The sequence below is a fragment of the Schistocerca piceifrons genome, chromosome 5 (genome assembly GCF_021461385.2).
Source record: "Schistocerca piceifrons isolate TAMUIC-IGC-003096 chromosome 5, iqSchPice1.1, whole genome shotgun sequence".
Lineage (NCBI taxonomy): Eukaryota > Metazoa > Arthropoda > Insecta > Orthoptera > Acrididae > Schistocerca > Schistocerca piceifrons.
The window spans coordinates 82,294,208-82,582,565 of NC_060142.1; the positions used below are offsets into that span (position 1 = coordinate 82,294,208).

At 42.7% G+C, this 288,358-nt stretch overlaps 1 protein-coding gene and 1 non-coding gene across 2 annotated transcripts; both read left to right on the forward strand.

Moving 5' to 3' along the window:
* Nucleotides 1-7,589: 7,589 nt before the first annotated feature.
* LOC124798755 (breast cancer anti-estrogen resistance protein 3 homolog) lies at nucleotides 7,590-234,763 on the forward strand. The gene is made up of 13 exons (XM_047262283.1): nucleotides 7,590-7,648; nucleotides 108,560-108,835; nucleotides 125,562-125,848; nucleotides 129,988-129,999; nucleotides 130,520-130,523; nucleotides 131,840-131,911; nucleotides 131,984-132,151; nucleotides 160,771-161,052; nucleotides 180,904-181,203; nucleotides 185,472-185,644; nucleotides 212,190-212,358; nucleotides 219,586-219,778; nucleotides 230,892-234,763. The coding sequence occupies exons 1-13, from the start codon at nucleotides 7,646-7,648 to the stop codon at nucleotides 231,194-231,196; spliced, it is 2,244 nt and encodes a 747-aa protein (XP_047118239.1). The 5' UTR covers nucleotides 7,590-7,645; the 3' UTR covers nucleotides 231,197-234,763.
* On the forward strand, nucleotides 8,348-8,422 carry Trnat-ugu. The gene has a single exon. It is a non-coding gene; the product is annotated as a tRNA-Thr (tRNA).
* Nucleotides 234,764-288,358: the final 53,595 nt, after the last annotated feature.

The following is a 288,358-nucleotide window of genomic DNA, read 5'->3' on the forward strand; positions in this document are numbered from 1 at the left end:
GAGTCTGTTAAATACTTGTCTTAAAGCACGTAAGCGAGGAAAAGTTTAGGTAAGGTTTGAAATGACACTTAAAGTTTGTTGGAAACCGCTAAGTGCTTTCGTTATGAAACACTGGCTGAGTGAAGTTTGGATAATTTGCGCTCCATTTCAAGTAGAAGCTAGATTTTCACGCATTTCAATGTCTATGACGTCATATTTCCTGCACTATGTGTTGTACAGTGATATTGTTTTGTACCTACATTTAGTGGTATATGTACGGAAATTGAAAACTGTGTTGCGAAAAGTAGTAAAGAAGTAATAAATTAACGTCATGTTCGATGCCGAAGGTTGACTGCATAAACAGCGAAAATATAGTAAACGATAAGCTTTTTTTTTCATTTTGTCATTTTGTGGACGATGTCAGTGAGAAAAAAAAAAAAAAAAGGTTTGAAATTACGAGTCCACTTCGTTGGAAATTGTTAAGTGCTCGCATTCTCAAATACCCGTTGAATAAAGTCTGTGAATATGCGCGCTGTGGGTTACGCTGGCTCTGACTATAAAAATGTGTGTGAAATCTTATGGGACTTAACTGCTAAGGTCATCAGTCCCTAAGCTTACACACTACTTAATCTAAATTATCCTAAGGACAAACACACACACCCATGCCCGAGGGAGGACTCGAACCTCCGCCGGGACCAGCCGCACAGTCCATGACTGCAGCGCCTGAGACCGCTCGGCTAATCCCGCGCGAAACTCTGACTATAATACTAGTGTTATTGTGTTAAACTCTTAATGTAAGGTTGTGCCTTTTAATGAGTAGGTTATGAGAGCATTTTAAATTTTTAATTTCGATCAGTAATTATGCAAAAATTTGAAAACCGCATTTTTCTTGACGCTACTCTGGAGCTGGTAGCGGATAGCGGATTCCGGGATAGCATTTTAGTAATATAGATCTGAAACCTGCACAGCCCAGATAATGTTTTCAGATATAATCCGGAGTGAAGTACCAGTTACGAGAGCAGCGTCGTCAAGAAGAACTAAACTTCACACTGAGAACCAAACGTCACACTGAAAGCATGTTCATTATCAGAGATGGAAGAGAAATCATCAGAGACTGCTCCTGTTTTTTGCATGCAAGGACTGTTTTAGCAATTGATAATATTCCATAAATAATAGGTCACAGAACGTTCAAGAGGTTACAAGTGTTAAATAATTGTAGCAGGCCGGAATCGGACCGCCGATCCGCACCTGTCGGGCCAGCGGCTGTAACTGACTCACGACCACGGATGACGCCGAACACATGGCCGTACGGACAATTTATTCGATTTCCCGCATAAAGCCGACTGTTACTACTATTATATCGTATTATGTCGCTGCCTTCACTAATAAATGAAATTAAAAAGTTGGAAAAAAGTCCATTGTTGTGTGAAATGATTTAGTAAAGTAGATTACAGAAACATTCGACGCGCGTTTGAATGATGGTCGAAATCATGTACAGCAGTTGAAGTGCTCATACTTCAGTGACATAATGAGACCACTAAGTCAAATTTTACCAGTCAGATATCCCCTAGTACGCTTTTAAATTCTTAAATGCGAAATTGAACATTGAGCTTTAAATTCTCAGTTGGCACTTCATTTGCTGTACATGATTTCAAGCATCATTCAGATATTACTCTGATTTGTTTTATTTCTTAATTTTAGACAAATTATTTCACATAATATTTGACCGGTATTTTTCAAAATTTATCGTACATGTATGAGACAAAGGTTTGAGTCCTGCTCAAACGTAATTTTTATTGTGTATTGTTTTCATCACTAGTTATATTATTTAATTTGTATGACATTTCAGAGATAATATAATTTAAAAAACGACGTGTATTTTCATGAAGTTATAGTAACTTGTACTTACTATTTTTAGTGAAATTTTAGTATTGGAACATCCATATTCACAATTATCGACAAGTAAACGGAGAATCGCATGGAGTTTTCCTGAAAATGTTTACCTATCGTGATTTGCAAAATCCCTTATACATGCAAGCTACTAAGCTACCGGAAATTACTTTGCAGCTGGACGCTTCGAGCTGCAGACACAGAGGCAGGCTCCATTTGGAAGTTAACTTGCGTAGCGGTGAGACGTTGTTAATGTAGCGAGAACAAATAGCGTAGGCGCAAATTTTTTGAATATCACAGAATTTATACTTCTCCTACAAAAATGAAGGTGACTCCCTCTTCTTCGGCTACTGCAGATAATGTATGTCATGACAATTAGAACCGTCGCCCTGTCCAGGACCCTCGTTCAAAGCGCAAATGATAACCACTTGACCACACTGACTTCTTACGGCCGTCATCTTCACACCGACACATCAATTACGCAATAGACGCGAAAAAACTTCTCTTGCAGTTTTCTCTAAATTGCCATAGTGGTGCACCTTACTACTTGCACGTTATGTTGTTTTAATGGCCTACTAAAGATGCACAAAGTTTGAAGTAAATCCGTGATCCCAACAAGGTGGCCTCACCTTCTTAGGAAAACGGGTCATGCCGGCCGGTGTGGCCGAGCGGTTCTAGGGGCTATAGTCTGGAACCACGCGACCGCTACTGTCGCAGGTTCGAATACTGCCTCGGGCATGGATGTGTGTGATGTCCTTAGGTTAGTTAGGTTTAAGTAGTTCTAAGTTCTAGGGGACTGATGACCTCAGAAGTTAAGTCCCATAGTGCTCAGAGCCTTTTGAACCATTTTTGAAAACGAGTCTTAACAGTCAATTAGACGGATAGGGAGGCGGACAGAAGAACGGGCGGACATCTAAGTGATTCTACAAAAGAGTTCCAATTTTGCATACTGAGGAAGGGAGCTCTAAAAGGCCCTCTAGCGCTTCGCCAGTGACATTTCACAGAAAACACTAATCTTCTGTGGATCTCCCTCATGCGCCACAATTTCATTAGGGCTTTCAGTGCCCCACAGTCACACGTTGTGGCGGTTAACCTTTCCAGATAAACAAGGTTATGATGATGCAAAATTGAGACCGGGGGCCACAGTTTCGAGTTTTAATTGTTGGACTAACTGTACGCAGTACGGTTCGTAACGTAGTCGCTGTCACAAAATCAAATCTTCCAAACAATTTGCTGCGTTATTTCAAGTGCGTTGCTTGCGCGGTCCGTTGTTACATATACTACGTACGAAACTTTCCTTCTCGGTTGCATCTGGCACACTTGATCGACTGCTACTTTACTGTACATGGTGACACCCATCGTACCTAAATTGTCGATACCAACGCAGAATGGTCTTTAAATGGAGGTTCTCTTCCATGATTCCTTCGAAATGCGAGCTGCACTGCATATTCCAGCACAAAAAAATTCTTTTCTTGTTTTATCGCCATTTTGTCAAGGCACTGCCCTCGTAAAGCCACGTCGTGGCGATAATGCAAACTCGGTGAGTTTACGGTCCTATTCACTCATCAGTCTAATGTGTACATGTAATAGTTTAGAAAAAGCAGAGCTTTCAGAAACGGATGAATCATTTACACTAAGGTGACGAAAGTCATAGGAGACCGATATCCACGTATACAGATAGCGGTGGTATCGCGTACACAAAAGGGGCGGTGCACAGGCGAAGCTGTCATTTGTACTCAAGCGATTAACGTGGAAAGGTTTCCGACGTCATTGTGCTCACACGACGGCGATTAACAGGCTTTGAACGCGGATTGGTAGTTGTAGATAGACGCATCGGACATTCCATTTCGGAAATCGTTATGGGATTTCAATATTTCGAGATACACAGTGTCAAGAGTGTGCCAAGAATACCAAATTTTGATGCATTACCTCTCATCACAGACAACGCAGTCTCTGACGGCCTCCACTTAGCGACCGAGAGCAGTGGTGTTTGTGTTGAGCTGTCAGTGCTAACAGACAAGCAACACTGTGTGAAATAACCACAGGAATCGATGTGGGACGTACGACGAACGTATCCATCAGTACAGTGCGGTGAAATTTTGCGTTAATAGGCTATGGCAGCAGACGACCGAAGCGAGTGCCTTTGCTAACAACACGACTTCGCCGCAAAGTGTCTCCTGGGCTCGTGACCATATTACTCCAGACGACTGGAAAATCGCGGCCAGGTCAGATGGGAGATGAGTCCCGATTTCAGGTGGTAAGGGCTGATGGTAGGATTCGAGTGTGGCGCAGATCCCACGAAGCTATGGACCGAAGTTGTCAACAAGGCACCGTGCAAGCTGGGGGTGGCTTCATAATGGTATGGACTGTGTTTACATGGTCCAGTGAACCGAACATTGACTAGAAATGGTTATGCTCGACTACCTGGAGACCATGTTTCCAAGCAAGGAAGGAATTTTTATGGATGCCAATGCGCCATATCACCGACTCACAACTGGTCGCCATTGGTTTGAAGAACATTCTGGACAGTTTGAGCAAATGATCTGCCATCCAGCTCGCCCGACAGAGTCATATCGAACACTTATGGGACATAAATGAGAAATCAGATGGTGCGGAAAATTGTGTATCGGCAACATTTTCGGAACTATATGTGGCTATAGAGGCAGCATGGGTCAATAATTCTGCAAGGGACTTCCAACGACTTGTTGAGTCCCTGCCACATGGAGCTACGCCGGGCAGTTGGAGGTCCGACACGATATTAGGAGATGCCTCATGACTTTTGTCACCTCGTTGTATAGTGTCCCTGTGTTATCAATTTGCACTCTCGTATTGACTTTACACGGGCAACAATCTCTCTTATACAAGGTTATTACAAATGATTGAAGCGATTTCACAGCTCTACAATAACTTTATTATTTCAGATATTTTCACAATGCTTTGCACACACATACAAAAACTCAAAAAGTTTTTTTAGGCATTCACAAATGTTCGATATGAGTCCCTTTAGTGATTCGGCAGACGTCAAGCCGATAATCAAGTTCCTCCCACACTCGGAGCGGCATGTCCCCATCAATGAGTTCGAAAGCATCGTTGATGCGAGCTCGCAGTTCTGGCACGTTTCTTGGTAGAGGAGGTTTAAACACTTAATCTTTCACATAACCCCACAGAAAGAAATCGCATGGGGTTAAGTCGGGAGAGCGTGGAGGCCATGACATGAATTGCTGATCATGATCTCCACCACGACCGATCCATCGGTTTTCCAATCCCCTGTTTAAGAAATGCCGAACATCATGATGGAAGTGCGGTGGAGCACCATCCTATCCTGTTGAAAGATGAAGTCGGCGCTGTCGGTCTGCCGTTTTCCAGCATGTCCAGATACACGTGTCCTGTAACGTTTTTTTCGCACAAGAAAAAGGGGCCGTAAACTTTAAACCGTGAGATTGCACAAAACACGTTAACTTTTGGTGAATTGCGAATTTGCTGCACGAATGCGTGAGGATTCTCTACCGCCCAGATTCGCACATTGTGTCTGTCACTTCACCATTAAGAAAAAATGTTGCTTCATCACTGAAAACAAGTTTCGCACTGAACGCATCCTCTTCCACGAGCTGTTGCAACCGCGCCGAAAATTCAAAGCGTTTGACTTTGTCATCGGGTGTCAGGGCTTGTAGCAATTGTAAACGGTAAGGCTTCTGCTTTAGCCTTTTCCGTAAGATTTTCCAAACCGTCGGCTGTGGTACATTTAGCTCCCTGCTTGCTTTGTTCGTCGACTTCCGCGGGCTACGTGTGAAACTTGCCCGCACGCGTTCAACCGTTTCTTCGCTCACTGCAGGCCGACCCGTTGATTTCCCCTTACAGAGGCATCCAGAAGCTTTAAACTGCGCATACCATCGCCGAATGGAGTTAGCAGTTGGTGGATCTTTGTTGAACTTCGTCCTGAAGTGTCGTTGCACTGTTATGACTGACTGATGTGAGTGCATTTCAAGCACGACATACGCTTTCTCGGCTCCTGTCGCCATTTTGTCTCACTGCGCTCTCGAGCGCTCTGGCGGCAGAAACCTGAAGTGCGGCTTCAGCCGAACAAAACTTTATGAGTTTTTCTACGTATCTGTAGTGTGTCGTAACCATATGTCAATGAATGGAGCTACAGTGAATTTATGAAATCGCTTCAATCATTTGTAATAGCCCTGTAGTATTCTGATGATCCCTGCGTGGGATTTACTACGACACAGTCTCTACGGCGACATCAGGACCTGCAGTGCACACGGCCGTCTCCCTTCCGCATTCTTGCTCTATCGATGCCTCCTCTAGTAACATGCTCGACGATTAGGCGTAAAAATCTAATCTTTCCTTCTCCCTTTCTTTTAAGTTGGTCGGACGTTGATCTGTGACGTTCACAAAGGTACGCAGCATCGTTTGCCACTAACAGACAACGACACATTTTTCTGCGCCTCATTACAACCCAATTATGCATGTGGCACGACCTTACGATGGCTTTGCTGGTTCAAAACAAGGATATTTTCTTTATAGTTCGAGTATATTGATGTGTAATTGACAGATTTCAGTGGGATGGAGCGGGGGCATGGTCATTGATACTAAGGCTGTTGGTAAGATATCGACACCGATTTATCGATATTTTTCCAAAAGTATCGATTGCCGATATTTTTATTGAGTATTACATTTTGATCTCAATTTTGGTAAATATTTGAAACTGTTCTTTTGAAATAGCAGTAGAACATAATTTACTTTCACTGTGTGAAGCAGTGTTACTACTTTTAGAGCTTTCAATACGTCCAGTCTTTCTCTTTGACTGTGCAAAGCAAGTATCTAAATGATAAGATTGGTCATTGCGGTGGATGGAGACTTGTGAGGGAAATACTGACGTAATCGGCGCTGCCAACAGAAAGTACTCCGTTGAACTTCACCACGCAGTTTTGACGCTAGAACTGCTAGGTCACTAGCTTTGGCAGAAATGAAAAAAAAAGGAAATTCGACAGAAGTGTTCCAGACAAAATCCGGTATGTGACGAAACCAAACGACGGACTCTTCGAACACCTTTTATTGTGCTATTTACCTGCAGTTAACATTGTTAGCAAACTGGTTATCGCTAAGCGTGAACGTTCATAGTTTTCCTTTCAATTCTTGCTCTAATTACGGGCAGGCTGCTAGCTTGTTCATGTACAGAATATCTAAGAATAAACCAGTACCTAAATATACAGCTCTTAAACCGTCAGTATATTTACAATGTGCTATCGATATTTGTATAGGGCGGTACGTCTATATCTACCTGTCGATATATCTATACTTTGTTCGAGATATCGGGCGACGGTACAGGCATATTTTTTAAATGTCGATACATGGGATCCCCAATATTTTTAAAAATATCAACAGTCCTAATTGCTACTGGCGTGCAGCCGACCGCGCTAGACAAGGCTGTGCATCCGTGTGCAAAATAACGAACACAGCGAGCACGTGACACTCTGGAGAAGAATGACGATTGGCTTACAACTTGTTCCTGCCACTCTACTCGCGAAAACGTCGATCGCGAAGTTATTTTAATCGAAGTTAATCATTTAAATAATGCTGTGAACGTGTGTTAAGTCTTTCCTTTTCAGCCATGTAAGCCACGCATCTTTTACGAGCTGAAGTGCAGTTTTCCACGAGTTTCACGAGCGAACTGTGCGCTGATGCATACTGACCGCTTCCGTCTTGTTGCAGGTCCGACATCCTGGTTGTAAGCGACGTCATACAGAGCAAGAGCCTATGTAACCTGGTGATGGTGAGTACTTCCTCTCTGTACTCCTTACATACAAGCCTGCCAGCTGACGTCATTACTTCGGCAGATGCTGTTTCAATAGTTTATAGGCGTTCTCTTGTTCGCTTTTCCTGACGGGGCAATCCTAAAGTATTGTCCACTTGTCCTGCTGATAATATAACATCAGTTCTGCTCCTATTCCATTCATGTCTGAAACAATAATGCTTGTAATTCCAAGAGTCACACTTCATTATATTCTAAGAATGTAAGCAAGAAGTTCCCTACTCTCGTGTTGCAATATTCACGGTGTGCCATACTCATCAGCAAACATAGAAGAGACTAGAAACTGATACGGTCCAGAAAATATGGATCTGCAATAAGCCGTTAGCGAGATAATTGTTGCCACGCGGGGTAGCCGAGCGGTCTGAGGCATCTTGTCACGGTCCGCACGGCTTCACCCGTCGGATTTACTTATATTGATATGGTGTCTCTTCTTTCGGACGTGTCCGAAAGAACAGACACCATATCCATATAAGTATATAGTTTTGGCGATACAGGCCATGACCACCGAACTCTTACGGGACATGATAAGAATGTCCTCTACGAGTAATGACTGTGTTGGGTAGGGACACTACGAATGTAGTGTGTGGACATACAAGATGAGAATGTGGGTCATGCGGGAGGAGTGCGCGAGATAGTCCCTGCAGTCGCACTATCCTATGTGCCCTCGGTGGCTCAGATGGATAGAGTGTCTGCCATGTAAGCATGAGATCCCGGGTTCGAGTCCCGGTCGGGGCACACATTTTCACCTGTCCCGGTTGATATATATCAACGCCCGTCAGCAGCTGAAGGTATTAACATATAATCCGAATTTAATTCTAATTCCCCCGTCGGAGGTTCGACTCCTCCCTCGGGTATGGGTGTGTGTGTCGTCCTTAGCGTAAGTTAGTTTAAGTTAGATTAAGTAGTGTGTAAGCTTAGGGACCGATGACCTCAGCAGTTTGGTCCCATAAGAACTTACCACAACTTAAAGAAAAAAAGATAATTGTTGTTACGAGCTGCCAGTGACGTCTGTATGAAATATTGTACTACTAAAGCAAAACAAGGTTAATGGAATGTAGTCGAATTAAATCGGGTGATGCTGAGGGTATTAGATTAGGAAATGAGACGCTTAAAGTAGTAAATTAAAAAATGGCTCTGAGCACTATGGGACTCAACATCTTAGGTCATAAGTCCCCTAGAACTTAGAACTACTTAAACCTAACTAACCTAAGGACATCACACACACCCATGCCCGAGGCAGGATTCGAACCTGCGACCGTAGCATTCCCGCGGTTCCGGACTGCAGCGCCAGAACCGCTAGACCACCGCGGCCGGCGCGTAGTAAATTAGTTTTGCTATTTAGGGAGCAAAATAGCTGATGATGGTCGAAGTAGAGAGGATGTAAAATGTAGATTGGCAATGGAAAGGAAGGCGTTTCTGAAGAGAAATTTGTTAACATCGAGTATAGATTTAGGTGTCAGGAAGTCTTTTCTAAATGTGTTTGTATGGAGTGTAGCCATGTATGGAAGTGAAACGTGGACGATAAATAATTTAGACAAGAAGAGAATAGAAGCTTTCGAAATGTGGTGCTACAGAAGAATGCTGAAGATTAGATGGGTAGATCACATAACTAATGAGGAGGTATTGAATAGAATTGGAGAGAAGAGAAATTTGTGGCACAACTTGACTAGAAGAAGTGATCGGTTGGTAGAACATATTCTGAGGCATCAAGGGATCACCAATTTAGTATTGGAGGGCAGCGCGGAGGGTAAAAATCGTAGAGGGAGACCATGGGATGAATACACTAAACAGATTCAGAAGGATGTAGGTTGCAGTAGGTACTGGGAGATGAAGAAGCTTGCACAGGATAGAGTAGCATGGAGAGCTGCATCAAGCCAGTCTCTGGACTGAAGGCCACAACAACAATACAGATCTGTGTCATATGCAGAATCAGATTTATGCCGTACACTTCACTGTTGAGAAAATTCAAGTCAGAAACATGCAGAGGACTGGTGATCTCGAAATGCACAACGAAGGAGTTATGCAAATTGGTCACAAATTGATATTCACACAAGTATCGACGTGCAGCACAATTTCACCGCGCACTTGGCAAGAATAGTAAACAGGGGATGTGTTTGATACCAGTGCGTAAAGTCCGTGTACTCAGTTCCGTCTCCAACGATCTCGTTGTCGATGGGACGTTAAACAGTAATGTCCTCCACCCGAACTCAGTTGGACAGTAGCTATTCCTAGCGGACAGGTGCATGAACAATTTAAGCGGATGTCAGCATTTTAGAGACGATGCGTAGCTGGGCTCAAAGAAGCCGGTTGCAGTAATCGGCGAATAACTCGACATTTGAATAGGAGCAGTGCTGCTATTCGACGATGTTGGCAGGAATGGGTGAACCGTGGCCAAATACAGCGTCGAGAAGGAAGCAGTCGACCTAGAGACATGGCAGGGCGTGAGGACCGAGCAATCATAAGAGAGACATTCACAGCCCCGGATTCACCATTATCATCGATTCGACGAGCAACTGGTGCTTCAGTGACCACAAAGTTTATTAATAGGCGGGTCACAGAAAGGGGGCTGAGCTACGGCACCGTTTGCGCCATCTACGAATGGTAGTCGGCGTACACATCTCTACACTGACAAACCCGTTTGCAATTGTGTCGAGCACATTCGGCCTCGAATCTCACTGACTGGAGTAGAATCGTCTCCAGTGGTGACTCCCACTCCGAACTGAGCTCCTATGTCCAGCGAAGAGGTGTCTGGAGACACACCGAACAGCGATGGCACCCCAACCTGAGTGTCGCTCGCCATCTCCGGCGCCTTTACGGTAAAGCGGTACGTCGAAGATTCTCTACGCCCCGTTTTGTTGCCCTCCGTGGCAGGCCATCCTTAGTGTATATTTCAGCAAAATAATGACCGCCCGCGCACGGCGAGAGCTTGTGCTGATTGTTTTGGTGCTTGCCAAACTCTACCTTGACCAGCAAGATTCCCAATTGAGAACGTATGGAGCATTGTGGGCAGTGCCCTCCAACCAGCTCGCAATTTTGACGATGCTAACGTGCCGACTGGACTGAATTTGGCTCGCTATCCCTCCGGAGGATATTCAACAGCTCTAACAATCAGTGCCAAGACCAATAACTGCTTGCATAAGGACAAGAGTTCAGCCAATATGTGAAGCTATTTCTCTTGAATAAATCATCCAACTTGAACAAATCATCCAATTTTTTTCTGAAATCGTGATCATTTGTTTATTTGCACATGTGAACCACTTCTGCCGATTTCCTCCCCATTGGGATAATTCCTTTGTGGTGTGCCTTTTGTTTTCTTAGAGAGTGTATAATGAGGTACCGACTGGACATCCCTGTATAAGTATTGAGTCACTACTTGATGAGATTTCAAAATGGTGCAAAGATTAGCATGTTGATTTGAATGTTCAGATTTCAATGTTCAGAAATATAAAATTGTGCACTTCGCAAAACGAAAAAACATAGTATTGTATGACAATATTTGTAGTTTTAATAAACAATTTTGGAACAGCGGCCGGCCGCTGTGGCGTAGCGGTTCTAGGCACTTCAGTCCGGAACCGTGCTACGGTCGCAGGTTCGAATCCTGCCTCGGGCATGGATGTTTGTGATATCCTTAGGTTAGTTAGGTTTAAGTAGTTCTAAGTCTGGGGGACTGATGACGTCAGATGTTAAGTCCCATAGTGCTCAGAGCCATTTGAGCCATTTCTTGGAACAGCGATCGAAAAAATTTTAAAAAATTTTTCTTTTTAAAATTCAGTCTTGATCGCTCCATGTATGCCACAAAAACATAGGTGGCCGGTTTCGGTCATATCACATGACCATCAGTGAAAAACGGGTTCACATAATTGTGAAAACGTAAAAATTGGTTGACATGAGGTAGAGTGAGAAGAGGTAGGCGGAGCATCTTCGTATTTAAGCGTATACCAGTCACTTTCTGGCACCAGTTGACATCACAGCAACTGAGAAGAGTGCTCCACCTACCATCTACGAAGGATGCCATGGGTATAACAAGTCTTATCGTATTTTATCCTTATAAGCATTGTATCATATTTTATTGTCAATTTATTAAGGTTTCTATTACTTTCTAAATTAAATTACAGGTCTGATGACGGTCATGTGATACGACCGAAACCGGCCACCTATGTTCTTGTAGCATACGTGGTGCGATCAAGACTGAGTTTTAAAAAGAAATTTTTTTGAATGTTTGTAGTGATATTAAATGGAACGACCGTCTAGACTCTTTTGTAGGTTAATCAGGTGCCAGGCTCCGATTTATGAGGAGGACACAAGGAATATGTAGCCAAAGGAGAACACTTGCAAAACATTCGTGCGGCCCACCCTAGACTATTGGACAAGTGTATGTGGCGAGTACAAATAGAACTAACAGGGGATATTTAACAGCTACGATGGCCACAGGTTTGTTCGACCCACGGGAGTGCGTCAAGGAGACGCAAAACATAAGCCTTAAGTGACAGACGCTTGAAGATTGACACAAACTGTCTCGTGAGAGCATATGTATAAAGTCGAAGAACCAGCTGCAAATGAGGATTCTAGGAATATATAATTGACTCTTGTTAATTCGAACCTCGATAAATTGAATTTCTCGATAAATCGTAGTAGTAGACTGGTTCCTTGAAAATATTTTGATAAATGGAAGACATCTTACGTGTTTCGGTACACTCGATAAATCGAAGCGATTGTCGTGATAGATTGGCCACAAACGCTTTATAACTCGAAGTTAGGAGCCATCTGTCACTCGGTAACTGGGATTCTTTAATCAATTATTGCGGTAATTATTTGAGCAATCAACTCTCTGCAACGTTTCTTTGTTTCTCTTAGTGAATAACGCATTAGAATATACAAATCAGTTGTAAAAATTACTTCAAGGAAGTGCATATGTTTTGTTACTGGGGCCGTGAAATGAGGATACAGAAAAAAAAGACTATAACGAAAACTTTTGGTATTCCGCCGTCCAAACTGTCGACAATCTTGAAGTACACAGGTCGGATTGCAGAAAATGTATAACATGGGCGTGCGAAACGGACCTGAAAAGGTGAGTTCCTGAGTCCTGAAGAATGGTTACTCAAATGGTTACTGAAATGGCTTAGTCATTGTAGTGAAAAAAGGCCATTAGATGTTATGCGCTTACTTAAAACTTAACACTGCAAAGATTTTGGTTCACGATATAGGATAGCATTTAAGTTGGTCAGATGCCCAACGTAAGTTTCGGAAGCTGTGACCTTGTCTGATAAAGCACTGGGGGGAATGAATGACTGCTTCGAGAAATGCCTATTCATCAAGGAGGGAAAAAATCAACTGCAACAATACCACAAGAGCGGAGAGATGGATGCGCGTTTCCACAATATGTGACGCACTCTTCCTGACTTACGACACACCGTTGCGTTTGACAGTTTGACGAAGTGGAGGTCGGCGGTGACCTGACCGACGCAGTAGCTTAGGTTGTTCCGTTTGACAAGAACGAAGAGGAAGGAGAAGAAGCAGAGCCGTTTCCCTGCGTCACTCCAAAAGAAGAAAAGTCGTCACTGGTCACAATATTACAATGGAAGTAGATTATATGTTTTCGGCTTTGGCCACAACAGAAAATGTGCTCGATCAAACAAGCTGGTGAAGGTCACTGAGGCAGATCTCTGATACGTTTACAAAATAAAATTTCGCTTTACTTATGTATTTCGGAACTTTGTGTACGAGGGGGTACCAAAAAATAATAATAATAATAATAATAATAAAGCAAAACCGGAAGAGCACTGCCGTGGCGAAACTTGTGTAGTATGCATTTCTGCCGCTAGGCAGGGCAGCCTATGTTGTCGTCTGACCTGTTCTTTTAATCTCAACTTTTTGCTAACGCTGTTTTGTTCTTGTTTCGTTTTATATGACGGCAAATTTAAGTGAACAACGTGTAGCTCTTAAATTTTGTTTTCTACTCGCTAAAAGTGCTGCTGAAACTGTTTTAATTTTGAAACCAGCTTACCAAGGTGACACACAAGTGTACGGGTGATTTGCTCGATTTAAAAGTGGAGTCATTTGCTCGATTTAAAAGTGGCGACATGTCGACTAATGACAAATATTGTTCTGAAAGTCCATAAATTGCTAGGATCGACTAAAATATTGAAAAAATTCGAGAGCTTGTGCTGACAAACCGTCGATAGACAATTGATAGCTGTCAGAGATTAGTGGGTTATCTTGGAGCTCGGTTTAGCGAATTTTACCGGAACGTTTGGGGAGACAGGAGACTGGTTTTTCCACCACGACAACCCACTTGCTCATACAGCCATCTCTGTTAAGACAGTTTTTAGCTAGAAATGACATAGTTACGCTACCCTACGCAGCTTACTCGCATGACCTGGCTCCATTCGACTTTTTCTTATTTCCGCACATGAAGAGGGGCATGGAAGGACACCGATTTGACAACATTGGAGAAGTCAACAAAAAAAAACAAGAGAGGAGTTGTCAGCCTTTTCAAAAAGATGACGGCAAAAAATGCTTCGAACAGTGGAATTACCGGTGGGAAAAATATATTAGTTGCAGGCCTTTGGGAGCTGGGTAACGCTAGGAAGGACAATTGCATGACACTGTGGATTACACGAACGTTATTGTAGCTACCTGCACCCTTGAAGGATCGTGTCTTCCACGATGGCTATGGCATCAAATGGTTCAAATGGCTCTGAGCACTATGGGACTTAACATCTGTGGTCATCAGTCCCCTAGAACTTAGAACTACTTAAACCTAACTAACCTAAGGACATCACACACAACCATGCCCGAGGCAGGATTCGAACCTGCGACCGTAGCGGTCACGCGGTTCCAGACTGAAGCGCTATGGCATCTTCCAGCAGGATAACCATCCATGTCTCAAGGCCAGAATCGCGCTACAGTGATTTGAGGACCATTGCCATGAACTCACGCTAATGTCTTGGTCATCAGATGCACCTGATACGAACCCAAAAGAAGAAATCTGGGGTGCTGCCGGGCGTAACTCCGCACCGACAAACCACCAGCCCGTAATTTGCGGGAACTGCGAGTCCTGTGTATTGACATATGCTACCTCATAGCTCCGGAAACCTACTAAGGACGTCTCGATCCATGTCACGCGGAATCGCTGCTAAATTGCGTTCCAAAGGTGGACCAACTCGCTACGAAACAGGTGGTCATAATTTTTTGGCTCGTCACTGTATTCGTAGAACTATACTATTAAAATTATTGTAACTTGCCGGCACTTTGGGATGAAGTGCTTTTTTCCAAATCTTTCTGACATTACAGCTCAACAGGTGGACGTCTTGCAGCCGTATCGGAGGTTTACGCGTCACCCCTGCCTTTCGTTGCTCGATTTGAATGGAGAGAAAAGTGGTGCGTGTAGTGACGTACGCGCGCCACAGAGCCGCGGTTGGCTGGGTTATGGCGCCGCGCTGCGTGCGCACACACATCCACACACGCGCGCAAGCGCTGCCCAATCAGCGACGGCCGCGGGCCACGGCTTCATTCAATTAAAACTTGCCGTGCGCCGCCGGCCGGGCCTCTCCGCTCTCCTCTACACTCGCCTCATCTTTTATTCAGACGCCCTCCGCTCTGACTCAGCGTCCCCTGCCATTCTCTCTCATCTCTCCCGTATAAATTTTCGCCCTCCGGTCTCTCCACCACGCCGTGCATAGCCTTTTCAGCTTAAAACCCGTCCGCTGCACTCACGTCAATTTATCATAGTCTCAATCCTCTCCCGCCTTCCGCACCTCGTTTCCTTTTACTTCCCTTCCTCTTGCTACAATTCTTTCCTATTCCTCTTCTTCCTACAGTACCTAGTCTCTACACGAACGCCCCTTCGCGCCTTAAAAGACTTTCATCGTAGACGGAAGGATTTTCGGTGAGAATAAATTCGTGCTACTTCTTTTGTTTCCTCTGCTGCAAACTAGGAGTTCGTCTCTGTAAAATGCGCATTACAGTTGAGACGGGTGGCACAAAATGAAAGTGTCCCTCTTTGGTTTTCAGCCGAAATTGGCCTCAATACTGTTCTTAGATTCATTTTGCGACTGACTATGTCCCGTATAAAGGAAAATGAACACTAAATGTAGTAGAGCTGCCGGCCGGAGTGGCCGAGAGGTTCTAGGCGCTACAGTCTGGAACCGTGCGACCGCTACGGTCGCAGGTTCGAATCCTGCCTCGGGCATGGATGTGTGTGATGTCCTTAGGTTAGTTAGGTTTAAGTAGTTCTAAGTTCTAGGGGACTGATGACCACGGATGTTAAGTCACATAGTGCTCAGAGCCATTTGAACCATTTTGTGGTAGAGCTATTTTTCTATTTGGGCAGCGAAGTAACAAACGATGGCTAAAACAGGAAGGATATAAAATGCGGATGACAATAGAACGAAAAGATATTAAAAACTAAAAATCCGCCTCGATTGCGAAAAAAGCACCTAGTGTTAACCCAGGTTTCGGCGTAGATAACTACACCTTCTTCAGAACAACAATAAAATCCAGAAGTGCATAAGAAGGCCTTTGTCAATGATTAAAAGAACACCATATCTATACATTTATAAACGAAAAAGAAAAGGAAACACAAACAGTACATACGTACACTCCACCTCATACCGGCCTACGTTCGATGGGCCATGACCCGCCATAAACTGCAGCTACAAATGATCGCTCACTTACAAGCCAGACCCGTTACCTATGCACTTGCGCAATACAAGGGAAGTTACTTGAATGCGCATGCGCATACGAATACGAGAAAGTTTATACATGGGTCGGGGCTAAATAGCCCATATATTCCCAGCCGTGGATCAACGTATATCAAAAAATGAAATGGATAGAATAAGTGACGAGCTAAATAGGAGATGAAACCTAAAAATAACCGCACACGGTTGCTTATGCTAGGAAAGAAACATATATGAAGCTACCTATGACAACAGAAGGAACTCTTAAAAACTATACCTAAAGCCAGTAGTTAGCCGGGCGTGGGAAGGGGGGGGGGGGGGGGGGAGCTGAGGCGACGTAATCTAAAGACGTCGTGATAATAAAGATTAATAAAGATATAGGGATAAAACGTGAGGTGTTCAAAGGGCTAAAATCACCTTAATGGTAAAAGGAAAATGAGGAACCTGGGTTAACACTAGGTGCTTTTTTCGCAATCGAGGCGGGTTTCTAGTTTTTTAATATATTAACCAACGATTGCTGACGCGCTGAGATATTGAAGGTTCTTAAGAACGAAAAGAGAGACTGAAAAATAAAAATTTTCAAACGCCAGTTCACTACATTTCCTAAACCAAAGTCTTTCGCCAGGTTTTACGGCCTGTAAGTGAAGACTAACCTCATGGACAACAATAGGGGCTCTGATTCATTAATACACTACCGGAAAAAGATTAGTACACCCTTTTAGAGGTTTCCAATTCACTCATGTTTCATTGTTGCAAAAAATGGCTCTGAGCACTATGGGACTTAACATCTATGGTCATCAGTCCCCTAGAACTTAGAACTACTTAAACCTAACTAACCTAAGGACATCACACAACACCCAGTCATCACGAGGCAGAGAAAATCCCTGACCCCGCCGGAAATCGAACCCGGGCGTGGGAAGCGAGAACGCTACCACACGACCACGAGCTGCGGACTCATTGTTGCAACAGTGCATGTAGAGTACATGAAATAATTACATTTACAGATCAATAGCACGTGTGGTTGTTTGGTACCGCCTGTCAACGCATGCTGAAAGAAACCCATATTGGTATGTGGTGCACTCTCGACGAGCGGCAATGTAGGCGGTGACCCTGGCGTCCAGTCGATCGGAGTGATGGCGGATACTGTCCTAGGATAGGTTATGCCACAACTGCTCGACCTCTTCAAGTAGTTCTGTAAGGGTTGTTGGCTGACGACTTGCATGGGTCACTTCTCGTCCTAACGTATCTCTCATGTGCTTGATTGGAGACGAGTCCGGGGATAGTGCTGGCCAAGGAAGTTTCTGCACGTCTTACAGAGCACGTTGAATTTCGCAGGCAATGTGTGAGCGGGCATTATCCTCTTGGAGAAACGCATCGCCTTCCTGTTGCACTAACGGCAGACAAAGAACGGTTCCAACAATGTTATACACGTATCGAGCCCTGGTTAGAGTCCCCTCCAGAAACACCAAAGGTCAACGGGAGTTATAACTTACCGCACCCAGGATCATAAGGCCTGGGATGGGGCCACTGTGTCTCATACGAAAGCACTCTACGAGATAGCGCTCAACAGGTCTACGTGTTACGTGCCAGCGACCGCCACTTGCGTGCAGACAGAATCTGCTTTCATCGCTGAAAACCATGGCGCGCCAATTCATCTTCCAAGTGATCTTACGATGGCACCATTTGAGCCGTCCACGTCGATGCCATGGCGTGAGTGGAAGATGGACTAAGGTGTGTGTGCCCATAGCCACACTGGTAATAACTCTTTCGCAACAGCTCGTGTCGACACGTGTGGTTTCACAAACCCTGTCATCTGTGCTGTGGCAGTTGCACGATGTGCAACTGCTGCCTTTACGATTCGACGATCCTGGCGGGCGTTTATGCTGCATGGACGTTGGGAACCTCGTCTACGAATGTGGGAATGTTTACGCGACCACTGATACCAGCATCGTTGCAGAACTGACGCAGTACGTGCAACTTGTGTTGTGTGTCCGAAAGGACCATCCCACCACCCGGAAGGCCACAATTTGACCGCTTTCAAACTTACTCAGTTGGCTCTATGAAGCACGAGTGCTTCTACGTACATGGTTGTCTGCTTGCTTCACATGTTTGCACCATGCTGAGGCTGTGAGCATTACCAACTAAAGCGTAGACACAGATCGCGTTCTGGTAGCTATGCAGCTACGCTATCTTCTGGCGGACGACTTTAAAACCGTTATCAGTACATCTACTATCCTCCAGGTGGCAAATGTTGTCATCGGACTTTCCAAGTTTACTAGTTTTTTCCGATAATGTAGCCATACTGATTCACAACGGAGATTTGTGTATACAATTTATAAATATTTGATGCGAATCGACTCAACTATGATGATGCTTGTAGATTAATTCATTCCTCCTGAAAATTTTCTTGGCGTGTTCTGCTTACATTGTTTACATTATAGAATTTGGAATTAATATTGAGTAAGCTGACGTTGTTCACTGAATTTTAATCATAACTATACACAGCGGCGCGAAAAACAAAATTAGTGTTGTGTTAGACAATTAGTCCAGCTGTAGAAACATAGTGCCACTCTTGGAAGGCCGGATGGGTCGTTAGTTAGCAATATAATTTTTCTGAAAGTATGTCTCTGTAGTGTGGAAGTGAAACGTAAATGATAAACGCTACAGGTCTACGTACATCTACACTTACATATACACTCTGCAAATCACACTTATGTGCCTGGCAGAGGCTTCATGGAACCTCCTCCACAATAATTGCCTATTATTTCAATGCCGAACAGCGTGCGGGAAAAACGAACACCTACATCTTTCCTTGCGAGCTCTGAATTCGTTTATTTTACTATGATGATCTACTCCCTATGTAAATCGGTGTCAATAAAATATTTTAGCATTCGGAGGAGTAAGTTGGTAATTGAAATTTCGTGACAATATTCTGCCGCAATGAAAAACGCCTTTGTTTTAATGTGACCACCCCAAATCCTGTATCATGTCAGTGACACTCTCTCCCCTATTTCTCGATAGCAGAAAACTTGCTACTCTTCTGTGAATCTTCTGGATGTACTCTGTTAAAACTATCTGGTAAGGATCTCAGACCGCGTTCCAGTGTAGGCAGTCTCTTTAGTAGATCTGTTACATTTTCTAAGCGTCCAGATAACAAAACGCAGTCTTCGGTTAGCCTTCCCCACAACATTGTCTATGTGTTTCTTCCAATTTAGCCGCGCGGCTGCCCCGTCGGAGGTTCGAGTCCTCCCTCGGGCATGGGTGTGTGTGTCGTCCTTGGCGTAAGTTAGATTAAGTAGTGTGTAAGCTTAGGGACCGATGACCTCAGCTGTTTGGTCCCATGAGACCTTACCACAAATTTCCAAACTTTCCTCCTAGTTTAAGTTATTCGTAATTGTAATTCCTAGGTATTTAGTTGAATTTTCGGCCTTTGATATGAATTATTCCTCGTGTAGCCGAAGTTTAATTGATTACTTTTAGCACCGATGTGGATGACATGATACTTTTCATCATTTAGAGTCAATTGCCGATTTTTGCACCATACAGATATCTTTTCTAAATCTTTTTGCAATTTGTTTTGATCTTCTGATGACTTCACTAGATGATAAACGACAGCATCATTCCCAAACAACCTAAGACGATCGTTTATATAGAACAGCAGAGGGCCATAACAGTACTTTGGTCAACGCCAGAAACCATTTCTGTTTTACTCGATGACTTTCCGTCAGTTACAACTTACTGTGACCTCGCTGACACGAAATTACGAATCCAGTCACGTAACTGAGATAAGAAGAGTATAGAAGCTTTCGCAACATTATGGTGCAGGAGAATGCTGGAAACTACGCTGCATGACACAGTGAAGGTTCACTTTTTCGAAACGACGTAATTGTCTCCCATTGCGAGATAGAAGTTTAAAATTTGGCTGAAAGGTGTAAAAGCGTGGCGTCCTTCGACGTACGCCTAGAGCTGTACGATGCTTCAAACAGCGAGGTGTCAACACATGTGAATAACAACGCCACGTGGGTATGTCACACCATGGGAAAGATAGACACACCTCCCCATATTATCCACATGTCACCCCTTCTCTTGATGCGTGTACAGTGGAGGTCAGAACGCAACGCTCATCGTTTGAATAACGCTAGCAGAAGAAAAAATTTCACACACATCGCCGTTCAGAACCGACATGAAAAGGCCTTAGGGGCTGGCATTAAGGGCGGCACTGAAACCACCCCTTTCCTTGGTGCGTTTATTCCAACACAAATTTCGCGGTCTAAAATGAAAGTTGGCAGTGCGATGTGCAGCAGGACGATGTTCTTGATAATCTAAGACGCTGGTGACGTCACCCGGACGCTTCAACCCCTTTCCAAGGACATCGTAGGCCAGCAGCCGCATTGAATTTGATCGCACACGCCTGGAGTGCTATACGACCACGTTTTTTTGTTCGGCGTACAGAGTGGAACCGCTAGGGACCGTTTAAAGCCATTCGACGAAATTTGAACGCGATCTGAAGCAGCATCAGCCCGGAAATAGAAGCGGCCCACCAGAGGCGATATTCCCGAACGTGTCCTTCATTTTGTTTCCTAAAACCGAACAGGAGAGCGATACAAAAATTGGACATGGGACACGAATAAGTATCGAACTCGAGCCAACGATTGAACTATCACGGACGCTGTTATCCACGTTATCAGAACAAGCGACAGTAATTGTGTCTGGCGGGCCGCTTGAATTTGCAAGCGCAACGGCCTGGTTGGCTAAACGTCAATGCTAATTAACTCTGAAATGGCGCAACGTATCAAATTTTTTCTTAAAAATTAATTCTCAGCATAACCTACCCTGCAACATCCTTACAAGCTTTTTTAGACTGTTTCTGACCACCCTGTATATTACGACACTGCTTGTGTCGTCTTGTTAGCCTACTATTACCTACATTTTTTTCATAAATATGCTCTTTTCTGTTTTTAGATCTATCTGAAGCTGATCATAATTGAATAAACAAATATTCGGGATCAGAGACTTTTGGGGTATTTAAAAATTGTGTACACTGTGCTTGTCTATCCTTTTGTGAAGCACTGTTGCGGGGTATGGGATACTTAACAGATAGGCCTGATGGAGGATATCGAGAAAGTTTAAAGGAGGGCAATTTGTTTTCTATTATTATGAAATAAGGGAGAGAGCTAGGGTGGCAATCATTAAAATTAAAGCGTTTTTTGTTGTTGCGGTAAGATCTTTTCACGAAATTTCAGCCACCATCTTTCTTCTTCGAATATGAAAATATGTTGCTGAATCTATCTACGTGGAGAGAAATAACCATCGTAATAAAATAAGAAAAATCAGAGCTTGCACAGAAAGATTTAGGTGTTCATTTTTCTCAGAATTATTCAAGAGCAGAACGGTCGTCAAATAGTCTGAACGTGGTTCTATGAAACCTCTGCGAATTGCAGAGTAATCGTATATATGTAGAAGCGATGTTAGTTCGAATGCACAGAACGGAAGCCGTGAGCGGAAACCAGTTTGTTCGGGACAGAAAGGAATAGCAGGAATGGCAATGTGACTTAATACCTTCCTCTGCTGAGGTGAACAGCTTTATTCACAAACGGTTTCAGCATACAAGGCCATACTGAGATAGTGGAATTTATGTACGAAAGCAGCTGGCGGTGTTGGGTGTCTCTTTCGTGCATAGCTTACATTCATTCAGGTGACTAGAGATCGTTATGTAGGTTGAAACCGGTAGATAACAAGTTTTATTCAACTGATGAATGTGTCAGCCACAGTGTCATTCCTGTAATGTATCGTAGTTGTGGAGCACTACTTAGAATGGAAGAGGCTGATGACATGGAACAGGTTGGCGACGTGCCTTGTTCGGATCGACCGTTAACGAGCGTAACGACAGACAACGTGGGGCAGGTGAGGTACGCTAAGGCAGGCAGTAGCAGACTGTCCCGTGCTCTGAAATCGAAGAAACAAGGTAGCAACGCAAACGTCAACAAAGTCTTCCGGAAGCAGAAGGGCCGGTCAGATTGACTGGCCAGCAGCAGGTGACGGAGATGGAAACTGCTGGAGATTTCGTTGCCACGTGCGGACCATCGTCACTGGAAATGAGAGTAGGCGCTAGTATTTCAATTCGCAGTCAAGTAGGGAGCTATCACCAAGCCGTGCAATGAAATCCATCCTTTGAATGTGTCTTTGAAATATTGATACATAGTAGTTAATTTAACTTTCTTATGGTGTTTCCCTCGTACGTAAACATATATTTCTCGTAATCTGGCGTGAAACTAGATTTTGACAACGTTTTAATCTTAGAAAGGAAAAGAAAAATGTGACCATTTTCTTTCGGTTATGAAATAGAGATGATCCACTTCGAAACAGTCGGCTTAATATGTTATTTTCAATTGGATCATAAGAAATCTGGAAGACAAAATTATTAGTTACAAGACTGCCAAGTTTCGTTTTTGAACCTGTGGATGTTTTCGGCCTTGGTGATCCTGGATCACTGCCTATGAGGACGCTACCACAGCGGAGCAAGTCGAAGTCCTTGAGCGAAACTGCTCAGGAAGAGCCACATCACGAGCAGCGCGAGCGATCCACCGACATCACGGATGTATTTTTTTTCTATTTAGTAATAAACCGGTATGGATGTAGGATTTAGGTTGAGCGGTAAGTGTCTATGCCAGAAAAAATATTTAACCAAATTAAACACTCTTTATTGATTCTTGAGAATATTTAGTGACACCAAACACAAGTGAATCAATGAGCCAAGAGGCCAACATCTCATTACCAAATTTAGCATTTAGTAACAGGAGGAACACTTCAAATTTAATTTTACTGTGATACAGTTCCGACTAACAGGGAACGGACTCGCGGATTGGTCCCTTGTACAGTTAAGGCACTACTAAAACAGAGAAAAGGTAGATTGTAAAAGGTGCAAAACGTAAAATTTTAAGACAAGCCAGAATCGGCCACAAATAACTTAGGTAGTGAAATTCTAAGGATTCCTTTTAACAACTGAGCAACAAGATAATGAAACCTTTAAGTTAAGCTCTATTAGTAAAAAAAAAGCTTTAAAACAAGGAACCTTAAAAAACAGAGCAACAAGTAAGATTTAAAACTTGTGAACTAAACTGTAGATAACGAAATCTTTAAGAACATTTAAATAACCCCGACCTATTGGAAAACTTCGACTTTGCGAATTTATTTAAGCTAAACTTTACAGCAAACTCAATAACTCTGTTGCTGCATCACAGCAGACAATTGATTTATAAACACCTTATGTACCTTTGATATTGCACAACAGATCACAATGAGGTAGGTAAAGAAGAAATTTGAGTTCTACAACTTACAGTACGTGGTAAGACTACTGTTCAAAAAGATAGACGCTAAGCAGCAAACAAATGGCCATCAGAAACAGATAATTAAAACCACAATAAAAAGCACAAATGGTGTTCAAGGCGAATCATTAGGACAATAACACTTGGAGCAAGTGGCCCGGGCAAACAGTTCGTTTTCAAATAACAGTTCATGCGTCGAACACACGCGGTGCTTGCCTTTACCAAAGAGGACCTTACCAAACGATTCGTCCAGCTGTTAGAGTCAACAGTTTTCGCAAACGACCCCCTTGTCTGTGGCCACCATACTGCAGAGTGTACCAGGTCAAATCTCGTCCCAAAATAACCAAGGACGTTCGAAGTGCCGGCCGATGTGGCCGAGCGGTTCTAGGCGCTTGAGTCTGTAACCGCGCGACCGCTACGTCGCAGGTTCGAATCCTGCCTCGGGCATGGATGTGTGTGATGTCCTTAAGTTAGTTAGGTTTAAGTAGTTCTAAGTTCTAGGGGACTGATGACCTCAGAAGTTAAATCCCATAGTGCTCAGAGCCATTTGATTTTGAAGAAACGCCGATAGTTCCGGCCTGTTAGGCGACGGGGAAGGAAGATTGGTCCCAAAATACGGTCGCCAATTATCCGGGACCACACATTTCGGGTGCACCGATGCTGGTGATTCGCCTTCGCCATACTATGGGAGTCCTGCCCGCCGGCTAGCCGCGCGGTCTAACGCCGGGCGGGTTAGTGTCGAGGTCCGGTGTGCCGGTCAGCCTGTGGGTGGTTTTTAAGGCGATTGTCCATCTGCCTCTGCGAATGCGGGCTGGTTCCGCTTATTCCGCCTCAGCTACACTATGTCGGCGATTTCTGCGCAGAGACTGTCTCCACGTACGCGTACACCATAATTGCTCTACCACGCAAACATTTGGGGTTACACTCGTCTGGTGTGAGACGATCCAGGGGTGGTCCACTGGGGGCCGAACCTCACAATAACCCTGGGTTCGGTGTGGGGCGGCGGTGGGGTGGGAGGGCTGCTGTGGGATGTTCTGGGGTTTGGAACCACTGAGGGCTACGGCGGGACGAAGGCTTTCCGTTGTTTGTAGGTCCCCGGTTTAACACATACATACAGATGACTTTACGAAAGTTGAAGTTACCACTCCTTGTAAAGGTGGTCTCATCTGTGAGCAGGATGGATGACGCACATCCCGGAATACGAAACCTTAGTGTACAACACTGTATCACATCCACTACAAGGTGAGTCAGCTAGGGAAGTGAATCTCACACAAGATTACCAATTGCTATGGGAGGAGAGGGCGGCAGGGTATGACGAACGAGGGAACAGTACCACCCTCTGTGAGGAAACGTGCATAATTTAACTGTGGCTGCGTGGTACAGCGCTTATTACACCGCAGTCTTTGTAACAAAGTATGGTTGAATAAATGATCGTTAGCATGGAAACCATGCATTTCCGGGCATAAGTTCACTATACCTTTCCTGTTGGCGACCATCTCATGGATCAATGCCTGGATTTTGTGCGCGGTGGAAAAAATCGCCCTGTATACCTTTGCCACAAGATAGCTTAAGACTATTCAAAGTGAACAATCGAGGGGGAGGGGACGGTGAGGCGGAGGCGATGGTTGGTGACTGGTGGACTGGCTTTCGAGTGCGAGGACTCGACTTACGCATTTTAAATATTTGCAGCGTACCAATGTGTACTGAAGAAAGACGGTGATTACTGTTGAGTAAACTGCCAGCTCTGCGCTATGCGATCATTCGTGGATGAACGGAGACAGTTTTCGCGTGTACGAGGGACACAAACATTACATTATTTAACGGTCAAGCTGGTTTTATTCTGGCTTATATAGTAGGGTGTCGCGCAGGAATGCAAAATACAGTAACCATTTCTAGATATGACAGATTAACAGAGTTTTTTACGTAGTGAACTTACGTGCGTAATCTGATCCGACAATATGAAAGTAAACAAATGTCGTGTGACGAGGGCCTCCTGTCGGGTAGACCGTTCGCTGGGTGTAGGCCATTCGATTCGACGCCACTTCGGCGACTTGCGTGTCGAGGGGGATGAAATGACGACGATGATTAGGACAACATAACACCCAGTCCCTGAGCAGAGAAAATCTCCGACCCAGCCGGGAATCGAACCCGGGCCCTTAGGATTGACATTCTGTAGCGCTGACCACTCGGCTACCACGGGCGGACTCGAAAATAGTAAACCTATAGAGTAGATATGTAGTTTCACAGATTGTACAATCAGAACAGAAAAATAAAGAAACAATTGCATCACACGTACGGAAGTAATAGTAATAATAATAATAATAATAATAATAATAATTAATAATAATAAACAAAATAATAAGATCAGTTAGAATTACATAACGTTCAACTAACGAAGGGAAAGCAGACCCCAAAAAGAAATTTGCTACAAACTCCGAAATGTCTTTTTGCATGTCAGGAAAATGTTCTCCCATATAACAGTTCATGCGTAAACAGTTAAAAAAATTGTCATAAGTGGGGTTTGTACGCTCTACCTTTTCACGCACGCGAGATCAGCAATTCGATCACTCACACCCTTTTCCTGCGTTCCGTAGTTCTGGTCACACTTTTAGTTACCGTTTACGCATGTTCTACTCCACGACGGCGCACTACACGAACTAAGTCGGTGTTTTGGTTCACACTCTACTGACATACAACGTTTGGTACCGTTTTGAGTGCCTTGGCATCTGGAGGTTGGGCGGTAAGAACAATCATTACAACATTACGAATTACTCGTGAAAAACTCAGCTCCGCCAGACTCCGGAAACGTTACAGAACTTTGTCGACTTCTCATTTCTTGTCGCTGAGCGAATGTTAAACTGGCAGCCTCTGAACCTCCCCGCTCGAGGCAGCGGCTTACCGCTTCGTGGCAGAGGGCGTGCGAAATCGCTGAAAACGCAGCACCTGCGCGGGACGGCCACCCTCACGCCTGCGTGAACACGCACGTGCGTGGAACGTGCCACGTGCGTAGCAAACACGTGTCCAGGTTCGTGAGCCAGCCCAGGGCTGGAAACGGTGGCCGCCAGCTGTGCAAGCCCGGGACGTACGGCGTTCCCTCTACACAACGATGGCGGATAATCGCTTGCCCTTACGCCTTGTTCATATGCAACAACAGCGGGATACTGGATCATGCAAAAAGAAACAATGAACTTTTGAAAGGCAGTGAAATTGTAGCACTGCGGGTAATAGAACGTGGAACGAAAGAGAACGACGCGATTTAGGTGTTCTGAGACAGACAAATGTGTGACAACGTTACTTTGCCATACAAATAATCTACAAAAATAATTGTGATTCCGTGTAGCTCATGCATACTCGTTCTCAAAAGTGATGTTTATGGACGAAATCTAGAAGCCCGTTAGAATGAGTGCGTACACTCTAAACCTGCCCCTTCTCTCTCCTTAAATATTTTCATCGAGGGCATAAGAAATCACCAGATAGTCCACGAGATAATAGCATAAGTAAACTTACTGGAAGGAATGATAGCAAGGTCATGTAATGTCAACGCCAATATTTTATATCACCAGTGTACGCGACAGTGCTCGAGATTTATGAAGTGATGAATATTTTTCCCGAAATGACTTTTAAGCCCAAAAAGACTTTTACTATATTGTGACTTATTTTTATATTATGAAACGTAAATAATTTCCAACAATAATATGTTTTATTATTTTTATAACCAGTTTCCTTCAAAGAATAAACATATAACAAAAGATAATACCAGTAAAAGAATGTACTGGCATTGTATTGTCTGTGAAACTTTCTATCTTCTATTGTTATCTATGATGCATGAAGCGGCTGAGATCGAAGATAAGCTAAGGCCTGTTCTTTCAAATATTGTAAAACGTTGTCATAAGAGATCAAAAGAAAAATATAACGTACAATGTACTAAATGGAATTCTAGTGTGGAGTTTTATTTGTAACTAGATAACCAACTATGAATGATTTGTGTCCGCCGCAGTCCAGACTGTTCTTTGTCTGCTGCCATTACGCGATTGTATGGAGCGGCAATTTCGAACTGCAGAAATAATCAGACATTAATTCTTTCGATCGATATTACAATATTTGAACTCCAAGGACAAGAACCCACAGGAATTTATTAATTTTCTATTCTAACACCGAAAATAACATTCAGTAGAACAATCTTAGACTTTACGTAAATAAAATAAGTTTTGTGGCTGGTGCGTAAGATTAATTTTTCTCAGAGTAATTTATGAGTGACTTTAAATAAAAATATTTACGGCACCAGTGTTGTTATGGGAAGAGGTTGTGGTGTAGTATATTAATTATTTGGTGCATACATTTTAATGTCACATACTGAATTGTTGAAACAGCATTTCAATATTTATTTGTAGTGATAAGATACGACAAAATAATTCATTATAGTCGGACTCAGCAGCACATAAATAAGAATTATCAGAGATTATTTCTTTCTTTCAAATAATACCGTTATTCTTGCTGCTACATTTTCATACGTTTTACAACAACTTTAAACAGAACCAAAAACCCATTATAGTCTCCATGAATTGAACTAAAGTGCACAGCAACGCCCTGGATAATGAGATTGATGATACTCTTCCTAAGCAGGCGATGACCTTAGGTATGGAAGACGATACACACGTTCCAGCGAACGATTTATTACCGGTTTACAGGAAGAGGTTTCGGACTGAGTACGGCAAAGAATGGACAGCTTCCCAGGCGACTAAAGGAAAATACTGTGTGCAAATAACTCCAATGCTACCAACCAGGCCTTCATACGATGGACTTCTGTGTTCATGGAAAGCTGCAGTTAGTATAGGGCGGTTGAAGTTCAACCACTGTCAATATGCACAGCAGTTCATCATCATTAATGTTTGTATCTATACCAGCTGTACGTCATTATGATGTACTTATGTAGACGCCTGTAACGGGGATGCTCAAAGGGTAGTAATACAAAAAGTTAGTACAAGTTAAGACTAGCTGATTGTTCTTTAACTGTGTTTTTCTAATTAAAAAAATTAAAAGCAGTTTTCATTGGATATCAGTAACAAAAAGAATATCAAAAGGTGTGGTAAGAAGGAAGCAATGCCCTAAAATAGACTGCTGTGAATTTACGAATGAGTTTCCTGCTGGGTCCGAAAAATCTAACAGAGGCAGAAAAACGCATCAGTCTGTCGGAACAACATTAGAGCAGGTGGAAGATATTTGCAGAGAAAAGCCGTTACTAACAATCAATAGTCAAATAGGAAATCTTGGAAACATCTGGTATTTAAGAGAAATGTGAAAACACGGGTTAGAAAAATCAACCATGCACGAAAGGAGACACAAAATGGAAGGAGCACACAGATTATGGAGGAAATTTTACAGCAAAAAGTGCATATGGAGAAATGTAAAAGTACTCATTATAAAACCTTAATAAAAACGATCAAATTTCTACTATTGACTTATAAATCAGACTAACAGAAACTGTGGGAAAAAAGAGTTTTGACGAAAATATCGGGTGTAATAAGAAGCACAGAAGCCTAGACTTAATAAATAACGGTTGAATTTATTATGTCATAAAGATATAACGGAAAAAAACAAAAAAATGATATATGTATTTTGACATTTATATAGAATGCAGAACAATAAGATTGCAAGAGAGATCGTTAAGTATCTCTGCGTGTCACCCCATTTTTCTCTATTCATTGGGATGTTTTCCAACAGACTTCATTATTTTCACAGTATTTGCTACAAACAAGCGCCACATTTGAATCTGGCCATCTCTGTAATGAGTACAGCCTAAATATCCATGCAAATGCGTGTATTGACCATTGTATAGAATAAATGGATATGTCGAAGATTTTTTATTTAATATCTTGTATTTGAAATTGATATGGAATATAAATAATTTTCTGGCTTCAATGGAGATATTGCAATAACTTGCATAGGCATTACTCTGTTTTCTCGTGTGAATTACGACCAAACTGAAAATTACGTAAAAGTTATGGTAATTTGTTTGAACTAATTATTATTTTAGAACTGAAAAATTTAGGCAAGTTTTGGACGGCTTTGTTTCGTAGAACTGTGTTTAAATACAAGACAGTATGTCTAAATCATTTTCTTCCCCAGTCTATGTCAAGATGTTAGTGGACAAAGCAAAAGTTTTCCTTTGTCACCCACAAATGAAAGTGGGCAGAGGGAAGTACAGTACGCACATTTTTAGTTGTTCTTCCTGTGGCATACCACAATAAATTGGAACATTTCGTATCGATAAACATTTTTTCCCACTGGCGCCATTGTCAAAATCTTACTGTTGAGGCACTAAACATGCGAGGGGAACTAGTGGTGTGTCGTGGTGAATTGTCTGGCGTTGCCAGTTTAAATAATAACGCAATGAGCGATTGATTACTTGTGGTAAAAACTGTATTTATATAAAATTATCTAACACGATCTGAAATGCTCAATATGGTTTTGAAATGTCGTTTTTCTCTACTAACTATTAAGTGCTACAACACCTTTAAAACATTTCATGTTCCTTGATACATGTCAGTAACGCATTTGAAGATCAACGACTATCTGTATAATTCACAATCTCGAATCTGTGTTTCTTCCGTGTCAGATTTACACCGTTGCAACTTTTGGTACGATGCGCGTGAACTCTTTGGTTGGCAGTTCCGAACCGGAGACAGATGAACATTCCCTCTCACGTCACCACTGACCTAAGCGACAACGGTACTCTGTCGCTCTCCCCCCATCTCAACGCCATTTAGGTAAAACACTACCTTCTAATGTTCGTACTGTAACAAATACGCTGCCGCTCACATTCTATTGGACCCGTGGATATCTGTATAAATTTCTGCAGAACTGTGAAATGTACAGTGTGTTAACTGTAAGACGGCAGAGTTGCGTGGGGAGTGCGGGTTGCAGTGCTGGCACTACAAATTGCGCGCCATGCTTACACGAAAGCAGACGAAAGGCTTGGAAGTAAAACTCGCTGTAAATGTTATTCGTAAACGAAACTGAAATCGTCATGTACATTAAAATCTATATACATGAAAATGAATGTATGTATGTTTGTCTACTATGCGTTCACAAACCATTCATCCGATAATTTTGCGAGCATCGCTACGAAATACTGGTTTCCTTGTAACCGTAGACCTACCGGTAGGGGTTGTTGGCGACTGCCGAGATGGGCCAGCAACTGCCTCTTCACTCATTTTGATAATGTTTAGTACAACTGCACAATAAAAACAAGCAGAAAAGTACAGCGCAAAACAATAACGAAGCAGACGACAATGGCTACCTTGTACAACACAGTGAGCTACGTAATGTTGGCAGCAGTCGAAAGTGCATGCCTACCGAAGCCTCCCGACGTTTACCGACTTCTACCGATACAGGACTAGGGAGAGGTCTGCCATCTAAAAGTTTACACACTGTACATACCCCACTTACCAGTATTGCAAGATGAGACCATGTTCCAAAGCAAACTGAGGAAACAATTTTAAGAACGGACATTGTTGTTGTCGTTGTACGCGCAGTTTTAGTTAACGGCTCGCCTCAAAGGCGTGCGTGATGCAGAGGGAGCGTCGTTTAGCCGCAATGTTCGTGAGAAGAGGAATGCTGACTTGGCTCCACATCTGTGCTGCCAATCCATAGGTGAGTGCACCTCCTACGGAACCAAACTAATGCCCGTCGGCCAACGTTTTGGATAAAAGCAGGTGCCAAAGTACATATAAAACAGAAACTGAATTTTGATACTGCGCATTTTTATTGTTTTTTGCGTCATTGTGCAATTTTGTCTTCTGGCAGTTCATGAATGCACGCATGATTCAGCATGGAAATTGGGACTTTAATAATGATTCTTCACGAATCCATGTTACTTCCGTGTGATATTTACACCGTAGTGACGGATCGGTACGAGGCGCACGCACCACCTTTACGTTGGCAGTGCCGAGAGAGAAATTAATAAATATGCATTTCCCCATTCACGACCCCTCTCCTTACAAAGTCCTTACTACTTTCCCTATTAACCACCCCCCCCCCCCCCTCTCCTCCCCAAGACAATGAGCTAATCTGTCACAGCCGGCCGGTGTAGCCGAGCGGTTCTAGGCGCTTTAGTCTGGAACCGCGCGACCGCCTCGGTCCCAGGTTCGAATCCTGGCTCGGGCATGCATGTTTGTGGTGTCCTTAGGTTAGTTAGGTTTAAGAAGTTCTAAGTTCTAGGCGACTGATGACCACCGATGTTAAGTCCCATAGTGCTCAGAGCCATTTTATACACATACACACATATATACATTACCTTCGTATTTACGTACTCCTACCAGAGATCCACTTCATACACGTTGCTTGTTGCAGGATAAGCCACAGACCTCGAGGCGCACTCTCTAGTAGGGCTGGCAGATCGACAACACTGGCCACACCGTGTGTGCTCAGTAAACTTTTTTTATTATTACTCTTTGAGCATCCCCCGTACAGACGTCTAAATAAGTACATCATAATGACGTACAACTGGTATAGGTACAAACACTAATGATGATGACATGCCGCCCGGAGTGGCCGGGCGGTTCTAGGCGCTTCAGTCTGGAACCGCGCGACCGCTTCGGTCCCAGGTTCGAATCCTAGCTCGGGCATGGATGGTGTCCTTAGGTTAGTTAGGTTTAAGTAGTTCTAAGTTCTAGGGGACTGATAACCGCAGATGTTAAGTATCATAGTGCTCAGAGCCATTTGAATTTAATCTGTCACATCTTCAGCTGCTTGCTGTAGGTGTGCAGTATTGTTATTGCGAAGAGGGGCGCGAAGTTTTCATTTTTCGCAATAGAAGGGCGCGACAAGCAGAAGTTTGGGAACCTATAGCCTGTACAGTGAGATTAAGTGACGGTCCGCAGGTACAATAGCAAGTCTGCTCTGCTTCAGCCGTCGTTTCAAACTGTGCATTTCAACGTTTTTCGACTTTTAGTTTTGAGTGTGTACACCTGTGAAATGCTGTGTATATTACTGTTCTTGCTGTGTCAGTATAATGCAGATGTGTAGATTACTGTTCTTCTTGTGCCAGTATAATGTAGTTAGTTTCAAGATTTAAATATCACGTGAATATAATTCAATTTATTGTCATAAATTATAAATCTGTTATCTGGAAATGTTGTGACTTGGCAAGACAGCCAAGCCACTATGAGAGGAAGCCGAAGGCACGCATTTAAGCTCACGCAGGCTGGCTTGAGGTCTGGAACAGCTAAGGGAATAGAGACTAGCAAAAAAGGTACGTAGCTTCTGGAATACTTAACTTTAATCCATAATTGGTGAACATCGGTCTGACGGTACATGCATCACAAGATAAATAGCAAATGATAATGGCGCCTTGCTAGGTCGTAGCAAATGACGTAGCTGAAGGCTATGCTAACTATCGTCTCGGCAAATGAGAGCGTATATAGTCAGTGAACCATCGCTAGCAAAGTCGGCTGTACGACTGGGGCGAGTGCTAGGAAGTCTCTCTAGACCTGCCGTGTGGCGGCGCTCGGTCTGCAATCGCTGAGAGTGGCGACACGGGGGTCCGACGTATACTAACGGACCGCGGCCGATTTAAATGCTACCACCTAGCAAGTGTGGTGTCTGGCGGTGACACCACAGGAAACTCTAAACACGTCGTACACATTCAATAACCACGATGGCACGCAGCATTTGATATGCAGGGTGTTTCCTTAACAGTTATCAGGACATAGAGATTGAGCCATTGAACAGTTTCAGGTAGGGAACCGGGTGTCGGAGAAGCCAGCTTAAGTAGATAATAGGAATAAAATCACATTACTGTGTACTTTTTTATGCACAATGGTTACAGTTAACTGCAAATACCTTCACTGACACAACAGACGTACCATTTGTACTGCAGCTTTCAAAATGTGCTGAAACTGACGGTCATCAACCTCAGTGCAAGCATGACATCGGCGAACAAGGTTCTGATGCGGCCTGAGAGATATACCTGGCGTGTTTCGAATCACATCACGGGCAGCTATAATTCTGGCAACTAATTCCATCTCCGTATCCACCCACAAATGACTGTAAGATATCCCCAAAGGAATTAATGAAGGGGCTTCAGGTCAGGTGACCTCCCAGGCCATGGAATCGGACCTTTCCTTCCAGTCCAACGACCAGGAAATAGTTCCTAGTGATTAGGCACGTCCTCCCCTTTTCCTTGCAGGAAATAAAGAATGCACACGTAAATAAACAGCACACTACGTGTACACTTGTACGCAAGTTAGTTGTAAATAAGCTGGAAAACAGTAATACTAGACAAAGCAGTAGACAGGTTTACTTCCATATCTCCTTAAGCTGGCTTCTCCGACCCCAGGATACTTACCTCAACTTGATCTGTGGAGCATTCTCTGTGTCCTGTTACATTTTTGCGCGCTCTTTTGGAAACACGCTGTATACACACATGAACAAAATTTTTGCGTCACCGCTTTATTACGAAATTCATGACACAGGAAACAAAAATTGACTCTGAGGCATGTGTATACAATATTCATTTGCAATGTATCCAGATCACCAAATCGAAAAACAAACTTTTGTGTAATTTTTATTAAACTGAAGTTCCATCTGCGGATTCTGATATTTAAAGTAGAAAGTCCAGTGAACCTAAACATGATCTGAAATTCCAACTGCATATCTGTACACACGAGTTATAACTTCCGAAACAACCACATCATTTAGCCAGTCTACAGGTAATGGCACCAACGTACTGAAGGAAAGCTTGTCAGCCAAGTGGAGTCTACCTGTGTTGCTCATGTTTACTTCCTTCTGGGATCTCATTCGGGGGTGGGCTTCTCTTGCTGCCCTGTGTGACCTGTGTCTGATCGCTTACAGCTCAACTTAATATGTTTCCAAAGTAGCCCCTTATTTATACTCAACCGTGCAATACAGTATAGCAATGTAGATTATATTAATGGTACTGATATATATTTCATTAGTTAGTCTTGGGATTAATTTTTCTGATATCATCAGTCTTTTTAACTCTGATTTTATGTTAGTTACAAAATAGTTTTGGGGAAACGGTTGCGTAACACAATAGATGTCACTCTCTTTATTTGATAGAGAAATACTTCCCTCTATGATGCATTCAAAATTGGCACACAGTGAATCGTGAAAGGTACTGATCGCAAACCAGTTTATTGACGTGTTTCGACACATCATATCAGACATAAAAAAATAAAACTAAACTCCGTCCGAACAGGCTTCGCAAGGCCCCCACCGTACCAACCAACCGCCGTGTCATCCTCAGCCCATACGTACCACTGGATGCCGACATATAGGGTCATGTGCTCAGCACACCGCTCTTCCAACCGTTGTCAGTTTTCGTGACCGGAGTCGCCACTCCTCCATCAAGTAGCCCCTCAATTCAATTCACAAGGACTGAATGCACCCCGCTTGCCAACAGTGGTCGGCAGACGTTATCGGTCACCCATCCAAATTCTACGAGTTCGACAGAACTGAACTTCGGTGATCTGACGCGAATCAGTGTTACCATTGCGGCAAAGTCGTTGGTGATCATCATATGTAGCTGTGGTAAAAACAAAGAAATGCAATATAAAAAGATGCCGTAGGAAAATATAAGCACTGTGAACAGCAGTTTCCGTCGATACCTACAATGAACTACAAAAAGAAGCTACACAAAATTAGGCACATAAGATACTGAAAATGTACCTTTCAGACATGAAGAGCTAGATGCAAAACTGATCCTTCATCGAGTAATGTAGTGGCAAGGAAAACAAATGCCATCAGCAGATGACTTTAACAACCATACAGACAATAGCTGTCATTTTACATTTCGACGTTGATACATGTAATGCTTTTATGATGTGTGTATTTTTGTTTTCCTTTTTGCTACTGTATATCCTTGGGCAAAATAAAAGAAAAACCAATTTTATGTCACCAAACTCCATATTGTAATTGTTTAAGTAAGTATGTTATATTCCATGCCTACATTGCAACCGCGTAAGAAACTATGTCATAGTGTTTCTGCATTTATATCGTGCACTTCGTTTTAATTTACGTTTCGTTTAATAACTCCACTCATATTGTTAATTATTAACAGCTAACATCTTGCATGAAATCTGTGCATTTTGTTATGCTTAGTTATTTTTAGTTGGTACATTATATAATTAGCGCTTTTATAGTGATACGTTTGCATGGTTCCTCTGTGGCTTTCAAGTTTATATAATACATAATCGACGTGTTCTTTGTATGCTTTTCTAATGTTTACGTTATTTGATAGCGAGCTATTGTCTATGTGGTTGCTAACATCATACGTTATTCAATGTCAGTTTGGCTCGTGACTCCACAAATATGAGTAGTTTCATTACCTTATGTGACCACTTTGGTCTTGATTTTGTACTTCATTATAAGCATTGATGGAAACAGCTGTTCGCAGTGCATATATTTTCTTGGGGCATCTTTTTATATTGTATTACTTTGTCTTTACCACAGCTATGTCTGATGATGATGATGTATCGATTCACGTCAATAAATTAATTTGCGACCAAGATCTTCCACAGTTCACTGCGTGCCACATGCCATTCTTCCAGTTAGTATGGTCCTCTATTAACCGATTACAGAAAAAACGTAAGATCTCGAGAGTTCATGCTTGTAGAGAGTCACACAAGGAGGTTCTGCAGTGGTTACCAAGCTGGACACACTGCTAGGAGGAACGGTGTTCTATTCGGCGTCCAGGCATCGACATTCATGCTACCCGAGATATGGCGCAACCTCTTCAATCCTGCGCGTATACTTTATGAAAAAAAAAATAATATTGGTGGCCAATGCACTGTTCCGGGACAAAGCAAGACTAAACTAGGAAATTTAAAAAATTGGTAGATTTACCAAAATTTTAGAACATGCTGAAAGGGAATACCGTTTACGTTGGAAACTAACTGAAATATGAGCAGTACTCCGCGAGCATTACTCAGTCAGCATTAAACACGTACAATAATGAAAACCATACATCTGGAATGTGAAAGTATTGCTCCTTGACGGATACAGACCTAGTGCTACACCGGAAAAAATAAATGGCTGTACTGTTATGATGAAACAAACAATCCCTTATTTGATAATGTAGGGTAGATTAGCAAATTAGCAGACACTGCGGACACACGCAGAAACGAAATCAAGTGATGCACAGGAAGGCGGCGGTCTACAGTACACAGCGAGTTTAGTTCATTCCATGAGCTATATTCTAACGCATTGAGGAGGTTAATTGATTAAGACGAATACCACAGAAGTTACTTTGCAAAAGGATCCACTCAGTTCCATTATCCAGTCTGATCATTTGTTCCATTACCAGAAACACTTCCTTTCTTCCTATGATTTGGCAAGTGTCTAAACTAAAACGAACAAAATGGTCGCTTCAGAAGCGACCACTTTTGCATAAAACGCCTCTCGAAAATTAACGCAGTGATTACTCTATAGATAAAACGAGGAGCTTGGTCCTCAGTGATCCGCCCTTTTCGTGGAGCCTCGCTCTAGAGTTCAGTTTCAGTCATAGTAGATAACTGTGCGAAATTAAAAACGTAACAGTATTTAGCGTGAGCAAAGACTTCTTTTAATACTTGTGCTTGGTGAAGCAGTAAACACGAACATGAATTGCCTCTCTCTGACAGTTGAATTACTCTTGCCCTTTCCAGGGATAGTTTTATCGCTCCTTGAGATCGCGGGAAGAAATAGTGGTGTACAACCGAGATATTTTCAGCGTGATTTGTGGATGCGAACTGACACTTCGCTGAGTGACAGTGACATGACGTCAGCCAGTGTTGTTCACTGCGGCCGTTATCTCACCTTAACTCGTCTGCTCTCACAGCGACATGTAACTCGCATTACGACCAGCAGCAGCTGCTCGCCAAGTAGATAAGTGTGTGCAAAATACTTGCAGGACTGCAAGTTGTCTGCGCTGCGCCAGCTCAGACTTTAACAGCACTCATCTGAAGTGAAAACTGCAAAACCAAGAAACTGCATAGGCATGGAGTACTGTGAATAAAGGATTGCAGATCTCTGCGTGATCTCTGACTGAGAATTCTTTTGATGTGAAGCACCACTTTGCTAGAACCAGAACATCCTGACGTTGTGGTACGGCTTCAGAGTACCTCGGTACGTCCAGGGCGAAACTGTCCCACGTGGTAACTCTCTCTACATGGTTTTCTTCCGAGAGCAGTGGCTGCCGCAGTGATGTCACGAACAAGTCGTGGACTAAATGTATCACAAATGAAACATTTGACTAGCACAGATTACCGTCAACAAATGATATTACCGCTTATTATGGAATGAATTGGAAGATAAAAAAAACGTTTCTGGTGAGGTGTGTATCCTATGTCACAATATGTACTATGCCACATTGAAGAAAAGTATATATGTATTATTTTTGCAAATTAAGGTCCAACTGTAGGACTGTAATTGTAACTGGCTACTGCGTCCATACTCCGCAAGTCACCTTATGGTGTCTGGTGAAGGGTAAATGGTGTACCACTGTCACCTCCTCCATTTTCTGTCCAAGTTGCAAATAATCCGTGTCAAGAATGCTTGTTGAGTGAATTTTATCCGTAATGGTTGCTGTTGAACTCCGTGACTGTCCCAGTTGCAAAATAATCCGTGTGAAGAATGCTTGTTGAGTAAATTTTATCCATAATGGATGCTGTTGAGTTCCGTGACTATCCCTTTAGAGGGTGTAGAGCGCCATGTAATGATTGTTGTGCTCGAATCTTGCCTCCATACACTATGTGATCAAAAGTATCGTATCCGGACACTGGCTGAAAATGACTTACAAGTTCGTGGCGTCCTCCTTCGGTAATGCTGGAATTCAGTACGGTGTTGGCCCACCCTTACCCTTGATGACAGCTTTCACTCTCGTAGGCATACCTTCAATCAGGTGCTGGAACGTTTCTTGGGGAATGTCGACCCATTCTTCAAGAAGTGCTGCACTGAGGATAGGTGTAGATGTCGATCGGTGAGGCCTGGCACGAAATATGCGTTCCAAAACATCCCAGAGGTGTTATGTAGGATTCAAGTCAGGACTTTGTGCAGGTCAGTCCATTACACGGATGTTATTGTCGTGTAACCACTCCGCCGCAGGGCGTGCAATATCAACAAGTGCTCGATCATGTTGAAGGATGCAATCACTATCCCCGAATTGCTCCTCAACAGTGAGAAGCAAAAAGGTCCTTAAAACATCATTGTAGGCCTGTGCTGATAGTGCCACGCAAAACAGCAAGGAGTGGAAGCCCCCTCCATGAAACGATAACACCATTGCCTCCGAATTTTACTGTTGGCACTACACACGCTCGCAGATGACGTTCACCGGGCATTCGGCATACCCTCACCCCGCCATCTGATCGCCACATAACGTTTTTCAACTGTTCAGTCGTTCAGTGTTTACGCTCCAACCGAGGCGTCGTTTGGCATTTACCGGCTTGATGTGTGGCTTATGAGCAGCCGCTCTACCTTGAAATCCAAGTTTCATCACCTCCTGCATAACTGTCATAGTACTTGCAGTGAATCCTGGTGCAGTTTGAAATTCTGTGTGATGGTATGGATAGATGTCTTCCTATTACACATTACGACCCTCTTCAACTGTCGGCGGTCTCTGTCAGTCAACAAACGAGGTCGGCTTGTACGCTTTTGTGCTGTAAGTGTCCCTTCACGGTTCCACTTCACTATCACATCAGAAACAGTGGACGTAGGGATGTATAAGACTGTGGAAATCTCGCTTACAGACGTATGGCATAAGTGACACCCAATCACCTGACCACGTCCGAAGTCCATGAGTTTCGCGGAGTGCCCCAACTGGAACTCACCACTGCGTTCCTGGAATCACTCCATTACTCTCCTGGTCTTGTGACATAACGCATTATCTTACTGATAAACGCCACTGGCGTCGGGAAACATGATCGTCATGAAGAGGTGTATGTGGTCTGCAACCAGTGCAGGACACTCCTTGGCCGTCATGGTACCGTGCACGAGCTCCACTGGAGCCATGAAAGCCCACGTGAATGTTCCCCAGAGCATAACTGACCTGCCGCCAGATTGTCTCCGTTCTGCAGTACAGGTGTCAACCAGCCGTTTGCCTGGAAGTCAAGGAATTAGCGTCCTCCTATCGGTATGATAAAGAAAGTATCGGGATTCATCACACCATGCAACGCTCTGCCACTGTGCCGACCTGCAGTACCGGTACTCTCTTGCCTATTTCAGTCGTAGTTGCCAATGTCGTGGAGATAACATTGGAGTAAGCATGGGTCATCGGCTGCGGAGGTCCATCTTTAGGAGTGTTCGGTGCACTGCGTGTTCAGACACACTTGTACTCTGCCCAGAATTAAAGTCTGATGTTAGTTTCGCCACAGTTCGCCGCATGTCCCGTTTCATCAGTCTGCCCAGCCCCCGACGTCTGACACCTGTAATGAGGAGTTGCCGCCCAACCCCACGACTTGTCGACGTGGTTTCACGTTGGTTTCGCCGAGTATTGAAAGCACTCACCACAGCACTCCTCGGACACCCGACAAGTCGTGCAGCTTCTGAAATGCTCGTGCCCAGCCTCCGGGCCATCACAATCTGCCCGCGGTCTACCTCGTGTAGATTGCGCGCCTTCCCCATTCTACACGCGGACAGTACGCTAACTGTTACTACAACCGCCGTGCGTCTTTCTGACTAGCAGTCATTCCACGACAGGTGACACTGCTGTCTCCTGTGCGGGTTTATATCAATAGTGGGTCGATGGTCATAATGTTCAGGCAGGCCGTTGTGGCCGAGCGGTTCTAGGCGCTTCACTTTCGAACCTCGCGACCGCTACGGTCGCAGGTTCGAATCCTGCCTCGGTCATGGATGTGTGTCATGTCCTTAGGTTAGTTACGTTTAAGTAGTCTAGGGGACTGATGACCTCACAAGTTATGCCCCATAGTGCTCAGAGCCATTTGAACCATAGTGTTCTGACTGATCAGTGTACATAGATTTACAGGTACTGGAGGCTATAACTTTGACGCTCTGTACCGTCGTTGGATGACGTTTCCTGATATGGGCTCCTACTTGATCTACTAAAGCCCCTTTACAACTTCTAGAAGTGTGTAACATGAATTGAGAAACACCCAGTATATAAACTACTGACCATTAAAATTGCTACACCAAGAAGAAATGCAGATGATAAACCGGTATTCATAGGATAAATATATTATACTAGAACTCACAGGTGATTACATTTTCACGCAGTTTGGGTGCATAGATCCTGAGAAATCAGTACCCAAAACCATCACCTCTGGCCGTAATAACGGCCTTGATACGCCTGGGCATTGACTCAAACAGAGCTTGGATGGCGTGTACAGGTACAGCTGCCCATGCAGCTTCAACACGATACCACAGTTCATCAAGAGTAGTGACTGGCGTATTGTGACGAGCCAGTTGCTCGTCCACCATTGACCAGACGTTTTGAATTGGTGAGAGATCTGGAGATTGTGCTGGCCAGGGCAGCAGTCCAACATTTTCTGTATCTAGAAAGGCCCGTAGAGGACCTGCAACATGCGGTAGTGCATTATCCAGCTGAAATGTAGGGTTTCGCAGGGATCGAATGAAGGGTAGAGCCACGGGTCGTAACACATCTGAAATGTAACGTCTATTGTTCAAGTGCCGTCAAACTGGACAAGAGGTGACCGAGACGTTTAACCAATGGCACCCCATACCATCACGCCGGGTGATACGCCAGTATAGCGACGACGAATACACGCTTCCAATGTGCGTTCACCGCGATGTCGCCAAACACGGATTCGACCATCATGAAGTCATCCGAAAAAATGACGTTTTGCCATTCGTGCACCCAGGTTCGCCATTGAGTACACCATCGCAGACGGTCTTGTCCGTGATGCATCGTCAAGGGTAACCGCAGCCACGGTCTCCGAGCTGATATTCCATGCTGCTGGAAACGTCGTCGAACTGTTCGTGCAGAAGGTTGTTGTCTTGCAAACGTCCCCATCTTTTGACTCAGGGATCGAGACGTGGCTGCAGGATCTGTTACAGCCATCCGCATAAGATGCCTGTCATCTCGACTGCTAGTGATACGAGGCCATTGGGATCCAGCACGGCGTTCCGTATTACCCTCCTGAATCCACCGATTCCATATTCTGCTAACAGTCATTGGATCTCGACCAACGCGAACAGCAATGTCGCGATACGATAAACCGCAATCGCGATAGGCTACAATCCGACCTTTATCAAAGTCGGAACCGTGATGGTACGCATTTCTCCTCCTTACACGAAGCATCACAGCAACGTGTCATCAGGCAACGCCGGTCAAGTGTTGTTTGTGTATGAGAAATCGGTTGGAAACTTTCTCCATGTCAGCACGTTGCAGGTGTCGGCACCGGCGCCAACCTTGTGTGAATGCTCTGAAAAGTTAATCATTTGCATATAAAGCATGTTCTTTCTGACGGTTAAATTTCGCGTCTGTAGTATGTTATCTTCGTGGTGTAGCAATTTTAATGGCCAGTAGTGTAGACAATTAAGTTTCTACGGGACCTTCGGTGCGCGAGTCCTACTCCCGCGTTGCCAGTTTTTCGTTTTCTGGCTTGTATTGATGGTAGGCGACGTGTGTTCAGAGGACGGCGGCGGCGCCCATCTGCAATCGTGGTCGCCTCGCGCCGGCCCCCCGCGCCGCCCCCAGAGGAGCTCGGCTGCCTGGCTGCCGCCCCCGGCATCGCTATTCGCCCCACGGCCGTGGCCGCCTCCTTATTGCGATCGATAGCGCCGCCGCCGCCCCCGCAGGACAGAACAAGCAATTACGCTGCGGTTCTCGGCCGACGCTCTAGGCCTTCTGCTGCCTTTCACAGGACGCCAGACCACTTCACGACCTGGTGGCGTATGGGTGTGCCAGTGAAAACGCGCCGCCACCTCCCGTTAACTGACCAGACTTGAAAACGCCTCTTAAACCCCTTTTACACGAGCGGATTTCGTGTCTCAATCGACCACTCGTGGCAAGTGAGTCTACTGCAGCGCCCCTGGCGTTTCATTCCTGTACTGTCTAACGATGGGGTTATCGCTGAAACAGTCGGTTGTCAGTTGTACCGTTTACTTTCGTCTCCATTTTAAAGTGACTATTAAAATCGCTCAGAATGACCAGTTTTTGAAGAATCAATTTTATTGTTATTATTATATCCAACAATAAACGTAGACATCGCATAAAGATTGAAAAATCCTACGACTCTTTCAGACTATTTAATCATACGTGTAAGCTTTCTATAAAAATTTATCTCTAAATGAAAATACTGAATATTCTTTTTTAAAAAACTTTCTGCTCTTGTAACGTGTCATTCAAATGGCTCTAAGCACTATGGGACTTAACATCTGAGGTCATCTGTCCCCTAGACGTAGGACTACTTAAACCTAACTAACCTAAGGACATGTCACAGTAGAACTGTCTAAGTCATGCACGGGCGGAGGGGCCCAGGTGTCTGATGAATTCAGGGAATATTCCGTCTAGACCGGCGGCTTTCCTCAGTTTAAGAGATTTTATCGGTTATTCATCATGAACACCAGCCGGGTTCCCTATCAGTTCAAGATAGCCAAAATCCTTAAAACCAGGAAAGCCACAGGATGACACAGCTAGCTATCGGCCAATAGCCCTATTGAGCATTTGCTACAAGCTATTAGAAAGACTGCTGTACAACAGAATATATGACTCCATAGATAGACAAATTCCCGCAGACCAGGCAGGATTTAGGAACAAACGGAGCTGCTGTGAACAAGTCCTTACCTTAACCTCCTACACTGAGTCAAGCTTTCAAACGGCCCAGAAACCTGTGTGGCTTTGTGGACCTCTCTGCCGCCTATGATACCATCTGGCTCGCCGGACTCATACTCAAGCTGAAAAACGCGATCCCTTGCCGCAAGACAACTAAACTTCTGGAAAACATGCTGAAAAATCGCTACTTCAGAGTGAACGTAGGTCAGTCTACGAGCAAATCCTACTCAATAAACAATGGGCTCCCACAGGGATCAGTGTTGGCTCCCCTTCTCCTCAACCTATACACGAGTGACATGCCAGCAACTAAATCGCAAAAATTCTGCTATGCAGATGACATTGCAATAGCCACTCAGAGCAAGACATTCGAAGAGGGGGAAGCTCGTACCTTCAACTTCTTAACCAGTATTATACGAAATGTAGGCTCTGCCCAAATCCAGATAAAACTGAGGTAAGCGTATTTCACATGAACAATAATGAGGCAAGACGAGAGTTACAAGTAACATTCTGCAATGAGCGATTGACGCACAACAGCCATCCAAAGTATCTAGGAATCACTCTTTACCGGTCAATAACCTATAAAAAACACCTAGAAATAACCAGTCAAAAGATAAAAAATCGAAATAACATATTAAGAAAGCTGACTGGATCCTCCTGGGAAGCTCAAGCGAACACTCTACGCACCGCAGCATAATCTCTTGTTTACTCGAGGCGAAGAATACTGCGCCCCGGTCTGGTACAAGAGGACACACACGAAGAAAATAGATGTCCAGCTTAATACCACCATGAGGATTGTCTCAGGTACTCTGCAATCAACTCTACTTCCCTGGCTTCATGCCCTTTGCAATATAGCTCCTCCCTCCCTCAGAAGGCAACAAGCAGCTATCCGAGAATGGAAGAAAATTAATGACCCCTCTGTCTCTGAAGATATACCTATCCGAAAAATGTTGTACCATCTACCAACTACCCGCCTAAAACCCAGGAAACCTATATGGGAAGACGAAGTCCTCAAATTCCCAGAAAGGTACGACATAGCAAGGGAATGGAGGCAATACTGGTCGCTGAATAATCACCATCCTCTCATCACTGATTTTGATCCTTCGATACCCGTGGAACGATGCAAATGTCCAAAAGAACTTGGTGCAGACTTAATCGTGTGAGGACTAACCACGGCAGGTGTAAGGCTATTCTCCACAAATGGAAACTCACTGATGACCCACAATGCGACTGTGGTGCAGAAGAACAAACAATCCCTCACCTGATCTTCGAATATCCTGCGAGGAGGTTTGAAGGAGTGTTCATCACGAACGTGGTTTTGCAGTCGGTGCAATGTTTACAAATGCGGAGTTGGCAGATGCCCATTTGATGTATGGATTAGCACGGGGCAATAGCCGTGGCGCGGTACGTTTGTATCGAGACAGATTTCCAGAACGAAGGTGTCCCGACAGGAAGACGTTCGAAGCAATGGATCGGCGTCTTAGGGAGCACGGAACATTCCAACCTATGACTCGCGACTGGGGAAGACCTAGAACGACGAGGACACCTGCAATGGACGAGGCAATTCTTCGTGCAGTTGACGATAACTAGAGGTATGCGCGGATAATAAAAGCGCAATCAGCATCCGCACCGCATCCGCAAGTTCCTTATCCGCATCCGCATGTATTTAAGTTTTGAATGAGTAATTAATAGTAATAGACAGTAGTACTTAGAATTATGGTATGTAATGACATAGTTATTGTTAGGGTGCCATTTCTGCGACAACTTAACTACTTTTGACTTCTTAAATCACAGAAAATGCTCTATACCTACTCTAAAGCAGATCATTCCAAACAGGAAAGCATTGGCGCTCCGGAGCACACACAGTAGTGGCTCGGATGTCGTGAGATTGGAAACGCTATTTAAAAAAATAAAATTCAATGTAATAGTATTAAATGATTAAAATACGTGTATAGAAACAGTAATATTTTACTGCTCTTGTGCCGAGGCAGCTGAAAATGACGATGGTGTTAAACTGTTACTAGCACATTGCATCATTTACCGACAGTTTTTTTTTTTACTCACTGCTTGGATGTGTCAAATTTTGAAACCATTCATGTCAGCTGATGATTATATTATAATCAAAATATCCTTTCCTTGACGTCTTGGTCAAGAGAAGGGCTGACGGCACCCTAGGTCATGGGGTGTATCGGAAGACAACGCACACTGATCTGTATTTGCACGCAGACAGCTGCCACCACCCTTCACAGAGGAATGGGGTGCTTAAAACTCTAGTACATAGGGCGCGCACTATCTCTGACGCAGAGAGTCTACCCCAGGAATTGGAACATCTGAGAACTGTATTTCGAAAAAATGGGTACTCAGAGTGGCAGATTCAACATGCTCTCCGCCCAACCACTGCAGCACAACCTGTTGAGATGGATGAAGTCACGAGAGAGGAGGTAGGCACTGCATTTATTCCATACACAGGCGCACTCTCGGGGAAAATCGCCCGCATTCTGAAGAAACACCGGGTCGGAACTGTGTTTTGTCCTCCAAATAAAACTCGTGCACTGGTGGGGAGCGCCAAAGATGACCTCGGTTTGAGGAAGGCCGGCGTGTACCACATTCCTTGTTAATGTGGCAAGTCGTATATTGGTCAGACGATGCGTACCGTCGAGGATCGATGCCGTGAACACCAGAGGCACACTCGACTGTTGTATCCGAGCAAGTCGGCGGTCGCTGATCATTGTTTGTCGGAAAATCACGCCATGGAGTATGACCGCACGAGGATTCTGGTATAGACGTCGAGATACTGGGACAGCGTTGTTAGAGAGGCCATCGAAATTCGCACCAATGACGACCTCATAAACCGTGACTGTGGCTATAATCTTAGCAGGGCTTGGGAACCAGCGATTGGGTTAATCAAAAGTAAATCGAGCAAACGTATAGTTGTGACGACCACGGCGGACAGAGCCATCACACCGACGTCATCTCAGACGCCGTCGCAATCTGTCCCTCCGCGCCGTGGCGCGGGGCGCGGACGGCGGAGGGAGCGCGCCGCGGGCGGACGGTATTTAAATCTCCCGCCGCCGCGACCGAACCCAGTTCCCTCTGAGCAGCCATAGCGCACGGATCTCCGTGCCGGCACGTTCACAGGAGCTCAGTCCGTCAGTTCACCTGATGATGGCGACATGTATGGTCGCCGAAATATTGTGCCCGTTGGACACTATAGACCGGCAGCACACCCGTGGATATTTTGATTATCAAATACGCCGGGAGAAACTCAAGAATCAGATTATATTATAGCTTACGGGTTTAGTCCTCGTCATTTCCAGGTGAAAATATTTACAGTATTAGGCCTACACTGCAAAACGCTAGCGCACCTGTGAAAAAGTTAAACTGCCAGCAATAATTGACGTTGTCTGGAAGAAATAATTCGTATTCCGAAGAGTGACAACAAAATCAGTGGTTATAGAAATCAGGAGTCCATTTAGCTTTAGCTAAAAATACGATTGAAATCTCGAACCTCATCTTTTGGCTGATTTATCGAATTAAGACCCAGCGATAAATGAAATGTCTGTTTCATTCTCAACTAAACAAAGTTTTTCACACTTTAAGACATCCTCAACATTCGCCTAAATTACTAAGACAAAATTTGCAGTAGACTTCGCAGTTAATACCTTCAATGTTAAAATATAATTTTTTCAGAGTTTAATGGAACTGCAAACGATTTCAAGATGTCTATATAAAAACCACTGTCCCATAACTTCAAATGTTAGGCACTGTTCCCTGTTAAGCAATACCGAGTTACAGTTAAAATGTCAATTTTGTTACGAATTTCAGCCCTTATCTTTACTAATTGGTTGGTAAATTAAAAGACACATTATTATTTTGGATGATTTGAATATTTTGTAAGTTTTCAATGTGATCAGAATAATCTTTCACGGGCTATCGCAGTCACAGCTTGTTGGTGGTCGTGAGCCGTAGTTTGAAGTCCCACTTGTAATTAATTACAAGGCCCGCCGTGCCACCGCTCCGGCCGGGCTGTTTCACTGTTCACAAAGAGCGACAATGCTCGGCGGCTGCAAATGTTACTCTAGTGCACGCTGAAATTTAGGTAGGCACTTAAGAGATCACCATTACCTAGCTTAATGATATTGACGTGTTAGCTGTTGAATGTTCTTGTTGCGAGAAGTAAAAACTTAAAATTGAGCTCTTTAATATGAAAATTACAACAAAACCAATTGCTTGTCAAATATATCCTTCTTTTACCTAATGCTACTTAAATGTTCTTGTTGGGAATAGTAAAACTACTAACAATATGTCGAGCAAATTCCTTACTATAAATATTACAATAAAAACTCACAGGCTTCAAATTAAATATTTTCATCTTCTGTTTGCTTCTGATTCAAATTCTGTGAAAGAAAGAATCAGATGAAAAAAAATTGTAACTAATTCAGATAAGACCAAAAAATACAGTGAAGTAAGAGAAGCTGCACAAGTACCTTTTTACTTTGGAAGATTACTATGCAGGAACATGATGTCATCAATCGTCTGTGGCTTCAAAGACGTGCGTCGGTCCTGCATTATTCGTCCCGCAGTAGAGAAGCTTCTCTCAGATGGCGCGCTGGACGCTGGAATGCAGTGCACGAAGTATGCGGGTTTAGAAAGACCCGGATAGACGTTTTCACGTCCATGCCACCAAGCTATCAGGTCGATGCCTTCTGAAAATTGAACTTTATCATTCGTATATCTGAGAATTTCATATGAGGCAAATTCAAGATCTCTCGTCGATTCATCTTCTGAGGAATCTTTAAATTCATTAAAAAGTGCGTCAGACTTCTCTTTTTTTGCTGGAAGTCCAGATGTTGTTTCCTCCTTATCTTTTAACTATGGACAATTTCTCGCAACTTAATTTTTCACTTCCTTTACAACTTCATCTTTTTCGGCACTGCTAAGAAATTTTTGGTTTTTAGATTTTGGATTCAAAAACGTTGCAAGTTTATGGGTTACTGTTATGACCCATTTGCTGAGTAAACTAGATTTGGCTGTACTCTTTAAATCTATCAGAAATGGGCTGTCGCCATCATTTTTTTCGAGGAAGGAGAGATGTTTTTCCACAACGCACATAAATAAAGCGTAGGGGTTTTGGAGGCTTCGAGATCACAAGAAGCTATTTTAAATGGTGTCAGAAAGGTTCAAATGGCTCTGAGCACTATGAGACTTAACTTCTGAGGTCATCAGTCCCCTAGAACTGTGAACTACTTAAACGTAATTAACCTAAGGACACACACACACATCCATGCCCGAGGCAGAATTCGAACCTGTGACCGTAGCGATCGCGCGATTCCAGACTGTAGCGCCTGCAACCGCTCGGCCACTCCGGCCGGCGGTGTCAGAAAGGTTATTATATCTTCCAACATCCTCTTGTCTATAGAATCAATCAAATTATCTTGATTTTTCTCTGACAAAATTGACAGAACTTCAAGCCATTGTGAATTAATAGACTGAAACATATACAATTTACTGTTCCATCGTGTGTCTATATCTCCTTTCAATGACTTCTGAAGGCGATTCTGAAGACCAGATCTTTTAAACAAAGTTGTGATAGCTCGACAGGAATTTATTAGTCGCTGCACGTCGCTCTTCTCATGATTCGCGTCTCCTCGAGTTGTGTGCTCCAGCACAGTATTAAGAATGTGTGCTGAGCTCGAGAGCCTCTTGTATTGGCGAAGTGCTGCCACAATATTTGGACCTCTATCCGTAACGAACTCGATGTTATTCACAGCACTGAATAAATCGAACGACCGTAGTATCTTAATTAATTCAAGTTTAATGTTTTCTTCTGTTTTTTTAATCTCACTCTCAAAATTTCTGGTGCACAACACTCGATACTCAAGTTTCACTTCTTCATAATTAACATAATGTGCAGTCACTCCAATACAGTTTATTTTACGGTACGAATCAGTCCATAAATCGACAGTTAGTGCTCCACCTATATCTCTGAATATATTCTTCACTTCTGCGGAGACAGTTTCACGCAGACGATCGGCCGTTTCCTTCAAATTTCTGGATATGGTGGTTGGATGAGGTAGCAGTTCCTTAGCACTCACTGCACCGTACTTGGTCCCCACATCAATAAGAAACTGTACAGAGTCGAGAAACCCAGATCCACACGCAACTTCGAATGGTAAAATGTCTTTGCTGACAAGATTGATAAGTTTTTCTGTCGCGGCTGTCTTCAAATTTGGCTGAACTTCAGGAAATTTCACGTCTCTCTTGGTATTTAAATAAGTAATTACGCTACTTTGTCCAGCCTCACACGAATGTTTTAGCAAATTTGAAGTTCCACTTTTGTGTCCAGTGTAGGAATATACTTTTTTACATGCAAAACAAGCCACTATATCTTTTATCTTTTCGTTGCCATCAAATACGTATCCGAATTTATTCCAAATTGACGATTTCAGTTTGTTTTCCTTCACTAATGTAAAATCACCTTTTTCACCTTACACGAAATTGTATCCATCGATATGGTGTTCATTTGAAGAAAGAACTCTCACTGATATTTGTTACGATGCACGTTGTCACTCGGTCACTACAAAGCGCTAACTGGAGGCAGCGGAAAATTGCAACGGGCACCTGTCTGGTAGACAGTGGGCAGGTTTGCCACCCAGAGAGCACTTCACAGGCCACACAAAAGACACGGTCGCGGAAACGGATTAGGCGCAGGTCTCTTGGGTACAGCTACGTCGGTCGTAGCCAGGGGCTGAGGACAACAGGCATCCGCTCTACCCGGACCCTGCAAGATTCCAAGAATGTCAACAGACTTGAAGTTTTCAACTAACATTGCAACATACGTACTGGGCAGATGCCTTGCTCACTATCCGCAGATGACCCGCGGATATCCGCGCCGGTCGCGATTTTACCCGCCAAGTAACAATTACCGCGGATATCCGCGGATATATCCGCGGATATCCGCGGATATATCCGTGGATATCCGCAATCCGCGCAGACCTCTAACGATAACCGTAATGTCAGCGTCAGAGAAGTTGCTGCTGTACAAGGTAACGTTGACCACGTCACTGTATGGAGAGTGCTACGGGATAACCAGTTGTTTCCGTATCATGTACAGCGTGTGCAGGCACTATCAGCAGCCGATTGGCCTCCACCATGATTCATCCAACAATGTGTCAATTCTCATTTCAGTGCAAATGTTCTCTTTACGGATGAGGCTTCATTCCAACGTGATCAAATTGCAAATTTTCACAATCAACATGTGTGGGCTGACGAGAATCCGCACGCAATCGTGCAATCACGTCATGAACACAGATTTTCTGTGAACATTTGGGCAGGCATTGTTGGTGATGTCTTGACTGGGCCCCATGTTCTTCCACCTACGCTCAATGGAGCACGTAGTAGGGGATACTCTACCTGTGCTGCTAGAGCATGTGCCTTTACAAGTACGACACAACATGTGGTTCATTCACGATGGAGCTCCTGCACATTTCAGTCGAAGTGTTCGTACGCTTCTCAACAACAGATTCGGTGACCGACGGATTGGTAAAGGCGGACCAATTCCATGGCCTCCACGCTCTCCTGACCTCAACCCTCATGACTTTCATTTATGGGGGCATTTGAAAGCTCTTGTCTTCGCAACCGCGGTACCAAATGTAGAGACTCTTCGTGCTCGTATTGTGGACGGCTATGATACAATACGCCATTCTACAGGTCTCCATCAGCGCATCAGGGATTCCATGTGACGGAGGGTGGATGCATGTATCCTCGTTAACGGAGGACATTTTGAACATTTCCTGTAACAAAGTGTTTGAAGTCACGCTGGTACGTTCTGTTGCTGTGTGTTTCCATTCCATGATTAATGTGATTTGAAGAGAAGTAATAAATTGAGCTCTAACATGGAAAGCAAGCGTTTCCGGACACATGTCCACGTAACATATTTTCCTTCTTTGTATGTGATGAATGTTTCCTGAAAGGTTGGCCGTACCTTTTTGTAACACCTTGTATAGGACGAATTGCACCACTTGGTTCACGATGTCAGTCACTTGAGATTCCACGAAGGACGCCTGGGGAAGTCGGCAGCCCGCATGGCAGGTTTATCGGCTGTCGCCCACTGCATCTGGCGCAAGGCGGCTGCGCATGCTTCCCCTTCAGTTGAGCGTAAACAATGATGCTATCCGACTAAATTAAGCTTACCTTTTATGCTACATAATCGCAACACTTGGATTCCAGAAGTCGGTGGATAATAGCGTTGCTTTTCTCTGTTACTTTCAGTATAGTAAAGATCTTACGTGCAACATCAAGCAACGCTAAGCAGGAGAAAGGTATGGTCAATCTCTCGTCCAAATTATAAACAAGTTAACGATCCCGACAAAAGAAAAGATCAGCGATACAAAAGATTCATTAACGAAAGAGGATACTCTCGACTAACCCATACGAATGACTGATTCGTGTCCCTTTTAGTGAAAGCCTGGGCAGTTATCATTACAGATCTTACTACATTTCGGTAGAGTTCAAAAAATGGTTCAAATGGCTCTGAGCACTATGGGACTTAACATCTGTGGTCATCAGTCCCCTAGAACTTAGAACTACTTAAACCTGACTAACCTAAGGACATCACAGACATCCATGCCCGAGGCAGGATTCGAACCTGCGACCGTAGCAGTCGCGCGGTTCCGGACTGAGCGCCTAGAACCGCTAGACCACCGCGGCCGGCAGTAGAGTTCCCTGTCATTGCAACATCCATTCAGACGACACTATTGACCACGACCAGTTTCATGGCTGGTTCAAATGGCTCTGAGCACTATGGGACTTAACATCTGAGGTCATCAGTCCTCTAGACTTAGAACTACTTAAACCTAACTAATCTGATGACAACACACACATCCATGCCCGAGGCAGGATTCGAACCTGCGGTCGTAGCAGCCGCGCGGTTCCGGACTGAAGAGCGTAGAACCGCTCGGCCACAACGGCCAGCAGTCTCACGTAACCCACGATGTTATCCAATTGATCTTTTATATACGGCATGAGCCAAAAGTCGCTACCAGTGCTAACCCATTGGAAACATTATGGTAACTTGTTAGTGATAATTATAGGCACAAACAGCAAAGAACAACGACATATTTTTTCAGGTAATTATTGATACAGACACCAGAGTGCACTGTTATTAAATCAAATACGTCTGACATCGATCATTGTTGATTCTAACCTGTTGTGAAGGTCTTTTCTTATAAAGAAAAAGTTTTTGCTTTAAAGAATGTAGTATAAAGAGTACAGGACGGCGAGGGGCGATAGAAATGCCACCCAGATCTTCTCACTTATACCAAGGGATTCCTTCTTTTAGGTTTATGTTAAAGATAAAGTGAATGTTAGAAAATCGCAAAAATTGACTTCTCGAAAGAAGCGATTTATAAGTTTTTGAAGACATCGATATTAATAAACGACTGTGTTAACAAGTATACTTAAGCGTCCTAGATAGTCTGCCGAAATGCATCAACGGAGATGGAAAACATTCCGAGAAAAGCAAGAGAGTCCTGTAGCTTCAATAAAGTGTTCAGTTTTCAGGATTCCAACTGTTTGCTTTCTATTCTGTTGAGTTACGATGGGTAAAGGGTTTTGGCGCACCCTTTATGTGTGCTGTAAACAGTGACAGTTCCATAACACTCCCTCTGGTTCCATCTAAATTACTTTCCCGCTTTTCGATTTTGTCCCGTAAAAAACACAGTTTTGCACTGTACCTGCTAGGAAGTCGTGAATCGAAACATATTCTGGTATAATCTGATCCGACACACGGTAAGCACGTAGTCTGTACTCGTAAACGACAGCGCGGAATTCCACCGAATGCCTCCCGGAAGTCAATGAAAGCAAAATCAACCTAGGCGTCTACAGCGCTCTGGATTTCATTGACAAACAGAGCTAGCTGTGTTTCCCAATATCTCTGTACACGGAACCCATATTAGTCTATACAGGGTGTTACAAAAAGGTACGGCCAAACTTTCAGGAAACATTCCTTACACACAAATAAAGAAAAGATGTTATGTGGACATGTGTCCGGAAACGCTTACTTTCCATGTTAGAGCTCATTTTAGTTTGTTCTTCCACCTACGCTCAATGGAGCACGTTATCATGATTTCATACGGGATACTCTACCTGTGCTGCTAGAACACGTGCCTTTACAAGTACGGCACAACATGTGGTTCATGCACGATGGAGCTCCTGCACATTTCAGTCGAAGTGTTCGTACGCTTCTCAACAACAGATTCGGTGACCGATGGATTGGTAGAGGCGGACAAATTCCATGGCCTCCACGCTCTCCTGACCTCAACCCTCTTGACTTTCATTTATGAGGGCATTTGAAAGCTCTTGTCTACGCAACCCCGGTATCAAATGTAGAGACTCTTCGTGCTCGTATTGTGGACGGCTGTGATACAATACGCCATTCTCCAGGGCTCCATCAGCGCATCGGGGATTCCATGTGACGGAGGGTGGATGCATGTATCCTCGCTAACGGAGGACATTTTGAACATTTCCTGTAACAAAGTGTTTGAAGTCACGCTGGTACGTTCTGTTGCTGTGTGTTTCCATTCCATGATTAATGTGATTTGAAGAGAAGTAATAAAATGAGCTCTAACATGGAAAGTAAGCGTTTCCGGACACATGTCCACATAACATATTTTCTTTCTTTGTGTGTGAGGAATGTTTCCTGAAAGCTTGGCCGTACCTTTTTGTAACACCCTGTATACATGAGATTTTCGTTCTCTAAAGAATGTCATAATGCGTAAGCATAAAATGTGTTCCATAATTCGCTAATAGGTTGACGTTACTGATACCGACCTATCCTCGTTACTGTATCGATAAACTGCCACTAGAAGAAGAGCAAGTTTTTTTGTGAATTCTGTGTCGAATATTGTGGCAGTACAAAGAACTACGAACGCTGTGGAAGCTTGATTGTTTTGTTGCGCAGAGTACGAACTTCCACGGTAGTAAGAAGCAAAGAGGAAGTTTATTTTGTCAGTGCTAGTCCCTTTTGTAAGTTAGCATAACAAACGACTGGCGAATTGTGAATGTCGGAGAACAGTTGCGAGTCTGCAGTTGCGCGATAAACCAAAGCATCGGAGGCCAAAATGCCATTAGTTTGCATGCGTTCACATAGTATGCGGTGAGTCCGCTGTGGCAAACCGACAGTTGGCGGTGGTGTTAAATTGTGGAAAGCAATGTTTAATTCTGCGCTGGCGTCCGCTTTATCATAGAGACAAACTTGGGGAAACTTAATTGGAATCCTTGAAATCATAGGCTAAAATTTGTCATTTAGGTCCTAATAATGTTTTTCCTTCTGTTGCCCGAATGCTAGATGAAAAAGAGGTAGACCTCGTTAGAATATTTTTTTATGATTAGTGGATGCTGCATCCTTTAACGTATCTTAATAACAGACAGCACCTACGGAGAGTCGTCATTATAGCTCATGCAGCTGACGGAAGTTTTTGTTGTTGTTCTATAAGTTAATTTCACGTATCCTTCACCCCCTCCCACCCTCTCTCTCTCTCTCTCTCTCTCTGTCTCTCTCTCCCTCTCCCCCTTCCCCTTCCCCCCCTCTCCACCCCATTTGTCCCTTGGAAACATTAATCAAATCAATCTTGACACTTTTGGCGTGACTTCTGTTAGTGGTATAGCATAAAACCTGTGGGAACTGACGGGCTGTATGTACCTTACTTGGGAAACGGGTGAAATTAATCTGAGCGGCAAAATACGATGATCATCAACCTTTCGGTCGGGAAGGTGGGAGTTGTTAGCGCTTTTGAGACCAACTAACACTTCTTTTCTCATTTTGTGGATACGTATTATTTGAATGACTCAAGGAAGCTATAAAATGGCGCAAAGACTATAAGTTACCACTTTGCGTCAGACTTATAGACAATGATATAACATGTGATTCTGTTCTGACAACAACTGAATCGTTTATTGCAGAAAAACTAATTCTACACTTTTTGACACTATATGGGTTAGTCATATTTTCTTGATTATAGAGGCAATACCTACACTTTTATGTAGAACGAACTCGTGGAACATATATCCCTGGCTTACAGAGAGGACGTAAAAATGGTTCAAATGGCTCTGAGCACTATGGGACTCAACTGCTGAGGTCATTAGTCCCCTAGAACTTAGAACTAGTTAAACCTAACTAACCTAAGGACTCACAAACATCCATGCCCGAGGCAGGATTCGAACCTGCGACCGTAGCGGTCTTGCGGTTCCAGACTGCAGCGCCTTTAACCGCACGGCCACTTCGGCCGGCTAGAGAGGACGTAAAATTTCAGCTGGTCGTATGTTGTGTTCCAAAAATGAACATCATAGAGACAAGAAGTGATGACACTTTCTACAGGACCTGACCATCATTTTGCAGGACTATGCTCAAGCATGTACAGTGCAAGCTGTTACTGATTTGTTTGACTGATGGACTGCTAAGTGCTATATCACCTACTGCACCCACCGAGCGAGGTGGCGCAGTGGTTAGACACTGGACTCACATTCGGGAGGACGACGGTTCAATCCCGCGTCCGACCATCCTGATTTAGGTTTTCCGTGATTTCCCTAAATCGCTCCAGGCTAATGCCGGGATGGTTCCTTTGAAAGGGCACGGCCGACTTCCTTCCCCATCCTTCCCTAATCCGATGGGACCGATGACCTCGCTGTCTGGTCTCGTTCCCCAAACAACCCCCAACCTACTGCATTCCCCTGACGTAAGCCCTCGTGAGTTGAACTCGATTTCTAAACTGAAGGAAACACTTCACGGCATTCGCTTCAGAACTGCAACAAATTCGTCGGACAATAGACCGCGCCGCTCGAACTGTCAACACAACTGGCACAGCTAAGAGTATCCTACGACTTCCACATCGCTGGCAACGGGTTATACACAATACTGGTGACTACTCTGAAGGTTAGTAAAACTTTGGAACACGTATCTGTTTTGTACGAGCTGTAAATAATTGCCACTATGAAAGCTCCAACCCTCGTTCTTACTGCGTACGATCTATATTTCAGCTTCCACGCCATTATCGAATGCAGTGCTAAAAACAAGAATATGGAAATACTAAGACATAAAGTAAAACGTTGAAAATTTAAAAATATATATATATAAAAAAACAGATGCAACTTGGTATAAAATTACGAGACATGGACTTACATGTTAGACCATTATCGTATTTCGCTGTACACAGTGCACGATGGCACATACACAGTTCAACACATTTGCTTAACATAATATAAATGGTGTATAATTAAAGGCTTTTAGGAAATCGTCACATTATCGCACAAGTACATCATATCTGGTGAAATCTGCCCAACGCAGGTAAAGACAAGACTAGCACACGCGCGGTGTAACTATAAAGATAATGTCAAAGGACGTAGACACTAAAAGACTGTGCACATTAAAATGTAGAAATATCACAGATCCTTTGGAGGCGGCATTGTGAATCGTAATCTTTGTTATGGAAGCAACCAGAGTTCTGAGTAACAGACGAAATAAAACACTAATGCCAATGAATCACACATAACGATAAAGTTGGCGCTAGTACTAATATACAAATACTAAACAGAACAATACGAGTGAAAAAACGGGAAGGGAGGATGAGGAAAACAGGAGAAGATATTGTTATGCGAAGGTCGTATAAGATTAAGAAATAGAAGAAGCTGAAGAGTGAAGAGTGTGATTGGAAAGGTGAGAGGAGGAAGGGGGAGGGAGTCAGAAGGAGAGGGGACCCAACTGTAGAAGAGAGTGAGATGAATAATTAGGAAATGTAGTGTTACCATTGGGTATATGCGGGGTTGAGGGGGGGGGCGGTAAGAGGAGGTTACAGAGGGGAAGGCTTTGGAGGAGGAGAATCAATTTTTTTTTTTAAACTGAGTAGATCAGACTGGAGTGAGGGGGTGGGAGAAGGTTGGGGAGGGGCTATGGTCAAGAAACTACGACGGACAGAACAACAAACAAGTAGTTGAAGGCTTGGAAGCGGGGACAAGAAAATACGACGGACACAACAATACACGTGGAATTGAAGGAAAGGGGCGGAGAGAAAGAGAGTAATCTATTGAATAGGACTAGTATAGTAATGGTGGCAGGAGATGGTGGAATATGAGACAAATGGGAGGGGGGGGGGGAAGGGACAGGATGCAAATTGGCACACATGTCTAATGAAGTGTAAGGAGACATGGCAGACATGTATAATGAAGTGCAAGGAGAGGAGGGAAAAAAGAAGATAGAGAAATGGGGTGGACGAAGAAAAAAAGGGGGCAGCATGGCTGGGGTAGGTGGGGGGGGGGGGGGGGGAGAGAACAAGCGGGACGGAGAACATGGGAATGCAGCCACAATGCAGCTCCCAAGCGTGCATTTGTAATGTAATACCAAAATAGAAAAATATGTAGTAACCATGATGTACTCTATGTAATCCAAAGTATCCGGACACCCGCAAAACTATAAGTTTTTCATATCAGGTGCATTGTGCTGCCACCTACTGCCGGGTACTCCGTATCAGCGACCACAGTAGTCATTAGACATCGTTATAGAGCACAATGGAGTGCTCCGCGGAACCCACTGACTTCCAACGAGGTTAGGTGATGGGGTGTCCCTTGTGTCATACGTCTATATGCACGATTTCCACACTTGTAAACATCCCTAAGTCCACTGTTTTCGATGTGATAAAGAAGTGGAAACGTGAACGGACACGTACAGAACAAAAGCGTACAGGCCGACCTTGTCTGTTGCATGAGAGAGACCGCCGACAGCTGAAGAGGGTCGTAATGTTTAATAGGCAGACATCTATCTAGACCATCATACAGGAATTCCAGGCTGCATCAGGATCCACTGCAGATACTATGATAGTTAGGCGGGAGGTGAGAAGACTTGGATAAGTCACACATCACGTCAGTAATAGCCAAACGATGCCTCGCTTGGTTTAAGGAGCATAAACATTGGACGATTGAACAGTGGAAAAACGTTGTTTGGAGTGACGAATCAGGGTACACAGTGTGGCGATCTGATGGCAGGGTGTGGTTGTGGCGAATGCCGGGTGAACGTCATCTACCAGCGTGTGTAGTGCCAACAGTAAAATTCGGAGGCGGTGGTGTTATGTTGTGGTCGTGTTTTCATGCAGGGAACAAATGGTTCAAATGGCTCTGAGCACTATGGGAGTTAACATCTGTGGTCATCAGTCCCCTAGAACTTAGAACTACTTAAACCTAACTAACCTAAGGACATCACACTCATCCATGCCCGAGGCAGGATTCGAACCTGCGACCGTAGCGGTCACGCGGTTCCAGACTGAAGCGCCTAGAACCGCACGGCCACAACGGCCGGCCATGCAGGGAACGCACCCCTTGCTGTTCTGCGTAGCACTGTCACAGCACAGGCTTACATTCATGTTTTAAGCACCTTCTCGCTTCCCACTGTTGGAGATCAATTCGGGGATGGGGATTGCATCTTTCAACACGATCGAGCACCTGTTCATAATGCATGGCGGAGTGGTTACGCGGCAATAACAGCTATGTAACGGACTGTTCTGCTCAGAGTCCTGACCTGAATCCTACAGGACACCTTTGGGATGTTTTGGAACGCCGACGTCGTGCCAGGCCTCCCTGACCGACACCGATACCTCTCCTTAGCGCAGCACTCCGTGGAGAATGGGCTGCCATTCCCCAAGAAACCTTCCAGCACCTGCTGAACGTAAGCCTGTCATCAAGGCTAACAGTGGGCCTACACCATATTGAATTCCAGCATTACCGATGGAGGGCGCCACGAACTTGTAAGTCATTTTCAGCCAGGTGTCCGGATACTTTTGATCACACAGTTTACCTACAGAAATGTAGTAATGCATTGCAAATTATATAGTGTGCAGTAACTGCTCCTTAGTAAGTAAAAACACGTAAATAAAATAACTTTGGTTGTACAAAGCATGAATACATCGGTGTATACGTTCACCATACATTATTAACAATAGATATAGATCCGAAACACTACAGTGAGGTTTACTAGGAGCAGGGAATTTACAAAATCTCGAGCAGGTGCAGTGAATCTTACCATAGACGCTACTTGAGGAATGGTAGGGAGACCAAGCGACGTGTAAGGAGGATACTCCGTTACTGTAACTGCTTCAGGATCTCGTTTTTATTTTCCTGTTGGTGTTGCTTCGGCTTTCCCATCCGGGTAACTTGTCTTGACGTATTCTTAAAGGAATTTTAACTTTAAACGATATTTGTATGAAAACTAATTACAAAAATCCTCGGACGCTTTCGGTTCGTTGCATACAGATCGGGAACCTTTGTACAAGCGGCGAATTGCGAAATCCTGAGAGAGTGGCACAAACGATGCGATCCATTAGACGACCGATAAGAGTAGCGGATCGCGGTGCGCGAACCGGAAAGGTTCAGCTCGGAGGCGCTGCGTAATCAATTCGCCTGCCGGTCGTTAGCGTTCTCCCTAGTCGGTAAGGGCTGCGACCACAAAAGGAGTAGGGAAAAAAGACCGTCAGATTGAAATCTACCCCGTGATAAATGAGGTGAGCCTCTCCGCAACTGGTGCTCCGGCTGACGCCTCGGTTTCTGGCCGTCTGTATCGCTGGCGAAATTCTGTTACTTCTGACATTTTAAGATAGAGACGGCTTTGGTGTGTTGGGACTGGGGTGTCTATCCAGAAATACTACCGATAAAAGGAAATATCGGCCCGTACATAGATCACGTGTATTGCCTACAATCATCAGGTGTAATTCTTATTCTCATATCCCACTTTATGCACAGTGTCATATAATTATATGCTTCAAGATCAGCCTTTGATAATCTCTTACTCTTTGGGCACCGTTTCGAATGACATTTCGCAATGTAGCAATAATTTATTCCTTCTTTTTAACGTACTCTGTGGCTGCTTTTGTTACGTTCAGTTTGAAAGAAAATTAACTTACTTCATTGGGAAACAGAAACTTTAGGTCGAAGCGGGATCAAAATTTTGCTGTAACAAAACCGTGTGATACACAGGTTAAAATAAAGTAAATGGTTACTGAACAAAGATAATAATAATACCGTAGATGAGCCTTCTATAACAACAACAAAAATGGTTCTAATGGCTCTAAGGACTATGGGACTTAACATCTGAGGTCATCAGTCCCTTAGACTTATAACAACTTAAACCTAACTAACCTAAGGACATCACACACATCCATGCCCGAGGCAGGATTCGAACCTGCGACCGCAACGCTCGCGCGATTCCAAACTGTAGGGCCTAGAACCGCTCGGACACAGCGGCCGGCACCAACAACAGATTGTGACACATGTTCAGAACATAATTTTGAGTTGAGTATTTGATTATATAGGATGTGTGAGGCCATTATTCTGGGAAGTGACAGGAATGAAAGACATTATTACAATTCGGATCATTCCTGAGACAAAATGTTGTAAATAATTATTCTCGTTATGAAATAGTTTTGTGTTATTTATCAGACAACAAATTTTCAACAGTTCGCTGTACATTTTCAGTAGTTACCTAAATTTTTTCAGCGGTTCTCAATAATCTACAATAAATTTGTCGTTCTCCATCGTGTGTGTGCTTCACCACTCTCAGAAGAACAAATCGTGTTCCCTTTGTGTACATCTACACACATACTCCGGAACTCAGCTAATGGTGCAATGCGGAGTATGCTGAACAACTACTACTCACCAGTCACAGAGCGTGGGAAAAGCGACTATCTACACTCCTCCGTACGAGCCCTAATCTATCTTATCTTCCTGGTACTGACGCGAAATGCGTATTGGCGGCGGTAGAATCGTTCTGCAGTCAGCTTCAAATACCATTTCTCTAAAATTTTCTCAGTAGTGTTCCACGAAAATAATGTCGTCTTCCCTCCAGAGATTCCCCTTTGAGTTCACGAAGCATGTTCATAATAACAACACTCGCGTGTTGATCTAAACTACCGGTAACAAATCTAGCACCACTGGTTCTCAATTGCTTCGATGTTTTCCTGTAATCCGATCAGGTAGGAACCTCAAACACTGATGTGGTACTCAACAGTGTGTCTACACGCGATCTCCTTTGTAGATGAGCTATAGTTTCGTAAAAATTCTCCCAATAAACCGAAATCACCGATTCGCTTTCCTCACTACCACCCTTTCGTGCTAGTTCCATTTCATATCGGTCTGCAACGATACGAATAGATATTTAATCGACGTGAGTGTGTCTAGCAGCTCACTAATAATGTCGTATTCGAATATTGTGATTGTTTTTCCTACGTACCTGCATTAACTTACATATTTCAACTTTCAGAGCAAACTGCCGGACATCGCCAAAATAGATATTTCGTCTAAGTTACCTTGTATTCTCCTGCAGTCACTTAAAGCGACTTCAGGCCGGAACCGCGCTGCTGCTACGGTCGCAGGTGCGAATCCTGCCCCGGGCATGGATGTGTGTGATGTCCTTACGTTAGTTAGGTTTAAGTAGTTCTAAGTCTAGATGTTAAGTCCCATAGTTCTCAGAGCCATTTGAACCATTTGATGCGACCTAGTATTTTCTCTTGCTTATTCATCATTTTTTGTACATTCTTGTCTCCATGCAACAATATAAGGATGAATTTAACAGTGTGAAGTTTTGGGACGTCAGTTAGCCGCGCGGTTTAAGGGCGCCTTGCCACGCTTGGCGTGGCTCCTCCCGTCAGAGCTTCGAGTCCTCCCTCGGGAATGGGTGTGTGTGTGTTGTCCTTAAAGTTAGATTAAGTAGTGTGTAGGCCTAGGGACCGATGACTTCAGCAGTTTGGTCCCATAGGAACCTACCACAAGTTTCCAATTTTGAGACGTTAGTTAACTAATGCAGCTACCGAAAGTAATCCGATAATGGGATATGTGGTTGATATGCTCTGGGCTACGTAATTCTCAAAACACACTGCAATCGGTGGGGGAAGAAAATCTTTTCTAGCTGTTAAACGGATGTAGTAAAAAATTCCAAGTAATTGCTTCAAATGGCTCTGAGCACTATGGGATTTAACTTCTGAGGTCATCAGTCTCCTAGAACTTAGAACTACTTAAACCTAACTAACCTAAGGACATCACCCACATCCATGCCTGAGGCAGGATTCGAACCTGCGACCGTAGCGGTCGCGCGTAACAATACTTAACTTTGACAATAAGGCAGAAGTGTGGCAAGCAAAGAGCGACATGCAAATAAGAAATCTCTTCAGTATACACAATTCCTGATACAAGTGAAGTAATACAGTTGATTCTTGTATTGAGGTTGCTAGTCGTGAAGCTTCTGTAGAACTGGGCCGCAGCCAATCGGGCGCGGCGCCTTTGTTCTCTTCGCATAGAGGCCGCTGTTGTCGCGTTGTCGTCCTCGAGAGGAGTCGGTCAGCGCGCAATTGGCGCACGTCTTCGTCACAGCCCTTCTTGGTCTCTCGTTCCCGACTGGCGTGCCGGCGCCTGACTTTACGCCGTAACAATTGCATTTTGCGAAATATTGACCTTTCGCCCTGAGACAGTGTTTTGATTGTACGGTTTTCGCTAAGATAGATGTTCAGTACATTTCTGCAAACAACGTACAAGTAGGGTAGGTACAAAGTAAAGGCTCCAATATAAATAAAGCTCACTGCTGTCCTCGTTCAAAATTCTAGAGGTTTCCAGCTTTTGTAGTGCAAATTGATCCCTCAATATCCGAGAGCAAAACAGCGAAAAATCAACAGTATTGCCATTTAACAAAAAAAAGTTTCCTACTCTTCTGAGTCCTGCGTGACAGAATTCTATTTAAGGAAATGATATACCTTAAGAGACAAACTCTGGGAACATGTTTACACTACTTCGCAAAATCTTCATTTTTAGTGTTGCGTCTACATCTACATCTACATTTAGATCCATACTACGCAAGCCACCTGACGGTGTGTGGCGGAGGGTACTTTGAGTACCGCTATCGGTTCTCCCTTCTATTCCAGTCTCGTATTGTTCGTGGAAAGAAAATTGTCGGTATGCCCCTGTGAGGGCTCTAATCTCCCTGATTTTATCCTCATAGTCTCTTCGCGAGATATACGTAGGAGGGAGCAATATACTGCTTGACTCCTCGGTGAAGGTATGTTCTCGAAACTTCAACAAAAGCCCGTACCGAGCTACTGAGCGTCTCTCCTGCAAAGTCTTCCACTGGAGTTTATCTATCATCTCCGTAACGCATTCGCGATTACTAAATGATGATGATTGCTAAATGACCCCTATAGAATGATTTTGTTGTCCTCCAGTCTGTCTATCTGGAAACCCTCTTTCTCAGGAGTGATAGTTGAAATTTATGTCACACATGGAGATCTACGGTCCCTTGCTGGTGTGAAAAACTGAAGCTGCTAAGTCAATGCGATGGAAAGGTACGGCCATTTATGTCACATATTTTGAAGAATATTTCGTCCCTAAGGGACGGCATTATGAGGACTGCGACTGTTGATCAATACTAATAAAATAGTTTCTGCGGCAGTCACTTCTTTATTTTGCCACTACGCGTTTCCTTGGTTCATACCGTCATCATTAGGTGGAGAATTTTTTATCCACTTTGTTGGTGTTGGTGAGGAGTACAGGCGTCTTTTCGCAGTCGCAGACCAAGGGAAATGCAGGTTATTTCGCATCAACCTACATTGACCTTTGTCTGTGACTGTGAAAATACGTCTGTACTTTTCACCAACAGCAGCCGTGTAAATAAACAGTTCTCCACCTGAAGATGATGGCGTGAACCGTCTAAACCCGTAGCAGCAAAATAAACAAGGGACTGGCGCAGAAACTATTTTATTTGTTCATATTTTGATACCGGCAAATTCAGTCAGCAGAACTTATAAGATACTTCCCGTTGTCCTAGGATCGTGAGGTATGGCAAGAAGCAAGGTTTCATAGTACGCCAAAATGAATGATTTCTTTGTCATTTGTTATCCGTCTGTCTGTCCCGTATTGAGGCCTTTTTTCTCGGGAGCGATGGGACGTATGTCTTGCCTATAACGATATCGATAACACGCAAAAATCTTAGAGACTCTCGATTCCTGGAGTGGATGAACGGTCTGTGTACGGAAAACCCTCGGTGTGTGAGCCCTACTGGCACTTAGCCAGAATTTTTGAACCCACACAACTCTATAACTCAGCCTTTTTTGCTTTTTTTTTTTTGCCCAAATACTAAAATATAAGCAATTTTAACATTTGTTTTCTCGGTAAGAATGAAATTTAAAAAAATAATGGGTTTGTTAGGCTGAGTTCGCTACATAAAAAATGTTCATTTTTCGTAAGTGATCTAATATGACCTAATGATTTTTGGATGTTTGTAGGTGGTCTTGGGCATGAAAGTGTTAAACGAAGATTTTTCTCGAATTTTGTGATAAGAGTGTTCTTGATTTGACCTGGTTTTCTCATTTTCTATCCACCAAACAGGTCGTCCTGAAATGTTCCTGACATTATCTGTTGCCATTCGTGCACAGGAGTACACTCAGGTCGCTCTTATCGTCTACAGCGTCATCTCGTATATATTTTGTCGACTACTCCCACAGAGACTTACACTCAACCGCTTCTCCTTCCCCATTACGTACACCATTAAAGTTCAGACCGACAGATTTTCAGTTAGCTGCTGTTCAATAGCGGACTGTAAGAGTCCAAGAAACTTTTTGCTCCTTAGATATTGTACACGTGGTGAAAGACTTATTCTGATGCACTGTTGTTTCTCTTCGTCATACTGCCAGAAGAGCTTCCATTATTACTTGCTTACTTTCTGTTAATTGTGCATTTAGATAATAACTGCAAGTAAATTGAGGATAACGACCCATCGTGAAACAGTAATTACTTCCGCCACTTCTGAATCACGAGGAAGTCTGCCAGTAACGATTTTTTCCTTGTTAGTCTCTCCTCTGGAAGCACAATTTTTCGCTGGTGGCTTCCTCAATTATTTTTAATGTAACGCTGTTGCGTGCCGAAACTCAATAGCCCCACGGGTAGAGTCCTTTCAGAAAATTCATATTTTTTTGCGTTCCAAGATTTACTCTTCACATCTGAAAGCTAGAAGTTGTTGATAATCAAGAAACTTTTCAGAAACCAAACAGTTGTTACGAATTTTTATCAGGCAGGAAATAGTGAATATATGTCATTACACACATTTCATTTGAGTTTTCACACACACAGTTATCAAATTAATTAACGCAAATTTAATGGTCATGTTTCACAGGGATTACAGGCAGTTTTGTCTCGTTATATTTATTTATTTATTTATTTAACCTGATCAGATTAGGGCTATCAGGCCCTCTCTTACATCGGACCAGTGTTTCACACATGCAGCATTTCACACATCAGAGTCACATCATGATAACAGTTTAAATAAGAAATTAGATTACTCTAGTGGCAATATGAATAAAGAGTAATGACTAAGACCTAATAAGGTAAATGCTGGCAGTATTTTACAACAGATGCTATACATACAAATTATGATAAAAGCAGTAATAATAACAGTAAAAAAAACAAATAATAATGATAAACATGAGAAAAATTGGCAATAGTAATGAAGATTTGTGCAGATGTACAGTAATATCTTGGTGTGTAAAGTAGATGTTTACTAGTATAGCGAGTTTGGGGAAGGGAGATTTAAGGAGGGCGAAAGAGGGAAGTAATGAGGTGAAGTGCATTCATGTACAGAGGAAGGCATTACTGTTGTTTAAGTAGATACGTCATTCTGGTTCCCGCAACTGTAAAGGACTTGGAGAAGGTGACTGAGCGATGCAGTGGAACAGAGAGGATTTTATTATGATGGGAACGTGTGTTTGCCATGTTGTTCCGACATAAGCGTTAAGGACGAGGAGAGATATGAGGGACAGTGTACATTTATAAGGCAGTAGATTAGACAGAGTGTCTGAAAATCTCTGCGTTTGTCTGCACGCAGCCAGGACAATTTTGCATATGTTGGTGAAATGTGATCAAAAAGTCGAACGTCACAGATATATCGGACGCAGGCATTCATGACCAGTTCCAGACGTCGCGAATCTTCCTTAGAGTGGCCTTGTAGGATAATATCGCTGTAGTCAATGATTGGGAGTATAAGCGTTTGTACTAATTTCTTTTTCAGATCGAAAGGGAAAAGTTTTTTATATTTTTGTAGGACATGAAGGGATGCTGACGCTCTTTTGCACACTGCAGTTACGTGCTCTGTCCAATTTAGATTTTCATCTATTATTACTCCCAAACTCTTTGCTGAGGGAGAGAAGTTAATATTTGTTCCATTTAGCTGTGGTTTGCACTACGAGGTGTGTGAGAAAAGTAATGCGACTGTTTTTTTTTATCTACGAAAGCTTTTATTTTTTCCAGACAACAGTATTGTTCCCTTCGAAGTAGTTCTCTCCGGCAGCTGTGCACCGGCGGAGTCGTTGTTGCCTGTCCTGGTAGCAGCGTTGAAAGGCTTCAACTGATAGGACATTTAATGCGATAGTCTCAGTCTTTTGAATGTTCTCCAGAGCCAAAATGACGTCCTTTTAAGATATTTTTCTGTTCCGGGAAAAGAACAATTTCACAAGGACTCAGATCAGGTAAATAGGAGAGCTGTAGAACAATAGGAATCCCTTTTGAGGTAAAAAATTCCGTGATGGAAGTGGCCGCGTGACATGGGGCGTTATCATGATGTAGTATCCACTTGCCTACAATGTCTCGTCTCATTCGATTCATCATTTCCCTGAGCGCTTCTAGGCGCTACAGTCAGGTTCCGCGCGACTGCTACGGTCGCAGGTTCGAATCCTGCCTCGGGCATGGATGTGTGTGGTGTCCTTAGGTTAGTTAGGTTTAAGTAGTTCTAAGTTCTAGGGGACTGATGACCACAGCTGTTAAGTCCCATAGTGCTCAGAGCCATTTTGAACCTGAGCGTTTCAATGACATCTTCATAAAACACTTGGTCCAGAGTTTGTCCTCGAGGAATAGTCTCACAAGAGCTCGCACACTTTCAACGTTTTCGTCGGTTTTCGAAGCTGACGGCCTCTCTCAGCGATGTTCGTCTTCAACGTGTCATCAAAAATGATCTGTCCCAGCGAAAAACTTTTGCTGTTCATAACCAATGTTTCACGTAGACTGGTTTCAACTTTACAAAGATCAAACTCGTGGATTCCCTAAGCTTATCACAAAACTTGATGAAAGGTGAAAATGAAACAAATGAGCCCTCGGTCACACTTTTTTTTATAGTCTTATTGACTAGATTTCAACATTTCTAAGTGTACAACAAGTTGCGTGTGATTTTAAGTGTGTGTGAGACTCTGCACAAATCGACCATTAGAAAACTGTAAGTACAAATTCTTCTAAACTTTGGCCACTAACTTCAGAAAAAGAATTGATACCCAACTAAAAATCGCGTGTTTCTTATGTATTACAGTAAAAGTCAACTAAATGAAGCAGACTCACACACACTGACAACATAAAAAGAAATGGCGCAATACACACAAAAACGCACTTGAAAATGGGAATTATTTGTCGAAACACGTCGTGCGAAAGGTAAAATAAAGAAAAATCGTGACTGGTAGCAGAAGATTTATTTACATATGAACAAAGATATTGTTTCTACAGTCGCAGGCTTTCAAAAACCATTTAAAATGGATCAAATCAGATTAGATATACAGGGTTATTACAAATGATTGAAGCGATTTCACAGCTCTACAATAACTTTATTATTTGAGATATTTTCACAATGCTTTGCACACACTTACAAAAACCTCAAAAAGTTTTTTTAGGCATTCACAAATGTTCGATATGTGCCCCTTTAGTGATTCGGCACACATCAAGCCGATAATCAAGTTCCTCCCACACTCGGCGCAGCATGTCCCCATCAATGAGTTCGAAAGCATCGTTTATGCGAGCTCGCAGTTCTGGCACGTTTCTCGGTAGAGGAGGTTTAAACACTGAATCTTTCACATAACCCCACAGAAAGAAATCGCATGGGGTTAAGTCGGGAGAGCGTGGAGGCCATGACATGAATTGCTGATCATGATCTCCACCACGACCGATCCATCGGTTTTCCAATCTCCTGTTTAAGAAATGCCGAACATCATGATGGAAGTGCGGTGGAGCACCATCCTGTTGAAAGATGAAGTCGGCGCTGTCGGTCTCCAGTTGTGGCATGAGCCAATTTTCCAGCATGTCCAGATACACGTGTCCTGTAACGTTTTTTTCGCAGAAGAAAAAGGGGTCGTAAACTTTAAACCGTGAGATTGCACAAAACACGTTAACTTTTGGTGAATTGCGAATTCGCTGCACGAATGCGTGAGGATTCTCTACCGCCCAGATTCGCACATTGTGTCTGTTCACTTCACCATTAAGAAAAAATGTTGCTTCATCACTGAAAACAAGTTTCGCACTGAACGCATCCTCTTCCATGAGCTGTTGCAACCGCGCCGAAAATTCAAAGCGTTTGACTTTGTCATCGGGTGTCAGGGCTTGTAGCAATTGTAAACGGTAAGGCTTCTGCTTTAGCCTTTTCCGTAAGATTTTCCAAACCGTCGGCTGTGGTACGTTTAGCTCCCTGCTTGCTTTATTCGTCGACTTCCGCGGGCTACGCGTGAAACTTGCCCGCACGCGTTCAACCGTTTCTTCGCTCACTGCAGGCCGACCCGTTGATTTCCCCTTGCAGAGGCATCCAGAAGCTTTAAACTGCGCATACCATCGCCGAATGGAGTTAGCAGTCGGTGGATCTTTGTTGAACTTCGTCCTGAAGTGTCGTTGCACTGTTATGACTGACTGATGTGAGTGCATTTCAAGCACGACATACGCTTTATCGGCTCCTGTCGCCATTTTGTCTCACTGTGCTCTCGAGCGCTCTGGCGGCAGAAACCTGAAGTGCGGCTTCAGCCGAACAAAACTTTATAAGTTTTTCTACGTATCTGTAGTGTGTCGTGACCATATGTCAATGAATGGAGCTACAGTGAATTTATGAAATCGCTTCAATCATTTGTAATAGCCCTGTATGTAAGTACTGACTAACAATACTGGACAGAGACAGTACTCACATGTCAGGTATAACATAAATAACAAGCCAGAAGGGCTTTAGTCACAAAAATTCAAAAAGAATGTGTGAAGGCGAGCCTCTAAGTGCTGCTCATAGCTGTACAGCCACAGGTTGAAACCTGTGGCTGTACCGACGTACCTGACTAAGCCACGGTTTTCCAGTTGTCATTGGGTCCAACAGATATGGTCACGAAAACTGCTTTGCTCTCTGTCATTAAGTGAAGGCCGTAGGTGACTGCATTGTCCGTGGTGAGAGATAATGCCTGACATGAGGCATTCCTGGCACTCTCTCGCCTAGGCTACAACCGATATGGTCACGACCCAGGAGATGCGCTGCAGGCGATGTCGCGGCATTATAAAGGGCACTCGCGTCGATCGTCTGCTGCCACAGCCCACTAAGGTCCAAATGGTTCAAATGACTCTGAGCACTATGAGACTTAACATCTGAGGTCATCAGTCACCTAGAACTTAGAACTACTTAAACCTAACTAACCTAAGGACATCACACTCATCCATGCCCGAGGCAGGATTCGAACCTGCGACCGTAGCGGTCACGCGGTTCTAGACTGAAGCGCCTAGAACCGCTCGGCCACACCGGCCGGCAGCCCACTAAGGCCAAATTTCGCTGCACTGTCCTACATGGATTTTGCTCTTACTTCACTCAGTGTTGGTTGTCTTTTAGGATTGACAACTGTACGCAAACTCCGTTGCTCTCTGTCGTTAAGTGAAGGCCGTCAGCCCGAAATGGAATGTCCTATGCGTCTAGCTGGAAATGCCATTCTGCGTTCAGAGTCTGTTAATCCCGTCGTGCGGCCATAATCATGTCGGAAACCTTTTCACATGAGTCACCTGAGTACAAATAACAGCTCCGCCTTTTGTAGCTTGTGTACGCGATACTACCGCCATCTGCATACATGTATATCGCCATCATATGACTTTTGTCATCTCAGTGTCTCCCCCAATGTACCAGCAAAATTATATCACCATACGATTCGTAGTTGAGGAGACATTCCATCATAATCATTAAGCAGAAGGCTAGACGCTGCGTGCTCTGTGCGTGGACGCACAGGTATAAATAAATACCTAGATAACGCTGGGTTTCTCCGCTAGTCAAAACATAAATTTTATGGTATGTGTTATGCACAAAGGGTTTAGGATAAGGTAGAAATTAAGAAACGGTTTGTTTTTCTGTAAAACATGGTGAGGTGAAAACTGTTATTATTAAATTTTGTACTGAATGTTGTAAGTAAGAAATAACAAATTTCAAACATACAAGCATGTAAATTATGTCAGATTGGTTGGTTGTTTTTGGGGGAGGAGACCAGACAGCGAGGTCATCGGTCTCATCGGATTAGGGAAGGAAGTCGGCCGTGCACTGTAGAAGGAACCATCCCGGCATTGGCCTGGAGCGATTTAGGGAAATCACAGAAAACCAAAATCAGGATGGCCGGACGCGGGATTGAACCGTCGTCCTCCCGAATGCGAGTCTAGTGTGCTAGCCACTGCGCCACTTTTTTTTTTTTTTTACATACAACTTAAATGAAAGTGAAAATAAAAAAAAAGTAAAAATCCGTATTCCAAGCTGATGGTTTTATCTTTTTTTGTTTTTGAGAGCAGGAAGGCAGGGTAAACAAACAATCTTTATTCGTACAATTGTACTATCTTAGGGATAAGAAAAGGATCGAGACAGCAAAAACAAAGCAAAAACAATTTGGAAACCAGAAAATCAACGTAAAGGCCGCCCTTTTTTGTTTGTGTAACATGAAGAAAGTAAATGACAATCCTAGTCACGGGCGGGAGTGGAAATGAAGTTATCATCTGCATCACAATCCCTGCAGCACGCGGTGTCACATCATAAATCTGGCAGAAAGCCATATAATCTTGACCATTTCTGCCTTTGTGGGCGGCATGTATTTCTCCTGCGTCGACCATGTAGGGGCCCGTTGTCGTCTCAGTGTGCTGTATGCCAATATAACTGAACCGCGTAGTATTGTTTCTAGTCGTTCTGCTGCAGGAGTCTTCTCAGTTCTGGGACACCCCAGCTGTCGGGCGGATTGTGAAAAACGCTTCCTAAAAAATTGGAAAAGTAAGTCCTGTATTTCGTATGACACCGTATGAGCTCGTGTTGTTCTTGTAAATACATCCAATAATCCATCACGGACTTAATATCGTACGAATACAAATATTTCGTCGCATGTCCAGCGATCCAATTGACCGCATACGTCTTTTGTTTGGGAAAGAAGGTCTTGTCCGGTAGAAAAAGTACATCCGATGTGATTTCTGTGTAGTTAGTGCGCCGAAGGAAGGCCAATATTCGACGCGTCAGCATCCAGACGTCCCTCGCTGCGCCACACACTAAACCATGTTCTTCCGTTGCTAACAGGCCACAGTTTGTGCAAAGAGGAGAATCGACCATATGAATTGTATGTAATCGACTCCTGGTCACAAGTTTACGGTTTATAAGAATGTACCACATCGATCTCGCTGCTGTTGACAGTAATGGAGTATGCACTGCACACCAAATGTGGTTCCACGTTCTCGACGGGTATTTGAATTCCATTACGTTGCGGGCATGGTGATCCATCAAGCACCTATAGATCTCCCGAGTCGTGGGTAGTCTCGTCGAAGGTACTTTCAGACGAACATAACTGTAATCAACCAGAAATGAGGCAATGTGTGCAAGAGAAGGCGAAATATTGCCCACCGCAATAGGGAGTTCGTACGAAGGCGGAACGAGTACTTCTATCAGAGCTGACGTAATGGTGTGCTTTCGTTGTTGCCAATTTCGTATCATCGCTCGCATGTACAGCGCCAGAGCTTTGTTTCGCACGTTTGTGAGGTTGAGGCCACCGTTCCGGAAGTGCAGCGTTAACGTGTCATATGTGATCTTAAACAACATCCCAGTTCTAACATAGTAACCAAAGGCAGCCATGAGGCGGTCTGCAATACCCTTCGGTATTGGTAGGATCTGCGCTAAATGGGGCAGACGTGACGCTATGTGAACGTTAGTGTATGCCACACGCTGGATCATGTCAAAGGCTCTCAGTGAGTTGTTCCGTATCGCCAGGCGAACATTTTGCAGAAGCCGCCGAGAACTCGCCGCCGCTGACCGCCGTAGTGAGCGGGTAAATGTGATCCCCAGACATCTCAGCGATTCCACCGTCTGAAACGGTCCCGGTATGTCTTCCAGACCCCGTCCAATGTGCATAATTTTTGATTTCCTCATGTTAATGACACTGCCTGCTGCCGTCCCGTAAGAGTCTAGATATTCAACAGCCTGATGCACTTCATGACCTGATCTGACAAGAAGGATCAGGTCGTCCGCATATGCGCGACAAACGAAAGAGTTCTCATTAAGCGCTATCCCAGTAAGTGAGCGCCTCATAACACACATCAGCGGCTCAAGCGCTATCGCAAACAGCATCATGGAGAGTGGGCACCCTTGTCGGACGGAGCTGTTAATAGGAACCGAGCCCGCTTCCCGACCGTTTACAATCACCTTCGATGTAGCCCCTCGTATTAGCCTCATAATGATGGAGATGAAAACAGGTGGAATCTCCATTCGGCTCATGACTGACGCCAAGAAGTCATGGTTTATCCTGTCGAACGCACGGTCGAAGTCCACAGATATCATCGCTGCTCGCATTTTACAAGTTTCCGCAAGGGCGATAACGTCACGGTATTCACTTAACGCCGAGGAGATGTTGCTTCGCACCCCTAGGCAAGCCTGATCAGGGGATATTGTCCTGGATATCGCCAGCTTGAGACGAGACGCTAGTAGCCGTGCAAAAATTTTATAATCGGTGTTTAGCATAGTGAGAGGCCGATATTGAGTAACACTACGACTCCTCTCCATCTTCGGGATGGGAAGAAGAAAGCCCGTCACAAAATCCCATCGACACCAACTGTGGCATCATCATGTCCACGAATTCTCGATAAAACTCTAGCGTAATCCCATCTGACCCCGGTGATTTATGGGCCGCTCCTTTTGTGAGTGCCACCTTTATATCGTCTTCTGTGAGTGGCTCCATAAGCGCTGCCTTATCCGTCTCTGTCAGTGTCGTTTGCAGATGTTGCAGTATCTCTTCCCCTACCTGACGGTCCGTCGGTGTACCGGCATAGAGATGGCGGAAATGCTCTAAAAATTCATTTGCAATGTCCTGTTGTGTTGTCAGTTGACGGCCATCTAAACCGTGGAGCACTGTTACCAATGCCCGGCGGTAACGCTTATGTTCCCGCGACACATGTTGCATCGAGGTACGTTCCCCAGTGATGGTATCAAGACATCTTGCCCGTATTGGGATGCCACCCAGTCGTCGTCGCGTGATCGATAGGATTTGTGCCTTGACGCGATGAACTTCCGCATGATGTTCTGCAGACGCCACCTGGAAGGACAGCTCACGAAGCATGGTGTAATAATAATCAAGAGTGTCTCTCTGCCATCTCGCCTTATCCCGACCATACTGTATTAGAGCTCTTCTTATTGCCGGCTTAGTGCACTCGAGCCACCATTGAAGCACGGAGGTATACGTTGGTAGACGGCGTTGACATGTGGTCCATACCTCCTCGACTCTCTGACGACATTCGGGGTCCGCCAAAAGGGACGAATTGAGCTTCCATGTCCCGCGGCTTCTCCACACACTGTGCCTAGGGAGTGACATGGTACAAATGTAAGCCAGATGATCAGTAAATGCCGCAGGCCATCGTTCCGCGTCGACCACCTTATCCTGTAGGCCAACCGAAACATATATTCGATCGAGTCTGCTCGCCGAGTGACTGGTAAAAAAAGTATATCCCTCACGGTTCCTATGAATCATGTCCCAGGTGTCGCTTAACTCCAGATCCCGGCATAGCACATGCAATTCACGACAAGTATTGTAATGTGGTGTCTGGTCTTTTTGGGCTAAAACACAATTGAAGTCACCACCTATAATGAAATGATCGAATCTGCCGGTAAATAAGGGCACAATCTCTTCCGAATAATATCTCGCACGCGCCCGTCTGTTGTCTGTGCCGGAAGGGGCATAAACATTGAGAATGCGAATTCCATGAACAGTTATCGCCAGTCCTCGTGCCGAAGGTAGATAAGCCAGGTCTCGGACCGAAATCCCGTCCCGGACCAATATCGCCGTTCCACTGTCGTTGTTCGAGTGCGGCGAGGTGTAGGAGATGTATCCATGTACGTCCTGGAACTCAGGAATGTAAATTTCCTGCACCATCAGTATATCCACATCCGACGCGTATATCATGTCCCTAAACAACTGCTGTTTCACGGGCGATCTAATGGTATTTACATTCACTGTCCCTATTCTGTATGCCTGGGGTCGAGTAGCTGTCATCTCCACATGATGTTAAAATGACAAAGTTTCACCGTGTCGATAGTCCCGTTGCACATCCGCCGAGGGTCGCCCGAGGAACGTGTCCCTGCGGCATTAGGTTTCTTGAGATGCGGACGGATGCAAGGCCCCACCAATAGAATGGTCCGCATAGGTGATGTCGTCGTCCTGCTCATACCAGCTGATACTATTGGTGTGCTCCAAATTTTCCTTTGCGGCGTTGTTGTGTGACATCTGTTGTTCTTTCGCAGCTGTAGACTCCACCGCCGAAGGGGTAGCAGGCCCCTGAGCGGATGCGTCGTCTGAACGATATGACATCATTTCACTGTCCGAATTCATATGATCTGCGACATCCGAAGCTTGTGGTTCCATGTCAGACAGGTCCATAGTGTTAGACTCGTCTGGGCTCCCTAGAAGAGAAGGGAGCGTCTCCGCAGAGTTTAGTCGGCGCTTCTTGCGGCGCTTTGGCGAGCGTTGTTTGCGGGCCCTAACCTCGGCCTCTGGTGTTGGCGCATCTTGCATCTCCTGCGTTCCCGCCGCCGCCACAATCCCCTGGGGGCCGTTGCACTTCAGCTTCCTTGCCTATTGTGATGCTCTCATCCTCTTTCTGCGCCACCTGTATTGTCTGAGATTGGAGGTTGGTCGGAGCCATTCCTTCTTCAGTGGCGTCCGAAGGCGCCTCAATCAACTGCGGCGTCGGTTCGATGGTGCGCTCCGACCTCGGCGTCACCTCCCCGCGAAGTGCCGTCACGTAAGTAATCGGCAGTGACGTTGGTGTGGTCGGATTCTGGAAGTCTCCGCTGGGGAGTTGCACGAGTCTCCTCTGCATACACGCTGATCGAAGATGTCCTTCACCACCACACCCGGAGCATGTCCTGGGCTGTCCATCATAGATGACAATAGCTCTACAGCCGCCGATGTTTATGTACGATGGCACATGTTTTGTAAGGGCAATTCGCACCTGTCGGACACCATTGAGCACTGGATACGTGCTAAAACTTGCCCAGCGTTCGGCCGTATGACTAATAACTCTGCCATATGGCTGGAGTGATTCAGTGACCAATGATTCGGGTACCTCGAAAGGCAGCTCGAAGATTCGAATCGTACGCACGCCCAGGCCCGAATGAGCGACTAAAACTTCGCCAATATGACCATCGGAGTGTCGGAACTGGAATCCTCGTTTGGCGGCTTCAATGATCCTATCACATGCTGCGTCGTCAATCATCTTCACGTAAAGAGTGCTGCTCACGATTGATAAATGAATTCCAATAATCTCCGTGTAATTAAGATGCACTTCGTCCCTCAAGAAACGTTCGATTTCGAAAGCCTTCGGTCTTGCATACTCGTTACAGAACGTGAACTGTATCGTGGTTTTTCGGAAATTGTGTGCCATTGCGTTCGATTTAAACAGTAACACACGCGAGTGACGACGGTGTAAACACCGCTTCTTCCGCGACCGTTCGCAGCCGAGACGTAAACAAGTCCGAGCTGCTCCGCGGCGAAAGGCGGACTGTCGGTCGGTAATTGTGCCAGACAATGAAAGCACAAAGTCAGTATCGTGAGATCGTAACAGTCGCGTCTGTGTGTAGGTCTGTCTCTGCAGCGGAATTTGTTGTATACACCAACTGCTTACACTTTCGTAAATTCGAAGTTGGCAGATGGAGAGTTTACTTTCAGTCCTATTTCGCCGTGTTCGATCCACTTAAAATGTTGTCACTCGCCTCCCAACGCACACTCCTACATTCTTTGTTTGTTTTTTATAACTGAACAGTGACGTAATAACTGCGTTAAACTTATAGTTAGGTAAAAAACGAAAAATGCCATTTTGTATGCTGTTCACTATCGTGGTAGAATGTGACCACACTGCCATTCAAAACTCGCAAAATAGTCCTTCCCTTTACTTTCTGTTTTGTAACAAGTTGGGTCGTTGAGTTGTCTGTTTCAAGCGATGTCTTTCGAGGCTAACCTCACTTTGCTTGTTGGTCGAAGATTTATTTAGCTAGTTCACTGAAATGAAAAATACCTATTCTGTTTCATTGTTTATTGAAGATTTGTTGTGCTGATAAATTATCTCTTGGACTGTACGTTGCTGACAAATTTCTCGTTCTGACTGCTAGTTTTGTCTGATCTCTTGCAGAATTTCTGGAGTATCCCAGAACAATCGAGGTACACAATGCACAGTCCTATTGTATCTAGCTGACTGTACACCCACCCACCCCCAACCTCCTTTTTGCGCGGCTTCCCTCCACCAGTATCTGTCTCCTACTTTTTGTACTCTGAGTGGCTCTCCTGTATACCTAACTGGAGTAGCGTTGCGGGAAGAAAGAATAGCTCGGAGAAATGGCTTAGTGGCAATATGACGGTTGTATCCGAAATGAGCTTCGCTCTGCAGCGCAGTGGATGCTGTTTTGGAGCTTCCTGACGTATTAAAACTTGTGCCGGTCCGGAACTCGGACTCGAAATCCAGATTTTCGTGGGCATTGCTTTACCTGACTGAGCTGTGCAGCTCCCCCAGGATGAAACATGTGGGTCGGGTTGTGATTCATGCCGTTCCTTCGATAAGAGCGATGTCCGCGAAATTGAAAGTTCGGTGTTCGAGTCCCGGTCTGACACCTACATCTACATGATTACTCTGCAATTCACATTTAAGTGCTTGGCAGAGGGTTCATCGAACCACAATCATACTATCTCTCTACCATTCCACTCCCGAACAGCGCGCGGGAAAAACGAACACCTAAACCTTTCTGTTCGAGCTCTGATTTATGTTATTTTATTTTGATGATCATTCCTACCTATGTAGGTTAGGCTCAACAAAATATTTCCGCATTCGGAAGAGAAAGATGGTGACTTAAATTTCGTAAATAGATTTCGCCGCGACGAAAAACGTCTTTGCTTTAATGACTTCCATCCCAACTCGCGTAGCATATCTGCCACACTCTCTCCCCTATTACGTGATAATACAAAACGTGTTGCCCTTTTTTGCACCCTTTCGGTATCCTCCGTCAATCCCACCTGGTGAGGATCCCACACTGCGCAGCAATATTTTAACAGAGGACGAACGAGTGTAGTGTAAGCCGTCTCTTTAGTGGACTTGTTGCATCTTCTAAGTGTCCTGCCAATGAAACGCAACCTTTGGCTCGCCTTCCCCACAATATTATCTATGTGGTCTTTCCAACTGAACTTGTTCGTAATTTTAACACCCAGGTACTTAGTTGAATTGACAGCCTTGAGAATTGTACTATTTATCGAGTAATCGAATTCCAACGGATTGCTTTTAGAGCTCATGTGGATCACCTCACACTTTTCGTTATTTAGCGTCAACTGCCACCTGCCATACCATACAGCAATCTTTTCTAAATCGCTTTGCAACTGATATTGGTCTTCGGTTAAAACTCTTATCATCTATGATATTTTCTGCGCCTCCCGTTGCGCCGTGTATAGGGGGTACCAAATGAAAGAGCTGGTCGCCGAATGAAAGTAAAGAATGAAACTAAAGGAATACAAAGTCCTCTACGCATTAATTACAACCCTTTCTTGGAAATTTATTAGTAATCCCAAATTTTTCTTTGCGTGCCTCTTATGAAAATAAATCCTTTGTTTCTGGAAAGCTCTGTTGTATGAAAATGTTCCCTAAAACATTTACATATGGAGGACCAATAATTTAGTCAGGCCATTGATACTCTAAAAGAACTTTGAATCCCGAGATGGTTGGAGGGCCATGCCTCTAATGCTCCAAAAGTTCTCAATTTGGAGGAGGTCCAGCGATCTCGATTGCCAAGGATGTAGACAAACGGTAGAAGAAATTAGAATTACATTAATACCTTCAGTTGCTAACGGGCGTTGATATATATCAACGGGGACACGTGAAAATATGTGCCACGACCGGGACTCGAACCCGGGATCTCCTGCTTACATGGCAGACGCTCTATCCATCTTTTTTTTCTTTTTTTTTTGCCCTACCACCTTTTTTTTCACAAGGGAACCACTTTTTCGTTAATGTCAGGAGCGAGGGCTTTTTAATTATTTTTTTTAATTAAGGAAGGTAGGAGAAACAGAAACCTTTATTATTCACAAAATAAACATAGTACGTCCTTACACATTATAACTGTCCCGGATGGAACCTCGCTGCCGTCCTTCCATGCAGCATGAAATAACAACAAAATCAAAGTGGGGCCACCTCCGGCACCGTAAAGAAAAGTATGTATAGATATGAAAACAAAATTTGAAGTACATCCATTTGCTAACTGTGCAAGCGTAAGTTTTTCCTAGGTCGCATACTCGCATAGTGTCCTTAGCTGATCACTTTACTTGGTCGGTTTCACAACGATAGCACCGCCGCTCATCTTTGCGCACCCGGCACACCCCAAGTATATGGCGGGTCCGCAAAAGCCGTTACTAGGAAATTGGCACACCAATCCTTGTACTTTTGTAGCCGTAGCAGTTTTGTGTGTCCATCTCGCAAGTATTGCCAGTAATCCAGGACGTTCAGTACGCTCAGACGTGTGTCTCTATAGATGTAATGGACCGTCATACCTGTGATCCACGCCAATACGTTCGTCTTATGACGCGGGAAATATATTTCCTCTGGAAAAAATACTATGTCAGAAGAGACTGCTGTATAGATAGTGCGCCGCATGAACGCTATTATCTTTCTTGCGAGAGTCCAGACAGCCAATGCCTCGCCGCAGAACAGCCCATGGTCGTCCGTATACAGCACTCCGCATTGCTGGCACAAGGGCGAATCCGCCAAATGTATGCGTACTTTTTATCATTCGTAGGCTATTTTCGGTTCACGACAATGCACCATGTTGATCTGCCGGCCGCGGTGGCCGTGCGGTTCTGGCGCTGCGGTCCGGAACCGCGGGACTGCTACGGTCGCAGGTTCGAATCCTGCCTCGGGCATGGATGTGTGTGATGTCCTTAGGTTAGTTAGGTTTAAGTAGTTCTAAGTTCTAGGAGACTGATGACCTTAGAAGTTAAGTCCCATAGTGCTCAGAGCCATTTGAACCACGTTGATCTGACTGTTGTAGGTAGGTGGGGGTGGTGGACCGTGCGCCACAACACGTGCCAATTAACAGCTGGATGTTTCCGTTCCACCCTATTCCGGGCGATCTGTCGACATCTGAGCCACCGAGGACACAGAGGATGGCGCGACTGCAGGGACTATCTCGCGCACGCCTCCCGCGAGACCCACATTCTCACCTTGTATTTCCACACACTACATTCGTAGTGTCCCACCCCAACACACTCATTACTCGTGGAAGACAATCTTACTAAGTCCCGTAAGAGTTCGGGGAATATGTGTGCGTCCGCACAGAAGAAAAAGGTCATGGCCTGTATTGCCAGAACTGTATACTTATACGGATATGATGTCTGTTCTTTCGGACATGTCCGAAAGAACAGACACCATATCCATATCAGTATAAACAGTAGAAGCTCTTGCAGTGTGCGGACGGTCATTATCTTGCTGAAATATAAGTCCAGGATGCAACAATATCGCCGACGTACCGCTGTGCTGTAAGAGTGCCTCGGATGACAACGAAAGGAGTCCTGCTACGAAATAAAATGGCACCCCAGACCATCACTCCTGCTTGTCTGACCGTATGTAGGCTGTCAGTCAGAATGGTATTGTACCACAGTCTGTGGCGTCTCCAGACACCTCTTCGCTGGTCGTCAGGGCTCAGTTCGAAGCGGGACTCATCGGCGAAGAAAATTCTAGTCCAGTCAATGCGATTCAAGACCTAATGTGTCCGACACCACTGCAAAGAAGCTTATTTGTGTATACAGATCAATGGTAGTCTGCACAAGGGTCACCGTATGACCAGCGCCCTTTCTGTGAGACGCCTATTAATGGTCCTTATAGTCACTGAAGCGCCAGTTGCACGTCGGATCGATGATAGCGATGGATCCGGGGCTCTAAGTGCGTCTCTGGTGATAGCTCTGTCCATGCGTTCTATTCCCACTATGTTGACCGATTCTTTCGTGATGTGTTCGGCCGTGGTTCACTCATTCCTGTCAACATCATCGAAATGTGGCATCGCTCCTACTCAAATGTAGAGCGATTCGTCGATTATTCCAGCCTGCGTCTGTGAGCCCAACTACACGTCCTCTCTCAAACGCTGACATCTACGTTGTTGAATGAGATTTTCACTCTGCAGCGGAGTGTGCGCTGATATGAAACTTCCTGACACATTAAAAGTGTGTGCCGGACCGAGATCCGAACTCGGGACCTTTGCCTTTCACACGACTCACGCCCCGTCCTCACAGCTTTACTTCTGCCAGTACCACGCCTCCTAGCTTCAAAACTTCACAGAAGCTCTCCTGCGAACCTAGCAGAACTAGCACTCCTGAAAGAAAGGATATTGTGGAGACATGGCTTAGCCACAGCCTGGGGGATGTTTCCAGAATGAAATGGCTCTGAGCACTATGCGACTTAACTTCTGAAGTCATCAGTCGCCTAGAACTTAGAACTAATTAAACCTAATTAACCTAAGGACATGACAGACATCCATGCCGAGGCAGGATTCGAACCTGCGACCGTAGCGGTCGCTCGGTTCCAGACTGTAGCGCCTAGAACCGCACGGCCACTCCGGCCGGCGTTTCCAGAATGAGATTTTCACTCGGCAGCGGAGTGTGCGCAGGAGAGCTTCTGTAAAGTTGGGAAAGTAGGAGGCGAGGTACTGGTAGAAGTAGATCTGTGAGGACGGGGCGTGAGTCGTGATTGGGTAGCTCAGTTGGTAGAGCACTTGCCGGCGAAAGGCAAAGGTCCCGAGTTCGAGTCTCCGTCCGGCACACTGTTTTAATCTGCCAGGAAGTTTCATCTACGTTGTTGTTCACTCGCCTGTGTGTAAGGCATACTTACAGTTCAGAATGAAATTTGCAAAGACTTTATGCCCTGGTATCGACATGTCCACTGTTTACTATCCTTGCCAGCCACACGGTGATATTACGCTGCAGAGTCAGATACTCGTGCATCCGCCAGCAAATTTTACAATTTTGCGTTTTCCGTCGATAACTTTAATGTTTATCAATTTGTGACCGAGTTGTATAACTCTTTTGTGGCGCTTCGGTTCTTTTCTTTTTTTTTCTTTTTTTTTTTTTCGTAGAGAGTAGTAGGCGCCCCGTTAAAAGAGTACACCGGTCGCTTTGGGCCGCTGTCTGTTGTGCAAAAGTGGAACCACCTGGTGGCTATGTGACCTTCAACCGCTGCCGCGTGTCGTGGTGGTGATACGGTATATATGTGCCTCTCAGTTGTCTGGTATCAGTGCAGAAATATGGGTCGACGTGGAGTCGTGACAGAACGACAAAAGGAGTTACCGTGTCTCGACGCCATCTTAACGACACCTGAGATCGTATTAAACGATCTGTTGATGTAAACTGAGGTGATAAAAGTCGTTGGATAGCGATTTACAGTGACGGTAGTATCGGGTACACAACGCATAAAGGGGCAGTACGTAGGCGGAGCTTTAATTTGTACCCCATGACTCATGTGAAAAGGTTTCTGAGGTGATCATGGCCGCACAGAGAGAATTAACGTGCTTTGAAAGCGGAATGGTAGTTGGAGCTAAACGCTTGGGACATTCCATTTCGCAAATCGTTAGGGAATTCAACATTCCGTGATTCATAGCGTCAAGAGTGAGCCGTGAATCCCAAAGTTCAGACGTTACCTCTCATCGCGGACAACGCAGAGACCGACCGCCCTCACTTAACGACGGAAAGTAGCGGCGTTTGCATAGAGTTGCCAGTGGTAACAGACAAGCGACACCGTGTGAAATAAGCGCAGATATCAATGTGGGGCGTACAACGAACCTATCCGTTAGGACAGTACGACGAAATTTGGTGTAAATGTATCACAGGAAGTAGGATCGCTGTGACTGCCACTCGAATTTGCATGCAATGATGAAGAGCTTGTCGTCTGGAATAATCTAGAGAAATGTCTAACACCTGTAATCATAAATACGATCCAAGTGCTTTTCTGAAAATGTAAACTGTGGGGAGTCACTTTGTAATAGGCTGTTTAGGTTTTTATGATGGTGACGTGACGGAGTACTCTGTATTAAAATCGCCGACTGCGCTGTGTGCAATCTGTGGCCGGTTGTACTCATTGTTGGATTATTCGCTTGTGTAGAGCTGGGCAGTTGGACGTGAACAGCGCGTAGCGTTGGGCAGTTGGAGGTGAGCCGCCAGCAGTGGTGGATGTGGGGAGAGAGATGGCGGAGTTTTGAGAGATTACTATCAGCGGACGATCTGGACGTATGTCCGTCAGAAAAAGGAAATTTGTTTAATTGGATGTCACAAATAATATACGTATATATAATGACTTTTGAACACTATTAAGGTAAATACTTTGTTTGTTCTCTATCAAAATCTTTCATTTGCGAACTATGCCTGTCAGTAGATAGTGACTTCAGCAGTTAGAATCTTTTGTTTAGCTGGCAGCATTGGCGCTCGCTGTATTGCAGTAGTTTGAGTAACGAAGATTTTTGTGAGGTAAGTGATTCATGAATGGTATAGATTATTGTTAGTCAGGGCTATTCTTTTAGAGGGATCATTGAAAGTCGGATTGCATTGCGCTAAAATATTGAGTGTCAGTTTGCAAATGATCAGAATAAGTAAAGAGAAAACAGTCTCAGTACGTTTAGTTTTGCTCAGCTCTTTGAAAATCAAATAGCGTAAGAATTTTTCCAGCACTGTCATTCTTAATTTTCGAAGGGGACGTTACATATATGTTACTCGAACTACTGCCATACAACGAGCGCCATTACTGCCAGCTAAATAAAAGACTAACTACTGAAGGAACTAACTACTGATAGGCATAGTTAGCAAATGAAAGATTTTGATAGAGAACAAACAATGTATTTATCTTAATAGTGTTCAAATGGTTCAAATGGCTCTGAGCACTATGGGACTTAACATCTTAGATCATCAGTCCCCTAGAACTTAGAACTACTTAAACCTAACTAACCTAAGGACATCACACACATCCACGCCCGAGGCAGGATTCGAACCTGCGACCGCAGCAGTCCCGCGGTTCCGGACTGCAGCGCCAGAACCGCACGGCCGCCGCGGCCGGCAATAGTGTTCAAAAGTCATTATATATATATGTATATTATTTGTGACATCCAACAAAACAAATTTCCTTTATCTGACGGACACACGTCCAGATCGTCCGCTCGTAGTAATCTCTCAAAACTCTCTCCCCACATCCACCACTGCTGGTGGGTCACCTCCAACTGCCCAACGCTACGGACTGTTCACGTCCAACTGCCCAGCACTACACTAGCTAATAATCCAACAATGAGCCCAGCCAGCTACAGACTGCACACAGCGCAGTCAGCGATTTTAATACAGAGCGCTACGTGGCGTCACCAACATAAAAATCTAAACAGCCTACTTAAAACTTTAAGGTGACTGCCTGACAAAAGCCTGTATAACCTCCTTCTGCACCGCGGACCGATGCAAGTCGTGCAGGCAGACAGTCAGTGGGGCTCTGGAAGGTAGCCTGAGGGAAGTCGACGCATACCGACTCCTGTGCCGCGGCTGGCTACGTTAGGTTTCTCGGTTGAGGATCGATGGCGCGAACAGCCCGACTGAGGTGGTCCCACAGATTCTCGATTGGGTTTAAATGTGGGGAGTACGGTAACCTCATACTGGAGCTCTTCCAAACACGCACGTACCAAGCGAGCTGTGCAACACGTTGCAATGTGCTGCTGCTAGATGCCATCGTGCCGAGGAAGAACAAGTTGTATGTTGGGGTGGACAGGGTCCTCGAGGGTAGAACATACTTGTGTTGATCCAGTGTACCTTCCAGATGACGACATCACGCGAGGAGTGCCACGTAATGGTTCCCCAGACCCAAACGATCCTTCCTCCGGCCTGGACCCGTTGCTTATAGAGGTTTCGCGCCGTACAAGCCAACAGCTATTTGTCCGATGGAGTATATAAAACGTGATTCATCTGAAAAGGCCACCTGTCGCCACTCATTGGACGTCCATTTCCGGTACTGTCGTGCAAATTCCAGGGTCGCCGCTGAACATTAGTCAGCATGGCTGTACGCACGAGGCGCCTGTTGCAGACACACATACGTAGCTACGTTTTCTGAACGGTAATTGAGGAGACATTGTTGGTAGCCCCATGGTTCATCTGGGCAGTAAAAAGTTGCACGTGCTTTCGCCGGTAGACATCTTGGCAATCGTCGTTCATCTGTCATCTATGGTACGTGCTGCAGTACAGTTGCCTCTCCCCCAGTTTTGCACAGCGCCATTCTACCGTGGACGGTGTACTTTAACCACGGCAGGATGCCCACAGTTTACAAACTTAGCCGTTTCAGAAATTCTTTCACTCTTGGACTGAAAGGAAGTAACCATGTCCTCTTGGACGTCAGATACGATACCTTGTGTCTGCATACCACGACTGTTGCATAGTTTTCCGCGTGGCCCCGACACCTTTATACAGTGTGGTCCATTGATCGTGACCGGGCCAAATATCTCACGAAATACGCGCCAAACGAAAAAACTACAAAGACGAAACTTGTCTAGCTTGAAGGGGGAAACCAGATGGCGCTATGGTTGGCCCGCTAGATAGCGCTACCATAGGTCAAACGGATATCAACTGCGTTTTTTTAATAGGAATCCCCATCTTTTATTACATATTCGTGTAGTACGTAAAGAAATATGAATGTTTTAGTTGGACCACTTTTTTCGCTTTTTGATAGATGGCGCTGTAAAAGTCACAAACATATCGCTCACAATTTTAGACAAACAGTTTGTAACAAGTAGGTTCTTTAAATTAAAATATAGAACGTAGGTACGTTTGAACATTTTATTTCGGTTGTTCCAATGTGATACATGTACCTTTGTGAACTTATCATTTCTGTTTCAGCATGATTACCTGTAAATACCACATTAATGCAATAAATGCTCAAAATGATGTCCGTCAACCTCAATGCATTTGGCTATACGTGTAACGACATTCCTCTCAACAGCGAGTAGTCCGCCTTTCGTAATGTTCGGACATGCATTTGACAATGCGCTGACGCATGTTGTCAGGCGTTGTCGGTGGATCACGATAGGAAATATCCTTCAACTTTCCCCACAGCAGAAATACGGGGACGTCAGATCTCGTGAACGTGCGGGCCATGGTATGGTGTTTCGACGACCAAGCCTCCTGTCATGAAATATGCTATTCAATACCGCTTCAGCCGGACGCGAGCTATGAGCCGGACATCCATCATGTTGGAAGTACATCGCCGTTCTGTCATGCAGTGAAACATGTTGTAGTAACATCAGTAGAACATTACGTAGGAAATCAGCATACATTGCACCACTTAGATTGCCATCGATAAAATGAGGGCCAATTATCCTTCCTCCCATAATGCCGCACCGCACATTAGCCCGCGAAGGTCGCTGATGTTCCACTTGTCGCAGCCATCGTGGATTTTCCGTTGCCCAATAGTGCGTATTATGCCGGTTTACGTTACCGCTGTTGGTGAATGGCGCTTCGTCGCTAAATAGAACGCGTGCAGAAAATCTGTCATCGCCCCGTAATTTCTCTTGTGCCCAGTGGCAGAACTGTACACGACGTTCGAAGACGTCGCCATGCAGTTGTGTATAGAAATATGGTACGGGTGCAATCGATGTTGATGTAACATTCTCAACAACGACGTTTTTGAGATTCCCGATTCTCGCACAGTTTGTCTGCTACTGATCTGAGGATTAGCCAGGAAAGCAGCTAAAACACCTACTTGGGCATCATTTGTTGCAGGTCGTGGTTGACTTTTACATGTGGCTGAACACTTCCTGTTTCCTTAAATAACGTAACTATCCGGCGAACGGCCCGGACACTTGGATGATGTCGTCCAGGATACCGAGCAGCATACATAGCACACGCCCGTTGGGAATTTTGATCACTTTAGCCATACATCAACACGATATCGACCTTTCCCATAGTTGGTAAACGGTCCATTTTAACATGGTTAATGTATCACGAAGCAAATACCGTCCGCACTGGCGGAATGTTACGTGATACCACGTACTTACACGTTTGTGACTATTACAGCGCCATCTATCACAAAGCGAAAAAAGTGGTCCAACTAAAACAGTCATATTTCTTTACGTACTACACGAATATGTAATAAAAATGGGAGTTCCTATTAAAAAAAAACACAGTTGATATCTGTTTGACTTACGGCAGCGCCATCTAGCGGGCCAACCATAGTGCCATCTGGTTTCCCTCTTCAAGCTAGACGAGTTTCGTTCTTTGTAGTTTTTTCGTTTGGTGCTGATTTCGTGAGGTATTTGGCCCGGTCACTTTCAATGGACCACCCTGTATACCTTCCACTACTAGTTCTGCCCTATGTCCGCCCCCGGTAGCTGAGTGGTCAGCGTGACAGACTGTCAATCCTAACGGGCCGGGCCGGCCGAAGTGGCCGTGCGGTTAAAGGCGCTGCAGTCTGGAACCGCAAGACCCCCCCCCCCCTTCGCTTTTACTCTCCTTTCCCCCCCTTTTTGTTTTCCCATCTCCTGTTCAGTTTCCCCCCACCTGCTCTCGACTGTGGTGTCACCTTTGCCGACTTTTTCGTGCTGTGTTCTAGTGACTATTCAGTGTTGTGTTGCGAACAGAAACCATGCTGTCGCTGGGTGTGCGTTTTATATACTTTGCGAACAGAATCCAGACTGTCGCCGTGTTTTTTTTTTTAATTGTCTATTGTTTCCCCTGTCTGCTCCGTATGTATTTTTATTCGCTTCATCATCCCTCTGTTGTTTGTTTTCATTTCCCCATTTTCTTTTCACCTTGTTACTCAATGAGTCCCCGATTTTATCGCCTGTTTTTTATTATTATTTATTCTCCTGCTCTTTGTCAGAAAACCTGTAGGCTGCAGAGCGGCGTCCTAAGCTGCTGCCAGCCCGCCCCCTTCGGGGGGAATTGAAATTCAATAAAGGAAAAAAAAAAAAAAAAAAAAAAAAAAAACCGCAAGACCGCTACGGTCGCAGGTTCGAATCCTGCCTCGGGCATGGATGTTTGTGATGTCCTTAGGTTAGTTAGGTTTAACTAGTTCTAAGTTCTAGGGGACTAATGACCTCAGCAGTTGAGTCCCATAGTGCTCAGAGCCATTTGAACCATTTAAGGGCCCGGGTTCGATTCCCGGCTGGGTCGGAGATTTTCTCCGCTCAGGGACTGGGTGTTGTGTTGTGCTAATCATCATCATCATTTCATCCCCATAGACGCGCAAGTCGCCGAAGTGGCGTCAAATCGAAAGACTTGCACCAGGCGAGCGGTCTATCCGACGGGAGGCCCTCGTCACACGACGTTAAAACTAAAATCTGCCCTCTGTGAGTGGTTATTGGACGCTGACGTCGAACAAAGGCGGTGGTCACATTAATGAGGCTGCACCGTTTGTAAATGAACGGTGTTTGCACGTGACGAGGGAAGTGAAGAAATGAGTTATCTTCCACCGGGGAGGAGAAGAGGAGGCGGGCCTTCGGCGCCCTCTGCCGGCTGGCGGTTCGCGCGCCATTGTTTGCACAGCGCCGGGACGCGTGCGGAGCGCCTATCGATCGCCAGAGACGCGTGGGCGGCGGCGGCGGCGGCGGCGGCAGCGGCGGAAGAACATCCGTTCAATTACGTGACGACCCTCCGCGCGGCAAATCGAAGCCCCGGCGCAGATGCGAGCCTGCCGCTGACAGCTGCAATCGACGCGGAAGGGCGACCTGTCCGATGCACAGAGGTGACACAAAACACTGTGACCACTGCGGGCACGCGACGCGGTAAGCGAACTGCGTAACCGGGCCACAGAGGAGAGGGGGTCACTCGAGCGATGATAGGGCCGCAAGTGGGGGTATCCACGCTCTTAAACGACTTTATTATAGAACGTTGACTGGGAGCAGGCATCTCGGAAACAGAGGAACTAGAGTTGGCGCCTTCCGCTGTGGCCGAGCGGCTCTAGGCACTTCAGTCTGAAACAGCGCTGGTGCTACGCTCGTAGGTCCGAATCCTGCCTCGGGCATGGGTGTGTGTGGTGTCATTCGGTTAGTTAGGTTTAAGTAGTTCTAAGTCTAGCGGACTGATGACCTCAGATGTGAAGTCCCATAGTGCTTAGAGCCATTTGAACCATTTGAACCTACCATAGGCTACCGCAGACTGCCATAAGTAAGGAAAGGCTACACCAGTTTTCCTAGTAGCTTTGTCAGTTAAGATCGTACCCGCGTTACTTGTACGTTACATGTGTTGCATAACTATCAGGCGTTACCTGTTTGCATCCGTGATCAGGCTCTTACTAGATTCCCTTAAAAACCCAAAGAGGTGAACAGTGTAGAAACTGAGTGAGGATATCTAATGCGCCTGGCAACTTAGAGAATATTTTTCTTTGCATATTTATCCTCTGTCTGTTACTTATGAATAAACAATATTTACAGCAAAACAGATATCGTCAGTGTTTAAATCAGATTTTAGTCGAAAACTATTGATTTTGTAACCTGGAACAGAGAGGTGTAGTATTATAAATAAAGAAAACAATCCATATTTATCATGTAGCTCCAGAGAACGCAATTTGCTCAACAACAAAATAAAATAAAAAAACCTGCAAAACTAAAATATATCAAATATCACTTTAGCACCTCGCCGAACTTAACCAACAATTTTCGCATTTATCAATAATACAGGTAACTCATTGCCTTCATCATGATGAAGAACGTTCTATTGAGTACAAAATAATATATATATATATATATATATAGTGCGTGTGTGTCTGTCCTTATCAATTTTACCAATACTACCGGTAATGCCACCATTTACTGCGTCATTTGTGCAGTGTAGCAAAGCCACAGAACCGTAATTTTGGTACAGCACAACTCTAGGGGATACTGATCGTCCGTTCGTATGGTACTGTCGAGAGCGTTTGTAGAAATTAGCTGAAGGGTGGTAAAATTATGAATGGGTTACAAGATGTAGGACGTCCTGCTATGAAATGAAATGGCACCTCAGACCATCACTCTTGGTTGTCGGGAGAGAACCAGGCTGGTATCCCACCGTTGTCCGGGGCGTCTCCAGACACGTCTTCGCTCGTCATCGAGGCAATGTTCAACAGTGTGAGCCGAACAGGTTACTCCGAAACATCTGTGCCTGAACTAGCACTGTACTATGTCAGTTGTTCCCACCCCGGTGTGATTACCCCCTGGCATGGGGGGTAAAATGTAATTTTCTGAGGGGTAAAAATGCAGTATTTCAGTCACGAAACAGAATTTTTACAAAATGCTAACTGTCATGACTACTTTAAAAAAATGGTTCAAATGGCTCTGAGCACCATGGGATTTAACATCTGAGGTCATCAGTCCCCTAGAACTTAGAACTACTTGAACCTAACTAACGTAAGGGCATCACACACATTCATGCCCGAGGCAGGATTCAAACATGCGACCGTAGCTGACACGCGGTTCCAGACTGAAGCACGTAGAACCGCTCTGCCACACCGGTCGGCCATGACTACTTTATCGGATTGTAATTTTGATTAGCAAAGTTATCAATGATTACATTTTTTTTTTCAAACACAAGCATTATCACGTGAGACAGTGCCTTGGGGGTTACAGTTTGTGAAACAAATTGATAAACAACCCCTTCCTCACATAGTTCATCCCCTACACGCACACTTTCTACTTTGTACCATGCATTTATGGCAGTAAAACTGAGACATAATACACCACATATGCTTAAATGTCTCATGGAAGTGCATCCTCTATTGTACGTAGTTTCCGCAGTAGATAATGGGACATGTGGTAGGCTCCGTGGCACCTTCCAGCAGGATAACTGTCCGTGACAGAAGAGAATCGCCTGATTTAAGCCGATGGAACACATCTGAGACGCCACCGGGCGCCAGATCCGTTCCCACGAACCACCGACCCATAATTTACAAGTTATTAGGTGACTTATGCCTCTGCAAAACTAGCAATTTCGAATCCATACCACACGGAATCGCTGCTGTTTTGAGTCCCAAAGACTAATCAACAGGCGGAATAAGTGGACATGGTTGCGGATCCCATGCGTCCCCTTAATGTAGGTGGTCATAATCGTTGTGATCGCTAGTTATTTCCTTCAGTGCCAAGCACAAACTCCGTTTGCACGTTCCTGTGAAAGGAGGGAATAGTCTGTGTACTCTCCATCGAACACTGTATGGCGGCATCCGAAATCTGTTTTTTTTTTTTTTTTCCAAGAGCCGATCGATGGCGGAAGGGAAACCACAGTGAAAATCAAAAATTTTGTATTTTCAACATTTAGCTACACCTTCCAGCTACTTCTATGCGCTGTTCTGCAGGTCGTTGTCTGTGCCACAATGCTGTCTTCATATCTGGCGTTGCATGTGAGGAAAGAAATGAAAATCAAAGGGAGCCAAGAACGGGTTGTAGCGTGGATGACCAACACTTCCCATCGAAATCACTGCAGGAGCGTCTTTGTTGACCTACAGTGTGCGGCCGAGTGTCGTCATGAACATGGACAGGCCTCTTCGCTTGTTCTGCACTGCCCTTCGTAGACGTTTTTCTGCAATCTCCCTATCCACTTGTTGAACAAGATCATCGATTGACACTCGCTTCCTTCCATGGCCACTCACTGCTTTGAACGGCTTCAAATTTGCTGCACCACTGGCGCACGTTGCTGTCACTCGGGACAATTATGTGGGCTACATGAAATCAGCTGGGATCCCTCAACGTTAAGAAATGGAGCGACAGCACGCAGTTTAAACTTGAAGGGAAACTCCAGCGTTCTAGGCGTCTTTACGGCCACAACGTGCGTTCAGAGCTGAAAAGTACGACGTGACGCGGTCGGTGGGCATACCAGAGACACTGCGCAACGCATCTGCGCAAAGCTTCATCGGATTTTCACTGTCGCTTAAATTTCGCAATCGATCTGACCCTGAAAAAAAATAGCCGCCGCGTGTACACTTTAATAAACTGGCAAGTCTCTCGAGGGAAGCACGCAACCAACAGGTTACTGATGTAGCTCATATTTCGCACGACTATAGTAGTCCACAAACAAAGTCCGCTCTACGAAGATGCACTGGCCAAGTATTCCGTGAAATCGAGATTCAAAGTTTTATGAGTGTACTGAATACCGTGTATAAGTAAATGTAACATGTTGGGCATAAATATGATAAGAAGTCCACTATTGTACGACTACGCTATTAATGACAACAGTAACTGCCGTAAATTACCTGGCAGAAACTATCCGGAGCGGCCTAAAGTGAAACAACCACATAAAACAAACTGTAGGAAAATCAGATGCAAGTCTGAGATTCATTGGGAGTATCTTAAGGAAATTTGACTCATCCACGAAGAAAGTGGGTTGTAAAACACTTGGTCGACCGATTCTTGAATGTTCGCAGCTCGTGGTCGTGCGGTAGCGTTCTCGCTTCCCGCGCCCGGGTTCTCGGGTTCGATTCCCGGCGGGGTCTGGGATTTTCTCTGCCTCGTGATGACTGGGTGTTGTGTGATGTCCTTAGGTTAGTTAGGTTTAAGTAGTTCTAAGTCCTAGGGGACTGATGACCATAGATGTTAAGTCCCATAGTGCTCAGAGCCATTTGAATCAATTTTTGATTCTTGAATACTGCCCGCAAACTGGGATCTTTACCAGGGCGGAAAAGTAGGAAAAATATACAATATCCAACGAAGAGCACTGCGTTTCGTTACGGGATCGTGTGGTCTGCACTAGGGCATAACGGAGTTGCTCAACGAAGTCCAGTGGCACACGCTTCAAGAGAGACGTTGAGACTGGGGCAGAGATTCTTTTATGCGAATTCCGAGAAAGTTTTTTGTGACAACAGTCGGTCGGCGTATTGCTTCCTTCCACACAGTCTTTTGTAATGACCACAACGACAAAAGCCGAGTTGCTACAGCTAATATTGAGGTTTAGCGACAGTTATAATATACCCGCACAATTCGCAGATGAAACGGGGAAAGGAGAATTAGAATACGGAAGTCATTGTCCTTGGCCAGCGTAATCAAAGCATCTCACTCCTAACAATTTTTTACTACTGGGTACCGCTGAATCACCGGAAGAGGAACTTATAGGGAAGTTCTGGCGGTGAGACTACACGTCATCATTCTGAACGTTGTTGCTGCATGATGAAAGTTGAGTATGCCGATGCCAGTCAAAAACTATATATTTATGTCTGGTTCTTTATCTTCAAATACTCAGCTTCGATTCTCTGCAACGTATTTAATCTTCATCCTTAAGGCCCCCGTAAACGATCAAACGTGTTTGACAAAACCGTTCTTACCTTGCCACGAACTTGCCAAGCAATCCCGTACACGTTTAAACAATGTTTGTCAGTTTAAACTCACTTTGAAGTAGACGCTACTCGTGTTGGTGTGTATTTTGAGCGTAGTGAGCACGACCGTAAATGCAGACAAAGCAGTCCAGGCATAAACAAAATCAATAATTTACGCATAAAGTGACATACAAGCGGAGTAGAATGAAATAAAAGAAATCGAAGTTCTCCGTCTCTTCCACGGACGACGTGTGCTATATGTCCCCACGTTGCGATATTTTAACGAACTGTTATTACAGGGCCAAGTACAAGGGAACAAATTTTCGCATGTGTAAAGAAGAAGAAGAAAACAAGACTCTGGTCCAGGGAATGGCTTAAAATGAGAGATTTACCCATGAAAATATGCTAACGGAAATATTACTCTCAGAACCCGATGATTACATTAACTTTCTTTGAACGGATAATGAAACTTTCTAGGACTTATTAAGTCCCTCTTAAAAGAACAGATTTGCCTGTCAAGTTCGCTCTTGTCTAGCCACGGACGTGTCAAACAAGCCCGTACACTTGCTAAGAAAGCTTGTCAATTTAACCTTACTTTTGAAGAACACACTTTTCGTATATGTTCTATTTTGGCACTAGTGTGAATGGCTACAAATGCAGATAATACATTTCTAACATTGCCTCTGGCACTGTGTTTAAAGAAGAAGAAAACAAGACGCTGGTCCAGGGAATGGTTTAAAATGAGAAATATGCAACTGGAAACCTGTTAATGGAGATGTTTCACTCAGAACCTGATTATACAGCAACTTTCTGTGGGTGGACAGTGAAACGTTTAGTAACTTGCTTATGCGTTACTTCACCCTCACACTGAAAAGGAAGACACAAGTATGCGAAAATTTATTCCTTTGTACTTGGTCCTGTCTGCTTCAAAGTCAGTTTAAACTGACAAACATTGTTTAAACGTGTACGGGATTGCTTGGCAAGTTCGTGATTTTGTTTGTAACCTCTTCACACGTAATATATGGCAGGAAAAGATGTGATACCCTCTACCATTATGGTAATTGTCAGTGCTATTGTTTTAATACTTGATCGTAGTTTTCATAGTGGAAACTCACGATACAGTCAGATAGCTCGTAATAAAACAGTTTTTCGCTAAACATATGTGGCGAAACGTGAACACAAACAACGTCTGGCATCTTGACATACTTTCTGCGTATCAGAATTTCTCTCAGACACGTCAAACACGATCTACGCTTGACAAACACGTCAAACTGCATCGTACATGGTCAAATATTTGGCAAGCTTAGTTAAGTTTGACAAAATTTTTGATAGTTTACGGGGGTCTCTAAAGGTTTTCGACGCCCTTTGAGGCCTTCCATTAACGCCTACACACAGACATCCCGCAGAACGAAGAAGTTGAATCAGTAGCTGCACTTCCAGTAGTGTTACAGGCGACGATCTTATGCTGCACAGTATCTAATATTTATTTAAAAAATGCCAGACCACGATATCATGGCACTTAGCTTCCCATAGCCGTTGTCGGAAACATGCAGTGACTTACAGTAAACAAGTACAGTGGTGAATAAGGGAAACGCAAATATTGCCAAGTGGTTCAACGTGTCCTCATGAAATATCACGATAAAACACCAAGTACAATAATTTTGTGAGTGACTAATATGTACAACTGATATGAAAATTATGTCTGAAGGAAGAGGTTTTACTTTTTTACAACAATGCCTCTTTTCAAACGAAATGTAGGCTATTTCTAAGATATTGTGGTGGTACTTGTTTTGAGAGCCTGTTTCATTTGTCAAACACACTTTCACGTCCATTTGGTACGTTTAGTGATGAAAGATAAATAATAATTAGTTTTAAATTTAACAATAATTCAGTTCCGTCTCAAACTAGACTAGTTCACTTCCTGTCAGTATTAGTTGACTGAAAATACGGGGTGTTTCAAAATGAGTATCGGGGTTTTAGAGGCTTTGTAGCATTTATCGCACTCAACTTACAATTATTAATAATACAGCAAATGAAAGAGCAACTCAGATTGTTTTGTTTGTATACCTGCTACAAGCCCTAAAGGCTACAGACTACGGTTTACGTGCCAGCTTCGCAAACGCAATCTTACTGCATGAGGATGAAAATTTTTTTGATCTTGTCGTCGTCAGTGATAAACCACAGATGAATCGACAGTTTGCCGAAGTAGGAATGTGAACACACATAATGTGCGCATTTGGGGGTCAGAAAATCCACATGAGACATTACGGCTGCAACAAAACTGTCCTAAATTGAATGTTTTTTTGTGCCGTATCCCGGTGGAAAGTTTATGGGCCTTTCTTTCTTGATGGAGCAACTGTAACTGGTGATTGCTATCTTGATGCGCTAGAATTGTGGCTGTTTCTCCATTGGAAAAAGCTGAACCACATAACTTAACTTGGCAGCAAGACCCATGCGCCGCTTGACTGGAATAACTCCGTACACCCCCCTCCTGCTGGATTGGCCGCAAGAGGCCGGAGAGCTTGTTTCGTATTTCGCATGGCCTACACGTTCACCTGATATGACGTCGAGCGATTTTTCCCTGTGACTGTTTATTAAAGGATCATGCGTATGTACTTCTGCTACCAACTGACGTACCCGACTTAAGAAACGGGATGATGGAAGCTGTCGTTGGACTGATCAGAGTTTGGGAAGAACTCACCTATCGACTCGATGTGTGGCGTGTGATGAAAGCTGTTCACATTGAACACGTGTAAGAAGAATTGTTTGAGCTGTTCTTTCATCTGATGTATTATTGGCAACTGAAATTGAATGTAATAAATGTTAAAAAGCCTTAAAACCTAGATATTCGTTTTTAAACACCCAATATTACCCAGTGCCAACATATACGGAATAATAGGTGAAGAAAGAGATCCAGTACTCTTCGATTACTCAGCTGGCGACAAATCAATTGTAACCGAAACTGCGTTACCGACGAGGTGGCGCAGTGGTTTGTACTGGACCCTCATTCGGAAGGACGAGAGTTCAAACCCGGATCCCTCCATCCTGATATAGGTTTTCCGTGATTTCCTTTAATTGATTCAGGCTAATGTCAGGATTGTTCCTTTGAAAGGACACAGCGGATTTCCTTCCCTAACCCGATGGGACGGATGACCTCTGTTTGCTCCCCTCTTCCAAATCAACCAACTTATGAAACTATCGTAAAATACTTATGAGTAACCATGCTTGGCAACATTAAATGGAATAACTACATGAAACAGATTATAATAAAAGCAAATGTTAGTCTGAGATTCATTGGGAGGATTTTAAGAAAATGCAATTCATCCACAGCGGAAATGGAGTACGAAACACTCGTTCGACCGACCGACTCTTGAGTATTGGTCATCGACGTGAGACTCTTATCAAGTGGGATTAATAGAACAGATAGAGGAGAGAATCAACAAGGTGTGTCGCCTATCGTCGCAGTTTCGTTCAGTCGGTGCTAGAACGTTACGTAGATGTTCAACAAACTCTACAAGACGCTACAAGAGAAGCTTTGTGCGTCACGGAGAGGTTTAACTATTGAAATTGGGACAGAGAACGTTCCGGGTAGAGCTGGGCAACATATTACTTCCGTCCACATACTTCTCGCGAAATGATGATGGTGAGAAAATTAAATAAATTAGAGCTCATACGCAGCTTTACCGACAATCGTTATTCTTGGGCGCCATTCGTGATTGGAATACAGAAGCGACAGCGGTAGCGGAAGTACCCCACGGCAGACACCATAAAGTAGCTCGCGCAGTGTAGATGTGGATGTAGAACCCACGTTAGCAAAGCATGCACTGTACACGAAGTGTTAACTTTCCGATTACTACTTCTAACGGAGTACTCATAATTGACGTTCTGGTTTTGCCGAGAAAAGCATAATAAAATTATGAAACTTCCTGGCAGATTAAAACTGTGTGCCGGGCCGAGACTCAAACTCGGGACCATTGCCTTTCGCGGGCAAGTAAAGCTTTGAGGACGGGGCGTGAGTCGTGCTTGGGTACCTCAGTTGGTAGAGCACTTGCCCACGAAAGGCAAAGGTCCCGAGTTCGAGTCTCGGCCCGGCACACAGTTTTAATCTGCCAGGAAGTTTCATATCAGCGCATACTCCGCTGCAGAGTGAAAATCTCGTTCTGATAATAAAATTATATTTTCAGGCGAAAACAAATTCCTCATGACTGGCATCTTCAAACCGCCAGTAGCCGCTGTGTCAATGATTAATTTATTGGAATAATTAAGTTGCCGATGTAGCAGCTCTTGGCGGTTTGATGGTGCCATTCTTGGACCGCTGTAGTACTGTGGAAAGTATTTTGGGCAAATTAAAAGTGTTTACTGTTGCGCTCGGATAAAAAATGTAAATGATTTACAGAGGACTTCACTTCTAGCAGCGAAATCGTATGCTATTTAAAAAGGTGTAGGGTAGTTCGCCTGGTACCGCATCCATTTAGTAACTTAAACCTGTTTTTCACTTGCCCGAGAGGCGACGGGGGTTGACGGACGTCGACACACCACGGGCCATTTGAGATGGGATCAGTTACAGTTTCCAGAACATTACTGGCTTCTGAATTCCCCGGATACTGTGGTGCAGTACGTAGAGTAGTGACGGTAATGCTTGTTGCGCGTCCTCCAAAAATGTTTTTAGAATGATCACTGGTTTGAAAACGACCATTCGAGATGCTGTCGCTCTGAACAATAATAGGTCTCTTATGATGCTACGTGGACAGCAGGTTGCGCTTGGCTTTTGTCTGATAGCGCTCTCCGGAAATGAGGGTTCCGAGAGAATCAAATTCGCACGCGTGGTTCAAATTGCTCTGAGCACTATGGGACTCAACTGCTGAGGTCATAAGTCCCCTAGAACTTAGGACTACTTAAACCTAACTAACCTACGGACAACACACACATCCATGCCCGAGGCAGGATTTGAACCTGCGACCGTAGCGGTCACGCGGTTCCAGACTGTAGCGCCTAGAAGCGCACGGCCACTACGGCCGGCTCTTGACTGTTGAATTTGCTCTCGTTCTTGATACTGGACAGGCTTTATGCGTACAAGGAATCTCTGGACACTCTGTCCACCTTCTCACCTGCTAACGGTACTTTCTGACACAGGTCACATAATTCAGCTACAATTTTTGGAGGCGGCTGGTTTGAGTTAGTGGATCACCAGTAGGTACAAGATGTTTTTAAGATATATAATTTTGGTTGATATGGTTTGGTAATCCTATGTGATCTATTGTAAATTATCGATTAATAGATCAGTCGAGATCGCAATAACCATTTATTTAAAAATGACGACCGGTTTCGGCCCTTATGCTGGCAATCTTCAGGTCCAAGGCACTGTAAAGATAACGAGTCAGGGAAGTCAGAAAATAACATACAGCTGCAGCCAACGGTAAGCTACGTTTCGCATAATGTCAAACAAATACTTTATTTTCCTTGTATAATTTTCTTCTTTCATTATTTGAATGCAGCTTACGTAAGTCACTGTCTATTGGCTGAGGCTGACGTCATATGGCAAAAGCGTGCGTTTTCCGCTCTATTTAACCCGTGGCAGATTAGCCATCAGCAGCAAACGGCCGTGACTTCACGCAGCCGTTCCGTGCACCAGCGGCTGCAGCCATACGGCTAATTGCTACGGTACTTCACCTCCTGTTGGCCTGTTTTTTTTTTTCGCACACTATGTTACTTTATGTCTGTCCTATTTAATTTGGCGCTCTTTATATCTTTACAGTGCATTAGACCTAAAGCATAAAGGCCGAAACCGTTGGTTATTTTTAAATAAATGATTGTTGCGATCTTGACTGTTTTGTTAACTGATGGTTTTTGGAGTCGAATGGAACGTCTTCGACAGAGTTCAGACCACCGAAAAACCGCCTTTGGGCCACTTCGCAACATTAGCCCTTCCATTCCTCGTCAGTTCAGTGAACAACAAGCGATTTGTATACAATCTTCCCCTGCTGCAGTTCACTAACGCGCCATGGCCGCGCTGAAACACGATTTACCTGCACATTTGATTGAAGAAAAGTGCATATCGTGGCAATTAAGTGGAAACTTCTTCGTCAGGAGTCTCCATGTATATATTAGCACACATGCTACGTCAGTGTTGGTTTTCTTTCTCAAATTTTTACAACCCTGCGTAGCTCTCTGTCTCTCTCTCTCTCTCTCTCTCTCTCTCTCTCACCCCTCCCTCCTCTCCCTGCCCCTTCTCCCCTCTCTCTCATTCTGCCTCCACCGCCGAAGAGAACTTTGGAAAAGTAACAGTAGTCGCACTGCACGGCGCATTAACGAGAGTGGAGAGTTGCCTGAAAAGTAAAAATAAAAGTATATTAAAAACGAAAAAAGGAAATACAACTTTTTTCACATTTCATACCATTGCTGTTTCCTCCGTTGCCTTCATTTCGTGCTGGACTTCACCATACCTTCATTGCCACTGTGATTCGTTCAGAAATGAATTCCAAATAGTCACGCCGATTTCATATCTAGCGAACTACCGAGATCGTGCGCTGACGGGAAGAAGCTCGGTTCTCTGCACTGCTTACTGATGGCCTATAGAACAAGGATAGCTCACCACACGGTTTAGACACCCATCAGTACAGCACCTCACAAAAAAGACTAGGAAATCATGGCGTCAACATTTCACCGAAGTGAAATGGCAACTACACAGAGGGGCATAAGCGTTATGACAACCTGCTTCATAACGTATCAGTACACCTCTAGAACGCAATACACTCTAACAAGGGAACCTCCCCATCGCACCCCCCTCAGATTTAATTACAAGTTGGCACAGTGGATAGGCCTTGAAAAACTGAACACAGATCAATCGCGAAAACAGGAAGAAGTTGTGTGGAACTACGAAAAAAATAAGCAAAATATACAAACTGAGTAGTCCATGCGCAAGATAGGCAGCATCAAGGACACTGTAAACTCTGAAGCGCCGTGGTCCCGTGGTTAGCGTGAGCAGCTACGAAATGAAAGGTCTTTGGTTCAAGCCTCCCTCGAGAGAAATTTTTTTTTTCAGACTATTATCAAAGTTAAGGCACTCAAACATAATCAACTTCGCTCTCCAATATTCCAGGACATGTTCAGATTTGCTTGGACACATGCAGGATTTGACGGTCTACACACGGAAGAATTTGAAAACGTTAAAAACATATGTTTTGACAGAGCACAGGGAAAACTGTGCGATTGTGAAACTGTTGCATTCATTTGTTGCAGTTCATGTGACAAACTCTTATGTTTTCATCACTTTTTTGGGGGTGATTATCACATCCACAAGAAAACCTAAATCGGCAAGGTAGAAGAATTTTTTTACCCATTCGCCAAGTGTACAAGTTAGATGGGTCGACAACATATTCCTGTCAGGTGACGCACATTCCATCACCAGTGTCGTATAGAATATATCAGACGTGTTGTCCTGTGGAGGAATCGGTTGACCTATGACCTTGCGAGCAAATGTTTTCGGTGCCCAATGGAGAGGCACGTCCTTTCGTCTACTAATCGCACGGTTTTGCGGTGCGGTGGCAAAACACAGACACTAAACTTATTACAGTGAACAGAGACATCAATGGACGAACGGACGGATCATAACTTTGCGAGAATAAAGAAAGTAAAATTTTCACTCGATGGAAGACTTGAACCAAGGACCTCTCATTCCGGAGCTGCTCACGCTAACCACGGGACCACGGCGCTCTTGACCTCACAATATCCTTAATGTTGCTTATGTTGCGCATGGACTACTCAGTTCGTATATTTTGCTTATTTTTTTCGTAGTTCCACACAACTTCTTCCTGTTTTCTCGATTGATCTGTGTCCAGTTTTTCAAGGCCTATCCACTGTGCCAACTTATAACAAAATCTGAGGGGGGTGCGATGGGGAGGTTCCCTTGTAAGAAAAGATAGGGAAAGAAAAGAATAAAAACGACGCACCGCGAAGGAATTATCCGAATGGAACAGAAACCGGTAGATGTGATGTATGTATACAGACAACAAATTATTGTAACTGCAAAAAAGTTGATAGATTTATTCAAGAGAAGGAGCTTCACGAATTGAGCAATTCAATAACGCTATAGTCCACCGCTGGAGCTTATGCTAGCAGTTATTCGTCTTGCCCCGCCAACGGTGAGAGTTCTACTGCCTGTCTTTTTGCTTGGCCCGTACTGCCCAGAAGGATCACAAGATATCTCCCCAACTGAGAACGTTTGGAGCACTGCGGGCAGGGCTCTCCAACCATCTCGGGATATCGACGATCTAAAGCGCCATTTGGACAGAACTGGGCACAATATCCATCAGCAGGACGTCTAACACATCTGTCCAGCAACGCCCAGCTGAATAACTGCAGTCTGGAACCGCAAGACCGCTACGGTCGCAGGTTCGAATCCTGCCTCGGGCATGGATGTTTGTGATGTCCTTAGGTTAGTTAGGGGACTAATGACCTCAGCAGTTGAGTCCCATAGTGCTCAGAGCCGTTTGAACCATTTGAATAACTGCTTGCATGAGGGTTAGAGGTGGTCCAACGTGTTATTGACCTGCTCAATTTGTAAAGCTCTTTCTCTTGAAAAAAATCACCCAATTTTTCTGAAATTGTAACAATTTATTAGTCTGTACATGTACATCACATCTACTGATTTCCGTCCCATGCGGATAATTCCTTCGTGGTGCGTCTTTTTTGTGTAGAGTGTATTTCAGAAAGCAATTGTTTCTGCTTGCGTATTTTTGACAATGCTTAGCAGCATAATACTTTTAGGTAAGTAATAATACGTCGAGAACATAGCCAGACATGCATTACATGTAAATTAGTATGTGAAATAAAGCGAAACAGTGATCCGTCTTTTCCATACTTGTTGAGCTTGATAATGGGGTATTGTGCTCCCGAAACACGCTGTGTTTTTAATTTAAATGAATGACACATTTGGGCAACTGGTGTGTCGCAATCCCATTCTGTAGATGAATAGATTAGTAGGTCGGGCTGACAGCGGCAATAAGTTGTAATTAGTCCTTCCCAAACAGTATGCGACAGTTAAACGTTGTCTAACTTCACGTTTGTTCTGTGATGATTAAAACACTTTTCTTTGTCTGCTTCTACATTTACTAACATCAGATCACGTGTACACGACACAACTTTTACAGACAAATGTCAAACGTCTGCAGACGAGTGGCATAGTATCTTTACAGGTCGATAGAATAACATAGATCACTGGCATAGTATATTTACATGTCAAAAGCTAAACATATACTCCCAAAATTTGAGCGCAACGTGCACTTTTATAATCTTCCATTCCCCGCGAGAACTTCCACGAAACAAAAGCTTTTTAATTGCAATAATTTTATAATGAGCGCATTAATTTTAACAAAAGTATTTATTTTTAGAAACCTGAAAATTAGGGTTACAACAGTATAGTATTGGTTATTTAAACCTTATTCAGTTTTACGAAAGAATATTCTGGAGCGTGAACGCTATTATTGTTAGTGACTCTGCAAACAAATTATTGGTAGGAAAAGAAAGTTATTCTATCAAAAATGCAGAAAAGTAGGTTTCACTTGAGTTATGTGAAAACTAATACAAATAATTTTCAACTGCGTAGCAATTGTAGGCAGTACATACTTTTCAGATATCTGAAAATAATCATATTTATTTAAGCAAAATGCTTTTAGTAAAACTAGCTAAATATTACATTCAGGAAATTGATAACTAAATACTAAATAATAAAGTTTAATATGAAAAATTGGTAATAAAATTTCGACATTTCCTGGAGCATACTGATACACATTATGTTCTCAATTGACAGTGTAAAATAAATATAAAGTGCTAGTATAAAAGAAATATAAAGTGTTATTTGTCTCATTAGTTCTCCCTTTTGTTTATAATTACTTTTATTTTAGGATGTAAGATGTGATGACAAGCCTTTACTATTGCCTGTAACACATACGTGAGTAGTTGACTAGACTTTAAAAGAAATGCTTTTATTAGTTACAACACCTGCTGAATGAAGTAATTGCTTATATGCAGGTGCGACTGCTTCCATACTGGGGAAGACTGTGACATTTACCAACCACAGCTATGGTGTTCTCTAATAAGTTTATAATCTGCGTCTTATCTCCTTTTCATAATCAGGTACGAAGTAACACAAAAATCTAACTTCAAGATAAAATCTGTAGCTATCATGTTTAACCGATGACCTCACGTTTCTCGACACTTTACTGCAATAAATCTTACTAAATATGACACGTTTTGTGAATGCGGCGTAAGCTAGCTTTGCTGCACGATTAATTTCGTGATTTCACTTTCCAACTTGAGAGATTTAATACATTAAATGTATTCGAAATTACGAATAAGGAAAACCGTCAGCTGTAGAGTTAATGACCGTGAAAACGTGTGCCGGACCGGGAGACTCGAACCCGGATTTCTCGCTTATCGCTAGCGGTTCCCTCACCATTCGGCTATCCGAGCACGAATCACGGCGAGACCCAACCTTCCTCGTATCGTCACCTATGTGTTTACAACTTGAACTCGTACATCCATTATGTACGAGGGTTGATGGGAAGGTAAGAAACGATCGGTCGCGAAATGGAAACCACAGTGAAAATCAAAACTGTTTTCTTTGCACGTTTAGCTACATCTTCCAGATACTTCTCTACATAGTCCCCGCTCCGACTTAGACATTTGTCAGAGCGTTATACCAAATTACGAACACCATCGTCGTAGAAGGCAACCGCCTGTGCTTTCCGATAATTCTCTACGCTGGTCTACAGCGCGTAGCCTGCGCCCAAGTGTTGTCTTCGTGTCCAGCGTTTCATGAGAACAGAGATGATACTCAGGACGAGCCAATGAGGGCTGTGTTGTGAGTGGTCGAACACTTTCCACCGAAAAGGCTGCAGGAGCGTCTTCACTGCCCCTGCAGAGTGCGGCTGAGAATTGCCACGAAGAAGGAAGTGCGTGGCAGTTGTGTTAGGTGGGCTGCATTCATTAAGGCGAAGCCTCTCAGCGGGACCACCTACTTGGCGGGAGACATCGTTGTTCTAGGCACCTTTACTCGCTCACAGTGCGCTCACAACTGAAGAGAGCGTCTTGATGCGATCGACGGTCATACTAGAGACACTGCCCAAAACGTCTGTGAAAAGCCTCATCGGATTTTCACAGTGGTTTCCATTTCGCGACCGATCGTTCCTCACTTACCGAAGAGCCCTCGTATATTCCCGTACAAACGAGACATTTTTCTTGAAAGTTGCTTGCCCTGTCGAGATAAATACGATATTGCAGTGCATATATTCGTCTGAATATGATACATTCGGAATAACACAGGCAGTGCAATACCGTATGAGGGATTTAATGTTTTTGGTCCGCATTCATATGCGGCGTTTATGAGTTCGCAGGACTAAACATTAAAGATCTCTCCAGAATGTGTAATTTTTAGCACGCATTGTTGTTGTAAAGCAGTGTTTCCTAACATTCCTGAGACCACTTCCCTGAACGAGATTAGATGTCATTCAGCGCCCCAGAAAAAATTTGGGACCTAATTATACATCAGACTAGAAAATTTTAACACTCCCATTTTTAAAGTGCCAAATGATTTATAATACTTAGTCAATGTTCAGGCAACTGAAACTAATGCTATTTCCCCGTTTTTCACTAAATCAAGAAATGGGGTGCTTGGTTCTGCTTTTATCTAACAATTTTTAGTGTTTGATTTGGTGTTCACCATTGCACATGACAATCGATAATTCGTAAGAGTTCTTCCGATAACTATTCCTAGTCGCCGACCTTTCACTAAAATAATACCAATTCTGGTTTACGAAAATCTTTTTAGCGTGTGTTTGCTTTTCGAGGTTCAAGAAATTTTACTTTCCCTCGAGTTATAATATCTGAAAATATTCTGTCACTCAGGGAAACTGGTCTTGGAACCCTGAAATTTACTCTAACAGTTTTTCAATCAGAAAAATGTGTGCTTATAAAATGTATTATTGTTGACGACTAATAACTGCTAGCACAGATTGGATAGCAAAGGAAGTAAATAGAAAAGTAAAAATTGTCTTACTTACTGAAACTTTCTGGCTAATTAAAACTGTGGGCAGTACCGAGACTCGAAGTTGGGACCTTTGCCTTTCGCGGGCAAGAGTTCTGCCGATTCAGCTACTCCAGCACGACTCACGATCATTCCTCACAGTCTCAATGTGCCAGGAAGCTTAATATCAGCGCACATTCCGCTGCAGAGTGAAAAGTGCATTCTGGAAAAATCATTGTGAGCTCTTGGTAAACTGAATAATTTTCAAAATTCAGCTTTTATGGTTTTTGAAACTGAACATTTACAGATAGTTCGTAGTAGCAGTTTTTACTCATGACAGTGAGACGTGGTCTTTTAACACGAAGACCATCTGAGGGTGACTCAGCGATTAGTGGAGGGTTGCATGTTGCAGGTGACTGGGAGACATAGCAATGCAAATAAATGAGTAGGGAATAGCCGAGAATGTGAGATATAACTATGATAGCGCTGGGAAAAGTTTGAAGTAGGCTGGAATGCAGATAGCGAAAGGAAGTATTTTCAGGCTTCCAAGTAATAACAGAAGACTGGGAACACATAGTAATGAAAGGTAGATAGATAGAAGACAATCGAAAATAAGCAGTAGCAACTGAAGATCGCAGTGTTTGAAAATATGTAGAGGTGGCTTTAGCCCAGCAGCGGATGTCAAATGGCTATTACGGTGATCTATTACGTATTAGAGTCTGCTATAGTAGTGGTAAGTAAAATGTGATGTTAGTGGCAAACGTAAACTTAATAGGATTTTATTCCGAAAACGCCGTCAACGAGCGAGCAAATACTTTGCAACTAAAGGTAATGGGACATGTTTAGCGTGCTTATTTTCACTAATGTCCGAAAGAACGGATACCATCCATATCTGCATAATTTGCAGTAACTGTACACTGCATTCGCACCTATATCCCCCCTCCCCGTTCCGTCTAGGCCACACTACTGCTAAATAGCGGATATTTCGTTCGTCATGTATTCCCTCTAAGTTTAACCAGTCTTGAAACTCTCACAAGCTGGTGCCATTTACGTGGCAGTATTCTAGACCATCTAACGAGACATATACAGACTTCGCGTGCCTCTCCTATAGCAGATAGGATTGTCAATGCCAGACCCAACACTATCGATACATTAATATTAAATATGACGCATCAAAACATCATAAAGATGTACAAAGGCAGCGATTCGATAGGGAAGGTACGAAAATCATTTGAGAGTTGGTTGACCATCATTTGGCAGAAGGAACAGAGCTTCTGGGCGGCCCATTCTGTAGAAGCCATAGCCCGATTCTCTGCTGCATGAGGACAATCAGCATTTCAAAGTGCAGCCCTAGATTAGCTACTACATCCTCCAAAAACATTACTCGATATCAACAGTTTCAGAAACCTGACTATCATTATCTAAATGCGTACGGGAAACTTTCAAAATGTGCCCTCACAATTTAAATGCTGTAACCCACTATGTCACGGAAGGCGCAGTGGTTACCGCACCTGCCTAGTAAGTAGATCCCTGGTTCGATTCCCGGTCTGGTACACATTTTCGCTCGTCTACATTTGCATCTACATTTATACTCCGCAAGCCACCCAACGGTGTGTGGCGGAGGGCACTTTACGTGCCACTGTCATTACCTGGCTTTCCTGTTCCAGTCGCGTATGGTTCGCGGGAAGAACGACTGCCGAAAAGCCTCCGTGCGCGCTCGAATCTCTCTAATTTTACATTCGTGATCTCCTCGGGAGGTATAAGTAGGGGGAAGCAATATATTCGATACCTCATCCAGAAACGAACCCTCTCGAAACCTGGACAGCAAGCTACACCGCGATGCAGAGCGCCTCTGTTGCAGAGTCTGCCACTTGAGTTTGCTAAACATCTCCGTAACGCTATCACGCTTACCAAATAATCCTGTGACGAAACGTGCCGCTCTTCTTTGGATTCGTTGATTCTGCTTAATGTCTCCCTGCAGTTGATAGCAGTCATCCCCCTTCAATTTACATATATTGAGACATATATTTTAATATAACTTCTGGGGCGACTATGACCGAGAGCCTTTAACTATGAGCCGCACTTGCTTACATATGACAATGAAAGGAAAGAAAAAATAGTTCTATTTTATGAACTGCCTCGATGTTATGTTTCGCCAGAGTCTGTGTTACTTTTTTTTGCAAGATTCAGTGTTACCTTTCTCGCCGAATACTGTTACCAGTTTTGCCGAATCTGTGTAATTTTTTGTCAAATGCCTTGTTTTTTGCCAGTTTTCGTAATTTTGCCAATTTCGATGACACTGCCAGTTTCGGAGTAGTTTTCTAATTACGGTATTTTTCGTCAATTTTGCTTTTTTGCCACTCTTGCTTTTTTGACACTCTTGCTTTTTTGCCACTCTTGCTTTTTTGCCACTCTTGCTTTTTTGCCATTCTTGCTTTTTTGCCACTCTTGCTTTTTTGCCACTCTTGCTTTTTTGCCACTCTTGCTTTTTTGCCACTCTTGCTTTTTTGCCGTTTTGCTTCTTTGCCGTTTTGCTTTTTGGTCACTTTCGTAATTATTCTATTCTCCGTTTTATTTTTCGCCAAATATGGAGTTCATTTACCGAATTCGGAGTTATCTTTACCAAACTCTAAGTTATTCCTTTTTGCCACATTCGAGGTTGTTTTTGGCCAAATTCCGTGTTACTTTTTGCCAAATTTCGTGTTACCTTTTTTGCCAAATTCGCCGCAGTTCGGTGTTTTTCACGCAGTTCGGTGTTTTTCACGCAGTTCGGTGTTTTTCACGCAGTTCGGTGTTTTTTACGCAGTTCGGTGTTTTTTACGCAGTTCGGTGTTTTTTATGCCACTCTCGCTAAATTTTTCTTGTTAAATTCGGTGTTTTCTCAAATTTCCGTGTTTTTTTCCTTTTCCTGTGTTATTTTTTCCAATTTCGGTGTTGTTTGTTTTTTGCCAAATCCGGGGTTAGTTTTGACATGACATGATAGTTAGAAGGAAATGAACATTTATTTTAGCGCCGAGGAAATTAGAATCAAATAGAAGTTCAACATTCAACAACTAGCACTTACGAAAATGGAGAGCAGCCGTTCTCAGATTCATAACATTTTTTTATACACGAAAATGACAAATATCGCAATATTTTGTAAAATTCGCCGATAGTTCGTTAAAAATCGTCATTTTCGCGTTATCATTTTCGTCAAATTTTCCTGTCCGTAGTGATAACATGTACCGCATAATGCAGATGTAAGCTGATATCGAGAGCTGCTCTAAATATTTGTATCGACTACTACAGTAATGGAAATCTACATTACCGGCCACGGTGGCCGAGCGTTTCTAGGCGCTTCAATCCGGAACCGCGCTGCTGCTACGGTCGCAGGTTCGAACCCTGCCTCGGGCATGGCTGTGTGTGATGTCCTTAGGTTTAAGTAGTTCTAAGTGTAGGGGACTGATGACCTCAGATGTCAAGTCCCTTAGTGCTTAGAGCCAAATCTACACCGGCCCCGCCTGCCGTGTGCCGCAGGAGGGCGTGTCGAGCCCCGGGTCGTCGCCCGGCGCCGGCGCCGGCGCTGGCGAGGTGCCGGGCGAGCTGCGCAAGGCGCTGGAGTGGGAGCTGTCGCTGGACGCGCGCGACCTGCGCTCCCACGCCTGGTACCACGGCGCCATCCCGCGCCAGCGCGCCGAGGACATCGTGCAGCGCGACGGCGACTTCCTGGTGCGCGACTGCTCCTCCCAGCCCGGCAACTACGTGCTCTCCTGCCGCTGCAAGGGGCAGCCGCTGCACTTCGTCATCAACAAGGTGCGTGCCGCACTGACACTACACGGATTTCTTGTTCTTCTTCTGTGGCCCTACAGTTCATTGTGAACTTTTGAACCTTCAACAGTTCTCCGCCAAATATCACGATCCAACACTCTAGCTTCCCCTCCCTTACAGCCCATTTCCAGAAGGTCTTCCACGATTCCATCTATCCATTTCGTTCTCCATCGATCCCTTCCTCTTCCCCCCCCCCCTACCCCCGTCCGTGTATTTCCAATTACTGTGGAAACTCGATTAACCAGCCTAATTACTGTCGTAAGCTGTTCGGTTAATCGAAAATCCAGACAATTGAATTATTAACAAAAGTGATTTTTGTGTTATTAACGCAAGAAAAAACTGCGTCGCCCTCGTATGAATATCTTTTGGATATTTTGTCATATGCATATCTTTCTAGAGTTAATACAAAACGTTAGGAGTTTATTCAAGCAAGAAAAAAGAATTAAATTTATTAAAATTAACAAAAATCAATGTTTTTAAGAGATTAGAGACACTTTTTCATACACAAGTACACACACTGAAGAGCCAAAGAAACTGCTACACCTGCCTAATATCGTGTTGAGCCCCCGCGAATACGCAGAAGTGCCGCTATACGACATGTCATGGACTCGACTAATGTCTGAAGTAGTGCTGGAGCGAATTGACACCATGAATACAGCAGTGTTGTCCATGACTACGTGGGGGAGCACATTTCTTCTGGACAGCACTTTGCAATGCACCCCAGATATGCTCAGTAACATTCATATCTGCCGAGTTTGGTGGCCACCAGAAGTTTAAACTGAGAGTGTTCCTGGAGCCACTCTGCAGGAATTGTGGACGTTTGGGTTGTCATATTCTCCTGCTGGAATTGCCCAAGTCCGTCGGAATGCATAATGGACATGAATGGATGCAGGTGATCAGACATGATGCTTACGTACGTGTCACCTGTAAGAGTCGTACCTAGACGTATGAGGAGTCCCTTATCATTCCAACTGCACACGCCACACACCATTACACAGCCTCCATCATCTTGAACAATCCCCTCCTGAAATGCAGGGTCCATGGATTCATGAGGTTGTCTCCATACATGTACACGTCCATCCACTCGATATAATTTGAAACGAGACTCGTTCCACCAGGCAACGTGTTTCCAGTCATCATCAGTCCAGTGTTGGTGTTGACGGGCACAGGCGAGGCGTAAAGCTTTGAGTCGTGCACTCATCAAGGGCACACGAGTGGCCCTTCGGCTCCGAAATCCCATGTCGATAATGTTTCATCAAATGGATTGCACACTGACACTTGATGACGTCCCAGCACTGAAATCTGCAGCAATTTACGGAAGGGTTGCATATCTGTCACTCTGAACGATTCTCTCCAGTCGTCGTTGAACGCGTTCTCGCAGCATCTTTCCCAGCCGCACCGATGTCGGAAATTCGAAGTTTTACCTGAGTCCTGATATTCACGGTATACTCCTGAAATGGTCGTACGGCAAAATCCCCACTTTATCATTATTTCCAAGATACTGTGTCCCATGGGTCGTTCGCCGATTATAACGCAACGTTGAAACTTAGCCGTGTGGAGTGGCCGCGCGGTTTCAGGTGCCGTGTCACGGATTGCGCGGCCCCTCCCGCCGGAGGTTCGACTCCTTCCTCGGTTATGGGTGTGTGTATTGTTCTTAGCGTAAGTTATATTATGTAGCGTATAAGTCCACCCCTCGTGGTCTCGCGGTAGCGTTCTCGCTTCTCGAGCACGGGGTCCCGGGTTCGATTCCCGGCGGGGTCAGGAATTTTTCCTGCCTCGAGATGACTGGGTGTTGTTGTGTCGTCTTCATCATCATCATTCATTCCCATTACGGTCGGAGGAAGGCAATGCCAAACGACCTCCATTAGGACCTTGCCTAGTAAGGCGGTGCGGGTCTCCCGCATCGTTCCCCTACGCTCTGTAAAGAAGCATGGGACTTCATTCCATTTCCACATAAGTCGAGGCGTAAAGCTTTGAGTCGTGCACTCATCAAGGGCACACGAGTGGCCCTTCGGCTCCGAAATCCCATGTCGATAATGTTTCATCAAATGGATTGCACACTGACACTTGATGACGTCCCAGCACTGAAATCTGCAGCAACTGTTTGTGAATTCCTAAGAGACCAAACTGCTGAGGTCATCGCTCCCTAGCGATGACCTCAGCAGTTTGGTCTCTTAGGAATTCACACACATTTGAAGTTTTGAAAGTCACTTACATCTTGGTAACCTGCCATTGCAGCAGCAGTAACCGATCTAACAAGTGCGCCCGGCGGCCGGGGTGGCCGAATGGTTCTAGGCGCTACAGTCTGCATCCGCGCGACCGCTACGGTCGCAGGTTCGAATCCTGCCCCGGGCATGGGTGTGTGTGATGTCCTTAGGTTAGTTAGGTTTCAGTAGTTCTAAGTTCTAGGGGTCTGATGACCTCAGAACCATTTGAACAAGTGCGCCACACACTTGTTTCTTACATAGGCGTTGCCAACGGCGGCGCCGTATTCTGCCTGTTTACATGTCTCTGTATTTCACTACGCATGCCTATTCCAGTTTCTTTGGCGCTTCAGTGTATTTTATTAAATTACTAAACTACTGCACCTTAGTCGTGAACTACCTAACAAAAGTCACATAGGACAGTCACTGTAGTTTAATTTTGTTTAAAATATTTTTTAATTGTCATTTGACATAAAAAAAATTTTCTCTTCATTGCTGCTACATTTAATTGTAGTAAACTCGCGGTATCACGTACTGTTTGTTTTTCGAACCATTTGAAATCAGGGTTTCAAACGCTTCCGTGTGAAATGGTCCTGCATAATTTTCTGCATCTACGTTTTCTTCTGTTTCATCTGCTTGCAATTCGTGGAGTTCGATCGCCGCGCGGAGCGCCGGCGGGTGGAGCACAGACTAGACAGTGCAGAGATATAACGATGAGCCAAAACATTATGACCACCCGCATGATAGCTTGTTTGTCCATCTTAGGAACGAAATACATTACCTATTCTGCATATCAGGGATCCTACAGTTGTGGAAGTATGTGACATTAAATGTCTACGCACCAGATCACGGAATTCGCGAAAATAACGGGCCGCTGATTTGCGTACGTGGTGATGGCGACCTAGGTGGGTTCCATAGGACTTACATCAGGCAAATTTGGTCGCCGAGACAACATGAGTTCATTATGGTGCTCCTCAAACCACTGTAGCACGGTTCTCGCTCCGAGAGACGGACAATTACATTGCTGAAAGATGAAAGCGCCGTCGGGGAAGCCATCAGGTATGAAGGAATGCAGATGGTTCGCAGCTGTTAGCGTGTCTTCGATTACTAACATAGGTCCCATGCATACGTAGGAGAAAATCCCCCGTAGCATAATACTGCTCCCACCAGCCTGTGTCTGTGGCACGCTACACGTTTCGAGCCGCCGTCCACCTCGATGACGGCGTTTGTGGAGACGACCATCGACCTAGTGATTCACCCGAAGAGCCGTTTCCATTGATCGACAGTCGAATCCCGATGATCCCATGCCCACTGCAATCGTAACTAACAATGTCGTTGGGTCAACGTGTGAACAAGTAGGTGTGGTATGGTGCGGAGCACCATGTTCGACAGTACACGGTGAATAGTGTGCTCCGAAACACTAGTGCGTGGACCACCATTGTGTTCATACGGCAGAGATGTCACAGATCACTATCTGTCCTGCTTTGCTGAGCAGAAAAGCCTCCGAACAGTCGTGGACGTCCAATCATTTAGCGCCTAGAAGTAGTTTCACTGTCCTCCTACCTCTTTCTGTAGGTGCTCACGACAGTAGCATGTGAACATTCGACCAGCCTCTCCGTTTTTCAGATACTCATTCATAGGGTTTGCGTAGTAATAATCCGCTCCTTGTCAAAGTCGTTTATCTCAATGGATTTCGCCATTTGCAGCCCCTATCTTCGCTAGGGTGATCCCCCATGCGGTTTGCTCCGCTTACACACTTTTGTCACCGCGTCAATTGCCCACAAAGACACCAGGCGGCAGTCAACGTCGCGATGGGCAGTGGCAATGACGTTTTGGCTTATCGGTGTGTTTGCTCGAGGTTGATAATCCAGATTATCCTGAATGCGTATAACTGAGGTCCGGTGAACTGAGTCCCCACAACAATATCCTTTTAGTTATTTACATATCATCATCCGTGCTACACGCTCCGCCCATCTCAATCCAGATGATTTCACTATTCTTCTAGTGTTTTTCTAGTAGATGGATCTGCATAAATAGTATACACCTCATGACTGTACCTCCCTTTCTATGTTCCTGTTTTACAGTTTGGGCCAATGATTCTTCGCAAGTTTCTAAGACGTTTACATTGACGCGAAAAAATTACAGCACCAAAAAATAACTAACGTAGAGTAATGAAATTTCGAGAATATATTCGTCGAGGTAAGATAGTTCAGAGATTAACGTTGCAGGGTCATAGGTTAATACTGTGAACATGTGTTGTGGTTGAATCTTTTTTTTTACGCAAAAGGGGACAAAAACGACAAAATTGTATATAATTACGCCACTTTTATTATATGCATAATCTCGTTCTTGTCTAATGTAAATGCAGTCTTCCAATTAAAAACTTGGCCTATGGACTTTCTGATGACTTACATACATGCCAGATCTTTCTAAAGGCTTGACGTGTCCTGAAGTACTAAATTTTTACAGTAGTCCTTTTGATAATAGCCACAAGGCCGAAAATGGAACCCATAGTGAATTTTATGAGCAAATAGTATTTGCTGTTAAAAGGAACCATGATGTCCTCAAAGAAATTTAACATGACTGGAAACCCTAACCACACAAAGTCTGAAAAGAAATGCAACCACTTGTTTATATGCAATAAATTAAACAGTTGTTCTGTTGCATTACAACAAACGACCTATCCTCCCACCCTCCCGAGTTAACAAGCTCTTTCCTCCTCAATTGTGAACGGATCGAAATAAATAATTCTTCGATAATTCGGAAATCATTAGGTGTGATGTATATGTAAAAATTCCATATTTTCCAATGTTCTGACGATTCCACCTGGTTAGAAAATGATCTTACATCACGATATTTAACGTAATTGTCTTTCGAAAACAAAAGATTACTGAGTGTACCTTTCACTGTCGTCGGGCTGTGTGTGTCATGTAATGGGTTATCAGAGGGCGAGTACGGATTTTCTGCATGTTATCGCTATGTTTCAATGTCCCAATTGTGAAGGGTATTCCTGCTAATGGTTTGCACATTTCTTATAATTGGAGATTGCACCTATTGGTTGTGCTGTCTTGAAGTTTCATTCTTAACCCTCTACATGCGACATATCTAGCCAAAATGAAAAGCAATTGATTTATTTTCATATCGCACTTGAAGAGCAAACGATTGCATTGGTTAAGCAAGACGCGATTGTCAAAAGAAAGAGAGCTACTGAACGCCCATATGCTGCGTACCAATCTGTGGTGAATGGCGGGATCATCTGCTGAACGTAAAACAAGAAGGTGCGCAGGATGTGCTAAGAGAAAGAAGGCAACTAAAACAAATACCTTATGTAGCTCATATCAAACAGTTTTGTCGGAGAACTGTTTCACACCGTACTAAAAGTACAAGGCTCGATGAGACTGCCTCATGAGACACTCGAGTTTCAGTGTAATGATAAAACAGCTTGTCACCTGGAACAATCTACCGAAATGTCAAACACTTGCAATCATAAATAGGATCCAAGTGCTTTTCTGAAAATATTTATCACAAATGAAGATACAGGATGCTCATTCATGTCATGGTCACAGGAAAATATAGTCCCCTCGTCAAAATGCCAGTGGGACACATACAAGGTTACTCATAAGTACCTCCGGGGTTTCGTAAAACGACTGCACGGAAACTACAAGGGCTACAGAAAAATGACACCTATCGGTGGACTAGCTTAGCGCCCGCTGCTTCGCTCGCGTACACTGCATGCTCTGCACAGATTTTTTTCTTTAATAGAATTTGTGCTTTGTACAGAAACTGCGACGTCTTATAAACCTTTCGCACCAGTTAAGGTCGTAGAAGCATGGTCTTTTACACATATGCTTCTGACCAAAAAGCGTTTCTGGTAGCTGGAGTCGGAGGTCTTTGTTAATCTTGCCTTTTGACTTGTTGTGGCGACATTTCTATAGAAACTTTCATCCCCTAAGACGTATTTCTTTAGAAGGCAAATAGCAGTTTTCATAGATTTAGCATTATAAATGATTTCGTAATTGCAATATTTTCATAAAACATTCCAGCCTCTATTTCACCAGATATTTCCATTCACTTGGGGATTCAGCTTCCAGAAACGCTGAAACCACGTACTTTTCTTTATTTCTAACCGAGAAGTCAAATACCAATTTTCATAGATATTGCTTTAAATTGCTTTAATAGTTCTTTAATATTCACCCATTATTTCTCCCCCCCTTACCGGTTAAATTTCCACAACTGCTGAAACCCGTATTTATTTATTTCTGACCAAAAACCCAAATGCCAAATTTTGTAGTTCTAGCTTCAAAATTGCTTTAATAGCGACATATATCCAGAAACCTTTCATCCCCTATTTCACACCCTTAGGGGTGGATTTCGAAAAATCTCATATTCAGATCAACACCCTCTCCAAGTCTCATGTACCTATCCTTAGCGGTTTGGGTCAGGCAGTGATGAGTAAATCGGTCAGGACTTTTCCTTTTGCACCAGAGATACGAGTACAGCACCTCTCGAAGGTCCAACTCGTAATACAGACCGTCGTGCAGATGCACCAAGAGGCGAGCATATCAGAACATGTAGACAAATCATCCCCTCTGCACTGTCGCGCATCGAATCGGTTCGCGCCTGCATGTATGCAACCCAGGGAACAGATCTGCATAGCGAGCTGCAGGCATGTATTGACATTTTCGGAGTAACAAACGATGTCAGTATTAAGCACCTTTAATGTGAGTTAAAGCCTTGGAGGGATGCTCCATCCGCTGATATGTGTCTATTTTCTGTATGTCTTGCAGTTTTTGCGTAAACATCGTCTGAAACTCTGGTGGTACTTATGAATAACCCTGTATGTCTCACCCCCTCCCTCTGATGAGAAACGATTTGGTGGGAAATACACACATCAAAAAAAGTTTTGCATCACCTCGGTTCCCAGAACTCCTGAAGACAGATGTTGACTGTGGATATTGTATCACATACACAATCCCTTTGACTGTTCAGAGATGTCACTAAACCCGCCCAAAGATGTAAACATCCATGCATGAGCAGCGCCTATTAGACAGAGGGGAGTCCGACAGCCCGTCAGTTCCAGTCATTCCACATGGAAGGAGGTACACGCCTCATGTTGTCTTTAGTTCAACCATGCCTAGACGGTCAATGCCGCGGTTCGATCACGTCCGCATTGTTGCTTTGTGCAAGGATGGGGTCTCAACAAGGGAAGTGTCCAGGCGTCTCGGAGTGAACAAAAGCGATGTTGTTCAGACATGGAGGAGATACAGAGAGACAGGAACTGTCGATGACACGCCTCGCACAGGCCGCCCAAGGGCTACTACAGTGGGTGACCGCTACCTACGGATTATGGCTCGGAGGAACCCTGACACCACGCCACCATGTTGAATAATGCTTTTCGTGCAGCCACAGGACGTCGTGTTACTACTCAAACTGTGCGCAATAGGCCGCATGATGCGCAACTTCACTCTCGACGTCCATGACGAGGTCCATCTTTGCAACCACGACACCACGCAGCGTGATACAGATGGGCCCAACAACATGCCGAATGGACCACTCAGAACTGGCATCACGTTCTTTTCACCGATGAGTGTCACATATGCTTTCAACCAGAGAATTGTGGGATACGTGTTTGGAGGCAACTCGGTCAGGCTGAACGCCTTAGAGACACTATCCAGCGAGTGCAGCAAAATGGATGTTCCCTGCTGTTTTAGGGTGGCATTATGTGGGGCCGACGTACGCCGTTGGTGGTCATGGAAGGCGCCGTAACGGCTGTACGACACGTGAATGTCATCCTCCGGCCGATAGTGCAACTATATGGGAAGGATATTGGCGAGGAATTCGTCTTCATGGGCGACTATTCGCGCCCCCATCGTGCACACGTTCTGAATTACTTACTTAAGAATAACGACATCGCTCGACTAGAGTGGCCAGCATGTTCTCCAGACATGAACCCTGTCGAACACGCCTTGGATAGATTGAAAAGGCCTGTTTATGGACGACGTGACCCACTAACCACACTGAGGGATCTACGCCAAATCGCCGTTGAGGAGTGGGACAATCTGGACCAACAGTGCCTTGATGAACTTGTGGATAGTAAACCACGACGAATACAGGCATGCATCAAAGCAAGAGGGCGTGCTACTGGTTATTAGAATTACCGGTGTGTACAGCAACCTGGAGCTACACCTCTGAAGGTCTCCTGTATGATGGTACAACATGCAATGTGTCGTTTTCATGAGCAATAAAAAGGGCGGAAATGATGTTTATGTTGATCTCTCTTCCAATTTTCTGTACAGGTTCCGCAACTCTCGGAACCGAGGTGATGCAAAACTTCTTTGACGTGTGTATTTTTTTCATATTGTTATTTCTGACGATGATATTCATTAAATAATGTCTTTTCACACTGAAAAAAATTGGTAGTGAAAGGTTTGAATCCTGGAACTGGTTTTCTGTAGCGTCGTAGATGTACTAGTGTGCTGTCGCCTAGAGGAAACCGATGCATGCAGGGTTTGGCTTAGCGCTATAAACGTGACGAACGAACGTACACGCGATGTCATCGTTTAAAACCGCTTCAAAGGGTTACATGAGATGGCAGGCCGTTTGTACCAAGAGGAACTGCCGTACGAAAGGCGCGAATAATGGCGGCAATCGGAGCCAGAGGGCGCAAGGTGAGATAGGCGTCCGGAGCGCGCATTCAGAGTTTGCGCTGCCGGCGGCTGTGAAAGCTGCCGTTTGAAGCATTGCTCGCTTCGCTGCCCTGACACGCGTCCGCCCCGGGCTGTTTTAGAGAGCACGGCGCCGATCAATTCATCATTGGAGTGGCACTCTCTCTGCCAACACTGCGACGGGCGTCGCATCACCGCTGACGAGAGCGCTGCTGATGCTGCTGCTGCCGCAGCCGGCACTGATGCAAATTTCTTTTTCAATTGCCGGCTAATTTACGTAAAGCACTCTTGATATGCTGGACATCGAGCGGAAACAGGCGAATCGAAACAATGCCGAACATGGTGCCATTTCGTGGATTACGTGTGTTATCATATGGCTGATTACAGCAATGTGTTTTTCGCCATGTCATGTTGTTTTATCGACCCCTTTCCTAGAGTGTTGCAGGGATGCTGACAGAGGAAGGCTAGCAGTAGTAATTCGTGCATCCTTATGAAAGACTGTTCCTGAAACCTACGATAATTTTCACAGTCAGACCTTACCAAAGATGTCCATTACAAGCCACTAAAACGATCACCCGCTCAAGTGGTCCCAGTTTCATGTTGCAAAAAAACGTATTTAGAGTATTTCATATAATTATTGACCATGTAGAAAAGCTCAAAATGCTGTCATAACTACTCATTAAGTACGAGGATCACTCCAAAAGAAATTCACACAGTTTTTTTTTTAATCCATCTTTTTATTCTACATGTTCGAAAGTTTTACAGTGTGTAGGTACATCCTTTAGGAACATTATTTTCATTTCTCCTCATAATTTCCATCCCTCTCAACTGCCTTGCGCTGTCTTGGAACCAGCGCCTATATACCCGCACGGTTGGACCTGTTGGAGCCACTGTTTGGCAGCGTGCACAAGGGAGTCATCATCTTCAAACCTTGTTCCACGAAGAGCCAAAGATATTATAGTCACATGGAGCCAGGTCAGAACTGTAAGGCGGATGTTTCAGTGTTGTCCATCCGAGTTTTGTGATCGCTTTTTGAGTGACATGTGGCCGTGCATTGTGCAACAGCAAAATATCCTGCTTTTGCCGATGTGGTCGAACACGACTCAGTCGAGCTTGAAGTTTCTTCAGTGTCGTCACATATACATCAGAAGTTATGGTGGTTACACTTAGCATGATGTCCACAAGCAAGAGTCCTTCGGAATCGAAAAACACCGTAGCCATAACTTTTCCAACAGAAGGTGTAGTATTGAATTTTTTTTTTCTTGGGTGAATTTGCATGATGCCACTCCATTGATTGCCTCTTCGTCTCTGGTGAAAAATGATGGAGCCATGTTTCATCACCTGTCACAGTTCTTCCAAAAAATTCGTCTCCACCATTCTCATACTGTTCAAAAAGTTCGCTGCATACAGTTTTTCTTGTTCCTCTGTGGGCCACTATCAACATCCTGAGAACGCACCTGGCACGAATCTTCTTAAACGCCAAAACTTTCAGTATTCTGCAAACACTTCCTTAACCTATCCCAACGTAGCGTAACAATTCGTTCACTGTGGTGCGTCTGTCAGAAGTCATCAATTCGTTAACTGTCTGCACATTGTCTGGAGTGTGTGCAGTACGAGGCCTGCCGCTGCGAGGACAATCCTCAACATTGGCGAGTCCGCTTTCATCACGTAACCTGCTTGCCCACCGACTAACTGTACTGCGATCGACAGCAGCGTCTCCGTACACCTTTTTCAACATCTTGTAGATGTTTCCCACTGTCTCGTTTCCACAGCCTAGGAATTCTATGACAGCACATTGCTTCTGACGAACGTCAAGTGTCACAGCCATCTTGAAGACATGCTGTGACGGCGCCACTCACGGGAACAGGTTGAACTAAGTTTGAAAACAAGCGGGAAGGATGTATCTATACACTGTAAAACTTTCACACATGCAGAATGAAAACTGTATTTTTGCAAAAATAGTGTACATTTCTTTTGGAGTGACCCTCGTACTATGATCTTATTTCAAAGGTGTAACGCAATAAGCCAAGTATTAAAAGACAGACACTGTATAATACATTTTCAAATGTAAGGTGAATGGCGAGAAGTGCCAGAACATTAAGATAACAACATTTTTAAATGCAATATTTAAAAATTACTGCTTTCGCTGTGAAAAAAACACCTACAAACGTCTGATTAAAAATGAGTTTTTCACGCGCAAATTACCCACGTTATATTCATCTAGCTTTTGAGAACGAGAGCACGTAGTGACTTCCAGCCAACTTAACACACAATTTAGAACAAGGAAGAAACTTTTTGTCGCTGACAGCCCCCACGAAATGAAGAAAGGAAAAAGTTTATCTCTTACTACCGTTTCTGATGCTCATTCAGTAAAACATCACCACGAGGCATGACATTTAAATTTATTACTTCTTTACTACGAAATGTATTGGCAATAGATTTTGCAGAGAGCATCCACTGAATGTGCCTGCAAAGTGATATAACCCGTAGTTCAGAAGATAATATTTCGTTGACGCCCACCTACGTGAGGAAAAATGATCATCATAATAAAATAAGAGAAATCAGAGCTCCAACGAAAAGATTTAGATGTTCCTTTTCCCCACGCGTCATTCTAGAGTGGAATGGTAGAGAAATAGTATGAAAATGGTTCGATGAATGCCAGGCACTTAAGTGTGAATTGCAGAGTAACCATGTAGATGTAGATGTAGATGTAGATATGACGTCATAAACATACAGATGTGCGAAAAACTCACTTTTAATCAGACCTTTGAAGCTGTTTTATTCATGGGAGAAAGCAGTAGTCTTAAATATTACATTTAAAAATGTTGTTATTTGAATGTTCTGGCATTTCCCACCATTCACCTTGCATTTAAAAATGTATATATTTAGACAACAAATGAGAATGACTCTCACTACACCAGTATTATTTAATGTATGTATAGACAACGTCGTAAAGACATGGCAGAATAAAGTAGCGCACCATTATAAGATTAATAATAAACTTGTATATACACTCTTGTTTGCAAATAGCCAAATAATCTTAGCGGATTGCTAAGATAAATTACAGAGGGCAATTTGGTCTTTGCACACGGTACCAGATTGTTATAATATGACGGTATCTAAAAATAAAACTAAGCTAGTGGCATTCCATGGTAAGGAGCATTTAAGAACAAAAATAATAATTGATGATAAATCGTTAGAACAAGTATATAATTTTATTAAATACCTTAGATATGAGACGTCATATATTATATGCCGTGATGAAGAATGCAAATTGTACGAATTTTAACTGTTGGTAGGTACTATATAAATTGCACTCTTTTCAAAAAAGTTAGGAGACAGTCTAGACGTTTACAATATTTTGGCAGTACCAATATGTGTGGTCCCCAGTCTATGGAGGAGGATTGAAAAAGCGGAGACGAAACCTCTAAGACCACTAGCTCGTTACAAACTCACACTTCGGAAGTGTAATAGTGAAGTTACGAATGTACTGACCGTAAAAAGCACAGTTTGGAAGAAATGGCGTGAACACATTCAAAGGACGTCAGCTGAACGAAATATGTACAGTAATACTCAAATACACACCACCAGAGAAAAGAAATGTTGGGCGTCCTAAGAAGAGACGGGAAGATTAGCTACAATCTACTTGAAATTGGAACAGACAAGCGTGCGTAAACTAATACTGGATATGATGACGATACTACGGTACCAGTGTTCGGTCGACGCACTGACTCAGGAAACAGCACGCCGGTACTTCAGAATACTTAAGAGTCTGCTTAAAGCGAGCAAAACACGAGGTCCTGCCGGAATTTTTGTAGGATTTCACACTGCGTACGCCGTGTAATTAGCCCCTTTCCTGGCTAACGTTAACGAGATCCGCTCGCGCAACGAACAGACGCGTGTGACTTTAAAAGAGCGCAGGTTACTCGTGTTTACAAAAGCACAGAATTACAGACCAATGTCGCTGACGTCCGTCTGTTGCGAGATCCCTAATCATATTCTGACCTCAAACATTACGACTTTTGTACAAGCTTCTGTCAAAGGCACAGATACAGGAAAAAGACCGGTAGTATGGAACACAGCTTTGATTTACCCATACACGTCCTGCAAACAACAGATGCAGGTGCATAGTTAAATATGCGAAAGAACTTGTTCCTATTCTAGCAGCAGTTTATCGTAGATCGCTGGAGCAACGGAGGGTACCTAGCGACTTTAAAAAAGCTCAAGTCATTTCCGTTTTCAAGAAGGGTTGTAGGGCAGATTTACATCATTATAGGCCTATATCGTTGCATTAGTCTGTTGTAGAATCATGGAACGTGTTTTATGACATCGACGCGTATAAGGCATGAAAGGCGTTCTGTGGTATGGCAATCCACGCTGCATTCACCTGGTTCCGAAGTTCATCTGAGGTGGTTGGTATTGGGTCGCAGCGCTGTACATGTCGTTCTCGACTGGCAACAAACCTGGTGGTCCAGGACGAAAGGCTGACATCCTATGACACCAAGAAGACACGTGTTCGTGCAGGAACATATGGTCGTGCGTTGTCTTGCTGAAAAATGGCGTCTGGTGTATTGAACAGAAAGGATGTGGCTGCGGGTCGCAGAATGTCATTTACGCAAGTCACCCTGGGCACCCTACATTATAAGTCCTTGAGTTTCCGCTGTATGTCTTGTGCAAATGCCTCGTCTGCGGCGAACCAAAATGCTGCCATCATTGTCAAACAAACAGAACGTGGATTCGTCCGAAAACACTATCTCATGTCACTCCTGTTCCCAGTGACGTCATTCTATACAATATTGCCGTCTAGCATGGTTCTGCACATTCGTCAAAGGTAGGCGGAGAAGTCGCGACGCGCACGTAACCCACGCCGTAATAAACGGCAACAGATTGTCTGTCACCCCTGACAGTGTACGATGCATTACACTGTTTCAATAGAGCCGAGGGGGACGTAGATCTGTCCTGTATTGTCGTTCGAATGAGATGTCGATCGTCTGTTGGGGGGGGGGAGTTCGGGTGGTGTATGTCCTAGTCGTGTTCTACTGCCTTCTGTGAACCACTCTTCACACACCCACTGCAATGCCGAAACACTTCCTCCCACATGACCAACAGTTTCGCGGAGGGATGCATCACATTGTATCACGCCAGAATGCACCCTTATTTCGAACTCACTGATTTCTGACGGGACGGTCCGCGCATGCGTCTGCGAGACATCCTGCATGTCCACCACCTTCAGTTTTTGGGGACAACGAGAGCCGCAGGCAGGTGGTGTTGCGCCGCGATATCGATGTTGATCTTGAACCCGCGGGCCAACATGGTAATAATGCTAATCATTTCTGCCGAACATACGAGGGTGAGTCAAATGAAAACCTTAAATTTGTAATAACAAACCGAAATTTCGCGCCGTTATCCTGTAAGTTGGTAAGTGTGCTACGAACAGCGTGCAGAATGGCCTGTAGGTGGCAGCATAGTGCAGATGCACACATATTGTCGCAGTATCTGTATAAAGATGGCCGCCCCACTTGCGACTTGCACCAGGGAAGAACAGCGTTCTGTTATTCGGTATTTGCATAGTGAAGATGTGAAACCCATTGAAATTCATCGCGGATGAAGGTTCAGTATGGTGCAGCAAGTCTACGAATGGAGTAGAAGTTCGCATATTGTGTGACTTCAGTGGAAGATGCTCCTCGTCCAGGTCAGGCACAACGAGTTGTGACTCCACAGAACATTGCAGCGGTTGAAGCCATAATGAAGGAAAACCACCGAGTGACACTGAATGACATTGCAGCATGTTTGCAGATTAGTCATGGGTCAGCACACCACATTGTGCATCATGTGCTCCAGTTTCACAAAGTGTCTGCAAGATGGGTGCCACGGCAGCTGACTCCTGAAATGAGAGAACGACGTGTTGATGCTTGTGAAGAACTTCTTCAGCGCTTTGAACGAGAAGGTGATGGCTTCCTTGCAAGAATAGTTACTGGGGATGAAATCTGGGTTCACTTCCACCAACCAGAAACGAAGAGAGCGAGCAAGGAAAGGCGCCACATCACCAAAACCAAAGAAGTTTCGACCAGAATCATCAGCAGGGAAGGCTATGCTGACTCTTTTGTGAAGCGCTTTGAACGAGTAGGTGATGGCTTCCTTGCAAGAATCGTTACTGGGGACGAAACCTGGGTTCACTTCCACCAACCGGAAACGAAGAGAGCGAGCAAAGGATGGCGCCATTCCTCATCACCAAAAAAAGAAGTTTCGAACAGAACCATCAGCAGGGAAGGTTATGCTGACTCTGTTTTGGGACGAAAAAGGCGACATTTTGGAGCATTACATGCCTAGAGGGACCACTGTCACCAGTGTATCATACAAAGATCTCCTAAAAAATCATCTGCGGCCTGCAATCAAATCAAAGCGACGTGGATTGCTGTCAGCAGGTGTCCTTCTGCAACATGACAATGCAAGGCCCCACACTGCTCGTACAATAGTTGCAACAATCACAGACCTGCATTTAGAGTGTCTTCCTCATCCACCATACTCACCACACCTTGCCCCAAGTGATTTCCATATGTTTCGACCACTCAAAGACGCAATTGGAGGAAATAAGTTCCGCTCTGATGAAGAGGTACGCCACGCGGTGCATGAGTGGTTGCGCAGACTACCAAAAGAATTTTTTTCTAAAGGAATTTATGCACTTCGTAAGCGCTGGAGGACTTTCTAACAACCCTACCACAACAAAGGTCAAAATTTAATAATGATTGTGGTGTTGCTCACGGTGCTTAATACTGCATTTTCGGGCAACAACAAAGTTATTATGTGGCAGGTGTCATTAGAGCACAGTTAATAAAGTCATTCCATGTAATAATAAATAAACTAGGCACTCATCTTTTCGTGTTTCCCACGCCCGTCTCGTTGTAAAATCATGGCTCAATCGTCGAAAATCTAGGTGGTAATGATTCCAAGCTCGGATGCAAAGAGGCCTAGGTTTTGTTATGCGATATTCAAAAGTTTTGTAGATGCGCTTCACAAACCATTCTTGAAGATTACACTTTTGTAGGACAATGGTGATGTAAAAAAGTAATCAGCATTCCGAATTTAAGTTATATTTCTTTTTTATTACTTTTGCTCCAATATCACGTAACACACAAAATTTCACTTCACAATACGAAACATACTTGAAAACATTTTCCTCACTGTTAAAGTTCGCATTTTATAAACTGACTACAGTATGCGTCTTTCCAACATGAAGTCCAAGACTTGACTTTCTCAAGGTCCGACTCTCTAACAACTAACTAATAATCGCTTACGCGCCCAAAAATCAGAGTTACAAGTACGTCAAAGATCATAGTGACAAAAGAAAGAATACACATAAGAATAATATTATTGCAACGTAAACATATCGATGTATCAAAGTACCTCTACATTAATGAAATCAAATCTGAATGTTGTCTCAGAAATATGTTAACTACTTCACAGAAATACAGTAGAATATAGCTGGTATCGAGAGGTTCTGGTGAGGTGCCGTAATGGTTATGTAATTCAAGTACCATTACAACTTGCATTGAGCGTGGGGGAGATTATGTTGAAAAGTTCCACTTCTGCATAATAAATATTTTAAAAAATATTTAAGGTTTTCATTTGACTCGCCCTCGTACTAATGTACGTGCCCTGTGAATATGAACGTTCTATCTGTAGTCGTACAAGGTGTTCAATTTTTCTGATCATGAGTGTGTAACCGATCTTCAGTTTCCATTTCCAGTCTTCTAGTGATGACGTTTAATTACTGGTTCGGTGCACTGTAACTGGTGGCTCCTTGTCGCCTCCTGACCTGCGGACCCGCCGCGCCGGTTGCAGGTGGTGATCCAGCCGGACACGGTGTACGAGCGCGTGCAGTACCAGTTCGAGGAGGACGCGTACGACACGGTGCCCGACCTCATCACGTACTACGTGGGCAGCGGCAAGAGCGTCTCCACGGCGTCCGGGGCGCGCATCTCGACGCCGCGCAACCGCCTCTACCCGCTCTCCTTCTACGCCTCCAAGTACGGCCTGCAGCAGCAGCAGCACGTCTCGCCGCTGTCGTCGCCCGGGGGAACCCCCGCGCTGCGCTACAACCCCTACAACTCGTACCGCGCCGCGCCCCAGCAGGTCAGTCACACACTACTGTAGCTGTAGCTGTAGCTGCCGTATAACTGGTTCATCAAGGCCTTCAGCCATATGTGACGTCATCCTGTATCGAAGACCAGTGAACTATGAGGGTCATTCAAAAAAAAATGCACATTATTTTTTTTTTAATCCATCTTTTAATCTACAAGTTTGAAAGTTGTACAGTGTGTAGATACATCCTTTACATCTGCATCTACATCTTTACTCTGCAATTCACATTTAAGTGCTTGGCAGAGGGTTCATCGAACCACAATCATACTATCTCTCTACCATTGCACTCCCGAACAGCGCGCGGGAAAAACGAACACCTAAACCTTTCTGTTCGAGCTCTGATTTCTCTTATTTTATTTTGATGATCATTCCTACCTATGTAGGTTGGGCTCAACAAAATATTTTCACATTCGGAAGAGAAAGTTGGTGACTGAAATTTCGTAAATAGATCTCGCCGCGACGAAAAACGTCCTTGCTTTAATGACTTCCATTCCAACTCGCGTATCATATCTGCCACACTCTCTCCCCTATTACGTGATAATACAAAACGAGCTGCCCTTTTTTGCACCCTTTCGATGTCCTCCGTCAATCCCACCTGGTAAGGATCCCACACCGCGCAGCAATATTCTAACAGAGGCCAAACGAGTGTAGTGTAAGCCGTCTCTTTAGTGGACTTGTTGCTTCTTCTAAGTGTCATGCCAATAAAACGCAACCTTTGGCTCGCCTTCCCCACAATATTATCTATGTGGCCTTTCCAACTGAAGTTGTTCGTAATTTTTACACCCAGCTACTTAGTTAATTTGACAGCCTTGAGAATTGTACTATTTATCGAGTAATCGAATTCCAACGGATTTCCTTTGGAACTCATGTGGATCACTTCACACTTTTCGTTATTTAGCGTCAACTGCCACCTGCCACACCATACAGCAATCTTTTCTAAATCGCTCTGCAACTGATACTGGTCTTCGGATGACTTTACTACACGGTAAATTACAGCATCATCTGCGAACAACCTAAGACAACTGCTCAGATTGTCACCCAGGTCATTTATATAGATAAGGAACAGCAGAGGTCCCAGGACGCTTCCCTGGGGAACACCTGATATCACTTCAGTTTTTCTCGATGATTTGCCGTCTGCTACTACGAACTGCGACCTGACAGGAAATCACGAATCCAGTCGCACAACTGAGACGATACCCCATAGGCCCGCAGCTTGATTAGAAGTCGCTTGTGAGGAACGGTGTCAAAAGCTTTCCGGAAATCTAGAAATACGGAATCAACTTGAGATCCCCTGTCGATAGCGGCCATTACTTCGTGCGAATAAAGAGCTAGCTGCGTTGCACAAGAACGATGTTTTCTGAAACCATGCTGATTACGTATCAATAGATCGTTCCCTTCGAGGTGATTCATAATGTTTGAATACAATATATGCTCCAAAACCCTACTGCAAACCGACGTCAATGATATAGGTCTGTAGTCCGATGGATTACTCCTCCTACCCTTCTTAAACACTTGTGCGACCTGCGCAATTTTCCAATCTGTAGGTACAGATCTATCGGTGAGCGAGCGGTTGTGTGTGTTTGCTAAGTACGGAGCTATTGTATCAGCCAGTTTAGGAACAATATTTTCATTTCTCCACATGATTTCCATCCCTCTCAACTGCCTTACGCCATCTTGGAACCAGCGTCTGTATACCCGCACGGTAAAATTCTGGACCAACCTGTTGGAGCCACTGTTTGGCAGCGTGCACAAGGGAGTCATCATCTTCAATCCTTGTTCCACGAAGAGAGTCTTTCAGTTTCCCAAAGAGATGATAGTCACATGGAGTCAGGTCAGGACTGTAAGGCGGGTGTTTCAGTGTTGTCCATCCGAGTTTTGTGATCGCTTTTGCCGATGTGGTCGAACACGACTCAGACGAGCTTGAAGTTTCTTCAGTGTCGTCACATATGCATCAGAAGTTATGGTGGTTCCACTTAGCATGATGTCCACAAGCAAGAGTCCTTCGGAATCGAAAAACACCGTAGCCATAACTTTTCCAACAGAAGGTGTAGTATTGAATTTTTTTTTCTTGGGTGAATTTGCATGATGCCACTCCATTGATTGCCTCTTCGTCTCTGGTGAAAAATGATGGAGCCATCTTTCATCTCCCGTCACAATTCATCCAAGAAATTTATCTCCACCATTTTCGTACTGTTCCAAAATTTCGCTGCATACCGTTTTTCTTGTTTCTTTGTGAGCCACTGTCAACATCCAGGGAACCCACCTGGCACAAACCTTTTTTAACGCCAACACTTTCAGTATTCTGCAAATATTTACGTCTCCTATCCCAACGTAGCGTAACAATTCCTTCACTGTGATGCGTCTGTCAGCAGTCACCAATTAGTTAACTGTCTGCACATCGTCTGGAATGTGTGCAGTACGAGGCGTGCCGTTGCGAGCACAAATGGTTCAAATGGCTCTGAGCACTATGGGACTTAACAGCTGAGGTCATCAGTCCCCTAGAACTTAGAACTACTTAAACCTAACTAACCTAAGGACATCACACACATCCATGCCAAAGGCAGGATTCGAACCTGCGACCGTAGCGGTCGCGCGGTTCCCGACTGAAGCGCCTAGAACCGCTCGGCCACCCCGGCCGACTATGCGAGGACAATCCTCAATATTGCCGTGCCCGCTTTCATCACGTAACCTGCTTGCCCACCGACTAACTGTACTGCGATCGACAGCAGCATCTCCACACACCTTTTTCAACCTCTTATGGATGTTTCCCACTGTCTCGTTTTCACAGCACAGGAAATCTGTGACAGCACGTTGCTTCTGACGAACGTTAAGTGTAGCAGCCATCTTGAAGACACGCTGTGACGGCGCCACTCACGGGAACAGGTTGAACTAAGTTTGAAAGCAAGCGGGAAGAATGTATCTACACACTAAAACTTTCACATATGCAGAATGAAAACTATTTATACAAAAATAGTGTGCATTTCTTTTGGAGTGACCCTCGTACTATCGACTTTTGTTAGCGTTCGATGTATGGTTCTTGAGAGACCCATATTGGATGTATTAATCGATATTCTGGGACTTATTAATTTAACAGAATTAATGTAATAGAAGTATGTTCTGTAATACTTGATGTTGCGTAAATATAAGAGTGCTCTCTCTCTCTCTCTCTCTCTCTCTCTCTCTCTCTCTCTCTCTCTCTCTTTCTCTCTCAGGAGTGAGCTCTCATTGTCAATAATTTACAAATTAAGCATGAAAGACGCAAATGTGACTAAATATTCAAAACTCGTTAATCATCTGGTACAACAAACTATCTCCCAGAAAAAAAGCATAGAGAAGAGTGATACATTGTAGCGTGTCTCGTTGGGTGAACAGCAGTAGCTATGGCTAGGGTCTCTGTCGCCTCCCCGAAGAGTCTGAATCAATACAGATTATCGAAAGATGGAAGAAATTGCCTTCGAAGGCGTACCGACTGCCATTGTTCCCTAGCAGATCAATAACCTGGTGATCTTCTGTCCCAGGCGTTGCATTTTGTTTCTTACAGCAGCTAGTAAACAAGTGATTAACAACACGGGACAGCATGGAAGCTACACACTAATGAAAGTCAGTATAGTCTGGCAATGCATCTTTTTAGAAATGGACATGTAAATGGACATGTAAACTACCACAATAAAACAGCAGCTTGGCGAGCAATAGACTTGCTGTAGGACGAGTCAGGCGTAGAACAAGTCAAAAGAGCAGTTCAAGCAAACAATAACGTCTTCAGAGTAGAGACCTGTCCCTAGAGACAGCGCTAAAATGAATTCACATGATTGGCTAAAACAAAGAAGCTAGTCATGGGTCAAGAACGCGGTCACAGTAACGGTGCTGGACAATACAGCTTACCCGCGTCTCGCGGTACAAACGTAGCGACAGCACAGACGCGTGCTTCGTAAGTCTAAACATCACGAGCAACTCTTGGACGGTTAACACAAGGCTGCTCCCAGGGTAATGGAAGACAACACTTGACACAAAATGACGGTAACCGGTGCACATGAATCTCGCGATGTCGACACATTTAGTAACTTCAACGGAATGGGGTGGAGAACTGCTCTCTGGGCTACTTAAATACTCGGTCGATGAACTACAGTTCACCTCCTCGGTGTACAAAAAGGTCCTAGCAGCCAACATCATAGAGGCTGGAGGTGTAGCCGTTCCAGCTGTTGTGGCCAACTGGAGCGGTCAAGCTCATGCCAACAGGTTGGGTGGTCCGAACTGGCGTGGATTCCTGGAACGCGGGAGACTTCGTATGTCTCCGCCACCGTGTGGCTTCAACGACGATTCAAAATAACCGTCAGGAAGCCAAGCTAGATTTCGCCATCTTGGCCGTTTTCTATATTAAATAATCAGGGAATGCCAAAACTATATAAAGAATGAAAAGACTTGTAGAAGCAGACTTTGGGGAATACCAGTCTGAGTCGCTTACAAGGGAACCTCCCCATCGCACCCCCCTCAGTTTTAGTTATAAGTTGGCACAGTGGATAGGCCTTGAAAAACTGAACACAGAACAATCGACAAAACCGGAAGAAGTTGTGTGGAACTATGAAAAAAATTAGTAAAATATACAAACTGAGTAGTCCATGCGAAGATAGGCAACATCAAGGACAATGCGTTACACGGAGCACCGTGGTCCCGTGGTTAGCGAGAGCAGCTACCAAACGAGAGGTCCTAGGTTCAAGTCTTCCCTCGAGTGAAAAGTTTAAATTTTTATTTTCAGTTTGTGTGACAAACTCTTATGTTTTCATCACTTTTTTCGGAGTGATTATCACATCCACAAGAAAACCTAAATCGGGCAAGGTAGAAGAATCTTTTTACAAGTGTACAAGTTAGGTGGGTCGACAACATATTCCTGTCATGTGACGCACATACCGTCACCAGTGTCGTATAGAATATATCAGACGTGTTTTCCTGTGGAGGAATCGGTTGACGTATGACCTTGCGATCAAATGTTTTCGGTTCCCATTGGAGAGGCACGTCCTTTCGTCTACTAATCGCACGGTTTTGCGGTGCGGTCGCAAAACACAGACACTAAACTTATTACAGTGAACAGAGACGTCAATGAACGAACCGACAGATCATAACTTTGCGAAAATAAAGAAAGTTAAATTTTCAGTCGAGGCAAGACTTGAACCTAGGACCTCTCGTTCCGCAGCTGCTCACGCTAGCCACGGGACCACGGCGCTCCTTCTGCTACAACCTCCTTGATGTTGCATATGTTGCGCATGGACTACTCAGTTTGTATATTTTACTAATTTTTTTCATAGTTCCACACAACTTCTTCCGGTTTTCTCGATTGATCTGTGTCCAGTTTTTCAAGGCCTGTCCACTGTGCCAACTTATAACTAAATCTGAGGGGGGTGCTATGGGGAGGTTCCCTTGTTAGGAATGTAGGAACACGTGATGACCTAGTTACTTCGCCTTAGAAAATAGACTGAACAAAGGCGATCCTACTTTAGTAGCATTTGTACATTTAGGGAACGTCTTTAACACTTTTGATTGCAATACGTTCTTTGAAATTCTGAAGGTATCATAGATGAAATAAATGGAGTGAAAGGTCAGTGACCAGACTGCAATTACAAGAACCGAAGGACATAAAGGGAAGCAGTAACTGAGAAGAAGAAGACGGGGTTGTAACGTGTCCCTGATGTTATTCAGTCTGTACATCGAGCAAGCAATAAAGGAAATCAAGAAAAAAGCCAGAAAGGAAATAAAGTTCAGAGTGAAACAATGGAAAGTACATTGGCCGATGAAACATATTTGTTGCGGTTATTTTCTTAGTTTCATTAGTTGTTTGATCAGCTTATGTGTACCATAAAAACAGTAAAGAGCTTATTGGGTGTTTTGGAGCCCTCGCACGTTATCCCCACCCGCTAGGGGCAACTTGTGAAGTTACCGCATAGTGGGGAGCGCGTTGGTAGAGCAGTTGTGTTGGGACGTTGCAGCGGCGCGGCGACACGCCGCCGCGGCTGCCCAGCAAGAAGCAGCGCAGCCAGTCGCTGACGCCGGCCGACTCTGCGGGGCAGCTGTGCCGGCAGGCGTCGCGCGGCCAGGGCGGCGGCTACCTGCACCACCAGCACCAGCAGCAGCACCAGCAGCAGCAGAACCACCAGCAGCCGGCGGCAGCGGGGGAGCGCGCCAGCAGCGCAGACGGAGTCATCCAGACGGGCACGCTGGGCAGGCACGACCCGCCGCCCGCCGCCAAGTTCTCCACACACTCGCTGCCGCGCTCCGCCGGGCTCGCCGGCAAGCACCAGGTCTGTGCCTCCTCACCTCAGCCCCGTGCCTATCAAACCTCTTCTAACCGATCGACTTCTTTGTCTCAATCGACTAGTTGTAGCGAGTATTCAAATGCAGATGTATGTAAATAAGCAGAATAAGGCGCTGCCGCCGGCAACGCCTATATACGAGGTGCATTCAAGTTCGAAGGCCTCCGATTTTTTTTCTAATTAACTACTCACCCGAAATCGATGAAACTGGCGTTACTTCTCGACGTGATCGCCCTGCAGACGTACACATTTTTCACAACGCTGACGCCATGATTCCATGGCAGCGGCGAAGGCTTCTTTAGGAGTCTGTTTTGACCACTGGAAAATCGCTGAGGCAATAGCAGCACGGCTGGTGAATGTGCGGCCACGGAGAGTGTCTTTCATTGTTGGAAAAAGCCAGAAGTCACTAGGAGCCAGGTCAGGTGAGTAGGGAGCATGAGGAATCACTTCAAAGTTGTTATCACGAAGAAACTGTTGCGTAACGTTAGCTCGATGTGCGGGTGCGTTGTCTTGGTGAAACAGCACACGCGCAGCCCTTCCCATACGTTTTTGTTGCAGTGCAGGAAGGAATTTGTTCTTCAAAACATTTTCGTAGGATGCACCTGTTACGGTAGTGCCCTTTGGAACGCAATGGGTAAGGATTACGTCCTCGCTGTCCCAGAACATGAACACCATCATTTTTTCAGCACTGGCGGTTACCCGAAATTTTTTTGGTGGCGGTGAATCTGTGTGCTTCCATTGAGCTGACAGGCGCTTTGTTTCTGGATTGAAAAATGGCATCCACGTCTCATCCGTCCGCATCTCGTGGTCGTGTGGTAGCGTTCTCGCTTCCCACGCCCGGGTTCCCGGGTTCGATTCCCGGCGGGGTCAGGGATTTTCTCTGCCTCGTGATGGCTGGGTGTTGTGTGCTGTCCTTAGGTTAGTTAGGTTTAAGTAGTTCTAAGTTCTAGGGGACTGATGACCTAAGATGTTAAGTCCCATAGTGCTCAGAGCCATTTGACCCATTTTTTTTCGTCTCATCTAGTATCACAACCGACGAAAAGAAAGTCCCATTCGTGCTGTCGTTGCGCGTCAACATTGCTTGGCAACATGCCACACGGGCAGCCATGTGGTCGTCCGTCAGCATTCGCGGCACCCACCTGGATGACACTTTTCGCATTTTTAGGTCGTCATGCAGGATTGTGTGCACAGAACCCACAGAAATTCCAACTCTGGAGGCGATCTGCGATCTGTTCAACAGTCATTCGGCGATCCCCCAAAACAATTCTCTCCACTTTCTCGATCATGTCGTCAGACCGGCTTGTGCGAGCCCGAGGTTGTTTCGGTTTGTTGTCACACGATGTTCTGCCTTCATTAAACTGTCGCACCCACGAACGCACTTTCGACACATCCATAACTCCATCGCCATATGTCTCCTTCAACTGTCGATGAATTTCAATTGGTTTCACACCACGCAAATTCAGAAAACGAATGATTGCACGCTGTTCAAGTAAGGAAAACGTCGCCATTTTAAGTATTTAAAACAGTTCTCATTCTCGCCGCTGGCGGTAAAATTCCATCTGCCGTACAGTGCTGCCATCTCTGGGACGTATTGACAATGAACGCGGACTCATTTTAAAACAATGCGCATGTTTCTATCTCTTTCCAGTCCGGAGAAAAAAAATCGGAGGCCTTAGAACGTGAATGCACCTCGTAAAACAAGTGTCTGGCACAGTCGTTACATCGGTCACTGCTGCTACAATGGCACGTTATCAAGATTTAAGTCAGTTTGAAGATGGTGTTATAGTCGGCGCACAAGCGATGGGACACAGCATCTTCGAGGTAGCGATGAACTGGGGATTTTCCCGTACGACAATTTCACGTGAATATCAGTAATCCGGTAATACATCAAATCTCCGGCATCGCTGCACCCGAAAAAGATCCTGCAAGATCGGGACCAACGACGACTGAATATAATCGTTCAAATTGCTGCATATTTCAGTGCTGAGACATCAACAAGTGTCAGCGTGCAAACACTTTGACCAAACATCATCGACATGGGCTGTTATAGCCGAAGGCCCACTCATGTACCCTTGATGACTGCACGACTGTTTGATGAAAGAGTTTTCATGAAAGAGTTTCATTGCGGATGCACAGCCAACGTCCCAACACCTACAGGTTCAAATGGTTCAAATGGGTCTGAGCACTATGGGACTTAACTTCTAAGGTCATCAGTCCTAGAACTTAGAACTACTTAAACCTAACTAACCTAAGGACATCACACACATCCATGCCCGAGGCAGGATTCCAACCTGCAACCGTAGCGGTCACGCGGTTCCAGACTGTAGCGCCTTTAACCGCTTGGCCACACCGGCCGGCGAACACCTACAGGAATAGAATGAAATTTTCACTCTACAGCGGAGTGTGCGCTGATATGAAACTTCCTGGCAGATTAAAACTGTGCGCCGGACCGCCTTTGCAAAGGTCCCGAGTTCGAGTCTCGGTCCGGCGCACAGTTTTAATCTGCCAGGAAGTTTCACCTACAGGAATCATAAATCTGCTAGTAAGGGGTTAATGGGCGGGTGTCGATGCGGTGCGATGGGCGAGAAGTTGAGAATTTGGGTCTGACGGAAAGCGTGTGCGGATGCTCGAGGCGGATAATTTAACCGTCGAGTCCTGGTCCGGCACAAATTTTCAGTTACCGTTTTCGCTGTGCTGCAGTGCACTGTGCGGCTGGAAGTCGTTATTACCTTCCTCTCTCTTTCGCATCCCGTTTCTTTTCCATTGCTTTCACCCCTATTATTTACGAATGGAGTGGCCTATGGTATCTGCCACTGCGAAACCGGGCAAGCGTGCTTGTGTCGTCACAGAAGTCTCTTCATTTACTCTCTGACTTCAGTAGGAGCGCTGTTGAAGTGTGTGATCGGATTGGGCAGCAGTATAGAGGAATTATGAGCAAAGTTTTAACAGATTGTAAATCGTAGTCTGGAGAGTTACGTGCCTAGTAAGTTCATAGAGGATGGAAAGGACACACCATGGTTTAAAAACGAAGTTCACCGGATTCTGGGGAAGCAGTGGCTGTGGCACTCTAGGTCCGAAAGGGGACCCACAGATGACGACAATCGAAGGTTAGTAGAGATTCTGGCATGTGTGACAAGATCTGTGCGCGAAGCATACAACATAACCACCGTCACACCTTAGTAAAAGATCCGGCAGAGACCCCAAGAGAATCTGGTCTTACCTAAAATCGCTAAGCCAGTCTAAGGCTTCCATTCAGCCACTTGTTGACCACTATGGTGTGGCAGTTGAAGATAACAAAACGATAGCCGAAGTTTTAAATTTTACGTTCAAGAAATCGCTCACACAGGAGAACCGTACAAACTTACCGTCATCTGACATCGGACAGACTCCCATATGGACGACATACAAATAAGCATATCTGGCGTAGAGAAACAACTGAAAAATTTGAAAACAAATACAGTCATGCTCATAAATTAAGGATAATGCTGATACAAGCTGAAACAACGCTCTGGTGGGCGGTTTACGGGTTTAAATCACCTCGGGGTATGATCAAGCGGTGCATTTAACCTCCGGTCGTCGCACGGTGGCGCTGGCAGCAGTCCACATACGCAGAGGCGTGTTGGTGCATGTCAGAGTACGGTGCAGCGAGTAAGTGTGCAGACGTTTTCAGACGTGCTAATGGTGACTGTGTGTTGAAAATGGCTCAAAGAACACACATTGATGACGTTATAAGGGGTAGAATACTAGGGCGACTGGAGGCTGGTCAAACACAGCAGGTCATAGCACGGGCCCTCCGTGTGCCACAAAGCGTGATCTCAAGATTATGGCAACGATTCCAGCAGACAGGAAACGTTTCAAGGCGCTACAGTACGGGACGTCCACAGTGTACATCACCACAAGAAGACCGTAATCTCACAATCAGTGCCCGCACAGACGGCCACGGAGTACCGCAGGTAGCCTTGCTCGGGACCTTACCACAGCCACTGGAACAGTTGTCTCTAGACACACAGTCTACAGGCGACTGAACACACATGGTTTATTCGCCTGGAGACCTGCAAGGTGCATTCCACTGACCCTGGTCACAGGAGTGCCTGTAAAGCCTCGTGTCAAGAACACAGTACATGGTCATTGGAACAGTGGTCCCAGGTTATGTTCACGGACGAATCCAGGTATAATCTGAACAGTGATTCTCGGCGAGTTTTCATCTGGCCTGAACCAGGAACCAGATACCAACCCCTTAATGTCCTTGAAAGGGACCTGTATGGAGGTCGTGGTTTGATGGTGTGGGGTGGGCTTATGATTGGTGCACGTACACCCCTGCATGTCTTTGACAGAGAAACTGTAACAGGTGAGGTGTATCGGGACGTCATTTTGCACCAGCATGTCCGCCTTTTCAGGGGTGCACAGTGTCCCACCTTCCTCCTGATGGATGATAACGCACGGCCCCACCGAGCTACCATCATGGAGGAGTACCTTGAAACAGAAGATAGCAGGCGAACGGAGTGGCCTGCCTGTTCTCCAAACCTAAACTCCATCGAGCACGTCTTCGATGCTCTCGGTCGACGTATCGCTGCTCGTCTTCAAACCGCTAGGACACTTGAGGGGCTCCGACAGGCACTGGTGCATGAATGGGAGTTGCTCGATCACCTGATCCAGAGTATGCCAACCCGTTGTGCGGCCTTTTTACGTGTGCATGGTGATCATATCCCATATTGATGTCAAGGTACATGCGCAGGAAACAGTGGCGTTTTGTAGCACATGTGTTTCGGGACGGTTTTGTCAACTTATCACCAATACCGTGGACTTACAGAACTGTGTTGTATGTGTCCCCTATGTGCTTATGCTATTAGCGCCAGTTTGTGTAGTGCCACGTAGTGTGGCAGTGCCACGTTGTGTGGCACACGTTGTGTGGCACCACGTTCTGCAATTATCCTTAATTTATGAGCATGAGTGTAAATCACCAGGTCCAGATGGAATGCCAGCTCGATTTTACAAAGAGTACGCTATATCATTGGCCCCTTACCTAGCTTGCTAGCACAAAGACCCAAGCGACTGGAAAAAGGCGCAGCTATAAGCGTGTGCAAGAAAGGTAAAAGAACAGACCTGCAAAATTATAGACCAGTATCACAATTCAAAATCCTTGAGCATATTCTCAGTTCGAATATAATAACTTTCTTGAGACTAAAAAGCCTATGTCCACGAATCAGCATAGTTTTAGAAACCATCGCTCATACTGAGACCTATGGATGAAGGGCAACAGGAAGACTGCATATTTCTAGATTTCCGGAAAGCATTTGACACGATGCTCCACTGCAGGCTGTTAACCTAGGTACGAGCATATGAAATAAGTTCACAGATATGTAAGTGGATCGAAGACATCTTAAATAATAGAACCCATTATCATGGCCTGGACGGCGAGTGTTCATCAGAGAAGGATACACTACTGGCCATCAAAATTGCTACGCCACGAAGATGACGTTTTACAGACGCGAAATTTAACCGACAGAAAGAAGATGCTGTGATACGCAAATGATTAGCTTTTCAGAGCATTCACACAAGGTTGGCGCCGGTGGCGACATCTACAACGTGCTGACATGAGGAAAGTTTCCAACCGATTTCTCATACGCAAACAGCAGTTGACCGGCGTTATCAGGTGAAACGTTGTTGTGAAGCCTCGTGTAAGGAGGAGAAATACGTACCATCAGGTTTCCGACTTTGATAAAGGTCGGATTGAAGCCTATCGCGATTGCGGTTTATCGTATCGCGACACTGCTGCTCGCGTTGGTCGAGATCCAATGACTCTTTGCAAAATATGGAATCGGTGGGTTCAGGAGGGTAATACGGAACGCCGTGCTGGATCCCAACGGCCTCGTATCACTAGCAGTCGAGATGACAAGTATCTTATCCGCATGGCTGTAACGCATCGTGCAGCCACGTCTCGATCCCTGAGTTAACGGATGGGGACGTTTGCAATACAACAACCATCTGCACGAACAGTTCGACGACGTTTGCAGCAGCATGGACTATCAGCTCGGAGACCATGGCTGCGGTTATCCTCGACGCTGCATCACAGACAAGAGCGCCTGCGATGGTGTACTCAACGACGAACCTGGGTGCACGAATGGCAAAACGTCATTTTTTCGGATGAATCCAGGTTCCGTTTACAGTATCATGATGGTCACATCCGTGTTTGGCGACAGGACGGTGAACGCACATTGGAAGCGTGTATTCGTCATCGCCATACTGGCGTATCACCCGGCGTGATGGTATGGGGTGCCATTGGTTACACGTCTCGGTCACCTCTTGTTCGCATTGACGGCACTTTGAACAGTGGACGTTACATTTCAGATGTGTTACGACCCGTGGCTCTACCCTTCATTCGATCCCTGCGAAGCCCTACATTTCAGCAGGATAATGCACGACCGCATGTTGCAGGTCCTGTACGGGCCTTTCTGGATACAGAAAATGTTCGACTGCTGCCCTGGCCAGCACATTCTGCAGATCTCTCACCAATTGAAAACGTCTGGTCAATGGTGGCCGAGCAACTGCCTCGTCACAATAGCCAGTCACTACTCATGATGAACTGTGGTATCGTGTTGTAGCTGCATGGGCAGCTGTACCTGTACACGCCATCCAAGCTCTGTTTGACTCAATGCCCAGGCGTATCAAGGCCGTTATTACGGCCAGAGGTGGTTGTTCTGGGTACTGATTTCTCAGGATCTATGCATCCAAATTGCGTGAAAATGTAATCACATGTCAGTTCTAGTATAATATATTTGTTCAATGAATATCCGTTTATCATCTGCATTTCTTCTTGGTGTAGCAATTTTAATGGCCAGCAGCGTAAATCGTCAGGAGTGCCCCAGAGAAGTGTGGATGGACCACCGTTGTTCTCTATATACATAAATTATTGGGCGGACAGGGTGGGCAGCAATCTGTGGTTGTTCGTTGATGATACCTTGGTGTACGGTAAGATGTCGGAGTTGAGTGACTGTAGGAAGACACAAAACGACTTAGACAAAATTTCCCGTTGGTGTGATGAATAGCAGCCAACCCCAAATGCGAAAAAATGAAAGTAATGTGCATGAGTAGGAAAAGCAAACCTGTAATGTTCGAATACAGTATTATTAGTGAACTGCGTGACACAATCAAGTCAAATATCTGGATGTAACGTTTCCAAGCGATATGAGGTGGAACGAGCAAGTGAAAACTATGGGAGGGAAGGCAAATGGTGAGCTTAGGTTTATTGGGAGAATTTTAGGAAAGAGTGGTTCAGCTGTAAAGCAGACCGCATAGAGGACGCTGGTGCAGCCTATTCTTGAGTACTGCTCGAGTGTTTGGGATCCGTACCAGGTCGGACTGAAATAAGATGTCGAAGCTATTCAGTGATAGGCTTCTAGATTTGTTACCGGTAGGCTCGAACGACACGCAAGTGTTACAGAGATGCTTTGAGAACTCAAATGGGAATCCCTAGAGGGAAGACGACGTTCTTTTCGAGGAACACTACTGAGAAAGTTTAGAGAACCAGCATTTGAAGCTGACTGCCGAACGATTGTACTGGCGGCAACATACATCACGCGTAAGGACCATGAAGACACGAGAAATTAGGGCTCATACGGTGGCGCACAGATATTCGTTTCTCCCTCGCTCTATTTGTGAGTGGAACAGGAGGGGGAATGACAAGTAGTGGTACAGGGTACCCTCCGCAACGCTTGCGGAGTATCTGTGTAGATGTAGAATGTCCCGACAGCATTGTCGACACCATAACGAAGGAATGTGGAAGCGTGTTACAATGCATGAGGTCAGGCAACACAGTACCGAACTTCCCCGGCAGCAGATTTTCATTTCACAAATCTCCAAAGATGTACTTTTTTTTCTTTTATTAGTTTGGTTACTGATTTGTTTTTATTTCACAGTCATTTTTGAATTTACTTCCATTCCCTGCTCCTTTGGAATGTATGCCATTCTGAGATATGCTTTTGGTGCATTACTGACGCGTTACGTAACCTATCTTCTTAACGCACTTGTTCATTACTGTACGTCTACTAAAGTGACTGTTGATGGATTCATATGTCAAACTGAAAATTTGGTGACCGCAGAAATGTTAATGTGCATCATTGAGGTGAAGCCGTACCCCACTGCCAAAATATCGGAGATTATTCATGGATATTTTCCGAGTATTTTGAAAGAAGGGGCCCATGTTCACCGCTGATTTTTTACAGAGTGATAATGTAATTATGTATTATTTGGATTGCTATCTACAAAACTGAGACACCCTGTGATGTGAAATAACCAAAGCCTACAATACAGAAGACATAGTAATGCCCTCAGCCACGTGAAAAAGTACTGTGATGTGGTTGCCGTCGGTGCATCTAACAAGGGAACCTCCCCATCGCACCCCCCTCAGATTTAGTTATAAGTTGGCACAGTGGATAGCCCTTGAAAAATTGAACACAGATCAATCGAGAAAACAGGAAGAAGTTGTGTGGAACTATGAAAAAATAAGCAAAATATACTAACTGAGTTGTGCATGTGCAACATAAGCAACATCAAGGATAGGGTGAGTTCAGGAGCGCCGTGGTCCCATGGTTAGCGTGAGCAGCTGCGGAATGAGAGGCCCTTGATTCAAGTCTTCCCTGAGTGAAAAGTTTACTATCTTTATTTTCGCAAAGTTATGATCTGTCTCTTGGTTCACTGACGTCTCTGTTCTCTGTAATAAGTTCAGTGTTTGTGTTTTGCGACCGCACCGCAAAACCGTGCGATTAGTAGCCGAAAGGACGTGCTCCCCAATGGGAATCGAAAACATTTGATCGCAAGGTCATAGGTCAACCGATTCCTCCACAGGAAAACACGTCTGATATATTCTATACGACACTGGTGACGGCATGTGCGTCACCTAACTTGTACACTTGGCGAATGGGTAAAAAAATTCTTCTACCTTGCCCGATTTAGGTTTTCTTGTGGATGTGATAATCACTCCCAAAAACGTGATCAAAACATAAGAGCTTGTCACATGAACTGAAAATAAAAAATTAAACTTTTCACCCGAGGGAAGACCTGAACCAAGGACCTCTCGTTCCGCAGCTGCTCACGCTAACCACGGGACCACGGCGCTCCTGAACTCACCCTATCCTTGATGTTGCTTATCTTGCACATGCACTACTCAGTTTGTATATTTTGCTTAGTTTTTCGTAGTTCCACATAACTTCTTCCTGTTTTCTCGGTTGATTTGTGTTCAGTTTTTCAAGGCCTATCCACTGTGCCAACTTATAACTAAATCTGAGGGGGGTGCGATGGGGAGGTTCCCTTGTAAGCAAAGCATCAATGCTCCGTTCTGTCAATGCATTAAGTGAAGCGACACACAGAGTACATATTGGTCAATTCTTCATCAGTAAGCCTATCCACATTGTTGTGTATACTGTTAATGTCCAGCTAATACTGCTGGAAAAGCAAATGCGAGGCAAAGCAAATGCACGCTGCAGGGTGAATAGTGTTGCTGTTGTCAGCGGCAACTACCGTAAGTGGCTCGAAAAGGTTTGTCTCCAAACAAGACGCACTGTGCACACCTCCGGTATTTGAACTGTAATGCAGGTATTTTCAGTGCAACACGGATACAGCGATAAATGGGGTAGGAAATCAAACAAAAAGCAATTACTCTCTAATGAGCCAATGGAGACTAAGGGTCCCTCATACCTAAACGTTCAGAAAACGACCCCGAACAATCTACAAAATGCAATGTTGTTAAATAAAGACGTGATTGGAGACTGAGGCTGTTATATGAGACAGATTGTTGACGGTGTACCTCTGTCGTTATTTTATGCAACTTTGTGGTACTATAATTCACTGAATCCCATGTATTTGTTTCTGTCTGCATTTAATGTCCTAGATTCAATTGAACAGTGACAATTCGTTTAGTGACTGAACGAAAATGGTTTCCAATGCAGTGCAACGTTTGTGAGTGTCAAAGTAAAAGCATCCTTGGGAATGTATTTCATTGCAAGAAAACTGTAAGAACAAACGCGCCAGATGGGCATTTCATGTAAGTTGCACTCCAACACAAATATGTAGTGCACCCATTTGATTACAAGTTTATAATAGTGAATTATTCTTTATCCTAGGGCAAATCACAGGAGACCAGTGTATAATTTGTTTCGATGAAAGGGTGAAAAACCGTCTGATGATGAATTGTGAAAAATTCGAAACCGGTAATGATGTGTTAAGTAAGCTAAAACCAATTTGTGGCTGATTGCTGTACACCATTAACAACTTGCAAAACTTTGTGTATTTGGGGTTCATCCTGTATGTGCAGGTATTTATTGAGATTAGCTTCAAAACCTAAACAGACCTACAGTAAATGTTAGTAAATTCGTAATTTTGACAAAATTGGTTTTAACCTTCAAGAAATTCTTACTAACCGTGATACACAATGCCAGTAATAATAATGATAATGATAATAAATTTTGTGGAATGTGGCGTGGCGTAAACATCTCCGAAACTGAATTCTTGCCTTGTGGAACGAAATGCCCTGCTCCTGGGTACTACCGCTGAAAGCCACAAAACAGCGAAGTTTGCAGAAAGCGAAAGTTCACGTTAGGTTGTTGGTTTGCGATAGCAAAGGTGGCCCAGTCTTCCTCAACAGCCGAAACCAGTGAAGGTAGTCATGTTGGACGTTGATGTCTGGAACGAATCGACGTTCTAACTCACCCCACCGGTATTCCCTTAACCCGAGGGCGGGACTTTGAGCTGGACAGTTCGTTTCCGGTTGTCCACAAAGCTTTGCCTCACAGATTCTGCTTTACGAAAGGGTACAGCGACATGCTGATACAGCCAATCATCGTTTCCGAACTGTTACTGTACTGTAAGCAGTGCACAGTGCTGTGAAACGTCTTCATGTCCTTCCGCATTTAGCGTTTTCTTAAACGCAAAAAGGGATCACGCCCTAAACATGAAAAACACCCACATACCGTAATACCACCTCTTCGGTACATCAGGGTCGGCACTACATATGATCGCAGGTAACTTTCTCCGGGTATCCACCAAACCCAAACTCTCCCATAGGATTGTCACTGGGTATAGCAGGATTTCTCGAAATTAATCGTTTACCTTCGTCCACTGTCCATGCCATCGCTGTTTAAACTACCCTGCGCGTCTCTTCACATTGACTGCCTTATGAGGAGCTGCTCGACCTTTGTATCTCACTGTTGTTAACTACCAAGGCACAATTATTGTGCTAACTGGACTATTGGTAGCTTTTTGGAACAGTGATTCCTTCAGGTGATTTCGTGCAATTTTTTACAACCCCCTGCCACAATCCTCGACGGTCCCTGTCCGTCAGCAAATGAGTTCAGCCTGGTCTTGGTGTAATTGTGGTTGGTGCTTCGCGTTTCCAGTCCACTCTACCAACACTCTACTTGGGCAGCTTTAGGAGACTTGAAATATCCGTGATCGTTCTGTTACTCGCGAGGGAAACTCCCATCGCAACCCCGTCAGATTTTGTGGTAAAATGGTTCAGTGGATGGACCGTCAAAAACTGAACACAGATCAGCGTGAAAATAGGAAGAATCTGTGCTCCACTGCGAAAGAAGAAGGAAAAATAGAAACGGCGAACCATCCAAGCCCCAGATGTGCAATATTTGAACAGCAACAGCGTCGTGGTTATGTGGTCACGGACTCTGAAGAGGGAGATCCGTGTTAAAACCTCCTTCGTGCCCTATATACTTCTTTTTTCCACAAAATTATGAACTGTTCGTCCGGTCATTGACGTTTCTGCTCACTGTATTCAAATTTGTGTCTGTGTCGTGATGTAACGTCCGTTTGCAACAGCGAGGTATAAGGAAGGGACCTCCACAAGTACGTACCTCCTATTTCTTCTACACAAGTACCACATGTTATGACTCTCGCGTCCATTTCTGTAGGTTTTGTCTCTTCCTTTGTTGCAACATAGTTCTCACCTGTTTGTCTATGTAGCATCTCAAAATGGCTCTGAGCACTATGGGACTTAACTTCTGAGGTCATCAGTCCCCTAGAACTTAGAACTACTTAAACCTAAATAACCTAAGGACATTACACACATCCATGCCCGAGGCAGGATTCGAACCTGTGATCGTAGCGGTCGCGCGGTTCCACACTGTAGCGCCTAGAACCGCTCGGCCACCACGGCCGGCTGTAGCATCTCACCTGCTGTCACTGTTTACAACATTTACTTGCGACAGTAATAGATTCTTACCACATGCCTCATATTCCATAACCAATGTATACTGCGGCAATTGCCACGACTACAGTAGAAGAACAGACACGTCAAATAACCGCACGTAAAGTTCGGGATATTGTGAAAAAAAGGGGCACAAGGGAGGTTTGAACACGGACCTCCCGCTTTGCAGTCCAACCCCGTGGCCACATAACCACTACGCGGCGATTCTTGTAATTCGCTCGATGTTGCACATCTCGTACTTGAACCATTCCTGTTTCTATTTTGCTTCTTTTTTCACAGTTCAGTACACCTTCTTCCTGTTTTCATGCTTGATCTGTGTTTAGGTTTAGACGGTCTATCCACTGGGCTAGCTGCGATGGGGAGCCCCTTCTGTCAGGTGACATCCATGACTAATACACGTCCGAAGTCACTGAGCTCTCATAACCAAAAATGGTTCAAATGGCTCTGAACACTATGGGACTCAACATCTGAGGTCGTCAGTCCCCTAGAACGTAGAACTACTTAAACCTAACTAACCTAAGGACATCACACACATCCATGCCCGAGGCAGGATTCGAACTTGCGATCGTAGCGGTCACGCGGTTCCAGGCTGAAGCGCCTAGAACCTCTCGGTCACACGGCCGGCATCTCGTAACCGATCAATTCTGTTGGCACTGGTTCTCTATTGCCAACACAGTAACCCAACCACCTCGTTGTATGTTGGCGGATAAGTCTCACGTGCATCTGTTGCTTAATTCCGCACGACATAGGGATGACCGGATACTTTTGATCGGTAGTATAAACTGGCCTTTGGTTTCGTGCAACGTGCGGCAACAGAGTCGCAGAACACCAAAGTACCAGAAGTGCAAGGCCCTGGTTGCGACACAGAAACAGAGAACTACAGCAGCGCTCCAAGTGGCGTGGCAATTAACTTTGAATGAGAGAAATATGGCGCGTAAATTCGTATTACTACTTTTCGAAATACGAGTACCAGATGGTAATAGTTTTTATTTGTACTTAATGGGTGGGTCTGGTAGTAAACTGCATTTATTTGCAAAATCTAGTTTTGCAATTTCGACCGTGTGACTTATCAAGTGGAAATTACGTCCCTGATTACGACCTTCTTGCGCGTATTGCACTCTTTGAACTGCAACGCAAATATGTTGCTCGTAGTCTGCTTAATTTTTGCTCTCGTACGCAATACTTGGTCCGGTAAATGATTCCGTATTTGTTTCTGTTTCTTATGAAGTAAAAACTAGTTTCGTCAAATGATAATCTGTAGACTCATGTCTATTTATCATTGCTTACGAATCCGTGTGTGAACGCTCGAATTTAAATGCGCTATAAGTATACTGCGCGTATCCTACGTTATTTTTGTTACCATCCGTTTTTCATAATTTCGCATTTAATGAAATGAAATTAAAAGAAATGTAATGTGGCGAGGGCCTCCCAGCGGGTAGACCCGATCGCCTGGTGCAAGTCTTTTGATCTGCCGCCACTTGGATGACCTGCGCGTCGATGATGATGATGAAGAAGACTACACAAACAACCAGTTCTTGAGCGGAGGAAATCTCCAACCCAGCCGGGAGTCGAACCCGGACCCCCAGCATGACAAGCCGGCGCGCTGTCCACTCAGCTACTGTGGGGGAATTCGCATTTAGTGGAGGCCACCGAAATTTTCATTGATTTCTGCTAAAAGTACTGATTATAGTATCGTGTGACTAGGGCCTCCTGTCGGGTAGACCGTTCGCCGGGTGCAAGTCTTTCGATTTGGCGCCACTTCGGCGTCTTGCGCGTCGATGCCGATGAAATGATGATGATTAGGACAGCACAACACCCAGTCCCTGAGCGGAGAAAATCTCCGACCCAGCCGGGAATCGAACCCGGGCCCTTATGATTGACATTCCGTCGCGCTGACCACTCAGTTACCGCGGGCACGTTAATAACATGTGAAAACATTTGCGTAATAGTGTCGCATTTTTTACATGTGCAGGGAAGAATGCTTTGACACTAAAACTACAAAGCGCAGGGCCCCCTTATCTACATCTGGATCCACACTCTGCAAGACACTGCGAAACGATGGCGCTCTGTGACAAGACGCAAGCAGAATTACACACCCATTCCGTGACAAATATGATAAAGTCGAATATCAATACTGTCGAAACCTGCTCACATAGAGTTCTCCATGAAATGCAAGAAAGTGCGGGAAACTGATGCAAACAAAACTAACGTATAATAAGAACACTATACTTAGAATGCATTTAAATCGAGCAGTTCACACTCAATTTCGTAAGAAATAACAGAATATCATGCAACGAAAGCAGCTTCTGTTTCATATGAAACGAAAACAAATTTTGAATCTTTCTTTTTTTTTTGTGGTGGTGCTGAAGTCTGATCAACTTCGTTGATTTTTACTTCTGTAGGGAATGGAAGGGGTAAAAATTTTCTCTTTATTTATTTATTCTTCTTTCAGCTTTAGTTTGGGCACACAGAAGGGTCCTTTAACTCGCTGCTTTTGGTATGTGTTTGAAAACATGTGTGTAGAAGTGCTAAAGGACGATAGTCCTTAAATTATGGAGAATTACGTAGGGATATCATTTACGGAGGCTCAAATACTATCGCCTTCGGTACTTTATATTTGTGGTTGCGTAAGGGTTCTACCGTACCTACTGTGGCGAGTTGTGGTGTACTGTCACGTATCATGTCCAACTTCCGAAATAAAGTTCGTGCCTTCTCCTTGACCTTGTCTGAGAGGTAAGATTCGCTTAAGGGTCGATGAATGTCATGATTTCGGATCCACCATTGGGCTCCAGTGATCCATCGTAGGCATCTGCTTTGTACAACCTGTAACTTCTTGTAGTTAGTGGCACACGTAGTACCCCAAGAGGTCGATCCATACAAAATAGATGGTTCGACTGTGGCATGGTACAACTGGAGTTTCGTGCGTTGGCTGAGGTATGAGCTCTTCAGAAAGGGGAGGAGAGCTCCCAGCATTTTGAGGCCAGACGTCTTCTTCTCCATAATGTGATGACTATACAACAGTTTGGCGTCTAGATGCACTCCCAGGTATTTTACAGTTGTTGCCCAGGGGAGTGGCTGGTCTGATATCCGCAGGCGGTCATTGACGATGGATCTCCGACGTGTGAAGACAATAACTTTGGTTTTTTCCGCATTGACCGTTATTTTGTTCATGTGGGTCCAGTGGGCCACTGAATCTTTCAGCCCACTTAATATTACTGATGAGAGAAGAACGTCATTTGAATACGAGTACCCTATTTACAATGCTATTCAAAGAGTGCAGTACACATGAGAAGTCGTGATCAGAAGCGCACTGTGATGAAACCAACTTCTGTTAACCATGAAACGATAATGAACGTGAAGCCCAAAAAAAAATCTGCCAATAAAAGAGTGAGATGATGGACTAATAGACTTGCAGCGCTCCAAGTGGCGTGGTAGCGAACCGAGGGTATATTACCAGAAGTCCCTACATGATCATACAGTGTGGGATTCCACGGCCGGTACTGACTTCGTTTAAAACTGCCTGGCTGACAGGGCGTGGTTGATGCATAAAACTTTCCCCTAACGTTTCTTCTCCGATTGCGGGCGCGACCTTCACGGGTAAAGCGGCGAACTGCAACTAGAACTCGAACAAAGCGCCGAATATATAGGCAGTGCAGAGGGCACCATAGTACATTACATGAGGTCGGTGACGAAAGTATCTCTGGTAATGCCAACATTCTCGATTGAAAGTAATCGATCGTCATTCTTACAGTGCAACATCGACATCTACATTTTATCAAGTTTAACGCCTTCCTCTTTTCTGTTAAATTTATTACTGTGTTTATAAACCTCAATAGCCTCTCCATACATGCACGCATTGCAGTGCGATGTTTTCGATATGACGTTCGCCTCACAGAATTTTATTTTATGATCACCCTCTTGGTAAACATGTTCCGCGACGGCCGATTTATCCGTATGTCCCGGGCGGCAGTTCCTCTTGCTCAGCCAGACGGATCTTAACACTCTTTTTGTGGCACCAATATAAACCAGTCCACAACCACAAGAAATTTTATATACGCCTGTTGTAGCCAAAGGAGTGTATCTTTTGCTGATCTTAAATATTCTTTTATTTTCATGGTGGGTCTGAAGGTAATGGCCATATGAATTTTTTGGAAATGTCTGTTATCAAGCGAGGCGACGGGACGTTGGGCCATAGAGTATATAATGACCGTTAGCTTCATAAAGATTCTAACCACCACACCAGACACAAAAGAGGTGTGATTAAGACCTAGGTAGAGCACTTCGCTCTAGGAAGAGAATCAGTACAACGAGAAACAGCAGCTGTCCAAGGGAAAGTTTTGCAGCCGTTCATTAATACGATTACAGATCGCATTGGGAAAGTGAAGAGCAAGCATGGTGTGGGCTCTACCTTCAGACGCACCATGGAAGTTAAAAGAATGTTTAAGATCGTGAAAGGATACACAACATACCTTGGCTACACCGGGTGTATGTAAAATTCCTTGTAGTTGTGGACTGGTTGACACTGGTACCAGAAAAAGGAGTGTAAACACTCGTCTGGTTGAACACAGGAGGAATTGCCGCCTGGGACATAAGGACAAATCAGCCGTAGCGGGACTTGTTTACCAAGAGGGTGATCGTGAAATAAAATTCAGTGAGACGAGCGTCATGTCAAAACGAGCGTCGTATCGTCAAAAAATGACGAGCGTCATATCAATGTAATTCAAATGGTTTAAATGGCTCTGAGCACTATGGGACTTAACATCTGAGGTCATCAGTCCTCTAGACTTAGAGCTACTTAAACCTAACTAACCTAAGGACATCACACTATCCATGCCCGAGGCAGGATTCGAACCTGCGACCGTAGCAGCAGCGAGGTTCCGGACTGAAGTGCCTAGAACCGTTCGGCCACAACGACTGGGCATATCAATGTATATACAGGGTGTTACAAAAAGGTACGGCCAAACTTTCATGAAACATTCCTCACACACAAATAAAGAAAAGATGTTATGTGGACATGTGTCCGGAAACGTTTAATTTCCATGTTAGAGCTCATTTTAGTTTCGTCAGTATGTACTGTACTTCCTCGATTCACCGTCAGTTGGCCCAACTGAAGGAAGGCAATGGTGACTTCGGTGCTTGTGTTGACACGCGACTCATTGCTCTACAGTACTAGCATCAAGCACATCAGTACGTAGCATCAACAGGTTAGTGTTCATCACGAACGTGGTTTTGCAGTCAGTGCAATGTTTACAAATGCGAAGTTGGCAGATGCTCATTTGATGTACGGATTAGCACGGGGCAATAGCCGTGGCGCGGTACGTTTGTATCGAGACAGATTTCCAGGACGAAGGTGTCCCGACAGGAAGACGTTCGAAGCAATTGATCGGCGTCTTAGGGAGCACGGAACATTCCAGCCTATGACTCGCGACTGACGAAGACCTAGAACGACGAGGACACCTGCAATAGACGAAGCAATTCTTCGTGCAGTTGACGATAACCCTAATGTCAGCGTCAGAGAAGTTGCTGCTGTACAAGGTAACGTTGACCACGTCACTGTATGGAGAGTGCTACGGGAAAACCAGTTGTTTCCGTACCATGTACAGTGTGTGCAGGCACTATCAGCAGCTGATTGGCCTCCACGGGTACACTTCTGCGAATGGTTCATCCAACAATGTGTCAATCCTCATTTCAGTGCAAATGTTCTCTTTACGGATGAGGCTTCATTCCAACGTGATCAAATTGTAAATTTTCACAATCAATATGAGTGGGCTGACGAGAATCCGCACGCAATTGTGCAATCACGTCATCAACACAGATTTTCTGTGAACGTGTGGGGAGGCATTGTTGGTGATGTCTTGATTGGGCCCCATGTTCTTCCACCTACTCAATGGAGCACGTTATCATGATTTCATACGGGATACTCTACCTGTGCTGCTAGAACATGTGCCTTTACAAGTACGACACAACATGTGGTTCATGCACGATGGAGCTCCTGCACATTTCAGTCGAAGTGTTCGTACGCTTCTCAACAACAGATTCGGTGACCGATGGATTGGTAGAGGCGGACCAATTCCATGGCCTCCACGCTCTCCTGACCTCAACCCTCTTGACTTTCATTTATGGGGGCATTTGAAAGCTCTTGTCTACGCAATCCCGGTACCAAATGTAGAGACTCTTCGTGCTCGTATTGTGGACGGCTGTGATACAATACGCCATTCTCTAGGGCTGCATCAGCGCATCAGGGATTCCATGCGACGGAGGGTGGATGCATGTATCCTCGCTAACGGAGGACATTTTGAACATTTCCTATAACAAAGTGTATGAAGTCACGCTGGTACGTTCTGTTGCTGTGTGTTTCCATTCCATGATTAATGTGATTTGAAGAGAAGTAATAAAATGAGCTCTAACATGGAAAGTAAGCGTTTCCGGACACATGTCCACATAACATATTTTCTTTCTTTGTGTGTGAGGAATGTTTCCTGAAAGTTTGGCCGTACCTTTTTGTAACGCCCTGTAGAGGCTATTGAGATTTATGAAACCGTAATAATTTTAACAGAAACGAATAAGGTGTTAAATTACATAAATTTTTTATGTCAACGTTGCACCGTAAGAATGACGATCGACCATTTTCAGCCGAGATGTTGGCGTTACCAGAGTTAATGTCGTAACCGGCGTGACGTGATGGACTGTGGTGCCCTCAACTAGGGCTGCTGATAAAATATCGATATTTCTTCCAAAAAATATCTATATAGATAGGCGATATATTTTTTCTCGAAATACCAATAACGAAATAGCAATATCGAGGGCTAATATTATTACTTCATATTGTATTTTTTCCGCAATTTTCGGTAAATATCTGAAACTGTGCAACATAACTTTACGTTGTCTACCTACTTTTTGAGCTTTTATCACGTCCAATCTTTCTCTTTGACTGTGTGAAGCAAGTATAGGTGGTACAAAAAAGAAGTCCGATTGCAATGTGAAGAAATAGTACACCAGTTACGTTAAAAACAATTTTTAACACGACTAGTGTGCTATTTCTTCACATCAGCATTCTTCAAAAACAGTTGCTGAAAACAGTGAACACAAAGCTAAATGACAAGGTTGGTCTTTGCAGTGGGCGGATACGTGTGAGGGGAAATGCTGACGTAATCGGCGTTCGACGCTACCAACAGAAACTGCAACGTTTAACTTCTCCGCTCAATTTTGACACTACATCTGCGAGGTCAATGGCGTTGGAAGAAATGGAAGGAAAAAAAAAAGTGAAGTCGACATGGAAGTGTTCCGGAAAAATCCGATACGTGACGAAACCGAACAAAGGACCCATCGGACACCTTTTATTGTGCGACTTACATGCACTTGCCATTGTTAGCAAAGTGAATACTCCCAAGCGTGAACGTGATACGTTTTTCTTTCATTTCTCGCACTCAGGGGGATAGGCAAGCTGCCGGTTTATTGATGTACGTGGGGCGTTTTAAAAGCCCGTGCAAAAATAAAAACTACTTACGTGTTTAGGGTAAACCTTATTTAGACTTATACACATCGTCAAACGCTGTTCTAATTTGTTGATCCCTTCAGAATAACAGGAATTGTCCAAGTCTGCAAAATAGCTATTAGTTGCTGCAATCACCTCCTCGTTTGAAAAAAATCTTTGTCCCGCCAGCCATTTCTTCAAATTGGGGAACAAATAGTAGTCCGAGGGAGCCAAGTCTGGAAAACAGGGGGGATATGAAGCGAGTTTGAATCCAATTTTCCATTAATTTGGCGACTACAACTGCTGAGGTGTGTACTGGTACACTGTCGTGATGGAAAAGGTCTTTTTTGCGGTCCAATCGCCGGCGTTTTTCTTGCAGTTCGGTTTTCAAACGGTCCAATAACGATGAATAATATGCACCTGTAATAGTTTTACCCTTTTCCAGATAGTCGACGAGGATTATCCCTTGCGAATCCCAAAAGACAGTCCCATAACCTTTCCGGCCGAAGAAATGATCTTCGCCTTTTTTGGTGCAGATTCCCCCTTGGTAACCCATTGTTTAGATTGTTGTTTGGCATCAGGAGTATAGTAATGTATCCGTTTCATCCACAGTGACGAAACGACGCTTAAAGTCCTGCGGATTATTCCTGAACAGCTGCAAACCATCCTTGCAACACTTCACACGATTCCGTTTTTGATCAAGCGTGAGCAATCGCCGAATCCATCTTGCGGTAGCTGTCTCATGACCAAATGTTTATGCAAAATATTATGTACCCGTTCATTCGAGATGCCCACAGCACTAGCAATCTCACGCACCTTAATTATTTTGTTAACCATCACCATATCATGGATTTTATCAATGATTTCTGGAGTTGTAACCTCCACAGGGGTCCAGAACGTTCAGTACCACTTGTGCCCATATGGTCACTCCGAAAATTTTCAAACCACTTATAAACTGTTGTGATCGAAGGTGAAGAGTCACCGTAATATTTATCAGTAAACTCTTCCGGGCTAAGTTGCCGTGGTCGATCTGTAGAACTTCTTCTCCCTGACGTTTCGTTCTCAACTACGGAGAACATCTTCCGAGGTGAGTCGACGACTGGCTGCTAGGAGCTGGGGCCGCCGCTTATATAGAGATCGTAGGGGGCGCCACCACACGTCACATGGCGTCGATGTGCAGCTATCTCTGGCTATCGTCTGTTCTCTCGATTGCAGGCAATCGATTGTCACGTGATTGATGCAACGTCGACCGCCATATCTTATCCGATTTTAATCCTTCTTCTTTACGATTAAAATTGTATTGATGTTTGTGGATTTCAATTGCCTCTCTATACATACGTGTATAATAGTGCGACGTCCTCGCTAGCACGCTTGTTTCACCAAATTTTTATGTCGTGATCTCCATCCTTAAAAACATGTTCCGCTACTGCCGATTTGTCGATATGTCCCAAGCGACAGTTTCTTTTGTGCTCCGTCAACCGTGTATTGATGCTTCTTTTGGTAGTTCCTATGTAAACCCTGCCGCAACTACACGGAATTTTATATACCCCTGGGGTGGCTAGGGGGTGACGAGCATCTTTTGTTGATCTTAGGCATTCACTAATTTTCTTAGTAGGTCTAAAAATGGTCTCTACCTGACACTTGGCTAGTACTTTTCCAATGCGATCCGTGATATTATGGATGAACGGAAGAAATACTTTTCCAGCTGATGGTTGTTGCTGTCTCCTATTTTTAGGCATTTTTCTATTTGGGTGAAGTGCTCGATTAATCTCGTTTTTTGTATAACCATTTTTCGCAAAGGCCATTCGTAAATGATTTAGTTCTTCTTGTAAGTAGCCTGGTTCACAAATATTATTGGCCCTATCCACTAGTGTTTTTATGACCCCCCTCTTTTGCCTAGGGTGGTGGTTTGAGTTCTTATGGAGGTAGCGATCGGTATGTGTACCTTTCCTGTAGACCTTATGGCCTAAGGTCCCATCCGCCCGTTTGATAACTGATACATCCAAGAAGTTAAGTTGTCCATTCTTCTCCTTCTCCATAGTAAATTTAATCTTTGGGTTGATGCTATTTAAGTGTACCAGAAAATCATTCAAGTCTTCTTCCTCATGATTCCATATTACAAAGGTATCATCCACATACCGATACCACTTCGAGGGGCTTTTTTTGGCCGGCTGCAATGCTTGATGTTCAAAATATTCCATGAATAAATTCGCAATTGCGGGACTTAGGGGACTTCCCATGGCTACCCCATCGATCTGTTCATAAAATTCACCATTATACTGAAAATAGGTTGAGGATAGACAGTGTTGGAACAAGGCTACTATATCAGTAGGGAACATATTGGCTATATGGGAGAGAGCTTCATCAACTGGAACCATCGTGAACAAAGACACTATATCAAAACTGACAAGTATGTCATTAGGACCGACAGTAATTTCCCTCAATTTCTCAATGAAGTGTAGAGAGTTTTTAATATGACTCTCAGTTTTGCCTATGTGAGGTTGTAACAAAGAGGCAAGGTGTCTGGCTAGTTCTTGGGTAGGAGCTCCAATTGCGCTGACTATTGGTCTCAAAGGAACATCAGGTTTATGTATCTTTGGTAATCCATATAATCTCGGAGGATAAGCCTCCGTTTCACAAAGATACTTTTTAACTTCTGTAGGAATTGAAGACTGTTTTATCAGACGCTTGGTGGCATTCAGCACATTCGTTGTGGGATCCTTTTTCAACTTCTTGTATGTGCTGGGTTCCAGGAGATCACTGATCTTCTTGTGATAATCCTCAGTATTCATTAAAACAGTAACATTTCCCTTGTCAGCGGCAACTATAATAACATTCTTGTCTGCATTGATCTCCCGCAATGCCTTCCTTTCCCCTTGAGACAGATTGCTGCTGGGTGGCTTAGCTTTGCGTAATATCCTGGAGGTTTCCATTCTAATTTCATCAGCAGAATATGATGGTAACTGACGAATTCCTGCCTCTATATTAGCAATAATGTCCTCCACAGGAATCTTGGATGGAGTTATTGCAAAATTCCCTCCTTTAGACAGAACAGAAAGTTCTTCCTTAGACAATTCTTTTTCCGATAAATTAATAACCGTTTGGGAATTGTTTGGAATCGCTGTTTCCTGTCGACCCTCTTGTAGACGATCAAACTTGTCCTTCTGCCTATTGGAAGACACTTCTGCACTAATCTCCATAGATCTAAATGTTAAACTGTCCACTTTGTTCCAATGACAAAACTGCATAGTATTGCTAATAAGTAAATGAAGATTTAGCAGTTGGCCATCACATACCGCCAGTCCTCGTCGTGTCTGATGTATCCGCTCACGTAGTAATGCCAGTTCCATACGAGAATAAATACGGTTAGCTTGTGGCGAATGAAACATTCTTCTCACTTTTAAAAACTTGGGAACTATACCGGTATCACGACAGCGTAGCAGAAAAGTGAGTGAGCAAAGTTGTTGACCTTTCTTCTTGCGTAGGTTCTCCAGTCGTCGTACCCTAGTTGACATTTCCTCCCCGTAGAGGCGTCGAATCATTCCATGTAGGCTTTCACGGCCGGCGTCTTTATCAGTAAACTCTTCCGGGCTAAGTTGCCGTGGTCGATCTGTAGAACTTCTTCTCCCTGACGTTTCGGCTGTTCTCTCGATTGCAGGCAATCGATTGTCACGTGATTGATGCAACGTCGACCGCCATATCTTATCCAATTTTAATCCTTCTTCTTTACGATTAAAATTGTATTGATGTTTGTGGATTTCAATTGCCTCTCTATACATACGTGTATAATAGTGCGACGTCCTCGCTAGCACGCTTGTTTCACCAAATTTTATGTCGTGATCTCCATCCTTAAAAACATGTTCCGCTACTGCCGATTTGTCGATATGTCCCAAGCGACAGTTTCTTTTGTGCTCCGTCAACCGTGTATTGATGCTTCTTTTGGTAGTTCCTATGTAAACCCTGCCGCAACTACACGGAATTTTATATACCCCTGGGGTGGCTAGGGGGTGACGAGCATCTTTTGTTGATCTTAGGCATTCACTAATTTTCTTAGTAGGTCTAAAAATGGTCTCTACCTGAAACTTGGCTAGTACTTTTCCAATGCGATCCGTGATATTATGGATGAACGGAAGAAATACTTTTCTAGCTGATGGTTGTTGCTGTCTCCTATTTTTAGGCATTTTTCTATTTGGGTGAAGTGCTCTATTAATCTCGTTTTTTGTATAACCATTTTTCGCAAAGGCCATTCGTAAATGATTTAGTTCTTCTTGTAAGTAGCCTGGTTCACAAATATTATTGGCCCTATCCACTAGTGTTTTTATGACCCCCCTCTTTTGCCTAGGGTGGTGGTTTGAGTTCTTATGGAGGTAGCGATCGGTATGTGTACCTTTCCTGTAGACCTTATGGCCTAAGGTCCCATCCGCCCGTTTGATAACTGATACATCCAAGAAGTTAAGTTGTCCATTCTTCTCCTTCTCCATAGTAAATTTAATCTTTGGGTTGATGCTATTTAAGTGTACCAGAAAATCATTCAAGTCTTCTTCCTCATGATTCCATATTACAAAGGTATCATCCACATACCGATACCACTTCGAGGGGCTTTTTTTGGCCGACTGCAATGCTTGATGTTCAAAATATCAACATTCTTCTCACAAGCTAACCGTATTTATTCTCGTATGGAACTGGCATTACTACGTGAGCGGATACATCAGACACGACGAGGACTGGCGGTATGTGATGGCCAACTGCTAAATCTTCATTTACTTATTAGCAATACTATGCAGTTTTGTCATTGGAACAAAGTGGACAGTTTAACATTTAGATCTATGGAGATTAGTGCAGAAGTGTCTTCCAATAGGCAGAAGGACAAGTTTGATCGTCTACAAGAGGGTCGACAGGAAACAGCGATTCCAAACAATTCCCAAACGGTTATTAATTTATCGGAAAAAGAATTGTCTAAGGAAGAACTTTCTGTTCTGTCTAAAGGAGGGAATTTTGCAATAACTCCATCCAAGATTCCTGTGGAGGACATTATTGCTAATATAGAGGCAGGAATTCGTCAGTTACCATCATATTCTGCTGATGAAATTAGAATGGAAACCTCCAGGATATTACGCAAAGCTAAGCCACCCAGCAGCAATCTGTCTCAAGGGGAAAGGAAGGCATTGCGGGAGATCAATGCAGACAAGAATGTTATTATAGTTGCCGCTGACAAGGGAAATGTTACTGTTTTAATGAATACTGAGGATTATCACAAGAAGATCAGTGATCTCCTGGAACCCAGCACATACAAGAAGTTGAAAAAGGATCCCACAACGAATGTGCTGAATGCCACCAAGCGTCTGATAAAACAGTTTTCAATTCCTACAGAAGTTAAAAAGTATCTTTGTGAAACGGAGGCTTATCCTCCGAGATTATATGGATTACCAAAGATACATAAACCTGATGTTCCTTTGAGACCAATAGTCAGCGCAATTGGAGCTCCTACCCAAGAACTAGCCAGACACCTTGCCTCTTTGTTACAACCTCACATAGGCAAAACTGAGAGTCATATCAAAAACTCTCTACACTTCATTGAGAAATTGAGGGAAATTACTGTCGGTCCTAATGACATACTTGTCAGTTTTGATATAGTGTCTTTGTTCACGATGGTTCCAGTTGATGAAGCTCTCTCCCATATAGCCAATATGTTCCCTACTGATATAGTAGCCTTGTTCCAACACTGTCTATCCTCAACCTATTTTCAGTATAATGGTGAATTTTATGAACAGATCGATGGGGTAGCCATGGGAAGTCCCCTAAGTCCCGCAATTGCGAATTTATTCATGGAATATTTTGAACATCAAGCATTGCAGCCGGCCAAAAAAAGCCCCTCGAAGTGGTATCGGTATGTGGATGATACCTTTGTAATATGGAATCATGAGGAAGAAGACTTGAATGATTTTCTGGTACACTTAAATAGCATCAACCCAAAGATTAAATTTACTATGGAGAAGGAGAAGAATGGACAACTTAACTTCTTGGATGTATCAGTTATCAAACGGGCGGATGGGACCTTAGGCCATAAGGTCTACAGGAAAGGTACACATACCGATCGCTACCTCCATAAGAACTCAAACCACCACCCTAGGCAAAAGAGGGGGGTCATAAAAACACTAGTGGATAGGGCCAATAATATTTGTGAACCAGGCTACTTACAAGAAGAACTAAATCATTTACGAATGGCCTTTGCGAAAAATGGTTATACAAAAAACGAGATTAATAGAGCACTTCACCCAAATAGAAAAATGCCTAAAAATAGGAGACAGCAACAACCATCAGCTGGAAAAGTATTTCTTCCGTTCATCCATAATATCACGGATCGCATTGGAAAAGTACTAGCCATGTTTCAGGTAGAGACCATTTTTAGACCTACTAAGAAAATTAGTGAATGCCTAAGATCAACAAAAGATGCTCGTCACCCCCTAGCCACCCCAGGGGTATATAAAATTCCGTGTAGTTGCGGCAGGGTTTACATAGGAACTACCAAAAGAAGCATCAATACACGGTTGACGGAGCACAAAAGAAACTGTCGCTTGGGACATATCGACAAATCAGCAGTAGCGGAACATGTTTTTAAGGATGGAGATCACGACATAAAATTTGGTGAAACAAGCGTGCTAGCGAGGACGTCGCACTATTATACACGTATGTATAGAGAGGCAATTGAAATCCACAAACATCAATACAATTTTAATCGTAAAGAAGAAGGATTAAAATTGGATAAGATATGGCGGTCGACGTTGCATCAGTCACGTGACAATCGATTGCCTGCAATCGAGAGAACAGGCGATAGCCAGAGATAGCTGCACATCGACGCCATGTGACGTGTGGTGGCGCCCCCTACGATCTCTATATAAGCGGCGGCCCCAGCTCCTAGCAGCCAGTCGTCGACTCACCTCGGAAGATGTTCTCCGTAGTTGAGAACGAAACGTCAGGGAGAAGATGTTCTACAGATCGACCACGGCAACTTAGCCCGGAAGAGTTTACTGATAAAGACGCCGGCCGTGAAAACCCTACATGGAATGAGTCACCGTAATGTTTATCAAGATTCTTTTTAGTCTCCTGAGGCGATTTGCCTTTCATAAAGTAATGTTTAATCACCACAAGAAATTCTTTTTCGTTCGTTTTTTGACAATCCCTCAACTTCCTTGAGTCACACGAATGCGAAACACAAAAAACTATACCAATATGGCTTCCCAAAGATGCTACGAACTAAAGATTACCTCGATACGGCCGGTGGTGCCATCTCTCGGACTTTGCACGGACTTTTCAAACGCCCCTCGTACAGAATATCAAATAACATTGGAACACGTGAGGCAATACTGACCCTACGACTTATCTTAGAAGCTAGATTAAGAAAAGGCAAACCTACGTTTATAGCATTTATAGAGTTAGAGAAAGCTTTTAATAATGTTGACTAGAATACTCTCTTTCAAATTCTGAAGGTGGCAGGGAGCGAAAGGCTATTTACAATTTGTACAGAAACAATATGGCAGTTATAAAGAGTCGAGAGACATAAAAGGGAAGCAGTGGTTGGGAAGGGAGTGAGACAGGGCTATAGCCTCTCCGCAATGTTATTCAATCTGTATATTGAGCAAGCAGTAAAGGAAACAAAGGAAAAATTCGGAGTAGGTATTAAAATCCATGGACAAGAAATAAAAACTTTGAGGTTCGCCGATGACATTGTAATTCTGTCAGAGACAGTAAAGGACTTGGAAGAGCACTTGAACGGAATGCACAGTGTGTTGAAAGGAGGGTATAAGATGAACATCAACAAAAGTATAACGAGGATGAAGGAATTTAGTCGAATTAAATCGGGTGATGCTGAGGGAATTAGATTAGGAAATGACACTCTTAAAGTAGTAAAGGAATTTTGCTATTTGGGGAGCAAAATAATTGAAGATGGTCGAACAGAGAGGATATAAAGTGTAAACTGGCAGTGGCAAGGAAAGCGTTTCTGGAGAACAGAAATTTGTTAACATCGAGTATAGATTTAAGTGTCAGGAAGTGGTTTCTGAAAGTATTTGTATGGAGTGTAGCCATGTATGGAAGTGAAACATGGGCGATAAATAGTTTGGACAAGAAGAGAATAGAAACTTTCGAAATGTGGTGCTACAGAAGAATGCTGAAGATTAGATGGGTAGATCACACAACTAATGAGGTATTGAATAGAATTGGGGAGAAGAGAAGTTTGTGGCACAACTTGACTAGAAGAAAGGATCGGTTGGTAGGACATGTTCTGAGGCATCAAGGGGTCACCAATTTAGTATTGGAGGGCAGCGTGGAGGGTAAAAATCGTAGAGGTAGACCTAGAGATGAATACACTAAGCAGATTCAGAAGGATGTAGGCTGCAGTACGTACTGGGAGATGAAGCAGCTTGCACAGGATAGAGTAGCATGGAGAGCTGCATCAAACCAGTCTCAGGACTGAAGACCACAACAACAAATCAATACTTAAATATACACCTCTAAAACTGGCAGTATATGTACAATATGCAGCCGATATTTTTATGGGCCGATACGTAGACGTTGTTTCCGTCTATATTTCTGTACATCGATACTTATTTCGATATATCGAGGGCTGATGATGACAATTTTTTTAAAAAAATATTGATATATCGGATGTTTTTAAAAATATCAACGGTCCTGCTCTCTACACTGCCTATATATTCGGCGCTCCCTCGAGTTCTGATTGCAGTGCGCTGCTTTGCCTCTGAAGATGTGTCTCGCAGTCAGAGAGGAAACGTCATGGGAAACTAAAGTGCATCGACCACGGTCTCCTAGCGCGCGCAACTCGGCGGACTCTTGTGCGGTGAAAGGAATTGGCACGGTTGGGGGCGGCGGCCCTCGGACAGAGGTATGCAGCTGTTTGTGGTCCAGCAGGTGTCGCCGTCGTCGACGCCAGGGGCGGGCCACGGGCACGCCGTGGCCAAGATGGTGCGCGTGACGAGCGACCCGGCGCTCAGCCCCTGCCTCGAGAGGCGGCGCTTCGGCTACGAGGGCGACGGCGCGGCGGAGGCGGCGGGGGCGGCCGACGCGGACCTGCCCGAGCAGCCGCCGCCCAAGCCCAGCCGGGTGCCGTCGCTGCCGCCCAAGGAGCACGCGGCCGCGGCGGCCAACCACGACGCCCACCACCCGCCCGTCTTCGACAACGGATTGCCGGTATGTCTGCTCCTTCCACCTGATCAATGGTTACAGAGCCAGCCCTCTCTGCCCTGTCCTTCATTAAGTTTCTAACTTAATAACAGTAAATTTTTCGCGCTTCCGCAAACCTCTCTCTACAGCTCATTCCAGTACCTGTGTCCTACAGGGTGGCGCACGAAATGTGTTACCAATTGTTTCTTTCGCAATTTACGACGCACATCTCTACAGCAGTACCAGCAGGGCTTGGAAAAACAAATGAGTTACGAAATGACGTGTAATTCACGATACTGCCGCTAGGAGATTAGTAAGCAGCAATGGCTGACAATGGAAGACTGACGATAGAGCAACGATCGGCAATTGTGTTACTTTTTCATGAAACGAAAAACCTTGTTGTGACTCAGAGGCGTTTTCGACAACAGTTTAACACACGATGGGTCCCTTGCAAGAAAACCATCCACAGGTTGTACGATAAATTTGAACAGGAAGTAACAGTATTGGAAGCGAACGACCTCGACCTAAGCCTGTTTGTTCGCCGGAGAATATTGAAGCGGTACGAGTTGCTGTACAGAGAAGTCCCGGTAAATCGTGTAGAAAGGCAGCAGTGCAACTGGGAATATCCAGACGCTCCGTTCTACGCATTTTTAAAAGTGCCCTCCATATGTACCCATACAAGATGACCTGTGCACAGAAGCTCACTGAAGAACACAAGCAGCAGAGACTACTGTTTGCTCAGTGGGATAGGGAAGAAACTCTCAACAACGTTTGGTTTTGAGATGAGGTGCATTTTCATTTAGACAGTGTGGTTAACAAACAAGATGTACGCTTTTGGGCCACTGAAAACCCACAAGTGCCTCGTGAACGACAACATTATGCTCCGAGGATTACAGTGTGGGCAGCAATTTCTAGTCACGGACTTGTTGGACCCTCTTTCTTTGAAGAAACTGTGGACTGCGAGCGTTATTTGAGCATGCTTCGCCATAGCTTCATTCCGTAGCTTCTTGCTACTGCCTTGCCCTTCAACACGCAGTGGTTCATGCAAGGTGGAGCAAGGCCACATACTGCAAACACTCTGTTGGAGTTTTACACGAGCATTTCGACATGTGGATCATTTCACTCAGGTTTCCAGGTCGCTTCAATGACGGACAAAATTGCCCTCCCCCAATAGCCCAGACCTCAATCCATGTGACTTTTTTCTTTGGGGGTATCTAAAGGAAAAAATTTTCCCGAAACGTCCACGTGATTTAATGGAGCTCAGAAGACTTATTTTTCAAGCTTGCAGTGAAATTACGGAAGACATGTGCCGTAGGGTAATCACTAACTTCAGTGTTCGTTTGAAGGAAGTTAGGAAACGAAATGGTGGACATATTGAGCATGTGCTGAGTTAGAACAAATCTCCATGGACGGCTCTTCATTGTAGTATATGTTCCTTTCAGATTGTATTGACAATAAAGTTTATATTCAAAAACAAAATGGTAACACATTTCTTGCACCACGCTGTATATCAATAAATGACAGTACTGTGTATAATTAGCGACATTGACATACATATGACAATGTGTGATTGATTTATTTACTGCAGAAGCTGACGCTATAAATTAACATTACTTGAACTGAATAGTCAACAATAGTCTTGTGCGTTGTGAGGGTAAAATATTCCCTGACATCTTTCAACAACCGGTAGCGTTTCGTCATTGGTAATGACTAGGTGTTTGGCAATATCTTGTACCATTTTAGCGACGCTGTGCAGTACAACATTGGATAACACCATCTTTCTTTCTTTCTTTTGCTTGCGCCTTTGTCACACAATGACTCAGGGTCGGCATGGTTAATCGGATTTGGCAAGGTTAATTTAACGGGTGGCTGGATGCCCTTCCTGCCGCCACCCTGTACCCCCCGAGACGGAATTAGTGTACCCCAACTGTCTGCGTCTAGTGTAATCCATGGAATAGTGCGAATGTGTTCAGATGTTTGCGAGCCGTGGAACTGAGGTGGGACGTGGGGACCAGCCCGGTATTCACCTAGTGGGATGTGGAAAACCGCCCAAAAACCACATCCAGGCTGGCCGGCACACTGGCTTCCGTCGTTAAGCCGCCAGGCGGATTCAATCTGGGGCCAGCGCGCCTACCCGAGTCCAGGAAGCAGGCGCATTAGCGCTCTCGGCTAAGCTGGCAGGTGGGATAACACCATCAACCCCTCCAATAACTGCCGGCCGAAGTGGCCGTGCGGTTAAAGGCGCTGCAGTCTGGAACCGCAAGACCGCTACGGTCGCAGGTTCGAATCCTGCCTCGGGCATGGATGTTTGTGATGTCCTTAGGTTAGTTAGGTTTAACTAGTTCTAAGTTCTAGGGGACTAATGACCTCAGCAGTTGAGTCCCATAGTGCTTAGAACCATTAAATTTAACCTCCAATAACTGATTGTGTTTGTGATCCCAAAAATTTCCCCTTTCGTAAATGCAGTTCATCAAGAGGAGGAATAGAATACCCACAGATACCAAGTTCTTGAGAACAGCCTGGTTATCTTTTAGTTGGTTGATTTGTAGGAGGGGACCAAACAGCTTGGTCCTGGGTCCCATTGGACGAGGGAAGGATGTGGAAGGAACTCGACCTTTCAAAGGAACCATCCCGGTATTTGCCTGAAGCGATTTAGGGAAATCACGGAAAACCTAAATCAGGATGGCTGGACACGAGTTGGTTGACTTTTGCAGAGCGAAACACTTACATGGTGTAATGGAACTATGTGCAGATATTTTTATATGTACATACATCGGCGTGGTGGTTGTCTTTGCTTAGCGGTAAACTGTCTTCCGATAGACCCGTCACAAACTTTGCGTCATGATGTTTTCTGCACGGCCGTACCTGGGCCGCGATGTGAACAAAGCCGGTCAATATAGTCTAACCGTTTTGCGCCCATACGTCCACACTTCAACATCTGACCTGCTGTCCAGGGGAAAATAAACGTCTTGCTCTTGCTCCTATGTGCTTGTAGGTACTACCCGACCTAAAAACCTGTGACTTGTAGTAGCTATAATTACTAGTCTGCATATGACGTAAATGCTGAAGTCATGTGGTTCAGTACACCATCCTCAGTCACCAACAGGAATACATGCACTTACACATACCCGTACACCCTATATATATATATATATATATATATATATATATGTCTCAACTGTAGCATGTGTTATTCTGTTGTGATCGCCAGCTGAGCTAACCATCAAAAACTTGAACGTATCTAAGTTAGACGAATACCAAGAGCGTTTTCAGGGAATCCACATGTATGTTATATCCTGGGTGCTCTGCAGCTTGTAAGTATTTGTAAATTCCGCGTTTTTGTCTCTTGACAGTAGTGTCCAGTACGACCAAGAATTGTGGTCGTTTAGCGTTGGACGGTTGCAACATGTACACATGACAAACTGTGTACCACAGACATCCATACTTGACACACACGTCTTCAGACATAGTCATTCACGATATATCCCACTAATGTTGGCTATATGTCTGAATACTGGTCTGGGTATTAAATATTTCTCAATGAAGCTCTTGGTGTATGGCAAAAGGAACCCACATAATAGCAGCTGACGGGATAAGGCGGTAAACAATACCAACAACCCTCTACGCTCGAATCTTTAATAAATAGAATTCCCGTGTATAAAACAGTTCCAAACGTTTGACTACTTTCAAACTGAGTTGGTAGTAAAGAAGTAATAAATTAAAATGTCATTCCTAATGTAGAAGTTTTACTGCATGAACAGCGAGAAAGTAGCAACAAATACACTTTTTTCCTTTAATTATTTTATGAGAGATGTAAGCAAGATAAACTTCGGAGAGGTTTGAAATTATGTGTAAAGATTGTTGAAAGTCACTGACCACTCTCATTCTCAAATACTGGATGAATATAGTGTCCAAGGAGATACCTGGGTGTCTGTCCTCAGAGTCTGACGCCCAGGTTTGTTTCTCGTTACAGACAAAAAGATTTTTTAAGCGAAATTTTACGTACCCGTTCGATAGAGCGCTCCCAGATTACTCTAATGCGATATTCGTTTTATCAGTACGTATTAACAGAGATAGTGCAACTCGGAGTACGAGGGTCACTCCAAAAGAAATGCACACTATTTTTTTTAAATCCATCTTTTATTCTACATGTTTGAAAGTTTTTTACAGTGTGTAGATACATCCTTTAGGGACAATATTTTCATTTCCCCACATAATTTCCATCCCTCTCAACTGCCTTACGCCATCTTGGAACCAGCGCCTGTATACCCCGCACGGTAAAAATTCTGGACCAACCTGTTGGAGCCACTGTTTGGCAGCGTGCACAAAGGAGTCATCATCTTCAAACCTTGTTCCACGAAGAGAGTCTTTCAGTTTCTCAAAGAGATGATAGTCACATGGAGCCAGATCAGGACTGTAAGGCGGGTGTTTCAGTGTTGTCCATCCGAGTTTAGTGATCGCTTCCATGGTTTTTTGACTGACATGTGGCCGTGCATTGTCGTGCAACAGCAAAGCATCCTGCTTTTGCCGATGTGGTCGAACATGACTCAGTCGAGCTTGAAGTTTCTTCAGTGTCGTCACATATGCATCAGAATTTATGGTGGTTCCACTTGGCATGATGTCAACAAGCAAGAGTCCTTGGATTCGAACACCGTAGCCGTAACTTTTCCAGCAGAAGGTGTGGTTTTAAATTTTTTTTCTTGGGTGAATTTGCATGATGCCACTCCATTGATTGCCTCTTCGTCTCTGGTGAAAAATGATGGAGCCATGTTTCATCACCTGTCACAGTCCTTCCAAGAAATTCATCTCCACCATTCTCGTACTGTTCCAAACGTTCGCTGAATACTGTTTTTCTTGTTTCTTTGTGAGGGAACCCATCTGGCACAAACCTTTTTTAACGCAAACACTTTCAGTATTCTGCAAACACTTCCTTCCCCTATCCCAGCGTAGCGTGACAATTCGTTCACTGTGATGCGTCTGTCAGCAGTCACCAATCCGTTAACTCTCTGCACATTGTCTGGAGTGTGTGCAGTACGAGGCGTGCATCTGCGAGGACAATCCTCAATATTGCCGTGCCCGCTTTCGTCACGTAACCTGGTTGCCCACCAACTAACTGTACTGCGATCGACAGCACCATCTCCATACACCTTTGCCAACCTCTTGTGGATGTTTCCCACGGTCTCGTTTTCACAGCACAGGAATTCTATGACTGCACATTGCTTCTGACGAACGTAAAGTGTAGCAGCCATCTTGAAGACATGCTGTGACAGCGCCACTCACGGGAACAGGTTGAACTAAGTTTGAAAACAAGCGGGGAGGATGTATCTACACACTGTAAAACTTTCACACGTGCAAAATGAAAACTGTATTTTTACAAAAATAGTGTGCATTTGTTTTGGAGTGACCCTCGTAATAGCGAGTCCTGCAGCAGCGACAGCAATGCCCTGGCACGTACGGACTGGTGCCGCCAAGCATACGGCGCTGCCCAGTCGCTGTTGGGTTACTCATATTACTCTTCGTGTTTTAGCGTCCTTGTTAATACATACCGATAAAAACGAATATCACATTAGAGCAATCTAAGAGCGCTCTATGGAATGGGACCGTAAAATTCCGCTTTAAAAATCTTCTTTTGACGCTGTCTGTCGCGTGAATAAAGTGACGAGCACTAATTTTCTGGGCTGTCTCTAGACACAGAATGCAGAAACGAAATTTCAACACGCTCCTCACGACTCTTTGGAGAGACACCCGTTTGCAGAGTTTCTAACTGTAGTACTGGACCCTGCCGTTGTTGGGGAGGCTAGCGTGCCTCAGCGATACAGATAGCCGTACCGTAGGTGCAACCACAACGGAGGGGTATCTGGTGAGAGGCCAGACAAACTTGTGGTTCCTGAAGAGGGGCAGCAGCCTTTTCAGTAGTTGCAGGGGCAACAATCTGGCTGATTGACTGATCTGGCCTTGTAACACTAACCAAAACGGCCTTGCTGTGTTGGTACTGCGAACGGTTGAAAGCAAGGGGAAACTACAGCCGTTATTTTTCCCGAGGGCATGCAGCTCTACTGTTTGGTTAATGATGATGGCGTCCTCTTGAGTAAAATATTCCGGAGGTAAAATAGTCCCCCATTCGGATCTCCGGGCGGGGACTACTCAAGAAGACGTTGTTATCAGGAGAAAGAAAACTGGCGTTCTACGGATCGGAGCGTGGAATGTCAGATCCTTTAATCGGGCAGGTAGGTCAGAAAATTTAAAAAGGGAAATGGATAGGTTAAAGTTAGATGTAGTGGGAATTAGTGAAGTTCGGTGGCGGGAGGAACAAGACTTTTGGTCAGGCGAATACATGGTTATAAATACAAAGTCAAATAGGGGTAATGCAGGAGTAGGTTTAATAATTAATAAAAAAAATAGGAGTGCGGGTAATCTACTACAAACAGCATAGTGAACGCATTATTGTGGCCAAGATAGACACGGAGCCCACGCCTACTACAGTAGTACAAGTTTATATGCCAACTAGCTCTGCAGACGACGAAGAAATTGAAGAAATGTATGATGAAATGAAAGAAATTATTCAGATAGTGAAGGGAGACGAAAATTTATAGTCATGGGTGACTGGAATTCGGTAGTAGGAAAAGGGAGAGAAGGAAACGTAGTAGGTGAATATGGATTGGGAGTAAGAAATGAAAGAGGAAGCCGCCTGGTAGAATTTTCCACAGAGCACAACTTAATCATAGCTAACACTTGGTTCAAGAATCATAAAAGAAGGTTGTATACATGGAAGAAGCCGGGAGATACTGACAGGTTTCAGATAGATTATATAATGGTAAGACAGAGCTTTAGGAACCAGGTTTTAAATTGTAAGACATTTCCAGGGGCAGATGTGGACTCTGACCACACTCTATTGGTTATCTATGAACTGTAGATTGAAACTGAACAAACTGCAAAAAGGTGGGATTTTAAAGAGATGGGACCTGGATAAACTGAAAGAACCAGAGGTTGTACAGAGTTTCAGGGAGAGCATAAGGGAACAATTGACAGGAATGGGGGAAAGAAAGACAGTAGAAGAAGGATGGGTAGCTTTGAGGGATGAAGTAGTGAAGGCAGCAGAGGATCAAGTAGGTAAAAAGACAAGGGCTAGTAGAAATCCTTGGGTAACGGAAGAAATATTGAATTTAATTGACGAAAGGAGAAAATGTAAAAATGCAGTAAATGACGCAGGCAAAAAGGAATTCAAACGTCTCAATAATGAGATCGACAGGAAGTGCAAAATGGCTAAGCAGGGATGGCTAGAGGACAAATGTAAGGATGTAGAGGCTTATCTCACTAGGGGTAAGATAGATACTGCCTACAGGAAAATTAAAGAGACCTTTGGAGAAAAGAGAACCACTTGTATGAATATCAAGAGCTCAGATGGAAACCCAGTTCTAAGCAAAGAAGGGAAAGCAGAAAGGTGGAAGCAGTATGTAGAGGGTCTATACAAGGGCGATGTATTTGAGGACAATATTATGGAAATTGAAGAGGATGTAGATGAAGATGAAATGGGAGATATGATACTGCGTGAAGAGTTTGACAGAGCACTGAAACACCTGAGTCAACACAAGGCCCCGGGAGTAGATAACATTCCACTAGAACTACTGACGGCCTTGGGAGAGCCAGTCCTAACAAAATTCTACCATCTGGTGAGCAAAATGTATGAGACTGGCGAAATACCCTCAGACTTCAAGAAGAATATAATAATTCCAATCCCAAAGAAAGCAGGCGTTGACAGATGTGAAAATTACCGAACTATCAGTTTAATAAGTCACGGCTGCAACATACTAACGCGAATTCTTTACAGACGAATGGAAAAACTGGTAGAAGCCGACCTCGGGGAAGATGAGTTTGGATTCCGTAGAAATATGGGAACGCTTGAGGCAATACTGACCCTACGACTAGACTCAGAAAAGGCAAACCTACGTTTCTAGCATTTGTAGACTTAGAGAAATCTTTTTACAATGTTGACTAGAATACTCTCTTTCAAATCTTAAAGGTGGCAGGGGTAAAATACAGGGAGCGAAAGGCTATTTACAATTTGTACAGAAACAATATGGCAGTTATAACAGTCGAGGGACATGAGAGTGAAGCAGTGGTTGGGAAGGGATTGAGACAGGGTTGTAGGCTCTCCCCGATGTTATTCAATCTGTATATTGAGCAAGCAGTGAAGGAAACAAAAGAAAAATTCGGAGTAGGTATTAAAATCCATGGAGAAGAAATAAAAACCTTGAGGTTCGCCGATGACATTGTAATTCTGTCAGAGACAGCAAAGGACGTGGAAGAGCAGTTGAACGGAATGGATAGCATCTTGAAAGGGGGATATAAGATGAACATCAACAAAAGCAAAACGAGGATAATGGAATGTAGTCGAATTAAATCGGGTGATGCTGAGGGAATTAGATTAGGAAATGAGACACTTAAAGTAGTAAAGGAATTTTGCTATTTGGGGAGCAAAATAACTGATGATGGTCGAAGTAGAGAGGATATAAAATGTAGACTGGCAATGGCAAGGAAAGCGTTTCTGAAGAAGAGAAATTTGTTAACATCGAGTATTGATTTAAGTGTCAGGAAGTCATTTCTGAAAGTATTTGTATGGAGTGTAGCCATGTATGGGAGTGAAACATGGACGATAAATAGTTTGGACAAGAAGAGAATAGAAGCTTTCGAAATGTGGTGCTACAGAAGAATGCTGAAGATTAGATGGGTAGATCATATAACTAATGAGGAGGTATTGAATAGGATTGGGGAGAAGAGAAGTTTGTGGCACAACTTGACTAGAAGAAGGGATTGATTGGTAGGACATGTTCTGAGGCATCAAGGGATCACCAATTTAGCATTGGAGGGCAGCGTGGAGGGTAAAAATCGTAGGGGGAGACCAAGAGATGAATACACCAAGCAGATTCAGAAGGATGTAGGTTGCAGTAGGTACTGTGAGATGAAGAAGCTTGCACAGGATAGAGTAGCATGGAGAGCTGCATCAAACCAGTCTCAGGACTGAAGACCACAACAACAACAAGAATACTGGACTTGATGCGTTAAACTTTTAACGTAAGATTGATCTCCCAGTGACTATATTACAAGATTTTAAATTTTTAAATTCGGTCAGTAATCATATGAAGTACTGAAAATCAAATTTTTTGATGCTCCTGGAACCGGTTAGATAGGCAACGTGCGACTGAAATCGAGTCGACGGATGACCGGGTTACCGTTTCAGCCATTTAGTGATGCGGACCCTTGACGCATATGATGGTACTCGGCTTTTCACCGACGCTGTGTTTTGTTAAGAGTGAAGACTGACAGCTGGTCACGAGTTTATTCACTGCGAAATTCACGTTTGGCGTATGACAGGTTATCGTTGTTCACACCCGAGTGGCACCAGGCTTTGCGCAAAACAGGTACAGCTGACAATCGTATATGAATGGCACTTGCTGTCACACACCTTCGCACGAGTGCATACAGTCGGCATTCACCATTGTTTCTCTTCCACCTTGCGAACCATCACTTCCCGGCCTCTCCTTACACCACATTCGTAGTCTGAGACGCAGGTTGCATAAGATAATTGGCTTGTGGCGCCTTTAGATGTAACGTTATTTTATCCTTGGTGGATATCAGTGAAATCCTTGGATGTCATTCAATTAAAGGCTTTTGAGAGAGGTTGGCTAGAACCTATATGTGTAGCTGAATAAACCATTAATCACTGTAGTATTCCTCCACAAAAAAGTTTGTTCTTTTTCAATTATCATTGTAAATCTGATTACACGCAGAGGTGGGGAACCATAAAACGAGGTGGTAACAAAAGTTCCCGAAATATAGAGGGAAATGCCCAAAACCAGACCGTTATTTTGTTTTTTATTTAAAAAAACGGCAGTTAGAAAAAAATTGAGCTTCAAAAGCATGTAGCGTTAAAAGTTGTTACGCAAAAAAATATTTTTAAAATCGGTTACCAGTTTGAAAAATAATTACCATAAACTGTCTCCTTCTAAAAATAAGCAAAATAGCAGTAAACAAAATTTGAAAGAGATATTGAATTACAGAAAACGTACTTTAGTTTCAGACTGGGTATAATACGTTTTCCAAAAGAGCCCTGCTTTAGCATGTTCCTTTGGGCTTTCTTTTTGGCACTTCCGTTTTCTGATATTTAAGAAACAGACTAACCTAATTTTCCTCAGCAGTTGCGTCTTTGAAAGGGTGTTGAATGTTTTTTCTCTCTTCTAGTTGTACGGCGACTTTCAGAAGTCATTACGAGTAAGCCCAGAGAAAAAAAGGTTCCCTGGTAGGACAGTACTAAACCATCTCTTATTCAACATCTTTACCCAAAACTGTTGGCCTGGCTATTTTGTTTTTGCCACTTCCTCTGGTGGGTATTACATGTTGGACACCCTCATATACCGAGCGAGGTGGCGCAGTGGTTAGCACGCTGGACTCGCATTCGGGAGGACGACGGTTCAAACTCGCGTCCGGCCATCCTGATCTAGGTTTTCTGTGATTTCCCTAAATCACTTTAGGCAAATGACGGGATGGTTCCTTTGAAAGGACACGGCCGACTTACTTCCCCATCCTTCCCTGATCTATTGGGACCGATGACCTCGCTGTTCGGTCCCTTTCCCCCAAATCAAACAACCAACCAACCAACCAACGCCCCCATAGATGCTTTTTTGGAACATTAAACTGTTTAATGCCATTCTTCAAGCTCGTTTTCTTTTTATAGAGAGCATCAATAGTTTTCATCATTTTAGAAGGTCTCTACATTCTTTGATTGGAATGGAAATGAAGTCCCATGCTTCTTTACAGAGCGTAGGGGAACGATTAATCTTCTGTATTATCCTCTACGAATCTGCGATAGAGTTCCAATAGAATAAGAGTGTGTACATCAACAACACCTGTCGGCAGCTAAGGATTTCGATTTAATAATCATTTCATTCTAGAGAAGCTGCGCGGTCATCAATGGTATCTGTTCTTTCGGAAACAGATGCTATCTTCATATAGTTAAAGGCTACCCGGCCATTGACCTTCTTCTGTGCGAATGCGCACGCTTTGCCCGAACTCTTGGACTCGTCAGATTAGTCTGGCGCGAGTAATGAATGAATGGGGAAATATCTATGCTGTTGAAGGGTATGGCGACTACGACGGTTGGGATTTTTGTCAAATTTCCTGAATAACACAGGCCGCATATGGTCGTGCATTGTCATGATGGAACACTCACTTCTCTGAGCTATCTCGTTGGATGTTTTCTCCTCATGCCCTCCCTCCGTGACCAAAATGGACTCATCATGAAAAATGCCTTCAATATATTTAAAAGAATTCCAACAAGGACTTAATGTTAATCTTGACTTGTCGAGCTTTTGTTTGGTTCTCCGGAAGTCTGCGGACACGGGTACTTGCGGACACCGGATAATTTCGGACACAACCGTCCCCTTCTCTGCTTTCGATAGCTGTGTTCTCCCACTCTCCCCTCCATACCACCACCCGAGCACTCTGTGACACATCTAGTTATCCGAGATATACGTGGATTAAATGGGGAGTCTTCACAATAAAAGTTATTATTTTGTTATGGAAATCCCTCGCTCAGAAACTATGACGAGGACCTTGCATTATCAGCAGTGTCATGTGTAGGGGAACCAACAAGACACAAGGAATTATTAGGAAATTGATCTTCATGAAGCTATCTTTAAAAGTGAATGACGGTAGTAAATTTCTTCTAGAAGACGACAGATTAGAGGAGAGGGCAACCATTTTTAGAGGAAACAAATCAAATGAAAGTTCAAAAACGAGTACCTGTTTTTTATGGATGGAACATTTAAGAGTTGCAACAGGCAGAGAAGAGAGACCAATGTTCACCTGTTTCGTCTGATTAAACGAGAAGTTCCTCAGTGGTGCACAAGAAAGTGTATGTCGATTTTTGAGGCAGCTGCGATACCGAACCATCCTCAGGCTTTCTTTTCATGTGAAATAAGTGGATGTCACTTTCATATGAAGCAGAGTTTACGTGGAAAAGTTCAAGATTTCAGTCTAATGGAGGATTACCGTCAGAACGGAGATTTTGAAGACTTCTCGTTAGCGTGTGTGCAGCATGAGCATTTGTAGAACCAGACGACATAAGTAAAGGATCGATTTAGATCCATGCGCAAGCTCGTGATACCGAAGAGTTTTTCCCTTTTTTGACTACTTTACTACCTGGATACCTAGCTACAGAATGAGAATATCTCCATTCTAATGTGGAATTGCTTCAGGAAAAAGCACCGAACGACGAATGCTGTTGAAGGGTGACACAGCACAATAAATGTTATTTGAAACAATTTATATTCTTCTCGGCCCACTATGCAGTATATGTCATTCAAGGGCATTGTATAATCATAATTAAAAGTACGCTGCTGAATTTGATTCCTATTATTTTTACAATAGGCCTATTTCGGCTGATCATGGCAGTTCAGCAGAAACAGCCCTATTGCAAAAATAATAGCAGTAAAGCTAAGCGGCGTAATTGGAATTACAATTATAGTAATTATAATAATAGTAATTATAAAAATTATTGGAAACCCTCACCCTAGACTCAAATATTTGATGAAATGCTTGAAGAAGGAAATGGAGTGCTCAAACTGCATGTTCATGAACCTGGAGATGAATGTTGAAGGGAAGAAGAGGAAGAAGAAATACTTGAAGCTGGATGACAGGATAGAGAGGACTGTAAAAAAATTACGAAAGACTGTCAATATTAGATCCTGACTGAAATCCATTATCCACATTCAGATTTATTCACAAGTAATGTATTAAAAAGCCATAAAAGGCACCATCACCTTGAAGATTATTTGGTCAAAATTGCTAGTTATAATGAAAAAGCGTTATTAACTTTAAGTTATACGTTTGTGTCTGTCTGACATCTCCTCCCAAACCCCTGCATCGATTTCAACAAAATTTGGCACACAAACAGCAAACTTCTCGAGTATCAGCGCTGTTGAGTTTATAACCTCCTATCTAAAATAGGAGCAGAGTAAGGGCAAAAACTTGTCTATCCTTAAACAGATTGATGATGAAACTGCCGGCCGCTGTGACCGAGCGGTTCTAGGCACTTCAGTCTGGAACCACGCGACCGCTACGGTCGCAGGTTCGAATCCTGCCTCGGGCATGGATGTGTGTGATGTCCTTAGGTTAGTTAAGTTTAAGTAGTTCTAAGTTCTAGAGGACTGAAGACCTCAGAACTCAGAGCCATTTTGATGATGAAACTGGGTTGTCGTAGCTCAGTTCACTAGCGCTTAATCAGTAAACCGTGGGCTATGGCCTAACGAAGCTGGCGATCGCAAATCTCTGGCAAGAATACAAATGAATTTCGCATTTGCTCTCAGGACCAGGAAAATGCCTTGTTGTTTGTAAGTTCCTGCAGATGGTCTATATTGATAAATGTCTGTGATTCCGGTATTGGTTTGTAACTGAAGTCAAATCGTCCGTCGCGAACGCCATCTGCGCCCGATGGTGGCGACAGCGGTGCTGAGGGACTCTAGATGACGTCTAGCATTCGGCGCTCGCGTCCACCCTCCATTCTACCCGACGCACCATATGTCCAGGTGGTGAGGGAGGGGGTGGGGCACGACTTTTGATGCAGAGTGACGACAAAATGACTTTGCACATTTGTCGACTGACACCGAGTTTCAAGGTCGCATGTTGCATCGCGGTTAGGGTGAAACGAGCTTGTCCCTTTGATATTACATCTGACAACCAAGAATATAATTGTCATTCTTGGCTTGTTTCACCAGCAGTAATTTAATCTCTGTTCGTTGGTTACCTCCTAACCACATCGTCTCGGAAATTGTGAATTATTGGGAAACAAACAGCCAGTCACTTCTGACTAGTACTCGCAACAACGTAAGCTGATATTTTAGTGAGTTTCGATGTGGTCTCTCTCTTCAATCGTGTTCCTCTGTCTGATTCGTTGCGGTTAATTGAGGCTAGGTTTGGTGCTGAATCAAGTAATCTCTTTCGGCATATGTTGACATCCACTTACTTTTTATTCAATGACCAGTATTACGAGCAGACAGATGGAGTTGCGATGGGTAGTCCGTTGTCTCCTGTGATCGCAAATTTGTTTATGGAAGACTTCGAGGGACGTGCATTGTAGTCGGCGCCTTTGAAACCCGCCTGTTTCTTTAGATACGTTGACGATACCTTCGTTGTTTGGCCTCACGGTAGGGAGAATTTGAATGTCTTTCTAGAACATCTGAACTCGATCCACCCGAACATTCGTTTTACGATGGAGGTGGAAGAGGATGGTTGCCTTCCCTTTCTTGACGTGTTGGTTCGGAGGAAGGATGATGGACCATTGGGACATGCAGTCTACAGGAAACGTACTCACGCCGACTGGTACTTACAGGCTAATAGTTGTCACCATCCGGCTCAGCGTGAACGGGTACTTCGTACCTTGGTACACAGGGCACAGTCGTTTCCGACGCTGAGACTTTACCAGTTGAGCTGTCCCATCTTGAAGTTACGTTTCGTCAAAATGGCTATAGTGATAGACAGATTGAAAGTGCGTTGCGCTATCGACCAACTGTACATCTAGTGATTAACGATAATTCTGAGTCGACACCTAAGTCTGCTGCATTTTTGCATTACGTAGGAAACACTTCCAACAAGATCGGCCGTATTTTACGGAAATACAATGTGAAATGTGTGTTCCGACCTCCATCTAAAATTAGAGTCCTTTTGAGTTCTGTTAAGGATGATCTTGGTCTGCGTAAGGCGCGTGTATATCGCATTCCTTGTAGCTGCGGCATGGCGTATATTCGTCAAACCGATGTACTGAGCATAAACGGCACACACGATTACAACAGCCAAGTAGATCTGCTATTGCCGAACATTGCTTGGATACTGGTCACCCCATGTTATACAATAACACCGAGATATTGGCATGCACGTACAGCTATTGGGACAGTGTTACTAAGGAGGCAGTTTACATTAAATTAGCGAGCAACCTCGTTAACAGGGATGGAGGTTTTTGTTTAAACTCTGTTTGGAATCCGGCTCTCTCCCATGTCAAAAAACAGAGGGACAGAGTCAATGCAACCTCACCTGAGAGTTCGTAGTCTCACTATCGCTATCTCTGACTCTGGTCATCTTTGGTGACAATAGTGTCCAGTGTGTGTTATCTTTACTGCATCAGTCCGATAACCGAAGTTTTAAATTTGCATGTACGTCGTCTGTCCGTTGCAGTTTGCCTTGAAAATGGCGGGGTGTTCTCCCGCCGAAATATCGGCGGTCGCTGGAAGTGTTACCTGGATGAATTCCCGGAAGTTATTTGAAAAATGTAAGCTGTGCACTTAGGTCCTTGCTTAACCACACCCGCGGAAATTGCAACATATTCGGAAAAAAATATTCACACCCGCGGAAATCGCAACATATTCGGAAAAAATAGCCAAATATTTGTGTCCAGCAAGAATACATACGTTATTGCTTTTCTTTTTAATGAGAGTAAAGTCACAAAATCGAAGAAACTCACCCGCGAGAGAGTGCTCTGTTACACGTAAATAACATCGAATATTGCACAACATACAGCGTGATTCAGCTGCTCCTACGGTTGTTGCTGTCGCTTTTATGCAACCCGTAATGTTATATCTGGCCTCACGCGCGAGCTTTTAGTATTCTGTCTCTCGCTATGCGCAAACTGCTAGTTCTACAGTAAAAATGAACAGGACCTTTTTGTAGGAAATTTAATGTAGTTCAATTTTGTACTGGGATACATTTTTGCTAGAGGCCGTAATTTTCGAGTTAATCAAGAAAATCGTACGAAAGTGACCTTCAAGCCCACCCACACCCTTATACTCAGCTCCCACTGGTCAGGATTCCTAGATGTTGCTCGTGGCAGTCCCTCCTACCACTGTACAAAAATTCGCGACTGCACGAATTGTTTCCCATATTCGACCTTCTTTCGTCTTCACTGTATGGCCTTATTACGACACCGGCTTAATCGAGCATTTATAAATTATAGAATTGACGTTTGCGTCAATTTTACCGTACGATTTTGTGAATTTTTACAGCATAAAACAAACAGTTACACCATTGTATTCGTCAGGCCTTCTGACATTGAAACTACTGTGCTTGTAAGGGTTAAGTTTGAGTCGAATGGTCAACGTAATTAGTTTTGGCGTGACGTTTACAAAACAAGTTTTTCTTTCATTACTCTAATGGGCACATTTAAACTGATAATGTCAACGAAATAGGCGAATATGCTGGTGGTGTAATATCCCCTACTCAATAGAGACCAAAATTGCTCGAACATCGGAAGAAGTTCGTGCAGTTGGAAATTTTTGTACAGTGGTAGGAGGGAGTACTATGAACAACATATTAGAAATCTGACTGGTAAGGAACGAGTGTGGGGGTCGAGGTGCGTTTACAGGTCACTTTTGCACATTTCCTTGAATAACTCGAGTGATAACGTACTCCTATACAAAATTTAACTGCGTTACGTTTCCTACAGAAAGGTCACGTTCATTTTTTCTGTAGGACTAATAGCTTACGCGTAGCGAGGGAGAGAATATAAAAATCCCGCGCGTGGCTTTTGAAGGCTAGATAAAACATTGCGGGTTGCATAAAACGACATCGGAAGGCGTAGCTGACTCACTTGTTAAAGGGGGTGAAGGCCGTACAGTCCAAAATCGGTATGCCAATCAGGCAAAAATTGCCGTTTGATTAAACACCGTCCCGTTTTACATGAAGTAGTCCATAACTGCCTGATGCACATCCTCGTCGACAGGAATGACTGACCGTTCAAGGCCTTTTTGAAGGGACCGAAGATGTGATAATCGAATGGAGGGAGATCAGGACTATAGGTCGGGTGTTCGAGTGCCTCCCACTTGTCTGTAATGAAGAGGCTGCCTCACAGATCGAACGCCGTCTTCTGTCAGACCGCGACCAGTACGAAACTTGGTGCACCATTCCATAACGATGAATTTCGACAGACATGCTGCCCCATAGACATTATTTGTTCACCTATTGATGTCTAGCGATGTTTGTCCTTCGGTGGTTAAGAAAAGAACGTTGATCCTGTTTGGACGCATTTGGTAATAACGACATCATAGCTAACATCCCGCTTTTGCCGCATGCACGTCGGAAACGCAGAAATGCCACACTTAATTCCTTGGCTACATGTCGGTACTTATATACCTGCATCGAAGTCGCGCAATGTTGTATATAAGCTGTAGCAGCGGCCTCAAATGGGGAACTTTTATCGCGCCTGTTATTATGTAATCATTTTGTGGTCGAGGCTCATTCTTTGTCTGTGTTTGCTCTTAATATGTAACAAGGAAATCTGGTTCCGCCTTGAGAAAACACAATTTTTCTTGTTTTGCTAGCCATACATGTTTCGGAAAAGTTTCTGCATCGTAACACACACTCATGAGTGAAACAGTTTGTCTGAGGAAACTCCACTCAGACACCCTGTAGCAGCACGAAAACACTAGACCTGCAAAAAATGACATAGTGGAAGGGAATAATTGAAGCTGTGCTGCAGATGCCAAACAGATTTGTGGACACCAGTATGTAATAACACGATTATCAATAAACCCCACTGAAGATGGAGAGACTTCTCCGAAACGTGTATGGATGGTAAAACAAGAAACATTGTATTTGCCCTTTATTAAATTAATAAGAAAGTTACAGAATTTTTTAAAATGCGAAAAGGGTGGGGAGGGGGAGGGGAATTAATATATAGTAAGACACTAACCTACTTCCGTATATTCGCTAACTGCATACCTCTATACACTACGCTACGGTGAATTCATGCAACTTTTGAACATAATGACCGATGTATCATTAACTGAGACTGAACTATAACAAATCGTACCAAGAGCGACGTGTTTTTGATAAATCTGCAACGTTCCGTTCCCTTGAACATAGTACTATCATAACACACAACTTATAATACGAAAATAACGAAATAATTGAATCCAGTATAGTACCTCCTCCTTCATTTGTCAAGTGCTATCCATTTTAGTGCTCTAATCGATTATACGCAAGACAAATCATTTTGAAGTCACTCCACGGGAAGAGTTACGGCAAGAAAGGAAGAATGTATCGATTGTTGGTGTTAATAACGATCATCCTCCTTTACCTCCTCTGCACTACTGCAGATGACGTCTCACTGAGCACATTTGTTCTGTGCATGCAGTACACGTGAGGCGCCTAGTTGTTTCCACTGCACTGTGTGGAATACGAAGGTTCTGTTATAGTTCACTAACCTGCTGTCTTCAAGTTGATGTCCCCAGCGCAGAAAACAGCAGCAGTTCGTAGGTTCTGTATCTTGAGGCTGAAACTGACTTGAAGTGAGGTTCTGTTCTGAAATAATGTATCACTTCTTTGGGATGCCATTCGCGTATTTTCATATAGCCACACGAGAAGACTACATGATCATAATACAACAAAGTACATGATCAAACACAATGTTTACGAAAATGTATCTTTACACTATTTGTGGCACGTGTCTGTGCCTCATGACTACCGGAGTGAATCTTTCGATACTGAATACTGGCAAACACATCCTGCGACAGATGACATGTCTGTTCTCTTCGACTGCCTAATCCAGAGTGACGAACAGAAACTTAAATAAAAATTGGAAACACATCCTACGACAGGCAACATGTCTGTTCTTCTCTGCTGCCTAATCCAGAGTGACGAACAGTCCGAAACACTTCGCGCGCGCCATACCAGAAAAGGCGTGACCGGAACGCTTCCGAAGTGTTTCGTCTGCAATTTCGTCAGTCTTTTGTTTTTGATTTAAATTGTTTTTAATAATTCTAAAAGAACTGATTGATAGTCAGTTGTTGAGAGATATTTATATTAAATAGTGAAGTCATTCCAATGAGTAGTTTAACTAATAATAATAACTATACTTTAACGTTTTGGCGCCCTTGCTCCGAACACAGTAGGCAATCACAGAGCAGTAGCACTATGCAGGCGGTCTTTCTCACTGGAATGGTACCGAATCTAACATCTGTCAAAGGTACCTCACACCACATTTCGTCATCTATATACTTCTTGCATCTCCAGGGCTCTGGGAACAGCTTCTTGGAGCCTAATATGATGGCTGACTAAGCCAGAAACAGGGCCCGCCCGGTTGGTCGTGCGGTCTAACGCACGGCTTTCCGGAGTGGGAAGGAGCGCCTGGTCCCCGGCACGAATCCGGCCGGCGGATTTGTGTCGAGGTCCGGTGAACCGGCTTGTCTGTGGATAGTTTTTAGGTGGTTTTCCATCTGCCTCGGCGAATGCGGCCTGGTTCCCCTTATTCCGCCTCAGCTACACTATGTCGGCGATTGCTGCGCAAACAATTTCTCCACGTACGGGTACACCACCATTACTCTAGCACGCAAACACAGGGGTTACACTCGTCTGGTGTGAGACGTTCCCTGGGGGTTCGACCGGGGGCCGAACCGCACAATAACCCTGGGTTCGGTGTGGCGCGGCGGAGGGGTGAAGTGGACTGCGGTAGTCGTCGTGGGGTTGTGGACCACTGCGGCTTCGGCGGGGACGGAGCCTCTCCGTCGTTTCTAGGTCCCCGGTTAACATACAATTCAATACAATAGAATCCAGAAATATTACGGAGTCGAGTGAAACGAACGTCTCCTGAGTACAAAGGAAGCGCAATGTAGCAAAGACGATCATTCTAGAGGTTTCACGTGAAGATATTGCCAAGGTACACTGTCGAAACACCTTGTTTCGAAAAGGCTGGTCACCAGGGAGCAACACGAATTTTTTTAACTGCTTGACAAATGCATGGAAAGGATCATCGCAACCCTCAGTGTCGTTAAGTGTTGTGTGTAAGATGTTCAGAGCGCAGCGTGTGTAGAGCGGAGCGGCGTGTGCGTTGCGCAGGCGGCGGCGAGCCTGCAGCGCGTGTCGTCGTACCACGCGTCTGGCTCGGACTCCGGCAACGGGTCGGGCGACTCGGCGCAGAGCTCGGCGGCCGACGCCACCGACTGCTCGCAGGCGCAGCACCGCGGCGTCGTGATCAAGAACCCGCGCTACCGCACCGAGTACGACTCGGCCGCCGAGGACTCGCTGCTGCTGTCCGTGCCCGAGCCGGAGCCGCCGTCCGCCTTCGACCTGGAGAGCGCCTCCACGCTGCTGCTGCCCGTCATCGAGAACAAGCCGCTCGACCCGTCCGCCCTGCAGGTACGGCGCGCGCGCTCCTCTCTCTCCACCTCGCACACCTCTTACCACCATCCTCTCTCTTCCTTTATTTCCTTCTTACTCATTTACTAGCTTAGCTTCCGGTACTTTGCTCCCGTAGTCTGCACAGACCTTTTTCTTTTTATTTAACCGAATTTTTATGTTGTTCACAAGTTACAACATCTTCCAAACTTTTGACGCCAATTAACGTCACAGAAGCAAGGCCTTTTGCTCATGTGTACTTCTCACTGAAAAACGATTCTGGTAGCTGGAGTACAAGATTTATGTGGTGATATTTCAATAGAACTCATCTCCTGACACACACACTACTGGCCATTAAAATTCCTACACCACGAAGATGACGTTCTACAGACGCCAAATTTAACGGACAGGAAGAAGATGCTACGATATGCAAATTATTAGCATTTCAGAGCATTCACACAAGGTTGGCGCCGGTGGCGACACCTATAACGGGCTGACACGATGAAAGTTTCCAAGCGATTTCTCATACACAAACAGCAGTTCACCGGCGTTGCTTGGTGAAACGTTGTTGTGATGCCTCGTGTAAGAAGGAGAAATGCGTACCGTCACGTTTCCGACTTTGATGAAGGTCGGATTGTAGCCTATCGCGATTGCTGTTTATCCTATCGCGACACTGCTGCTCGCGTTGGTCGAGATCCAATGACTGTTAGCAGAATATGCAATCGGTGGGTTCAGGAGGGTAATACGGAACGCCGTGCTGGATCCCAACGGCCTCGTGCATCTTATCTGCATGGCTGTAACGGATCGTGCAGTCATGTCTCGATCCCTGAGTCAACAAATCGGGACGTTTGCAAGACAACAACCATCTGCACAAACAGTTCCACGACGTTTGCAGCAGCATGGACTATAAGCTCGGAGACCGTGGCTGCGGTTACCCTTGACGATGCTTCACGGACAAGAGCGTCTGCGATGGTGTATCAACAACGAACGAACAATGAATACCCGTTTGTCATCTGCATTTCTTCTTAGTGTACCAATTTTAATGGCCAGTACTGTATTTTTTTATATCTAACCCAGAAGTGAAATACAAATTTTCATAGATTTAGCTTTAAAAATTGTTCTTAACATAACGAAATATTTTCTTAAAAATTTCGGCCGTGTATTTCACCCCTAAGGAGTTGAATTTCCAAAAGATAGTGGCACACGTATTGTTTAATTTCTAACAGAGAACCTAAATACCAGTTTTTGTAGATTTAGCTTTAAATATGATTCCACAATGAAACATTTTCGAAAACATTTCACCCCTATAGGTGCTGAATTTCCAGAAACGCTGAAACACGTATTTCTTTATTTCTGACAGAGAAACCAAATACCAATTTTCATATGTCTGGCTTCAAAAGTGCCTTAATAACGACATTTTTCAAAAAACGTTTCATACCGTATTTCACTCCTTTAGGGGTGGAATTTCGAAAAATCACTTCTTCAACGACGCCTACAGTACCAGATTAACACCCATCCATTCTGTCATTAGCGATTTGAGCTGAACGATGATTGAGCTGAACGATGATTGAGCTGGACGATGATGAGTCAGGGAGTGAGGGAGTGAGTTGGTCGGGACATTGCCTTTTATATATAAGAGAAGATTGCTGGTATACATACGAGACATGCTCAGAAAATAGAGAGTGCCGAGACTCTGATGCAGAAAATGATTTTTTTTTTCGACGAAGTTGGCATCACTGCATTCAAGGGCTAGGTGCTGGCAGTAGATCACTCCCTTGTCAGTCAGTCAGCTGAAAACTCTTGTTGTAGTGGTATGTTGAAATCATTGTCTGTGTCCCGAATCCCGCCAGCTCAGAGATGAGGTGGGTAATCCGGTTGCGAAGGTAGGGTTTAAGTAGAGTACAACATCCCGTCAACATCGCGACTGTTGGAGACAGAGCACAAGCTTGGGTTCCAAAACAATGGGGAAGGAAACTGACCTTGCCCTTTTCAAAGGAACCATACTGACCTTTGCCTGGAACTATTCAGGGATATCACAGAAAACCTAATAGTGGATGGCCATATTTGGATCTTAACAGTCATTGTCCCGAAAGCGAGTCCAGCGTGTCAATCACTGCAACACCTCTCTCGGTTAGACCGGTTGTGTTGTGGTGTTACCGGCAGTCTACGCATGGGATGGTAATTCCCTAGTCTGACTGGTGCTAATATCAGAGCAATGGTGTAGAATGACACAAAGTCGTGCTTGGTGTACAGTGTGGTGATACTACCTTATGGGAGTCGGACATTGTAGACTAGAACCTTGAAGACAAGTATCTTTGCCCACATATACCCGTACGGTCCAACATAGAGTCACTGTCACATTCGAATGCCCCACAAACCTGGATATTGCACGATTCGACCAGCCAGCGAAATGGAGATTCACAATGTGGGTGCTTTCAAGCTGTGTCAGGTGCTGATAACGCAGTCTCATACCAGTACACGGCCTCATTCTTCACAGTGAACACTCAGAATGTGACTCTACACGCCCTTCATGCGCGATGCCAGGCCTAGTAAAATGAAATGAAATGATCGTATGGCATTGTTGGCTGGGAGGCCCCTTCCGGGCGAGGGCGGCCACCAGGCTGCAAGTTTTATTTCAGGTGACGCCACATTGGGCGACTTACATGTCGCATGTCGGTGATGATGAGTAAAACACAACACCCACTCCACGAGCGGAGAAAATCTGCAACCTGGCCGGGAACGATAGCCAGGCCCACTGCATGGGAGGCAAGCACGTAACCTCTCGGTTAAACAGGCTGGTGCTAATACACTAATGCTCTCTAGTCTCCGTCATACCTTTCAAACAGAACTGCTGGCCATTGGGATTCAGTTCGAAGCAGGGTTCATCACTGAAGACATTTCTACTCCAGTCAGTGAGATTCTAGGCCAAAGTCGTGTCTCAAGACTCCCCGGACATCAAGGACACCAACCTGGCTGTCGCCCGCTATACTGTTCGGCATCTAGGACTGATAGTGAGGGGTGCCATTCCATTTCATAGCAGGACCCCTTTGGTTGTCATCCGCCGCAGCCTTACAGCACACCAGTATGTCGACGATATTCTGCACCCTGTTTTGCTGCCATTCATGGCAAACGATTCTGGGCTTACGTTTCAGCAAGATGATACATGCCAGCCCACACAAGGCGAGAGTTCTGCTGCTTCTCTTCGTGCTTGCCGAATCTTACCTTGTCCAGCAAGGTCGCCAGATCTCTCCCCAATAGAAAACGTTTTTGCTGACTAGGACAATATTCCATTCTTAAGTCAGTAGTGGCCCGTAACTGCACATTCACAATTCTCTCTCAAAAGTGCCATACACTTTCCCGTTAAAATTCTGTGAGGGTGCTTTGGGAAACCTCAGGAACCAGCGTGCAAAGATCATCCAGGGTGATCCGCCGCTCTTCAGGCATGCTTTTCTCAACCTTTAACACTGTCTCCTCAGAAATTGACGGTCTCCCGCTCCTTTGTTCGTCGTGAATTTCGGTCCGACCAGCTGCAAACACTCTACACCAATTACGAACATTTTTGACATCGAAGCACGACTCACCTTACACTTCCGTCAATTGGCGATGGATTTCAATCGGCCGCAGTGCGCACTTGGCGATAACATCCAACGGGAGCTCCATTCTCAACGGCTAAAAAGCCAAGACTGAGAACCTCAGCGCGGCGTGCGCATGTTTACACACAGCGCGTGAAGCACTACAGTGTGACCAACTGCCACACAAACAGAGTTCTGTTGAGATCTTACTTTTGGGGTTACCCTCGTACATATAGCCTACATCGTATGTAGAACAACTGGAGAACTTCCAATTCTTTTATTTCATTGCACCCCCGTTTCTCCGTCATCCATAAACTGTTGATTTCGTTCATAACCTCTTCCTGCGTAAGATGTGGCTGGGAAGGATGTGATACCTCTACCATTTTGGTAATTTTCGGCGCTGTTTTGTTTTCATCCATGATCGTAGTTTGCATAGTTCTCACCATACAGTGAGATAAATTGTAAAAAATAAATTTTCTCTATACATGTGGGACGAAAATTCGACAAAAGCAACGTCCGCCACCTCGTCCAACTTTTCAGTAATCAAAATTATCTCGCAAACACGTTCTATGCTTGACAAACACGTCAAACAGCACCGTACACGGCCAACTGTATGGCAAACAGTGTGCAGTTTGACAAACTGTTTGATCGTGTACGGGGCCTTTAACGGCTACGGACCTCTGAGGGTGACGCGGGCGTTTTTGTGCGCATGCGCAGGCGGTGCGGCGGCAGCTGCAGGAGACGGGCCCGCGCGTGCTGGCGGCCCATTTGACGCGCGTCGACCTCTCGCTGCTGCTCGACGCTGCAGACCTCGGGCTCGGCATCGCCTGCGGACTCGAGCTCGTCACGCTGCCGCACGGCCGACAGCTGCGCCTCGACCTCATCGAGAGGCAAGTACAAGCACAAGCACAAGCAATCGCTCTGCTGGCTAGCGCTCCCATCAGGGCGTTCCCCACACCACACTTGGACTAAACGCCCCTCCCTACACACGAACCAATTTATCGGTCGGTCGGCCGACGGACCGACCGATTTCGTGGAGATTAGATTCAGTTTCCGTTCCAGAGAGATTCTCGTGGATGTGGAACATGTCAGAAAGCATAACATAAAAACAAAAAAACGAGGGGTTACGCAAAAAAACAGGAATTATTTTTTAAAAGCTATATATTGTCGAATTGTTTACAAGACAACCTCCTTCAGAATGCTTGCCATTATAACTGATACATTTTTCCCACCGGTGCTTCCACTGCCCGAAACATTCTTTGTAGTATGCAATTTTGTCATGTGATGACATGATGGAGACCGTGGCTGTTATTCGAAGACAAATGTTGATGGTGTTAGGACAGCAACCAGCCACAAATTTACTTTCAGTTCCTTTATTCAAAGGGTACCGTTACCGGTTTCGAATCGTAGTGATTCATCTTCAGCCAGTTTACACGCTTTCCTTATGACATGTGGTGTGTTTTTTTTTTTTTTACAGATTAATTGTCCTAAAATATAGATAATTATAAGCACGCCATACACAGATGGTTGCGCTACAGATTTTTGTTGCATGTGACTTACGTGAAAGTCGGTTTGGAGTGTTTGTTTTCACAACATTTGTCAACAGATGTGAATACATTCCCACTGCATTCTTATTGTTGCACACGTAAATTTTTCTCACTGAACATTTTAGATTTGTCACCGAAAAGATTTCTACCACGCACCACATGTTTTGATACATACAAAGAGCTTACAAACATATGAGTATCAAAGATGCTATGATATATCGTAACATTTAAAGATGTCCTATGTTTGGAAAGGATCATATATTCGCTTACGCATCTGAAATGCCTTTTACACTAGCACAGAGACATTGATTTTTTCAGTTGATTCTGTTGCTTTAAGATTTGGTAATTTGAACAAATCTGCATTTGCAGCCCATATTGCTGAAGAAAAGCATTCAGTGGGAAACATTGAGAACAACTTAAAAATTTTACATCTAGCAGAAAAAGGTGCCACTATGAATATATTAGAAGAAATAGAAATACACACACACAAAAACAGCACCCCAGACTATATCCTTAATGAACAAACAGAGTTAGCTAACAAGCCTTTCCAACCTCCAAAGCAAATAATGTAAGTACGGCTATCTGCAGATCAAGTAACAAATTTATATGTTACAATAATTCTCATGATGCTAAATGTAATTAAATAATGTACTAGTTTACCTATACAGTACAAAAAAACAACTTTATAATTAATGTAACAGTATCAACTGAAAAAATCAATGTCTCTGTATTAGTGTAAAAGGCATTTCAGTTGCGTAAGTGAATATATGATCCTTTCCAAACATAGGACATCTTTAAATGTTACGATATATCATAGCATCTTTGATACTCATATGTTTGTAAGCTCTTTGTATGTATCAAAATATGTGGTGCACGGTAGAAATCTTCTCAGTGACAAATCTAAAGTGTTCAGTGAGAAAAATTTACGTGTGCAACAATAAGAATGCAGTGGGAATGTATTCACATCTGTTGGACGAATGTTATGAAAACAAACACTCCAAACCGACTTTCACGTAAGTCACATGCAACGAAAATCTGTAACGCAACCATCTGTGTATGGCGTGCTTATAATTATCTATATTTTGGGACAATTAATCTGTAAAAAAACACACCACATGGCATAAGGAAAGCGTGTAAACCGTCTGAAGATGAATCACTACGATTCGAAACCAGTAACGGTACTCTTTGAATAAAGGAACTGGAAGTAAATTTGTGGCTGGTTGCTGTCCTAACACCATCAACATTCTTAGTAGTTATCTTTAGAAACGGCCTGCAGCTTCTACCTGGTTTCTTTGTCGAATTTTTCAATGTTGTCCAATCAGTGTCCTTTCATGCCCCTTCTCATGCGTGGAAATAATAAAGTGACTCGGAGCCAGGTCAGGCGACTAAATGTGTGGGACAGCGGAACTATGCCATTTTTAGCCAAAAACTGTCTTAACAGAGATGACTGTGTGTGCAGGTGCGTTGTCGTTGTGGAAGAACGAGTCTCCTGTCTGCCACAAATCGGGTCTTTTTTGACGAACACTATTGCGCAATCTTCTGAAAATGGTCTGTGAGTACAGGCTGTCGAATTTTTTTCAATATTTTCGTCGATTCGGGCAGTTGATGGACGTTCAGAAAGAGGTTTTTCATCAGTCGACAGGTCGCCATTTTTAAATCGACCAAACCACTTGTACACTTGAGTTTTTCCCATAGCGTCATCTTGGTAAGCTGGTTTCAACATTAAAACAGTTTCAGCAGCATTGTTACCCGGTAGGAAACAAAATTTCAGAGGTACACGTTGTTCACTTAAACTTGCCATCATAAAAAACGAAACAAGAACAAAACAACGCTAGCTAAAACAGTCACTGCGGGCACGCAGAACAAGCCAGATCGACAACACAGGCGGCACTGAACTGGCAATGAGTTGAGTTGCGCTACACACGCCTAGCGGCAGAAATGCGTACTACACAAGCTCCGCCCACGGCGATGTCATTCCTTTTTTTCCCTCGTAATACTTACTGCTCTGATTTTCGAGATATTGTCAAAATATGTGAACACGTTACAGTAAACTGGAAGTACTGCTGTGAGAATGAAACATAGTTATGCACTTAAAAGCTGGTTTCAACATTGAAACAGTTTCAGCATCATTGTTACCCGGTAGAAAACAAAATATCTCATTTTGGACTGTTGTGACCAAGTGCTGCCAAAATGGAAATCTAACAGTCCCTGTTAAGATGTTCATCTGTAGAGAAGAAGGAGTTGCCTATCAAGAAGTCTTTCAAACTCTATTTAAATTGCGCTTTATCTGAAACCAGGCTTTTAATGGTTGATGGAAATTTATTGGAAATGTGTGTTCCTGAATATTGGACCCCTTTTTGGACCAAGGTAAGTCATTTTAGGTTTTTGTGTAGATTGTTCTTATTCCTAGTAGTAAACCTATGTATTGAGCTATTTGTTGAAATAGAGATATATTATCTACAACAAATTTCATTAAGGAATAAATATACTGAGCAGCAGTGATTAGAATACCCAGTTCCTTGAACAGTTTCCTACATGATGTTCTTGAATTTACATCACAAATGAGTGTGGCAGCCAACACACATACCGACTGACGGCACTCAGCGATTACAGAGCTGACCTACTGTGCTTTATTTATATGTACTTCATCGTGTTTATGTTCTACTTGATCCAGCTTTTTTCACGCACAAATTAAAAACGGGAGTTTGGTTTGTTCAAATGGCTCTGAGCACTATTTGACTTAACATCTGAGGTCATCAGTCCCCTAGAACTTAGAACTACTTAAACCTAACTAACCTAAGGACATCACACACATCCATGCCCGAGGCAGGATTCGAACCTGCGACCGTAGCAGTCACGCGGTTCCATACTGAAGCACCTAGAAACGCTCGGCCACCCCGGCCGGCTTGCTTTGTCTGCTTCAAAGGTAACAAGACAAAAAAAGCCTAGAGAAAGCTGTGGGCAAAGAAGTGGCCAATGCAAGGAAAGAAATTTACCCACACTCTGTTACTTAAGAAGCTGGGAACCGATGATTTTCGTAATTATTTAAAAATGGATGACTCGTGCATTTCGGAGCTGCTGTACATCATCAAACCAATCTTAACAGATTAGAATACAGTCTTCAGAGAGGCTGTGAGATGCGAGGAAAGGCTGTTAGCTACATTACTGTTTCTAATCACTGCAGAAGTTACGATGATCTCAAATTCAGTGCTGTTGTATCCCCACAATTATTGACTAAAATTATTCCTGAAACCTGCACCGTGATTTATAGTTGCCTGAGGAAAGTCCAGCGAAATAAATGAAACAAAAGATGTTCATGTAGACTTTATTAATTTATTTATGTATGCAGTATAAAAGATGACCTGTAAGTTTAAGAAACGAATTTCAAATTCGAAGAAGAAAGATTACACATGGCGCTGGTGGACATTATCTAACAAATACAACAACAGATACATAAGAAATCAAGAATTTAGTAACTGTTAGAACTACACACATCAAAAAAAGTTTTGCGTCACCCCAGTTCCCAGAACTCCTGACGACAGACCTTGACTGTAGGTATTGTATCATAGACACAGTCCCTTTGACTGTTCAGAGATGTCACTAAACCCACCAAAGATGTAAACAGCCATGTATGAGCAGCGCCTATTAGGCGGAGGGGGTCCGACATCCGATCAGTTCGTCATTCCACCAGGAAGGAGGTACAGGGCTCGTGTTGTCAGTAGTTCAACCGTGCCTGGACGGTCAGTACTGCGGTTAGATCGCGTCCGGATTGTAATTTTGTGCCAGGAAGGGCTCTCAACAAGGGAAGTGTCCAAGCGTCTCGGAGTGAACAAAAGCGATGTTGTTCGGACATGGAAGATATACAGAGAGACAAGAACTGTCGATGACATTCCTCGCTCAGCCTCCCCCCCCCCCCCCCAAGGGCTACTACTACAGTGGATGACCACTATCTACGAATTATGGCTCGGAGGAACCCTGACAGCAACGCCACCATGTTGAATAATGCTTTTCTTGCTGCCACAGGACGTCGTGTTACGACTCAAACAGTGCGCAATAGGCTGCATTATGCGCAACTTCACTCCCGACGTCCATTGCGAGATCCATCTTTGCAACCACGATACCATGCAGCGCGGTACAGATGGGCCCAGCAACATGTCGAATGGACCGCTCAGGACTGGAATCACGTTCTGTTCACCGAGGAGTGTCGCATATGCCTTCAACCAGACAATCGTCGGAGACATGTTTGGAGGCAACCCGGTCAGGCTGAACGCCTTAGACACAATGTCCAGCGGTGCAGCAAGGTGGAGGTTCCCTGCTGCTTTGGGGTGGCATTATGTGGGGCCGACGTACGCCGCTGGTGGTCATGGAAGGCGCCGTAACGGCTGCACGATACGTGAATGCCATCCTCCGACCAATAGACTGCGCTCGACTAGATTGGCCAGCATGTTCTTCAAAACTGAACCCTACCGAACATGCCTGGGATAGATTACAAAGAGCTTTTTATGGACGACGTGACACACCAACCACTCTGAGGGATCTACGCCTAATCGCCGTTGAGATATGGGGCAATCTGGACCAAAGTGCCTTGATGAACTTGTGGATAGTATGTCACGACGAATACAGGCATGCATCAATGCAAGAGGACGTGCTGCTGGGTATTAAAGGTACTGGTTTGTACAGCAATCTGGACCACCATCTCTGAAGGTCTCGGTGCACAGTGGTACAACATCCATGTGTGGTTTTCATGAGCAATAAAAAGGGCGGAAATGATGTTTATGTTGATCTCTATTCCAAATTTCTCAGAACCGAGCTGAAGCAAAACTTTTTTTGATGTGTGTATAAAAATTATCCCACACTTTGTGATACTTAAGTTTCTCCCGGCGTATTTGTTCAGCGAACAGTCCACGGGTATACTGCCGCTTCATAGTGTCCAACGGGCACAATATTTCGGCGATCAAACACGTCGCCATGGTCAGGTGCGGTGACGAACTGAGCTCCTAAGGGCTCGCGGCCGGCTACTAATATCCCACACCCCCGCGAGCCGTTCCGTCCGCGGTCCTCGCCAGCGGCCGCACGTCGACATCGGTGATGGCGTTGATGCAAGTTCTCTGTCGGCTCTGGTCGCTGGATCGTTTTGTTTGCTGATAGTCTTCTCAATTAAACTCAGTCCTGGTTCCCAGACCTTGCTAAGATAATAGCCGCAATCTCGGTTGATGAAATCATCCGTGGTACGAATTTTTGTGGCCCCTCTAACGACGCTGTCCCAGTATTTGGAAGTCTGTGCCAAGATCCTGTTATGTTCGTACATCATCGCGCGATTCGCAGACAAACAGTGCTCTGCGACCGCTGACTTGTTGCGATACATCAGTCGAGTGTGCCTCTGGTGTTCTCGGTAACGATCTTCGACGGTGAGCACTGTCTGTCCGATATATGTCTTCCCACATGACATGGAATCGTATACGCCGGCCTTCCGCAAATCGAGATCATCTTTGACACTTACCAATAATGCTCGTGTTTTATGGGCGGGCAAAAGACGATTTTTACTCGGTGCTACTTCAATATGCATACGGTTTTTCCCGATAGTGCGCCAGTGTACGGTATAAAGGCAGTGGCTGCCTGTTCCTCCATGGCTTCTTTGGTCTCCATAGACAGTACTGTTGCGGTGGGGCGGAGAGCGCGCCTGATCTGCCATTCTGGGCACCCGTTTTTTCGGAATACAGTTCTGTGGTGTTCCAGCTCCTGGGCAGACTCTCTACGTCTGAAATGGAGCGCGTCCTGCGTATAGTGTTTTTAGAACCCCACTCCTCTGCGAAGGGTGGTGGCAGCTCTCTGCGTGCACATACAAATCAGTGTGCGTTTTCTTCCGATAAACACCGTGACCCAGGGTGCCATCGGCTCTTCTCTTGAGCATGACGTCCAGGAATGATCATCTTCTTTCTTCTTCAGTCTCCACATTGAATTTGGAGTTCAGATGTGTAAGGACGTCAAGGAGTTTGCCCATTCCATAGAGCCAGATGACGAACGTGTCATCCACATAAATGAAAAACACGTGGGTTTCCATTTTAAAGAGGCCAGGGCTTTCTCCTCGAAGTACTCCATATACAAACTCGCGACCACAGGCGAGAGTGGGCTGCCCATTGCGACTCCTTCCATTTGTTCGTATTATTCTCCATTAAACAGAAAATATGTGCTGGTCAGGGCATGCCTGAAAAGGTCGGTCGTCTTCTCGTCAAATTTCTGACCAACAAGCTCTAGTGGCTCTCGTAGAGCTAGCTACCAGTGAGTAATGAAACGACGTCAAAACTCACCAGGACATCAGAGGCTTTCACCCTGTTTTACAAAATCCACAGAATTGCGGATGTGGTTGGTGCATTTACTCACAAAAGGGGTTAATATTTCCGTACAATAGGCCGCAAAGCCACCTCATAAAGTCTTGGCGCTAGAGGTCCTTGAGGTGACAGTTTCTTGGCGAAACCCTCTGGCAAACGTGCGTCTTTTAAAAGAGCCCTAGTCTTGTTCTCCACCTTTTTTGTGGGGTTAGCGTTGATCTACCTGTAGGAGTCGTCATCTATCGGGCTCTGCATATTCTCAATGCAGTCCCTGTGGGAAAGAACAACAGCAGCGTTGCCTTTGTCAGCGGGTAACACGACAATCTCAGAGCATTCTCTCGGGTCCCGAATCGCCACCCGCTCTCTGCTGGTAATATTTGACTTTATAGGATTAGTTCTCGTCGGAGCATGGCAGGTTTCACGACGTACTTCTTCCACTGTTTCAGGCGGTAGTTGCGCCGCAACTGTGCTGACAATGTCCGCAACCGATGTGTTCTTAGGGATGGGAGCAAAGCTAAGTCCCTTCTCCAGAACTGAAACCGCATCGTTACTCGGCTCATTGTCAGTCAGACTGATGACTGTCTTGCACGGGGCCTCAAGTGGTGGTATGTCAGAGAGAAATATCATCCATTGCATGTCGATATTTCGGTTTTAAGATTTCATTTCCGATAAGTATCGGAAATAAAACGCAAAAAGAGAAATACAGATCATCGATGGACTTTAATTCGCTCTATGTGCCGCACGAAACCATTATGGATTCATTAAAAAAATGAAAAAATCCTTCATTTCTTGCATCTATATCGCTTTACTTCTTGCACTACGTGTCCCACATGAATGAGCAGTTTTCAAATTTCTCCATAAACAGTCACTGAAGACGAACGTGAAAGTTCGTCGCTCAGTCGGTCAAAACGCCTACGTACGCACAATTTTTCGGTAGGACGATCGGTTGATTGCTGCTCGTGTAAGTGCCTTAAGCGGTCAGCACAAACTGGCGTGGAAGTCACCAGTACAGTGGTTCAGCTTTTTCTGGCAGTTTCTTGACTGCATATAGCGTTTTACAAGTTGTAGCAGCACCGAGCATAATGCATAAGTCACCAGTACAGTGGTTCAGCTTTTTCTGGCAGTTTCTTGACTGCATATAGCGTTTTACAAGTTGTAGCAGCACCGAGCATAATGCATGTATTCATGACGTCTGCAGAGGAACTAATTCTTTCTCAAGAGATCTTGAGGGCACTATTTGGTTAAAAACGATTGATAATTTCATATCTTACAGTTTCACATCAATACTTGCAACACACTTGTTGTTATGGTGATGGCGGTTGGTCCGAGGACATGTCTGATGCAGCTCTCAACATTAATGTATCATGTTGTGCAAGTCTCTTCATCTTTGCATTACTCCTGCACAATACATCCATTTGAACCTGCTTACTGTTGGTAAGTCTTCCTCAACAGTTTTTACCACCCTCACATCCATTACCAAACTGACGATTCCTTGATGTCTCAGCATGTTTCCTTCTGACCAACACCTTCATTAGTCAAATTCAGCCATAAATTTCTTTTATACCCAGCTCGATTCAGTACCACCTCATTAGTTATCCCCCTGTGTAACCTTAAGCTTTCTTCTGCAGTGTCACGTTTAAAAAATCTTTTGTCCTTGTCTTGTGTATACTGTTTATCATTGACATTTCACTTCTGTATATGGCAACAATGCAGACAATGACATCCAAAAAAGACTTTCTAAAACTTAAAATTCATATTATATGTTAAAATATGTCTCTTTTTCAGAAAGCTACTCTTGCTGTTCTTAGTCAAGCTATCTTTTCACAACTGGTCACAGTTATCAGTACATTTCTGATTTAAGTACTGTAACCCATTCGTATACTTCGCATTTAAAAAAAAGAAGTAATGCACTCTAGATAATACACTGCTGCATAAGGAATGTGGCTAACGTACCGAGAATATTTTTAAAGCTGAAAGCGAGATACTGTACACTCGGCTTGGTGGTTGATGGGAGCGACCGTAAATGGGAAACGCGTTTTCTGTCTCTCCCAACAGCCAACGCAGCGACTGTCAACTTAGTTTGCGCGTAATACATAGTTCCGGTGAAGAGTACGTAGATTTCATATAGCGGTAGTATGCTGCGCCATGTTCCTTTCGAACTTGCAAGTACAGGTTAACATCCATCCAGATTAATATCTACCGGCATATTTATCTTTGCAACAGATATTGTCATCTGCAGTGTGAATGCGAAATTCACCAGACAGCTTCGAATAACGGTTACTGGTAGTAATATGATAACATCAGTTTAAAGAAAGAGTAAATACAGATGGTTCAATGATGTTGCATGTCTCCTCGGTTTAATAAGAAAACAAAACATAATTTCTCTTTCTTTTGATTACATATTAGGAACATGTAGGACTTTTTCTTTTAATGATGTCATTTCTGCGGAATCAGTTCAGCTTGGAACTAAGAAATGAAATAAAAATTTAAGGTGTCATAAGATAATGCCTGGTGTATACACAGAGGCTGTTGGCTAGCGATGACCAGTATTCCGTTTTCCACTATGAAAAACGAGATTATAAATCGCAATAAAATAATTTCAGGCCATTCTGAACTAAACGAGAAACCATTTTTCATCTAGATAAGCCTGCGGCATCAGGATACTATTTTAGTAATAGCATCTTTTTAAATTTGTCAGACACCCACCAACTTCTTTTTCTGGAAAGGAATTCAACATTAATTGATAACTTTTTAAGTTCCCCCTACTGTTTTTGATCCGAAGGTTAAATACCTATTATGTAAATATGTCCAACCCTCTTTATTTCTTTGTCTTTTATTCCAGTCAACATACTTAATTCTTTCGTCCAGGCAGAAGTCCCTTCCTACTTGGACATTTTGTTTCATAATCTTGGTCTTCTCTGTCTCTGCAAACAGCAGATGTTTTGAAAGGATACGTCAGCATACATACAACCTTCTGTCTTTTCGTCACTGTGTTTATCGTCAGTACCTGTCGCATTCTCAGGAGTCACTGGCACTGGTAATTCTTCACTGTGACGGACAGACCTTATAGCGGACGGAAAATTGGAACATAATATTTCTTTTTCCTGCTGATTCTCGCAAAATAATAGAAACAGCAGATACCAGATATTCTTTTCACCAGAACTGGTGATTTCTCAAACTGGGGAACAATCAAGAATGGGGTGCCGCAAGGTTCGGTCTTTGGTCCTCTGCTGTACTTAATATATATTAATGACTTGGCCATTCCATATTCACGAAGATTCAAAGCTGGTACTTCTTGCCGATGATACAAGTATAGCTATCACACCCGACAGACAAGAATTAACTGGTGAAATTGTAAACGATGTTTTTCAGAAAATCATTAAGTGGTTCTCTGCAAATGGGCTCTCATTAAACTTTGACAAAACACAGTATATACAGTTCCACACAGTAAATGGAATGACACCATTAATAAATATAGACTTCGATCAGAAATCGGTAACTAAGGTAGAATATTCAAAATTTCTAGGTGTATGCATTGATGAAGGGTTGAACTGGAAAAAACACATTGAGGATCTGCTGAAACGTTTGAGTTCAGCTACTTATGCTATTAGGGTCATTACAAATTTTGGCGACATACATCTGAGTAAATTAGCTTACCACGCCTATTTTCATTCTCTGCTTTCGTATGGCATCATATTCTGGGGTAACTCATCATTGAGTAAAAGAGTGTTCATTGCGCAAAAGCGTGTAATCAGAATAATTGCTGGAGCTCATCCAAGATCATCCTGCAGACACTTATTTAAAGAGCTAGAAATCTTCACTGTAGCCTCACAATATATATATTCACTTATGAAATTTGTTATTAACAATTCAAACGAATTCAAAAATAATAGTAGTGTACATGGCTACAACACTAGGAGAAAGGATGATCTTCACTACTCAAGGTTAAATCTAACTTTGGCTCAGAAGGGGGTAAATTATGCTGCCACAAAAGTCTTTGGTCACTTACCTAATAGCATCAAAAGTCTGTCAGATAGCCATATAGCATTTAAAAGGAAATTAAAAGAATTTCTGAATGGCAACTCCTTCTACTCATTAGATGAATTTTTTTGATATAGTAAGTGGGTAATTTCTCAACCCCACAAAAAAAAAAAATAAAAAATTAAAAATATTGAGTGTCATGTAATATTTTGTCTAATGTAATATCTTGTATAGACACCTTTTATTAACCTGACACGTTCCACATCATTACGAAGTGTCGTATTCATGATCTATGGAACAAGTACTAATCTAATCTAACCAGCCAGTCTGTAGTGAAAAACATCTCGGACAGCATTTCATGTCACAAACTTTAGCCCAAAAAGAAGTTCGCAGCGCTTAGCAAAAGGATTAAATTTTGGTTTTTACATAAGCGGGGTGAATTTCCCGCTGACATAAGCGGAGTGAAGCTCTCGCTGACATCACAAAAATAATTTATGCTACTTTCAGAGGTGGAAAGTATTCTTCCTTGATTAACAGAATACACAAGAACGTTCACAAATGTAGAACAACAAGTGGTCACTTTCAACAACTCTTGTCACAATTCTCAATACTTAAGCAAATGTTAACTAAGATGACGCAATGCGATTCTGTGTGACTGATGACAACGTTGCTAAACTTCATTTATTGGAGATGGATTTCTGAACTGAGGGTCATGTACGAGAAGTCCTTGTACGTAATTCGATTGTTCGAAGAATCACAACTCAGAATACCTAAATTAAACCACAACAAAGTAATCAAAGAGTAGCGTTTTCAGGGAAGTGGACAGATAGAGGGTAGCATTTCACAAGAAAACTTGGTACTAAAGGCGACATTTTGTTTCATTTTCGAACGCAGAGCTCACATCTGCGCTAATAAAATCATTCACAGTTTTGTGACAAAAATGTAGTTATCCAACATAATAGAAAACTCGTGTCTTTATCAGAAGATATATTAATACGACAGAACACAGGATATATTTCAGTATATTGTGCCCCAGTCTTCAAGATGCCGCTGCCCTCGTGGCAAACTTCTTTGTAGTGTAGGCTACCAAGTTCTAACCGGCTCCACCGCGGTGAATTTCATTCACCAAAGAACCACGTTCTGCAGTCAAACTTCACTTCCCCAGTATTCTAACAATAAATCGAGGCCTGCTATTGGCTTTACTTAACAACTGAGCCTCAGGGATCGTTCCATGCTGATGTCCCTACTTAATTTATTCCCAGGGCTCGACGTAATTGGCTCCATTTGTGATATATTAACTCCTGAAGTCAAGTGCTGCCACGTTTTTATGTTTTGTGAGGTGGACAGCTTTACAATTCTCCAAAATAAGAGATTATAGACGGTCATCGCGCCACGTTGATATCTTGTCAAACTTAGTTTTTGTAGTAAAAACCCTATTTACTCAAGCGACTGTTTTGATTCAATCGACTACTCGTAAGTAAGTCTACTGCAACGCCCTTGGCGTTTTATTCCTGTACTGAATCTCTTTTTCACGAGTGGTCGTTTTAGTTTGAACGGCAGCGCCAAAATTCCATGGGCTGCCAGAGCTGTCTGCCAACGTAGGAAGTTCACACATTCTCCCCGAAATCACTCCTGTCTCCCTTTCACCTGAACGGTCAAAGTGAGGTTGTGAGGGACCATCCTTTTTACGAAAAAAATTGAAATATGGTAATTGGATGTAGGAACAAGCAACAGTAATAGAGTTTACTAATGACAAAAGCAAAATTTGTGGTGGATGTTCCTGGCAGAGGTCGTATGGCAAATTGTCCTTAGTCCTGAGGGCTGAAAGAATAGGAAAAGGGTCGTCAAAACATCCACATTTATTTGCTCGAGAAAACATATACATACAAACACACCAAACAATATTTAGAAGGCAATAAATAACACTTTCTTACTTTATACTTTCTTTCTTTGTATCTTGGTTTCTTTCTGAGGGCTGGAAAACATCTAAAATTATTTACCTCGATAAACAGATCTGACTTTTTCACCGTTGAAACAATTTTCATTCAAATCGCTTACCTATTTAAGTTCTTATTTATACATCGTGTAGGCTTCTTCTTCTTCTAGGTACTTTGAAACGTAAACAGCCTTTTGCTTTCACATATTTCGTCTGTTTTGAAAGAATCCTAGTGGGAAAAATACCAGGCCATCGAGCTACCTTCGCAGTGTATCATGAAAACAAATCAAATAACAAAGTTTAAGAACACACAAATTCCATTACTGTGGCACGAATGAGTTTGGCGAGAATAGATTCCTACACCTGCAAACTGAGTTGACACTCGGCGCGGTGGGTGATGGAAGCGACTGTAAATGGCAAATCCTTTTACTGTCGCTATCATTAGCAACCGCGCCGAAATTCAACTTAATTTGCACATAGCCCGCTAGTCTCCTGTTTCCGCACATGTGCAGTCTACTGTACACCAGTGGCCAAGAAAAAAACTCCACAATCAGTACAGTCATTTACGTCACTGATGCACTCGCGATGTGGTTGGCTGCTGATTTACGCAAGCAAATGCCGCCCACTCACAATGAGAAATTGGTTTTGACCAGAAAAGTCGCTCGTCTAAAATGGGCTTAACACTTCCCCATAGATGACCGTCCACTATTATAATTGTTTGGATCACAGCAGGAATTACTTCTTCGCCTATGGACGACCCTTCATACCAGATAATGTGCAGCGTTCTGCCTGCGAAGAGCATCGCAAACCAGTCACAGACCTGGCTAGATATCTCATACCACCGAATTTCAGTTAGTGTGCGTCGAGATAGCCAACCGCTGTGGCCGAGCGGTTCTAGGCGCTTCAGTCTGGAACCGCGCGACCGGTACGGTCGCAGGTTCGAATCCTGCCTCGCGCATGGATGTGTGTGCTGTCCTTAGGTTAGTTAGGTTTAAGTAGTTCTAGCTTCTAGGGGACTGATGACCTCAGATGTTAAGTCCCATAGCCCTCAGAGCCATTTGAACCATTTTGCGTCTAGGTGGTAACCAATCAAAACACGTACGAAAGTCTGGGAACATTGAATCAATCTGGCCCAGGAAATTGTGCGAAAAATGCGAATGCGACCCGCAGGATCTGTGTTCTCATAATCGATGCCGTTGTCCACAGAAGATGACAGTTTTCATATTTCTGCATTCACATACACACTCTGCAAAGCACGGGTTAGTATTTCTTCCCGTTTCAGTCGCGTGGCGTGGGAGGAATGACTATTCCCATGTCTCTGTGCGAGCTTTAATTCTTCACCGAGTACTGGTTCCTGAAACTTTGTAAGTAGATTTTCTACATCTACATCTACATCCATACTCCGCAAGCCACCTGACGGTGTGTGGCGGAGGGTACCCTGAGTACCTCTATCGGTTCTCCCTTCCATTCCAGTCTCGTATTGTTCGTGGAAAGAAGGATTGTCGGTATGCTTCTGTGTGGGCTCTAATCTCTCTGATTTTATCCTGATGGTCTCTTCGCGAGATATACGTAGGAGGGAGCAATATACTGCTGGAGTCTTCGGTGAAGGTATGTTCTCGAAACTTTAACAAAAGCCCGTACCGAGCTACTGAGCGTCTCTCCTGCAGAGTCTTCCACTGGAGTTTATCTATCATCTCCGTAACGCTTTCGCGATTACTAAATGATCCTGTAACGAAGCGCGCTGCTCTCCGTTGGATCTTCTCTATCTCTTCTATCAACCCTATCTGGTACGGATTCGGCCGGCCGAAGTGGCCGTGCGGTTAAAGGCGCTGCAGTCTGGAACCGCAAGACCGCTACGGTCGCAGGTTCGAATCCTGCCTCGGGCATGGATGTTTGTGATGTCCTTAGGTTAGTTAGGTTTAACTAGTTCTAAGTTCTAGGGGACTAATGACCTCAGCAGTTGAGTCCCATAGTGCTCAGAGCCATTTGAACCATTTGGTACGGATCCCACACCGCAGTATTCAAGCAGTGGGCGAACAAGCGTACTGTAACCTACTTCCTTTGTTTTCGGATTGCATTTCCTTAGGATTCTTCCAATGAATCTCAGTCTGGCATCTGCTTTACCGACGATCAACTTTATGTGATCATTCCATTTTAAATCACTCCTAATGCGTACTCCCAGATAATTTATGGAATTAACTGCTTCCAGTTGCCGACCTGCTATTCCGTAGCTAAATGATAAGGGATCTATCTTTCTATGTATTCGCAGCACACTACACTTGTCTACATTGAGATTCAATTGCCATTCCCTGCACCATGCGTCAATTCGCTGCAGGTCCTCCTGCATTTCAGTACAATTTTCCATTGTTACAACCTCTCGATACACCACAGCATCATCTGCAAAAAGCCTCAGTGAACTTCCGATATCATCCACCAGGTCATTTATGTATATTGTGAACAGCAACGGTCCCATGACACTCCCCTGTGGCACACCTGAAATCACTTTTACTTCGGAAGACTTCTCTCCATCGAGAATGACATGCTGCGTTCTGTTATCTACGAACTCCTCAATCCAATCACACAATTGGTCTGATAGTCCATATGCTCTTACTTTGTTCATTAAACGACTGTGTGGAACTGTATCGAACGCCTTGCGGAAGTCAAGAAGCACGGCATCTACCTGTGAACCCGTGTCTATGGCCCTCTGAGTCTCGTGGACGAATAGCGCGAGCTGGGTTTCACACGACCGTCTTTTTCGAAACCCATGCTGATTCCTACAGAGTAGATTTCTAGTCTCCAGGAATGTCATTATACTCGAACATAATACGTGTTCCAAAATTCTACAAGTGATCGACGTTAGAGATATAGGTCTATAGTTCTGCACATCTGTTCGACGTCCCTTCTTGAAAACGGGGATGACCTGTGCCCTTTTCCAATCCTTTGGAACGCTACGCTCTTCTAGAGACCTACGGTACACCGCTGCAAGAAGGGGGGCAAGTTCCTTCGCGTACTCTGTGTAAAATAGAATTTTCGAGGGGTAATTGGCGTTTATCCTCACGCGACTGCTTCATCTTATGATTTACCTAAGAATACGTTCCAGAGTTATGCTACAAACGAAAACGGTATAGGACGCTAATTCTGCGGATGAGTTCTGCTGCCTTTTTCTCGTGTTTTCTCTCGTTTTTATATCCCGTGCTCTTAATGTTAACAGCCTCGTTAACAGGACACACTTTTCTCGCTGTTTCTTACTGAGGAATAAAGTTTGCCGACAGCGAAGCCGCAGCGGTGTTGCTTCGCGGCGACCTAGAGTGAAGAGAGCTTTTAAGGCGTGTCCCGTAACAATGGCGCACGAGGGACAGGCGACGGGGATCAGGTGTTTGGGGAGAGGGGATAGCACGGAGGGGCGACGCCCAGGAGAGCTTCACAAAGTCAACCCTTGTCGATGCACTCGTGTGCCCTGACTCTTCATTATTTTACGTGCAAGTATATAACCACGATGTCTTTCAGGACGAATGTGTTGCATTAAATTAGGGCGACCAACATTTGATTTTGACTTTAAAGGAGATGACCAACATCGAGCCATTCTTTTAATGGTGGCTTAAGGGAGATGTAGTCACAATAACTTTCAAGTGCACATTTACATCGCATTGCTTGGAATGGGTGACAGTTATTATGATTGTAAAAAAAAACTGACATACTTTGATTTACATTTCGATTTTCACTTCGAGAGCATTAGATGAAAACTGATTCACTTTAGAAAGAAATGGATACACACGTGAACCGCCAAACGGTATAGTCCGTACGATTACGGAAAGAAGACTACACAAATTGGAACAGTTTTCGTTGACTGTCGTCTGTTTTCAGTTGCTGCGAACTTAAGTGATGTAGCAGTACTGACGGCCGCTGTGGTCGAGCGGTACTAGGCGCTTCAGTCCGGAACTGCGCTGCTGCTACGGTCGCAGGTTCGAATCCTGCCTCGGGCATGGCCGTGTGTGATGTCCTTAGGTTAGTTACGTTTAAGTGGCTCCAAGTCAAGGGGACTGATGACCTCATATGTTAAGTGCCATAGTGCTTAGAGCCGTTTGAACCATTTTGTAGCAGTGCTGGTTCTTTCGAACCATTGTGAAATGTTGTTGTGTTGAGCGAGTCAACTGAGAAATAAATAATGTAACAAGTGTGTCTAAACATGAACTTCTGTACAGTCCACTATCGCAAGGCTTTATTACTTCGGTTGGCAACACTGGCCGAGAAACAAGTAAATATTTCCAGCTCATGACCCCTCTAACGTGTATAGTATGTCATTCTTTCTCCGTACCATGCACTCCCTTGAGCCAAACCGTTTGCTTTCCATAGAAGCAAGAACAGAAAAAATAAAAAAGACTATATGCCGATATGAAAACGTTTCGAGCTCTGTCGGTCAAGGAATTTGAACTGTGAATACTAACGGCATATACGGGAGAATCAGGTGGTCATGTCATTAAGGGAGACTGGAGGAAATAAATAAAAAATGCTACAATGTGAGAGCTCCCAGGAAGTACGTGAGAGTTGGATACCCTACATTAAATATTCCCGCATGAGACCTTATGCACAGACCCACTTCGATTTTATTCGTACATGTAGGAACGGTGCCATACACCAAAGCAGAACGACGGAATTAAAAAAAAAAAAAATATGAGCAATGTTAATACAAAACATTTGTAATTAATTAACATAGTCGTCAGTAATTGAATACTTTCGCGGTACTTACACCATTTTTGAGCTGTTACTTAATTTCTATTTATTTTATTAAAAATACGAATGTTTGTTAGCAAATATTGAATCATAATTTTGGAACAAAATAATACCAGTATTTTATTTGTTATTACTGGTGGTAGAAAAACCTATTGCAACTTGATACAGATATGTCAAGGGCTTTAGTGTAAATAAGAAATTATGCTTATCGATAGTACTGTTCTCTCTCTAGAAATAAAAAGGTATTGTATTTTCTGTATGACGTCTTACAGTTTCGCACAAAATTTAATTTATTGTGTACCCTTGCTTATTCATAGAAACGTAATTGCTTCCTGATAAAAAAGGATTACTGCATCTTAAGTTAAATAAATGCCATAGTTATTCTTCTTAAAAGAAAAGAAAAAAGAAATGAAACTTTTCAACGTGCCCTTGTATTCTTTAAGTGTAGAAAATAAAATAAATAATAAATTAATTTGAATCTCCACTAAATTTTCGTGTTTTTCAAAGAAAAACTACATAAATAATATTGTTTTTTATTTTGAAGTTCTTAATACACTCCTGGAAATTGAAATAAGAACACCGTGAATTCATTGTCCCAGGAAGGGGAAACTTTATTGACACATTCCTGGGGTCAGATACATCACATGATCACACTGACAGAACCACAGGCACATAGACACAGGCAACAGAGCATGCACAATGTCGGCACTAGTACAGTGTATATCCACCTTTCGCAGCAATGCAGGCTGCTATTCTCCCATGGAGACGATCGTAGAGATGCTGGATGTAGTCCTGTGGAACGGCTTGCCATGCCATTTCCACCTGGCGCCTCAGTTGGACCAGCGTTCGTGCTGGACGTGCAGACCGCGTGAGACGACGCTTCATCCAGTCCCAAACATGTTCAATGGGGGACAGATCCGGAGATCTTGCTGGCCAGGGTAGTTGACTTACACCTTCTAGAGCACGTTGGGTGGCACGGGATACATGCGGACGTGCATTGTCCTGTTGGAACAGCAAGTTCCCTTGCCGGTCTAGGAATGGTAGAACGATGGGTTCGATGACGGTTTGGATGTACCGTGCACTATTCAGTGTCCCCTCGACGATCACCAGTGGTGTACGGCCAGTGTAGGAGATCGCTCCCCACACCATGATGCCGGGTGTTGGCCCTGTGAGCCTCTGTCGTATGCAGTCCTGATTGTGGCGCTCACCTGCACGGCGCCAAACACGCATACGACCATCATTGGCACCAAGGCAGAAGCGACTCTCATCGCTGAAGACGACACGTCTCCATTCGTCCCTCCATTCACGCCTGTCGCGACACCACTGGAGGCGGGCTGCACGATGTTGGGGCGTGAGCGGAAGACGGCCTAACGGTGTGCGGGACCGTAGCCCAGCTTCATGGAGGCGGTTGCGAATGGTCCTCGCCGATACCCCAGGAGCAACAGTGTCCCTAATTTGCTGGGAAGTGGCGGTGCGGTCCCCTACGGCACTGCGTAGGATCCTACGGTCTTGGCGTGCATCCGTGCGTCGCTGCGGTCCGGTCCCAGGTCGACGGGCACGTGCACCTTCCGCCGACCACTGGCGACAACATCGATGTACTGTGGAGACCTCACGCCCCACGTGTTGAGCAATTCGGCGGTACGTCAACCCGGCCTCCCGCATGCCCACTATACGCCCTCGCTCAAAGTCCGTCAACTGCACGTACGGTTCACGTCCACGCAATGCTGCGCAGCTAGCGCCATTCGATGGCCAACACCGCGGTTCCTGGTGTGTCCGCTGTGCCGTGCGTGTGATCATTGCTTCTACAGCCCTCTCGCAGTGTCCGGAGCAAGTATGGTGGGTCTGACACACCGGTGTCAATGTGTTCTTTTTTCCATTTCCAGGAGTGTATATACTGTTAAATAAGTACCGAATCACCTGCATAAAGTAGTTAAAACAGAGGTAAAAGCAAATGTAAAATATGCAGTGCACATAGGGATTTTGGTATCCCTCTTTCCACAGATGACATTATTGAATTGAACATGTAAAAGCAATTACTATATGGTTTCCATCTATGTTCAGTATTCCTTGTATCAGGATATATGTCCTACTTCAATTTATTTACAGTACCAGCTGAGAGCCCTGCATTCCCAGATATGTATTTATTCCAATTCTGTTAGTCCATCTCCTACATCCTCTCTCTATCCAGCTCCTACACCCTCCACTCTTTCCATTTCCATCTCTCCCGCTCTCTCTGTCCAACTCCCCCTGTCCCTCTCTGTCCATCTACTCCTACCCCTTTTGTCCATGTTCTCCTCCCAGACATCTGCGTCCATCTCTTCCTCCCCATTCTCTTTACACATTAACACCCCCACTTTAATGGGATGCTGCTGGTTCATACCTCTGCAGTACTTCTTTCCATGTAGTAAGTAATATGTGTAGAAATTGATCCAGGGATTTAGAAGTTTCTTTACCTGCAGCTTTGCCTACACATGCACATCACATATATTTAACATTTTTCACACGTCACCTGTATCACTCAGGGATTTCACCCTAGAGTTCTATTTTCTCACAGCTCGATGTTTATGATGTCGTATCTCCCAAACTATGTGTCATACTGTAGCTGAATGTTCAACTATGAGTAATACAGCAAACTTGTCTTGCTTCCTGCAGCACTTAGTTCAGCATAAACATGTTTGCTCATAACAAGCCATCAAGCCAGAGTGCATTCAACTACTGACAATCTCGTAATGAGTGTCTTTAAGAATTTTGTTGTACTGCTTTAGGAAATCAAAGAAGGCGAGTCTGTAAGTTCCTCATTGTTAAACATGGAAAGAAGCTGACTGTAGAAGATATAAGTGAATCACACAGCTGTATTTGATGTAATAGTGGTCACTGCAATTAGATATTACATGGATACTAGTGATAAAACATAATTTGGAGGGACTTTGTTTCCATGACATTCTATAATGTGGGACATCTTCCTGTGCAGTTTATCAATATCAAGTCCCCAGTTCCATGCATTGTTGAGTGCACAGCCTATATGTCTATTAAAGTTGTTGATGCTCATTTCAATTTCCATAGCCTCTTACACGACTCAGTCTTAGTAGTTCGATGCATGCACTAGAGTGTGCCTGCTCAAACAAAATCTTGTGACTATTCATGAAAAGGCAGATTTTTCTACATCTCCCATGTGTTGTTGATGTTTGGTACTGTGCTTGAAAATGACTCAAATACACTGACTCATGTAGCTACTGTCACTTTCTTATGGAATGCGATAAACACCTGGGCAATAGCAGTAGCTACAGGGGGCAGTTAATTGAACAGAGTTTACACACCTCCCACCTACACACACTTTTTCCCTCAGTTACAGAATCGAAGCTTTCTTGATGACACATAATGTGTTCTTTCAGCTGATAGCTTCTTTTAGTAAAGTTTGGGCATGAATTTCTTTCCTCCCCAATTCAATTCACTACCTCCTAATTAGTTATTTGATCTAACCTCCTAATACTCAGAGTCAAGGGCGATTCTAGAGGTCGGTCAAGGGCAGGGGGGGGGGGGGGGCTAATGGGGGCAGAGGGTTTGGGGGAAGGAAATATCACTTAACAAAAGGAGAGTTGGAATGTTGCTTAAAGTACACTACTGGCCATTAAAATTGCTACACCAAGAAGAAATGATGATAAACGGGTATTCATTGGACAAATATATTATACTAGAACTGACATGTGATTACATTTTCATGCAATTTGGGTGCATAGATCCTGAGAAATCAGTACCCAGAACAATCACCTATGGCCGTAATAACGGCCTTGATACGCCTGGTCATTGAGTCAGACAGAGCTTGAATGGCGTGTACAGGTACAGCTGCCCATGCAGCTACAACACGATACCACAGTTCATCATGAGTAGTGACTGGCGTATTGTGACGAGGCAGTTGCTCGGCCACCATTGACCAGACGTTTTCAATTGGTGAGAGATCTGCAGAATGTGCTGGCCAGGGCAGTAGTCGAACATTTTTTGTATCCAGAATGGCCCGTACAGGACCTGCAACATGCGGTCGTGCATTATCCTGCTGAAATGTAGGGTTTCGCAGGGGCTGAATGAAGGGTTGAGCCATGGGTTGTAACACATCTGAAATGTAATGTCCACTGTTCAAAGTGCCGTCAATGCAAACAAGAGGTGACAATGACGTGTAACCAATGGCACCCCATACCATCACACTGGGTGATACGCCACGCCAGTATGGCGATGACGAAAAGACGCTTCCAATGTGCGTTCACCGCGATGTCGCGAAACACGTATGCGACCATCATGATGCTGTAAACAGAACCTGGATTCATCTGAAAAAATGATGTTTTGCCATTCGTGCACCCAGGTTCGTCATGAGTACACCGTGGCAGGTGCTCCTGTCTGTGATGCAGCGTCAAGGGTAACCGCAGCCATGATCTCCGAGCTGATAGTCCATGCTGCTGCAAACATCATCAAACTGTTTGTGCAGATGGTTGTTGTCTTGCAAACGTCCCAATTTGTTGACTCAGGGATCGAGACATGGCTGCACAATCCGTTACAGCCATGTGGATAAGATGCCTGTAATCTCGACTACTAGTGATACGAGGCTGTTGGGATCCAGCACGGTGTTCCGTATTACCCTCCTGAACCCACTGATTCCATATTCTGCTAACAGTCATTGGATCTCGACCAACGCGAGCAGCAATGTCGCGATACGATAAACCGTAATCGTGATAGGCTACAATCTGACCTTTATCAAAGTCGGAAACATGATGGTACGCATTTCTCCTCCTTACACGAGGCTTCGCAACAACGTTTCACCAGGCAATACCGGTCAACTGCTGTTTGTGTATGAGAAATCGGTTGGTAACTTTCCTCGTGTCAGCACGTTGTGGCTGTCGCCACCAGCACCAACCTTGTGTGAATGCTCTGAAAAGCTAATCATTTACATATCACAGCATCTTCTTCCTGTCGGTTAAATTTCGCATCTGCAGCATGTCATCTTTATGGTGTAGCTATTTAAATGGCCAGTAGTTTAGATAATTATTCACTCCTTATATTCCATCCCTGCTGCTATTATATTTTAAAAGAGTGTATTTCAGTCACCATGGTCAAAACCTACATTTAAATGTACAATTGCTATAAACATAAGTTTGCCTTTCTTTTGTCTATCTTCCAAAATCCCTACATTTGTCTGGAATTAATGATATTTCCTGAGGCCAATATTACCAGTCTTTCAATTCTTCTATAAATAATGTGTCAATATTTCACAACCATGACCTAATTAAACTGCTAATGCAAAATATTCCCACATCAGTGCCTTATTTATTGAGAATCAGAATCAAATATATTCTTATTGAAGTCGGAAGTTATTTTGCCCATCATATATATCTTGTGTACCAAGAGGAATAGTTTAGTTTTATGGCATGCCCTTACAAGGCTCTCAATAATCCTGGGGGAATGTCAGATACCCAGAGGCATTGTTTCGATGTAGGTCTTTCAGTGCTCTGTTAAATTCTTCTTGCAGTACCATTTTTCCCATCTCATCTTCATCTACTTCTCGTTTGCATTATATAATGTTTCTTTGAAGTTGGTGAACAGGTTGTTACCGCATGGACTCATATCGGGTGAATATGGTGACGTTCCAGTATCTTCCACCCAAAATAGGCAGGGCTCCTGTACGAGGTTCACAATGTGGAATCATGTGTTTCATGAAGGATGATCGTACGCAGTGCCAGAAGGTGCCATCGCTTTCTTCTCAGTGCAGGAGAAAGATGATGTCATCACAAGAAATGGCACTAGTACAGTGCAGTGACTGTTTGCCACTGTGGTACGACATGGTGTAGGATTAACCCATAAGCAATGATAACCATCACTTCAGCACCAGCTGGTTCACGGTGCACATTCTGTGAGTGAGGAGAACCAGGGTGATCTTGAGTGATCCGTGCCATCCTGAAACACTTTCACCCATCCTACCACCATACAATATGGCAGTGCTTTAGCACCATATGCATTGTGCAGTCCCTGAAAACAATGTAGATTAGTACTTGGTACATAGATCATGAATACGACACTTCGTAAGGATGGGGAACGTGTCAGGTTAATAAAAGGGGTCTATACTAGATATTACATTACACAAAATATTACATGACACTTAAAATCTTTTTATTTATTTACTTCTTTTTTTTATCTAACTCTAGTATAGTCCTTCTGTAAATTCCATCCACCTTCCAGTCCGCCCCCCCCCCCCTCCCGTCTTCTTTGCTTAGTGCTGGCTTGCCATTTCAGCTCTTAAATGTTCATAAGACACTTCCTTTTTCTCCAAACATGGCACCTATCTTTCCCGTAGTCATGCCTACATCTACATATTTGTACTTGTCCTCCAGCCATTCCTGTTTTACCTTTTGGTCCTTTCTGTTAGTCTCACACTTTACGTGTCTGTATTCCATTTTGCCTAATTCATTTCCTGAATTTTTATATTTTCTCCTTTCATCAGCTAAATTCAATATCTCATATGTTATCCAAGGATATCTACTAGGCTTTATCTTTTTGCCTACATGTCCCTCTGCTATCCATTAATCTTTAATTCTCCTCCTTTCTCCAGTTGTAGTAAGTTGCTGTCTAATGCTCACTTTGAACCTTATGACAACCCCGGGGGTGTTTAAACTTATCTAGGCTCTACTTCAATTATATTCTACCTTTCTGCAATTTTTTTCAGTGTTTTCTGTGATTCATAAACAATAATTTACGGACAGAATCCATATCTGCCTCTAGAAACAGGAATATTCCCTATATTATACTTCATGGTGCAAATAGAGACGTTACAGGTCCCACCCCCGGCTTATGTCCAGGCTTACAAAATGAGCCAATCTTGACTTAGAAGTGATATCTTACATGGTGTCCATCACAAAGACTGCCTGATCTTTACAACTGACTCCTACATAGTGTCATCTTTGAAGAATATATAAACTCACTGAAATTGATAACACATGCAAATAGAAAGTCTTTATGTACTATATTATATATTCATCCACTGCTGGTGAGCAGCTGATTCCAAAATTGTGCTACATAAACTCACTTCTTCTCAAGGGCAGCCGCCCACCTTCCCCCACCTCTCTCACAATTTGGTCTTCCAGAAAAAAAATCTTTGCAAATGGAACTTGCAAGCTGCTGCCTAAAACAAGAAAGACGTATCGATTAAGTATCAGTTTGAAGAAAGCCACAACATAATGCAAGTGTACTCAGGGACATTTATCATAAAATTTAGAAAAATATTTCAGCATTCATGCCAAAACTAATGAGTTGATGAATGTAGTGATTCTGCTTCCAGTCTTCCAAACAGAACTGTTTGAACATGTTTCCAAACGATAATGTAAGGCTTTATGTCTCATTCTTTTACTGGTGAAATTTATTATTAAGTAAATTTGCTAGTGAAATTAAAGTTCTGTGTAAGGATAATGGAAATAATTTGTTTTGAGGAGACTTAAAATGTTTTTGTGTGGGTAATTTGAAGAGTATTCAATTGACAATTTGCACATTGCCTATATTACGAGGAATTGAAGCATTTTACTTCAGATTTACCTAAAAGAAGACCTGAAGAATCGTGCAGGGAGTTTTGCAACTGACAATGCAAAATAAAATAAGTATTGTCGGCTTCTGCATTTAAGAGATAAATGATGACTTACTTGTATTTATAGCCTCTGTAGAGTTTATATTCTAGAATATGAGCTATTGCGGATAAGTGTCTCAGCCCAATAAACTACCATATAAAACAGTAAGAGCGGAAATTACACTAACGGAGCTAGCATTTCTGTCTGCAAGTGAAGAGTGTGAACAGTTTTACATCTAAAACAAACTAAGCTGGGGTTTGGAAATCACTAAGCCAGTGTGTTGATTCTCTGTTATATTGTAGTTTATTAAGACAACAGTAAATTTTGCTCACGGATTTAGCTATACTACAAGGCTATTAATATTTTTGCTGTTTGATGTACTATATTATTTGCTGTAGTTATAAGCTGTAACTTCTTGATCATTTCTTTTACTTCATTTATGAATTTGAAAAAACTCTATTTTTTCCCATAAATACCATTGCACATGTACTTCACTTTTCCTGATCTCCATCTTCACCTGCATGAAGAAATTCTAATGATTTCCATATGCTAGAGATTTAACAGTGTTTTTATATTTGTGTGCCTATCAGCTCTGCTCCATTTGTTCCTGTTTCTGTGGATGGTAAGTGGATGTTTGTCTTCTGTCGTATGTACTACTAGAGCAGCCACTAGTAATGCCTCTTTTAGGTGAAAAGTAGTCACATTTGAAGAAATTGAGAAATTTTTGTTGTAAAGTACATTTTCTTACTTGTGACATAGTAAAATTGTTGCATCATTCCAAAGTCACAGTTGTAATGAATGATAATATAAAAAACAAAGGATTAAAACTGATTATTCCAAGTTTGACAAATAACATAGGGAACAGAGTGCAATCTGATGGAATAAAATTATTCATTACATTTGTATTACATATACAAAAGAAAACCAGAAACATTTTGCAGTCAAAAAATAAAGGTTATTTTATTAGTTATAGTGAAGATAAACCCACCTACAGCACTTGTAAGAATTCATTGTATTATCTGTATGCAAGCATTAAATGTCTCATTGATTAATTACTTTACATCCAAATTAAAGTGAACGTGTACATGGCACAGCAACTGTATTTTGTGCATTATATGTGTGTTCACACAGTAGTACATACATATAAAAACAGTAACTTTTCGCTTGTAAGCAGTGGCTTGCACATACCTGGCATTTCGTATGTTTATTGTAGCATGTCCTAACTAAATTTGGAATTTCAGGGATGACTGGCACCTGCTGATAGTGAGTCCTATTGTGCCAATAGATCTCATTTTTGTCATATATTTTTACAGGACTGAATGTCTGAAACTGTTGGTGGCAGTCACGATCTTAACTTGCACCACAGAAGCAGAACGAGCAGAATCATTAAATAAATGGATTGAGGTAGCAGTGGAGACAAAAACAGCACTTGGTAATCTCTATGGATTTTGTGCAGTGATGATGGGCCTCTGCATGCCGCAGGTAACATTATCCACTACAGCAATTGCATCATATTTGCTTTCTTTTGCAGCGAAATCAGACATTAGGACACTGCAATTTGCTTTAGGAAAGTACCATTTATAGAAGCTTTGTCCTACTAACTGCTAAGTTGTAATTAGGAAACAGAAAACATTGCTGATGTTGTGTGAAAAACTCAAAATGAAAATATAAAATGAGATGGTTCGGTGGTGAAGACTTATGGGAGGAGCAGGTTTCAAATCTGCAGCTGGTCATCTAGATTTCCGTCAAAAACAATGTACACAATTTCCTTTCTTATCCTTGCCCAGCTGAGAGAGTCTTCAATCTCACATGACCACATGAGAACACTATACACAATAAAAACAGTACATAACTAACAGAGGTGAAATATCACAATTTATTTTTGCGCCTTTGCAAAAGCACGCAAAACACAAGAACAATGATACATGAACCACATGGAATAAAACAAAGTGAATAAGCAAAGAACAATAGAACAGAAGATATCAGACACTATTCTCATTCAGCAATTGTCTTTAGCTTTACATTAACTGTGTCCCTCTCCCCTCCCTACAGTAGAGCCGTTTAGCTTTACATTAACTGTGTCCCTCTCCCCTCCCTACAGTAGAGCCGTATTTTTACATTCCACTCGACCAGCCCTACAAATTGGAATGTGTTCTAGTAATATTAGTGAAGTGTCTGAATGCGATTAAGTCTGTTCAGGTGAAGGCAAAACCTTGGACTCGCTTGTATCGTGCTGTGTAGGCATCAAACGACAGTTGTAACGTTGATCTGTAGTAACATCTCCCAGCAGCAGGTAGGCAGGGTTACACAATTCCAGAGAGACAATTGTGGGCTTACCACTTATTGGGGCACGTTGAACAGTAATGCCTTTGAATTTTTGGGTGATAACTCTTGCAGCTTTTTAAATAAAAGAAGTGTTATTAACTTTCGACCTCTTTGTTCTTCATGTCTGCATATTTATTTCTCAACATAACCACCCTGGCAATAAACACGTTTCTCCCAACAAGAGACCAGTTTGTTGATACCATCACTTCAGAATCTTAGACTATGTTGATGGAGCCACAAACTCACCTCAGCTTACGCCACTTCATCACTATCAAAGTGATGTCAACAAAGGTACTCTTTAAGTTTTGGAAACAAATGAAAATTGGATGGAGTAAGTTGGGACTGTATGGAGGGTGATCAATGACAATGAACTCAAGGCATCAGATGCCATAGCTCACGTGTGTGGTCCAGCACTGCCACGCGGAAGGGGAGCATGCATCATGTGTCAGCAAACTCCTTGAATTCAATACTTGACTACAGCATGTTGTTTCTCATGCACTGACATACTTAAGTTATACACCACCATTTTACATGCTACAATTCAGAGCCCTGTAGTGGAAGAATGCTGCAAACATGTAGACATGAAGAATAAAGGTATAAAATGCTATTAACATTTTCCTTCTGTAAAAAGGTTTAAGAGTTTTCACGTAAAAATTTTGAGGAATTACTTTCTATGCACCAGGTTGAAGGCACAGTTTGTCAAAGTTTCTTGATCACATTCACACATAACAAAACATGACATGCGTAGATCTTTAGGTATGAAAACATTCGTGTCTGTGTTTTGGGATGCTGGTGATAGGTGAGATTTAGAGATACAGAGCTTTACTTGTTGAAGAAGAAACAATGGATCACATAGAAGACATCCTTGCTATTGTAGAAAGAATGCTGATGGGAGTTAGAGGGATTCTTCGTAAACAGATTCAGCAGCAGGAGCTACAGTGTCAGATTTAATGGCAGTTTGTCGTCAATTACCTGACTATTTAAAATCTGTTGTATGTGTAAGTCCCTGGAATTTGTGTACACCTCAAAGTACAGTGTCCTTTACACATCGGGTTGGAATGAATAATAATATCCAACAACAATAATAAACTTTGAGTGTCCAATGCACTAATGGTAAATGGAAACAGTATATTGTCGCCATACATGTCATAAATGGTAAATTGAAGTTCAACATTTGGAACCATAGGTCTGGCTGTTGTGGCATATATAGCAAAATCACAACTTTCCTATGTGTCACAAGTGACACAGTGCTGCCAATTGATGAAACGTTCATGGGCTGTACTAAGCATGGCGTATCCAGTGAATACTTGTCAGTCAGAAGCATTTGAGGGTGATGATTGATAGTCATGCCATTCAGTCTGCTTACTAACTGTTCCAGTGAAATGACTTCCATGATGACCAGCGTCATGGAGTCACACTTGATGTGCTTCTCATTATTCACTGTTATTGTAGAGCCACCACTTATGAGAAAACTACCCACCTTAAAAACAGTATGTTACTAATACAGTTGAAACATTGCAGTTTATTTCTCTATACAAAACACCATAACAATATGATACACCAATCACATCTATTGAACCAAGTAAGTGAGCAAAGAAGAACAGAACAGAAGATATCACATGTTATTCTCATTTAGTGGTTATCTTTGGTTTTTGATCAACTGATTGTGTTAAATCATATCATAGACAATTGATTAACTTTTTGCCTCCTTCTAAGTGGATGCATGAGAGTTATTAGAAAAAGGCCAATTTAAAATGATTAAGTGCACGAACTGCAATAAATTCATAATGAACTTATAACAGGAAAAATTATTATTCAGTTACTTCTGTAAAGTTTGTTGTTATATGATGAATTTATGATTGCTGTGTTATCTTCCTCTATGCTGTAAAAACTTTCCTGTGGGAGAAGTCTCACATGTTACATAAATGCCTTGCACTGCACCAACCACAAAATGAATTTTGTACTTCCTTGCAATGGATGATGATCTTCCATCGACCCTAACATACTTAGTTGAACTTTGTAATATGGGCTGCCAACCCAAACATTGTCAGTGGGATGGGGTTACTAGTCCATGTGTCAGATATACTACATCTTCCAATAACTCTAGCTACTGCTATGCCAGATACTGTTACCTGCTGCAGCAGATGCTGCTTTCCTGTTCTGGTAACACTGAACCTTCTGATTGAGAAATTTTGATGACATTGTGAGACTGAAAATAATTGTTTTACAGTGCCAATAGCCACTTGTCAAGTCTGTTAACTGACAGATACTCTTATTTCTCAGTGTTGAGTAACAAATCATAGTTTGAATAAAAAGAAAAGCTCAGCAGAGAAAATCAAAAAATTATGGGATAGTATAGCTGGTCAGTCTTTACCTACAGTGGTGGTAGACACATATAAAAGTACACAAAACTTCTGCAGCTGTCAATTCCTTCCTAGGATATATGAGAGGTACTGATCGTGGGAGGTCAAAGAGGAATGGCAGGTCGCTTAGATCCCAGGATGAGAGGGAACCACTTCATAGAGGTACTTCCAACATTGTAATCTTGTTTTTACAAGACTTGACATAATGATGCAATATAACAAAGGATGATTTCCTTAGTGTTCCAGCTGACATTGTTTCTGAAGGCATTTCTAATCAAGTGCTTGCCACAAAAAATTTTTGGTGTTGTCCTTCTGTGTGGCTACTGACCATTGCTTTATTTGCTTGTCGAGTTTTCAGTTGTACTGGTTCTTTCACCTCAGCTCTTATCAGCAAAAACCAGTTAGTAATTACAAATGCCTGATGCAGAAACTGATTTTTGTAGGTTTTAAGTGCTCTTATCCTTTTTGTTTAAACTAGTTGAAAATTATCCTTTGGCTGAATGCTAAGATGATTTTTAGAGGCTTCAGTTATTCTGTTCCCTTCATCACTATTCTTTTCAGCTTAAATTACTTTGTAATTTGTGCTGGGCTTTCAACTTTTGTTTACAACTCATTTCATCTACACATATAAATATGTTATCAGCCATTAGCTCCTTTCATAATGTATTTAAATGGAGTCCTTGAACATATGATGTCTTTGCTGATGGCAAATTTGTATGTATTTCTGTAATATACTTTTATGTAGTACAGAATTTGCAACACGATAGAGATCTTAAATCTGGCTAAGTCGAATGTTCAGAAAAGGCACATTTGTATGAATTATGTGGTATAAGCATTTTTTCATTTCTGTGACTGGTTTGTAAGTCTCGTCCCTATAAACACCATTCAAACCAACAAGCAGCATGACAAAGTTAATTATTTTTCAGACCATTAATTTCAATAAATTAAGTTTGTTGTTTCATATAATGGAGCTCGGAGTTTAAACTGTATTTTTCCATCAACTCTACTGCAGTTATATTACTGTAACTGTCACTGAACACACAACTTTTTTCGTTCTTCACTTTGTTTTCGCTTGATGGCTTGGGTACATCTACTGACTAGCAATATTTCGATATTTTAGGTTTACTGTATACCAAAGCTCATTATAAATCTAGTTTTTAATCAGATTTTCTTAGTTTTACAATTGTTCAAGATGTTCTTTGCATGTGCACTTGTTTTCTTTTTTTGATATACACGTTTAGAAGAAGCACTTCCAGAGTTCAGCCTTGCTTCAAGATTGCCACTGGTTTTTCTTTTATTTGGATTTCAGTTTCTAATTTTCCAACTTTCTCCATCAGAAATTTATTTTCTGAAACAAATATTTTCACCAGTCCTCCTTTTGAAATGAGTCCATGTTCCATACCATTTTCCGTTCCTTCCCTTTTGGTTATTTCATTAGAAAACACACATGCATGCATGCACACGTGTGTGCAGGCAAACACACACACACACATACACACACACACACACACAAATAACTTTTCATTTCACTTTTGATCTTGCATGTGTTAATAACTTTTTGTTTGAGCTTTTATTTTGTGGCTATACCACTGAAGGTTTTTTTCCTCATTATGTGTGCATAGACTGTCTGTGCTGCACCATTTCCTTCCTGTTATACTTTGGAAACATTGTCACTTTTAATCTATTGAAAACTGAGAGTGCCCTACTATACCTGCCGTCCAGTCAAAAAATATTTATTGAATGACATCATATTCATAAACACCATATACCTGGACCACTATTTTATTTGTCAACACCTGGCTATGTCTGGAGTAAACCCATTATCAACAGTTAAATGCAAAAATTTGTAGATTAACTCCTTACATGCAGGGCCCAAATATTTCTTAACTGTTCCACACTGGTAAAAACTAAACAATTTCCCTCTTACATATAATAGCATATGCACATTCAGTAATTTGTACAGGAGGAGAAGTAAACTAAAATCAAATGATGTCATACTGCATATAAGGTTATGTGCCAATAAGCCTTACTTCAGCACAAAGAAGAATAAATTGCATTTTGATAACTTGAGCTATTGATATTATTATTATTATTATTATTATTATATGTCTGATGGGAAATATAGTGAAACTTTAACAAAAGGACGAACTTTCTGGTGTTCAGCTCTTCATACTGTACGTCACAGGAGCTCTTGTAGCTAATTTCATTCTGTGTAATGTAATTCATATTAACATCATAGTATGCTATCCAATCACATTAATCTGACCCCCTGTCAAAGGGCTGAATAACCACCTTTTGCAGCGCAGACTGCAGCAATATGTGTAGGAAGAGTGTCAGTGAGAGGCTGGAGGGCACCAACAGGGATGTGGAGCCTTGCCAAATCCATTGCTGTGGCCAGCTGCACTAGCTTTCTCAGTTGAGGATCTGTGGCAAAAACAGCTGACAGAGGTGGTCCCACAGATTCTTGATTGGGTCTAAATCCAGGGAGTTTGGTGACCATGAGAGTATGGTAAACTCATCCTGGTGCTCTTTGAACCAAGAATGTACACTGCAAGTTCTGTGACACACTGCATTATCCTGCTGGTAGATGCCATCGTGTCGAGGAAAAACAAACAATGTGTAAGGGTGGAAATGGGTCCCAGGGATGGATACCTACTTCTGTTAATCAATTGTGCCTTCCAGAATGACGAGATCACTCGGGAAATGCCACAAAAACATTCCCCAGACCATAACACTCTGATGAGCCATCTGTGTGATGGAGAATATAACATGATTCAGCTGGAAAGGCAACTTGTTGCCGTTCAGTGGATATTGAGTTGCAGTACTGGCATGCACATTCCAGTCTTCACTGCCAATGAACAACATTCAGCATGTGTACATGAAACAGGCATCACCCACTGCGGAGGCCAATACACAGCAGTGTTTGCTGAATGGTCATTGAGGAGACACTTTTGGTAGCCCCTTGGTTCATCTTGGTAGTTGGTTGCTCAACAGCTGCGTGTCTATTTGCCCATACACATCTCTGCACCCATCACTCGTGCCTGTTGTACATGGTCGATGGATCACCACAGCTGCCTTAGCGCCAGTTTTGGATAGTGCCATTTGGCCGTGCATGGTATACATGAACCACAATGGCATGTGAACGGTTTTCAGATGTAGCCATTTCTGAAATGCTTCCACCATTTGCCCAAAAGCAAATGATCATGCCCCTCTGGACATCAGATGAATTACTCCCTTTCCACATTACAGCAACTGAACTATCATCTACATCCTACCAACACGCTTTATATACCTTCCTTTGCTAGTGCTGTTACCTGCCCTCTGTGAGTGGTTATTGCATGCTGACGCTGAACCCAGACAATGGTGATATTAACGTGGCTGGACCTTGTATTAATATTATCATTTAGTATGACTGCTGTTATTTCTTAGAGATAAATCTGTGGTTACATTTTGTGATCCTTTCTTCACATTTGTGTTGCAATGGAACTGTTCTTCCTGGCACAAAGTTTAAAAGGGGTCATACAAATTCATTGCTAAAAGCACTTCTCAAAGAGGTGAAATAAAATATGTGTGGCAGACAATTGAAGACCTTTTATTTAGTCACAGAGATTATCTCCATGTATAAGGAGCAAAATCGTCTGAATTGTGTGATGTATCAATGAGTAATTTGTGCAGATCCCAATAAAGTGCTGTTTTGTAGTTGATAGATAGTTATTCTACAAGTGCCAATGATTTTCAAGTGCCCACTAAGATCTTTTGGCACTGCCCCCATGACACACACCTATTCACAGATAATGTTTTCATCTGAAGCAGAATATCATATTTCATGTAATTTGCTGCCTAATATAGAATGCAAATTTTGTAATTTCTTCAGCTGAATTAGAGGATTGTGACCAAAATTGGGTGTCAAATACATATCTTTTGCTTTTTCATGTAATGTGGTAAACAATTGATAATAAAAATTTCCTCACTACTACAGTTAAATAAAAATGTATGTAATAATCACCATTTTGTTTTCCAGATTCAGAGGCTGTCCTCAACGTGGCATGTTCTGCGACAGAAATTTACTGATAGTGCTTTCAACTTTGAAGCAAAGTTACGACCTACACTGAAAAGCATGAATGAGTGCACAAATCCACAGGCACCAAACACAACAATTCCACATTTGTTACCATTTCTTTTGCTGCAGGATCGCACACTTGAAGATATTTTAGGTAAGTGTCTTTTGTGTCCACCCACCCATAATCGGAAATAGATGAAATTACTACCGTGAAATTACTACCTACCTTGAGATTTTGATTCATGGAATGATTAACACACCTTTATATGCATGTCATGTGATTACTGCATTCAGTTTGCACCAGATTTTGGTAGCTGCTATAGCTGTCTTCACCAGGTGCTATGAGCAGTTGTGTTGGTTATTCTCAGTGACAATACAACTACTGTGCATTTCATTTTACAATCAAACTTGAGCTCTCAGTACTAGCAGTACTCTGCCTTTTTTTGTGTGTGTGTGTATATATATATATATATATATATATATATATATATATATATATATATATATATATATATATATATATATATATATATATATAAAAAATAGAAGGAAATATTCCACGTGGGAAAAATTATATATAAAAACAAAAAACAAAGATGAGGTGACTTACCGAACGAAAGCGCTGGCAGGTCGATAGACACACAAACAAACACAAACATACACACAAAATGCAAGCTTTCGCAACAAACTGTTGCCTCATCAGGAAAGAGGGAAGGAGAGGGAAAGACGAAAGGAAGTGGGTTTTAAGGGTGAGGGTATATATATATATATATATATATAATAGAAGGAAACATTCCACATGGGAAAAATTATATATAAAAACAAAGATGAGGCGACCCACCGAACGAAAGCGCTGGCAGGTCGATAGACACACAAACAAACACAAACATACACACAAAATTCAAGCTTTCGCAACAAACTGTTGCCTCATCAGGAAAGAGGGAAGGAGAGGGGAAGACGAAAGGAAGTGGGCTTTAAGGGAGAGGGTAAGGAGTCATTCCAATCCCGGGAGCGGAAAGACTTACCTTAGGGGGAAAAAAGGACAGGTATACACTCGCACACACGCACATATCCATCCACACATACAGACACAAGCAGACATATTTAAAGACCACAAATGTCAGACAAGCCTGAGAAAATAGAATATGGGAGCGTAATCTGGCTAGGGTGAAGGCATGTTTGCGGAGGGAATGTAAATAAATCTTAATGGGGTCGTTGTGGGGGTGTTGTGAGGGTGACATGGTATTAGAAGGTGGAAAGTGTAACATGAGGTGAAATGAAAATGAAAATAAAAATATATGGGGAGAGATAAAGGTGAACCGGAAAGTAGCTGGAGATCTGGAATGAAAAAAGGCGAAAAGGTGTTGGTTACAGCTGGGCTATGTTGGACTTGGGTTGGTAGACAACGATGTGCATAAAGGTTAGGTGGTTGTGTTGCCGCCAAAACACGTTAAAGGACAGAGAAATTCGGGAAAATTTCGAAAAAACTGCGTGTAGTATATTAAAAGGAGTGGTATTGTGGTGGCAGATTATGAAAATGAGGCTAACAATTGTCTGACGAAGAAATAATGGCGTTAAAACCTGTGGGAAGCGGCTAAAAATGATCAGTGATGTGGGAAAAACAGAAATGGAAATAAAGCGAAAGTTATTAGAACTGGCCGAAATGGTTGTTTAAAAGGTGAAAGGAGCTGTTTGTGAACTAGAAACGGTGGATATTATAGCGGCGGTAGTGCTGAAAGCGGCAAAAAAATTTTTTTGGTTATGGTTTGGAAGTGGGTTACGTATTATTGAGTATATATATAGGCGGGATAAAATAGTATAGCAGATTACGGTAAAAAGGAGAAGGTGAATACAAACTGAAACTACTGGCAAAAACAGAAAGAGGAAAATAAGACGACAAAAAAAGATTTCGAAATGCAACAGTGACAATAACAAACGTAATTGTTGGATTCAAATTAATGATATCAATATAATAGAAGGAAACATTCCACGTGGGAAAAATTATATATAAAAACTAAGATGAGGTGACTTACCGAACGAAAGCGCTGGCAGGTCAATAGACACACAAACAAACACAAACATACACACAAAATTCAAGCTTTCGCAACAAACTGTTGCCTCATCAGGAAAGAGGGAAGGAGAGGGGAAGACGAAAGGAAGTGGGTTCTAAGGGAGAGGGTAAGGAGTCATCCCAATCCCGGGAGCGGAAAGACTTACCTTAGGGGGAAAAAAGGACAGGTATACACTCGCACACACGCACATATCCATCCACACATACAGACACAAGCAGACATATTTAAAGACCCACTTTAAATATGTCTGCTTGTGTCTGTATGTGTGGATGGATATGTGCGTGTGTGCGATTGTATACCTGTCCTTTTTTCCCCCTAAGGTAAGTCTTTCCGCTCCCGGGATTGGAATGACTCCTTACCCTCTCCCTTAAAACCCACTTCCTTTCGTCTTCCCCTCTCCTTCCCTCTTTCCTGATGAGGCAACAGTTTGTTGCGAAAGCTTGAATTTTGTGTGTATGTTTGTGTTTGTTTGTGTGTCTATCGACCTGCCAGCGCTTTCGTTCGGTAAGTCACCTCATCTTTGTTTTTATATATATATAAACAAAGATGACGTGACTTACCGAACCAAAGCCATATGTCTGCTTGTGTCTGTATGTGTGGATGGATATGTGTGTGCGTGCGAGTGTATACCTGTCCTTTTTTCCCCCTAAGGTAAGTCTTTCCACTCCCGGGATTGGAATGACTCCTTACCCTCACCCTTAAAACCCACTTCCTTTCGTCTTTCCCTCTCCTTCCCTCTTTCCTGATGAGGCAACAGTTTGTTGCGAAAGCTTGAATTTTATGTGTATGTTTGTCTTTGTTTGTGTGTCTATCGACCTGCCAGCGCTTTCATTCGGTAAGTCACCTCATCTTTGTTTATATATATATATATATATATATATCTTTGTTTTATATATATTTTCTGGAGGGGGGGGGGGGTGTAGCAGTGGTGCTTTGTAGGAAAAGCAACAACTTGTGACTTAGCTATTTTTAATGCATTTGGAGCTAAATATTGTATATGTATTAAAATTAGGTGTCCATGGAGATTTATCATGTCTTTCATCACAATTATGTTAATAGTGTCCATGCACCAGCCCTCTATATGCAACAACCACCAATTTGCACAGTTTCTTTCAAAATCTCTTAACAATTTACTCAGGAAATACATGAAAACTGAGAGTAAACAACTTTGTAACCAACTTCAATGAAATTTGGAACATTTTCTGCAGCATAGAAAGTTACCCCAAGTCAGATATTAAAACTTTTTCTTAGGTACGTTCATTCACTGAGGTAGATTCGATATCCAATAATGTACTCAATCATTACAGCTCGGAAATGTAGCATCAGTACTGTTCGAGCTCCAAACTACTTCTAGTAATAGGAATAAATGGTTTTGTTAATTAGTAATACAAAGCTTAATGACTGCAGAATGCACAGTAATGCAAAAAACTTGTTTGATGAAATATTTTTGAAGTTGCCAAAAATGTTTTACATCATTCAATACATTTGTAACAAAAATGATAGAAAATTGGACTGGAGAAGAATGTTACAAAGTGCTATTTAAGAATGAAACATGATAATTAAATCATTTTCCTTCCATAAAAAGGAAGAGAGAAGTATGGCATTGGAATAAAAGACTTTTGTAAAATGATGTTTCTGAGTGCCAAGGAAATTTCATCAAGATAAAAAGGAAGTCATTAATACAAAAGACTGTCCTTCAAGCAGCCAGAATAGAGGCAGCACATTTTTCAAAAATCATATTTCTTCAGTAAATGCAGTAAAAGGTACAAAACAACACTATTGGTATAATTGAAGTCTTTATTCAAAAGTAATCACTAGAGGCCTGAGGACAACTATCCGACTGTTTCATGAGCTGAAGGATACCCATGTCCAGAATTCCTATAGTTGTGACAAGAGCCAGTTCTTCACTGTGTCCTTCAATTCATCGTACAAGTTGAAACACTTCCCTCTGAGGTGTTTTTTTTTACTGAACCAAACACATGGAAGACACAGTCTGCCCCCGGTAGCTGAGTGGTCAGCGCGACGGACTGTCAATCCTAAGGGCCTGGGTTCGGAGATTTTCTCCGCTCAGGGACTGGGTGTTGTGTTGTCCTAATCATCATCATTTCATCCCCATCAACGCGCAAGTCGCTGAAGTGGTGTCAAATCGAAATACTTGCACCAGGCAAGCATTCTACCCGACGGGAGGCCCTCGTCACACGCCATTTTCATGTAAGACACAGGGCGACATGTCCAGGATGTAGGGCAGATGCTCAAGCTGCTCCCACGTGAACTTGGCAGTTACGGTAGCTTCTGTGTGACCTGGAAAATGTATGGATATGCATTATCGTGGTACAGAATCATTCCTTCAGTGTGCAGGCCAGACCATTTGCTCTTGATGGACTTACCTAGGCTGTGTGTCACAGTACACTTCACTGTCGATGATTTTTCCACACTTGAGGAATTCAATGCGTATCAGACCTCGAGTGTCAAATATGATGGTGATCATGATGCCTGCTAAAGGCACAGCGAATAGTTTTTAGGGGGAGGTGATGACGCATCTCCACAACCACCCCAGACACTACATTCATATCTTTAGATGACTCATTATGTTGTCCCAGAGTGACAAATTTCAACCGGTTTGATTGTTACAACATTTCATACCTTTCCATTTGTACACTCCTTATCTTGTTATTATGTATACGGAATAACAGACATATGACTTATTTTACTGAAACATATGACTTATTTTACTGAATCATGTTTGTATTTAGAAACAAGTCTTGTACAACTGGTATTACACATGGTATGTTCGACACCACCAAGAAGTTTATTCTGCAGAGATGGGAACTTGCCCTCCAACACTTCTTTGCATCTTGAAATATCTCCATGACTTACTGCTCCCCCCTCCCTCTTTTTTTATTGTACTTAATATACAAATAATTACTGTTTCTTCCTAATTACTAATTGAATTATTCATTTGTGTTCCCTCTAATTTATCTTTATTTCTCATTCTGTCCTTGTCTTTGAACTCATGCTGGCTCAGTGCTGACCAATGTAGCATCTGTGACCTACTTTCTGACACCTGCCCTTTAATTGTCGTCTACCCCTGACTTACGGTGGGTACCTCTAATACTGGGGTATGAGTGGTTTGCCCTTACTTTTTAACCTTTCCCAATCTATTTGTCTGCTCTTTTAGTGCCAAAAGCTAGGAGATGTGTAACTTTCGCTTTTATATGAGTTAGTAGGCAGTGTTGCCCAGCAATTCTCTCTCGTAATTTATTAGTTTTCTATGTCTTTTCTTTATTATTTAACCTGACCATTCAGCTGCAACTAAATTTGGATCTGAAAGTAAATCATTCATTTCTTATTCAGAACTAGGATAATTGAAAACTTCTTCCAGTACTACGGAAGTGTGCAAATGGTGGTTCAGCTAACACAATGCAGGATGCCAATAAATACAGAACGATTGAAAATTGCAGATTGTTCATACTGCAGCAACTCTGTGACAGCACAACACAGACATCCTTCATTATGTAGTTCAGACAAATCATCAAAGAGGACAACAGGCAAAGTGTCATCCTTATTCATTTACAATTGATGTTGAAAGAAGGTACACCATGAGTATGAGCACAAATTTTCACTCACAGCAGGTGCCAGACTCGGGTGCCACCTGACTAACTGCCAACAACAGTAAACTGACTGTAGATAGGCACAATAATGAAGACTGCTAAAATATTAAAGCTTTTGGACAAAGTCCATCTTTGACAGTAGAAAACACATACACACACATTCACACAAGCACAGCTCACCACACATGGCCACTGTCTCAGGGTGTTGAAGCTCAACTGTGACCAAATGGTGGGGATGAGTGCTAGAGTAAGGAGGAGGCATGAGGTGACGAAGAGGAGGGACACCAGGATACAATTGGGTAAAGATGCTAGTGCTGCCTGGTAGAGTGTGTAGGAATTTGGTTGGGAGAAGATAGGGCTGTTAGGTGTAGTGTGAGGAGACTGTGCTGGGGTAGGGGGGGAGTATAGAAGGGGAAAGGACTTACTTGTAAGTATGTTGGCAGGATAAAAGGCCTGTATAATACTGGAGTGGAAGAAGGGAAGGGGATGGTTAGCCAGGAGACAGAAACTACCAAATGTTTTAAGCCGTGGGGCTACAGTAATGAAGGATATGTTGTAGCGAGAGTTCCCAACTGCACAGTTCAGAAAAGCTGCTGTTGGTAGCAAGGATTCAGATGGCATGGGCTGCAGATCAGTCATTAAAGACAAAGCACATCATGTTGGGTGGTATTTTCAACAAATGGGTGATCCAGCTGTGTCATGGCCACAGTTTGATGGCAGACAGACAGCTTGTTAGCGGTCATACCCATCTAGATATCAGAACAGTGGTTGCAGCTCAGGTGGTAAAATCATAATCATATGGCTGCTTCCACACACGGTCATGCCTTTGATGAGGTAGAAGATGGCAGTGACAGAAATGGAATAGGTAGTAGTGGGGCAATGTATGGGACAACTCTTGCATCTAGGTTTATTGTAGGGATATGGGGAAAGAGTTTGGGAGCAGTGTTGGATTAGATACAAACAAGGATACTGCATAGGTTTGGTGGGTGGCAGGAATACCACTGAAGGATAGTAAGGATATTCCTCATTTCAGTACATGATGACAGATAGGTGAAAAGATAGGTGAAACCCTGTCGATGAATGTGGTTTACTTGCTCCAATCCTAGGTGTTACCAAGTCAAGAGAGCAATCTCCTTTGTGGCTCGACAGTAGGCATTTTGGATGTGATAGGTGACTGGAAAGACAGAATGTGGGAGATCTATTTCTGGACAAGGTTGGGAGGATAGTTTCAGCCAGTGAAGGTCTCCACGGGACCATTGGCATATTTGGAGAATGATCACTCGTCACTACAGATGCAGCCACAAAGTAGCACTCTTCTCACAGGTCAATGCCTTCCAAGACTGGAGGATCTAAGCCACATTCTCTGCCAGAGCTTCTGCTACCATTTATCATGCCTTGAACTGAGGAATATCCTCCCCACCACTCCCACGGTGGTATTCCATAGCCCACTGAGTATACAAAATATACTTGTCTGTCCCTACTCCACTCCTTCTTCCAACCCCTTGCTACATGACTCATGTCTCTGCAATAGACTTAGATGCAAGATCTGTCCCATACACTGTCACTTCCACTATCACCTACTCCAGTCCTGCCACAGGCATCTCTTATCCTATCAGAGGCACAACCACCTGCGAAAGCAGCCATGTGATGTAACAACTAAACCACGAACACTGTGCTGTTTTCTGCATGGGAATGACAACTAAAAAGCTATCTACCGACATGAATGTGGCCAAGAGACAGCTGAAACACCCATTTGCTGAACATGGCACCCAACACAATGTGCCTCACTTTTACGACTGCTTCACAGCCTGTGCCATCTGGATTCTTGGTACCAACAGCAACTTTTCTGAACTGCACAGGTGGAAACTCTCCCTCATCCTTCGTTCCTGTAACACTGTGGCCTAAACCTTTTCTAGGCCATGTCTCCCACCTAATCATCCCCATCCCCTTCCCTTCTCCCATTCCAGTACGAAACAGATCTTCTATCCTGTCAACACACCTAGAAGTCCTCTCCTCTTCTATATTTCTCTCATTCCCCCACAGCACTGTCTCCTGACCCTGCACCTAACAGCCCTACCCCGTCTCAACCAAGTCTTGCACATTCTTCCAGACAGCACTAGCATCTTCTTCCAGCAATATCCTGATGTCCCTCCTCCTACCCCCCTCATGCTACCTCCTTACCTAACTACCCATCCTAGTAAATTGCTCCTTTAGACAAAGTCAGTATCATCCAATCATGAGGCCAGTCTAATCATATTTGCCTATTTCTTTTTTAGTCTACAGTTTCGTGTCATAATAATTTCGGAAAAATTCCTGACAGTTGTAGCAATATGTAAGTTATGCATTTTGTCCAGAACGAACTGTTATTAACATGTGCCAGCTAAAGATATAGCTTTTCTCATCTTTCTGGGTAATGATATAGCCGTTTAACTCGCATAAGAGGTGACAAAGACATTATTACTTTGATGTTACTCGTATTCATACAACAAATAACAAATGTTGACTGTCGACTATTGACAACTGTTGTATATTTTCTGCAAATAACTGTTGTTGGAGCAAGCAATTGCTGTTGGGTCAAGGATGCAGTTAGTATTATCTTGTTTCAATAAAAAATTGTTCATTGTTGAGCAACTTTTCAGACTTCGAAGTATTGTTTGGTAAAGCATAGACTTTATTATTTAAATAATTGTGACAACTGACATAGGCTGCAGTTGAAATAGGTCAAATTCAAACTTAAATGCATTGTCTAGGCAAATAAGTAATGTGATGTATGATACTGTGATTGCAGGGGTTCTGAGGAGCAATGAGTACTCCACCAGGTGCATAAGAAGTGTCAGAGAATCAAACACTCGGCAAAGTGCACATTGGAAATACAATTGTTGGGTATGGCCTTTTTGCTATTCATCCTCAGAGTGATGGGTAGAACTGGCTGTATATTGTGAAAACATGGTGTACAGACTATTTATAAACTGACAAAGGATATCCAAGTGTGTCTCAGATCAGCCAAGGAAAAAAGGGACCCACTTGCAATGTTCGGAATATATTGCATGTCCCGTATATGTGGAAAAGTCTCTGTTGGAATGACTGGACGATCTGTCAACATTGTGATCACTGAACATAAGTGGCAATGCAGGTTGGGACAGGTGGCAAAACTGGCCATGGCGAAGCACACACTGTGTAAAATTTGCCAACAAGGAAGCTCTTGCAGTCGACACGAGCTATTAGAAATACATAGACATGACAATGACTTCAAAAATAAAGAAAAAAGGCTCAATGTGAATGGATCTTGGACTCCCGTGTTGCAGTGAATGACCAATGGAGATAGCAAGATGAGAACCACAGTGGAAGTGACCACAGAAAAGCCCACAGATGTTGGCACACCAGGTACATATAATCTGCAGCCACGAGCTCAACTACAGTCCACCATCAGCAATGGAGAATGAAGCTTTAACAATGCCAGCCACTTGTGCTGCTGAAACGTCATAAAAATCATCAAACAAACATCGGATGAAGACCCTGAGACAGAAGCCAACAGAAAATTTGTCAACAAATGGCCACGAAACCTTAACAATTTTGTACTTCCATCTTTCTTCAGTTACCTCTCATTCCATAACCTGTACTCATTAGACTACTCATTCCATTTAACAGTTCCTGTAATTCTTCTTCTCTTTCGTTGACATTCTTTCACTGTGAATTTTGATCTCACTCATGAACCTTTATTTTATTTTAGTCATTACTTTTCGGTATATAGATTAAACAATACAGGTGAAAGACTGCATCCCTGTCTTGCACACATTGTAATTCAAGCAGATCAGAACTTTTACACATCTGTACAGGTGCAACTTTGTACTGTTAGAGAAAAGACATAGATGCATACCTTTCAAAAACCTATCTTTATGTCTTTCCTCTTACAATAACATACCAAGATATCTGTCTACTCTTTGGCTTTTTAAATTGTAGGTTGCTGGACAGTATTCACATTCAGATTTTTGCTCTGTAACTTTTATTATAGAATGGAAATAAACCAGAATCTTTCATGTATAACATCCTTTAGGAGTAAAGGCTGACTGAAGGTAATGTAAACGTGTAGTAATGTGCTGCATGTCATATTGTTTAGCTACCATTAAATTTCTTTCTTACATTTCCCATATTACAGTGTTCTTGAGCCCACTAATTATTCATATTAGTTGTACATTATGAATTAATGGAGACAACATTTCTTTGATTTGTATTACCCATAATTTCTTTATGAATTGCATCATGACCTTCTGGGTATAATATGGATATGTAACTGGGAACAATTTTTCCATTGAATTTTGTGTCATCATTGAAACACCAATTAGTAACAACATTTTTCAACTTTGAGATTTTCTCAAAATCCATCTCAATGATGACAATGATCCATAGTTCAGATTCAATTAAAATAGTTTGGAATTATGTACACAGTTTCCAACTTCTTCAGACCTGAATTTCCATATTACTTCAACAGTTACAGCTATGATGTTCATGGGTAATTTTGGCAGTGGCTGATGACTGGCCATGGTTAGCAGCCTCAAAAAGTTCTTGGTCTATTTACTTCAAATCTTTACATGATGTTCTAATAAACAGTCAGACAGACATAGGCTGCCTATTTTTTAAACAGCCATGTACAAATCTTCAGTTAAAATGGATTGAAAGAAAGAAAATGCTGTGCTATACGTTTGAAATATGCGGTTTCACTTTCCTTCTCAGCATGTAAACAATTAGACAAATTGTTTCTCATATGTATATTCTTTTGTCCTTATATATAATTGCAAATAGAGATTGTACATACAATATTGTGCTGTTTTGTTTTCTTCCATACAGTCAATTTTCACAGAAGACAGGAAAGTTGTATTTATGGTGTATTGGTTTATGAACAGAATACTACTACAGAACTGATTGTCTGAATTATGTAATCCTCATTTGCAGACTGGTACTGTCACTGAAGATACTATCCTCACAAATCCAACAGCTGGAGAGCTCTCTCTCATAACTATATATCAATGATCCCAATTGATTTACCTATTCATTTTAAACAACTTCAACTGCAAGGCTCATGGTCAGTGGGAGGGGGGCGGGGGGAGAAGAGGGGGAGAGGAGGTGATGTTAAGGAGAGGGAGGAGGAGGAGAATATGGACAGAGAATGGGGGAGGAAGAGAGGAACAGAGGGATGGGGGGAAAGGAGATTAGAACATTTATCCAGTTACCATACATATTTAGTAGATGTGAAGCATTCCTGGGTTTGTTAGTAAATAATATTTTGCAGAAATAAAGGAGGTGTTTTTCTCTCTAATATTGTTACCATGTGCTGTTGGGCACCAATAGAAAATTCAATTCATGATATAAAGTATGTAGTTATAACTGTAACTAAAGATCAAAAAATATAGCCCACAAATTTGAGACTTACTTTAGTTTTTTAATACTTAATTATAACCAGATAGTATCCTTTCTGCCTATTTGCATGTCAGTAGAATTTACCTTTATTATTGTGTTACCATGTGCTTCATAGTTAACAGATGTTGTTAATGGCTGAACTAAGTTCTTTACATATATATGTATGCAGGCCCTGCACCAGGAAGCCTGAGCTGGGAGACATCAACTGCTGACCTCGGACTCGGCACACTTCTGGCACACATGGAAGCTGCACGCAAATTTGCAGAATCTGTGCCTATGTTTAGACGTAATGCTGAAATTGCACTTGGCAGTGCTGCAAAACAGGATGAACTTCTGACTGACATGTTTCGCACAGAATTCCACCTTAAGTTCCTCTGGGGAAGCCGTGGTGCCTCTGTTGCTGCGGACGAGCGCCGTGCAAAGTTTGAACAGGTGCTCGCAGTAATGTCAGACAAGTGCGAGCCACCAGCATGAGTGGAGGATAATTATGTTTAATTGGCTGATTTGGCACTTAGTGCTGACCAATGAGTCTTAATTGTTGGATGGTATAAATGCTGATACAAATCAACAATGTTTTTGCTGCAGGAGAAGATATGGTGAGCAACTCTTGTTTCCAGGTCACTGAAAGGCAGTGTGAGGTTTAGAAGAAAGGGCATGGTGATAATGCAAGAAATGATGTCTTCATTCTAACCATTTCACATGGTGTCATGTTATGTTAAGATGAAGAGAGCTTAAGATTTATTTCAAACTACTGCTGCAGATAAGGTGACTAATCTGAACACACCACTGAACACTGCCATTAAGCAACACATCATAGCCTTGTGTCCAAAAAAAATTAGAAGAAACTATGGTACTTGCAAATATCAAGACAGTTGTTTTAGCATGTACATTGATTATTCATTGTCACGTCATGGGGATAGGTACAAACTTGTAATTTTTTCCTAATATTTGGATAAAAGAAAACGTACTTCTGTCATATTTTTTTCAGAGACATGGCATTGTGGATTTTCCCTCCTTAAGTTATCAAATGAAATGCATTAGATTATATAGTGAAATGATATGTGAAAGATTACCATGCATTAGGTGTTTCAATTCGGTTCAAATTTTTCATACACGTGTGCCATACATGGAACAGGTCCAGGTAGTTCTTTAAAGTGCTGCCTTAGCACAGCTAGAGAACAGTGTAACCGATATATCTCCAGGAGCTTGTGAAATGATTACATAGAGACAAACAAATCTCTGTTAATTACACAATCATAACAGTGTTTATTAAGTGTGTACACAAAGAATTTTATTGTCTGAAACAGCTGCAACTAGAAATACTATAAAAATACTTACTCTGTCTTCAGGTTCACTTTACTTGCTTTACTAGTGGTGCTCTTTAGATTTATAATAGATGCTGTAGTTTAAAACTTGATAATATGTTCTTGCCATCAAACAAACGAGCAATGAAGTTTGTGCTCCCTCTCACCTTTTTTGTGTAATTTCTTACATCAAGTTTGAGACAGTTAACTAACAACTGTGGTTTTATGTTGTGGGGAAACAATATAGAATATAATGCATATGAATAATTGGAAAACATGAACATATTAATTTAAATAAATTTTCAATACACTTTCCTGTATATTTTCTCATGGATGTTGTAAGAGTATTTTCCTTAGAGCCAACTACATTTTTTCCCCCTGTGCAAATGTATTATATTTCAAATGTGGACTTGAGTCAGTACTCTCTCTCTCTCTCTCTCTCTCTCTCTCTCTCTCTCTCTCTCACACACACACACACACACACACACACACACACTCAGAGAGAGAGAGAGAGTTAGTGTATGTGTGTAATGCAATACACTACAACTGATTATGGTGAAACTAATCACATAATATTACAATACAATTGGATTAAGTACATATATTTTTCTGATTGATGATGTGGCACAAAGAAGTGGTGCTTACTGTGGTAATATTTCCTTTGACAGATGGAATTTCTTAATATCGGTTTCATATTTGTTAATCTTTTTCATGTAGCAAGTGAATATGTAAATAAAACAAGTTTCTTGACATACTAGTTAATGACTGGCTAGGTCTTTACAGAAAGCAGTAAAGTAATGCCCAATAGTTACAGCATCTACCCTAACTTAAGCACTGAATGAGTGACCATTCATGACTGTAAGTAATTTCCAGTATGTGATAACTGTATGTAATTAAAAGAAAATTGTCTTCCCTGTGTTATTTAAGGTGCTTCAAATTGTTTGATGAAATTTTGTGGGATTTAAGTCTCTTGCTCGAACACAAGGTGGGATATTCCTGCTTATGAAATTTCCTTTTATACTTTTGTGTTATGTTCTAATAATACAAAGGCTCTTCATTCATTTGTTTTTATATTGGGTATGTTAGTTCAGATCAGATTGTATTGCTTTCCCAACTGCTTCTGTTGATAACGATCTGCTAAAAGTAGTTATTCCAATAGGGGAAAGCTGACTTTAAAACCTAGAAAAATGGTATGGTAACTACATGCAGTTCCATAATGATATCCAGTGTCGCTGTTGGCTAAGGATGAATGACTCAGTTGTCAGCTACCTGTATGTAGTCCCCAAGACCTCACTGTAGAACTATATAATCTTTTACACAGAAGCCCAAAATTATTGAATAAAATATTTCATTTATGGTGGAAGACAGATGTTTCATCCAAAACGTGAACCAAGTAACAGAGAATTCGAGTACATACCACAGTCATTTTCTGGAAAGGGTTCGATAACAGTTTCCTTATTTTTGCATTTGTGTTGACTCTGTTATTCCATAACATATTAAAAAGTTTTTAAGACTTGACCATTTGTGTCTTCCCAAATTGAAATGACTTCTCATCTAAATTAAGCCTACTGCCTGAAAGTCTGGTCTCCTGTGATCTGAATGTACCTGGTGTTGAATAATATGTAGCCTGGTGGATGATAGGTGTGTTAAGCATGGACTAGACAGTATTGTAAAAGTATGAAACGTAAGTGTGTGTGCTCTCGTACAACAAAAAGTTGTTCGTTCCTGTATTATGTGCATACTGTCTGAAATTTTATGAGTTGTTTGAGATAATGCAATAGTTTTTCATTGGTTTATATTTTGGGCCTGTTCTTTACTCAAAACAGCTACAGAATTGGTCCGAGAAACAGGGAAATTTTCATTCTGAAGGAAAGAACATACATCATCATTAGGATTAGCAAAGTTTCTTTGTTAGTTGTGTAAAAGAGGTTCCGTAAACAAGTTCACGTATGGCAGGATTCTTTGTTGTGATTTGCTTTACTGAATGATGCATCTCCAGTCATCCATACGCAACATGTACTTCCATAGCCATTATAAATGAACAGTTTCATGAACATAGATGAGCAAAAACTTTTTTATTTATGTACTATTCTTCACACAGTTGTACTCTTATGTTGCCTGCAGAATATGAGTGCTGCATCAGAATTTATTTTAGAAAATTAACTTTTCAGCAATTCTTGCTCTCAAGTGAAGGTATTTTCAGAAGCAGGCAATAAAGCACATCTGTATTTTAGTTTGATCAACAATGAACACTGTTATTGAGCAAAAACTTCAGTAAACTGCTGAAACTTTTTTGGTTGTAGACCAATACTACCATATTCACCGAAGCTTTGCATCTCAAAATTACACAACCACAGCTTGTCAGTCCTGGATACATTCTGGAAACATTTCTCTTCCCAATTCAGAACCAACTTGAACATAAGCAAATCAGTAAGATACAGTACAACAGATGAAGTCTTCTTCCCTTGTTTAGTCATTTTTTTAAATGTCTATTTCATAACTTTTTGTGTGTGGGCATATGGTGCAAAATTGGTTGTTATTGCAAATTTAACACTGTATCTGTATCTGTGTAAGTAGTACTGAAAACTTAGAAACTTACATATAAGGTTGTGACAGAGACATACAAATTTGTAACTAAAGTAACAGATGACAATTATGAACTCTGTATAAAGCTCCTGGAACTGAACATACCCTTACTCCTAATATCAGAATAAATGTGAAAAAAAAAGAAATGAACTGGAACATATTTTCGTATCTACCTTCATAGCATCAGTTTCTCTGGCATTAGTGATAACTTTTAATTTAATTATATGACCAGTTTTCATACATATTTCCCTGTTACTGAAAGAACTGTAGAAATATTTCTCTTTTGGTAAATAAGCATGAGAAACCACACACTTCTGGAATGTAATTCAGTTCACAGTATGTCATGACAACATGGCTGGAGATGATAAATCACTGTGAATAGCTTTCTACCCAAAACTTATACACATATTATTACGGTATTATAAATGGCAAAGTGTTTGTATTAAAATATGCCTTTGCAAGTAAACTGACAGTATTTTTTAGTTTTTCTGCAAGAAAACATAATGAGGTAATATAGAAGAATTATGAATTGATGTAAACATTGTAATGGGAATTACATTCATGTAATGTTTGTGTTTCTGCATAATATATTATGACAAAAGTCTTAATTAGGTCATTGATAAATGAGAAACCTTAAAAAGGGACCATTCAACACCAAAAAAAGTTTCATGTGAGCCTGTATGGCTATGGATACTGTGGATCATACAGTTAGTTTAGACAAAGACTTAATCTTTATAATCAAACCTTATAATACGATTTCATATTATTTCATGAACCACATAGCCTGTCTCAATTTATGAGATTTCTATATCTGTGTTATAATAACGATGCATATGAAAAAATAATGCTTAAAAAAATAGGTTTTTTGGACTTTCTTGAAGAGAACACCAATATTCTCTAAACCTTCTATAGATAAGTCATGGCTGTCTAAGTAAGTAGTTAGTCATAACAGAGGTGATGTACAGGTGATGTCCAAAATGAAATGAAATTAATGTTCAGAAAGTTAATGCTGTATAAAAATGTTGTAGCTGTAATTTTTGCGACACCATAAATTAAAATGTACCTCAGAGTAGCAGCTTTAGTTACCATGTGTCTAAAGAAAAAGAGAATTTTGTACATGAACCTTTTTATTGACATAATTGAAAGACAATAGTCTGTATTCTCAGATAATTAAGTATGTATGTGATTGTGACTAATGAAATAATATACTTATGTGTCTCTTCAATTGTACAAGCAACTTTTGTTACTTGCATTGCTCAATAAGTAAATGTGTTTATCTGGACAGAATGCCGCACTATTAGTTGAATGTTAGAAGAAGATTATTTATTGTGAAACATGTGCTTGGTCGCAGATGTGCTATTTTGGTAAAGCAGTTATTGCTATGCTTTTTATCTCTGTTTAAGTTCCTGGTCGGAGTAAATATCTGTTCCCATTTAAAACAGTGGCATAATATCTTTGGATGTATACGTTGTATTAAAAATGGCATATATTTAGAACTACTCAACATAAAGACTGCTTTGTTATATGTGTACATACGATGTAAACTGAAAAGTTATGGCACATAATATTTTTAATGTCTACTGTAGCAATGACAATTGGCATATATGTTACAAAGTCTCCCTTGAGAAGTCTGCTGGACATTGAAATTGTGGTACTTTTGCAGAAATGTCCAGGTGACTTGTGTAAAGCAAATGAATATTTTCTATTTGTGAGATGTATGTTTTGTTGTATATAATTACCTCCACTTGTGTATTATACTCTATGTTTTGTGTAGTAATTTTACAAGAGAATATTAAATATAATTTACAACACTTCCATTGTTTAGTTGCTTCTTTCATCCTAAAAGTTTCTCATTGATATAAAACATTTGATACTTTATTCTAAGCCATTTAAAATGTATTGTAACAGATAATTTTCAAAAAGGCCTGTGTCATTATACTGATACTTTCACTGCTTATGAGCATATTTAACTGTTGCAAAAGCACAATGAAAAATTTATTATTTTTGCACAAAAACACAAATTTTAAAAACTTACGATTCTAGCGGTATTCAGAAAATACTTTTCCCCCAGCAATCTCTTTTGTTGAAATTGGTTTGCTTGTAAAATGGAACTGAAAGTGATATTTGTGTGTAGGTTAGACTTTAACAGCTATTTGGATAACTGATGGGCAATAATGCGAGGAAAATCTATTATGCGAATTTTGTAAATGTAGCAAGGCTGTAGGGGCAGCAAATATTATTGGAAGTCTGGGTTGCACATTATCTTTACAATGTGGTGCTCATAGAGCATGTATTACTTTTAATTATTGTGAAATATGAATTAAGTAACTCATTCACAAAGTGACCTGGTATGTGCAGGTTAATTGGACTAACAAATGTTGATGCTTTTCACCCACAGAGTACAATGGAAGATGGTTGAGTATCTCTGCTACACTTCCACTTAAACTTTGATCACCTGTTATCATCCAGCAGAAGAACTCTCTCTCTCTTTCCCCCCTCCCCCCCCCCCCCCCCCAATAAAAACCCCAAATCCCCACCTCCAATCATATCTTCTTGATAAGAACTGGATTAGTACTCTGGCTTATTGTATATATTTCCCTTCATGTATTTACATCTCCTACTACTTCACATCAAGTGTTACCACTAAATATTTAAATGATGTCAGAGACTAATCTTGCAATTGGATTCTTTCTCTTTAAAAACAATCCTGTAATTATCCACTTGTACATTAACATAATCTGTGTATTTATATCTATTAGTTATTAGTTTGCTGATGTGGCAATGGTGCATGATTAGAAAACTTATAAGTACATTTATTCATGGCCTGCATTTTACTCATTCATTTGTTTGTTCATTCATTTATTCATCCATTCGCACTTTATGTTCCATAAATCCCATCCTGAAGGAGAATCTTTGGAATTTGGAAAGAGTATAGGTTATACTAGATTAGATTAGTACTTGTTCCATAGATCATGGATACAACACTTCGTAATGATGTGGGATGTGTCAGGTTAATAAAAGGTGTCTATCCAAGATATTACACAAAATATTACATGACAATTTTTTTAATTTTTGATTGGGGGGGGGGGGGGGAATCACCCACTTACTACATCCAAAAATTCATCTAATGAGTAGAAGGAGTTGCCATTCAGAAATTCTTTTAATTTCCTTTTAAATGCTATATGGCTATCTGTCAGACTTCTGATGCTATTAGGTAAGTGACCAAAGACTTTTGTGGCAGCATAATTTACCCCCTTCTGAGCCAAAGCTAGATTCGACCTTGAGTAGTGAAGATCATCCTTTCTTCTAGTATTGTAGCCATGTACACTGCTATTACTTCTGAATTTGTTCGGATTGTTGATAACAAATTTCATAAGTGAATATATATATTGTGAGGCTACAGTGAAGATTTCTAGCTCTTTAAATAAGTGTCTGCAGGATGATTTTGGATGAGCTCCAGCAATTATTCTGATTACACGCTTTTGTGTAATGAACACTCTTTTACTCAGTGATGAGTTACCCCAGAATATGATGCTATATGAAAGAGAATGAAAATAGGTGTGGTAAGCTAATTTACTGAGATGTATATCGCCAAAAATTTGCAGTGACACTAATAGCATTAGTAGCTGAACTCAAACATTTCAGCAGATCTTCAGTGTGTTTTTTCCAGTTCAGCCCAACATCAATGCATACACCTAGAAATTTTGAATACTCTACCTTAGCTATCGATTTCTGACTGAAGTCCATATTTATTAATGGTGTCATTCCATATACTGTGTGGAACTGTATAGACTGTAATTTGTCAAAGTTTATTGAGAGCCCATTTGCAGAGAACCACTTAATGATTTTCTGAAAAACATCATTTACAATTTCATCAGTTAATTCTTGTCTGTTGGGTGTGACAGCTATACTTGTGTCATTGGCAAAAAGTACCAGCTTCGCATCTTTGTGAATATAGAATGGCAAGTCATTAATATATATTAAGAACAGCAGAGGACCCAAGACCGAACCTTGCAGCACCCCATTCTTGATTGTTCCCCAGTTTGAGAAATCACCAGGTTTTTGCATATTATGTGGACTGCTTATTTCAATTTTCTGCACTCTTCCAGTTAGGTATGATTTAAACCATTTGAGCACTGTCCCATTCATACCACAGTACTTGAGCTTATCTAGAAGTATTCCATGGTTTACACAATCAAAAGCCTTTCACAGATCACAAAAAATCCCAATGGGTGACTTCCGGTTACTCAGAGCATTTAATATTTCATTAGTGAAACTATACCGGGTGATCAAAAAGTCAGTATAAATTTGAAAACTTAATAAACCACGGAATAATGTAGATAGAGAGGTAAAAATTGACACACATGCTTGGAATGACATGGGGTTTTAGTAGAACAAAAAAAAGTTCACAAAATGTCCGAAAGATTGCGCTGGACAGCAAAACGTCAGTGACTGCGCATGACAATCATGTATAAAAGGAGCTGTAATGAGAGAGAGAATCAGATGCACCAGCAGTCGCAGTATGTTGACGTTACCTGAAAACGTGCTTTTAGTGAAGCTGTATTATCACAATGGGGAATGTGCTAGTTCAACGTTTTGATCCTATCGCCATAGGAAGGGGATTCGAATGGGTAAAGGTCCTTTGACAAATGCAGTGCTGGCGAGAATGATTTCGAAGTTTGAAGCCATGGGTTGTTTAGACGATAGACCCCATAGTGGCCGACTGAGCACAAGGAGTAATGCTGCTGAGAGAGTTCAGCAAGAAATGGAGACTGTAGCAGGTTTGTCTATGAACGGGGAAGTCAGCGTTTGTGCAGTCACACGTCGCACCTGCATTCCATACACTACTGTTTGGTTGGCACTTAGGCGTACCCTCTGATGCTATCTATACAAAATCCATCAGCATCATGAACTGTTACCTGGCGATTTAGTGAAGTGGAGGGCATTTGCGGTGTGGGCGTTTCAAAAGATGGCTGAAGATGACAATTGATTGAGTAACGTGTTGTGGACCGACGAAGCTCATTTCACACTCCAAGGGTCTGTCAACGCCCACAACTGCAGAATTTGGGCTACCGAAAATCCTAGAACTGTCGCGGGAACTCCATTGCAAAACGAGAAAGTCACGGTATGGGTTGGATTTACCACATCTACCATTATCAGGCCTCTTTTCTTCGAGAAAATGCGTGATTCTGGTTTTGTAACTGCTACTGTGACGGGTGAGAGGTACACTGATATGTTACAGAATCGCATCATCCCCAGCTTGGCTGATAAACACCTGCTGGAACATACGATGTTTATGCAGGATGGCACTCCACCCCATATTGCTAGACGCGTGAAAGATCTCTTGCGAGCGTCGTTTGGTGGTGATCATGTGCTCAGCCGCAACTTTCATCAGGCTTGGCGTCCCAGGTCCCCAGACCTCAGTCTGTGTGATTATTGGCTTTGGGGTTACCTGAAGTCGCAAGTGTATCATGATCAACCGACATCTCTAGGGATGCTGAAAGACAACATCTGACACCAATGCCTCACCATAACTCCGGACATGCTTTACAGTGCTCTTCACAAAACATTATTCCTCGACTACAGCTATTGTTGAGGAACGATGGTGGACATATTGAGCATTTCCTGTAGAGAACAGCATCTTTACTTTGTCTTACTTTGTTATGCTAATTTTTGCTATTCTGATCAGATGAAGCGCCATCTGTCAGACATTTTTTGAACTTCCGTATTTTTTTGGTTCTAATAAAACCCCATGTCATTCCAAGCATGTGTGTCAATTTGTACCTCTCTATCTACATTATTCCATAATTTATTCAGTTTTCAAATTTATACTGACTTTTGGATCACCTGATATATAGCATTTTCCGTTGAAAGACCTTTCTGGAAACCAAACTGACATTTTGTTAAAACTTTATTTTTACAAAGGTGTGAAGCTACTGTACAATACATTACTTTTTCAAGAATTTTGGATAAGGCAGTCAGAAGAGAGATTGGGCGGTAGTTGTTGACATCAAACGTATCCACTTTTTTATGCAGTGGTTTAACGATGGCATAATTCAGTCTATCTGGAAATAATACCCCGCTTTATAGAGCTATTACATATATGGGTAAGAATCCCAGTTATCTCTTGGGAACAAGCTTTATTATCATGCTGGAAATGCCATCAGTTCCATGTGAGCTTTTATTCTTGAGAGAGTTTATCATCTTCCTAATTTCAGCAGGAGAGGTGGGTGGAATTTCAATTGTATCAAATGGTGTGGGTAAGGCCTCTTCCATTAACTGCCTTGCTTCTTCTAATGAACATTTAGATCCTATTTTCTCTACAACATTAAAAAAATGATTATTCAAAATGTTTTTACTTCCGCCTTGTTGTTTGTCAAGTTTTCATTCGCTTTGATGGTAATGCCGTCATCCTGTACTCTTGGTTGCCCTGTCCCCCTTGCAATAATATTCCAAATTGTTTTCATTTTATTATCAGAGGTATTAATCTCAGACATGATGCACATGCTTCTGGACTTTTCAATAATCATTCTCAATGTAGCACAACAGTTGTTTATAATATTAGGCATTTCTGGGTCATTACTCTTTCTTGTTGTTGGATACAGTTCCGTTTTCTGGTTACAAGATATTTTTATTCCTTTAGTAAGCCAAGGTTTTTTGCATGGTTTCTTATAATTAGATTTAACTACTTACTTGGGGAAGCAGTTTTCATATTCTCTTACAATTGTATCATGAAATAAGCTGTACTTTAAATTAGTGTCAGGTTCCTTGTACACCTCATCCCAGTCTAATTGCTCAAGATTTTCCCTGAAATTTCTAATTGTTGAGTCATTAATTGAACGCACAACTTTGGAGGGTAGTTTTGAATTACTGAATGGAGCCATGTCATCTACTGTAACTAGCTGAGCGTCATGATCAGAAAGGCCATTCTCAACAAGACAAGAATTTATGTTTTTAAACTTATCTTGGTCTATAAAGTGTGCTGCTGTCCTTTATTACCTGAGTAGAAAAATCAATGACAAATGTCAAATTGAAAGAACCAAGCAAGACTTCCTATTACACTCTTTCAGTGAATTAACATTGAAGTCCCCACAAATAATAATTTGCTTTCCTCTATATGACAGATAGCACAACAAGGCATCCAAGTTTTCCAGGAATAAATGAAAGTTTCCTGAAGGGGACCTATATACTGTTACAGTTATAAAAGAGCCCTCCTTCAATTTAAGTTGACAGGCACATGCTTCTATATGTTGCTCTAGACAAAACTTTTTTGTATCTAAACTTTTTATACAGTGACAACTTTTGGCATATATGGCAACTCCTCCTCTCACCTTATTCTCTCTACTCATATGTGCAGCTAGTTTATAAACACTGAGTTTTACCTTTTCCATATCAGACACAATGTGATGCTCAGCCAGGCATAGTATTATATTACATTATCAGATTCAATGTCATCTAAATAAACCAGGAGCTCATCTACTTTATTCTTCAATCCCGGAATATTTTGGTGAAAAATGGTAACATTATTTTTACTTTACTTTTGTGAGAATCTAATTTTTTCTTTAATGCACCAATATTTTGGTTAAATATGGTAACATTATTATTTACTTTACTGTTGTGAGAATCTTGTGAGTTTTGGACCTCTTTAGCACCTGCCTGCCTGAACTTCTCATTGGACACTGATATTAGTCTAAAACAGAAGTACATCCATGAGTATTAGTGTCCCCCCCCCCCCCCCCCCATGTATTTCGCTAACAACCCTGCCAATTTACCCTTCTTTTTCCTATTGAGGTGTAGGCCATGCTTTGTGAAATCCCCCCTATCAATAGCCTCGACAGGAACCGATCCAATGTCTGACAGAGTGGCCGCCCTACGCACCTCATCCGACTCCAAATTTGCCCTCCTGACAGAGCGGTTCAACTGGGGCTGATCATGCTGCACGAAAGCAGGCACCAGCCCAACATTGATATGGGTCATTGCAGAGGCTATTTTCACCAGGTCACACTCAATACTGTAGCCCTGATCCCTATCAATACTGTTTTCCACTCCACCTAATATCATCACATGATCCTGCTTTGAGATACCCTTTCACAAGGAACCTATATCCTCTACCACCTGGCTAAGACATGCACTTGTCTTGAAAAAGTTTATGACCTGGTACCTGTCACCTAATTTTTCCTGCAAAATCTGGCCCACACCTCTTCCATGGCTGCTACCTAGCAACAGAACTTTCCCCTTACTTTCTACTTCTTTTGAAACAGTTAGTTTCCTAGTGAGATTCTGTTGCACCTTAACTACATCTACTTCTACTGGGGCCTCTTCCTTACTTAACTATGGTAGCAAGGCAAATCCATTGGTTGTGCCAGATGGTTATAATTAAACTGACAGTGTTAAGAGCCTTACAATGCAGGCTGCATATGAGGGTGGTTTGATAAGTGTGGTAAAAAAAGCAACAAAAAATATTTGTTTCATAAACAACTTACCTTACTTCTCAACATAATCTCCTTTGTGGGATAGACACTTGATCCAGTGATCCTCTGGCTTCCTCGTCCCATTGAAAAAATAGGTTCTGTCAACTTCTGCAAAATACTCAGTGATTGCTACTGTCACTTCCTCATTTGATGAAAATTTCTTCCCAGCAATCCAAAGTTTCATGCTGGGAAACAGAAAGAAGTTACTTGGGGCTAAGCTTGGTGAATTGGGTTGATGAGGAACCAGTTCAGAGCTCAATTCATGCACCTCTGCTGTCATTATTGCTGATGTGTGGGATAGACATTATCCTGGTGAAAGAATACATTTTTGCATGCTAATCTTGGCCTTTTTTCAGCCACTGTAAGTCTCAAATGATCCAACACTGAAGCATAATAGGGTTCTGTTACGGTTCTGGCTTCTTCTTAGTAATCTGAGCATTATTTCTTGGGAATCCCAAAAAATAATGGCCATAACCTATGAAACATTACTAAATACATTATCTGAGAAGTGCCTAGAAGAGATGGTTTGGAAGCCCACTCAGTAATGGAAATCAGCAATAATGACAGCAGAGGTGAATGAATTGAGCTCTGAACTGGTTCCTCATCAACCCAATTGGTATGCAAACATAAGGATAAAAGTAACTTTTGAATGATGTGTCACTGCCAAGTAATACAGCATGATAAAACTTAGACCATATATAGAAAGAGCTGCTTAGTGTAGTACAGATGATAAATTAAAGAAATATAGAATGAGATGAACAGAAATAACACTTATATTCAAAGACAATAGTTAGAGGCTGAAGCACTCCTAAAAATCTCATGTAATACTACATACATAAAGCTGTTTAGGGACTTAAATTGAGATTTCTGGGGAAAATTTAAGCATATGTTGAAAGGACAGGCTAATGGTAAATGAGGTGGTGTATTTGTCACAGCAGACAAGAAACTCAAATCTGCCAAGATAGAAACTGAAACAGCATGTGAGATTGTCTGGGCAAGACTCAGTATCAAGGTTGAGTTTAAACTTATAACTGGATCCTTCTATTGACCATGAACCTCTGTTGCAAATGATTTGGCAGTTAATCCCAAGGGCTTAAATACTATTACCTCTAAGAAGCATTTCTTTGGATCTTAAATTGATTATCTAGGGTCTCCTACAGCTATTGTTATTTGAACTGGATGGAGAGTCACCTAAGCTTAAAAATTCTCAAATATGTTCCACATTCAAAATGGTGCAGATGCTACTCTGGCACCCACTGAGGGAACATGATCAACCAGCTGCATTTGCAGCATATAGTGGAACAAATTATGACTGTTGTCTGGGCTCCGAGGTCATACCTGGAAGATTTCAGTGAGAGGGTGAGGAGACCAGCCTTGCTCAGAGTTTCAACATAGCTCGCAAGTTCCAGTACTGTCCCCAGAACTGATTGTGGCACTCTGGTTCTGAGTCAAGTAGAGGGACTGAACCAGAGATTGCAAATGTTGGCTGTGAATGGACTGGCCACCCCCTTGCATCGAGCATGCGTGAGATTTAGTTGGAGAGATGTATTCCAGCACATCCACAAGCATCAATGACTGTCCAGCAGCTGTCTACAGCACTGGTGGAGAGATGGACGTCTAACCACAAGAAATGGAAAGCAATGCCCAACCACAAGAACTCATTACCAACCATGTAACCAGTATGGGAGCACATTACAGAGCATACACTGCTTTCCGTGATCAGACACACTATAAAGAACTATGTTTAGCCAGAGGACCATAATAAATTGCAGTGTAATTATTGTTTTTGAATAAAACTGTAATTATGGTTCATCTCTTTCAGTTACCTTCTGTGCTATACTGTAGCAGTTCTTTCTATATATCATCTGAGTTTCATTCAGCTATGTTACTTAGCAGTGACACATCATGTGAAAGTTACTTTTGTCCTTCAGTTTTGCAAACATTGGATCTAATAGCAACAAACAGACCTCACCCCTTTGAGGATGTCCAAGGAGAAATTGGTATCAGTGACCTAAGGTAGTTGTAGAAACAATTATTACAAAGTAAAAATGTTAAACTAAAACAAGTAGTAAGCCACATAACATGGTAGTAGTGTAGTGTGAGATACTAACAGGGGAAACATTTAGCTCTGGAGACCATAGTGTAGAAGAACTGTGCCTTAGGCTTAGAAGAATAGTTCACCATGTGCTTGTAAGATATGTACCAACTAGAACAAATCGTGCTGACAGAAACCCTCAATGATGAACACTCACTCTACAGAAACTTAGGAAAAAAAGACAGACTCCTGCATTATAGGTGTAAAACAAAGCATAGGTATGCAGAGAGGGAGATGCTGAGTGAGACACAATTGGCTGTCAACAGTGCAATGTCTGATACCTTAACAACAGTTGTAGCAAAATATTGCCTAAAATTTCTCACAATACCCAAAGAAATTATGGCTGTATGTCAAGGCTGTTAGTGGCATCAAAGTTAGTGTGCAGACACTCATGGATGAGGCAGGTACTCAAATTGATGGTAGCAAAGCAAAAACAAAAACAGTGAACTCCATTACCAAATGTCGCCTTCACAAATGAAAATCCAGGGGTTTTGCCTCAGTTTAACTCTTGCATCACTGAAAAGTTGAGTGATTTGGACGTTAGGGTTGGCAGTGTTGAAAAACAGCTGAAATCCCTACTATTGAACACAACACCATGGCCCATTGAAATCACTATCAGGCTCTATACTGAATTTGCAGCCAGAGTTAGTCAATCTTTTAATCATAATTTACTGTATGTCCCTGGAACAGAAATTGTGGCCAATAGCTGGAAGAAAACAAAGGTACATCTGCTGGAAGAAGTGTAGCAAAAGTGACCCACAATACTACTGTCCAATTTCCTTGACAGCGATTTGTAGTAGACTCTTGAAACCAATTCTGAGCTCAAGTCTAATGAGGTTCCTTGTACAGCATTACGACCTCCATCCCAACCACCAAGGATTCCAAAAATTTGAATCAAGTAAAACCCAACTCACACTTTTCTCTCATGACATTCTGAATGCCATGGATCAAGGCAGTCAGGTAGTTGCAGTATTTCTTGATTTTCAAAAAGCATTTGACTCAGTACTACACCTACACTTATTATCAAAAGTCTTTCCTTCTCATCCCACCCTGTAAGTCTCTCCTGACCCAGGGTTCTGAGTGACTTTTCCGAACTCTAACTCTTTTCCTAAACTTTTCCAGTTCTTTCCCATCACCCCTCTTTCTTCCCCTTCAACCCTTCTGCCAGAAGAAGGAGCCACTGGCTCCAAAAGCTTGCATAAAAACTTTTTCTTATGTGTGTGTTCTCCTGCTGTTGCTTGGTGAGTAAATTTTTTTATCTATCCAATTACATTATATTGCCAAAAATTGCTTATTTCCATTGTTGTAAAAATGAGTTAATTGGAATTGTTCCAACTCATACAAATACTTGGGTGTAACACTTTGTAGGAACATGAAATGAGCAATCACATGGACTTAGTCACAGCTAAAACAGGTGGCAGACTTTAGTTCCCTGGCAGGATATTAGGGAAACACAAACAGAATCAATCTGCAAAGGGAACTGCTTACAAATCCCACCCTACCTCAAGTGCATGGGACCGGTACCAAATTGGATTATCAGAGGACACTGAAAGCATAAACGGAAGAGCAACACAAGTGGTCATAGGTTTGTTTGACCTGTGGGACGGTGTCAAATAGATGTGGAAATAACAGAACCGGCAAACACTTGAAAGGAGACGCGAACTATTTTGAGAACGTCTACTTACAAAGTTTCAAGAACCAGTTTTATATGATGAATCTAAGCATCTGTTACAACTCCCTATGTACTGCTCCCCTGGGAACCGCGAGGACAAGACTTGAACTTAATTATAGAATGGATAGATGAATGTGAACAGTCAATCATCCTGCACTATATATGTAAATGGAATGGTAAGAGGCTTTAGTAACTGGTAAAATGGGAAACACCCTCTTCCATGCACTTCACAGTGGTTTATTAAGTATATACATGGATTCAGATGTGCTGTCATCTTAACAGTCCTTAAAACGTGCCACATAATGATTTCAGATGTATTAAAATTTACATTATTATGAGAATTATCATCACTGAGTTTTCAGTTAATTATTAAAGGCCAAGTGTATATACATAAGAAAATCTTGAAAAAAAAAAAGAATCTCTTAATATTTTACTGGGTGGGGCAGTTAAAGCAATTTCTGGAAATATCTGTGATACTACAACTTGGATGCAAAAAAGTCCTAATGAAAGTTGTTTGTCTGGATACAGGGCACCCGTATAGACTAAACTTGAGCCCCAGACCCAATGTATGGGAGGGGGGCCAACTTTGAAATCTTCAGGAGGAACCCCAAATTTTTATTGCAGATTCAGATCCTCCGGAAAAAATACATAACTTTTCTAAGGAACAATTTTATCGTTGCGTGATGGATGGCACTGTAACTGACACAAATCAAAATGGGTTACAAACTGTTGAAACATGATAGCACAATGTTCGCTATATTTAACCACTGTCTGCGATAACATTTTCTACCATTCAAAAAACCGTATGTGATTCCAGGATGGTGGACATGTGTCACAGTCTGCCCCCTTGCTGTAGGTGCACAAGGACATAGTTCCACTGTGTCAAGCGCAATTTTGGCCGTACCATGAACGGCAGACAAGGAAATGACAGTGTGAAATGGTCGTGGATCACTTTACTGCAAACATTCGAACTGCAAACATCTCTTCCTATGTGTGCAATTATGCTGACAGTTGCAGAGATGGTATATACAGGGTGGTCCATTGATCATGACCAGGCCAAATATCTCACGAAATAAGCGTCAAACAAAAAAACTACAAAGAACGAAACTCGTCTAGCTTGAAGGGGGAAACCAGATGGCGCTGTGGTTGGCCCACTAGATGGCACTGCCATAGGTCAAACAGATATCAACTGTGATTTTTTAAATAGGAACCTCCATTTTTTATTACATATTTGTGTAGTACGTAAAGAAATATGAATGTTTTAGTTGGACCACTTTTTTTGCTTTGTGATAGATGGCACTGTAATAGTCACAAACATATGGCTCATGATTTTAGACAAACAGTTGGTAAGAGGTAGGTTTTTTAAATTAAAATACAGAAAGTAGGTATGTTTGAACATTTTATTTCGGTTGTTCCAATGTGATACATGTACTTTTGTGAAATTATCATTTCTGAGAACGCATGCTGTTACAGTGTGATTACGTGTAAATACTGCATTAATGCAATAAATGCTCAAAATGATGTCTGTCAACCTCAAGGCATTTGGCAGTACGTGTAATGACGTTCCTCTCAACAACGAGTAGTTTGCCTTCCGTAATGTTGGCACATGCATTGACAGTGCGCTGACCCATGTTGTCAGGCATTGTCGGTGGATCACGATAGCAAATATCCTTCAACTTTCCCCACAGCAAGAAATCCGGGGACGTCAGATCCGGTGAACGTGGGGGCCATGGTATGGTGCTTCGATGATCAATCCACCTGTCATGAAATATGCTATTCAGTACCGCTTCAACCACATGCGAGCTATGTGCCAGACATCCATCATGTTGGAAGTACGTCACCATTCTGTCATGCAGTGAAACATCTTGTAGTAACATCAGTAGAACTTACGTAGGAAATCAGCATACACTGCACCATTTAGATTGCCATCGATAAAATGGGAGCCAATTGTCCTTCCTCCCTTAATGCTGCACCATATATTAACCCCCCTAGGTCGCTGAGAGCAATCGATGTTGATGTAGCGTTCTCAACACTGACGTTTTTGAGATGCCCGATTCTCGCGCAATTTGTCTGCTACTGATGTCCGGATTAGCCGCAACAGCAGCTAAAACACTTATTTTGGCATCATCATTTGTTGCAGGTCATGGCTGACATTTCACATGTGGCTGAACACTTCCTGTTTCCTTAAATAATGTAACTATCTGGCGAACGGTCTGGACACGTGGATGATGTCATCCAGGATACCGAGCAGCATACATAGCACACGCCCATTGGGCATTTTGATCACAATAGCCATACATCAACACGATATTGACCTTTTCCTCAATTGGTAAACGGTCCATTTTAACACAGGTAATGTATCACAAAGCAAATACTGTCCACACTGGTGGAATGTTACATGATACCATGTACTTATATTCTTCTGCATACCCGGAAATTATTAGAAGAAGAAATACGCTGGGAAAATTTCAGAAGTCACATGTACTTATATGTTTGTGACTATTACAGCGCCATCTATCACAAAGCGAAAAAAGTGGTCCAACTAAAACATTCATATTTCTTTACATACTACACGAATATGTAATAAAAATAGGGTTCCTACTTAAAAAAACACAGTTGATATCCGTTTGACCTATGGCAGCGCCATCTAGTGGGCCAACCATAGTGCCATCCGGTTTTCCCCTTCAAGCTAGACGAGTTTCATTCTTTTTAGTTTTCTCATTTGATGCTTATTTTGTGAGATATTTGGCCCGGTACTATCAATGGACCACTCTGTATAATTACTTCATACTTTGCATCAAATAGGCATGTAGGAGAAGCTCATCGATGGTATGTGAGCCTGTTCCTTGACAGGAGTGTTCCTTCTGCAATGACATTTTGCATTATTATTAAACTGTTTACTGCAACTGGAAGTGTTCAATCCACATGAAAAATGTGACCATGGCCTGCGATGAAAGACAATGCCATGTTTTAACTGTAACTGCCGCATATCCTCATATTAGTTTGTGGCAAATTGCAAAAGGTGCAGGAATTTTGCAACTGTTCTGTGCATACTGCATGAACACAAATACTACCCTCATCTGTCATTGCATCAAGCTCTGCACAGGCCACTTGAACTTTTGTAATTGGATACAACAACAATCAACACGATGGCTATCAAGTACATTATTCATGGAAATCCCTTGATGTTCTGAATCAACATTACCCTGGTTGATGGATTTAATGGAAAGGTTCTCATGATGTGTCTGCACATTTACTCAATTTGATGCCTTCCGATTTTTTCCTGTGCGAAAATCTAGAAGACAAACATTAAAGGGACATACCAACAACCCCTGCAAATATGTGGCAGTGAATTATCACTGAATGTGCAAACATTAGTGAAGAGACACTTAGAGATTAGTGAAGAGACACTTAGAGACATATGAGTGTCTTTCAGAAATATAGTTTCAATGTGTATTGCAGCAAACGGGCACCATTTTGAACTTTGCTTCAGTAAAACATGAAGATTTGCGAGAGGCAAGCGGAGCCACCTAAGACAGGTATCCTAATGGTGAGAGGCAAGGTGACTCTCCTGAAATAAGCATCCTAATGGTGAAAGGTGAGGGGACACGCTCACAAATAGCACACTGATGGTGAGAGGCAAGGGGACTCGCCTAAAACAAGCACCCTGATGGTGATAGGCAAGGGGACTCGCCTAAAACGAGCACCCCGATTGTGATAGGCAAGGGAGCTCACTTTTTAAAAAAAAGCACCGTGAAAGGAATAAAACACTACTAGTCCACATTGTTGTTCCTGAGTAATGCTAAGAGTAGTTGTTACTGCATTGGCAAACAAACCAATTACATGTCCCAACTGCTTTATACTTTGGCACCATCTATGAAGGTAATTATGCCAATAATGTGGACACCAAAATATGTTATGATCTGGAGAATCACACAGGTTTGCTATGAAACATAGTGTCGCATTACAGAATATAAGAATACCACTCTTCTACCCTCCTGTGATCCTAGAGTGTTGAGTAATTTCCTGAGATACTAAACACACAGTATTAATTGAGGCATAGCACATAGTCAACATTTTATGCTATAATATTAGAAGAAAGTGTTCAATACAAATTCATTAATACATACATTAAAAATGAATAAATTGGTAAAATTTTTGTTGGTTGAACACAAGGCATTGTTATAGAGATATCAGAATGGAACCAAAGCACCACTGTTGATGCTTTGATGTGATGCAGTGTTCTGCTATTCATTTAACACTCACGATTTCGCGACAGAGGGATACTATGAGCACACCTAAACTTTTATCATATGGTGTAACACTAAGTTACAAGTGGGCGATCATAGCTGAATAACTGTCCATTCAATGTTGGCATGACTCTGGATTGTGAAGGTGTTCTGCAAATATAGGGTGCTTTGAAAAGTTCTCAGAATCACCATGAAAGGTCAGCGCTAGAGCAACAAGATGTTCATGTGATATTCATTGTACTGTTGCCTGTAAACACATACCACATCTTGGAACAGAGCTGTGGCGGTGACGTGGCTCTATTGTTGTTCCCGCATAGTGATTTGCAAAGATGCAAGAAATCGAGATTCAAGCAGTGATTGAGTACTTCGTACGGAAAGGCGTGAAAGCAAAGGACATTCTGCTCCTTCATATTTAACTGTTGCCAAGTGGAAACATTAATTTAAATTTTGTCGGGAAACCTTAGATGATGATCTGCGCACTGGTTGGCAAAGATGTGTCACTACTTCAGAAATCATTGCAAAAGTCCACAAAATGGTCAAGGAGGATCACTGATTGGAAGTGCGTGAAATTACTCATGCTCGCCAGATGTCATCTGAAAGGGTATAGAATTAGAAATGAAAAAAATTATCTGTAAGGTGGGTGATGTGACTCTTGATACTGGATCAAAAACATGTGCCATCCCATGGCAAAATTACACGAACTAAGGCATGAATTGTTGCCACTCCCACCTTATTCAACTGATATGGCTCTGTCAGACTTCCATCTCTTCCCAAAGCTGAAAATTTTTCTTGGTGGATGAAGATTCACTTCAAATGAAGAACTGGTAGCTGGAGTTGACAACCATTTTGCAGGCCTGGAGGAAACTCATTTTCGAGATGGGATCGAAGTACTGGAACGTTGTTGGACCAAGTGCATTAATCTACAAGAAGACTACATTGAAAAATAAAAAAATCTTTCAGTGATGTAAGTATTTTTTTTTTTTTTTTTTTCAATTCTGTTCCAAGAACTATTCAAACCACCTGCATATTTCTGCAAATACACTGTCTCCATTCATTGCTGTGCTGTTACACTGTTATCTGGTGATGCCTTGGGCTGCGAGTCATGATAGTGAAAAGAGATCACTGACCACCATTATTCTGCACATCTTTCTACAATTCTCCATCGAAACAGGCTTCGGAAGGCCCAATGGTTCTGACTGACTGCCTTGTCATCCTCAGCTGATAGCGTCACTGGATGCAGATATGGAATGGCCTGCAGTCAGCACACCATTCTCACAGCCAGTGTTAATTTTTGTGACCAGAGCAACTACTTCTCTGTCGAGTAGCTCCTCAACAGGCTTCATAAGGGCTGAGTGTACACTGCTTCCCAACAGTACTCCCTAGACGCAGATGGTCACCCACGCAGGTGCTAGCCAAGCCTGACAACACTTAATTTTGGTGATCTGACGGTAACAGGTATTACCAATATGAAAAGTCTGTGGGAATTCTAGAATTCAGTGGGATTATATAGAAACAAACAACTATGACAGCTTACACACCATGAAGCTGTGCTCTTCACTGGCTTTCAATAGTTGTTCGATCTTGGTGCTGTGATACTTTTCCTGTTGCTCATAATTCCTTATTACTGCCAACATGTTGCAGACTGTAAGGTTTATGTGACTTAACATGTAACAGTTTGACATTGTTGGTATGTATAATTACTGGATTATGAGCAGTCTGATGAGGCATGGGTGAAATTTCTAAATCTTTTTTGTTTTTCTTTGACGACTTCATGTGTGATACAAACAATATTACATCATGAACTTTGTTCATTACCAATATGACCAATTACTTGCTTGCCTTCATTTTTCACCAGCTTTGTGGTCAATATGTTCTAATAGTAATGATTTGCTCACACTGAACATGCTTCCTTTTTTTAATTATTATTTTTTATTTATTTTTAAGGGATAAATTCAGGACATTTGGCACTTAAGACATGCAAGAGGCAATGAACCTGGCTTTCAAGAGGATAGCAGACAGCTGGTGCAAATATCTTACAGTTGTTTTGATTGACTCCTTTTTCTAATAAACATTTACAAACAACAATGATAATAATCTGCAAGAACTGATGTGAAAGCCTAACTAGAGATCATTATGGTTGAAATATGGAATAAATACAACAAACTTGTACAACTACGAATCAACTGATGGTTCGATTGTTATTCAGAAGCAGCTGAAAATTTCTGAACATTTGCACCTACATCCACACTCCCCCATATGATGTATGGTGTAGGGTAGTTTGTACCACTACTAGTCATTCCACTTCCTGTTCCACTCACAAATGGTGTGAGGGAAAAACAGTTTCTCTATGTGAGCCTTACGCAAAATATACGTCGGTGGCAGTAGGATCGTACTGCAGTAAGCCACACACGATGGTTCCCTAATTTTTTCAATGGCATTTCCTGAACATAGGAAAGGAAAGGGAAGGGCCCATCGATATCAGCTGCACCAGGAATCAGCAGCGATGAATGAAAATGTCTGCTGGACCAGAAATCAAACACGGGATCTCCTGCTTAGGAGGCCAGTGTTAACCACTGCACCACCGGGACACGGTGTTTATCGCAACTGCGCAGACTTATCTCGGCTGACCCACATTCCCACCCAGCTCCACCTGTCTGCATCACTGTCCATGTCCTCCATGATCACTACTCTGACACTGCTGTGGGAGGTAAGTCATAATTGTTCCTCTACAACGAAGAAGGTAGATTCATTGCCCATCGAGGCTAATAATCAATTATATGAATGCGTGGTGTCTGTTCTCTTGGAGATGTCTGAAAGAACAGACACCATGTAAAATACACAGCTGTAATACATTATACGTACATTGAAGATAGTTATGAGAAAGGAAAGGAAAGGGAAGGGCCTATTGACATCAGCAGCTTTGGGACTTGACAGGCAATCTGCGGCAACAGGTGAAAATGGGTGTCGGACTGCGATTTGAGCCTGGGAGATCCCGCTTATACACCGAGAGGCGTTCCGAGCAGCTGTAATACACTGCGTTCGGATGGCACAGTGATTAATGTAACTGCTTAATTAAGGGTTAATGGGCTATGGCAGCAGCTGTCCGAAGCAAGTGCCTTTACTAACAGCATGACATTGCCTACAGCATTTCTCCTGGGCTCGTGAATCAGTTGAACCCTAGATGACTGAAAAACAGTCACCTGGTCAGATGAGTCCTAATTTCAGTCAGTGAGAGCTGATGATATGGTCCACGTGTGCCACAGACACACATCTTAACACTAACGCCAAATTTTGCTTCAATGTCAACAGCTTCGTTCATCATACATCCAACATCAGGTTTGTCACAAGTTTCCCAAAGTGAAATTTCCTGATATTTCCCCGATTTCCAGACAAGTTTCACCATTTTTCCCTGAAAATTTTTGAGATCTCAAGGGTAAACAAAGACAAAATGACAAAAAAAATGTAAGGACTTCTGTATTTCTAAACATATGAGCAAAAATCTTAAGTACTAACATCAACATCTTTTGTAGTGTACTGTTTTTAGGTGGAGAAAACAAGCCAAATGGTATACATGTTTAATTAAAACCAGTGATGTTATTTTAATTCAATAAAATGAAACATATTTGGTGACAAAATACGCATTTCTTTGGAGTCACAAGACAGGTTTAAAATACTTTCACTGATTTCAGAAATAACCACAGAAAAAAGTAGGCCTCTTGAAAGAAGTGTGTAAGGCTGTGAAGAGTTGTGTAAACCAACACTATTAGTGACTGCCAATAAAATGTTGTTTCTACTACGTTCGTTATTATCAGTTATTACTCACACACACACACACACACACACACACACACACACAGGGTGAGTCACCTAACATTACCGCTGGATATATTTCGTAAACCACATCAAATACTGACGAATCTATTCCACAGACCGAATGTGAGGAGAGGGGATAGTGTAATTGGCTAATACAAACCATAAAAAAATGCTCGGAAGTATGTTTTTTAACACAAACCTACATTTTTTAAATGGAACCCCGTTAGTTTTGTTAGCACATCTGAACATATAAACAAATACATAATCAGTGCTGTTTGTTGCATTGTAAAATGTTAATTACATCCGGAGATATTGTAACCTAAAGTTTACGCTTCAGTACCACTCCTCCGCTGTTCGATTGTGTGTATCGGAGAGCACCGAATTACGTAGGGATACAAAGGGAACGGTGATGGACCTTAGGTACAGAAGAGACTGGAACAGCACATTATGTCCACATGCTAACACCTTTTCATTGGTCTTTTTCACTGACGCACATGTATATTACCATGAGGGGTGAGGTACACGTACACACGTGGTTTCCGTTTTCAATTACGGAGTGGAATAGAGTGTGTCCTGACATGTCAGGCCAATAGATGTTCATTGTGGTGGCCATCATTTGCTGCACACAATTGCTATCTCTGGTGTAATGAATGTTGTACACGCCGCAGTACATCTGGTGTAATGTCGCCGCAGGCTGCCACAATATGTTGTTTAATATCCTCTGGGGTTGTAGGCACATCACGGTACACATTCTCCTTTAACATACCCCACAGAAAGAAGTCCAGAGGTGTAAGATCAGGAGAACGGGCTGGCCAATTTATGCGTCCTCCACATCCTATGAAATGCCCGGCGAAGATCCTGTCAAGAGTCAGCCTAGTGTTAATTGCGGAACGTGCCGGTGCACCATCATGCTGATACCACATACATCGACGCGTTTCCAGTGGGACATTTTTGAGCAACATTGGCAGATCATTCTGTAGAAACGCGATGTATGTTGCAGCTGTTTGGGCCCCTGCAATGAAGTGAGGACCAATGAGGTGGTCGCCAATGATTCCGCATCACACATTTACAGTACACGGTCGCTGTCGCTCTACCTGTCTTGAGCCAGCGAGGATTGTCCACGGACCAGTAATGCATGTTCCGTAGATTCACTGCCCCGTGGTTTGTGAAACCCGCTTCATCGGTAAACAGGTAGAACTGCAACGCATTCTCTGTTAATGCCCATTGACAGAATTGCACCCGATGATTAAAGTCATCACCATGTACGAGGTGCATTCAAGTTCTAAGGCCTCCGATTTTTTTTCTCCGGACTGGAAAGAGATAGAAACATGCACATTCTTTTAAAATGAGGCCACGTTCATTGTCAATACGTCCCAGAGATGGCAGCACCGTATGGCATATGGAATTTTACCGCCAGCAGCGAGAATGAGAACCGTTTTAAATACTTAAAATGGCGACGTTTTCCTTACTTGAACAGCGTGCAATCTTTCGTTTTCTGAATTTGCATGGTGTGAAACCAATTGAAATTCATCGACAGTTGAAGGAGACATGTGGTGATGGAGTTATGGATGTGTCGAAAGTGCATTCGTGGGTGCAACAGTTTAATGAAGGCAGAACATCGTGTGACAACAAACCGAAACAACCTCGGGCTCGCACAAGCCGGTCTGACGACGTGATCGAGAAAGTGGAGAGAATTGTTTTGGGGGATCGCCGAATGACTGTTGAACAGATCGCCTCCAGTGTTGGCATTTCTGTGGGTTCTGTGCACACAATCCTGCATGACGACCTGAAAATGCGAAAAGTGTCATCCAGGTGGGTGCCACGAATGCTGACGGACGACCACATGGCTGCCCGTGTGGCATGTTGCCAAGCAATGTTGACGTGCAACGACAGCATGAATGGGACCTTTTTTTCATCGGTTGTGACAATGGATGAGACGTGGATGCCATTTTTCAATCCAGAAACAAAGCGCCAGTCAGCTCAATGGAAGCACACAGATTCAACGCCACCAAAACAATTTCAGTTAACCGCCAGTGCTGAAAAAATGATGGTGTCCATGTTCTGGGACAGCGAGGGCGTAATCCTTACCCATTGCATTCCAAAGGTCACTACGGTAACAGGTGCATCCTATAAAAATGTTTTGAAGAACAAATTCCTTCCTGCACTGCAACAAAAACGTCCGGAAAGGGCTGCGCGTGTGCTGTTTCACCATGACAACGCACCCGCACATCGAGCTAACATTACGCAACAGTTTCTTCGTGATAACAACTTTGAAGTGATTCCTCGTGCTCCCCACTCACCTGACCTGGCTCCTAGTGACTTTTGGCTGTTTCCAACAATGAAAGACACTCTCCGTGGCCGCACATTCACCAGCCGTGCTGCTATTACCTCAGCGATTTTCCAGTGGTCAAAACAGACTCCTAAAGAAGCCTTCGCTGCTGCCATGGAATCATGGCGTCAGCGTTGTGAAAAATGTGTACGTCTGCAGGGCGATTACGTCGAGAAGTAATGCCAGTTTCATCGATTTCGGGTGAGTAGTTAATTAGAAAAAAAATCGGAGGCCTTAGAACTTGAATGCACCTCGTAATTGCTGATGCAGCGACACATGAAACGGGTGAAAGCGGTGATGATGCAGTATGCGCATGACACTACTTTGGCTCAGTCCACCGGCTCTCGCAATGTCCCCCGTTGGATGCTCTCTGTCCGGATACCGTTCTGCATACACCCTGCAGGCTTCAGCTGCATTTCGTCAACACTCGCCATAGATGAGTATCATCTCCGCCTTTTCAGAGTTCGCATACACCATGGTCACAGATCCTACAACACTACACTATCACAGACATCTGGTAACGCGGTGTACTACAGTTGGTCTGCGTGCGGAGACGAATGCAGAATAACAATAGCAGCAAGCGCTACATGCGAACACTGCGACAGCTAGACCAAACCACAACAGTGCACTACAGCCACACTCGTAAACACGGTCGTCATCGTAAACATGTCCCTGCAGATGCTGCTCGCCGACCGAGGCCCGTGTTTGTTACAACATGCAACTGAATGTCGGAGGTTTCAAGCGTCAACTTTAGGTTACAATATCTCCGGATGTAATTAACGTTTTACAATGCAAGAAACGGCACTGATTATGTATTTGTTTATATGTTCAGATGTGCTAACAAAACTAAAGTGGTTCAATTTAAAGAAACGTAGGTTTGTGTTAAAAAACATACTTCCGTGCATCCCGTGCATTTTTGTATGGAGTGTATTAAACAATTACACTAGCCCCTCTCCTCACGTTCGGTCTGTATTATTATTGGTGTTCTGCCCTTACAGAGCGCATTTGGACTAAACTACATGGCCAGTTCCTTTTGCTGCCTTCCTTGCTGCCCAAACTTCCCTCATTCACTCGCTGTGTTTCTGTTTCCGGTCCTCTGTCCATGCTTTTTGTCGGCTTTGTGTCTTCGGCTTCATCTTGATTGCCTTTTTGGTTGCCCATTTTTATTCTGTTGTTTATTGTGTCTGCTGTTATGTTGAGTTGGTTCAGGTCTTTTCTACCTCTGCCACCCATTTGTTGTTTCTAGTGGTTACCCAGTCAAAGATCTGTTTGGTCAGCCTGTGTGATGGCATTCTGTATAGGTGTCCATAGAATTGTAGTCTGTGTTTTCTAATCTTTTCTGTGATTGTCTCCGTATGTTTGTACAGTTCCTCTGTAGGTTTCTTGATCCATATTCCATTGTTGTTAGTTGCGACAAATATTTTCCTAAGTATTTACCGTTCTACTTTTTCCAATTGTCTGCTACGTGTATGCCCTAGGATTAGTGTGGTCTCTGCTGCATATAGTGCCTCGGGGAGCACCACCATGTCGTAATGGCATAATTCAGCTTTTTGTGAGATAGACTTCTTGTTGTAATGATTCCACACTACTTTGTGTGCCTTGTCCAGTTTAGTCTTTCTTTCTTCGTTTGAGTCTCTGTTATGTCCACTCATTTGTAGTGTTTCACCGAGTATTTGAAGTTTGCCGTTTTGAAAATCATGCCATACTTTGTGTTCAGAGATGAGAGTTTCTTTGTGCTCATAAACTGTGTCTTTTCGTAAGAGATCTGTAGTCCAGTTTTGGAAGCGATTTCGTGCAGTTTTTCAATAGCGTCTTTTGTTTCCTTTATATCTTTCGTGACAATCGCCAAATCGTCTGCAAAAGCCAGGCATTTAATCTGTAGGTTGTGATGTTTACCATTCTTTTATGACCTTATCTAACACCAGATTGAAAAGGAGAGGTGAGAGGCCATCGCCTTGTCGGACACCTGTGCGAATTTCAAAGATCTCTGATAGTTCCCCACAGAACTTTACTTTGGAGGTCGTGTTGATTAAAGTTTGCTCTATGATAGCCCGGTGTTCTGTTGTCTACTTTGTATTCTGCTAGAATTTTGAAGAGAGTTTTCCAGTCGATAGAGTCATACGCCTTTTTGAAGTCAACAAAGGTAATGATCAGGTTCTGTTTGTGTTGTAAAATCATTTTCAGGTTCCAAATTTGTTCTGCACAAGACCGCCCTTTACGGAAGCCTGCTTGGTATTCCCCAGTCAAGTGGTCGGTCTGGCATTCTAGTCTGTTCAGTAAAGCTTTAGAGAGGATCTTGTATGTGACCGGTAGTAGGGATATTCCTCTGTAATTGTTCAGGTCAGTCTTGTCACCTTTTTTGTGTAGTGGGGGTATCAGGGCAGTTTTCCAGTCGTCAGGAATTTTCATGGTCTTCCAGATGTCTTCCAAGATCCTGTGGATGTCTTTGGTGAGTTCTGGGTCTTGTAACTTCCAGATTTCCGCGATGATGCCATCTTCTCCTGGTGCTCTACGATTCTTGAGTGACTTGATTATTTCTTTAACTTCTTCTAGAGTTGGAGGTTCACTATCTGGATTGTATGTGCTCGTTTCTGTCATCATTTCTTCCATAGGGGGATCTGTGTTGAGCAGTTTTTCAAAGTACTTTGCCAGAATGTCACAATTGTTTTTGGTATTGGTTTCTAGGGTTCCATCCGGTCTTCTGAAGCACAAGTTGGATAAAACGCCACACTATACAATGTACTTGCAGTGAGATAGCCAAAATTCCTGATATCCACTGCCTGTGGCCTCTGGCCCACCAAAGAAGCACTACAGTCCTGGGTCCATGGATAAACGACAAAAATCTACCGCATTATGCCACAAGCAAACAGACCTGGCCTGCGGCCAGATCGGCGACGCTAGATCCAATGGGCAGGGACTGCACATTAGTGGGAAGCGATGGGCTACAGATCAGCAGGTCTGATCCATTAGAGATACCCACAGAAATGGCCTGCTGGTTTGGCCCATCATGGAAGTCCACTCATGTGGCCAGTTTTGCACATTTCACAGACACCATGTTGATGAAATGAGACCACAGTGATCAATCCATGCAACAGATAACTTGTGCGAATACTCTGAGGATCAATACTAATGAGGATAGGTAGCAACTCACCATAAATATGAACACTGAGCTGCAGGTAGGCTCATAGAAAAGACAAACACACTCTCACAACTAAATTTTTGGCCGCAGCCTTTGTCAGAAAATGAGAGCACACACACATTCACACAACCTCTTGCCTTTTGTTGCCAGCTGCTAGGCTAGTGGGAAGAATTGGTGGCAGAACTGACTGCAAGGCTGAGAGAGTGGTAGAAAGGGGAGAAGCAGCAAGAATGGGGGAGTAGGAAAGTGGCACATGTACTCAGCTGCACCCTGCCATCAATGATGCACGAGATCTCAGTAAACAACCATATTTTTCTTTTTCTTTTTTTTTTTTCAAATTTCTCTGATATTTCCCTCACACATTTGAAATTCTCTGATTTCCAGAACTTGTAGCAACTCTGAACATTACTTTCTGTGGTTATTTCACCTAATATTGCTTGTATTTTAGCACTGATTACTCTATGCAAATGTCACCGTTCTCAGCTGTTAAGTAAAGGCCATCAGCTAATGCAATGTCCATGGTGAGAGGTAATGCCATAATCTTGTATTCACAGCACACTCTTGACACTGTGGGTCTTACAATGTTGAACTCCCTAACAATTTCTGAAATGGAATGCCCCACGCATATAGCTTCAACTACCAAATGCGTTCAAAGTCTGTTCATTCCTGTTGTGCGGCTATAATCATGTTGGAAACCTTTTCACATGTGTCATCTGAGTACAAATGACAGCTACACCAATGCACTGCCCTTTTATACCACACGTACACAGTACTATTGCCATCTGTGAACATGTCTCAATGCTGTGAGCCAAGAAAATACCATTGATTCATGAACAATGCCTATTGCAGCACAAGCTGCAAACACAGTTTGTGTTTGAAATTGAAAAGTGTCACAGATTACCAAATTTCAAAAGACTGCTAAGACAAATAAATTTCTGGAATGGCATTCTGGAATTCTAATTTTGTTAATCAGTGAGTCCTGCTACACAATGAATCTAATATTTACCAAGGAATATCACCAAACTAATATTTACCAAGGAATATCACCAAACAGCCATTTATACTGAAAAGTTATGTTATTTAGACAACCAGTTTCTCCATTGCAGTAATGTCCTTTCCAGGCTCCTGCGCATTCCATGTATAGACAATTAGGTATATTGATACTTGTATAAATGGCACCATCAATATCTAGATCCCATGAATTCGTTTTTAGAGTGTTTACTTTGAAGACTTGACAACAACTTTGAAGTAAACGCTCTAAAAACAAATTCACAGAATCATTGTTGTTATGATGAAATTATTTATCATCTTTTCAGGCTGTGGCGAATGCTTGGCAGAAGTTTTATGCTTGGCACAATTTACCTAGTTCTAAATTGACACTCCCAACTGGGCTTGAGGTTGGGTTATTTTTTATCTAAGTATTTGTCTTGTTGTCAGTGTGGTCCACATTCTGTTCAAAGTTAGTAAATGAAGTAATTTTTTCATTAATTGGTTGTAATAATTAGAGTTTGTATGTTGTACACAATTAGCTGATTTTGTGGCCATTTTCAAGTTCATTCATTCTCGCATTGTATTCCGTAAATTCCATTATGAAGGAGATCAACAGGGATGTGGAATGAATCAAGCTATATGTTAACAGGCAAAGGCAACTGCTGATGTCTACTTTTGTAAACTATTATAATGAGAAATCATAACTAGCATTAATCCACTCACAATAATTATGACAATCACTTCTAGATTACTTTGTATAACAAAGGAATTTCTAAGGGTGAAACAGGCAAAACTAAGTTATTTGACATTATTTAACTTATTCACATGTTGCCACCTCAGCTTATTATTCATCTGGACGACCAGGAATTTCACACGTGAAATCTCATCCAGTGTATGCCTAATGATCTCTACTTGCAGTACCTGTAACTAATTTTGATTTGTTTGGCACTGCAGAATAAGGGTTTTTGTAAGAGTAAGGGTTAACCTGTTAGAAGTGAGCCAGATGAATGATTATGCCATTATTCTCCTGGCTGTGCCTGTTATGGATGTGTTTGGGTCCTTTATCAATGTATTTGTCTCATCAACAAACATTACAGTTTTTTTCATAGGTGAATCATTTATTCTGAACAAAAACAGAAGCAAGCCAAGCTCCAAATCTTAGTCTTTACCAAAAGTCCGAAGAACTAGCACGGAAGAGCCACAGAGCATTGCGTTAACACCTGCGGGTCAGCAGCTGCCAGTATGGTGACATACACCGTCACAGATATGCAAGTGCATTGCACAGCAGTGATAACCGAGTTCAGCGGTAAATGGTGCCATGCAACATGACAAGGCACTGAGTTTTACTTAAACAAATGGGCATTGGAGACATAAATAAGTCTGGATTTTAAGGCTGATATCCCTTGTCGATGTGGGAAGCCAGCAGTACCATCACAACAGCGAGACAATTGGGCTTCATTAGCTGCGGCCATGGGTTTGAGACCAGGTTGCACCTGCCATCTGCACTAAGTTCTTCATGGCTACAGGCACACATATTTCTCAGAAGCAGGATGAATAGGGCAAAAGAAAGTGGATATTCGAGCGGACATGGCTGAATCTGTTGAAGAGTGTATGCAAGATGTTCAGCATATAGCACAAGTGCATGTACTGGGTCACAGCTTTGCAGGGCAAGCAGCTGATAAATGCAACAAGCATGAAGTGGATGAAGGATGCAATGCACGCCTGAAAGTAAACATTCTGTTTGAACATCATGCCACAGTTAAACTTCAGCAACAGAAAGCTGTTGCCATTGTAGAGTTGTCAAGGTGTGTTACAAATACATTAAGGAATAATTCGAATGGTGCAGTGCCACCAGGCAGCTGTTTTGGGTGAGGAGGGTAACAGATAACTGAGCATTTCACGAACAGCTCATTCTGTAAGGAGCACTACGGTGGGATGAATAAATGAAACTACCTGACAAAGTGTTGTGAATGATAGTGCTGTATGTGATTTTCATGTAAGCATGGTTTTTGGAGGATGTTGTCTTGGAAAGCATAAAAATAACTGCTTTCAAAAAGACAAAAAAAAAAAAAAAAAAAAAAAAAATAGATGAGGTGCCAAATATACGAGTTTAATGAAGCCAGACCATGTTTGCTGAAGGCGATATGTCAAGGACAATTAATTAAGAAAGAAAAGAGTCATTTTAGTTTGTAGGGGTGGAATGAAGCCAGACCATGTTTGTTGAAGGTGATATGTTAAGGACAATTAATTAAGAAAGAAAAGAGTCATTTTAGTTTGTAGGTGTGGAATGGAGAGTCAGAAGGTGTTATTGCATAAGTGTGGCAAGAGGCCTAACAGCGAAATTTGTGTTATAGATTTGAGTTGAGAGGCACAACAAGAGACCCTTGAGAGATGTTCTGAGATTAAGCAGTATGACTATGGGGTGATGGGTCGAATTGCAAAGTTGCAGATTAATATAGTTATTGCATAGTATAGTGCTTTTACCCCGGCTACGAGCAAAATTTATGTCTTTAGCAATGAAGTAATATGGAAGCCCCTGTGGAGCTTTCTGTAACAGCCATGAGCTGATAGCCCCCTGTGTGGCGACATGTGGGTTACAATAACAGATGCACAAGAGGATTTCAAAGCCAGGATAGCAGAGCATAGCAGTAAACTATATTGCACAGTGGTAATGGTATGGCAGGTGGGTGACGTCAACAAACCAGGGCAAGTCTCTTGTTTAACACGACTAGGTGCCAGGTTTCAGTACAGCAAATATGCATCAAAGGCATATAAATAAGTCTGAATTTGGAGGCAAGATCACTTCTTGTTGCTGGAAAATAGCATCAGCACCACCACAATGCCAAAGCTATGCTAAACAGTAAAATGACTGGGCATGCCAGCAGCAGCCACAGTTTTGAGACCAGGCTGCACTTGTCACCAGCATTAGGTCCTTCATGGAAGTTGGTGCCATGGCCATGCCAACCTGCCATCTGTGGGTGCTTAGCTCCTAGTGGAGCTTGGCATCACCGCACCAGTCACCATGCAACTCTCGCCTGAGGATAATGAGTTGTACCCTGTACACCACTATCTTTACACACCACTGTAGTGACACATGTGGAGTGAGAGCCATGGAGGCACCATGACACGAAGGAAAGTAGGGTGCCACTGACATCAATGGCGGTGGCCTTTAAATGTTGCCGGTTGACCATGGACCTAATGCCAGCATTGCCACACACCAGCTCTGCAGTCAGGGTGAAAACTGACAGAGAGAGGTGCCTGTGCCTCGCTGTGTCATGTATCCAAGTTAATAAAGTCATTCTTAACTGTCAAGAGTGATTCCATTGCCCCACCAGCCCCTCACAGACTCTTCATGGGTAATTCCTCTTCTCTAGTTTTAAACAATTGAGTTTGTGAGAAGAAACTGCTTTCTCAGTAGCCAAGTTATTAGGAAGGCAGACTGAGCTGTTAGTAACACAATATTCTCAGAAATATGTAGTATTCTGTTGTGAGCTAACTACTGAAAATTCTTTCACATCATGTAAAGGAAAGTCTATATAGATGTTAGTTGCTTATTGCACTTCCCTAAGCACATGTTAATATTGTACACATCAGTCTTTCAGAAAACACACAGTGACTTGTTGAATAGTTACAAAGCAACTCAATGATGGTGCTATCAAAACAGTGCAAGGTTTTCAGTTCTTTGACTGAGATACCATCCAGAAGAGCTACTGCTTTTTAGCCACCTAATGACTTTTGTAACATCTCTAGCAGCTAATTTGGCAAAACTGATGTCTGATGGTGATGTATGAATTGACTTGTCTAAGAAGTGTAATGGATTGACTTTTAATGTACCATTTTTTGTTCCTGTGTTTTGAGCTTATGTTTGGAAGAATTCATTGACTTTACAGCCTATGATTTGATTTCATAGTACGTGCCTCACTTCTGCTCCCAACTGAGAGATGAATATCATCCTTACAAAGTTCATTTATTTGTTTCATGTCTAATAATGCTCTAAATTCTCCTTGTCTTGTTCTTAGAATTTTTAATTTTTTAGACATGGTACATGGTTTTTGGCTTTTTGATGGCATGTTAAAGAATTTTACAACACTGCTTACAGTACATCTTTTAAGTCTTGATCATGGCTAGTCCTCTGCACTAAATACAGCTCTTTCTTCCAGCAAAAGATACTTTGAGAATGTAAATCACCTATTTTCTCACTGTAATTGTCCTGACCCATTGTAAAGGAAAACTGGGTGCATGATGTAATAATATTTTAGAAAAGAACTAAATTTCTCATCTACTGTGTGCCTTGGTAAAATTCCTTCTAATTTTCCTCCTATGAAGTCTCCTTGAGCAATGACACTGAGCCAGTATTTACAATTGTATGAAATTTTACTTTATACTTTTTTTCTTAGATTGATTGGTATGATTTATTGCTGCCATTTTACTTTCCCCATCAGATAAAGCATTCATTAGTGGTCTTACGTATTTACTGTTGCACTGTTCTTGTTGGGAGTGTTACTGTGAGGTCATACTGAAGGTGGATGTCACTACTAAGTCTTACTGGAACCCCTATGAAAGCTTAACAAAGCTTAAAACATTACCTACTTGGAGTTTATAGACTCTCAGAGTTGCTATCCCCACTTTTTTTGTGTATAGCCATCCCCCCCCCCCCCCCTCCCTTTCTCATATTAGATCAAATATATGCAGATAACTCAGAAACACGCAAATAATGCCCAAACTAAGTATACAGCATCATCTGCGCACAAATGTATGAGCTGCACTACATACTCTGAATTTGACTACACAAACAGTGTTTATCCATATCAATCACTTATACAGAAATATTGAGTACCCAAGTATAGATAATTTCATAGGTTGGTACCATTGTCAACTAAACGAAGTTTTTTGTTTCAAATATATTTATATTGGTGATGAGCATAATCACTTCATGAAGCACTTCTCAAATTATGTCTTCCTTATTTGCTTACCTACTGGATCTTGAATAAATTATCAATGTGCAGCAGATGTTTCAGTCCTGGTCACATCTGCAACATTGCTTTACAGTTTCTCTACATCCAAAAACATGCCTGTCATTATGTTATCTCATAGCCAATCTTGTCAACCTCCTGCACCTATCTAGCGGATATGATAAGTGAATGAAAAATATATCTCTATTTGCTTGGTGGTTCATGTTTATGAAGCTCTGTGTGGTCTCTTCTCTGTTGTTCCATGTGTCTATTTTCATTCATAATTATTTCTGCTGGTATTTTTTTGTTTGTTACCTAAAATGTTGATTCTGTCCAGTAACAGGTAGGTATGTGTCCACCCTTTTTGAGAATGGAGGTAATGTCAACAATGATGACTTCGCTGTCACTGAAATGTTCTTTGGGCACTATGTCACATAAAAATGCTTATTCAAAATTGTTGTTGTTCCTGCAATCTTTGGAGCTGGACTTCCTCAAGTGTTAACTTCATCTTGTATACAGCTAACGGGAAAGTTTATTTTGATTTGTTCACTTCAGTGATTTGGAAATGAGTTCCTAAATTGTTTAGTTTGTCTCCAGTGTTGGATGCTGTATTTGCTACCGAACCATTTCATGTTCTATAGAAATTGTTACAATTTATCAGAATATTTGAACTCGATGAGGTCACTTCTTATTAACACTAAACAGCTTTGAACTTTTGCAGTATGTATAGAGCAGACAGTGTTCCCTAAAGTTATATGATATGATAGGCTGATGAAGTATAAAAACAGCATTTGAATAGTGTAAGAGGTTGTTGATTTTTCAAAGCAGATGCTTTACTTCTGATATATGGATAAATACATGATCAGCCAGCTTATGTTATTTGAGTTTCATACTGCCAATGAATTTGATTAGTAACTCTTTCTTGATTTCATAATCTCTTTTTGTGACTTAAATTTGGTTCCCTGTTTAGTCACTTGACATGTATGTAACTTCACCTTCTGTTACTACATTTACTAGAGTCATATTTTACTATGTTGAGCTGAACTCCCCCTTCAGTTCATGGCTGCTTTCTTAGTAACTTCCAGCATTAATAAAATTTCTAATCAGTTTTTACATGCTCCTGTTTAGTTACAGCAAAATGTTAACATATTTCTTTGTATAAATCCTGCTGGGTACTTTTTGCAATAGCATTAGGCAGTGCTACAAATCAACCATTGTTTGATTAACAACCATCAGAGCCTGCACTGTAAAACTGCTCACCGGGCTTCACGTCTCCCTGAATATGGTATTCTCTTTGAACATCACTGATCAATTAGCAATTAAATCCATTTTCATTATTTGTTTTTCCTTAATGAACATAATTATATCTGCTTCTGCACCATCCATTTGATCTATTCTCTATTGATGAATAATCACACAGTAATTACCAGTTTCATTCAGTTCAGTTACATCAGAATCCTAATTTTGCATTAACTGTTCGCTGACATTTGTTTTTATTTTATTCATTTATCTGTCTATCTGTAGACAGTATATATTGTGTGGATACTGTCCTTCCCTCACCATTTACAGCAATGTAGACACATCAGTTTCATTAGAATCGCTGCTTTGCATTACCAATTCATCATATTTACCGTAGTGTTGTCTCCATTGCTTGCACCTGTGGATTCTGCAAAATCCTCATAACCAGTGGATTCTTCTGATTCCCTAGTTTGAATGACCTACCCCTCCTGTCTAACTTCCTCTCTTTTTCCTCAGCGAGAAAAGGACTAATAATTTTGAAAGCTATGAATGTGTAGTGTTGTGACCACTCTTTGAACATAAAATAATTAGTATTTAACAGAAATATGAAAAAGTAGCATGGAAGCACCATAGAGCATTGCGTTAGCAGCCGCAGGTCAGTAGTTGCAATGTGGTGATATGTGGGACTGCACAGCAAGGATAGAGATAACCTTGTAGTAAGAGAGGGAGTGTCATCACACCAAGGCAAATCTCTTGGTATAGCAACATGACTAGGTGTCAGAGTTTAGTGACACAAATGGCCACTGGACTCATCTGAGTAGGTATGTACTTTTAAGACATAGATCGCTTCTAATTGTGGGAAGCCAGTAGTACCACCACAGTGCCAGGGTGCCACCGCACAGCTAGACAATTGTGCTCCACCAGCTGCAGCTACAGGTTTGAGATCGGGCTGCACCTGCCATCTGCACTAAGCACTTCACGGGACTTTGCATCACCACCCTGCTGCCTGTGCCTGCCACCACTGATGATGAGTTCCTAGTGGGACTTGGCACCACAGTGCTAGCTGCTGCCCGACTTCTGTCTGAGGGCAGCAGGTTGTACCTTGCACACAGCAGACTCCTCACGGAGCCACTGTGGAGCTGTCTCCCAAGCAGGACACTGTAGTAGCTGAACACAATGTGCTACTGACATCAATGATCAAGGCCTAGAGAGGCTGCTGGCCTCAGCAGTGCCAAGTGCTTTCTTAACAGCACCAAGTGGAAGCCACCAGCCATTCATCACCCCCTGCCATGGTCAACAAGGAGAGATGTTTCTGCCTTACTACACCATGCATTAAAATCAATAAAGATTCTTTGTAACTGTTAACAGTGCTTCCCTGGGCCCCACAGCCTGTCATCACCGCTCACTCATCTACCAGCATGCTACGGAGTGGTGTTAGGAGGGCCAACATCAACGAAGTGCAGGGGTGCAACAGCCTGCAGTATTATTGTTAGGATGAGTGAGACTGTTTTTGCTTTGTGTGGTGACAGTTATGGGTTCAATGTTTAGGCGGTGTAATTTTATGAGGGTTACCTTTACAAGACCAGGGAAGCTGGCTGACCTAGCATAGTTTAAGGGGAATTCTCGAGATGCTATGTTTGGTGCCTGTGCATTGTACTCAGCATAATTTACCTGGGCACTCTGCCCCTCATGCTGAATCGGTAGCAGTGAATTGTTTTACATGTAATCATTTTTGGCACACAGTGCAGAGTGTCCAGGTGACTCATGCTTAGACTGAAGTAATAGCTTGATAGAATATTCTGCAAATACCTAAAAGTACCCCAGAGAACAGCGTTCCAGGATACAAAGAAACACATCAGAGGGAAGGAAATACAGTACTAACCTGACTATAGCAGATGCTGAAAGTGACTACCATTCATTTTTTGTCACTTCTGGGCCCTGATAAGCACATTGCTGAAGGCGGATCGAAGCTGTACTGCTGGAATTGCTGCAGTCTCATCCAAAATGTTCTGCTGCAGTTCTTGAAGACTATGAGAGCTGTTGCAATACATTTCAGACTTAAGGGCTTCCCACACAAATTAATCGCACACTGACAGGTCAGGTGACATGGATGGCCAACTAGGGCCATGACTAGACAGATCTCTGCAAAAAATTCTGTCAGGCATAAATATTGTGTAAATGTGTTCCAAGGTTCGGCAGGCTGTACGGGCAGTTACCTCATCCTGTTGAAAGTAATTATAGGTTCTTTCCCTCTCCATTAATGCTGCCACAAATGATTTGAAAAGGTTGCCAATGTAACATGCTGAAGACAGCGTCTGATTAAAAAATATGGAACCAATGATATTGCGTGCAGGCTCTGCGCATCAAACCACAGCCTTCTGATCATGCAATGGTTTTCGTGGAAATTACTCAGATTCTCCACTGCCTAGAACCTGTGATTTTGTGGGCTGATATAACCACTCGGGCAAAACCAGGTCCATTACACATAAAGAACAGATCCATGTCCAAGCCATTCATTGTTATCTCACTGAACAGCCATCCACAAAACTGGAGTATCTGCTGGTTTTAATGTATGAACAACAGACACTTGATAGGGATGCATGTGTAGATCCAATTGAAGTATTTGTCTGCACCATCTCTTGTAAAAGGTAGGAAACTGAAGCATTTTTTGGTGAACTTCAGCCCCATTTTCTGGTGTGCAGGTACATTTCCAAATATGTTTTGATTTGTTCAAAACTGATCCTAACTGATGCCATTTTTGGACTTGGCATTGCATGGCACTTCGACACCATTAAACTTTTCAGCTAACAACTGACCACACTGTTTAAATGACTTTGTTGTCACATAACTTTCTATAATGAAGACCCACTGATCCACTGTGAGTACCATCATCCACTTTGCAATGCCGCATTCACACTGATACAGCTCACACTATGGTCTGAAAGGGCATGAATCACATGGCAGGCATACGTGTTGTTTGCACGTCATACGGTGTGATTATATGCATACACTCACATCCAATCGCATCCACTCATTGAGACCACTTTTATTTGCCCACCCTGTAGATCCAGCTATCACTATTGTTGTTCCTCCCTTCTCTGGTAAGGCATCTGAGGCTGTGGCCACATCTGTGAAAGATGCTAACTTAGAGGGTTGGTCTGATAAGCAGTTGTTGCAGTGCAAGGTTGTGATTGATGATGGAGGTGGAGCAGTTCTTAATGTGCACAAAACTGTTATGCAATGCAGGGGGTTTGATGACAATGCAGGGGCTTTTGACTAACTGAGACAGGCGTTGGAACAACGTTAATGGAAGCAGAATAGTGCAGATGTTTTTGGGAGCAATTGGGTATTGTGTCCAGAAGATACAATGAGGCAATGGAGGACTTCACAGATAGGATTAGGAAGTTGAACATTCACAATTATGAATTGTCACAGAATGAGAACTTGAACAAATTAGTGCAGCAGGAGACGAACAATGGGCACTTGATGCTTTTCTGTGGGGGTCTGACAACAGAGATGCCCAGGAGAGCGAACACATGGGCACCTAAAGATCTCCATGCTGGGGTTAGGTTAGTGCTAGAATATGAAGAAACTGCTAGATTGACAGGGATGAGGGATCGAAGACGTGTATTGACTGTGAGGTATTTTAATTGTGGACGAATGGGACATATGCAGAGGCAATGCTACCAGCCATGAAGCAGTGCTGGGATTAATAGATGCAGCCAACAGTTTAATGGAAATCGTATTAAGGGTGGTCTGCAGCTCATGGTCTCGCGTAGCGTTCTTGCTTCCCGAGCACGGTCCCGGGTTCGATTCCCGGCGGGGTCAGGGAATTTTTTCCTGCCTCGAGATGACTGGGTGTTGTTGTGTCGTCTTCATCATCATCATTCATCCCCATAACAGTCGGAGGAAGGCAGAGGCACATCATCATCATCATCATCATCATCAAGGGTGGTATAGGTCATTGACAAGGTTATAGGGTTGGTAACAGACGTGCCAGGAGGCACTAGGAAGCCACTGTGGGTGAATGTGGAACCTGAATTACCTGTTAATACATTACAGGTGTAAGGTAGTGAGATATTGTATACAGCGTTTGTTTGGTGAAGCATAGTATCGTACACATACGACAGGGGGTCGGAGGCAAAGTAGTGCCTGTCAATGTCAATAATTTTCATGCTGAAGAAGTTAAGTTGTTAAAGGGAACATTACTGGCTACACTAGAGACTCAAATGGGGGAAATAGCCACATGGGGATGCTGACCCTGATGAGGTACAGGATGCTGCTAGGACAACATTTCAACAGAAATTGGAGCATTTAAAGGGGACAGAGACCACACAGATGGAGGATCTGTTGTCAGAACTCCAGAATTGTTTTTCTCCTACAAGAGTCATTACTAGTTATGCCAGTAACACAACACAGGATTCTGACAGGGAATGAAGCACCAGTGTATTGGGGAACATACAAAATACTACAATTGCTGCAACTAATTTTGGAGGAATTAATAAATCAGCAGTTGGTTGATGGAATTATAGAATAGAATATTAGTCCCTTGAGGTCAGCAGTTGTGATTGTGCTGAAGAAGTCTACGGATGGCTCAAAGAAGTATTGGTTTTGTTGCGATTACCGCCACTTGAATAGTAAGAACATGATAATGTCTACCAAATTCCAAACATCACTGAGATGACAGTTAACCTCGGGCACAGCCAATACTTCTTAAGAATGGACTCAAGACATGGATACCAGCAGTTTTAAGTTGCTCCAGATGATAGTCCAAATATGGTGTTTACATGGTGTCATTAACTATTGCCACCTAGAATAACTCCGAAAGTATAAAAGGTGCTGAAAAGTTTGTGGGACAGAAGTTGCATGGGACAACGGGGGCCATAATATGACGTTGGTTTTTTGTTGCTAGGTGGTGTTGCTTCAGAGATATGAAGGTCAACTTTGTTTTTCTAAATGGGATTCTATAGTTTGGTATTTATTTTCTGAAAGTGGCTATCGAGATGAATCCAATGATGTGTAACAGTAAGATCTTTGAAGGTGAACGAAGGTCACCAATTTAAAGAAGGTGTTCGAAGTGATGACCATTGGTATCAATGCAGTGCTGCAATCTTCTTATCATGGATTGAGCGGTATTCTTTATTACTTCGGCACTTATCAAAGTACATACTCCGACAATTCTTTCTCATATATCATGCAAATAGTAAATATCTGCCAAATACAGCATATTCATCTAACATGCCATTGACATGTAAACACCATTCGATGGTTTCACAATACAACACTAATAGGAACGGTAAGACTAGTACCATTGAAGCAAGCAAATGTGAATGATGTATTCCTTCAAAGAACTGATTTGCTTCTCATTTACAGAGAATGCCAACGAAATTCAGTGAGAGCTAGAGATTTATACGCTGAAAGATACCCTCAATGTACTCACCCTACACATTGTACATTTAAATATGTGTATGATAAATTGGGAACAACTGGATCTTTAATGCATCGGAAATATATCCGGCAAAGGAAAGTTACTAAGAACAAATGGAAATTGGTACCCTTGCCACTGTGGTTCGAGATCCTCGTGGTAGTTCACGTCAAATCGCAAAGTAATCTGGCTTGGGCCAGAATAGTGTTGTTCGTGTTCTGCATCACCATAAATACCAACCTTATCACATAATTCTCCACCAAGAATTAACTGATACGGATTGTATGCGTTGCATTGCATTCTGCCGATGGGCTCAACTTCAGATTCAGAGGGATGATACATTTATTAATTTGATTTTATTTGCTGACCAGGCTACATTCACTAACCATGTAAATGTTAATTTGCATAATACACATTATTGGGCAACTAAAAATCCACATTGGCTGTGGCAAGTTGGACACCAAAAACCATGGTCCATAAATGTATGGTGTGAGATTCTGGAGGACAGAATTATAGGCCCCTATTACATCAAAAGAAATCTTAATTGTAGGAAGTACACCACATTCCTGCAAAAAAACATTACTTCTGTTATTGGAAAAATACCTTTAGGAACAAGGAACAGAATGTAGTATCAACACATTGAGTGTCCGGCACTTTTTTTGCTATATGGCTAGAAATGGCCAGATCATTGGATTTGATGTGGAGGAGATGTGTTGTGGCCGGCTCGTTCGCCAGACTTGATGCCTCTGGATTTTTTCTTGTGGGGATTCATAAAAGACATTGCTTATAAAGACGTTCCAACTACACCAGAAGATATGCGAGAGAGAATTGTCAGAGCATGTGCTTCGATAAGTGCCGATGTGATAAGGAATACCGCTCAATCCATGATAAGAAGATCGCAGCACTGCATTGATACCAATGGTCCTCACCTCTAACACCTTCTGTAAATGGACATTCATGCCACCTTTGTGACCTACGTTGACCTTCAAAGATCTTACTGCTACACATCATTGGATTCATCTCGATAGCTGCTTTCAGAAAATAAGTACCAAACTATAGCATCCCATTAAAAAAAAAAAAAAAATTAAAAAAAAGACCTTCATATCTCTGAAGTGACCCCACCTAGCAACAAAAAAAACGACATCATATTATGGCCCCCATTGTACCATGCAACTTTTGTCCCACAAAATTTTCAGCTTTCAGCTCCTATCATACTTTCTGAGTTATTCTTGGTGACAATAGTTAGTGACTCACACTGTATAAGGATGTCCTTCGGTCGAAGAATGCACCAGCAACATTCTAACACTTGCTGAATGGGGTGCTGAACAGGTTGGAACCATATCAATGTCTAGTATATATTGATGGTATAATCATCTATTCAAGGGCTATGCAAGAGTATAGACAACATCCAACAAAAGTGATTACGAGCAGCCCAATTGACTCTCAGCAGGGAAAAATGTCACTTTGCACTGGACGAGGCTAACTGCCTGGGCCATATCATAAATAAGAATGGTGTTAAGACAGATCTTCTTGTGCAAACGCACACGCTATGCCCCAACTCGTACGGGACTTGGTAGCTTAATCTGCCACAAGTAATGAGTGTGATGGTCAAACAACTATTAGTGCACAACAAATGTAGTGGTGTGAAGATGTTGGGAATGTGGGTCTCACGGGAGCGTGCAAGGGATAAGTCCCTGCAGATGCACTATCCTCTGTGCCCTCAGTGTCTCAGAGGGATAGAGCATCTGCCATGCAAGCAGGAGATCCCGGGTTTGAGTCCTGGTCAGGGCACACATTTTCAACATGTTCCCTAATGATGTATATCAACACCTGTTTGCAGCCAGGGTGTCGATTTAATTATCATTTCAATCTAGAGAAGCTGCACGGTCATCAATAGTATCTGTTCTTTCGGGAACAGGTACTACCTTCATATATATATATATATATATATATATATATATATATATATATATATATATATATATAAAAAAACAAAGATGAGGTGACTTACCGAACAAAAGCGCTGGCAGGTCGATAGACACACAAACAAACACAAACATACACACAAAATTCAATTGTTTGTGTGTCTATCGACCTGCCAGCGCTTTTGTTCGGTAAGTCACCTCATCTTTGTTTTTATATATAATTTTTCCCACGTGGAATGTTTCCTTCCATTATATTGATATATATATATATATATATATATATATATATATATATATATATATATATATATATATATATATATATATATTTTTCTTTTTCGTATGTTAATGGAAAGTACATAAAATTTTGTATTTATGGGGATCCACAGCCTCCAGATGCTTAATAAACGTAAACATGGTCTGTAGTAGTCTGTACATGATTTTTATTTAATCGTGCCATTAGTTAATTTTGACTACATGTCACTGTCAAGCACTGATAAAACCCACTTGGAAAACCACTACATTGTATGCATGCATCACATGTATAACTAACACTTACACACCTCACATTAATATGAAGTATGTATGCAATGTGAGGTGTGTAAAATGTCAGTTATACAAGCGATGCATGCAGATAGTTAGCAGTTTTCCATATTGGTTTTACAAGTGCTTCATAATGGCAAGTAGTCTAAATTAGATAACTGCACAATTAAATAAAAATCACCTTTCAGCATACTATGGACTATATTTATGTTTATTAATGGACAGTCATGGTAGAATTTACATCGTTTAGGGAGTATACAGGGAGTTTGCCTTAACCTGAAACACCTAATTATCTTGAAAAATATGCATTGTACAAAAAAATTGTTCCAGGTGAAAAGTTAATACTTTCAAAGGGGACATATGCGTGTGCTAAAGTTGGCCACCCCCTAACCCCTTCCCCCATGGGGTGCGGATTTTATTTTCAAATGAGTACCTCTCATTTTTATTGGAGATTTTGATTCTATGCATAAAAGTACTTAGGGTGTAACTGGAATATTTTTATCTATTTGTAGTAGATGGTGGTGTAATAGACAAAATTGTTCCAATTTTTGCAACTATGAAACATCTCAGTTTACATTACATTCTTGGTAAAAATGTAAACTGTCTTGTTCTAAGCTATTGATACTTTTTGATAAAAATATAGTTTAGTTTTGCAAATTTGACTGTACAGTAAAACTTTTACATTAAGACAATTAAAATGTCTGGCAAATTAGGTATTTTTAGCATAGTTTTGTATTCTCTTCTAGCTTGATTTTTGTGTGTCCTCACACCATTAGGATGCTCAATTTTGGTGAGCCCCTTGAATATCACCATCTGGGTGACTGACCTTGGTGTGTTCTTTCATCCAGCTGATGGAACTCTTGAACTACCATCAGTATACAGTCCCCTACCATGCCACGCATGCATACATACCAAGTAAACTCTCATACGTGTGCTCCACTACTCAGTGCCCAAACATGCAGTGCACCCCACTACACCACTGGAGCCTTTATAAGCACAAACACCAAATGACTTGGCACCACTCCTCGATGGAGCCTTTTCTGGAATAATGGATAATTTATCTGTATAAGACAAAATCACAAATAATTTTAATTTATGGTGAGGCTGCAAGGAATTTGGATGCTCTTTATGCCAAATGTTTTGTTGGTAGTCCACAATCTTGTCTGACTATTAACCATGTTGTAAAATAATTTACTACCCAGGAAGTGTGACGAAGAGAAAAAATAAATAAATAAAAAATAAAGCACTACCAGTCCTACCATATCTCCACACATCAAGAACTTTATGCGAATGATTTTCAAAATTAAATGGGGTTTCAAAATTGGGTACTCAAGCAATCACGCAGAGACCCACAAATCTTGTCAAGTACTGTGCTCCGACAAGTCAACTTTCATGAATCATTGTGATGTTAATCATCGTAATACATATTATTAGAGACTGGAAAGCTCACAGTGGGTGTGTGAAGTTGATCATCAGCATCCTTGGTCTGTTACTATTTGGTGATAAACTCATCATCCCTCACTTTTGGAAGGCACACTGTACAGAGAAAGATATATTAACTTATCACAAGGTGAGCTACTTATTCTGCTGGAAGATGTACCCCTTGCAGTACAACAGAACACGTGATATCAACATGATGCTTAACGCAGCACATTACTCTGCAATAGTCCAAAAAGCATTAAATTGTGATTTCAATGGTCGCTGGATAGGCAGAGGTGGTCTGGTAAAGTGGCCTACCAGATCAGCTGACCTTATGTCCCTGGAATTGTTCTTGTGGGGTTATCTTAAAGACAAAGTGTATGCAAATTTACCAAGTACTCAACAGAATGCAATAGAACATATCAGACATGCTAAAGCTAAAATTATACCAGACACGCTTTTAATTTGTGTACATTAATTCCAAGCACAAATTAATAAAAGTACCGAAATTGAAGGTCATCAGTTCGAGCAATTGTTGTGAATTATAGTAATGGTGAGAGGCAAGGGAGTTCAATGAACCCAATTGCCCCAATAGTAGTAGACAAGGGGCCTCACTGAAATCAAGCATCCCAGTGGTGACAAGCAACACAACTCACCAAAATCAACAGCCTGACAGTGAGAGGCAAGGGGACTCACTGAAATCAAGTATCCTGATGGAACAGCAAACTGTAACATCCAGGTGGTTGTTCGCATTAAAAGTAGACATTAAGGGGGGTAGGACGTCAAACGGACCGTCTTGGAGCAGGAGAGACGCCACAGGACATTTTAATTTCCACTGTCTATACTTTTATGAATAAATTCAAAAACTTTGTCTGCATGACCAGGAAGGATTCAGGATTCACAATAATAGTAGTGGAAGTTCAAAAAAATTACAAAATAAATTTCTTTTACATGTGAAAGTTCATCATTTTTTCACTTCTATTGGCTGCGTTTGTTGCTGTAGGTACACGTTTCTCCAGAAGTAAGAGAGATTCTTGATGAATTTTGCACAGCATACAAACCATACTTACAGGTGTATGAAACTCTAGAAATTATTTAATTTATGAAAAAATGAATGTGCTGTTACATTTTAAACTTCATGCTTAGAAAAAACTCAAATTTTATAGTTAATTATCTCAATTTTTACCACAGTTTTCAATAGATTTGGACAATTCTAGAATTTCACACACTTGTAAGTATGGTTTGTATGCTGTGCAAAATTCATCACAGAATCTCCCTTACTTATGAAGAAAAGTGTACCTATAGCAACAAATGCAGCCAATGGTAAGTGAACAAAAGGTGAAATACAATGTAAAAAAATATATATATATTTTCCTATATTTTTGGACTTCCACTACTATAAGGGTAAATCCTGAATCCTTCTGGTCATTCTGACAAAGTTTTATGAATTTATTTTTAAAAGTATCGAGAGTGGAAATTGAAAATTCCTGTGGTGTCTGTCCTGCTCCAAGTCGTCCCATTTGACGTCTTACCCCCATTAAAGTCTGACCATAGAAGTTGTACTGTACAATCAAATTTGCAAAACTAAATTAAATTTTTGACAGAAATATCAACTGTTCAGCGCACAACAGCTTACATTTTTATCATAAATGTAATGCAGAATCAAATTAGTCTGATCTTAACTGCAAAAACTGGAAAAATTGAATTTTATCGAATACAATTCCATATTTCGTGAATGGGGAAAAAAAGAAGAAACGTCGCAGGTCAGTCCTAGGTATCATTTGGCATAGAATCTGAATCTGCTATAAAAATGGGTGGTTCCCATTTACAAATAAAAGACCAACCCAATCAGGAGGAAGAGGGGGTGGAGGATGGTCAGTTTTAGCACAGAAAGACCTCTGCCTTGAAAATATTAACTTTTCACCTGAAATAATTTTTCATACTATGCATATTTTTCCAAGATATTGATATGTATCATCTTAAAACAAACAGCCTGTATAAAGGTAACAACTCACTGACTAGTAATGAAACTAAGTCTTCAAAAACTGGTTGGAAAATCTTCTTCAGAACTAACAGAAATGTGACACTGCTGAGTTGCCCTTGACTGCAAGCAGGAGGAATTGTGGGCAATGTACAGTGATGTGGATGAGAGTATTTGGGAGGGGGAAAGGCGAAAGGAAAATGGAGATTGTGGGGGAAAGAGGTGGGTGCAGGATGCATGAAATTAGGTTGCTTTTCTCTACTAGTTTTGATTAAAAGGATAAGTCAGTATTGTGCACAGATGACACATTAGTGTTAAATGGAAAGAAAGTTTTTTAAAAGCCAAAAAGAAGACAACTGATATAGGCAAACATTAAGGCAGTATGGGCCACAAAGAAATGTTTTTGTTATAAATCTGAAAAGTATCTTTGAACATTGTATTAAAAAACAAGATGAAGAGAGTAGAAATAAATATAATCATAGACCAAAGGAAGTTGAATGAAGTGGCATTTCCAACATTCCATTGGTCTGTGAAATCTGCTATTAATTAATCTGGGGGGGGGGAGGGGGGAGAGAGAGAGAGAGAGAGAGAGAGAGAGAGAGAGAGAGAGAGAGAGAGAGAGAGAGAGAGAGGGAGGGAGAGGGAGTGTTTGTACAATGTATTTAAAAGAGAGAGAGAGAGAGAGAGAGAGAATCAGAGAAACTGAACACAATCATAGATGAAAGGAAGTAAGATTTAAAACATTCTTACAGGTGATTGTGGATAACGTGACCAAATGCTGATATATTAAGAGTGTTTCTCCCAAATTCATCATCAACAGCAGCACACAACAACAGCTGGATAAAGATCTCCTCAAAGCTCTCCACTTATTTGCTACTCATCTTATACCTAGACCTCTGAGTTTATTCAACAGAATTATGTGGTCTACTGTATTGAAGGCATTGCTGAAGTCAAGGAAGATGCTTGTTATATGATCGCCTGTATCTAGTGCTTCCAATTCAACACTGGGAAGTGCTCTGAAGGGTCTTTGATACTGATTACACAGACCTTTAGCAAGCACACAGGCACTCCTGACATTTTATTTTTATGGTTCTGAACAACATTACTTACTTCTTCTGAAGTGGTGGGTCGCTGCATCATTGCATTTGGAACATGGTTCTCTGTTTGTATACGCTGTATTTTGTCAAATTTGAGTTGTAGCTTGGTAGCTATGTTGCTGAAATCCTGACTTGCAAAGTTTACAATTTTTTAGCTCATGTATTGTGGCACCATTGTGCTGTGATTGTTCATTTACCTGCCTTGTCTTTTTTTCTATTTGTCTCCTGTTTCGTGACATTCCAGGCTGCTTTTATTTCATTTTCTGCATTTTTTATAATTTCATCATTTTGAGACTTTTTGCTGTTATTAAAGCTTTTCTTTGTATGTTTTTGAATGTTGGGCAGTATTTTTGAAATTGGTTTTTATGCTGCTCAAGTGTTTGAGTGTTATAGAGGATTTTCTTAACCCATTTTTCACCCAGCAACTTTTGTTTTGAGTTTTTGTAACTCATAGTACTTTTGGGAACACTTAACCTGAATTTAAATATCAATAAACATTTTTGATGTTTCTGAGCAACAGTCATACAATCATTTTTAAATGAACACACTGCCATTAGACTGTATTGTTCTTTATTTAATTACGACCAAGGTTTGGCCTTTTATGCCATTTTCAAGTGACATACACTCAAGTCACCTGAAAAAGGCATAGAAGTCCGAAACCTGGGTCACAATTAAATAGAGAACAATACAGTCAAATGGTGGTGTGTTCATTTAAAAAAAAAATCAATAAGAACTTTGAAAACTTACTATCTGTACTAGTCTCTATGAACACTTCCTCCCATGTTTCACTGTTCATTTGCATGGTAAATTCAATCCTTTTTTACTTAGGAAAGATCCTTCTACATGTTAGTATTTCAGTTTTGTTTTATACAGCTATGTTTAATTTTAAGAACTGACTGAAATGATCTGGAAGGTTTAGATTACCTAAAACAACATCACGATTTTCTTTCTCCAAGTCAAATTAGTATATGGTTAGAGGTCTGCGCGGATAAGAAAAGTGCAATCCGCATCCACAAGGTCTTAATCCGCAACCGCATCCGCAGCAATTAATCCGCATCAGCAAGTTCCTTATCCGCATCCACATATATTTAAGTTTTGAATGAGTAATTAATAGTAATAGACACTAATACTTAGAAAATGACACTGTTAGGGTGCCATTTCTGCGACAACTACTTTTGACTTCTTAAATCGCAGGAAATGCTCTATACCTACTCTAAAGCAGACCATTCCAAACAGAAAATCATTGGCGCTCCGGAGTGCACACAGTAGCGGCTCAGATATTGTGATATTGGCAACGCTATTTAAAAAAATAAAATTCAATGTAATAGTATTAAATGATGAACATCCGTGTATAGAAACAATTATATTTCGCTGCTCTTGTGCCTAGGCAGCTGAAAATAACTATGGTTTTAAACTGTTACTGGCACATTGCATCATTTACCAACAGTTTTTTTGTTCTCAATGCTCGTATGTGTCAAATTTTGAAGCCATTCATGTCAGCTGATGATTATATTATAGCTTATGATTCACACTGAATGCTTAGTTACCCTTGTAGTTGTGTTAATCAGTGGTGATATTCTATAGCTGTACATAATGTTCAAAAGTATGTTGGAGAACCCATCTGGGTTCAATGTATTGATGTTTAAATCTCCATAAATGAGAATTTTGCCCTTAGGAATAGTAACCATGTCCAATACTTGGATTAGTTTTGCTATGAAAGTATCTATGTCACCTTTGGGAGAACAATAAATACATAGCATAGTTCATCTTTGGAACATATGTGGCTTTCGTATCTCTATAGCTGATATTGCTACATGTTATTCTTCGCTTAATGAAATAATGTCATTTCTAACTTCATACATAATACCTTCCTATTCATACACACATGGTCCACCACCTCTCATAGTGATTCTACTACAAACACCAATGTTCTGTTATGCAAAAACGTAAGCTATCAATAGTCTGCAGTTCTATTTTTGTAGGTGTTGCACTTTATTTCTTATAGGCGGTATATTTTGGTGGAGAACTGAGAAACACTGAGCACTTCTTATTTGGAAACTCCTTGTTTTTCTAGTCTTCACCTCAAAAAATCGTTTGGATGATAAGGAACTACAGTTTTCTTGTCATTCACTTCACTATCCACTATTGTTTCTGCTGACTCATTGCATTATTATTATTATTATTCCTGCTACTGCTGGTGGTTTGATCACTTCTACATTTTTTGAGATGTTTTTGTTGTTTCTGCTGGGTCTGGTGATGGTGTTGCGACTAAGGGTTTAGTTTTGAAGATATTTTGTTGTTTTTTCATTTCTCCTTGGTTATCAAGTTCACTAGGTATTCTTTACTCAAACCATTGAGGTGAAGCCCAAGTTGTGTCTGGAATCTAACTCCTATAGTACTCACGTCAACACATTTTGCACTTTTCAAATGTCTGCAGATTTCAGCAAACTGATTAGTGGCAGAATGAGATTTTCACTTTGCAGTACTTCTGCCAGTACCTCGCCTCCTATCTTCCAACCTTTACAGAAGCTCTCCTACGAACATTGCAGAAAGCTGTGAGGATGGGACATGAGTCGTGCTTGGGTAGCTCAGTTGGTAGAGCACTTGCCCACGAAAGGCAAAGGTCCCGAGTTTGAGTCTCGGTCCAGCACACAGTTTTAATCTGCCAGGAAGTTTCATATCAGCACACACTCTGCTGCAGAGTGAAAATCTCATTCTAGAAACCCCCCCCCCCCCCCCCCCCCTCCCCCCCGGCCAGGCTGTGGCTGAGCCATATTTCTGCAATATCCTTCCCTTCAGGAGTGCTAGTTCTGCAAGGTTCGCAGGAGAGCTTCTGTAAAGTTTGGAAGGTAGGAGGAGAGGTACTGGCAGAAGTAAAGCTGTGAGGACGGGGCGTGAGTCGTGCTTGGGTAGCTCAGTTGGTAGAGCACTTGCCCGCGAAAGGCAAAGGTCCCGAGTTTGAGTCTCGGTCCGGCACACAGTTTTAATCTGCCAGGAAGTTTCTGATTAGTGGCACTTTGCATCTGTGTATTAAAACATCACTGCCACACAAGATTGTGCCATTGTGGACCATTCACAATTGCAACATTTGTATGTATGAGATTTTTCAGACACCGTTTGAGATTGTGCACACCACTCACCGTTTCATTTTTGTACACTACACTTACAAATTAAATTGACACTAGGCATGACAGTTGATGGGAGCGACCGTAAATGTGTATCCCATTTACAGTTACTGCCATTAGCCACTGCGCTGAGTGTCAACTTAGCATACGCACATAATGTAGATTTTTAATTTCGCCAAGTGGAGCTCCTGGTTTCACTATACTACACAAGTATGTATTAACTTTTTCACTTAGTTTATTTGAGAGACCATGACCATGGCTGTCTGAAAGCACAAACAGTTTGCTATTTGAATTTACAATCTGGAAGTCGTTTTGTGTCGTTTCATTAAACACTCCAGCACAACTTTGGTCAGCGGATTTGTACCGTCCACATTTACACTTGATTTCTTATTTGTCAACATCGATAAATTGTCTTCTGCTGCTTTATTTACATTGTCCTTCTCCTCTTCACCTGATTAAGGAGAACTGCGTAGGCCTGCACCTCCACAATTGTCAGTAGAAAATACATGAAATTAGTTTTCATGTACAAAGTTTAAGTTACTTTCAATTTTTTTCCATTTAGTACTTTTTTCTTGCTGCTATTGCACAGCACATTTATATTCACTTTTCCATATCACGTGGAAATTTCAGTGCACTTTTTTCGAGCTGTAATTTTAAAGTATCCATTTTTAAAGTACCTATAGCAAACCATAAACTAGTTATGTGTTCATTCAGTTTGCTTATTTTGTCCTTACAGTTTCCACAGAATTTCTTTTTAACAGCAAAATTGACTCTTTAACTCTAAAGAACAGACAATTTCATTTCTACAGCAGGTAACTCAAACATTTATGCTTGTAAAAGTAGTATTCCTTAATCCTAATGAGTGTTATTAATTATCATGTAATTTCTATATCATGTGTGCTCACTTTTGCTCTGTTCAAACATGAAAATGCCAGTAAATGTGTTCGATATTCATTCTATATTTGAAGACAAAATGTGGAGCAGATATTTCGGAATTCAGTTTGCCGTAGTTGATCTTCAATTAAAGTGACCCACCCACACACTTGAAGACAGTCTTTATGAGTTGAGGAGCTACTTAAATATATATTTGTAGTACACAATGCACGTTTTTAATGAAAAATAAATACTACACTGGAATAATGTAAATCTATTATGAGATCATTCATATGTTTCAGGAATTAAGGAATCCACAGCTGTAAAAGTATTAATTGCTTTTGCTCAAGTCTTATGTTTCATTAAACTGTGTGGGAAATGGCACCTGAGATGTAAAATGGCATTCCCCCCCCCCTCCTGGATGACAATGTTTGCACTTTATACACTGCAAGCACATTTAAGTTAAATCCCAGTGCAAGGTGACTACATGATACGAGTAAATTTGTGATCCAATTGCCCATATTCCAGCAGCACAATCAGGTGAATTGTAAGTTAACTATTAAAACCGTTGACTGACTTAATACTGGGACTACACTACAAGACCATATCCACACATACAAGACTCTAATCAACCTCATCTTCATCTCTGTAAATGTTGCATAGATTTCCATTCCATCCACGTTTCACTACTTTCTTATGGCTCCACCTTGCTCTCTGCATATAGTTAACTGGGTCAACCCATATATCCTGTAGTGGATAGTAACTTTCTCTCATTTCCTCAGATATTTAGACTGCCTCTGAATGTCCTACACTCCCATAAATGTGAGTTCCAACATACTATTGTAACAACCATCCCTAGAGAATCTTGGTCTAACGCATCATGTATTTCTTTTGCCTTCAGACACATCACATTTTTCCCAGGTCAGTTTTAACTGCCTCACTCTCCCAGTATGGGTTGACCCAGTTAACTATATGCAGAGAGCAAGGTGGAACCATAAGAAAGTAGTGAAACGTGGATGGAATGGAAATCTATGCAACATTTACAGAGATGAGGATGAGATTTGCCATTCTACCAGCTGTACCCTACTCCACCCATCCCATCTCAAATGAAGGTCACTTGTCTAACTCTACCATGTCATAATTTCTACATCCCAAGTATCATTTCTTTGGCCTATATACATTGCATGTTCTTTTAAAATTTTCCCCATCATTCCCACACAATTACTAGGAGCCCCTACCATTATCAACTTTCCTGAGTGGTAAATGCACTTCACATACATCGTGTAATGCATTTTTCATCACAAAATTTGTTTTTCATATTCTTTTTATTTGTAAGTAATTAGCTGCTACTAGCCTACCCCCAATTGGTGCAATATAAACAAGACAAGAAAAAAAAGTAATGAATCTGGTTCAAGGGCAATTTTTATCACTGCGATATGACATTTTTCACCAGACACTCCCACTCATGAGGAGTCGCTGACACTCATTGGTATATGTACTACAGGTGAGAAAAATAAAAACAAAATACTTAAAATAACATGAGACTGACCCGCGTTAATGAACATAATGGTTCTTATTCGCTACAGAGTCTGTTTCATCCCATTTTGCTATTAAGTTTTGCATTGCAGACTTTGCTGGAGGTTTTGATAAATACTCCCGGTCCTAAACTCTTGTGCAAACAGTTCCACACAAATTTTACACTAACAGTGCTTTGCATACCACTGTCAATGAACACACAGTTTTATTGTGAGCACCCTTCTGTGTTGCATTCAACTGGTCACTAAAATCCATAGGCATTTTAAAGCACCAAAATCATGATTTCCAGCATTGTCTGTGGGGTGCAGCTCTACTGTTAGTTAATGAGGGTCAATCCCACATCATTCTTATTTTCTGGGACAGTTTGATTTTGCACAGCCTATATAAGTGAACATACTATTACCATTTTTGATGTCCAGGACAGCAGATTATTTATTTTACTTTCATTTATTCACTCATACATGTTTCAGCTTCTTCACTCATGTCATCATGAGTAATATACAAACAACTTTTACAGTGGAGATCAATATGTTAGAAGAACATGGGCACATACTCTACAGTCCTACTTATTATTACTAAAATACACACAATCAAAAAACATACGCATATACAAAGGTGTGCTGCCGATGGTTTCATAATCATACATAATGTGGTAAATATAGAACTGCACACTTTTAATAAGTAACACACACACACACACACACACACACACACACACACACACACACACACACACACACACACACACACAGAGAGAGAGAGAGAGAGAGAGAGAGAGAGAGAGAGAGAGATTACTGAAAGAAGATTCAACTGGTATTATGAACTGTTTAGTAATTTAGATTATGTTAACTATTTAGTAATTTAGATTATGTTATTTAGAGTATCTTCTTAATAGTTTCCAAATTGTTTGAGCCTTTAAAAAAACCTTTTCTTCCAGCAACACTTACAAACTGATGTCAGCAAAATTACACAAATTAGAGCGATAAATTAACCAAACTCCAAAAATTTAACTGCCTCTATCAGCTTTGAAAAGGTTGTTTTAAAAAATGTAAGCTTTCTGCAATTTCCAGCAAACAAAAGAGCGGTGAGTGCATCTGCAGTGATATGTCCCCACAATATCGGGTTCTGTTGATATTAAAACAACAAGACACTTAGTGTAGATAATTGGATAGTTCCATCAAGCAGTAACATTCTTGCTATATGTGCTTCAATGTCCAGCACATCAATAAATGTTCAGCAAGAAATTGTGCGACACATTGGTGATCAGTTTTATAAGAGATAACCGACACACAGAGCTTCTCATACATAATTCAATGAATTTATACATGTGTTTATGCTTCTCTGTTTATGGCTGCCTCAGAGAAGTTCCAGCATCAAGGTGAGTCTGCAGTCCAAGAGCATGGTGTCTGCTTTAAGTAAAATCTGATGAACACTTATTTTGATTATATAATACAGTGAGAGGAATGATGCACTTCTTTAAATGTTCCTAAGTATTAGCTCATTACAGTGCTTGTAGTTTAACAGAATGAAAAACACAGAAATAGTATGTTTAAAATGTCATAGATATAGTTTCACTGACATGTTCTATTCCCCAGTTCGTTCTTTCAGAAACAGCTAATTGGTCTACATTCTCCATTAATAACATCCAAACAGACAGGATGCTAAAATATGTGGATGCGAAGTAAGTTGTCCTAGGGGTAAAGAATGCAATACTATGTCGAGCACAGTATTGTATTGAGTGTGAATTGAGAAGATCCATTTCTTTTTCTAACATCTTGACCTCTCCTATATTGCTCCATGAATTACATCCTTCAATGCTGAAAACTGAGATAACTTGAAGTATCATATGCAGAGCTAAGCACTCCGATTAAGTATTGAGTTAATGGCTTCTTTACTTGTGGGGGCAACATCTATAACCTAAGTGTGCAGTATCATCCATTCTTTGACTGTGTAACAGAGATAATGTGTTCCGCTTCAATTACCTGTTTGAGAAATTATTCTTGCTTCCTCAAAGTTTTAGTGAAATCGGTCCAGAAAAGTGGAAGTAGCTCTCACCATCTGAACTCACCAAGGGCACATCACTGGGCAGGTCTGAAAATGGCCTGTAGTAGTAACAGTTTTAATCTTAGTCATCTGTGGATCACTTTTACAAGGATACTGGACATGCCATGGTATTACAGTCTTTAATAAAATAAAAAAAATAAATGGGGAGAGAGAGGTGCAAGAAGAACATAGTTCACCTGCAGATCTGATTTGACAAGCATAGGTCACATATTTGGCCATGGCCTTATAGTAGGATTCATTCTGTCATTTGCTGCAAGGAACTATGGAATACCTAAATCAGGATGACTGGAATGAGATTGAAACCTCCATCCTCCAGTATATCAGGCCAGCCTGTTTAAAAACAGTGCAACATGATTTGATCTATCTCTAGTGTGTATTAATATTTTTCACAAAGAAACTAATGAAAAATGTGAAATTCTGGTGCTACATTGTTCATTTGTTTCTCATTTCTGATCAACACAGACACTATTCACACTGTAGACATATTATTTCATAATGCATACATACACAATCAGCTAACATCAGGCACATGGTGACAAATTTCAGTTTCCACTCTGTGTACTGTAACTTCCTATTTGCTTGACTGATAATTTGAAACAGCACCGTCCATCATCAGTGAAATTCTGAGGTCAGTGTTCAAAGGTTTTAATGATGTTATACACATCTGGGCAATGGAATGAAAGTTAACAGGTGAAAATTTGTGCCAGTCCGACACTCAAATTCCACAAAACGCGAGGGCTTGTCTTCATCATCTATGCGAGGGCTTGTCTTCATCATCTCAGCCACTTGAGCACATTTCCAATCTGAC

Coding starts and splice junctions, on each gene's coding strand:
- LOC124798755 (XM_047262283.1), top strand. Junction 131,912..131,983: donor CGCTGACGCCGGCCGACTCT/GCGGGGCAGCTG, acceptor CACCAGCAGCAG/CACCAGCAGCAGCAGAACCA. Junction 219,779..230,891: donor CACACTTGAAGATATTTTAG/GTAAGTGTCTTT, acceptor ATATGTATGCAG/GCCCTGCACCAGGAAGCCTG.